This window comes from Scyliorhinus torazame, chromosome 6 (genome assembly GCF_047496885.1).
Source record: "Scyliorhinus torazame isolate Kashiwa2021f chromosome 6, sScyTor2.1, whole genome shotgun sequence".
In the NCBI taxonomy this organism is placed as follows: Eukaryota; Metazoa; Chordata; class Chondrichthyes; order Carcharhiniformes; family Scyliorhinidae; genus Scyliorhinus; species Scyliorhinus torazame.
Genome location: NC_092712.1, coordinates 35,329,346 through 35,556,652, shown reverse-complemented (window position 1 = coordinate 35,556,652; position 227,307 = coordinate 35,329,346). Strand labels below are relative to the sequence as shown.

General features: G+C 48.5%; 1 pseudogene; it reads right to left on the bottom strand.

Annotated features, from left to right (window-relative positions):
* Positions 1-26,093: 26,093 nt before the first annotated feature.
* LOC140424751 (meiosis-specific coiled-coil domain-containing protein MEIOC-like) lies at positions 26,094-150,201 on the bottom strand (annotated as a pseudogene).
* Positions 150,202-227,307: the final 77,106 nt, after the last annotated feature.

The following is a 227,307-nucleotide window of genomic DNA, read 5'->3' as shown; positions in this document are numbered from 1 at the left end:
TTCTGATCCACATCTCTAAATCACCCTCAATCCCCAGCCTCCGTATTTTCTGCAATAGCCTACCGTGGGGAACCTTATCAAACGCTTTACTGAAATCCATATACACCACATCAACTGCTCTACCCTCGTCTACCTGTTCAGTCACCTTCTCAAAGAACTCGATAAGGTTTGTGAGGCATGACCTACACTTCACAAAGCCATGCTGACTATCCCTGATCATATTATTCCTATCTAGATGATTATAAATCTTGTCTCTTATAATCCCCTCCAAGACTTTACCCACTACAGACGTGAGGCTCACCGGTCTATAGTTGCCGGGGTTGTCTCTACTCCCCTTTTTGAACAAAGGGACCACATTTGCTATCCTCCAGTCCTCTGGCACTATTCCTGTAGCCAATGATGACATAAAAATCAAAGCCAAAGGCCCAGCAATCTCTTCCCTGGCCTCCCATAGAATCCTAGGATAAATCCCATCAGGCCCCGGGGACTTATCTATTTTCAGCCTGTCCAGAATTGCCAACACCTCTTCCCTACGTACCTCAATGCCATCTATTCTAATAGCCTGGGTCTCAGCATTCTCCTCTACAACATTATCTTTTTCCTGAGTGAATACTGACGAAAAATATTCATTTAGTATCTCGCCTATCTCTTCAGACTCCACACACAACTTCCCATCCCTGTCCTTGACTGGCCCTACTCTTACCCTAATCATTTGCTTATTCCTGACATACCTATAGAAAGCTTTTGGGTTTTCCTTGATCCTACCTGCCAAATACTTCTCATGTCCCCTCCTTGCTCGTCTTAGCTCTCTCTTTAGATCCTTCCTCGCTACCTTGTAACTATCCATCGCCCCAACTGAAATTTCACACCTCATCTTCACATAGGCCTCCTTCCTCTTAACAAGAGATTCCACTTCTTTGGTAAACCATGGTTCCCTCGCTCTACGCCTTCCTCCCTGCCTGACCGGTACGTACTTATCAAGAACACGCAGCAGCTGTTCCTTGAACAAGCTCCACTTATCCAGTGTGCCCAACACTTGCAGCCTACTTCTCCAACCTATCCCCCCCCCAAGTCACGTCTAATGGCATCATAATTGCCCTTCCCCCAGCTATAACTCTTGCCCTGCGGTGTATACTTATCCCTTTCCATCACTAACGTAAACATCACCGAATTGTGGTCACTGTCCCCAAAGTGCTCTCCTACCTCCAAATCTAACACCTGGCCTGGTTCATTACCCAAAACCAAATCCAACATGGCCTCGCCTCTTGTTGGCCTGTCTTTTGTATGTATGTATTTGTATGTATGTATGGGCTCTGCCTTTTTCTTATTGGGAGTGCCTGTTTGTTGGGCTCTCTGTGGTTTCTTAGGGCCATTGCATTCCTTAGCAAAATGTCCCAAGTGTCCGCAATTGTAGCACTCTTGCGGTTTGGGATTGTGGAGAGTGGTTCTTACTGCCTGCACGTCTGCGGCGGCTTGGTTTTCCTCGGGGGTTCTAGTGGCTGATTTACCGTGAGCCGCTTGTTCCCAAACACGGGACAATCTCTTGACCACCCACTTCTCATTATGAGCCTCCTCCGAGGGGTCATAATTGTTACAGGCATTCTGTCCTGCTTCCATGGCATGGGAGATAAGGGTGCGGGTCCACTTGGCCATATTATTTGCGGACAAATGGGCGCGATCTACGTTGCCGAAAACGGCTTCAAAAATCCTGCGAACGCTGTGGGGTGTTCAGACTTTTTCTGTCTGCATTTATTCAGACCGTCTACGGGGTCGCCCCGGTTGTACCCGATCGCATCCAGGATCGCGGTATGTATTTCTGCAAGGGTGCCTCCTCCTACATTCTGTGGGTCGGGAAGGGCTGCTGCGACCGATGGGTCTAAGCTGAGGACCGTGAGCTTTACCTGCTCTTTCTCATCCAGGCCGTACATGGTCGCCTGGTGTTTGACGGTGGCAAAGAAATGGTGTGGGTCTGAAGCGGGGAGGAACGGTGTGATTTTGGCACACGCGTCCCGTAATTGGGTCACTGTGAGGGGGGTGGAATATAAGACGTCCGCCGCGTCTGCTGTGGCGGTGCAGTGGGTTGTTACAGGGTTCATGGGAGCCTGTATTATCTGTTGTGTGGGGGGTGGGGGTGCTTTCCTCCTTTGGGGTTTTCCCTGCGCACATGCTCCCTGAAGATATCGCTGCGCTGTCTCTTGCAATTCTTCCCAATCAGGGCCGCCTTCCTGGTCTAAACTTTCCCCAAAGGTTTCTTGAAATCCCTTTTGGACAGAAAGCAGTGCTTTCAAGTCTGCAATCTGCTTTCGGCACTTTGCATGGTCCAAAGTACTCTACCTTTGTTCCGTGGTTGTGGCGTGGAGCGCTCTCAAGGCTGCCTTGAGATCACTGCATTGTTTCTGGAGCGTTTCTAACTGGTTTTCTGTTTCTTTCTTTACCAGGACTGCACGCTGCAGGTCCTGATAAGCCTTCTCATATTGTGACTGGAAACTACTCAAGTGCGCCAGACAAGATTGGTGACCCCGTTTGGCGTCAGCCACCTCTTCGTCTTTTGCTGCTAATTTCCCTTTCAATTCCTGGTTCTCTTTCTCAATTTCGCATATATCGGTTTTACTTATCCGATGTATGCCTTCCATTTCCTTGCGGAGCGTCCTGACGACCTCTGTGCCTCGCAATTGTGCCAGACAGGACACAATTGCCATCGGCTTGCGCGCTTTTGCTAAACTCTTTCTGTGAATCTCACTCAGGTTCTCCCACCAAGTAAACGCTATACTTCCAGGACCTGAGTCGTCATTACTGCAGAAATCCTTCCACACGGGCCATCCTTTGCCCTGCAGAATTTTGCGGATTTCCACCTCCCAAATGGGACACTGTCCCGCTTCTACGCTGCTGACTGGTGCGACAGCAAAATCTTCGGGGTTCATGAGGCGCTGCATCGCTTGCATTGCCTGCATGGCTCTCTCTTATCTGCTCGGTACGTTCGAATTTGGAACAGGGGGTCAAGGTGGTGTGGTAGATACGGCTACGGCTTGCGCTAATTTCCGAAATACCTACTGCCGATAGTTTTGACGCAACAAAAAAACTATCAGTTTTGCCTTATAACCCTGTTAGTTACGCATGCATATACACACTTCCGAATTGTGAATTATTAACCAGAACCGCTTGAACACTTGTGGGTTTTTTTTTCTAATTCTAATTCAAAACGTTGGGGTTCTCCCGGAGTGGTTTTCCACTTCTAAGTCGGGTCCCACCAGGGTCGCCCATTATGTTGCTCTTTCTAGCTTTAGTCTATATGCTCTGTTTAGGTCACCTTTGCTCATGAGTCGCCAGGTATCTTTATGATACCGCCACGTGGTTCAAGTTCAGGTTATGATTAATAACACAGCACACCGCTTAGTAAGGATTAAAACAACGGTCATTTATTATATACAACAAGCAATATTAATACCCTAATACTACTTTCTATATAACAAACCTATCACTACTGGCCAATACTTAACTTAGGAAGAGCCCACCAGGTCAGGGAAACGAATGGCTTGTCCAATCAAATCTGGCCCACGGGATTCAAAAGGCTGCTACAGGTCGGTGGCTAGGTGTCTCTACCGGATAGCGATCGTTGGATTCAAACTTACGATACACGGTGGCTGGTCTTGCGAAGGTCTCGAGCAGGCGAAGATGAGAGAGAGAGAGATCTGAACTTGGACCTTCACTTTTATAGGGCCCAGGGGCTTCCCGCCTCCCTGGGCGGCCCTTGACCCTGAGTCCCAAGTGATTGGATTCTGTCCCCAGTCTCTGGGGTCGATGTGTCCAATGGTGAGGCGATTCCTCGATCGGGGGGTGGTCGCTCACCTGTCTTTGTTTCGGCCACTGCAGGCGCCGACAGGTCTGGCCCGGTATTCAATTGCTAATATGTTGCAATTGTTCCCGGGGATAGCCTATTTAACTGTGGATGTCTGAGTTGATTAGGTGTAAACAGTCCTGAATGAAACTGCGGATACCTGGGTTGATGGGCTGTTGATAACCCTGAGTATCGATCTGGGCTACGTTCCCCGAGCTGAAGCTGCAAACCTGTCTGCAGCTGCCTGCTTGTGTCTTTTTGGCTGCTTTTCCTAGCAGTCTTTCGGGTTAGCCGTTTTAAACTGGGTTTTGGCCAGATTAATCGGAACGCAGCCATTTTACATGGCTACAAGGGTAACAAGGGATTTCCGGTATTTAGGGATCCAGGTGGCCAGGAACTGGGGAACCTTGCATAAGCTTAACTTGGCACGACTGGTAGAGCAGATGGAAGAGGACTTTAGGAGGTGGGACATGGTGCCCCTGTCATTGGCGGGCAGAGTGCAGGCGGTTAAAATGGTGGTCCTTCCGAGGTTTCTTTTTGTGTTCCAGTGCCTCCCTGTACTGATTACAAAGGCCTTTTTTAAGAAGGTGGACAAGAGTATTATGAGCTTTGTGTGGGCTGGAAAGACCCCAAGAGTAAAGAGGGGGTTCCTGCAGCGCAGTAGGGACAGAGGGGGACTGGCACTGCCGAGGGGGACTGGCACTGCCGAGTCTAAGTGATTATTATTGGGCCGCCAACGTGTCAATGATATGTAAGTGGATGAGGGAAGGGGAAGGAGCGGCGTGGAAAAGATTGGAGATGGCGTCCTGTAGGGGAACTAGTCTGAAAGCACTGGCGACAGCGCCGTTACCGTTCTCCCCGAAAAAATACACCACAAACCCAGTGGTGGTGGCGACTTTGAAGATTTGGGGGCAGTGGAGACGACATAGGGGAGTGACGGGTGCCTCAGTGTGGTCCCCGATAAGGAACAACCATAGGTTCGTCCCGGGAAGGATAGATGGGGGATTTAAATCTTGGCAGCGAGTAGGAATTGCGAAATTGAAGGACTTGTACTTAGACGGGACGTTCGCGAGTCTGGGAGCACTGACAGAAAAATATGGGTTGCCACCTGGGAATGCATTTCGCTATATGCAAGTGAGGGCATTTGTGAGGCAACAGGTGAGAGAATTTCCGCAGCTCCCGGCGCAAGAGATCCAGGACAGAGTGATTTCGGGGGCATGGGTGGGTGATGGTAGGGTGTCAGATATATATAGGGAAATGAGAGACGAGGGGGAGACGATGGTAGAGGAGCTGAAGGGAAAATGGGAGGAGGAGCTGGGGGAAGAGATTGAGGAGGGGCTGTGGGCAGATGCCCTAAGAAGGGTAAACTCTTCGACCTCGTGTGCCAGGCTCAGCCTGATACAATTCAAGGTTCTACACAGGGCGCATATGACTGGAGCAAGGCTGAGTAGATTTTTTGGAGTGGAGGATAGGTGCGGGAGATGCGCGGGAAGCCCGGCGAACCACACCCACATGTTTTGGTCATGTCCGGTATTGCATGGGTTCTGGGTGGGTGTGGCAAAAGTGATTTCAAAGGTGGTGGGGGTCCGGGTCGAACCAGGCTGGGGGTTGGTGTAGAAGCCAGGTATTTCAAATTTGACCCTACTGATTCAGTATTAATAAATTATACAATGTTAATAATACAGTCAAATAGTTGATTGATCAGTAATATTTCAATAATAGTATTTCAGCTCAAGTTCATCAATTACGGGTACCGTTGGGTTAGTTTGAATCATTCTGATAGTTGGTCCCCTGCGTTTAGCGAATAGGTTTTTTATGCACTTAGCACATTGGTATGTTATGTAAATGGTGAATACAGCTACACAGGAGAATGAGATTATTCTTATTGTGGACATTCCAGTGGGTCCAAGCCACCCACAAATTTTATCCCAGAGAGAGACAAATTGGGGTGGATCAAGTTTTTTGATTTCGTTTTGGATATGTAATGCCAAATCTTTAACTTCTTTCGAGTTATCGGGAATGAAAGTGCAACATTCTGCACCAATCAGGGCGCAGGTGCCACCTTTTTCAGCTAGCACATAGTCAAGTGCCATTCGATTTTGTAATGCCACGGTTCTAATTGCTCGCATTTCGTCAGAAATTTTATCTAGGGCAGTGGCGGTGTACAAAGAACAAAGAACAAAGAAATGTACAGCACAGGAACAGGCCCTTCGGCCCTCCAAGCCCGTGCCGACCATACTGCCCGACTAAACTACAATCTTCTACACTTCCTGGGTCCGTATCCTTCTATTCCCATCCTATTCATATATTTGTCAAGATGCCCCTTAAATGTCCCTATCGTCCCTGCCTCCACTACCTCCTCCGGTAGTGAGTTCCAGGCACCCACTACCCTCTGCGTAAAAAACTTGCCTCGTACATCTACTCTAAACTTTGCCCCTCTCACCTTAAACCTATGCCCCCTAGTAATTGACCCCTCTACCCTGGGGAAAAGCCTCTGACTATCCACTCTGTCTATGCCCCTCATAATTTTGTATACCTCTATCAGGTCGCCCCTCAACCTCCTTCGTTCCAGTGAGAACAAACTGAGTTTATTCAATCGCTCCTCATAGCTTATGCCCTCCATACCAGGCAACATTCTGGTAAATCTCTTCTGCACCCTCTCTAAAGCCTCCACATCCTTCTGGTAGTGTGGCGACCAGAATTGAACACTATACTCCAAGTGTGGCCTAACTAAGGTTCTATACAGCTGCAACATGACTTGCCAATTCTTATACTCAATGCCCCGGCCAATGAAGGCAAGCATGCCGTATGCCTTCTTGACTACCTTCTCCACCTGTGTAGCCCCTTTCAGTGATCTGTGGACCTGTACTCCTAGATCTCTTTGACTTTCAATACTCTTGAGGGTTCTACCATTCACCGTATATTCCCTACCTGCATTAGCCCTTCCAAAATGCATTACCTCACATTTGTCCAGGTTAAACTCCATCTGCCATCTCTCCGCCCAAGTCTCCAGACAATCTAAATCCTGCTGTATCCTCAGACAGTCCTCATCGCTATCCGCAATTCCACCAACCTTTGTGTCGTCTGCAAACTTACTAATCAGACCAGTTACATTTTCCTCCAAATCATTTATATATACTACAAAGAGCAAAGGTCCCAGCACTGATCCCTGTGGAACACCACTGGTCACAGCCCTCCAATTAGAAAAGCATCCCTCCATTGCTACCCTCTGCCTTCTATGGCCTAGCCAGTTCTGTATCCACCTTGCCAGTTCACCCCTGATCCCGTGTGACTTCACCTTTTGTACTAGTCTACCATGAGGGACCTTGTCAAAGGCCTTACTGAAGTCCATATAGACAACATCTACTGCCCTACCTGCATCAATCATCTTAGTGACCTCCTCAAAAAACTCTATCAAGTTAGTGAGACACGACCTCCCCTTCACAAAACCGTGCTGCCTCTCACTAATACGTCCATTTGCTTCCAAATGGGAGTAGATCCTGTCTCGAAGAATTCTCTCCAGTAATTTCCCTACCACTGAAGTAAGGCTCACCGGCCTGTAGTTCCCGGGATTATCCCTGCCACCCTTCTTAAACAGAGGAACAACATTGGCTATTCTCCAGTCCTCCGGGACATCCCCTGAAGACAGCGAGGATCCAAAGATTTCTGTCAAGGCCTCAGCAATTTCCTCTCCAGCCTCCTTCAGTATTCTGGGGTAGATCCCATCTGGCCCTGGGGACTTATCTACCTTAATATTTTTTAAGACACCCAACACCTCGTCTTTTTGGATCACAATGTGACCCAGGCTATCTACACCCCCTTCTCCAGACTCAACATCTACCAATTCCTTCTCTTTGGTGAATACTGATGCAAAGTATTCATTTAGTACCTCGCCCATTTCCTCTGGCTCCACACATAGATTCCCTTGCCTATCCTTCAGTGGGCCAACCCTTTCCCTGGCTACCCTCTTGCTTTTTATGTAAGTGTAAAAAGCCTTGGGATTTTCCTTAACCCTATTTGCCAATGACTTTTCATGACCCCTTCTAGCCCTCCTGACTCCTTGCTTAAGTTCCTTCCTACTTTCCTTATATGCCACACAGGCTTCGTCTGTTCCCAGCCTTTTAGCCCTGACAAATGCCTCCTTTTTCTTTTTGACGAGGCCTACAATATCATTCGTCATCCAAGGTTCCCGAAAATTGCCGTATTTATCTTTCTTCCTCACAGGAACATGCCTGTCCTGTATTCCTTTCAACTGACACTTGAAAGCCTCCCACATGTCAGATGTTGATTTGCCCTCAAACATCCGCCCCCAATCTATGTTCTTCAGGTCCCGCCTAATATTGTTATAATTAGCCTTCCCCCAATTTAGCACATTCATCCTCGGACCACTCTTATCCTTGTCCACCAGTACTTTAAAACTTACTGAATTGTGGTCACTGTTACCGAAATGCTCCCCTACTGAAACATCTACCACCTGGCCGGGCTCATTCCCCAATACCAGGTCCAGTACCGCCCCTTCCCTAGTTGGACTGTTTACATATTGTTTTAAGAAGCCCTCCTGGATGCTCCTTACAAACTCTGCCCCGTCTAAGCCCCTGGCACTAAGTGAGTCCCAGTCAATATTGGGGAAGTTGAAGTCTCCCATCACCACAACCCTGTTGTTTTTACTCTTTTCCAAAATCTGTCTACCTATCTGCTCCTCTATCTCCCGCTGGCTGTTGGGAGGCCTGTAGTATACCCCCAACATTGTGACTGCACCCTTCTTGTTCCTGATCTCTACCCATATAGCCTCACTGCCCTCTGAGGTGTCCTCTCGCTGTATAGCTGTGATACTCTCCTGAACAAGTAACGCAACTCCGCCTCCCCTTTTACATCCCCCTCTATCCCGCCTGAAACATCTAAATCCTGGAACGTTTAGCTGCCAATCCTGCCCTTCCCTCAACCAGGTCTCTGTAATGGCAACAACATCATAGTTCCAAGTAGTAATCCAAGCTCTAAGTTCATCTGCCTTACCCGTAATGCTCCTTGCATTAAAACATATGCACTTCAGGCCACCAGACCCGCTGTGTTCAGCAACTTCTCCCCGTCTGCTCTGCCTCAGAGCCACACTGTCCCTATTCCCTAGTTCTCCCTCAACGCTCTCACCTTCTGACCTATTGCTCCCGTGCCCACCCCCCTGCCATACTAGTTTAAACCCTCCCGTGTGACACTAGCAAATCTCGCGGCCAGGATATTTATGCCTCTCCGGTTTAGATGCAACCCGTCCATCTTATACGTCCATGTAATCGGCTACGTTTTGTATGATGGTTGTTATTTTATTCAATTTATTCTCCATCCTCATTTCCTGATAGAATGGAATCATTCTATCAAAAATTGCATCTTTTAAGAAAATGGAACGTTTGTTCCTTCGAGCAACTGCTTCTGAAGCATGAGGAAGATTAATCACATGACGAATAGCCGGTACAATGTATCCTAAATAGCAAGATCCTGACCAGGATGTTGGGAGCCAGGGATATGCTTTATTACCACAAATAAAATAAGTTCCATTATAAGCAGAATATAAGTAAATATTTTCTAAGAACCATCGGTCTTCGAATGTTTTATTATTTTTGAGATTAGGTATGCCTGTTATCTTTGAGGACCGCAGAACTCTTTGTAAGAGATTGTTTGTACATTTATAAGCTGTGTTAACATCTACATAATTACACTACACTATTACCCATTTGTATCCCTTTAGGGTTCTTACTCATGAAGCAAATTGATCCGTTTTGTTTACCATTAGTTGGGAGGTTGAGATGTTGAGGTTTTTGGTTAGGGTTATATTTAAGTTGGTGCCATCCTAAAAAGGTATTTAGTGGATAACCTGCAGATTTCCATAGTTTAATATATTTTTGGATGCGAACCTGGAACCTTCCTTTTTCACATGAATATGCTCCAGAACGGATCACCACAGAGTGAGGGACACTTTGATAGATGTACCATTCTGCCGTTTCTGAAGCATTAAAGGGAATAGTTAGAAAGGGAATACCCTCCCCTGAGTTAGTTGGGGTTGCAATGCATACCCAACAATTAGAAATATTAAAGTTTTTAGCATATATCGTAGATGTGTAAAGGAATGTGTTCTTATTCAGTTCTGATACAACGTTCACAAAGCCAATCAAATAACTGAAAATTAAAATTGCGGCAAACATTTTACTTGTACGCGCGCTTCACGTGTGATGCGTGAATCCAACTTTTCTTTCCTTTTAACTTCACAGCGGATTGGGTGGTGAGAAGGATTACGAAAGGACCTTCCCACTTTGATCCTAAGGGTTCCTTTTGCAGCTTTTTAACGTACACTTCTTCACCAGGCACCAGGTCGTGCCCACCTTCTGGAGGATCTCCCCAAGCAGCTAACACCTGTTGAGAAGCAGAGCTAACTGCATTTGTTAGATCTTGACAGTAAGACAACAAAGCATCACTCATTAAATGACAGTCTGCTTTCCGCAAGTCAATAGTTCCTGGCAGAGACATTGGTCTGCCTGTGATGATTTCAAATGGACTCAGGCCTGTTGTTCTGTTTGGTGTAGCTCTAATACTGCATAACACTATTGGCAAAGCTTGGACCCAATTCATGCCTTCCTGGCTGTATTTAGACAGTCTTTCTTTCAAAGTTCGATTCATACGTTCCACTTGTCCCGATGATTGTGGATGATAAGGACAGTGTAAATTCCAGTTAATGTTTAGTAGTTTACAGACTTCCTTACAAACAGCACCTGTGAAGTGGGATCCATTGTCTGAGTCAATGCTAGCTGGAACTCCCCATCTAGGGATAAAGTCTTTGCATAGCACTTTGGCTGTATGGGCAGCTGTCCCTCTTCTAGCTGGAGCAGCTTCCACCCATCTGGAGAATTTATCCACTATTACAAGGACGTCATTGTACTTTTGACATTTAGGAAGGCTGATGTAATCTACCTGTATTAAAGGAAACTTTAATTTATGGGATCTTAACCTGTCGAACCACGCCAAGTTTGGGGGAAGCTTGGTTGATGAATCAAGTCCTGGCGCAATACGACAAGTTGTAAGATTTGTACTATTTGTAGACTGTGTTAAGTTGTTTGATTCCTTGTATTATTCGACTGTGTATAGTTGAAGGAATTTATATCATCTCTGCTATTCGGTTATCAGTAGCACTTTGCGAATACTGGAACTCAGCAGAAATTTGCAGTATAAACTCCTCAGGTGCCAAAAAGAATTGTTTTATTTGTAGTCGCTTGATTACAATTTGAAAGTCATTTAAAAGGCAATTCGTAGACAATTCGAAGCTTTCAGAGAATTACAGACATTATCTTTCTTTGCTTAGGCAGACAGCTCGAAAGTAACTTTTAAAAGGTCAAAGTCTGGCAATGAAACATGAAGAGAGAGAGAAAGCTAATCTTCAGCTAAACTCAAACTCAAAGTCAAAAGTGGACTAACATCACTGACACAGACTGGTAGACTGACAGAACCCCCAAACCTAACCTAAAATGGCTGGGAGAAACTTTTCAGTTATACACTTTCATATCTGTCTTAAGTCATCTAATTACACCCCAATATAATCCTAATTGGTTTGGGTTAGACTCAAACACATTTGATTTGATGGCAAGCCGTCCATCTTCAATGTGCAACATCAGCTTTTCTGACCTAGCTGTTATCTGCATTGTGAACAATGGTGCCTTCATGTTGCTGTGTATTCAATCCCTTGACCTTGACAATTAGCACAAGACAGTGTCAAATTATCTTGCAACTGTGCTTTTTTTAATGTCACACTGTCTTTGAAAATATGCATTTGCCAGAACAACGGACTTCAGTATAAGTGAATTATGCTGTATAAATGGGTATTAAAAACTGGGGCTCAACATTTATGCTTAAACAGCTATCTTTTACCTATACTAGTTGTATTTGAAATACCTGGCTTCTACAGTCGGCCGTTTGATAAATCGAAAAATTGAGATATATCAGAAAAGATTAAAATACATCATTAATGCGATAGGATAGGTAAAAGCGCAAAGAATCATTGCAGTTTTAAACAATAAAATGGAATTAACATTGCAACAGGCATTTCAAAATAATTATTATAATTAATAAATTAATCAAATTTGATCACATTGGTAATTAATAATAACTTCATGTAAAATTATTATACAATAAAAGTTGAACATATGATCTAGTAATAAATGGTAAAATGATTATCAAAATGGACATCCTCTGGATTATACACAAAAGCTTGTTGAAAGGGTTAATTTTCTTACAGGGACAAAAAGAGGTGAATAGCTTGGAATGATGCCATTCGCATCTTTAAACTTTTTTTTTGTCACTCAAATGGACTGGGAGTAAAAGTTGGATTGCTGCCAAATTCCCGTTATCAAATTTCTTTGAACAACCTGTTCTTTTGGCTTTTAATCAAAGATTGTTGGGTTTTTTTTAAACCAGCTTCCACATTGTTTGAAGTTTTAATTTCCAGGCTAATTCCAAACATTTATTTTAAAATATCAAATACAATAAATTATTAAATATATAACTGAACCAATCTTGTGCTGTATCTTGATTTTCTGTAGATGAATTTGCCGATTCTGTTAAAGGAAACACAGCTAACAAGATATGTTAATTTCTTTAAATTAATAAAGCAACGTTCAGAATGACAGTTTTCTTAAGTTGACACTTCTTGGCAACTTTTTAGCGATACATTGAGGGTTCTTTAGCTGCTTTGATGGCAGCCGTTCTCTTCTGAGTAAGTTCCCTTTTTCGTTTGGAAATTTTCTGTCCCAAGTAAACATCTTTCTGGGCAATTTGTGCTTTGTGAAAGCTAGCTTTGCGACTGTTAGTACTGAGGTGGTTCAACACCATCCGTAAATCTTTGTCATGATCATCTTTATTGATAGAGGTTATCAGAACATCATCTTCATATTGGATAATGGTGGAAGGCCGAACAGGCAGTTGCCTGAGATGATTCTGTAAAGCCATGTGGTAAACAGTTGGGCTATTATGATACTGTTGTTGATTAACTGTAAAAGCAAACCATGGTTGTAGTTGCTTAGCCAGTAGGGCTGACCAGAAGCCATACTGGGTGTGTCTTGTTGGAACGTAACCCTAGGTGCGTCTTGTTTGTGTGAGTTACGTAATTGACCACAAGGTGGGTATGTATTGTAATGAATATTTTCTACTTCATTATCATCTCTTGAATCCAACGAGGTCCGTTGTTTTTGATAGCATTTTGCCATCCAGTGACCTACTCTACCACAGAAAAGACATTGTGGTATTTCCTTACGTGATTTTAATGGAGCAAGGGTACATGTTTGCCCTGGCGCCGGTGGTGAAATTGTAGTTACTGCTGATATTCCTGCAGGTGCTGCAACAGCCGCCGCTGGAGCAGCAGGTAACATGGGCTGGATTTGAGCAATAGGCTGCATTTGAGCAGCTGCAGTGTTAAAAGTTGCCTGATTGTACAAACCACGATCTATCTGAATGCATCGGTCAACTATGTCTCGGTATGTGCCAGCTGTGGCCCAAGCTGGTAAAACCAAATTCAAGGCAGCAGAAATTCCAGGTTTAACACCGGCTATAAAAGCCGTTTTTAATGGACTTAAAGTGCTTGCATCCCATGTGTCATTTTCCTGGTCGAGTGTCATCCCTGAATATTCCATCCAAGTATGTAAAAATCTTTCCTCAAAATCCTGAATATCTTCATCATTTTTTTGAATGCAAGCTGTGATCTTAGACCAATTGGTCCTCGGGGGACGGAATTTTAATAGCCAATTCTTGACTGCTTGCCAACCAGCTTCTAAATTTTGCAAATCGTCTCCAAGGGCAACTTCTACTTCATTTTTAAGGGTTAAACTTATACGAGTACCTAGCATGATAGTCAGAATTTGTACTCCATCAAGTGGGTGGAGACTGTAAATGGCTTGTAATCTGTGAATTCCATCCCATGTGGTCATACCACCCTTTTTAGGGTGTGGAAGACCCTTGGACCATTCGTCAATTTTAGAAGGATCAATTTGTTCATGAACCCATTGGTGGTCAAATATGTTTCTAGTGATAGTTTCACCATCTTCTTCTATTTTTTTGCTTCCAACTCTAACCCGTTTGCGTTTTAAAGGGGCTAGTCGAATTGCTTTAGTATTTTGTATTGTAGGAACACTATCTTCGTCTGATTCATCCGACAGAGAAAATGATTTATGTTTAACAATTGATCTTGGCTGTGCAATTGCCGATTGTGCCACTAGGTGAGTGACTTGGACTGCTTTCTGAGTTTGTTCAATCTTTTGTACAGAAAGCATGTTTGTCAAAGAATTGCAATGTTCAGTCACGCTGGTTATATTTCTTTCTAAAACACATCTTTCTTTTACTAACTTGCAATTTTCAAGTTCAATTCGCTCAGTTTTTAATTGCAATTGTCGGTATTTTGACTCCACTTCAAAGACTTGATTTTGGAATTCTGTTATTTGAAAAGATAACTGCTGGAGTTCAGAGGTTTTGTTTCGCAAATCTGTTTTAATTTCATCAGAATGCTCAAGTTTGGATTTTGCATCTTGCAATTCTTCAACAACTGCAATTAGTTGCTTTTTAGTGGACCTATACTCATCATCGCTTCGCTCAGTAGTTAATTGCAACTGTTGGTATTTTGACTCCACTTTAAAAACTTGGATTTGAAATTGCTGGAGTTCAGAGGTTTTGTTTTGCAAATCTGTTCTAATTTCATCATAATGCTCAAGTTTGGATTTTGTAACTTGCAAATCTGTTTTAATTTCATCAGAATGCTCAAGTTTGGATTTTGCATCTTGCAATTCTGTTTTAATTTCATCATAATGCTCAAGTTTGGATTTTGCAACTTGCAAATCTATTTTAGTTTCATCATAATGCTCAAGTTTGGACTTTGCATCTTGCAATTCTGTTTTAATTTCATCATAATGCTCAAGTTTGGATTTTGCAACTTGCAAACCTGTTTTAATTTCATCATAATGCTCAAGTTTGGACTTTGCATCTTGCAATTCTGTTTTAATTTCATCAGAATGCTCAAGTTTGGATTTTGCAACTTGCAAACCTGTTTTAATTTCATCATAATGCTCAAGTTTGGATTTTGCAACTTGCAAACCTGTTTTAATTTCATCAGAATGCTCAAGTTTGGATTTTGCATCTTGCAATTCTGTTTCAAGTTTGGATTTTGCATCTTGTAATTCTGTTTTAATTTCATCATAATGCTCAAGTTTGGATTTTGCAACTTGCAATTCTGTTTCAAGTTTGGATTTTGCATCTTGCAAATCTGTTTTAATTTCATCATAATGCTCAAGTTTGGATTTTGCAACTTGCAGATCTGTTTTAATTTCATCATAATGCTCAAGTTTGGATTTTGCAACTTGCAAATCTGTTTTAATTTCATCATAATGCTCAAGTTTGGATTTTGCATCTTGCAAATCTGTTTCAAGTTTGGATTTTGCATCTTGCAATTCTGTTTTAATTTCATCAGAATGCTCAAGTTTGGATTTTGCAACTTGCAATTCTGTTTCAAGTTTGGATTTTGCATCTTGCAAATCTGTTTTAATTTCATCATAATGCTCAAGTTTGGATTTTGCAACTTGCAGATCTGTTTTAATTTCATCATAATGCTCAAGTTTGGATTTTGCAACTTGCAAATCTGTTTTAATTTCATCATAATGCTCAAGTTTGGATTTTGCATCTTGCAAATCTGTTTCAAGTTTGGATTTTGCATCTTGCAATTCTGTTTTAATTTCATCAGAATGCTCAAGTTTGGATTTTGCATCTTGCAAATCTGTTTCAAGTTTGGATTTTGCATCTTGCAATTCTGTTTTAATTTCATCAGAATGCTCAAGTTTGGATTTTGCATCTTGCAAATCTGTTTCAAGTTTGGATTTTGCATCTTGCAATTCTGTTTTAATTTCATCATAATGCTCAAGTTTGGATTTTGCAACTTGCAGATAGATCTGTTTTAATTTCATCATAATGCTCAAGTTTGGATTTTGCAACTTGCAAATCTGTTTTAATTTCATAATGCTCAAGTTTGGATTTTGCAACTTGCAAATCTGTTTTAATTTCATCAGAATGCTCAAGTTTGGATTTTGCATCTTGCAAATCTATTTCAAGTTTGGATTTTGCATCTTGCAATTCTGTTTTAATTTCATCAGAATGCTCAAGTTTGGATTTTGCATCTTGCAAATCTGTTTCAAGTTTGGATTTTGCAACTTGCAAATCTGTTTTAATTTCATCAGAATGCTCAAGTTTGGATTTTGCATCTTGCAAATCTGTTTCAAGTTTGGATTTTGCATCTTGCAATTCTGTTTTAATTTCATCATAATGCTCAAGTTTGGATTTTGCAACTTGCAATTCTGTTTCAAGTTTGGATTTTGCATCTTGCAAATCTGTTTTAATTTCATCATAATGCTCAAGTTTGGATTTTGCAACTTGCAGATCTGTTTTAATTTCATCATAATGCTCAAGTTTGGATTTTGCAACTTGCAAATCTGTTTTAATTTCATCATAATGCTCAAGTTTGGATTTTGCAACTTGCAAATCTGTTTTAATTTCATCAGAATGCTCAAGTTTGGATTTTGCATCTTGCAAATCTGTTTCAAGTTTGGATTTTGCATCTTGCAATTCTGTTTTAATTTCATCAGAATGCTCAAGTTTGGATTTTGCATCTTGCAAATCTGTTTCAAGTTTGGATTTTGCAACTTGCAAATCTGTTTTAATTTCATCAGAATGCTCAAGTTTGGATTTTGCATCTTGCAAATCTGTTTCAAGTTTGGATTTTGCATCTTGCAATTCTTCAACAACTGCAATTAGTTGCCTTTTAGTAGATCTATACTCATCATCACTTCGTTCAGTATTTAATTGCAGCTGTTGGTATTTTGACTCCACTTTAAAAACTTGATTTTGGAATTCTGACTCCACTTTAAAAACTTGATTTTGAAATTCTGCGATTTGAACATTTAACTGCTGGAGTTCAGAGGTTTTATTTTGCAAATCTGTTCTAATTTCATCATAATGCTCAAGTTTGGATTTTGCATCTTGCAAATCTTCAAGAACTGCACTTAGTTGGTCTTTAGTGGACTGAAGCTGATGATCACTTTTATTTTTAACAATGATCTCTTGCTGACTGTGTATCTGTCCTGTAATTACCAGGGACCATTTTACACATTCTGCACCGTGTAATCGTGTGCATTTTCCCCATGCTCTCTTGATATTATTGAAGGACCACTGTCCTCTGGGGATATCATACTTTGATTCAATTTTTTTTTAGGTTTCACATAGGTTAAAATGTCTACGAGTGAAAGATCTACAATCCCCCAACATATCTTCAACAGAAACATCTGGTATTCCAGCACCCCCCTTGGATGTCGTGGGGAGTAATTTTCTGTCTGCTAAAGGCTCTGAATCTACACTTTGATTAGGATCAGCCATAACTTTTCTTGACCGCTGACTGACGTTTTATTTTAGTTACTGCAGTGACTCATCTTCCAGTCACGTCTGATAGTCTGACCGACCGACTGCCACTTGATTTATTTAACACAGTCGATAAAAAATGTTCTTTTCAAGGGTCGAAGTACTGATTGATGCGGCTTTAAGACTTTTAATGGGTGAAAAAGATATTTCTTACCCCAGTCTAGCCGTGGGTTCCGGCTGTCTTCTGGGCCTCCTCCGATTATCTCCGAAGCTTCCCGAAGGTTCCCGACCTCCTCCGATTATCTTCGAAGCTTTCCGTCGTCACCTGGGCCTCCGAAGGTCGTCCTCAGTACTCCCCCCCCGACTGCCTGACTACGCCAAAATGAAAGAATCTTTAATTTATAGGGATCTTAACCTGTCGAACCACGCCAAGTTTGGGGGAAGCTTAGTTGATGAATCAAGTCCTGGCGCAATACGACAAGTTGTAAGATTTGTACTATTTGTAGACTGTGTTAAGTTGTTTGATTCCTTGTATTATTCGACTGTGTATAGTTGAAGGAATTTATATCATCTCTGCTATTCGGTTATCAGTAGCACTTTGCGAATACTGGAACTCAGCAGAAATTTGCAGTATAAACTCCTCAGGTGCCAAAAAGAATTGTTTTATTTGTAGTCGCTTGATTACAATTTGAAAGTCATTTAAAAGGCAATTCGTAGACAATTCGAAGCTTTCAGAGAATTACAGACATTATCTTTCTTTGCTTAGGCAGACAGCTCGAAAGTAACTTTTAAAAGGTCAAAGTCTGGCAATGAAACATGAAGAGAGAGAGAAAGCTAATCTTCAGCTAAACTCAAACTCAAAGTCAAAAGTGGACTAACATCACTGACACAGACTGGTAGACTGACAGAACCCCCAAACCTAACCTAAAATGGCTGGGAGAAACTTTTCAGTTATACACTTTCATATCTGTCTTAAGTCATCTAATTACACCCCAATATAATCCTAATTGGTTTGGGTTAGACTCAAACACATTTGATTTGATGGCAAGCCGTCCATCTTCAATGTGCAACATCAGCTTTTCTGACCTAGCTGTTATCTGCATTGTGAACAATGGTGCCTTCATGTTGCTGTGTATTCAATCCCTTGACCTTGACAATTAGCACAAGACAGTGTCAAATTATCTTGCAACTGTGCTTTTTTTAATGTCACACTGTCTTTGAAAATATGCATTTGCCAGAACAACAGACTTCAGTATAAGTGAATTATGCTGTATAAATGGGTATTAAAAACTGGGGCTCAACATTTATGCTTAAACAGCTATCTTTTACCTATACTAGTTGTATTTGAAATACCTGGCTTCTACAGTTGGCTATATTTGGGGTTGCAGAAGAGCCGGGAGTGCAGGAGGCGAGAGAGGCTGATATTTTGGCCTTTGCGTCCCTAGTAGCCCGGCGAAGGATTCTACTTATGTGGAAAGAAGCTAAGCCCCCGGGTGTGGAGGCCTGGATCAATGACATGGCAGGGTTCATAAAATTGGAGCGGATAAAGTACGCACTAAGAGGTTCGGCTCAAGGGTTCACCAGGCGGTGGCAACCGTTCCTCGACTATCTCGCAGAGCGATAAGGGAAAATAGGAAAGGTAGCAGCAGCAACTCAGGGGGGAGGGGGAGGGCTCATTTGGGTCCTCAGGGCTTTTATATTAGTTATTTATATTAGATGTTACGAAGTTACTATTTTAGTTACTATTTCTGTTGTTTATTTTGTTGTTGGCAGTTGCCATTAGTTAGCATATTATTTATTTTTTAAAAACGATCAATGTATAATTACAAAGTTGTAAAATGGGAAATTTTTGTTTGATCGAAAAACTTTAATAAAATATATATATATTTTAAAATAGCAGCAGAGATAGAATAAGACACTTAGAATCATTCTAGTGCAAAAGGAGGCCATTCGGCCCATTGTGTCTGCACCAATCTTTGGATCAATGGTTAGAACTGCTGCCTAGGGCACTGAGGACCCAGGTTCAATCGCGGCCCTGGGTCACTGTCCATGTGGAGTTTGCACATTCTCCCCGTGTCTGCGTGGGTTTCACCCCCACAACCCAACTATGTGCAGGGTAGGTGGATTGGCCACGCTTAACTGCCCCTTAATTGGAAAAAAATAATTGGGTACTATAAATTTATAAAACAAAATAATCACTTTGCCACCGTGCCGCCCACTTGAATGGCAATTTTGCCAGAAGTGGGTGAGCACCAATGTGTTGCTTTCTCACAGTAATATGTAACCAATTAGTGGAAAATAACTTGCCACTTGGGGATGTTGACAGAGGCAAACAGGCCTCAAGCTTCAGGCGAAGCACAGCCAGTTGCTGCGCTATGGTCCCTTGGTTGTGGGATCACTCAGCAGTGTATACCGCATGCTTTTTCTGCTATTTAACATGCTTGTACTCCTGGCTTCACTATGTTGGCCCTTTATTTTAGGTGTGCCTCCTGCTGCTCCTGGCTCCTACATTTCTCGTTGAATCAGTTGATCTCCTGGCTTGATGCTAATGGTGTAAGTGAAGGATATGCTAGGTCATGAGACTAGATAGTGGCAGAATATAATTCAGCTGTTGCTGAAGGCCATACTGCACCTCACGGATGCTGTTTTCAGCTGCCACATCTGTAATCCCATTGAGCAACATGGTAGCACCACATAACACAATGGACTGTATCCTGTGTCAAGATGGGATTTGCCACCCTAAGGACTGCGGTGGTCACTCCTATTAATAATGTTATAGAAATGCATCTGCAACAGGTAGATTGTGAGGGCTTGGTCAAGTGGCTTTTTCCCCTCTTTAGTTCTCTTATCACCTGTTACAAGCCAGGAGCTATTGTAGCCATCTGGGATGGCAACGTCCCGATTACAAAGTGGACACTTGCAAAGAATGCAGGGAAAATTGGACAATACTAAGAAACAAGCAGGTGCAAGCTCTGTCTGTTGATTAGAACCTTAAGCTCAGTTAGGACCTTTAATGAGACAAGGGAGGGGGGGGGGCTTTACCCCCGACAATGTCCCGGGCACTGATCTTGATCCTGAAGCGGGACAAGGATCCCCTGCAATGTGGGTCTTACAGACCGATTTCCTTGCTAAATGTAGATGCCATGGTGCTGGCGAAGGTCTTAGCCACGAGGATTGAGGATTGTGTGCCGCAGATCATCCATGAAGACCAGACGGGGTTTGTGAAGGGGAGACAGTTGAACGCGAATGTGCGGAGGCTTTTGAACGTTATCATGATGCCGGCGAGGGAGGGGGAGGCGGAGCTAGTGGTGGCGATGGACGCTGAGAAAGCCTTCGATAGGGTACAGTGGGGGTACCTGTGGGAGGTGCTGAAGAGGTTCGGGTTTGGGGAGGGGTTTGTCAGGTGGGTTAGGCTGTTGTACGAGGTCCCGATGGCGAGTGTGGCCACAAATAGGAGGAGGTCCGAGTACTTTCGGTTGCACCGAGGGACGAGACAGGGGTGTCCCCTGTCCCCCCTGCTCTTCGCACTGGCGATTGAACCCCTGGCTATGGCATTGAGAGAGTCGAGGAACTGGAGGGGGTTGGTGCGGGGTGGGGAGGAGCACTGGGTGTCGCTTTATGCGGACCTGCTGCTGTATGTGGCGGACCTGGTAGGAGGAATGCCAGAGGTAATGAGGATGCTTAGGGAATTCGGGGACTTTTCGGGGTACAAGCTCAATATGGGGAAGAGCGAGCTGTTCGTAGTTCAGCTAGGGGACCAGGAGAGGGCGATTGGCGAGCTCCCACTAAAAAGGGCGGAGAGGAGTTTCAGATATTTGGGGGTCCAGGTGGCCAGGAGCGGGTTAACAGGAGTATAATGGGGTTTGAGTGGGCGCGAGGGACTCCGAGGGTGTTCCTGGAGCGGAGTACTACTCTGTGGGTACTACTGGGCCACCAATGCGACAATGGTGCGCAAGTGGGTGATGGAGGGGGAGGGGGCTGCATGGAAGAGGCTGGAGACGGCGTCCTGTGTGGGTACGAGTCTGGGGGCGCTGGCAACGGCGCCGCTGCCGCTCCCTCCAAGGAGGTATACCACGTGCCCGGTGGTGGTGGCGGCCCTCAACATTTGGGGGCAGTGGAGGCGGCATAAGGGGGGAAGTTCACCCCAGGAAGAACAGGTGGAGGGTTTTCGGGGTGGCACAGGGCAGGCATACGAAAGTTAGGGGACCTGTTTGTGGACGGGAAGTTCGCGAGCTTGGGTGAGCTGGAGGAGAAGTACGGGCTCCCCCCGGGGAACACCTTCAGGTACTTACAGGTAAGGGCATTTGACAGACGGCAGGTGGTGGAATTCCCACGGCTACTGCCACACACAGTACAGGACGGTGCTCTCGGGGGGGTGGGTGGGATTGGGGAAGATCTCGGAAACTTACCAGGTGATGCAGGAGGAGGAGGAGGCCTCGGTGGTGGAGTTGAAAGGTAAGTGGGAGGAGGAGTTGGGAGAGGAGATCGAAGAGGGGACATGGGCAGATGCCCTAGGGAGGGTGAACTCTTCCTCTTCATGCGCGAGGCTCAGCCTCATACAGTTTAAGGTGCTGACAGGGCACACATGACCGGGACAAGGATGAGCCGGTTCTTTGGGGGTGAGGACAGGTGTGTTAGGTGCTCAGGGAGCCCAGCAAATCACACCCATATGTTCTGGGCATACCCAGCGCTGGAGGAATTTTGGAAGGGCGTAGCAAGGACGGTGTCAAGGGTGGTAGGATCCAGGGTCAAATCGGGCTGGGGGCTCGCAATATTTGGGGTGGCAGAGGAGCCGGGAGTGCAGGAGGCAAAAGAGGCTGGAATTCTGGCCTTTGTGTACCTGGTAGCCCGGCGGAGGATTCTCCGTCAGTGGAAAGATACGAGGCCCCCAAGTGTGGAATCCTGGATCAGCGATATGGCAGGGTTCATTAAATTGGAGAGGGTGAAATTCGCCTTGAGAGTGTCGGTACAAGGGTTCTTTAGGCGGTGGCAACCGTTCTTAGACTTTCTGGCAGAACGCTAGACATTGGTCAATGGCAGCAGCAGCTCTGGGGGTGGGGGGGTTTACTTTATTTTTGTTTATGTTATTTACACTGGAAGGATCTGAGGGGGTGTATACACCTGTTGTCTTAAGTCGGGGTGTTAATGTTAATTTATTATTTAGGTACGGGGGGAGAGGTTTGGGGGGTTGCTTTTTTAGATTGTGTTTTGTACTTACCCCTGTTGGGTTCTTTTTTCTTTCTCATTTTGTTATTGATATTTTATGAAAACCTTTAATAAAAATTATTTTTTTTAAAAAAGAACCTTAAGCTCTCAGACAGGACAGAAACTGCTAAGCAATCTACATACTAATGAGCCATCTCCGGGGACAAAAGGGAAACATTTAGATACATGATGTTAAGGCAGACTCCCCAGCATCAGAAGAAGCTAAGACAAAGCAGACCAAAGTCACCTAGGACATGCCCAGCAATCAGGGAACCACCCCTCTATTGGAGGAAGATCAATACGACTGATTGGGAAAGACCCAATTAATTGAGGCCAAGTTCAAGGCCCGCCCAAAGGCGAGCAAAGTCCTTTTTAGTACAAAAGGTATTCCCCAAGGGAGAATCTTTCTTTGGCTTTGGCTCTCAGCGAAGAGAGTGACCAGCCTAGCAGCTACAGCAGACCAAGTAAGTTCCAAGTCAACGCACGCTACGAGATAGACGCTCCTAGTTGCTACCCTGTAAACAGCTCAACCCAGCATCCTCAGAACCGAGCAACGGCCATTGTTCCTCTGACTGAGTGGGCGCCCGAAGCTAAGTATAGGCTTTAGTAATAGTGGTAGTTTAGTTTGTAGAGTTTATGCATGAGTAGATTTGACTGTGTGTAAATAAATGAGCATTGCTTTTGAACTTACTAACTGGTGTATCGAGTCATTGATCAGTATTCGGTTCTGAACGTTGTGGCGGTGTCAAAAGATACCTGCCGACTCTTGAGCAAACGTAATTAAACAGAGCTAAATTAAGCAGCAGCTAAAGTTAGCAACACTATGTCCTCAGGACTCAAGTCAGCTTGGTCAGTGCTGTTGCTACCAAACCATTTTTGGTGTTGAATATTGAAGTCTGCCACAAAGACTACATTCTTTGCCCTTGCTACCCTCAGTTCTGCCAAGTGATGACCAGCAGATTCATCAGCTGAGGCCAAGCTGTAAGTGATAATTAGCAGGATATTCCTTACCCATGTTTAACCTCGTGCCATGTAACTTCATGGACATCACTATTAGAAGAATCCCAGAGCCACTCCCTCCCACGTGTACAGCACTTTGTGGCCTCCTCTGGTGGGCCTGTCCTGACTGTGTGAATAAAAATACTCAAGGTTGGTGATCGAGATATCTGGGACATTGGTTGTAGGCTTGATGTCTTGTGTACGACTGTCAAGCTGTTACTTGACTAATTTGTGGGGCAACTTTGCCAAGTTTGGCAAAAGTTAGTGAGACTTCGTCATTTTTGGGTACTAGATCAATGCTGAGTGATCTGTCCAGTTCTATTTGACTTTTCTGCAGCAGTCTGATACAACTGAATGGCCTACTTTGCCATTTCAAAGTCAATCACATTGCTGGGAGTCTGGAGTAACAAGTGGGACCAATTTTTTGCCCCGAGGGACATTAACAAAGCAGATGGGATTTTTCTAGTTTTAAGATGGTTATTGAGATTTAATTAATAAATCTGGAATTATAAACTAAATTCTCCAGCTGCCATGGTAGGATTTGCATCAAGAGCTCGAAGCATTAATCATGATCAGTAGTCCAGCAATTTCACTGTTACATGCCTCCATAGTGGTGAGTTCACAACTGGAATATTGTATACAGTTCTAGTCGCCACATTACAGGAAGGACATTTGATGCGACCATCAATTCACGCGAAACCAAGAGAAGTAAACTGTGGCTTTAATCAACCAGAACAGTGTCTGCCTGCGACTGGTCTGCTAGTGAGAGCCACCTACAGGGCTACTGCTCTTTATATCTCCCCTCAAGGGGTGGAGCCAGGGGCGGAGCCCACTAGGCACCAACATGAAACATTACAGGTAATACCTTATAATGGTCCCTAGGTGGAGCCCACATGGACAACAGCGTGATACAGTCCTATACATGGTGACTGGTTACTGCAATACGTTCACCACAACGTTATTGCTCTGAAGAGTGCAGAGGGGCTTTACAAGAATATCGCCAGGGCTAGAAAAGTGTAGCTGAGGAGAGATTGTATAGGTTGGAGCTATTTTCCTCAGAACAAAGGATGGGGGGTGACGGAATGGAGGTATACAAAATGATGAGAGGAAGAGATATGGTGGACAGAGTAACATTTTTTCCCTTGGTGAAGAATTCTAGAAACAGTGGACATAGATTCAAGATAGGTGGCAGAAGGTGTAGAGGGGACATGAGGGAAAACCTTTTTATGCAGAGGGCAGTGGGGGTCTGGAATTAGCTGCCCGACTTGGTGGTGGAGGCAGAGACCCTAAACTCTTTTAAAAGGTTCCTGCATCTGCATCTTAAGTGCTCTAAGCTACTGGGCTATGAACCGGGTGCAAGAATGTGAGATCAGATAGGGCACCTGGGTGTCCTCAGGCTGGCGTAGATAAGATGGACCGAATGGCCTCCTTCTGTGCTGTAACCTTTTTATGATTCTAGTGCATCATTTATTTATTAATGGGAACTAGCAATGGTCAAGGTCACTCTTAATAAATACTGATGAAAAATTGTAAATCTAACAATTCAAAATAGATTCTGAGAGTGAAGTGGTCTTCGGAGGTTAAACTGTCTGATTTTCAAAAATCTAATCCTTTGTTAAAAGCTTCTGCTGTTTTTAGCCTTCGTCTCGCTGATCACCCGAAGGCGGATCCTGTTGGGGTGGAGGTCAGTTTCTCCACCCTGTGCCCTGGTGTGGCGGGCGGGGGGGGGGGGGGGGGGGGGGAGAGGATCATTTGGAGTTTTTAACACTCGAGAAGGTGACGTTTGAGTTTATAGAATTTACAGCGCAGGAGGCCATTCGGCCCATCGAGTCTGCACCAGCCCTTGGAAAGAGCACCCTACCCATGCCCACACCTCCACCCTATCCCCGTAACCCCACCTAACCTTTTTTGGACACAAAGGGCAATTTAGCATGGTCAATCCACCTAACCTGCACATCTTTGGACTGCAGCAGGAAACTGGAGCATCCGAAGGAAACCCACGCAGACACGGGGAAAACATGCAGACTCCACCCACACCCATACCTCCACCCTATCCCCGTAACCCCACCTAACCTTTTTTTGGACACTACCAATTTAGCATGGTCAATCCACCTAACCTACACATCTTTGGACTGTAGCAGGAAACTGGAGCATCCGAAGGAAACCCACGCAGACACGGGGAGAACATGCAGACTCCGTACAGTGACCCAAGTGGGAATCGAACCTGGGACCCTGGAGCTGTGAAGTGACTGTGCTAACCACTGTGCTACCCCACGAGGGAAGGGTTCTACAATTCATGGGCTTTGTTTATTATGCACTTTCAATAATTGGATGACATCGAACATGAGGGGGGAGTTGGTATTCGACTATGTATGGGTGGATGGAGGTTTCCTGAATCCCTTTCTTTGATGTTTGTATTTAAAATGTTGAGGGTTGTTTGGGGGTTTGTGGGAGGGAGGAATTGTTGGCCAGGGGATTGACATTGTATTTGTTACTGTTGATTGTTTGTTGGTGGGTGTAAATTTGGATCAAAATGTGAAAAAGGAGAATAAACATATTTATTTTTTTTAAAAAGCTACTGCTGTACGTTCACAGAATACAAGTTTCATACCCAAGAATAAAACAAATCAAAAGGTTAACATCAAATTAATTTAAACTTTTATTTCTTTGCAGTAATGTGCTAATCTTCAAACTTTTGTTTTTAAACAGAGCTCCAAAGCTGCTACATGCCCGTTAAATATAAACAGTAACTTTTAAAATAATTCAGCACTTTAAAGCCACGGCTGACTGCAATAAACAATAATTTGATTGTTAGCGAATCTGAATTCAGTAACATTTGTAACAAAAGAACATTTTAAGTGATTCACAAAGACAGTACATTTATAATTAAACGGCATACATGAACAGAACTTTATGATTGGTCTACACAATATGTATATACTGCTGACTTCTCCTCTGAAAGTCTGTCATCAAGATTTTCAGTCCTTGTCCTTTTTTTCTAAGATAAGTAATGACTGAACTTACAGATTAAACCACATCTTGTACATCTGTGGAACATCTCCAGGGCAGAGCACATGATTCTAGCAACGGGAACTAAAATATTACGCTTTTGTCATAATATTTATACAGCAGCAATATAGGTATTTTCTTCCTGGTTTATCCAGTATATGACAGCATCTTTTAGTGAACATTGTTATCCCCTAACAGTCAATAATATCATGACCATCTTTTCTAACATCCCACTATCACAGGAGAAGTCTGCAAATGCACATTGGTCTTAAGTCTCTGAACTCTTTTACCTTAAGGAAACAATGGAATTCCCATAATACGCGAACCATACAGGTATTCTAGAAATTCAGTGATTTAGAAACATGCTCAGGTTCCAGTTTGTCTCTGGCTAAAACACAGTTTACATAAAAATGTCATAAAAAAACAATTAGTTGCATTGGCTAATGACCACATTGACCAAGGAAAGTGCAGTGAAAAAATTAACTATTCAAAGCTCAAATTATTTGGCTTTTGAAAATTGTTCCCCTTTGTCGATGCAAATCTAACAAATTATGATAATTAAATTTCCCCTGTGTATAAATTAGGTATTCTTATTTGTAGGGAAAACATATCAACATCCTTCCTCAGGCAAACCAAATTTCTTGTATATTGTATTAAAACTAACATTGGTGATCAAGGCAAAAGACATGATTAAACATATATTAAAAAACTTGGAAATACTGAAGTACCACAAATGCTTTAATTTTCAACCTGGGGCAGAAGTGTCAAGGGCAAACCCCCTTATTGTTAAATGAATAAATTCAGTAAGAAAAGGAAACGTATATAAGCACTTCATGACATTCTAGCACCTAAAAACTATTATTTGCAAATTTCACACTGATCTAAGATAGAACATACTGACATTATGGATAACATACTCTTCATTTGATGAGAATACAGTTTGTAGATTATTGCATAAATTACATTCCATGCCATTAAATACCAGTGACGGTTGATTGATTTCACAATTAAGCAAGTGCCTCATGCCTTTTACTGAACCAGCCCAATACAAATACATTTAAGAAAATTAGCATGCTACACTGTTAGCTATACATTGTCATACATTATATAACTGATTTTTTGTGAACAGCTAGCAGAAACTAACAATATTTTAACTTTCAGTAATAACAAGTGTAATTATAAAGCTGCTGAATCCAACATACATACAGCTTTCTTACCGTTTAAAATAAAATATTATCAGTGAAAGGCACATTACCCATATTTAAAATACACATCAAAATGATTTAGAAAGATTACACACCATGAATACAAATTAACATATATAACCCAAAAGAAATCTACAATGCCCAATACATTCATTACTAGAGCACAATCCAGTATGGCTACAAAAATAAATTTGTGTAAACAAAATCTAAGATTTTCAAAAATGCACAAACAAATCATCTTTTATTCCCTTTGTCACACTGCCGTACATTTAAATGTGTACGGTTTTAATGCTTTATTAAAATCTGTAGCAAACTATTTCCATAAAATTTATACCAAAAATGAGAACTGTAAACCTATTATACAAAGGCATGTTGCAATCTAGATTGTAAAAGGCAGCACTGATTTCTGTGGATTTTAACTGTAAACCGTGTTCTTTATAAATTCAGAATGGTTACAAAGTTACTGTGTGGGCCATACCAGCCAGAAAGGTGAAATGTATTCATTCTTTTCAGAGATGAACATATTCTGGAATTTTCAACAAATTCAATTCTTGATTTCTAAAATTCACTAACAGAAAACTGCTTCCATTCTTGAATTATCCCAAATTAGTGACAGTTACCAGTAAAATTAATGCATTAATTAATAAATTGGGTAATTCAGAATGGAAAAAGTGCTCTACAGTACGGATTTTAAATTGTGAATAAAAATGATAAATATAACTGCACGTTGAATGTATGTAGTCTTTAGGGTAAAATATTGTGACTACAGACGTTCACTGAAGATTCGGGTATAAAGTTTCCATTTCTGTGCTTGAAAGCCCACGATTTTCTATCAATTAAAGTAAATGGGCTAACCAGAGAACAAAATAGAATATTTATCTTTAAGGTATTTCAACCTACACATTATTTTGGGAGTTTTGCTTTGCATTGTTAAATTAGAAATTGCTACGACTGGATATCATGAATGTAATTAGGGAAACAATTCTGCGAGATGGAATTTCTTTTCATATTAGCCCAATTCTTGCTAACTACTGACCTAGAGGGAATAAGAGCTTTGTCCATGGTACATCAAATTAATGCAAATACTATTTTCAATAGGAAATCAAATCCCTAACATAGAATGCTGCCCAACACAATTTGTGCAAGAGCACAAATTCAATTTATCAGCAATGAAACAGTTGTAAGAATTACTTATCTAATATTTAAGTTTTTTAATCCAACAGAATGAAAGCTGGAAATTGCAGAATTTGGATTTTGTTTATCATTAGATGAGGAGTGGGAGGACCAAGGCAGTTAAAATAAGTAATTTTATCAGGACTACACATTTTAGGACAAAGAAAAGCAATCTAAACAGTTTTAAAATATAGTCTCACCTCATACCATATTTATATAGTTCAAGCCAAATGATGACAGCTGTGTGTTTTATTAGCACATAATGGCAATTTTAAATCAGCTTCGTAATGGCAAAATGTCTTTGAAGCTGTGTCAGCTGTGACTCAGTTCTCGGCATTCTTGCCTCAGAATTAGAAGGTTAAGCATTGAAGTTCCACTTCAGACTTCTGCATAAAAATCTAGGTTTACACTCCAGTGTGGTACAGAGGGAACAATACCCTGTCGGAGGTGTCATCATTTGGATACACCGTCAACCAAAGCCTCAACTGCTCGTAGGTGGGAATAAAAGAACCAACTGTACTATTTGAAGAACAGGGGAGTTAGGTTTGGTGTTGTGGCTAATGTTTATCCCTCAATCAACATTATCTGGTCATCATCAGACTGCTATTTGTAGGAGCCTGCTATGCACAAATTGGCTGCCACATTTCTTACAACTTCAAAAGTACTTCATTGACTATAAAGCAAATAAGGTCATGAAAGATGCTTTATAAATGCACATCTGTCTTCAGAGTTCTGACAATCATTGGTTCCACACAAATTACTATTGCAGCTCTTTTCAACAGAACCAATGAAAGCATATGAAAGCATCTTTAGTTAGATTATGGTTGACTGTATTAGTAAATATTAAAGTCATGTGGGCTTATTCAAAGCCTAAATGTTCAAATCCACTTTGCATATAGTTAGAAGATGAAGTTGTTCTCATATATAAATAAACAAATTATTTGGATTAAGTAAATTCTGCAAAAAGGAAACTACTAGAGAGTATTTCACTCTTTCCTCAATTTTCCATTAGAGAGCATCAACTCAGCACTAATCTGTTAACCAGTTTTCCTTAATCCAAAATATAATTAATACCAACACTCAATCTTTTTACCGTGGAGTGTTCCACATTTCGGGGGGGGGGGGCGATACATAAAAGAACAAACATGCATCGTTTTAGGGATCCTGTCATCCCTAAACTTTACATTTAATGAATTACTTTTGGCGAGCAGTAACTACTATTTTGTCAGCAAACATCAATTCATAGATTTATTGTTCATTAATTGATTTGTATTAATACAAAATTGTCCACAAATAGTTAATGCACGTCTTTCTGAACTGTTAGAGTATCCTGCATGAACATATCTAAACTAGGCTGCACTATGTTGTGAAACTAAGATTAGTGAACATTGTTTTACATGTTTCCGATAAACATGCATGAAACTCAACACTCTTTTGAAAAGAAAAACAATTTGCTGTAATATAATTAGACTACACACATTTAATAAATGTAATAATATTTAAATTAAATCTTAACAATTCGTATATGCTGGTTGCCTAGAAAATTAAGTTTAAAGGTTTGGAACAAAATGCATTCCATACAAAAATCTTTTTAAAATATGTAAAATGGAAATAAAATATAAAGTCACATTTGGGAACCTATTCAGACTATTGTTTCATGCAGATTTCAGTTGATAAGTGGTTGTTTTTAAATGTAGATCTTAAATATGGTTAAATCCAAAGACTCTCAATGCTGCCTTTTAAAATAATTTTATGTGTATGCAGAACATGTAATTTCAGTGAGAGATACTACTTTGCCTTTAAATCTAATCTCATGGTTAGAATAGTCCCAAAGAGATTCCTCCCTGAGCCAATCTCTCCAAATACAAACTATGAATACTACCTGGTTTATAATACCATTTTTCAAAAATAAGATTATATGGTAATTTTTATTAAAAGCAATAAATTGACAAACACGTTAAGTAGTGTAATGTGAAGGAAAAACAATTTTTGACCTATGTTAATATCCTATAAATATCTTAATCGTTCTCTACATTCACAAAGCTTTAAGATGCAAGACTTCTGATTGTCTAAGCCCAAGTATGAAAACTAGCATATGACTAGCTCTAGGTAATAGAATGTCTCTAGTCACAAAACGGTTCCAGAATTCTAGAAATAAATCAGTTAAACAAAAATAGCTTTGGTAACCTAGTACTGTACAGTTAGATTTGTGAAAAATACTTTGCACATATAACCCAAAAAACTAAATATTAAATATATATTTCCTGAGTAAACAGTTAATCTGATTATTAGGAAGGTTTGGCAAGAATAATTCCATTAATACAGTACATTAGATACTAAATCTGAATTTAAATTAAGATTGAATCAATATTAAAATAAATATATGAAATGCTTTAAAAATTATAATCCCTTAAACTGACATTACAAAAAAATCAATTTTGTTTTCATTAAGTGCATGCTAGATCAAATACACGTACTACATTTATTTCCCCAACGCAGGGTTAGTAAATCTAAGAACTAATCCTGAGTAACAGTTCTTTTTCTTTCTTTAACTTTTTATACAATTTATAGGTTTAAAATGAGATTACTCAAGTTATGTAGCACTCATACCCACTCATTTAAGTCTTTTAGTTCTGTAATGCAGAGATGATGACATTACAAAGATTGCTTTATGGGAAATATCAGGCTAAATACATTAGATTACTCTTCAGCATAGCAGTTTATAATTATAGTAAATCCCTCAGTTTAATTGAGCATCCAACAGGATTTGGCTGGATAAATGAGCAAGTAAAATTTTGTTCCTAGATTTGCACCTAGTTCTGTTCCTAGACCCTAAAATAGATAAATTAAAGTTGTCACCAGACTCTAATTCAACAGCTTCGGCAACCCAGGTATTAAAATGCATAATTCTTTTTTGAGTAGATATACATCAATTGAGGAGAAAAAGCACAGCCATTTAAGATTAAGAGCATATGTTTCACACAAGGGCAGTTCAAATGCCTCTTTTGATCAACATCTCATTCAAGAGATGTATTTAATATTGGCTTAATTTGCATACTGATACAAAATGTGGTTAAAATTTTAGTCAACAACTGTCTTACACATTTTGGATGGGTTGCTTCAATTTGCATTTTTCCTCCCAACCTTGTCAGGCAAACCTTATGTACAAGGTAATTATCAAATTGGGTATCTTTCAGGACACTGGAAAAAGTGTTTTTAAAAAGTGATTAGTGAAGGGGGTAAGAAAGATTTCATGTGAATACCATTTGTAACAGCAAACAAATTTATAAATAATACACCTACCATTTTGCTAACAGCAACCAGAAAATCCTCTCCCCATGTATACTAAGGATGATTGTTTTAACCAAAAGTCATATGAACAATTTATATGCCTTTTGATTTAAGTTTGAAATGACCATTTCTGCAGATTTAAACTAGATAATATTACAATAGAATAAGCAAAAATGCCACTTTGCTTAGCTAATAGCAATTTTCTATTGTTTTCAACAGTAATCGTTAAGGAGTTCTCCAGTAAAATCCTTAAAACATTGGAAAAGGCTTTTTCATTGATAGTGAATGGAAATGGGTATTACTTCTCGGAATTTAATTCAACGTTCCTTCTCAAGTGTGGGGATATGGGTCGGGGAAAGGATGATGCAGCCAAAGATAGCATTGGTTTGGAAAATTCTTGTTTTCCCCAACTCCCCCCACTAAACCACGGTGGTCTGACATAATGCATATTTAGATTCTAGATATCCAGAGCCCTTTTCTCAGTAAGACAGTACTCCAGTCAATGTACATTTTTTTTTAAACTAGTTAGAAAAACTGGTCTACAGACAATAATGTCTTGTGGTGCAGTGGTGCCATTCCTACCTCTGGGCCAGAAGCTCTTTTGTTCAAGCCTATTTCAGGATTTGATGGCCATGAAAGGTGCACGGATAACACAACCAAAATGGTTGATTAAAGCCTGCGAATCCTTCCAGTACACCTGATAAAACAGAACGGGAGACTTTCCTGGTCAGCCATACTGCAGAAGGTATCAGAAATGTATGTGAAGCATACCAGGGTGAAATATATGGTCAGTGGGAAAGATTGTCAGTTAATTTTATTTGTGATTAACAGGCTACTTTTTCCTAGAATCATTAGCTGGGTTCTCCTCGGCGGGGTCTCCCGCTTCTCCGGCAGTGCATTCACGCCTGCAGATTTCCCGACGACATGGGAGTGCCCACAATGGGAAACCCCATTGGCCGGCTGCCGGAGGGAGCGCACTGCACCAGAAAACAGGTGCTGCAGGTCGGAGAATGCAACCCCTTGTACATGAGCTGAAAGATTGTAAATTCATCAAATTCTTTCTTCTAAATCCTACTTGTGAAATTAGAGAAGCTAAATGGTGATAGATTGGAAATGTTGATGTACACCAGTCACTGAAAGTGAGCATGCAGGTGCAGCAAGCAGTTAGGAAGATAAACCTTCATTGCAAGAGGAGTTGAGTACAGGGGCAAGGATATCTTACTGCAGCAGTACACAACCTTGGTATCCATACCTGGAGTATTGTGTGCAATCTTGGTCTCCGTATCTAAAAAAGAATATACTTGCCAGAGAAGGCATATAGCCAAGGTTCACCAAACTGATTTCTACGGTGGCAGGATTGTCGTACGAGGCGAGAATGGGTCGACTGGGCTTTCATTCATTGCACTTCTGAAGAATCTCATTGAAATATTTAAAATTCTGACCGGGTCGGACCGACTCGATGAAAGGATGAGTCTGGTTAGCAGCGGGGTGATGGTTCTAAAACAAGTGTACACGGGTTCACAGTGTTAGGATACGGGGTTGACCGTTTAGCACTAAGGTGAGGAGAAATCTCTTCACAGAGTAGAGAACCTGTGGAATTCTCTAACACAGAGGGCTGTGGAGGCCAAGTTACTCTATATACTTAAGAAAATAGAGAATTTCTAGACTCTGAAGGTATCAAGTGGTATTGGGAAAGAGGAGCATGGCATTGAGATAGAGGATCAGCCATGATGATAATAAATGGCCAAGCAGGCTCAAAGGGCCAAATGGCCTCTTCTGCTTCTATTTTTGATGTTTCTAACTATTATTTTCTCCACTCCTTCTCCAAAAAAGCAGAAAACAAATTATATGATGCAAACCACTCAACTTTTTTTTTTTAATTGGAGCTGAAATTGTTCTCCCACTGCTATACACCTTCCTACCACAAAATGTGGTCGAGCCGGTACTTATTATTATGAATCATATTACCTTAAGAAAACATATAATTATATAAAAATAACAGAGATAATTTAAAAATGAAAAATGTTATTTTTTGAGAATATGTGGGGGACGGGCAGAATTTGATTTTTAGATAGCTGTAAATATGGTTTGTTACATGGGATGTTAACCGTATCCAAACAAATTACAATGTTTTTTTATAACCTCACCACTTGTTTTGGAGTCCAAATGCAAGAACAGACCTGTTTGCAAAGTGGGCTTAAAGGATAATTAAAAGTTAGTGATGCACATTTAATTGTCTGAGGTGTTTAGCCTACATATATGGATGCATGTGCAATTCTATGACTAAAGTCACCAATTTAAAAATTGGATGATTGCTTTTAAGTGCTTGACATGATCAACTAAGTTATTCTTGGGTGCACATGCACATAAGTGTATTTCTTCAGCAAATTATCTCAAACAAAATTGTTAAATAATATATCTTATAACTTCTATGTTCTAATTCCACAATCAGTGAGTTATGAAAATCTTGATCGCTGATTGGTTAGATAGGCAAATATTCTTTTTCCAAATAGCCCTATTTTCGGTTTGAGGATTTCATTTGCCATTATAATCTGATTTATTCATGTGACTGCAAAGTAGAATTGAAGATAACATTTGAGTTATAAGTAATTGAAAATAATTAATTTTCTCAAGCTTTTTTCTTGTAGGATAGGATTCCCAATTTGAGTTTTCCAAACTTCCTCAAACCTTCTTACCAGTATCACAATACTATGGAAAGTGAACAGTACGGCTTGAAAGTTTCAGGGCCTAAACTAAATTTAGGACATGACCAGGTTATATAACTAGTTAAAAGAAAGATAAGATTGCAACAAATTCTGTAACAACACAGAATTTCAGCTGGAATGCGAAAATAAATAATCCATTGAATATATAAACTGCTCACTTGCAGTGGATTTTAGCACCATTACTTTTTTTTTCAAAGTTCAATGTTACAGTTGATCAGAATGTGTTAAGCCTTAGTTAAGATAGGTTTAATGACAGTTATTAAACCTCATCAGAATGGAACATGTTTTCAGTTTTCAATAAGGTTTCATAATCCAAAGGAGCGAATAAGAAATACAAAGTATAAAAGAACATGCTTCATTGATTGGGATTTTGAATAAATTCAACTCAAAAAGTGTCAAAATTAGGCCAGAATGGATACTACATAAAACTTCAAACAGTACTGTATTCCCTTAGTATTGTCACAAATGCTCAATATTTCTCACCTCATTCATCAAATTCATGTCTCAGTAGTGAAGAAAAAAACAGCAATTATTTGGTTTCTCATCTATTCCACACAAGATTTGGTGCAATTTCCTGAACAGTAGGGTTACTATCTGTGATATTAACATATACCAAAGCCAGTTTAAAATAGAAATTGCCAATATTCTGATGAAGCTGAATTGCCTTATTACAGCACAAACTGGTGTAGCACCAGGATTTCACAGAAGTTATCAAAAATGATATTTTCACACTGTACTGAGATCAAATTTCACTTTTCAGATTTTCTTAGAAATTGATAACCAAGCAACATCTTTCCACATCACTTCCCTCTCGTCTCAGGTATACAACTTGCCCTTACCATTCAGATTACCAGGTTAATTTCAAATTTAGGGAAGCTATTTTTTAAACACATGTGGCTCATCATTAATCCTAGAAGTTCACACAATGCAAACAGATACTTCAATACCACTTTAAACACTTCATCCAGTTTGACATATTCCACAGCAGAACTCACAAAATATAACAGCAGCTGCATTTTAAGCTGTTACTTTTTCAACATACTTATCTCTTACAATCACTTTCTATCTTTATTGCTGCATATCTAGCATGGTCAGATTCAGGCTTCTCCAGCATTTTCTCCTCACTGAATCTTTTGTCCTCATTTTTGATAGCACCCCCTTGACCCAGCTCTTTTAGTGCTTTTTCAATTTCAACTTGCTTCACGAGTGTCCCGAGGGAACATTTTGGCAAGGTCATCTGCAATGCACACCAGAGAGCAGTACGAGCCTTCCGTGTTGACATAGTTAAATCCTTTATGGCAGCTGCCAGGGCCAAAACATCTGCAAAAGCAAACAGCCAATGAAAATATGATTACAGATTGTGAGATGACTCAAAGGTTAACTCAGGAAAAGAATAGTCTATGTGACCAAATGACAGAGTGCAGGATATTTGCTTAGATTCAGTCAATACATTCAACTATCAACACATATTTAGTGCACTGCCACATGTAGAAAACCTTGTGATCCAAGATTGATAGGGGGCCCCGCACGGCATGTTTCTTGGTGACAGGTGGCAGCCCACTATTGGCCGGCTGGCGGCGGGATCTTCTGGTCCTACTGATGTCAATTGGATTTCCCATTGAACCCACCCCACGCCGTCTTGAAACCCGCAGCGGGGGGGGGGTGCTGTCAGTGGGACTGGAAGATCCCGCCGATATGAATAGCCAGAAGATCTCGCCCCTAAGCTCTTTAATAAGCACTTGTGTATGCAGAACAGTAATTACATTTTATATTGCATTTTTATTCAACATGAAAGATGCCAACTCAGTAGTTTGTTCATTTTATACTGCTTCATAAGCTAACAAAAAAAATCTTGGCTTCAGATATGCCCACGGTTGTGAAGAGATGAACATTGGGACTAATGATTCTAAAAGGATTAAATTCTTGTATGACTTGACAGAGAGTATGACAGTGATGTCCTGTTTGTTCAAATTCCCATATAAATAAGAAGGATGCTATATTGACAACAGCGGATTCAATTCTCTTTTGCTTAAATTCCAATCATCACCTACACCTGAAGCTAATGTACTGGGTTGGATTCTCCATCGCCTGCAGCAGAGAATCCAGCATCAGAGAAGAAACAGGACCGGCGCCTGCATCCAATACTCTGGTCCCTCGTTGGCGGTGGCATTGAGGTTTCCGCCCCTCGCCAAAGGGAGGATGCAAATAGGTCAAAATTACCCATTTACATCCTATTAACAGACTGGCACTGGATTCTCCACGCCTCCGTGATTCTCCTGCCCTCTAGGCCAGGATTCACCTAGGCATGGATTTGTGCAAGTATTTCCTAGTGTGTCCCTGATGCAGTGAGCCATAGGGGTAAGTATCTAAGGTAGACGCTCCCCAATTCCATCGGAGACGCCCCCCACAATGCAAATCCTGCCCACCCCACCAGCGACCCCCTCCCACCAACAGTCACCCCTGCCTGGAAACTAAACAGTAGTCCAGTCAGAAAGTGAAAATAAATCACTGCTTTTTCACTCACCTGTGCCTTACACCTGATGCCTCAGACAGATGTCTAAAAAGCAGCAGCTTTTACTTCATAGAAAGCCAAAATCCCCTTAGACCCTTTGATCTTTAAGGCTTCTTATCATTTCATAGAAGAATAGCTTTCAGTAGCCTGTAATTGTCAGCTTCCAGACAGCTAGATTTGGGGATTGATTATTTTCATTTCCCTTCACGCTTGAATGGATTGCAAGAACCCTGCTGTGAAAGTAACCATAATTATTATAAACATCTATGAAGTCTTACAACACCAGGTTAAAGTCCAACAGGTATGTTTTGAATCACTAGCTTTCGGAGTGCAGCTCCTTCCTCAGGTGAATATAAAAATCTAGAGTTAAGTGCTTTCACTTCCTCTTTTTCCAGCAGAAGGCACGTGACTGCTTGTAATGTGTTTTCATGAGTTGTAAATTATAGGTAGATATTTATAAACATTGTCGTTAATTTCATAGCAGGGTACTTGAGATCCATTCACGCGTGAAGCGAAATTAAAATAATCAATCCGGACATCTAGCTGTCTTGAAGCTGTCAACTACAGGCTACTGAAAGCTAAATCTCAATTAGAAGCCTTACACATCAAAGGATCTGAGGGGGTTTAAAGCTTTGTGATTTGGTTTTGGCTTCCTATTAAATTGCAGCTCCAGCAAGAGAACATAGGGCGGGATTCTCCAATCCCACAGCAGAGTGTCCACGCCATCGTAAATGCCGTCACGTTTTACTACGGCGTGAACGGGCCGCTCCCAGTACTAATTCTGGCCTCTAGAGGGCCAGCACGGCGCTGGAGCGGTTCCCGTCGCTCCAGCTGCCAAACCCAGCGCGAACTGTATGCCGCGGGATCCGCGCATGCGCAGTTGTGCCGGAGCCAACGAGGACATGCGCAGTGGCGCCAGCGTCAACACGTGCATGCGCAGTGGCCTCCTTCAACGCGCTGGCCCCGACGCAACATGGTGCAGGACTACAGGGGCCGACGCGTAGTAAAGGAGGCACCCAGCAACAGAGGCCGGCCCGACGATCGGTGGGCCCCGATCGCGGGCCAGGCCACATCGGAGGCCCCCTCCGGAGCTGGACCCCCCCTCTCCCCCCACAGGCCGCCACCCGACCCTTCCACGCCGAGGTCCCGCTGGTCCCAGAGCAGGTTAGAACGGCGCCGGCGGGACTCGGCTCTTTTCTTACGGCCGCTCGGCCCATCTGGGCCGGAGAATCACCGGAAGGCACCGCGCCAACCACACCGCCGCCAACGGCACCGATTCTCGTGCCGGCATCAGGGCGGCGTGGCCCGTTCGTGGGGATTCTTCGGCCCAGCCCAGGGCTGGGAGAAACACGCCCATAATCCCCTGAACACAGAATCCATCCTGCCCACCATGAACTGCTTACCCTTGTCATCATTATAGCGAGGTGCTCCTTGTCTCTGACGATTTGCAGCATTAATTATTTCATCTTTACGACGTGCTTGTGTGACATGAATGGCTTCCAAATGGCAATTGAGGGTTGAAGATATATTAGCATGAACAGGAGAACTTCGGAGACGTTCCATTTTGCCAAGCAAAGTCAAGACCTGCCACATAATTCAAACATCAGCTAGAAAGACTTGCATTCTTAGTGAACATGTTATATTGTTTTAGAGGCCAACCTAACTATGCTGAACACAGCAATGATAGGTATTTTCCTTAAAGTTCCTCTTTGGCCTCCAATTCTTTTTTCTCTTCTTTTTATTAAATAAATTTAGAGTACCCAATTATTTTTTCCAATTAAGGGGCAATTTTAGCTTGGCCAATCCACCTACCCTTGGTGAATTAATTGGTGTATCTTGAAAGGGAAAGGATACCGCTACGTCAGATTACCACCTGGATATTTGTGCTTGTAGTCAGGGCCAGGGCCAGGGAGAGAAATCTTAAACCTTGGTGCTTCTCCTGTTCCTGGGTCCCTTATCTGTCCCTGCTTCCAACTCCACCCCCCCAATATTAACCCTTCCCCCTCAATCATGCATGACATATTCTCCCCTTTCAAGATACACCAATTAATTCACCAATCACGGAGGTCCTGATAAAATGATAAAACTCATTGTTGGCAACTGGTTACAAATATCCTCTGATATATATGCAGCATAAGTCATTAATATTAAGAGCAATAAACAATATAGTGCAGTATTAGTTTGTGCGCACCCTGTAGGAGATCCCACCACAACTATTAAAAAAGCGTACAAATCTTACATTAACAGCATTTGTGCAATATTGTTAACTTGACAGGAAAATATCTCATTAGTTATTTATAATGTGCAGATAAACACTGATTTTGGTGACTGCCTCAGCACACTGTACCATTTCGACATGGTGACAGTAAATTCATATTTGGGGAAAGATTCGATACATAGTGGAATGATTGAACAACTTCGCTGTCAGTGAGAAGCGTTGCAGCCTTCAGGTTTTTCTGTGTGACAATTTTTAAGAGGCCAAATGTCAAAGACTGAATGGTTCACAACTGTATGTGTTTCCTTGATCACAAGCCTGAAGACTGCTGATTGCTCCTTCTTCTCACTACAATAGATTTTCAATATCTACTATGCAATGCAGCTTTTTTTTTTGCAACAATTCAAAAATTCAAGAAACTCATTAAAAGCACCAATATAGAGTGGGATAATAGGTAAGACGACAAAAAGGCAAGATTGAAGTAAATGGAAAAGTCGTTTGAGAATCATATGCAATGTAAAACACGTTACAGGTTCACTGTGAGCAATTATGCAGTCTTGTCCTGGCAATTTCACCACACATAGCCTGCTCACAATGAACTTTCATTAGCAACAAAATAAACACAACTCCAGCCACGATTCAACTCTCTGTTCGCAAGATAATTACGGATGAGAAAGGACACCTACCCAGTTCATCTAATCCAGAATGACAAACAAACATACATATTAGGAGCAGGAGTAGGCCATTGTGCCTCTTGAGCCTGCTCTGCTATTTGATAACATTGCCTACATTTTACCAGTGACTTAAATTCAGAAAAACTTGATTGACTGTGAAGTGATTTTGAACATCGTGTAGGGTCCAGTATAAATACAAGTTTTGTCTTTAGTTTCATTCCACCTGCATGCAGTAGGCAGAGTGACAGAAGCAGTGGTGAAATTGGAGGCCCAATGCTAACTCTTTATAGGTACTTATACTATAAAGAAAATGGCTACAAAGAAATCACATTTACAAAACAATGTAGCTCTGTAGCTGTTGCAACCTTTCCATTCTGACTTGTCCTCCCCCAAACCACTGTCATATAATGGTGGTGTACACTGTGAATTTACAGCCTATCTATCCAGAGGTTACATATAATGTTGCATTACATTTGTACTAAATAAATGTGCAAATAGTATTTTAAAAATCTAATTCTTGCTTGAGGTAAACAGGCAAATCAAGTGGTAAAACGTAACTAATAAATCACAGTGTCCAACAGCAAAATTCGAAGAGAAATCCTGTCTAGAACTAAGTCATAGGATTGGGTTTCTATAAAGCTCCTTTATGATAAAAGCCCATTAGGATGTTGCTCTAGGATTTCAATGGATTTTTTTGCCAAAGTTACTTCGGATGATCAGGAATCCACACTTCCAGAAAATGTTTTGTCCCACAGTGTGACCACGTTTGGCTAGATTTTAAACAGGAGTGCAGGAGAGAATATAATTTGTAAAACCTTTCCTTTCAGCAATCTCTTAATGACAAACAGGGATTTCATTCTGAAACTTTGCAAGAGTAATAAATGACAATGAGTCAAAACCCCATTTTGCATCACTTCTGGTTTAGGTTTCTTACATTTATTTTGATAGGCCTACAATTCTCAAGCTTCTTGTACATCAACATTGCATGTCATCAGAATTGTGTCTATTTTAGGGTAGAATGAAAATTTAGGGCATTATAATAATTTATAATAATGCTTTTTATATGCTAATTTAAATTCAAAATGGAATTTTAAGAAGGGGATAGTATTAATATAATTTTATGGGACTAAAAGTGACCCACCCAACCCTCTCCAATCTTCTCTGCAACACCCCTTCCCAAACTCCCACCACCCCCCCTTCAACCCCCTCCACCACCTCAACTCTATCCTTTCCAACCTCACCCCAACACCACTACAACACTCCCCACCCAACCAACACCCACTCCCCTCCCTTTCCCAACCTCCTCTCCAATCCAAACTCCTCCTCTAAACACCACTCTAACCTCCCCCACAGTGCTTCTTTTCAAACGAGAGCACTCTCATGACTCTGAGGGTGGCACAGTGGTTCGCACTGCAACCTCACAGTGCCAGGGACGCGGGTTCAATTCTGACCTTGGTGCCTGTCTGTGTGGAATTCGCATTCGCAAGTTCTCCCTGTGCCTGCTTGGGTTTCCTCCAGGTGCTCATGTTTGCACCAAAGATATGCAGGTTATGTGGACTGGCCATGCTAAATTGCCCCTTAATGTCCAACGGTTGGGGGGGTTACGGGGATATAGCAGGGGAATGGCTGAGGTTAGGGCGCTCTTTCCGAGGGTCAGTCCAGATGGGGTGGAATGGGACAAATGGCTTCCTTCCGCACTGTAGGGATTCTATGGTTCTATGGACAGTTGCGCTGCTTTTCTTTTCACTCATTTACAGAATGTGGGCGTCGCTGGTTAGGCCAGCATTTATTGTCCATTCCTAGTTTCCCTTCAGAAGGTAGTGGTGAGTTGCCTTCTTGAACTGCTGCAGTCCCTGGGGTGTAGGTACACCCACAGTGCTGTTAGGGATGGAATTCCAGGATGTTGCCCCAGCGACATTGAAGGAACGGCGATATATTTCCAAGTCTGAGTGACTTGGAGGGGAACCTCCAGGTGGTGAGGTTCCCAGATATCTGCTGCTCTTGTCCTTCTCGATGGAAGCGATAGTGGGTTAGAAAGGTGCTGTCTAAGGAACCTTGGCGAGTTCCTACAGTGTATCTTGTAGATGGTACACACAGCTACCACTGTTCGTCGGTGGTGGAGGGTTTGAATGTTGGTGGAAGAGGGATGTTTTGGCCTGGATGTTGGAGCTACACTCATCCAGGCAAGTGGAGAATATTCTATTACACGCCTGACTTGTGGCTTGTAGATGGTGATAGGCTTTGCGGGGTCAGGTGAGTTACTCGCCAGAGAATTCCTAACCTCTGACCTGCCCTGGTAGCCACAGTATTAATATGGAAAGTCCAGTTCTGTTTCTCATCAATGGTAACCCCGCAGGACATTGATTGTGGGGGATGTAACAATGGAAATGCCATTGAATGTCAAGGGGGAGGGTTAGATCCTCTCTTGTAGGAGATGGTCATTGCCTGGCACTTGTGTGCCGCGAATGTAACTTGCTGTTTGTCAGCCCAAACCTGGATATTTTCCAGGTCTTGCTGAAGTTGGACATGAACTGCTACAATATCTGAAGAGTCACAAATACTGCTGAACATTGTGCAGTCGTCCGCAAACATCCCCAATTCTTTGTTTTCATAAACATTTTATTGAGGTATTTTTGGTACAGTAACAACAAAATAAACAATATGCATCAAACCATAAACATAGTGCAAAAGCTATTTACCTCTCATACAGGTCCCACCCTTATTGACCCCCTACTCTAATCTAAACTACCCACCCCCCCGGTCTGCTAAACGATTAATTTCCCGCAAAGAAGTCGACGAATGGTTCCACCTCCGGGCGAACCCTAACAGTGACCCTCTCAAGGCAAACTTGATTTTCTCCAAACAGAGAAAGCTAGCCATGTCCGATAGCCAGGTCTCCGACTTCTGGGGCTTTTGAGTCCCTCCATGCTAATAGCATCCATCTCCGGAGGCTACCAGGGAAGCAAAGGCCAGAACGTCTGCTTCTTTTCCTCCTGGATTCCCGGGTCTTCTGACACCCCGGAAATCGCCACCTCTGGACTCAGCGCCACCCTTGTTTTTAACACCGGGGACATGATATCTGCAAACCCGGCAAAATCCCCTAAGCTTTCGACATGTGCAAAACACGTGGACATGGGTCGCCGATCCTCCCGCACATTTTGCGCACCTGTCCTCCACCCCAAAGAATCTGCTCATCCGGGCCACTGTCATGTGAGCCCGGTGAACAACCTTAAATTGTATCAGGCACATGTTGCGGACGTGTTGACTCTACTCAACGCGCCTGCCCATAGACCATCCTCTATCTCACCTCCCAGCTCCTCCTCCCACTTGCACTTCAGCTCCTCGGTCTGCGTCTCCTCTGACCATAAGCTCCGTATAAATGTCCGAGACGCTCCCTTCTCCTACCCATCCTCTGGAAACTACCCTGTCCTGAATCCCCTTAGCGGTAGGAGCGGGAAGGTTGACACCTCTTTACGAAGGAAGTCCCACACCTGCAGATACCTGAATTTGTTTCCCCTTGCCAACCCAAACTTTTCCTACAACGCCCTCATACTCGGAAAGCTCCTCTCAATCCCCGCTCTCTGCCATAACCGGAAACCCCCGTCCATACTCCCTGGGGCAAACCGGTGATTATCACAGATTAGGGCTTCCAGACCGATGCTTCCACTGCTCCCACATGTCACCTCCATTGGCCCCAAACTCTCAGGCCGCCACCACCACTGGACTGGTGGATTACCATGCCGGCGGGAACGGCAGAGGCGCAATTACCAACGCCCCCAAACTGGTGCCCTTACATGGAAGCCGCCTTCATACGCACCCATGCCAACCCCTCCCCCACCACCCACTTCCTGATCATGGCTATATTAGCCACCCAGTAATAATTGCTAAAATATGGTAGCGCCAGCCCGTCCCCTCCCCGACTCCGCTCAAGCATTACCTTCCTTACTCGCGGGGTCTTGCCCGCCCAGACGAAGCCCGTGATCACTCTGTTGACCCGCTTAAAAAAGGACCGCGGAATAAAGATGGGGAGACACTGAAATACAAATAGGAATCTCGAGAGGACCGTTTGCACCCTCCCAGCCAGAGACAACGGAAGCGCGTCCCATCTCCGAAAATCGTCCTTCATTTGGTCCACCAGTGGGCCAGATTCAATTTATGCAGCTGGTCCCATTCCCGCGCCACTTGGATGCCTAGGTTCCCTCTCCTAAACTAAACGGCAGCTCTCCCAGTCGCCTCTTCTGTCCCCTCGCCTGGACCACAAATATCTCACTCTTTCACATATTAAGCTTATACCCCGAAAAACGGCCAAATTCCCCTAGAGTCCCTCATGATTTCTTCCATCCCCTCTATTGTGTCCGAAACGTACAGAAGCAGGTCATCGGCATAGAGCGAAACCCTGTGCTCCAACACCCCCCCTGGACCAGTCCTCTCCAGCCCCTCGAGGCTCTCAAAGCAATTGCCAACGGCTCTATAGCCAGCGCAAACAACAGTGGGGAGAGGGGGGACCCCTGTCTCATCCCCTGGTGCAGTCTAAAATAGTCCGATGTTGTCCTATTCGTCCGTACACCTGCAACAGGAGCCTGATACAGTAACCTGACCCAGTCAAGAAAGCCCTTCCCACAGATAATCCCATTCTACCCGATCAAAAGTCTTTTCTGCATCCATTGCGATCACGACCTCCACCTCCCTCCCTTCCGGGGGCATCATGATCACATTTAAGAGCCTTCTGACATTGGCCACCAACTGCCTGCCCGTAACAAACCCCGTCTGGTCCTCCCCAATAACGTCCAGAACACAACCCTCATCCTGGAGGACAAGATTTTGGCCAGCACCTTGGTATCTACATTCAACAGGGAGATCGGCCTGTAGGACCCACACAGCTCCGGGTTCTTGTCCCGCTTAAGAATCAGCGAAATCGTTGCCTGTGACATCGTCTGGGGCAACACCCCTCTTTCTCTTGCCTCATTGAACATCCTCAACAACACCGGTCCCAATATCCCCGAGAACGTTTTATAAAACTCCACTGGGTACCCGTCCGGACCTTGGGCCTTACCCGCCTGCATGGCCTTCAAGCCCTCCACTATCTCTTCCAGCCCGATTCCCCAGCCCTTCTACCCGCTCCCCGTCCACCTTTGGGAAATTCAGCCCCTCCAAGAAGTGCCTCATCCCCTCCGGCCCCATAGGGGGTTCCGACCTGTACAGCCTGCTGTAGAAATCCCTAAACACCTTATTCACCCCTACTGAATCACCAACCAGGTTCCCATCTCCGTCGTTTACTTTCCCTATCTCCCGAGCTGCCTCCCTCTTCCTAAGCTGCTGTGCAAGCATTCTGCTGGCTTTCTCTCCATGTTCATAGATCGCCCCCCACGCTTTTCTCAGCTGCTCCACCGCCCTCCCTGTGGTCAGCAAGCAAAACTCCGCCTGTAGCCTCCGCCGTTCCCTTAAAAGCCCTGCCTCTGGGGTCTCCGCATACCTCCTATTAATCTGTAGTATCGCCTTTACCAGTCAGTCCGTCTCTGCCCTGTCCACCTTCTCTCTATGGGCCCGGATCGAGATCAGCTCCCCCCTGACAACCGGCTTCAGTGCTTCCCACACCACTGCTGCTGAAATTTCCCCCGTGTCATTGACCTGCAGGTAGCTCTGAATACATTTCCTCAGCCGCTCGCACACCCCTTCATCCGCCAAAAGTCCCACATCCAACCTCCAGTGCGGGCGCTGGTTACTGTCTTTACTAACCTGCAGGTCAACCCAGTGCAGAGCATGGTCTGAGATTGTAATCGCCGAGTACCCCGTGTCCACCCTGCTCAAAATAAAGAAATCAATCCGGGAATACACTTTATGCATCCTCGGCTGCCCAACTCTACATGGAAAACATCCCCAATTCTGACCGTATGATGGAAGGAAGGTCATTGATGAAGCAGCTGAAGATGATTTAGCCTAGGACACTACTCTGAGGAACTCCTGCAGTGATGTCCTGGAGCTGACATGATTGACCTCCAACCACCATAACCAGCTTCCTTTGTGCCAGGTATGACTCCAACCAGCGGAGGGTTTTCCCCGATTCCCATTGACTCCAGATAAGCTAGGGCTCCTTGATGCCATACTGGGTCAAATGCTGCATTGATGTCAACAGCAGTAACTCTCACCTAATGTCTGGCATTCAGCTCTTTTGTCTATGTTTGAACCAAGGCTGTAATGAGGTTGAGAGCCTGGCGGAATCTGACTGCCCTTGAGCAGGTTATTCCTGAGTAAGTGTCGCTTGATAGCACTGTTGATGACACCTTCCATCACTCTGCTCATGATGGAGAGTAGGCTGTTAGGGCGGTAATTGGCTGGGTTGGATTTGTCCTGTTTCTGTGTACAGGACACACATGAGCAATTTTTCACATTGCTGGGTAGATGCCAGTGTTGTAGCTGTACTGGAACAGCTTGGCTAGGGGTGCGGCAAGTTCTGGAGTACAAGTCTTCAGTACTATTGCCGGAATGTTGTGAGGGCCCATAGCTTTTGCAGTATCCAGTGCCTTCAGCCGTTTCATGATATCACGTGGAGTGAATTGTATTGGATGAAGACTGACATCTGTGATGCTGGGGACCTCTGGAGGAGACCGAGATGGATCATCCATTTGACACTTCTGCCTGAAGATTGCTGCGAATGCCTCAGCCTCGTCTTTTGCACAGATATGCTGTGTCAAAGCTGTTGCAGGTCTTTCTAAAGGAGGAGGGTGAACAGCCAGCTGTCAAACAACAACAAATAACAAAGAACAATATAGCACAGGAACAGGCCCTTCGCTCTCCAAGCCTGTCATGGTGCATATGGGCACCAATGATATAGGTCAAAAAACTGGATGAGGTTCTACATGCTGACTTTAGGGAGTTAGGAGCTAAACTAAAAGGTAGGACCTCAAAGGTAATAATCTTGGGATTGCTACCAGTGCCACATGCTAGTCAGAATAGGAATGAGAGGATAGACAGGATGAATACATGGCTTGAGAGTTGGTGCAGGAGGGATTCAGATTTTTGGGACATTGGAACCGGTTCTGGGAGAGGTGGGACCATTACAAATCGGATGGTCTACACCTGGGCAGGACTGGAATCAATGTCTTAGGGGGTTGTTTGCAAGCGCTGTTGGGGAGGGTTTAAACTAATGTGGCAGGGAATGGGAACCAATGCAGTAAGCCAGAGGTAGTAAAGAGGGGACATAAACAAAAGCCAGAAAGGAGAAAAGTGGAAGGCAGAGAAACAAATTGAACTACATTTATTTCAATGCAAGAGGCCTAATGGGCAAGGCAGGGGAACTCAGGGCATGCATAGGTACATGGGACTGTGATATTATAGCTATTACTGAAACATGGCTAAAGGAGGGGCAGGACTGGCAGCTCTAAGTTCCGGGGTATAGATGCTATAGGAAAGATAGGCCAGGAGGGGGGAGTTGCGTTTTTGATTAGGGACAACATCACGGCAGGACAGAGAGAAGATATATCCAAGTGTTCGCCCACTGAGTCTATATGGGTAGAACTGAAAAATAAGAAGGGTGAGATCACTTTGATAGGACTGTACTATGGGCCCCCAAATAGTCAGCGGGAAATCGAGAAGCAAATATGTAAGGAGATTATAGATAGCTGCCGGAAAAATGGGGTGGTAATAGTAGGGGACTTTAACTTTCCCAAAATTAACTGGGACAACCATAGAACTTGGGGTTTGGATGGAGAGAAATTTGTCGAGTGTATTCAGGAAGAATTCTTCATTCAATATGCGGATGGCCCGACTAGAGAGGGGGCAAAACTTTTTTTAAATATAAATTTAGAGCACCCAATTAATTTTTTCTAATTAAGGGGCAATTTAGCATGGCCAATCCACCTAGCCTGCACATTTTTTGGGTTGTGGGGACGAAACCCACGCAAACACAGGGAGAATGTGCAAACTCCACACGGACAGTGACCCAGAGCCGGGATCGACCTGTGACCTCGGCGCCGTGAGGCAGCAGGGCTAACCCACTGCGCCACCGTGCTGCCCGAGAGGGGGCAAAACTTGACCTCCTCTTGGGGAATAAGAAAGGGCAGGTGACGGAAGTGTTATGAGAGATCACTTTGGGACCAGTGACCATAAGTCCATTAGTTTTAAGATGGCTATGGAGAATGATAGTTCTGGCCCAAAAGTTAAAATTCTAAATTGGGGCATGGCCAATTTCGATGGTATTAGGCGGGAACTTTCAAAAGTTGATTGGGGGAGCTTGTTTACAGGCAAGGGGACAGCTGGTAAGTGGAAGTCTTTCAAAAGGGTGTTAACTAGGGTTCAAGGTGAGCACATTCCTCTTAGAGTTAAGGGTAAAAGTAGATAAAGTAGTTAAGGGTAAAAGCTGGTAAAAGTAGGGAACCCTGGATGACTCGGGATATTGAGTCCATGGTCAAAAGAAGAAGAATGCATATGACATGCATAGGCAGCTGGGATCAAGTGGATCCCTTGAAGAGTATAGGGCTTGTCGGAGTAGAGTTAAGAAAGAAATCAGGAGGGCAAAAAGGGGACACGAGATTGTCTTGGCAGATAAGGGAAAGGAAAATCCAAAGAGCTTTTACAGATACATAAAGGACAAAAGAGTGACTAGGGAGCGGCCTCTTAAGGATAAACAAAGTCATCTATGTGTGGATGCACAAGGGATGGGAGAGGTCCTAAATTAATATTTTTCGTCAGTATTTACTGTCGAGAAAGGCTCGAATGTTAGGGAAATTGTGGAAATAAAAAGTGATGTCTTGAGGAGTGTACATATTACAGGGAAGGAGATGCTGGAGGTATCAAAGCGCATCAAGATAGATAAATCCCCGGGACCTGATGAAATGTATCCCAGGACATAGTGGGAGGCTCGGGAGGAAATTGCCGACCCCCAGCTGAGATATGTGAATCATCGACAGCCACAGGAGAGGTGCCTGAAGATTGGAGGGTAGCAAATGTTGTGCCCTTGTTTAAGAAGGCCTGTAGGGATAAACCTGGGAACTACAGACCGGTGAGCCTTACTTCTGTGGTGGGTAAGTTGTTCTGTGGTATTCTGAGGGACAGGATCTCCAGGCATTTAGATAGGCTGTGACCAGCGGTGTTCCACAGGGATCGGTGCTGGGTCCACTGTTATTTGTCATATATATATATATATATATATATATATATAAATGATTTGGATGAGAATGTAGGAGGCATGGCTAGTACATTTGCAGATGACACCAAGATCGGTGGCATAGTGGATAGTAAAAAAGGTTATATAAGATTGCAACAGGCTCTTGACCAATTGGGCCACTGGGTCGATGAATGGCAGATGGAGTTTAATTTGGATAAATGTGAGGTGATGCATTTTGGGAGATCAAATCAGGGCAGGACCTACTCAGTTAATGGTAGGGAGCTGGGGAGAGTTGCAGAACAAAGAGATCTAGGAGTACAGGTCCATAGCTTCTTGAAGATGCAGTCACAGGTTGGCAGGGTTGTGAAGAAGGCATTCAGCATGCTAGGTTTTATTGGTCAGAATATTGAATACAGGAGTTGGGACGTCTTGTTGAAGTTGTACAAGACATTGGTAAGACCACACAGTTCTGGTCACCCTATTATAGGAAGGATTTTGTAAACTAGAAAGAGTGCAGAAGTGTTTTACGAGGATGCTACCAGGACTTGATGGTCTGAGTTATAAGGAGAGGCTGGATAGGCTGGGACTTTTTTCCCTGGAGGGTAGGAGGCTGAGGGGTGAACTTTTCGAGGTTTATAAAATAATGACGAGCATAGATAAGGTAGATAGTCGACATCTCTTCCCAAAGGTAGCGGAGTCTAGAACTAGAGGGCATAAGTTTAAGGTGAGAGGAGAGAGAAACAAAAAAGAGACCAGAGGGGAAATTTCTTCACACAGAGGGTGTTGAGCATCGGACTGTCAGAGGCAGTGGTAGAGGCGGGTACGATTTTGTCTTTTAAAAAGCAGTCAGCCAGTTACATGGGGAGGAATATGGGACAAATGCAGGCAAGTGGGTGGGACTAGTTTAGTGATAGAAACTGGGCGGCATGGTCAAGCTGGGCCGAAGGGCCTGTTTCCATACTGTAAGCATCTATGACTCTATGAGCTCCTCCATCATTGAAGGTGGGAATATTTGTGGAACCTCCACCTCCAGTGAGTTGTTTAATTGTTCATCAACATTCATGGCTAGATGTGACAGGACTGCAGAGTTTAGATTTGATGCGTTCGTTCTGGAATCGCCTATTACTTGCTGCTTATGTTGTTTGGCACACATAGTCCCAGGTTTGATCCCGGCTCTGGGTCACTGTCCGTGTGGAATTTGCACATTCTCCCCTTGTTTGTGTGGGTTTCGCCCCCACAACCCAAAACGATGTGCAGGGTAGGGTAGGTGGATTGGCCACGCTAAATTGCCCCATAATTGGAAAAAATGAATTGGGTACTCAAAATTTATTTAAAAATAGAAGTGGGGATGTAGACTGAAAACTGCACAATGTTCAGCACCATTCACGACTCCAGCAGTCTATGTCCAAATGCAGCAAGACCTGGACAATATCCACGCTTGGGTTGACAAGTGGCAAAGATTAGTGGGAGACTAGAGGACTGGGAAATCTTTAGGGGGCAACAGAAAGCTACTAAAGAAGCTATAAAGAAGAGTAAAATAGATTATGAGAGTAAACTTGCTCAGAATATAAAAACAGATAGTAAAAGTTTCTACAAATATATAAAACAAAAAAGAGTGGCTAAGGTAAATATTGGTCCTTTAGAGGATGAGAGGGAGATTAAATAATGGGAGATGAGGAAATGGCTGAGGAACTGAACAAGTTTTTGGGGTCAGTCTTCACAGTGGAAGACACAAATAACATGCCAGTGACTGATGGAAATGAGGCTATGACAGGTGAGGACCTTGAGATGATTGTTATCACTAAGGAGGTAGTGATGGGCAAGCTAATGGGGATAAAGGTAGACAAGTCTCCTGGCCCTGATGGAATACATCCCAGAGTGCTAAAAGAGATGGCTAGAGAAATTGGAAATGCACTAGTGATAATTTACCAAAATTCACTAGACTCTGGGGTGGTCCCAGTGGATTGGAAATTAGCAAACATGACACCACTGTTTAAAAAAGGAGGTAGGCAGAAAGCGGGTAATTATAGGCCAGTTAGCTTAACTTCGGTAGTAGGGAAGATGCTGGAATCTATCATCAAGGAAGAAATAGCGAGGCATCTGGATGGAAATTGTCCCATTGGGCAGATGCAGCATGGGTTCATAAAGGGCAGGTCGTGCCTAACTAATTTAGTGGAATTTTTTGAAGACATTACCAGTGAGGTAGATAATGGGGAGCCAATGGATGTGGTATATCTGGATTTCCAGAAAGCTTTTGACAAGGTGCCACACAAAAAGTTGCTGCATAAGATAAAGATGCATGGCATTAAGGGTAAATTAGTAGCATGGATAGAGGATTGGTTAATTAATAGAAAGCAAAGAGTGGGGATTAATGGGTGTTTCTCTGGTTGGCAATCAGTAGCCAGTGGTGTCCCTCAGGGATCAGTGTTGGGCCCACAATTGTTCACAATTTACATAGATGGGAGTTGGGGACCAAGTGCAATGTGTCCAAGTTTGCAGATGAGTGGTAAAGTAAAAAGTGCAGAGGATACCAGAAGTCTGCAGAGGGATTTGGATAGGTTAAATGAATGGCCTAGGGTCTGGCAGATGGAATACAATGTTGACAAACGTGAGGTTATCCACTTTGGTAGGAATAACAGCAAAAGGGATTATTATTTAAATGATAAAATATTAAATCATGCTGCTGTGCAGAGAGACCTGGGTGTGCGAGTGCATGAGTCGCAAAAAGTTGGTTTACAGGTGCAACAGGTGATTAAGAAGGCAAATGGAGTTTTGTCCTTCATTGCTAGAGGGATGGAGTTTAAGACTAGGTTATGATGCAATTGTATAAGGTGTTAGTGAGGCCACAACTGGAGTATTGTGTTCAGTTTTGGTCTCCTTATCTGAGAAAGGACGTACTGGCGCTGGAGGGTGTGCAGAGGAGATTCACTAGGTTAATCCCAGAGTTATGGGGATTGGATTACGAGGAGAGGTTGAGTAGACTGGGACTGTACTCGTTAGAATTTAGAAGGATGCGGTTGGATCTTATAGAAACATATAAAATTATGAAGGGAATAGATAGGATAGATGCGGGCAGGTTGTTTCCACTGGCAAGTGAAAGCAGAACTCGGGGGCATAACCTCAAAATAAGGGGAAGTAGATTTAGGACTGAGCTTAGACGGAGCTTCTTCACCCAAAGGGTTGTGAATCTATGGAATTCCTTGCCCAGTGAAGCAGTTGAGGCTCCTTCATTCAATGTTTTTAAGATAAAGGTAAATAGTTTTTTGAAGAATAAAGGGATTAAGGGTTATGGTGTTCGGGCCGGAAAGTGGAGCTGAGTCCACAAAAGATCAGCCATGATCTCATTGAATGGCGGAGCAGGCTCGAGGGACCACATGGCCTACTCCTGCTCCTTGTTCTTATGTTCTTAAGTTATATTCGCACCATACAAGCAATGACAACCTCCAACAAGAGAATCTAATCATCGCTCCTTGACAAGCAATGGCATGACCATCACTGAATCCACCCCCCCTATCAACATCCTGGGAGATACCATTGATCAAAAACTGAAGTGGACTAGCCATATAAGTACTGTGGCTACAAAAGCACGCCCGAGACTAGGGCACGCTCTTCCCAAAAGGAACAAAGTCCCCGAGAGAGCACAGTTAGCTGCTTTATTCCCGGCACTCGCAGTGCTGAGGAACACATGGCTATTCAACACGACTTGCTTTGAATAAGGGGTCTGAACGGGGAATGCGCAGCTGAGGCTGCACAATCATAGGGTCTGGTTTAACAGAGAGCTAAATAGCTGGTTTGCAATGCAGAACAATGCCAGCAGCGCGGGTTCAATTCCCGTACCGGCCTCCCCGAACAGGCGCCGGAATGTGGCGCCTAGGGGCTTTTCACAGTAACTTTATTGAAGCATACTTGTGACAATAAGTGATTATTATTATTATTAGCTCCGTTTTTTACAATGGCGAGCTCTGCTTGCCGGAACTTCCCCCCAGCCCGAACGCAATATGGTAGGAATCCCGGCACCATCCACACCAGGCAACCCCGGCCCGATCACGTGCGCGTAAAAGATGCCAGCTTGGCAGTGCCCATACCAGCTGACACCCAGCTGGCATTGCGGAGGGGCCAGGCTGGCACTGCCAGAGTACCACCCTGACCAAAGGGCATGCAGTTGGAGGCCGATCCCCTTGGAGAACCCCACACGTGCAGTTCCTTCTCGTCCCCATTTGTGGGGACCAGTACCAAATGGCGCTTGCCCGAGGTCCCCGAGGCAAAGGGATTGAATCCCAAGGCATCACGTACCTCAGGAATCTGCACATTAGAGTAAAACTCACTGACTCGCTCCAATATGCAGATTTGCCAAAAGGTGATTCCCCCATTGTGGGCGGGATTCACCTTGCAACGTCTCGCGAGATTGCGTTGAATCTCGTGAGGTGTTACGAGCCACGTAGATCCTTGGAGCTGGGTCTCCCGGCTTTCAATGGCCACGCTGCGCCGTGACGAGCTGCTTTTCCAGCACAGCGTGGCCAGAGCATCGTGCCCTAGGAATCCTGAGGCAAGTAACTCACCTCCTGCGTCCGCAAAGTCTGTCCACAATCTACAAGGTACAAGTCAGGAGTGTGATGGAATATTTTTCACTTGCCTGGATGAGTGCAGCTCCAACAACACTTCAAGAAGCTCAACACCATCCACAAACATTCACTGCCTCCACCACCGACGCACAGTAGCAGCAGTGTGTACCATCTACAAGATGCACTGCAGCAACTCACCGAGGCACCTTCGGCAGCACCTTCCAAACCCACGATTGCTCCCAAATAGATTAGGATAAGGACATTGGAACACCACCACCTACAAGTTCCCCTCCAAGCCACACGCCACCCTGACTTGGAAATATATCATGGTCCTTCACTGTCACTGGGTCAAAACCCTGGAACTGCCTCTCTAACAGTATTATGGATGTATCTACACCACATAAACTGCAGCAGTGCAAGAAGGCAGTTAACCACCACCATCTCAATGCCAATTAGGGATGGGCAATAAATACTGGCCTATCCAGTGATACCATATCCCATAAAATTATTTTTTTGAAAAATGCTGTTGCCCATACTGCTGCCAATTTAGTTTAATCCCTCCCCCAATCATAGTCTTGAACCACAGTCCTCCTGAGATGCAACCCATCACTTTTGCAAAGTTGCCTCCTGCCCCAGTACTGGCCCATGCCAAGAATCTGAAAGACTCCCTCCCAACCCTCTATAAGCCACACAAGAAATTTGTTATCTTCCTATTTCTATTCTCTAGTTGATTGATCCCACCTATTTAACTTGAATTTCTCCATGACTGATTTGCATGGTGTTTTTGGCTACTGTTCTGGACCAAAGACTATCATTTCTTTCATTACTTTTTCTTCTCTGTTTTCTTTTTGTCTTTCACTGACCTTTCCTCACTGCTCTTTTCAGCCTTCTAGCATTTTCTTTTATTTCTCCCTTCTCAGGTGCCATGTGTGCCCTCCCAAATTTTGATTAGTAAGTTCGCGGATGACACCAAGGTTGGTGGAGTGGCAGATTACCAGGGAATACAGCAAGACATAGATAGATTGGAGACTTGGGCAGAGAAATGGCAAATGGAGTTTAATCCAGACAAATGTGAGGTAATACATTTTGGTAGGTCTAACAGAGAGGGGAAATATACCTTAAATGGCAAAACTCTTAGGAATATAGAATGCCAGAGAGATCTGGGCATGCAGATTCGGACTGTTTTCATTAGAACAACGGAGTTTGAAGGGTGGCCTGATAAAGGACTACCCGATTATGAGGGGCATGGATAAGAGTGGACGGGCAGACACTCTTTCCCAGGGTGGAAGGGTCAGTCATTCGGGGGAACAGGTTTAAGGTTCATGGAGCAAAGTTTAGATGAGATGTGCGAGGCAAGTTTTTTTACACAGAGGTCTGGTCAAGAGGTCAAGGGTGCTTGCGCATCTTAAAAGTTTGAAAGCCGATGTAGCAATGCTGCAGGAGATTCACTTGAGGGTGGAGGACCAGGTGAGACTTAAAAAGGGCTGGGTTAGCCAAGTGTTTCACTCCGGATTTGATGGAAGGGCTCGAGGGGTAGCGGTGTTGGTCAGCAAAAGGGTACACTTCCGGATGGAGAAAGTGGTGGCAGATCAGGGGGGTAGATATGTGATTGTGGCAGGGGCGCTGGAGGGGAGATTAGTGGCGCTGTCAAGTGTATACGGTCCCAATTGGGACGATGTGGGATTCGCAAGGAAGGTGTTTCAGGCGATTCCCGACTTGGACACGCATGAGCTGTTGTAGGGAGGGACTGGAACTTGGTGCAGGAGCCAAGGTTAGACAGATCACGGCCGCGCTCGCTGGTCCCATCAGGGGGGGTGCGAAGCGCTGGCTGGGCTAATGGTGGAAATGGGAGGGGTGGACCCTTGGAAGTTCCTGCACCCAAGGGAAGTGGAGTACTCGTTTTCCTCAGCGGTCCATAAGGTATACTCGCGGGTCGACTTTTTGTAGTGGGGAAGGCTTTGCTGGCTGGAGTCAAGGGGTCGGAATACTCTGCAATTGCAGTGTCAGATCACGCTCCACATTGGGTGGATATGGTGCTGGAGAAGGGGGTAGCGCAGAGACCGGGATGGAAACTGGATGTGGGGCTTTTGGGGAACCAAGTGTTCTGTGAGAAAATTGAAAAGGTAATTAAGGAGTATGTAGGTTTCAATTGTACGGGTGAGGTGTCAAAGGCAGTCGTCTGGGAGGCTCTAAAGGCGGTGGTGAGGGGTGAGGTAATTTTGTTTAAGGCCAGGGTGGACAAAGAGGAGAGGTTGGAGCGGCAGAGGGTAATAGATGAGATGTTGGAGGTAGATAGGAGGTATGCAGAAGATGGGGACCCAGCGAAGCTGGAAAAGAGGAAGGAACTACAGGCGAGCTTCAACCGACTGTCCACCAGGAAGGCGGTGCGCCAACTGAGACGAGCAAGGGGTGCAATTTATGAACATGTAGACAAGAGTATGTTAGCAGGTCAGCTCCGGAGGGAGGCAGCGGCAAGGGAAATTCTTCAGGTGAGGGATAGGGCAGGGAAGTTGGTGGTGGCTCCAGTGCTGATTAACAAGGTTTTTGAGGAGTTTTATGAGAGGTTGTACAAGTCAGAGCCACGTGGGGGAGACCGTGAGATGCAGGAATTTCTAGATGGGTTGGAGTACCCGAGGCTAGGGGAGGGGGACAGGGCTACATTAGAAGGAGCAATAGTGGAGCAGGAGATAAAGGATGCGATTGGGAGGATGCAGTAGGGGCAGCACGGTAGCATTGTGGATAGCACAATTGCTTCACAGCTCCAGGGTCCCATGTTCGATTCCGGCTTGGGTCACTGTCTGTGTGGAGTCTGCACATCCTCTCCGTATGTGCGTGGGTTTCCTCCGGGTGCTCCGGTTTCCTCCCACAGTCCAAAGATGTGCAGGTTAGGTGGATTGGCCATGACAAAATTGCCCTTAAGTGTCCAAAATTGCCCTTAGTGTTGTGTGGGGTTACTGAGTTATGGGGATAGGGTGATGGTGCTGACCTTGGGTAGGGTGCTCTTTCCAAGAGCCGGTGCAGACTCGATGGGCCGAATGGCCTCCTTCTGCACTGTAAATTCTATGATATCTATGAAGGTGGCAGGGCCGGATGGGATTCCGGTGGAATATTATAAAAAATTCAAGAATAGATTGGCACCCCTGATGGTGGGGATGTTTGAGGAGGCGATACGAAAGGGGGTGTTGCCGCAAACCTTGGGGCAGGCATCGATTTCACTGTTGGTAAAAAAAGTCCGGCATCGCACCGCCCCAAAGGTGCGGAATCCTCTGCATCTTGACCGACCGAGCCCGAACCTTGAGGGGCTAGGCCCTCGCCGGACTGATTTTCGCCCCGCCAGCTGGCGGGAAAGGCCTTTGGTGCCCCGCCAGCTGGCGCAGAAATGACATTGCCGGGCGGCGCATGCGCGGGAGCGTCAGCGGCCGCTCACGGCATCCCCGTGCATGCGCAGTGGAGGGAGTCTCTTCCGCCTCCGCCATGGTGGAGACCGTGGCGAAGGCGGAAGGAAAAGAGTGCCCCCACGGCACAGGCGCGCCCGCGGATCGGTGGGCCCCGATCGCGGGCCAGGCCACCATGGGGGCACCCCCCGGGGTCAGATCGCCCCGCAGCCCCCCCCCCCCCCCCCCCCAGGACCCCGGAGCCCGCCCGCGCCGCCTTGTCCCGCCTGTAAGAGAGGTGGTTTAATCTACGCCGGCGGGACAGGCATTCTAGCAGCAGGACTTCGGCCCATCCGGGCCGGAGAATCGCCCGGGGGGGGGGGGGGGGCGCCAACCGGCACGGCGCAATTCCCGCCCCCGTCGAATATCCGGTGCCGGAGAATTCGGCAACCGGCGGGGGCGGAATTCACGCCAGCCCCCGGCGATTCTCCGACCCGGCGGGGTGGTGGAGAATCTCGCCCAAGGATCCGACGGAGTGTGGGTCATATCGGCCCATATCACTTCTGAATGTGGACGCAAAAGTGTTGGCGAAGGTATTGGCGGGTAGGCTGGAGGAGTGCCTCCCGAAGGTGATAGGGGAGGATCAGACGGGGTCCGTGAAAGGAAGGCAGCTGTTTTCGAACATTAGGAGGGTTTTGAACGTCGTTATGGCACCAGCGGAAGGGAAGGAAACAGAGGTAGTTGTGGCATTGGACGCCGAAGAAGGCGTTTGATCGGGTAGAATGGGGGTAACCTGATGGCAGTGCTGGAGCGGTTTGGGATTGGACCAAGATTTATGAACTGGGTAGAGCTATTATATAAGGCGCCGAAGGCGAGTGTCCGCACAAACAATATCAGTTCGAGATACTTTTCTCTCCATTGTGGGACGAGACAGGGATGTCCTCTGTCCCCCCTGCTGTTTGCACTTGCGATTGAGCCGTTGGCCATCGCATTGAGAAGTTCGGGAGTATGGAAAGGAATAGTGCGGGGGGGGGGGGGGATAGAGCATAGGATGTCCTTATACGCCGACGACTTGCTGCTGTATGTGTCGGAACCGAGTGCGTCGATACGAGGAATATTGGAGCTACTGCGGGTATTTGGGTCTTTCGCGGGGTACAAGCTGAACCTGGACAAGAGTGAGTATTTTGTGGTGTCTTGGCCGGGGGTGGGGGCAGGGGGGGGGGGGGGGGGCCTGCCATTCTGTCGGGCAGGGACTCATTTTAGGTATCTGGGGGTGCAGGTTGCCCGGGAGTGGAGGAGGCTTCGCAGGTACAACATCACTAGTTTGGTGGGGAGAGTGAAAGCCGATCTGGCAAGGTGGGATGGCCTTCCTCTGTCACTGGCGGATCGGGTACAGGCGGTTAAAATGAATGTGTTGCCGCGATTTCTGTTTATTTTTCAAGGCCTACCGATTTTCCTGCCAAAGGCTTTTTTCAGGGAGATTGAGGGAAGGATTACCTCATTCATGTGGGGAGGGAAGGTGGCCAGAGTGAGAAAGGTGCTGCTACAGAGGGGAAGGCAGGCAGGGGGTTTTGGCCTCCCGAACCTGTTGTACTACTACTGGGCGGCGATGTGGAGAAGGTGCGGAGCTGGGTCAGAGGGGTTGATTCTCAGTGGGTCAGAATGGAGGAGAGTTTGCGCAGGGGGTCAGAGCTGAAGGCACTAGCAACAGCGCCGCTCCCGATAGCTCCGGGGAAATACTCAGGGAGTCCGGTAATAATAGCTTCATTGAAAATCTGGAGGCAGTTTCGCCAACACTTCGGGTTGGGGGTAGGGTCAAGGGAAATGCAGATTCGGGGGAACCACAGATTTGAGCCAGGGAGGTGGGATGGAAGTTTTAGGAAATGGGAAGCGAGGGGGATTAACATAAGAACTAGGAGCAGGAGTAGGCCATCTGGCCCCTCTAGCCTGCTCCACCATTCAATGAGATCATGGCTGATCTTTTGTGGACTCAGCTCCACTTTCTGGCCCCGAACACCATAACCCTTAATCCCTTTATTCTTCAAAAAACTATCTATCTTTACCTTAAAAACATTTAATGAAGGAGCCTCTACTGCTTCACTGGGCAAGGAATTCCATGAATTCACAACCCTTTGGGTGAAGAAGTTCCTCCTAAACTCAGTCCTAAATCTACTTCCCCTTATTTTGAGGCTATGTCCCAAAGATGTGGGTCAGGTGAACTCCATGATACACTTTGGGGTTCTCTAAACCCTGGCCCATAACAGTAGGCAGTGATAGTCATAGAGTTATAGAATTTGCAGTGCAGAAGGAGGCCATTCGGCCCATCGAGTCAGACACTAAAAGATTTGTTTCTTCGGGGTCGGTTTGCAGGATTGAGGGAGCTGGAAGCGAAGCATGGGCTGGGGCAGGGAGAAGTGTTTAGGTACATGCAGGTTCGGGATTTTGCCAGGAAGGAGATACAGAGCTTCCCAGAGGAACCGGCCTCCACATTGCTGGAGGAGGTGCTGACGACAAGGGGAATGGAGAGGGGGGGGCAGTGTCAGCAGTGTACGGAGCTATTTTGGAAGAGGATAAGACACCACTGGAAGGGATCAAAGCAAAGTGGGAGGAAGAGCTGGGAGAGGTTATAGAGGAGGGGGTCTGGTGTGAGGTGCTCCGGAGAGTGAATGCCTCCACCTCATGTGCGAGGTTGGGGCTGATACAGCTGAAGGTGGTATATAGAGCGCACCTCACGAGGGCGAGGATGAGCCGATTTTTTGAAGGAGTAGAGGATGTGTGTGAGCGTTGCGGGGGGGGGGGGGGCCCGCTAATCACATTCATATGTTTTGGTCCTGTCCAAAGCTAGGGGAGGACTGGAAGGAGTTGTTTAGGGTAGTTTCCAAGGTGGTGCGTGTGAAACTGGACCCGGGTCCCCGGGAGGCCATATTCGGGGGTGTTGGACCAGCCAGGGTTGGAAATGGGTGCGGAGGCAGATATCATAGCCTTCGCCTCGTTGATTGCCCGAAGGCGGATCCTGCTGGGGTGGAGAGCAGCCTCTCCACCCAGTGCCCTGGCATGGCTGGGGGACCTGTTGGAATACTTGACCTTTGAGAAGGTTAAGTTCGAACTGAGGGGAAGCTCAGAGGGGTTGTACAAGTCATGGGCACTATTTATTATGCACTTTCAAGAACTGGATAACATCGAACATTAGTTTGGGGGGGGGGGCTGTGTAGATTAAGGGTGACTATGGGTAATCCCTGATTCCTTTTTGTCATTTGTTTATGTAAACATGCGGGCTGATGTTTTGGGGGTTGGTGGGTGGATGGGATCGTTGTTATTGTTATGGGGATTGATATATCTTACTGATTATTGTTATTGTTGATGGGTGTAAATGCGGGAGAAAATGTGAAAAAGGAGGAGAATAAAAATATTTTTTAAAGAAATTTCAATGGATGTTGTTCACATAAGTCTGAATGCTATTACAGTATTATTTCTGCTCTGCTGCTTCCACAACCTATCACAGTAGTGGCCTGTAAATTCAGTTTGATTGGCAACTCCAAGTGGCCATAAAGAGATTAGCTGTCTTTAATGTGGGGCAATGAATACAAATGTTGAATTACAAGATAATATACTTGAAGGGATTTAAATTATTGAATATTTTTTTTAAAATCAGTGATAGTTTTTTTTAAAAGATAGTGAAATCTGTAATGAATACGTAGAACTTTATTTCATGTCAACATGGTTCCCGAGGTCTGCCCATGAGAAATAGTAGATGAGTTGGCATGGAGGGTAAAAGGTGATGGGCACAGGTTGGCAGAGGGGTGAGGAGACATAAGTTGGCATGGGGGGTAGATGAGGGACCACAAGGGTTGTAGAGGGGCATAGGTTGACACAGAGGTATAAGGAACCATGAGCAGGGTAGAGAGGCATAGGTTGGCATGGAATGTATGAGGGACCATGAGCGGTGGGTAGAGGGGCACAGTAGGCATGAACGTTATGAGGTCCCATGGGGTTGGGTACAGAAGCTGAGAGAGGCCATAGCGGTGTGTACAGAGGCATGAGTTGGCACGGATGGGGAATGTGAGGTTGAGGGCTAGAAAGCTGCTTTTTATTACAACTGGGACAAGTCCCAGAGCATCAAAGTGGACCTTTAAACCGGCTCACCTCGGCAACCAGCAGCCTCTTGGGCTGCGTCCGCACCATTTTGGAGGTCAGTGTGCCTAAAGCCTTTCAGCACCCGCTCCCCTGGAAAGAAAATCGAGCAGGTCATGGCAGTTTCTCTTGAGTTCGGTTTGCGGAGACAGGAAATTCAAGTGTAGTAGAAAGGTTCCAGCCACATTTATAGAATTCCTACAGTGCAGGAGGCCATTCGGCCCATCGACTCTGCAGTGACCTTCCGAAAGAGCACCCTAACCTCGGCCCACTCCCCTGCCATAGCCCTGTAACCCCACCTAACCGTTGGACACTAATGGCCAATCCACCTAACCTGCACATCTTTGGACTGTTGGAGGAAACCAGAGCACCTGGAGGAAACCCACGGAAACACGGGGTGAACATGCAAACGCCACAATCACCCACTCACTATGCCACTGTGCCACCCAACATTGATTTTCTCTTATATGCAGTTCAATGTGGGATGCTTAGAAAACCATTTGTAAGTGCCAGAGAGGTGCCTATTTTCAAAATTGCAAAGATGAAGGCAGCACAGCTGAAGGAGAAAAGAAAACAATAATTGTCACAAAGACAATCTCACACCGCCTAGCATTTATCTCAGTTTTCCTGGTTTCTCTTCTGCATGGTACAGTGAGATCCGGGAAAATAGAGAAACAAATTTAACTGAATATTAAAATGGGTAATTAATGTTTAAAAGTTGTACTACTAGAACAAGTAATAGATTTGTGCATATAATTTTAGTTTCGTGGTCACAGAAAGGAAAGGAAAACTGAATGAAGAAAGTAGTTATGCATTGCCTAGGGTTCTTTCATACCCAGTTCAAAGTTGCAACATTAGTGGCCTATATTCAGGTTGCTTCCCTATTCTTTTTGTTGCAAAACACTGAGTGGTTGGGTAAAAATCTACAGCCTTAAAATTACTATATACATTAACAAATGCTCAGTGCATATCTGATATTCCATTACGCCTTTTTTAACTCAAATTTTTATTTTAAAATTAACTTATTTTATTTACAAAAAATGTCAAAGTTTATGTTTTGTAATTAAGGCCTGAGAAAATGGATAAAACAACAAAAACAAATTGTGGTAAAAAATTAAACAGAAAACAAACACTCCTAATACGAAAACCTACCCTAGCTTGTTCACGTAACTGATCAACAATTAAACGATCTACTCTTGAGGGATTGGAAGGCAGGCGAGGAATAGGAGTATTGTTTGAACTGGACACTCGCTTTCCAGGAAAATTTCTTGCAAGCTCAGCTTCAGTCTGTAATAAAAAAAATAAAATAAAAGTGAAGAATGAGATTAATGTTTTAAATTTGTCTTCCTGGGTGTCCGTTACAAGCTTGGGAAGAAACTGTGATGAATAGGTTCACATCATCTGTGAACATGTATGGACTTAAGTGCAGAGGAATTTCAAAATTTGCTAATGATATGAATCAGAGAATTGGTAAACGATGAAGAACACTAATGAACTGCAGAAATGTCGGAAATTCAATCAGTACATTTTTGGTACAACAGAATGGAAACATACCCGTATGAGATAAAAAATTCTCAATATAGAAGAACAGAAAGATCTAGATTCAGGGGCGTCATTCTCCGCCGGCGGGAGTCTCCGTTCTGCCGGCGCCCGGGGGTTTCCCGACGGCGTGGGGGTGCCCCACAATGGGAAACCCCATTGACCGGCCGGTGTTACGGAGACTCCCGCCGGCCGGTCGGCGCAGAAATGGGGCGGGGCGGGTAGGAGAATTTCGCCCCAGATCTTCGAAAAAAAGGTTTCAGGGAGAAATGACCATAAAAACAGTAACTGGCATCCTGAGTGCTAAATTAGGGGCACTAATTATAAATGCAAGGAGGCAAGTGAATCTATATAGGGCATTGGTAGAGCCACAATTGGAGTAGTGTTTCTTTGCCATCTTACAAAGCATCAAACAAAGCATTGCCTTCATTGCTGAATGCCACACTAACATGCAGCCAAGTTCTCTTATATTCTTGGTTAGCAGAAGAATGCAGTTAGGCCTTGAGCAGGAAGATGGAAAAAGGGTTAATGACAGTGGGAGCTCTTCTCAGGGTTCCATTTCTCAGCCTTTGCCCTCCCTCCCTCAGCCGCACAAGTTGTCTGCTGCCCCATGACCAGGTCTACCTCTGCACATGGGTAGGTGGGCAGTTTATGGTGGGGCCTTCAAGGGCTCCAAGATTCAGAGGATGTCTATTCCTTTTTTTTATTCCTTTATCAGAGTTACAAAGCCAGAGCTCAGAGTGTGGACAGGGTCAAACACCTAATCCAGCTCCTTGCCTGCTCCAAAAACCATTTGATTGATTTATTGATTGATATTTGTCACATGTGCCGAAGTACAGTGAAAAGTTTTCAAATTGAATCGAATTCATGGTCCCCACCGACATACTAGATCCAGGCATTACACCTGACCTCATACTCATCTTAGCCAAAAGACCGAGAAGCTATTAAGAGGTCATCTCATGACCTGGCATCTCATGTGTCAAAGCAAGTGAACCAGCAACCCAATTGTAGTTCTTCTGAAACGACTGGGGTAGTGCCATGTAAAAGTAAAAGCAAATAGAAAAGAATATTCTTACTCACCCTTCTTGCACCAAACTCTGCCTCCCTGAGAAAATTCTTTAAAGGGGTATAAACAAGTTGGTGGCAGGTGGATTTGTTGATTTGAGGATGATGTGAACTCAGGGTCATGAATATCTGCTGTGTGACTGAACAGGCCGATTCTCAACCTGCATATCTTTGGGCACATGGGGCAGGACATTCCACAATGGAGTGGGATCTAGAGTGCGGGATTTGCTTCATTTTCGTTCCTTTTCTGCTGCCATTCTCCCTCGTGATTAAGATGTTGTAACTCATAGCATCAAGCAGCTTGATGGACAGGTTGTCACTGTTATGAACGCTTGATAACAAGTTCCTACCGGACATGAATGTTAATGCTCCTATGCTTCAAAGGATCTTCAGAATGTCTCTGAAACAATTCCCCAAAAGTTGGTCATTGAGAGCCAGCCAAACAGGACTGGTCAAGTATGTGGTTTTTGGCCATTCTGACGTGGTGTTCAGTGCATGAAAGTCGATTTCACAGTTTTGCCTGAATGCTTGTCAAGCTGGCTTCAACACAGACAGACACTAGCATTTGTTTAATAGTCTTCCCAATGAATGCAGAGGTAAAGCATAGGTTTGGGGGAGGCGATCAAACGGCCACGCTGCGCCTGAAAACCAGCGCGTCGCGGCGCAGCCAATAAAAGCCGGGAGACCTTGCTCCGGGATCTAACCGGCTCACAATGCCTCATGAGATCTAACACGATCCCAAGTGATGTTGCAACGTGAATCCCGCCCATTGTGGGCAGGATCTCTTTTTTTTAATAGCAATTTTGCATATTAGAGCGAGACCGCTCGTCTCACTTTAATATGCAGATTTGCGAGTCACCAAGGCGTGGGATCAATCTCCTTCGTCTTGGAGGAATGCCGTTCAGTACTGGTCTCCATAAACGAGGACCAGACGGGACGGCACTCATGGGGATCTCCCAGAGGATCTGAGGCCCCGAGGTGCATGCCCTTTGGACAGGGTGATATCCTGCAACTGCTGGTGCCAGCCAAGCACCCAGGCAGTGTGAACTGGGTGCCAGTCTGGCAGGGGCACTGCCAGGGTGTCAGTCTGGCACTGCCAAGCTGGCATTTTTTGCATGGGTGTGATCAGGCTGGGGTTCCCCTGCATGGGTGTTGCGAGAGGGAGGGGGTGCGGAGGTTGCTTCGGAGCCTCGGAGTTTGGGATGTCATTTAAAAATGGCGTCCCAATCTCTCGCTACACTGAGTTCCGGTGACTGGAATTCCTCCGTGTACAAAACGGGGCTATGTGCGGCTTCAGCCGCGCATTCCCCATTGAGGCCTCTTATTAAACAAGAGTCACGTTTTATGGCCTTTTGTTTCTTGGTGTTGCGAGCACTGGGAAAATCGTGGCTAAACGCGTTGGCTATGGAACTTTATTCCCATTTAGTTAAATCGCGTCCATTGCTGACGGAATTTATTTATTATTCTTATGTGTCACTGATATGCAGTCCAAGTCTCACTGCAATGCAGGAATGACATGGCAGCAACTGCTCTGCATTCTAGGACTTCTGTTGACTTGCAACGGTCTTTGTTGTCAAACGTTTGTTTGTAGAACGCTGAGCTGGTGCTGCTGATCCACTGTTGGATCAATGGTGGTCTTTTGGGAGAGGTGGATGCCAAAATATGGGAAATGTTCAAATATTCCAGAGTCTCTCCTTCATCACACAGGGGGGATGGAATATCTGGCTAGCCAGGTGTGGGTTAATACATAAGTTTTGTTTTGGCAATACTCAAGAACAGTCAGAGATTCTTGTATGCAAAATTGAGAGATTGAGTGTCGTTTGCAAATTTGGTGCAGAGTAGGCCACAACACTGCGTCATGTGCAAAAAGTAGATCATGTAGATCTATGGTGGTCAGTTTAGTTTTGGCACAGAGGTGACTGAGGGTAGAGTTTTCCACCTAGTTGGTAATTATTACTGGTATGAGGGGACGGTTTATCTTTGATGAGGTGAACAGCCATTGTCAAGTGGATCGTAAATAGTATGGGGCTATCATTTATCCTTACCTGACTCCCACTTAAGACAGTTTCAGTCATATCATCATGAAACTATTGCAGGATTGTGATGCAAGTTCCAAATAATTGGAGCACAATCCACAAAGCCCTGTACTTCACAGAGTCAAATGCTTTGGTCAGGCCAATAAACGAATGTCAGAGTTCTTGGATTTGTTCTCGATAGTTTTCTTTGATTTGTCTGCCAACAAAGGCCATGTTAGAGGTTCTTCTTGTAAAGGTCAAAAGCCACTCTGTGTCTCTGGGAGGATTTCCTTAGCGTCAGGAAGTAGGTAATTCAGGTAAATGTGGGTCAAGAGTTTCCTGGCTATCTACTCTTTGATAAAGATAGATAGTTTTTTGAAGAATAAAGGGATTAAGGGTTATGGTGTTCAGGTCGGAAAGTGGAGCTGAGTCCACAAAAGATCAGCCATGATCTCATTGAATGGTGGAGCAGGCTCGAGGGGCCAGATGGCCTACTCCTGCTCCTAGTTCTTGCATTCCTGAAGTCGCAGAAGAGTGCTTTTTCCTCCCAAATCCAAGTGCATGCAGAAGCATATTGCAGGTGAAGTACAAAGTGGGAAAATGTGAGGTTATTCACTTTGGTAGGAAGATGAGAAAAACAGAGGATGGAATTCTCCCATTTTGAGACCAGGTACAGTGGCGGGCAGCTCCGGCATTGCCTGTCCTATTGGGCAGAATGGGGGTGAGGGGGGAATCCCACGCCAGATTCAGTGGTTGGAAAGTCATTAATTATGCACAGGCGAGTTCATCTCTGACTCTCATGGTGGGCTGCCTGCTGGTTCGCCTGCCCGCCTTCAGCTGGCGGGTTGGAAGGTCCCGGCGCCACATTTAAACAGCAGTCCAGCACATTCATATCACTCTCCAGCCACCTGTCTTCATCAGACAGTGCAGGATGTCAGCAACGCAGAGGTAAAAAGCTAGCAGTCTTAAGAAGGCAGCATCAGCTTTCAGTGCCAAGGCCTGGGCAGACGGTAACGCAGTGGTTAGCATTGTTGCTTCACAGTGCCAGGGTTCCAGGTTCGATTCCCGGCTTGGGTCACTGTCTGTGCGGAGTCTGCACATTCTCCCATTGTCTGCGTGGGTTTCCTCCGGTTGCTACGGTTTCCTCCCACAAGGGCTTGGCAGGGGTTGGGGGCCCTCGGCTGGGGGTGGAGGATCCTCCACAGGGGTGGGCCACCATGGGAAGGTGGCGTGAACCGCGCGCGGAACCACCATGCCAACCCCAGGATCGTGTGTACCCATTCTGTCCTTGCCCGCCTGCCCCATCAACCACCCATAACCCCCATTGACTGCCGAGGCCTCTGGCTGTGTGGCTGAGGCTTTTGCTAATAGGGAATTGGCAATCGTGGTTAGGTGAGCACTTCACACAATCAAAGTGGATTCCCATGGGTGGGCGGGCCATGTAGCATGTGGGAGTCATTGCCTAGCATCCCAATTACACCTTGATGCATGGACACATTGCCTGACACTGCGGGAGGCAACAGCATACACACAGCTGTCAACATCCGAACACCCAGGAGTTGGGACACAGCTCCGGGGACATGACCACGGCCGGAGGGTGGGTGAGTGCCACGGGGAGGGGGAGATGCCTGTAGAGATTGGCCAAGGGTTCAGAGGTCGGCCTGCATTGCAAAAGAAAGTGACAGAAGCATCATACTGGGTGTGCACAAGGGTATTTATTGTGTGTAACCCTGTACCCATGTGCTGGCTGTGAGACACAGCCTCATCAGAGGGGTGGAACTTGGGCAAGCTGGTGGCCACCGTTGCCACTCCATGGGACAGGTCCGGATAGCCACCCAGCACCCTTTCCTCCCGCTCGGTGTCCATAGGGCCCTGGGGTTCAACATTGGACGGAGGGGCAGCTGGTTCGAGCCCTGGCATCATCTGGCTCTGCCAGCCCTGGCGGTTCCTCATGGTCTGCACCATTGTGTCGACGGAGGGTTCCTCTTCCTCTAGTTAACCCTCTGGCAGGGCCTCACTCTCTGCATAGCCAGATTGTACAGGGCACAGCAAACTGCTTGCTAACCCTCTCCAGTGCAAATCGCAGAGAACCACCTGAGCAGTCCAGGCATCTGAATTGGATCTTCAGAAGTTCTATGGTCTGCGCTATGAGAGTGTGGTGGCATGAGCAGCATTGTACTTTTCCTTGACTGGAGTCTCAGGACGACGCAATGGAGCCATGAACCAGTGCTTAAGAGGGTGGCCCTTATCCCCCAGCATCCATCCCGGCACTTTGAGACCCCTCAACGATCCAAGGCATGTGGGAATGACTGAGAATGCAGGAGTCATGCAACTCCCAGGGAACCATGCACAAATGTGCAGGATGTGCTTTTGATCGTCGCGCACTAACTGCACATTAATGGAATGGAAGCCCTTGCGGTAGATGAACTCCAAGGATTTCTGCCAGGGAGCCTGCAAGGACATATGAGTGCAGTCAATTGCTCCCTGCACTCTTGGTAACCAGAGATAGCGCCAAAGCCCTTGAACCTGTGAGCCTAGATATCCTTGGCCAGAGCAAAGTTCACATAATGATGACAATAAAAGCAAAAAAATTCTGCAAATGCTGAAAATCTGAAATAAATACTGAAAATGCAGGTCTGGCAACTTCTGTTAGGAAAGCAACAGTGCTAATGCTTTGAGTCCGTTATTCAGGGCAAATTTAGAAATCAAGCTTCCAGGGGAACAATGTGTGTCTTGTGTAAATGACCTGGAGCCTGTTCGCTGTAGCGTACCAAGTGACTATGTGATCCAAGTAGTCCCAGAGCTCAGCTTAGTGGTCCTCCCACACTTCTGACTGTGAGGTCCACATAGCTCCTGGATTGCCTATCAGCTGTGACTTGCTTCCATTTCGCAGCAAGAATGTCTGCACTCTTGTGACTCCTGTCTGCCAGCCCTTGAACATAAATGGGAGTCTAGACATTGTTCCTGTTTTCATAGAAGACTATAGACAACAGTCACAAACCATTGCAGCCCCGACCTGTTCAATGTTTTTGCGAACCCCATAACCTGCAGTTTGTGCTCATCCCTTTCCAGTAACACATGTCCGATCCATATGACACCCTTGTTTGTCTACATTGTTGGGGCCCCATCTCCTACCCCCCCTCCCCCAATTCAGTTTTCTCTCTACCTTCCATTGTTTGACCTCTTTATCCATCCACTTCCTTGCTTACCATCGCGAACCCTCACCCTTCCATGCATAAGCCTCCTTCCACATTGTCCCCCCTATTGTTTGCCCTTCCCTAACTCTTCTCCTTGCACAGCCCTCCTCCCACATTGCCACCCCATTGTCTTTGCCATGCCACCACTGCACCCCCACTACTACAGCCCTGTTCAAATTTTGGATCATTATTGTGCTGACTGCATGAGTGCTGAGCAGATAAAAGTGTGTGGCACCAGCGTGGTGGTGGTGGTTGGGGGGGGGGGGGGGGGGGGGGGGGGGGGGGGGGCTGTAGGGCAGGATGTTCAGTGCATCAGGAACGGCGCAGCACCATGGCAAGCAGTCTTTGTTGCACTCACCTCAAAGTCTCTGGCGAACTGAGGGCTGTCTGTGCACGCCACTCATCAATCAGGTTTGACTCCAGTGTGATTTCCCGTTGGCGTGACGCAAGATTAGAAGGACTGGCAGGATGCCGCGGGGCAGTTGTTTTAATGAGCATTCATTCATGAGATGCAATTGGAATTCATGCCAACCTGCCAGCGGGATGACCAACCTGCCATTGGGAGATTTGCAACACGATTTTACGCCGACAGGTTTCTGACTTTCTGGCTCCCGCGAGATTCTCTGCATCTGCCCGCCACCAAACCCACCAAGGGTGGGTTGGGAGAAATCCGTCTCAAGTTCTTTAAAAACTGGTGGTAAAGCATTAAATGTTGGTTTCAGAGGAATTTAAGATTCCATGTACACAAACACAGCAAAGTTTTAAAAAAGCAGGTACAGCAAGCAGTTAGGAAGACAAATGGCATGTTTGCCTGTTATGACATGGGATTTGGAGCACATGATGAGAAGGTCCTGCTGCAACTGTAGAGACTTGGTGAAATCACACCAGAGCTACGGTGCACAATCTTGATCTCTGTAAACAAGGGAAGATATACTTGTCTTAAGGGGGAGTGCAACAAAAGTTTGATGTGATTGATTATCGAGGTGCAGGAGCTGTCCTACGAAAAAGATTGGTTCGGATGCACCTAAAACCTCAGGCGTTTCGAAGAGCAAGATGATTACATTGAAACGTATAAGATTCTGAGAGGCTTTCACAATATCAATGTTCTTCTTGCAGATGAGTCCAAGACAGGATAAGGAGTCAGCCATTTAGGACCGATAAGGAGAATTCTTCACTCAAGTTGGTGAAACTTTGAAGTACGCATATATATATATATATATATATATATAAAATTACGGCTGAGATCAAAAGATATTTGGATTTTCGGCAAAAGGATATGGGAATTGGGCAAGAAAGTTGAGTTGAGGTTGACGTTCAGCCATGATCTTGTTGAATGATGGAACAGGCTCAAGGGGTCACATGCCCTATATGTTCCAGAAGGTCAAGCCTCAACAGATGACAATAGTATATTTGATTAACCTAACAGGACAGCCAAAAGGTTTTAAACTACTGAGATGAGTAAAAGCAGTTGAGATATCTAAAGATAATTTTAACTGTAATTAAATGGAACAAATATCTTTCAATATTACCAAGGCTTTAATCATTACTAGTGAGAACTAACTCTAGTGTGTATGATTTGAGCCCTTAAAATGCTTTAAGTGTTTTAAATTCCAGGTATTTAAGTCGATGCACTTTGAAAATATTTAATTTAATAATATTTTTCAGTTAATAGGGTAAATTACAGATAATCTTTTCAAGTTCTGCAAAACCAAACTATTATAATTAAATAGTATTTTGTTTTAAACTGCTATACGAGGCTCAGCAAACTATAAGAAATATTCTTAAACTCTACATTCAGTTCCCTTCTTCAGCATTCTCTTTGACTAGCTGACAATGCCTTTCCTAATAATTTTTAGTGGTTCATTCAAGCATGTGCAAAGACCAGAAATAAACATGAACACCACAGTATTTCCTGCAAGTTCTTTACCTTTTTCCTCTCCTTTTCCAAAGCCCGCCACTGCTCATAACACTCTTCTAGTCGAATATGAAGTTCATTTGCTGGCCCACTGCGATTCTTCATAGGTCTGTACTTGGAAAAAGGTGGTGGAAAGCCAAAGTACGGTGTGGTCATATCGCTACCAAAAAGGTCATTCATAAAAGGGTGCAGCTGATTAAAATCATCGTAATGAAAAAAAGTCAATAAGTTCAGGGAATGGAAATGTTGAAGGAGGAAAAGGAAAACTGGTTGAAGAAAATCCATGTGGGCCAAATTGAGAAAAGTTTTGATTTTGCTTAAAATCAGGCATCATGAATGGGAATGGGGGTACAAAAGAGTGATTAATAAAATCAGACAAATTGCTACAATCCTGTTCTTGCTTTCTACAGTAACCATTATACTGTTGGTGATTTTGACTAAAGGTCCAGACTGAAAAGAATGTGGATACCACATTTTTCCGTCCTCTCTTATCATCTCTGTTGTTAGCACCATTGTGTCCATGTTTGTTAGGAAATCTGAAATATTTGCCTGGCTCATCGTTACCGGCATTGCGATGTGGTGTCCAGTTGGTACCAAAGCCTGTAGATTGATTTTCGATACTGATCATCTCTCGTCCCAGAAGATTCAATCTGCAATGATGTATTAGTCTTCTTTTGTTCTTGCACCTGAACACCAGCATTGGATGAACCCCAATCATTAATGGTATTGCTAGGAAATATTTGGCATCCATTGTGCCTCAAGGATTCCAATGGAGCTGCCGAAGATAATATGTAGGTTGAAGGGACACCAGAAATTGGTAACTGTGCTGGGGACCCGCTACTTCCAGCAGAAATAGTTGTCTGTGAACTTGTTGAAATTATGTTCCCATCTTTTCTAAACACCGGACTAGGCTCACCAGAGGAGCTCAACATGTGGCTGTCAGACCACAGCAAGCTGCTTTGGGAAGAATGAGGACTATATTCACCTCTCTGTGGCATAATATTTGTCAAATTAACATATTCAGATGTCCTGGGAAGGCCATCCAGGCAATTCTGATGAAGCTTTTCACACTGATTTTCAAAATTGCTTCGTAAATAAGAGCATGGTTTTCCTGTTTTGTAAAGTCTAAAGCAGATTTCGGTTCATGTCAGCTACAAAGCCATTCTCCTTGGAAAGCTGATGCCCATGAAAGTTCATTTGTGAAACAGAAGAGCTATTTTTAAGAGGACTGGCACTGAAGTCTTCATATCCCTTTTGTATTGGTTGCTTTTCCTGCAGCACCTTTCCCCACAGTTCACCAACATGTGGGCTGTAACTATTTTCAGAACTCCGGCTATGATCTTTAATTCCAAATGTTGAAAATTTATTCTCTCTAAATCGGTCAGTTTTGTACTGCTCCTTGCGTGCGTTTATATCACTAGTACTACAATTATTCCGGAAATTACGAGTAGCAAAATCAGAAACTCCCTTTCTGTTTCCTCATAACCTCGGTGAACAGCAATCAAATTCCTTAGTCTGTAAGGAGAACCCTTCTTTATGAGGCATGGTATTGTTTCTCACTGAAGAGACATCACCGGGCTGAGAATCACAATGATTGGTATCCTTATTAATCATGGCCATCCATGGTTCTGAAAGATTAAAACTTTGGAAACCCTGATAAAGTTCATCAAATGTTCCTGTTTCAGCTAACGCTTGAGAGTTTTCTTCATAGTATTGAGAAATACCTAAACGATTTGAAATTCTGTGATCCATGTTATTTTTCAAAGTATTTTCAATGGCATCTCCATTTGCAGTTGACCAAATTGACTGAAACAACCTAGAGGATGAACCCCTGCAGGAAATAGAACAATTACAATTGAAATACATAAACCTTATGAAGCATCAGCATGAACTTTGAAACCATGGTCGGGTTTTGATAGATAGCACTTCCTTAGCTTACTTCCATTTTTCAACAATATATTGAAGTCAGGTCATGACTGATAAAGTACACATGACACAAAGGGTGCGATCTGCCGGCCATGGAAAAGCATCTCGCCGAGGCGCAGTGTGGCCGGTGAAAGCCGGGAGACGCCGCTCCCAGGATCCACCCTGCTCGCAACGCCTCGTGAGATTCAACACAATCTCATGAGAGTTTGCAAGGAGAATCCTGCGCACAATGAGCAGGATCACTTTTTAGCAAACCTGAATATTATTAGAGTGAGGCAGTCAGCCTTACGCTAATGTGCAGATTCCCAAGGTAATTGAAGCTTTGGGATTCAATCCCTTCTCCTCGGGGACCTCGGATGAGCGCCGTTTGGTACTGGTCTCCATAAACAGGGACCAGATGGAATAGCACTTGTGGTGGTCTCCAAGGGGGTCAGAGGCCCCAGCTGCATGCCCTTTGGGCAGGATGATGCCCTGGCACAGCTGGTGCCTCCTGGGTAACCAAAAGTGCCAGCCTGGCAGTATCCAGGTGGCACTGTCAGCTGGAAGGGGTACTGCCATGGTGCCAAGCTGGCATTTTTTGCACACATGTGATTGGGCTATGGTTGCCCACTGAGGTTGCGGGGTACCCTCTCATGTTGCGTTTGGGATGGGAAGGGGTTGGGGACTTTTTTTTGTGCCTCGGAGATCAGGGGCGTCATTCTTCGACCCCCCAGCGGGTCAGAGAATGGCCGTTGGCCGCCGTGAATCCCGCCCCCGCCGGTTGCCGAAGTCTCCGAAGGGAGAAAAGTCGGCGGGGCGTTAATGGCGCCGCAGACGTCGGAGAATGGCACGGGTGTGCGCAAGGCAGCCGATTTTGGGCCTGCCGATATTCTCCCTTCCGGATGGGCCGAAGTCCCGTCGACGTGATGACCGGTCACGTCGACGTAAATCAAACCTCCTTTTCATCGGCGTGAACCTGTGCTCCAGGTTCACGCCGACCAGCGTGGAGGTGAGTGACGGCCTGGGGGGTTGGCCGCTGGGCAGGCGATGGCGTGGCCGCAGTCTGAATGTGTGGGGGAGAGGTGTGTGTAGGGTTTTGTGTGTGTGTGTGCGGCGGAAGGGTGGTTAGAGTGGGCTGGGCTCCGGGGGAGTGCCGGGAGGGGGATCCGTGCCGGGGAGGGAGATGGGGGGGGGTCCGTGCCGGGGAGGGGGATGGGTCCGTGCCAGGGAGGAGGATGGGGGGGGGGGGGTCCGTGCCGGGGAGGAGGATGGGGGGGTCCGTGCCGGGGAGGAGGATGGGGGGGTCCGTGCCGGGGAGGGGGATGGGGGGGGGGGGGGGGGTGTCGTGTCGGGGAGGAGGATGGGGGGTCCGTGCCGGGGAGGAGGATAGGAGGTCCGTGCCGGGGAGGGGGATGGGGGGGTCCGTGCCGGGGAGGGGGATGGGGGGGGGGGGGGGGGGTGTAGTGTCGGGGAGGAGGATGGGGGGTCCGTGCCGGGGAGGAGGATAGGAGGTCCGTGCCGGGGAGGGGGATGGGGGGGTCCGTGCCGGGGAGGGGGATGGGAGGTCCGTGCCGGGGAGGGGGATGGGAGGGTCCATGCCGGGGAGGGGGATGGGGGGTCCGTGCCGGGGAGGAGGATGGGAGGTCCGTGCCGGGGAGGGGGATGGGGGGGTCCGTGCCGGGGAGGAGGATGGGGGGGTCCGTGCCAGGGAGGGGGATGGGGGGGGGTCCATGCCGGGGAGGGGGATGGGGGGGGGCGGGGTCCGTGCCGGGGAGTGGGATGCGGGGTCCGTGCCGGGGAGGGGAATGGGGGGTCCGTGCCGGGGAGGAGGATGGGGGGGTCCGTGCCGGGGAGGGGGGTGGGGGGGGGGGGGGGGGGGGGTCCGTGCCGGGGAGGAGGATGGGGGGGGGGGGGGGTTCCGTGCCGGGGAGGGGGATGCGAGGGCAAGTGAGTTGGTCCACCTGGCCAGGTGCCAGCCTCCAACATGCGGTCCATGCCACCTGGCTGGGGGGAAGGAGGGGATATGGGCAATGATGACATGTCGTCGTCCCCCCCCAGGCCGTCATGTTTTCCGATCATCCAGCGATGTTGGCCGCCGTGGCGGCAGCCGCTAATGTCTATGTTGCCCTGGATGAGGAGGAGGAGGAGGAGGAGCGTGCCAGAGAGGCGGCGCAGGCTGCCGCAGAGGGGCAGGCGGCAGCGGCCCAGGCTGGAGGTGCACCTGACCGACAGGACGAGGAGGGGGAGGAGGACGTCGCGGCCCCACGGCAACGGAGGCACCCGAGGGCGCCCCGTGTGTACCGGCCCCGGCAGTCATACCAGGACCTCACGGACCGGGAATGCAGGAGACTCCGGATGAGGCGGGAAACCGTGGCACACATCTGCCACCTGCTGGCACACCTGTCACCGCAAGACACTGGCGGGGGACACCCTCTCCCCGTGTCCGTCAAGGTTACGGTGGCCCTGAACATTTATGCAACGGGGTCATTCCAGGCACCGAGTGGGGCCTGTCCGGCATATCGCAGTCATCGGTGCATCCGGGCAGTGACAGATGCCCTATATGCCATGGCGCACCGCTACATCCGCTTCCCTGTGGACCGGGCCAGCCAAGACGCCCGGGCCGTGGGCTTCTCTGCCGTGGCCAGGGCGCGATGGGATGCACGTCGCCGTGCGGCCACCTGCAGATAACAGGGCCGTGTTCACCAATAGGAAGGGGACCTATTCTATGAACATACAGGTGGTCTGCGACCACCGCATGATGATCCTGCACGTCTGTGCCCGTTACCCAGGCAGTGTACACAACTCATACGTGTTGTCGCGGTCATCCATCCCCGGCATGTACGAGGGACGCCATCCCCGGCTGAGGGGCTGGTTGCTGGGCAACAGGGGCTACCCATTGCGATCGTGGCTGTTGGCGCCTATACGGAGGCCACACAATGAGGCGGAGAACCGCTACAATGATGCCCATGTAGCGACAAGGGGAGTGATAGAGAGGTGCTTTGGCGTGCTGAAGATGCGTTTCAGGTGCCTGGACCTCTCTGGGGGCGCCCTCCAGTATCGGTCAGATAGGGTCGGCCGCATCATTGTGGTGTGCTGCGTCCTGCACAACATAGCCCAACAGAGGGGCGATGTGCCGCAGGCAGAGGAGGGCGGAGTGGAGGAGCAGCAGGAAGAGGCGTGGTCCTCCCCAGATGAGGGGGATGGGGGCAATGGTCAGGGCAGACGGGCTAGACACAGGCGGGTGGCTGTCCACCGTTACCGGCTGGCCCAGCGGGCACGGGACAGACTGATAGCCGCCCGCTTCACTGACTAGATGGGCGTGGGAATCGGGTAGTGTGGCCACAGACCGCACACCATGGCAACAGCCGACCACCCACACCCCCCACCCATCCACCCACCCAGCACCCTCACCCCCCTCCCCAACCCCACACACCCCACCCGCATGCACACCACCCCCCCCATTGCCGATCCACCTGCGGCACAATGGCCGGGCTCACACAGTTGCGGGTGGACGCGTGTCTATTGCAGGCCATGGAGGACGATGACAACCCGCCCTGCGATGAGCTCCTGGCTCCACATCGTTGGACTATGTCTGACCCATGGCCACAGTACCACCATCCACCCGGACCATCCCTGCATGCAGCTGTGACACTGCAGCGCACGGTCCCGTCCTCTGCCCGGGGGATGTTGATGGCGGCCCAGGGGGAACGGGGCAGACTCACCTGGGGCTGAGGTAAGACCACCCCTCACACACACACTTGCGCTCAACGTACATGACACCCCCGCACGCTTTGGACAGAGCACAAAGGCAGCTTCTGTAGGTGTAACATTGACTTTAATAACCAAAGGAGTTCATGCACGTGCCCTAGCCCCTAAAACTCATCTGTGCCCTGCACCCGTGCCAACTTACTCAGTGTCTAATTGTTTGGCCTTACGGGCCCTTTGACTACGTCTACGTGGTTCCCCAGACGGTACAGCAGAACTGGAGGTGGACTCCTGTGATTCCTGCCCTCTGACACAGGATCCCTTTGGCGGCCGTTTCCTGGGGCGTCCTGGCCTAGATGGGCCAGGCTGCGGCCCGGGCGACTGGGATGGCGAACTGCCAGCCTGTCCTGCCCGTTGCCCACCCGATGCACCTGGGACGGAAGGGGGGGGGGGGGGGAGTCCGAGGTGTCGCGGTGTTCCGGGACCTCCCCTACAGGGGGAGCCGGGACGGACCACACCACCTCCTCCTCCCTCGGGGTGCCCGATGGACCCCAGGCCGCTACATGGGTGGGGGATGCGAACGGACTGGCCATCCGTCGCCCCCCCCGACATCTGGCGCTGCCAGTCCTGGAGGCCCGTGCTGGTATCGACAGGGGTCTGCAGGTTTGCAGCCATGGAGCCCAGAGGGTTGGCAAACCCTGTCTGTGACTGTGCGACGCCGGCTCGCACATGGCCACTGGCGCCGATGCCCTCAGCGATGGCCTGCTGAGACTGGGCCATGGCCTGCAGAGACTGGGCCATGGCCTGCTGAGACTGGGCCATGGCGTTGAGCGCCACTGCCATCTGACGCTGGCACTGGCTCATGGCCTCCTGTGAGAGGGCAGCCATGTCCTGGGCCACAGACGCCGCCTGCACGGAAAGCCCCAGGCCTCGCAAACTGTTCCCCATGTCTGACACCGTCGCACTCATTGCCTCCACCGCGGACGCGACCCTTGCGGTGTCGGCCTGGGTGGCACACATGACCGGCACCACTCCCAGCTCCAAGACGCGGGTGGACTCCTCCACCTGCGACTGCAGCCGCCGCAAGCCGGCCGTCACCCTCTTCGCTTGTCTCCGCGTCGGTGGTTGCATCGGATCTATGTGTGGGTGTGGTAACTCCAGGAACCCGGGATCCATCTTGGCAGCAGATGTTCGCTTGGGCTGGGCTGCACTCCGACCGCCCGGCCCCTCTGCTGCTCCTACCTCCACCTGCTGTACCGGGACGGCTGTGTTATGCGCACCAGTGAGTGTACCAGACGCCTCATCACTAAAGTGCCCAACCGAGGTGAGTGTTTCTGCGATGGTGGAGGGTGTTGGTGACAGCAGTGGCGTTGTGTCGTGCTCTTCGTCCCACTCTGAGTCCATGGCACTTTGGGGTGGGGGTTCGTCTCCACCCATCCACTCTGAGTCACTGTCCGGTATTTCGTCTTCCTGGGTAGTGCTGTCCCGGGTAGTGCTGTCCCGGGTAGTGCTGTCCCGGGTAGGGGTGTCCCGGGTAGGGGTGTCCTTGGTAGTGGTGTCCTGGGTAGTGGTGTCTTGGGTAGTGGTGTCCTGGCTCGGCTGTGACGGGGGCCTGTGGCTGCCCCTCTCGTCGCTGGGTGGCACACGCCTGCGTCGTCGCACCCGCACGTGATGGGGGCGTCGTCTCCCTGTTGCTCCAGGTCTCTCCGTCTCCCGTGGTTTCCAAGGGACATCCTGCGGGCGTCGCATGCCGGAGGGTCCGGGTCTCTCCGTCTCCCGTGGTGTGCGAGGGGCATCCTGCTGGCATCGCATGCCGGAGGGTCCGGGTCTCTCCGTCTCCCGTGGTGTGCGAGGGGCATCCTGCGGGCGTCGCATGCCGGAGGGTCCGGGTCTCTCCGTCTCCCGTGGTGTGCGAGGGGCATCCTGCGGGCGTCGCATGCCGCATGGTCCTGGTCTTTCCGTCTCCCGTGGCCTCCGAGGGGCATCCTGCGGGCTGTCTGCATCTGCGGGGATAGGTGCCTCGACGTTTGGTCCTGCGATACACAATGAAGCATGCATGGTTAGACACGCAGGCAGTGATCAGGTGATATGGGGGAGGGGGATATAGGGGAGGGGGGATATGGGGACGGGCTGTCGGTGGCTCACTTGCTAGTACGCCCCCGACCTCTTCATCAGCAACCTCCCGGTCCTCGGGTCCGCCAGCTAGTTCCAGGGCCCTTTCCTCGTGTTCGGTCAGTGGCCTCTCATCAGCGGGGCCTCCTCCAGTCCTCACATGCTCCCTATTGTTGTGTGCGCGCTTCTCCTGTGGGGGGTGGTGGCAGGGGTAAAAGGCAACAGTGTTAGGCAGGTATATGAATGCACGCCATCGGTTGCGCGTGTATTGCAGAGGTTAAGGTAAGGGCTGGTTTCACTTGGGGATATGGGGGAGGGGGGAATATGGGGGAGGGGGGAATATGGGGGAGGGGGGAATATGGGGGAGGGGGGAATATGGGTGAGGGGGGAATATGGGGGAGGGGGGAATATGGGGGAGGGGGGATATTGGGGAGGGGGGATATGGGGGAGGGGGGATATGGGGGAGGGGGATATGGGTGAGGGGGATATGGGTGAGGGGGGATATGGGGGAGGGGGGATATGGGGAGGGGGATATGGGGGATATGGGGAGGGGGGATATGGGGGAGGGGGGATATGGGGAGGGGGGATATGGGGAGGGGGGGATATGGATATCGGGCGAGGGGGGGGGGGGAAGCTCACCCTGCCTGCTCTGACGAGGTCGTTCACCTTCCTGTGGCACTGGGTGCCTGTCCGTGGTGTCAGGGCCGCAGCGGTGACGGCCTCTGCCACCTCCCTCCACAGACGCCGGCTGTGGCGTGGGGCAACTCTGCGGCCGTGCCCGGGATACAGGGCCTCCCTCCTCTGCTCCACTGCGCCCAGGAGTGCCTCCACATCCCCTGACTGGAACCTCAGGGCTGAGCGGCGGCCAGCCATCCAGTCGGGTGTTCCGGTCGGGTGTTCCGGTCGGGTGGGGGGGAGCAGCGCGTCCATATGAGCCGTCACGCCGTGCGGCGTGTATGACGCTGCACGGCGTGAACCACGTGCGCAAGCGCGGATCCCGTCACGTCGCTGCTAGCCCATTTCGGGCCGGAGACTTTGCAACGATTTTTCCGGCGTGACGCAAGTCAGATTTGCGCCGTTTTTTGCGCCCATCGGCGGACTTTGCGCCAATAACGGAGAATTTCGCCCCGGGACACCATTTAAAAATGGTGTCCCGATTTCTTGCTACAATGGAGCGTTCCGGCAAGCGGAGCTCCCCATTGTAATAAATTGGGCTATGTGCGGCCTCAGCTGCGCATTCCCTGTTTTGGCCCCTTATTCAACGTGAGTCACAATAAATAGCCGTGTGTTTCTCGGCACTGCGAGTGCTGGGAAACATGTGGCTAAACACGCTTGCTAGGGGGACTTTGTTCCCTTTTGGGAAGATCGCGCCCAATATTTCTCATGATAGCAGCTGCTGAAAGAAACGGACTGCGTAAATTCCAGGTACACTGACAGAGCTGTTAGGGAGTTCCAGTATTTTTAAAAATAAATTTAGAGTACCCAATTATTTTTTTTCCAATTAAGCGCCAATTTAGCGTGGCCAATCCACCTACCCTGCACATCTTTCGGTTGTGGGGGTGAAACCCACAGATACCGGGAGTGAAACCCACAGATATTGGGAGAATGTGCAAACTCCACACGGACAGTAACCTAGGGCCGGGATTCGAACCCGGGTCCTCAGCGCCGTACGCAGCAGTGCTAACCACTGTGCCACATGCCGCCCTTAAGTTCCAGTATTTTGACCCAATGACATTGAAGGAACGGCAATATATTTCCAAGTCGGGGGAACCTTAGAGGAAAAATTGCAGGTGGTGATGTACCCAAGCATCTGCTGCCCCTGCCCTACTAAGTGGCACAGGCCATGGGTTTGAAAGGTTCTGTTGAACAGATTTGACAAGTTGCTGCAGTGCACTTCGTATTGATTTATTGATTGATTGATATTTATTGTCACATGTACCAAAGTACGCTGCCACTGTACTTCGGTACATGTGACAATAAATATCTATCAATCAATCAATCAATACGAAATGCACTGCAGCAATTTGTCAAGTCTTTTCAACAGAACCTTTCAAACCTGTGACACTTAGAATGACAGGGGCAGCAGATGCTTGGGTACATCACCACCTGCAATCTTTCCTCTAAGATTACCCTGACTTGGAACAATATTGCTGTTCCTTCACTATCATTGGGTCAAAATACTGGAACTCCCTATATGTTACATACTGCTGTCACTGTGCATCAGTAGTGGGGGAGTGAATGCTAAGGTCAGGATAATAATAATCACTTATTGGGGTGCTGATCAAGTAGACTGTTTTTTCCTGGAGGCATTTTGTGTATTAATTCGGCTGCACTATTCCAGTCAAGTGGAGAGTGGTCCATCACACTCCTGACTTGTGTCTTGAGCAAAGGGGCGCCATATTCCCCTCCTACTAGCAGCAAGATTCATGGCGTGCAGGAGCATAAGATTTGGAATAATGGGAAAAGTCAGCTTTCCGTTATCGGGAATTTAGTTCGGAATTTTGCTCTCCCAATTTTGATGGTGGCTCAACTCTCTGGCTGATCTAGGTCAGAAGACGTATTTGCATCTCATAAATGCTCATTAATAGGCTATGTTTGCTGGCAGTTTGGGTGAGTAAGGGAGTGTTAATTTCTTCATTAAAAACTATTTTGTCTGTAGTTAGTATCTAACTGAAATCTAAATTTACAGGCTTTAAGCAGGGTTTCAGGGATCTGCTAGAAGTGCAGCTAAGTTAGATAATTAAGGAAAGTAGCTTAAACCGGTTTTTCAGTAACTGGGGTCAGCTAACTTCTTAGTTTGAGAAGGATATATTGGGGGAGGGAGGGGCGGGGGGGGGCACGCTGGTGTGATTTGGTGCAAGTCCTGACAAGCGGGGACCTGGCGCTTTGTACTCCGAGCGGGGTACAAGGGAATGAGTACCCACTCTATAACTTGTCTCCAGGATGCTGAGGGAGGATCCTTCAGGGAAGGTGGGGATTAGGGGGCGCGATTCTCCACTCCCACGCCGAAGTGGCCGCGCCATCGTGAACGCCGTCGTCGTTCACGACGGCGCGGAACGGCCCCGGTCCCGACCGATTCAGGCCCTGACAATGGGCCAGAATCAGGGCCGCGTCATCTACACGCGCCAGGCCTTGTCGCCCGCGTAAAAGCGGCGCCGCATAGATGACGCGGCCGGCACCGCATAACGGGCATCATCTGCGCATGCGCGGGTTGGCCAGCGCCAACTCGCGCATGCGTGGTTGCCGTCCTCTCTAAGTCCGCCCCGCAAGAAGATGGGGGACGGATCTTGCGGGGCCGCGGAAGGAAGGAGGTTCTCCTTCAGAGAGGACAGCCCGACAATCGGTGGGCACCGATCACGGGCCACCCTACATTTCAGGTAAAGCCCGGTGCAAGATCCCCCCTCGCCCCCCCACAGGCCGCCCCCCCCAGCGTTCATGCACCGCTCACGACTGCAGCGACCAGGTGTGGACGGCGCCGAGGGGAACCCGCCGTTTTGGCCTGGCCGCTCGGCCCATCCAGGCCTTAGAATAGCGGGGGGGGGGGGCGGTAAATCGCCATTTTCGGTGTCACCGGCAAGATACCCTGGGCGCGATTCTCCACTCCCACGCCGGTTGGGAGAATCGCCTGGGCCGCCAAAATTTCCGGGGACGCCGGTCCGACATCCTCCCGCGATTCTCCCAAGCGGCGGGAACGGCCCGGTCGAGTTTCACGGGCCGCAGGCCGGAGAATCGCCGGAGCACCCAAAATGCCGATTCTCCGGCACCCCCGCTATTCTGAGGCCCGGGTGGGCCGAGCCGCCATGCCAAAACGGCGGGTTCCCCCCGGCGCCGTCCACACCTGTTCGCTGCAGTCGTGGGCGGTGCGTGAACGCTGGGGGGGGGGGGGGCGGCCTGTGGGGGGGCGAGAGGGGATCCTGAACCGGGCTTCACCTGGAATGTGGGGTGGCCCGCGATCGGTGCCCACCGATCGTCGGGCCATCCTCTCTGAAGGAGGACCTCCTTTCTTCCGCGGCCCCGCAAGATCCGTCCCCCACCTTCTTGCGGGGCAGATTTAGAGAGGACGGCAACCACGCATGCGCGGGTTGGCGCCGGCCAACCCGCGCATGCGCGGATGACGCCCGTTATGCGGCGCCGGCCTGTCATCTATGCGGCGCCGTTTTTACGCGGGCGACAAGGCCTGGCGCGTGTAGATGACGCAGCCCCGATCCTGGCCCATTGTCAGGGCCTGAATCAGTCGGGACCGGGGCTGTTCCGCGCCGTCGTGAACCTCGACGGCGTTCACGACGGCGCGGCCACTTCGGCGTGGGAGTGGAGAATCCCGCCCCCTTTCTTTTTAAAAAAAATGTTTATTCAAAGTTTTTCCAACAAAAATTTTCAACCAATTAAACCCCCCCCCCAACAGAAAAGAGAAAGAGAAAAGAACAGAACAGAACATAAACGTATCAATCATACTACAGAACTTATACAATGGGTTTTTCCTGCACATAACACTCCCATATGCTTTTTTACAAGTACCCCTAGGGAAAAAACCCTCCCACCCACCCCCCCAAATCCCCCCCCCCCCCCCCCCCCCCCGGAAAGAGACACCCCCCTCCTCCCTGGGTTGCTGCTGCTGACAGGCCTCATTCTAACGCTCCGCGAGATAATCTAGGAATGGTTGCCACCACCTCAGAAGAACCCCTGCGCAGACCCTCTCAAGGCAAACGTTATCCTCTCGAGCTTAATGAACCCTGCCATGTCATTTATCCAGGCTTCCACACTGGGGGGCTTCACGTCCTTCCACATGAGCAAGATCCTCCGCCGGGCTACCAGGGACGCAAAGGCCAGAATACCGGCCTCTTTCGCCTCCTGCACTCCCGGCTTGTCCGCCAGCCCAAATATTGCCAGCCCCCAACTTGGCTTGACCTCGACTTTCACCACCTTGGACATAGTCTTCGTGAAACCCCTCCAGAACCCATCCGGTGCCAGGCACATCCAGAACATGTGGGCATGATTCGCCGGGCTTCCCGAGCGCCTCCCGCATCTGTCCTCCATCCCAAAGAACCTACTCAGCCTCGCCCCTGTCATATGCGCTCTGTGAATGACCTTAAACTGTATCAGGCTGAGCCTGGCACATGAGGAAGAGGAATTAACCCTAGTCAGGGCATCAGCCCACATACCCTCTTCAATCTCCTCCCCCAACTCCTCCTCCCACTTGCCCTTCAGCTCCTCTACCAAAGCCTCCCCCTCTTCTTTCATCTCCTGATATATCGCCGAGACCTTGCCTTCTCCGACCCATACACCCGAAATCACCCTGTCCTGAATCCCCTGTGCCGGGAGCAACGGGAATCCCCTCACCTGCCGCCTCACAAACGCCCTCACTTGCATATACCTGAACGCATTTCCCGGGGGTAACCCAAACTTCTCCTCCAGGGCCCCTAGGCTCGCAAACGTCCCATCTATAAACAGGTCGCCCATCCTTCTGATCCCTGCCTGATGCCAGCTCCGAAACCCCCCGTCCATCCTTCCTGGGACGAATCGATGGTTCTCCAGGATCGGGGACCACACCAAGGCTCCCATCTCACCCCTATGTCGTCTCCACTGCCCCCAGATCTTTAGCGTTGCCGCCACCACCGGACTCGTGGTGTACCTTGTCGGCGAGAGCGGCAGCGGTGCCGTCACCAGCGCCCTCAGGCTCGTTCCTTTGCAGGACGCCACCTCCAACCTCTTCCATGCCGCCCCCTCTCCCTCTATTACCCACTTACGGATCATCGCCACGTTGGCTGCCCAATAATAGCCACCCAGATTCGGCAACGCGAGCCCTCCCCTGTCCCTACTATGCTCCAGATACCCCCTCCTTACCCTCGGGGTCTTCTTTGCCCATACAAAACCCATGATGCTCCTACCTACCCGCTTAAAAAAGGCCTTGGTAATCATTATAGAAAGGGCAGATATCCTTTCTAACCTCAGTCTTCTTAAAGAGAACCTCTCTTTGTTCTGAAGAGCTTCCTGGAAAGACCTGGGGCGAGATTCTCCGACCCCCCGCCGGGTCGGAGAATCGGCGGGTTGGCGTGAATCCCGCCCCCGCCGGTTGCCGAATTCTCCGGCACCGGATATTCGGCGGGGGCGGGAATCGCGCCGCGTCGGTTGGTGGCCCCCGCACCCCCCTGCGATTCTCCGGCCCGGATGGGCCGAAGTCCCGCAGCTAGAATGCCTGTCCCGCCGGCGTAGATTAAACCACCTACCTTACCAGCGGGACAAGGCGGCGCGGGCGGGCTCCGGGGTCCTGGGGGGGTGGGGGGCGCGCGGGGCGATCTGGCCCCGGGGGGTGCCCCCACGGTGACCTGGCCCACGATCGGGGCCCACCGATCCGCGGGCGGGCCTGTGCCGTGGGGGCACTCTTTTCCTTCCGCCTTCGCCACGGTCTCCACCATGGCGGAGGCGGAAGAGACTCCCTCCACAGCGCATGCGCGAGGATGCCGTGAGCGGCCGCTAATGCTCCCGCGCATGCGCCGCCTGGAGATGTCATTTCCGCGCCAGCTGGCGGTGCACCAAACGCCTTTTCCACCAGCCGGCAGGGCGGAAATTAGTCCGGCGCGGGCCTAGCCCCTTAAGGTTGGGGCTCGGCCCCCGCAAGATGCGGAGGATTCCGCACCTTTGGGGCGGCGCGATGCCCGACTGATTTGCGCCGTTTTGGGCGCCAGTCGGCGGACATCGCGCCGATACCGGAGAATTTCGCCCCTGGAGTGGGATTCTCCGTTGGCCGATGCGGAATCGCGAAATGTGATTGGGCGGAGAATCGGTCGTGAAGCCACAATGTCCTGGTGGCCCTGGTACATGGCTGCCTGTGATAGGGCAGCCCTGTCTGGTGCCTCGGCCACCGCCTGCACAGAGTACCCCCAGACCTTGGATATCTTGACCCATGGCCAAAGCCTTCGCCCCACCGCCCTCCCCCATAGCATCTACCACCCGTGCGGTATTGGCCTGGGTGGCACACATTGTCGGCACCACCTCCTACTCCTGCAGGTGGTTTGACTGCTCCAACTGCACCTGCAGGCGCTGGATAGTTGCCATCACTCCCTCATGCAGTCCCTGGCTCTGTGTCTCCACTATAGGTGGGACCGCCCTTTCCAAAAGTGCCCTCGGGAGCGGGACATGTTAGCGAGTTTACACCCTGCCCCTCTCAAGTCCAACGTAAAACTCGATCCCCTGAAAAAAATGTTTCTAAGTGCCACCGAATACCACGTGAGCAGCAGGAAGCACCCCCAATTCTCCGCTGGTGGGAGCACTTGTAGTCAAAACAGAAAAATTGCACCCATAAAGACATTTCAGTGCGAATGAGTAAAAACAGGAGAATTGCGGCCATAAACAGACATTGCAGTGAGACTTTGAACAAAGTGGGGATGTTGTGTGATTAAGGGAGTTAGATGAGTTGGGGAAGCAGGGAGGTGCTCCTTTGCTTTTGCCTTCTGGAATTTTTTTACCTTACAGGAATTTGTTGTTGCTCTACTATGGGTTAGAAGCTAGCTGTTCGGGGAGTATCTGGTAAGTGGTCTATTCTGTTCCTAAGGTTTAAAAATAATACAAACATTGGTGGTAAGGGTAACAAAATAATTTTTGAAAGTCAAAGCTGTGGTATGTGGGAGATCCTGGATGCCAGTGTGATCCAGGGCAAACACACCTGAAATAAGTGTTTGTGATCAGAGGACCTTTGGGTCAGAGTTAGAGAGTTGCAGACTCATCAGGGAGGGGGAATGTTACTTGGCTATTTTATACCTGGGGCGCGATTCTCCGACCCCCCATCGCGCCGCGCCGGTCGGCGGAAATCGCGCTGGTCGGCGGGCCCACCCCCGGCGATGCTCCGGTCCGCGATGGGCCGAAGTCCCGCCGCTGTCAACCCACGCCAGCCGGCGTGGATTGAACCACCTTTCGAACGGCGGGACAAGGCGGCGCGGGCGGGTTCCGGGGTCCTGGGAGGGTGACGCGGGGCGATCTGGCCGCGGGGGGGGGGGGGCCCCACAGTGGCCTGGCCCGCGATCGGGGCCCACCGATCCGCGGGCGGGCCTGTGCCGTGGGGGGCCTGTGCCGTGGGGGCACTCTTTTCCTTCCGCCTTCGCCATGGTCTTCATTATGGCTGAGGCGGAAGAGACCCCCTCCACTGCGCATGCGCGGGGATGCCGTGAGCGGCCGCTGACGCTCCCGCGCATGCGTCGCACGGCAAAGTCATTTCCGCGCCAGCTGGCTGGGCGCCAAAGGCCTTTCCCGCCAGCCGGCGGGGCGGGAATCAGTCCGGCGTGGGCCTAGCCCCTCAAGGTGAGGGCTCGGCCCCTCAAGATGCGGAGAATTCCACGCCTTTGGGGCGGCGCGATGCCGGACTGATTCGCGCCGTTTTTGGCGCCGGTCGGCGGACATCGCGCCGACAGCGGAGAATCCCGCCCCAGGAGTCAATCATACCTCTAAGGATTTGGTCAGTGATCTGTGACTGCAAGTGAAGCAAGTAAGGGTACACAGAGGGGAGGAGCCTCAGCCTTTGTCCACTGGTTGTGAGGTTCAGCTTGTTATGATGAGAGTTAGGGGCTGCAGGATGGATAAGCTGACCGACCAGGATTTGGGACACCTGCTCAGGGCTGGAGAGGAACTTGCAGGGGATGGGGGAAGGATCCAGTTGTCAGGGTCAACCACATGGCTATGGGTCTGGAGTCACATGTAAGACCAGGCCAGGGAAGAATGGCAGATCACCTTCTCAGAAAGACATTAATGAATCAGATGTGTTTCAACGGGAATCCAGTAGTTTTATGATCAGTATTATTGAGATTTCATCCCTAAGGCCTTTTTCAAGCGGGTGAATAAGATTATTTCGAGCTTTGCGTGGGCGAATAAAACCCCGCGAGTGAAGAAAGTGTTTTTCTGGAGCGCATTCGGGGGGGGGGGGGGGGGGGGGGGTTGGCGCTGCCGAACCTCTGCAATTACTACTGGGCGGCTAATATAGCCATGATTAGGAAGTGGGTAGTGGGGGACGGGTCGGCATGGGAGCGGATGGAGGCGACGTCATGTAAAGACTTCAGTTTGGGAGCACTGGTAACGGCACCTCTGCCGTTCTCGCCGGCCCGTTACTTCAGAAGTCCGGTGGTATTGGCGGCTCTGAGGGCAATGGAGGAGATATAAGAGAGTAGAGGGAGCATCGATTTGGACCCCGATTTGTAATAACCATAGGTTTGTACCGGGTATGCTAGATGGCGGGTTCCGGAGTTGGCAGAGGGCAGGAATTAGAAGGATGAGGGATCTATTTATAGACGGGAGCTTTCCCAGCTTGAAAGCTTTAGAGGATAAATTTAAATTGCCAGCAGGGAACGGTTTTAGGTATTTGCAGGTGCGAGACTTCCTGAGAAAACAGGTGCCGACTTTTCCGCTGCTGCCGCCACGGGGGATACAGGATAGAGTAGTTTCCAGTACCTGGATGGGAGAGGGGAAGGTATTGGATATTTACCAGGATCTTTCGAAGGAGGAGGAAACCTCGGTGGAGGAGCTTATGGGCAAGTAGGAGGACGAGCTTGGAGGAGAGGTAGAGGTGGGTCTATGGGTGGATGCCCTAAGCAGGGTTAATACCTCCTCATCATGCGCGAGGCTTAGCCTGATACAATTTAAGGCAGTCTACCGGGCACACATGACAGCGGCTAGGATGACTAAGTTCTTCAGGGTTGAGGATAGGTGTGCGAGGTGCGCGGGAAGCCCAGCAAATCATGTCCACATGTTTTGGGCATGCCCGAAGCTTAGAGGCTTTTGTCAGGGTTTTGCTAAGGCAATGTCCATGGTACTAAAAACACGGGTGGTGCCAAGTCCGGAGGTAGTGATCTTTAGAGTGTCGGAAGATCCGGGAGTTCAGGGGGCGAAAGAGGCCGACGTCTTGGCCTTACATGATGTCTCCGAACGGGTAGAGGGCATCCTGAAGGGGGAGGGCAAACAGGCAGAGATCGTTGTACATATTGGTACTAACGACATAGGCAGGAAGGGGCATGAGGCCCTGCAGCAGGAGTTCAGGGAGCTAGGCAGAAAGTTAAAAGACAGGACCTCTAGGGTTGTAATCTCGGGATTACTCCCTGTGCCACGTGCCAGTGAGGCTAGAAATAGGAAGATAGAGCAGCTAAACACGTAGCTAAACAGCTGGTGTAGGAGGGAGGGTTTCCGTTATCTAGACCACTGAAAGCTCTTACGGGGCAGGTGTGACCTATATAAGGACGGGTTGCATCTAAACCGGAGAGGCATAAATATCCTGGCCGCGAGGTTTGCTAGTGTCACACGGGAGGGTTTAAACTAGTATGGCAGGGGGGTGGGCACGGGAGCAATAGGTCAGAAGGTGAGAGCATTGAGGGAGAACTAGGGAATAGGGACAGTGGGGCTCTGAAGCAGAGCAGACAGGGAGAAGTTGCTGAACACAGCGGGTCTGGTGGCCTGAAGTGCATATGTTTTAATGCAAGAAGTATTACGGGTAAGGCAAATGAACTTAGAGCTTGGATTAGTACTTGGAACTATGATGTTGTTGCCATTACAGAGACCTGGTTGAGGGAAGGGCAGGATTGGCAGCTAAACGTTCCAGGATTTAGATGTTTCAGGCGGGATAGAGGGGGATGTAAAAGGGGAGGCGGAGTTGCGCTACTGGTTAGGGAGAATATCACAGCTGTACTGCGGGAGGACACCTCAGAGGGCAGTGAGGCTATATGGGTAGAGATCAGGAATAAGAAGGGTGCAGTCACAATGTTGGGGGTTTACTACAGGCCTCCCAACAGCCAGTGGGAGATAGAGGAGCAGATAGGTAGACAGATTTTGGAAAAGAGTAAAAACAACAGGGTTGTGCTGATGGGAGACTTCAACTTCCCCAATATTGACTGGGACTCACTTAGTACCAGGGGCTTAGACGGGGCGGAGTTTGTAAGGAGCATCCAGGAGGGCTTCTTAAAACAATATGTAGACAGTCCAACTAGGGAAGGGGCGGTGCTGGACCTGGTATTGGGGAATAAGCCCGGCCAGGTGGTAGATGTTTCAGTAGGGGAGCATTTCGGTAACAGTGACCACAATTCAGTAAGTTTTAAAGTACTGGTGGACAAGGATAAGAGTGGTCCTAGGATGAATGTGCTAAATTGGGGGAAGGCTAATTATAGCAATATTAGGCGGGAACTGAAGAACATAGATTGGGGGTGGATGTTTGAGGGCAAATCAACATCTGACATGTGGGAGGCTTTTAAGTGGCAGTTGAAAGGAATTGAGGACCGGCATGTTCCTGTGAGGAAGAAGGATAAATACGGCAATTTTCGGGAACCGTGGATATCAAGAGATATTGTAGGCCTCGTCAAAAAGAAAGAGGCATTTGTCAGGGCTAAAAGGCTGGGAACAGACGAAGCCTGCGTGGAATATAAGGAAAGTAGGAAGGAACTTATCAAGGAGTCAGGAGGGCTAGAAGGGGTCACGAAAAGTCATTGGCAAATAGGGTTAAGGAAAATCCCAAGGCTTTTTACACGTACATAAAAAGCAAGAGGGTAGCCAGGGAAAGGGTTGGCCCACTGAAGGATAGGCAAGGGAATCTATGTGTGGAGCCAGAGGAAATGGGGGAGGTACTAAATGAATACTTTGCATCAGTATTCACCAAAGAGAAGAAATTGGTAGATGTTGAGTCTGGAGAAGGGTGTGTAGATAGCCTGGGTCACATTGAGATCCAAAAAGACGAGGTGTTGGGTGTCTTAAAAAATATTAAGGTAGATATGTCCCCAGGGCCTGATGGGATCTACCCCAGAATACTGAAGGAGGCTGGAGAGGAAATTGCTGAGGCCTTGACAGAAAACACAGGTGGAGAAGGTAGTCAAGAAGGCATACGGCATGCTTGCCTTCATTGGCCGGGGCATTGAGTATAAGAATTGGCAAGTCATGTTGCAGCTGTATAGAACCTTAGTTCGGCCACACTTGGAGTATCGTGTTCAATTCTGGTCGCCACACTACCAGAAGGAAGTGGAGGCTTTCGAGAGGGTGCAGAAGAGATTTACCAGAATGTTGCCTGGTATGGAGGGCATTAGCTATGAGGAGCGGTTGAATAAACTCGGTTTGTTCTCACTGGAACAAAGGAGGTTCAGGGGCGACCTGATAGAGGTCTACAAAATTATGAGGGGCATAGACAGAGTGGATAGTCAGAGGCTTTTCCCCGGGGTAGATGGTTCAATTACTAGGGGGCATAGGTTTAAGGTGAGAGGGGCAAGGTTTAGAGTAGATGTACGAGGCAAGCTTTTTTACGCAGAGGGTAGTGGGTGCCTGGAACTCGCTACCGGAGGAGGTGGTAGAAGCAGGGACGATAGTGACATTTAAGGGGCATCTTGACAAATACATGAATAGGATAGGAATAGAGGGATACGGACCCAGGAAGTGTAGAAGATTGTAGTTTAGTCGGGCAGCATGGTCGGCACGGGCTTGGAGGGCCGAAGGGCCTGTTCCTGTGCTGTACATTTCTTTGTTCTTTGTTCTTTGTTTACCTCCCTGGTAGCCCGGAGGCGGATCTTGTTAATATGGAGGGACTCGAAGCCCCTGAGTGTAGAGACCTGGTTTAGTGACATGACTGGGTTTCTCAGTCCCGAGAAATAAAGTTCGCCTTAAAGGAGTCAATGTTAGGGTTCACCCGGAGGTGGCAGCTGTTCGTCGACTTTCTCGGGGAAAATTAAAAGCAGATGCAGTATTCCAAGGGGTTGGGGGTGGCTGATTGCTGTTGAATGGTTGAGGTACATGAAGATTGGGCTGGGGGGGGGAAATGTTTATTTTACTATGTTGATGTCATTGTTTATGTTACTGTTGTAAAAATTTTCAAATACCTAAATAAAATACAATTTTTAAAAAACTATTATTGAGATGAGACTTTTTAACCAAGCTTTTTAAAAAATTACTTTAATTTAAATTCCAGAAGCTGCTATCATAAGGTTTGAACTTGTTTCTCTGGAGTATTAAGTCAGGGCTGCGGGATTACTAGCCTATAACATTACATCACCGTTCCCTTGATGTAATATCTTGCACATATAAAAATTATTAGATGAATCTGACTACTATTAAAATCATTCCAGCTTTTGGGAGGTGGTGTTCAAGAGCTTGTCGGGGATTGTGGGGGTTAGGATGACGCTGTGCCTCTGGTTGCAATTTTTGGGGTGTCGGAGGCGCCGGGGCTACAGGAGTGGAAGGGGGGGGGGGCAATGTTGTGGCCTTCGCCTCTCTGACTGCCCGGCGATGGATATTATTGAACTGGAGGTCGGCAGCACCGCCAGGCGCCGTAGCATGGTTGGGGGATTTGCATGGAATTTTTAAGCTGGTGAAGATAAAGTATGCCGTTAGGGAGTCGGAGGAGGGGTTTTCTGTGCCATGGAGGCTGTTTCTGCCCGTATTTGAGGAATTGTTTGTCACCGGTTGGAGGAGGAAGGTGGGGGATTAGGGATTAAAAGAGGGAAAAATGAACAAACTCTGTCATGTTTCATGTTTATTTTGATGTGTGTGTTTGGAATAAAATATATTGAAACAAAACATTTTACAGTAACAAAGGAAAGATTCTACAGCAACATAGGCTTGCCACCATAGCAGGAGCTTAAGGACGTGATCTACTGGCTGCATCATGCTCGAACAGGAGCGCGATGCAGCCGGTAGATGCTGGGTGAAGTCTCCCGCGAGCTTCCCAGCAACCAGTGAGCCTCGTGACGTTGGGATTATAGGACCCCCCCATAATGTGCATGACCAAGTCGTGCTCGCTTAAGTCAGTTTTAAACCAAATTCAGCATGCTCACCCGGGATCTACCAACTTCCCGGATCTACTGGCCCACACATAAGTAGACCAGGCGGAAGGGCAGCCGGGAGGTCTCCCAGGCTATTGGAGGCCCCTGGTGATCAGGGACAGTGCAAGGTGGCTCCATGGCCCTTCCCCTGGAAGGCGGACATGTTGGCACTGCCAGGCTGGCACATTGGTACTGCCATCATGGCATTGCCCATGGGTGGGGTTCATAGAATCATTGAATTTACAGTGCAGGAGGCCATTGAGTCTGTACCGGCTCTTGGAAAGAGCACCCTAACTAAGCCACACATCCACCCTATCCCCGTAACCCAGTAACCCCAGCTAACATTTTTTAGACACTAAGGGGCAATTTAGCATTGGCCAATCCATCTAACCTGCACATCTTTGGACTGTGGGAGGAAACCGGAGCACCCGGAGGAAACCCACGCAGACACGGGGAGAACGTGCAAACTCCGCACAGACAGTGCCCCAAGCCGAGAATCGAACTTGGGACCCTGGAGCTGTGATGCAACTGTGCTAACCACTGTGGGAGATTCTCAAGCTTACTTAAAGGTCGGGGCACTCTTTCACAATGGCCCCCCAATCTCTGAGGAGCTCGTCTGGCCAGTGAGTTCAGCTCCCCAGTGATGAAAATAATTCTAACTGTGGGCTAAATCGGTGATAAACTCCCCAGGGCCCAACAATGTGACTCTTCATTTGATAGCAATGGAGAACTCGCCAACAGAGCGGGTGGGCAACTCCCAGCAAAACCTGCCACAATGACACTTAGAAACCTTTCCGTTCGATACTGCCCTTAAGATTAGGTCATTCAGGATAAAGAATTTAATGTTATATTCTCCTGTAAATGCCTCTGCAAGACTAGCATTTGTGCCCATCCCTAATTTCCACTGAGAAGATGACAGTGAGCCACCTTTTTGAACCGCCAGTGTAGGTGCACCCACAGTGCTGTTAGGGAGAGTTCCAGGATTTTGATCGAACAACAGTGAATTTCATTGCACCTTTCCAAGGAGGTTATGTGCACTTCAACGCAAACGTGGCCACACAGCCTAGGTGTGTACGAAGTACACTAAAGCTGCATTGATCAGGCCCAGTCTAGGAGACCATCATAATGGTTTGAGGTCAAACCAAATGCAGTATAACTGCAGCCTAAAAATACTGCCATTTTCAAATTCATAGCACTAACTTCAAACTTAAAAACAAAACAGCAGTAAATGTAGCAGTTGAACCTAAATTTCATGTGCATCTATAAATCTGTAGAAAAATTTGACTTACCAATTGGAAACGGATTCTGGTTTATCAGGTTCATCCAGTATGTTGGAGACCAACCCAAATAAATCAGGTGTATTTCCAGAATCTGATAAACTAAACTGGGCCCTGAAATAAGAACAGTTATAACATATTAATCTGCACATGTTTGAAACTGCGTTTCTATCCCCTAGCCTAGAATTTCGAATTTTATAGTCAAAAGGAAACTCTACAGGTTTTATTTTTGAAAAAATATATTTTTGCAACACAGAAATGTTTGGATTGGAACAGGCTGTTACTGTCCATTTCTCCCGTGCTCAAGTTAAAAAACACTATTTTCTCACATTACGGAATGTGCCAAAAACAGTCCAGCGACTTCATGAATTTGTTGAGGCCACACAGCTTCATGGTCTCACTGGACAGATCGTTCATTGGCTTCGCTACCCTGTTGTGAAATAAGTTGTATTGAAACTATCCATCTGAGCTCAAGCAGATACCCATAGTTAGCGTTTATCACCGTTGCAAATTATTTACTGGGATCCATTTTACCTATAACATTTCATTTGTTAACCAAGCTTCTTTGATCTCCCCCTGTAACTCAGATGTCCAATCTCAGTGTCAGACTAGTTGGTCTTCTCTGTACTAACATCACAACAAGGATGTTCCATCTGTAGAATCGTTTGGTTGTACATTTGTCTTCCTTTTAGGGCCGTACTAATGCTCCATACATCCTCTAGAACTGGATATATGTTGTAAGTTAATGTTTGAGGATTTCGGTTTGGATTTGCAAAACATAAAAATCAGGAAAACATAACAGTCAATCAGGAGAAAATAAAGTGAAAACTTCATTGGAAAGTCGAGGAAAAATTGTAGTCATTTAAGAAGAGCTGTGCACAATAGTTCATTTTGATGCATTATCTGGGCATTCAAAAATCAGGAATGCTGTACTAGGACTCTTAACAGTGACTTTCTCGGACTTCCGGTTGCGGCGATGCCCTGCTAGCCGCACGTTTCGGCGGCTCCAGCTCCGACGGACCTTCGGGCTCTTTTAAGAGCCCCAACGGGAAATTTTTGGGCGACGCAACCCGGTGTGGGGTGAGTGAATAGGGAGTCCCCCCCCCAACGAAAGAGGAAAATATTGGCGGCGGCGGCTGCAGCGCGAGGAATCGTCGACGAAAGGGACAGAAAGGGAGAAGACACAAGATGGCGGCGGAGAAAGCCCAGGCGACATGGGGGCCCGAGCAAGACGAATTTCTGAGACGGTGTGTGGAGCTACTAAAGAGGGAGGTGCTGACCCCGATGCTACAGGCAATTGAGGGGCTCAAGGAGGCACAAAGGACCCAGGAGACAGAGCTCCGCGTGGTGGAGCAGAAGGTGACGGATAATGAGGACGAGATCCTGGGCCTGGCGGTCAAAACACAGACGCACGAGGCACTCCATAAAAAGTGTATTGAAAGGATTGAGGCCCTAGAAAACAGAGCGCGAAGGAAGAACCTTCGGATACTGGGTCTCCCTGAGGGAGTGGAAGGAGCGAACTGTGGAGCTTATGTAAGTACGATGCTAAGCTCATTGATGGGAGCTGAGGCCCCTGCGGGCCCCTTGGAGGTGGAGTGTGCACATCGGATCCCGGCGAGAAGACCAAAAGCGGGAGAACCACCCAGGGCGACAATCGTGCGATTTTACCGCCTTAAAGATAGAGAAGAGGTCCTGAGATGGGCTAAAAAGGTGCGGAGTAGCAGATGGGAGAATGCAGTGGTACGGGTGTACCAGGATTGGAGTGCGGAGGTGGCGAGAAGGAGGGCGAGTTTTAACCGAGCCAAGGAGGTGTTACACAAAAAGGTGAAGTTCAGGATGCTGCAGCCGGCACGACTATGGGTCACGTACCAGGAGAGACACCATTATTTCGATACGGCGGAAGAAGCATGGACCTTTATTAAAGAGGAGAAATTGGATCGGAACTGAGGGACTGATACTGTAGGGAATGTTATTGTTATTGTTATGGTTGATGTAAATTGAGAAGTAAATTGGGATGGGGGGGAGACACTAGGAAATGTGGGCGCCGGTGAGGGGGGAAAGAAGGGACATAGGCAGAGAATGAGGAATGGGAGGGGGAGAGGAAAGGGAGCTGCGCTACAAGAGGCGGGTCAGATAAAGGGATGTTCCCGTGCCAGAAAGATTATGGCGGGAAGACAGGCGCAAGGCGGATGGGAGTTCCCCACACGGGGGGGTCAAGGAGTGAGCAGGAGTAGCCAGGGTCAGTTGAAGTCAGCTGACTTGCGGAAGTAATATGAGGGGAGCAATCACGCTAGAAAGGGATCTAGCCGGGGGGGGGGGGGAGGGGGGAGAACAACTGGGTTGCTGCTGCGGAAATCAAAAAGGAAATGGCTAAACAGTGGGTGGACGGGGATGGAATGCGACGCCTGGGGAGCAAGTGGGAGCACGGAGGCAGGATATGGGACTGGCCTAGAGAAGGTGATGGCTAGTCGACACGGGAGGGGGGCAGGTAGCCCCCTAGTGAGGCTGATCACGTGGAACGTGAGAGGCCTGAACGGACCGATTAAAAGGGCCCGAGTGCTCGCGCACTTGAAAGGACTAAGGGAAGACGTGGCTATGCTCCAAGAGACGCACCTGAAGGTGGCGGACCAAGTTAGGTTAAGGAAAGGATGGGTGGGACAGGTGTTCTACTCAGGACTAGATGCAAAGAATAGAGGGGTGGCCATATTGGTGGGGAAACGGGTAGCATTTGAAGCAAAGAACATCGTAGCAGATAGCGGAGGTAGATATGTAATGGTGAGTGGCAGGCTGGAGGGAATGGAGGTCGTGTTGGTTAATGTATATGCCCCGAATTGGGACGATGCGGGATTTATGAGACGGATGCTGGGTCGTATACCGGACCTGGAGGTAGGAAACTTAATATTGGGAGGGGACTTCAATACCGTGCTGGACCCAGGGCTAGATAGATCCAGATCAAAGACCGGAAGAAGGCCGGCAGCGGCCAAGGTGCTCAAGGGGTTTATGGACCAAATGGGGGGAGTGGATCCATGGCGATTTCTTAGACCGAGGGCCAGGGAGTTCTCCTTCTTCTCCCATGTCCATAAAGTGTACTCCCGGATAGATTTTTTTGTTCTGGGAAGGTCGTTGATCTCAAGGGTGGAAGAAGCTGAGTATTCAGCCATAGTGGTTTCGGACCATGTCCCACACTGGGTGGACCTGGAACTAGGAGAGGAAAGGGAGCAGAGAGCACTCTGGCGATTAGATGTGGGATTGATGGCGGACGAGGGAGTGTGTGGAAGAGTGCGGGGGTGTATTGAGAGATACCTGGAGGTCAATGACGACGGGGAGGTCCGTGTGGGAGTGGTATGGGAAGCACTAAAAGCGGTGGTCAGAGGAGAGCTGATCTCCATTGGGGCCCACAAAGGGAAAACAGAGGCCAAGGAAAGGGAAAGATTACTGGGGGAGATTTTAAGGGTGGATAGGGAATTTGCAGAGACCCCGGAGGAGGGACTGTACAGGGAGAGGAGACGACTCCAGACGGAGTTTGACCTCCTGACCACCAGAAAGGCGGAGGTGCTGTGGAGGAAGGCACAGGGGAGGAGGTATGAATATGGGGAAAAGGCTAGTCGCCTGCTGGCTCATCAGTTGCGAAAGAGGACAGCGGCGAGGGAGATAGGGGGAATTAGAGACGAAAAGGGAGCCACGGTGCGAAGAGCAGGGAAGATAAACAAGGTGTTCAAGACCTTTTATGAGGGACTGTATAGGTCCCAACCCCCAGAGGGAGAGGAGGGGATGCGGCAGTTCCTGGATCAATTGAGGTTCCCGAGGGTGGAGGAGCAGGAGGTGGAAGGTCTGGGGGGACCGATTGGGGTGGACGAGGTTATTAAGGGGCTGGGGAACATGCAAGCAGGGAAGGCTCCGGGACCAGACGGGTTCCCAGTGGAATTTTATAGAAAATACGTGGACTTGTTGGCCCCGTTGTTGGTGAGGACGTTCAATGAGGCCAGGGAAGGAGGGACTTTACCCCCGACAATGTCGGAGGCGACGATATCGCTAATTCTGAAGAGGGATAAAGATCCGTTGCAGTGCGGGTCCTATAGACCTATTTCATTATTAAATGTGGACGCCAAATTGCTGGCAACGGTACTGGCATCGAGGATAGAGGACTGTGTCCCGGGGGTGGTGCACGAAGACCAGACAGGGTTCGTAAAGGGGAGACAACTGAATGTCAACGTGCGACGACTATTAGGGGTGATAATGATGCCCCCAGTGGAGGGGGAGGCAGAGATAGTGGCGGCAATGGATGCAGAGAAAGCATTTGATAGGGTGGAGTGGGAGTATTTATGGGAGGTGTTAAGGAGGTTTGGGTTCGGGAACGGGTTTATATAGGGGAACAAGACAGGGATGCCCGCTATCTCCACTGTTGTTCGCGTTGGCAATTGAACCTCTGGCCATGGTGTTGAGAGACTCCAGGAAATGGAGAGGGGTGATTAGAGGGGGAGAAGAACACCGAGTCTCGCTATACGCGGATGACCTACTGTTGTATGTGTCGGACCCAGTGGGGGGGAATGATAGAGATTATGCGGATGTTGAGGGAGTTCGGAGATTTCTCGGGATATAGACTTAACATGGGGAAGAGTGAACTATTCGTGATACACCCAGGGGACCAGAGTAGAGAGATAGAAGGCCTGCCTCTAAGGAAAGTGGAAAGAAACTTCCGATACCTGGGGATTCAGATCGCTAGGAGCTGGGGAACCCTGCACAGACTTAATCTGACACGATTGGTAGAACAAATGGAGGAGGACTTCAAGAGGTGGGACATGCAGCCTCTGTCGTTGGCGGGCAGAGTGCAGGCAATTAAGATGATGGTCCTCCCGAGGTTCTTATTTGTATTTCAATGTCTCCCTATACTAATCACTAAGACCTTTTTTTAAAAAAAATAGACAGGAGCATCAAGAGCTTCGTGTGGGCAGGGAAAGTCCCGAGGGTAAGGAGGGGGTTCCTACAACGTAGCAGGGACAGAGGAGGATTGGCGCTACCGAATTTGGGCGACTACTATTGGGCCACCAATGTGGCGATGATTCGTAAATGGATGATGGAGGGAGAGGGAGCGGCGTGGAAAAGACTGGAGAGAAAGTCCTGTAAAGGGACGAGCTGAGAGGCGCTGGTGATGGCACCGCTACCGCTCTCACCAAAAAGGTTTACCACGAACCCGGTGGTGGCGGCAACATTGAATATCTGGGGACAATGGAGGCGACAGAGAGGTGTGCGGGGAGCCCTGGTGGGGTCCCCAATCAGGAACAACCATAGGTTTGCCCCAGGAAGAATGGATGGAGGATTTCAGAGCTGGCACCAGTTGGGAATTAGGAGGGTGGGAGATTTATTTATAGATGGGACGTTTGCGAGCTTGGGAGCATTGGAGGAAAAGTATAAGTTGCCCCGGGGAAACTTCCTTAGATATATGCAGGTGAGGGCGTTCACAAGACAACAGGTGAGGGAATTTCCGCTGCTCCCGGTACAGGGGATTCAGGACAGAGTGCTTTCGGGGGTGCGGGTCGGAGAGGGCAAGGTGTCAGAGATATACCGAGAGATGAGGGAAGAGGGGGAGGAGTTGGTGGGCGAATTAAAAGGAAAGTGGGAAGAAGAGCTAGGGGAGGAGATAGAGGAGGGTATGTGGGCTGATGCCCTAAGCAGGGTAAATTCCTCTTCCTCGTGCGCCAGGCTTAGCCTGATTCAATTCAAGGTGCTACATATAGCACACATAACGGGAGCAAGACTGAGCAGGTTCTTTGGAGTGGAGGACAAGTGTGGGAGGTGCGGCGGAAGCCCGGCAAACCACGCACATATGTTTTGGTCGTGCCCGGCACGGGAGGGGTATTGGAAGGGAGTGACGGGAGTGATTTCTAAGGTGGTGAAGGCCCGGGTCAAACCAGGCTGGGGGCTAGCTCTATTTGGAGTTGCGGATGAGCCGGGAGTGCAGGAGGCGAAAGAGGCCAACGTTGTGGCCTTTGCGTCCCTAGTAGCCCGGCGTAGGATTCTACTCATGTGGAAGGAGGTGAAACCCCCCGGACTGGAGGCCTGGGTAAACGACATGGCAGGGTTCATAAAACTGGAGCGGATAAAGTTTGCCCTGAGAGGATCGGCTCAAGGGTTCACCAGGCGGTGGCAGCCATTCCTCGACTGCCTAGGGGAACGTTAGAGGGAAGATAGATGACCAGCAGCAGCAACCCAGGGGGGAGGGGGGGGTGGAAGTTTTATTTTATGTTAAACGATTAGATTACCATGTTGATTAGCCATTTGTTTATTGTTAAACTTTCTTTACTGTTATGTTTGATCTGTAAAGGGAAAAAATTTTGATCAAAAAAATTTCAATAAAACATTTTTTTTTTTTTAAAAAGTGACTTTCTCTTTATTAAAAAATTACATCATAAAAAGTACTCTAATTTAAAAAGCCCATCAAACTTTTGAAAGCATTTCACAAAGAAATAATTATTTTGAAATTCAGTGCCTGTTATGTAAGCAAAGTGGAAGCCATTTTACATATACTAAAGGGAAGGAGATAAATAAACAATTAATCTGCTTTTAAGTGGGATGGATTTCAACTCAAGTTTCAGAAATGAAAGGCCAGTCTCTAATTCATTACACCCTCCAGTTCCCATTTGTGCTCATCAATGTTAGGAATGCTGCCTGCATTTAGCATTCCCAAGTCAGCAGTCAGATGTACAGTGAACTAGTCCACCAAGCTGAATTGCCTCAGACCCCAACTCAGAAAAATACCCCTTCTACAGCAGTGTAACATAATACAATACCCAGTCCCATCATTTTCATAATTATTTAAATCGTTCAAGGACACTTTTCACTAAAACTCCAAATGTGAGAATTAAGACACTGTACATTGGAACTGCATTGATCCCAGCTAGAATGCACATAACATCACACCACCACCTAAATTGACTTAAAACTCAGCAGTCCCTGAAAACATCAGTTAAATGGCTTTACCTTTGTTTGGGGCCATCATGAAAAGCAACTGGAGGTACATTATCATCAGCAAATACAGACCAATGGCTGTATAAGAGAGTTGGATCCACAGAAGGCGCAGAACTGCTGATGCCACTTAACAGAGAAGTTGAGAAAAGCTGCTGTTCCATGTTATCGCCTTACTAATTTACCTGTTGAGTAATTACAATTGTTATTACAGAAATTCTTGTGTTCACCAGTTACAACATGCATAAAACGAACACAGAGGCATTACAAATATTAATACAAGGTACGCAATCATCAAATTGTACAAATAAATCTAAAAATGGAACAAAGATAGTCCCATAATTTTCCATCAATTCACCTATGTAATGTAGGAAAATTAGAACAAACCCAAAGCAATAGGGTAAAGTTAAAATTAATTTTAATATTTACAAAAGCCAAAATCCAGAGAGGGCAAGACAGTAAATAAAACAAAATGGTTGTTTCTTTTGCTATAACTTGTAAACTCTAAATATATAAACTTTGAACACAGGGCAGCCTAGAATATCAACTGGCGCAATCGAACCGCCACGCTGCACCTGAAAAGCAGCATGCCGTGGCACAATGTGACCGATAGAAGCCTGGAGACCCCGCTCCTGGGATCTACCCAGCTCGCAACACCTCGCGAGATGTAGCGCAATCTCGCAAGACGTTGCAATGTAAATACCGCGCATTGTGGGCGGGTTCACCTTTGGGTAAATCTGCATATTAGAGTAAGACAGCTAGTCTCACTGTAATATGCCGTTTCCAGAGGCATCTGAGGCATTGGGATCTCCCAGGTGCATGCCCTTTGGGCAGAGCAGTACGCTGGCACTGCTGGTGCCACTGCCAAGGTGCACAGGTGGCATTGCCAGTATGCCAGGTTGGCATTGCTAAGGTGCCAAGCATTGCACCCCAATATAAATATCGATCATTTAGACTAAGTACCCGTACCACCCTCCATGAACAGGCACTGGAATGTGGCGACTAGGGGCTTTTCACAGTAACTTCATTTGAAGCCTACTTGTGACAATAAGTGATTTTCATTTCATTTTCATAAGTATCATTAACTACCCACCCTTGAAATCACTTAACCTTGTGTATACAAATATCAAACAATATTTTCTCTGGGCATAGGTTGTTTCCTCAAGCTCAATGGATTTCTGTGCTCTCAGCCATGCATCATTTAAAAAACAATTATTATTATTTGTTTATAAATTTAGAGTACCCAATTCATTTTTTCCAATTAAGGGCAATTTAGGGTGGCCAATCCACCTATCCTGCACATCTTTGGTTTGTGAATGTGCAAACTCCACACGGACAGTGACCCAGGGCCGGGATAGAACCTGGGACCTTGGCGCAATGAGGCAGCGGTGCTAACCAATGCACCACCGTGCTACCCTAAAAAATAATTATTGAAAGATTTTTGTTTTGTGACAGGTAGACGTATCACACATACTCCGTTGTATCTGCCCAGAGAGGAAAAAAAAGAAAAAAATACAACACGGAACTAATACATCACAGACCCACTTCTGTATCAATGGTGTTGAGGTGGAGATGGTTGGCAGCTTCAAATTCCTAGATGTGCACATCACCAAATTCTGTCCTGGTCCACCCACATCGACGCCACGACCAAGAAAGCACAACAGCGCCTATACTTCCTCAGGAAATTAAGGAAATTTGGCATTTCCACCTTGATTCTTACCAATTATCAAAGCAAAAAAACCATAATGGGAGTTATGTACAGGCCTCCTAACAGTGGTCAGGACCAGGGGCACAAAATGCACCACGAAATAGAAAGTGCATGTCAGAAAGGCAAGGTCACAGTGATCATAGGGGACTTCAATATGCAGGTGGACTGGGTAAATAATGCTGCCAGTGGACCCAAGGAAAGGGAATTCATTGAATGTTTACAGGAGGGCTTTTTGGAACAGCTTGTGATGGAGCCCACGAGGGAACAGGCCATTCTGGACTTAGTGTTATGTAATGAGCCAGACTTGATTAAAGATCTTAAAGTAAGGGAACACTTAGGAGGCAGTGATCATAATATGGTAGAATTCAATCTCCAATTTGAAAGAAAGAAGGTAGAATCAGATGTAAAGGTGTGACAGTTAAATAAAGGTAACTACTGGGGCATGAGGGAGGAACTGATGAAAATCGACTGGAGCAGAGCCTCGTGGGAAAGACAGTAGAACAGCAATGGCAGGAGTTTCTGGGAGTAATTGAGGACACAGTACAGAGGTTCATCCCAAAGAAAAGAAAGGTTATCAGAGGGGGGATCAGGCAGCCATGGCTGACAAAGGAAGTTAAGGAATGCATCAAAGCAAAAGAGAAAGCCTATAATGAGGCAAAGAGTAGTGGGAAGTCAGAAGATTGGGAAGGCTACAAAAACAGAGGTTAACAAAGAGAGAAATAAGGAAAGAGAGGATCAATTATGAAGGTAGGCTAGCCAGTAACATTAGGAATTATAGTAACATTTTCTTCAAATACATTAAAAACAAACGGGAGGCAAAAGTAGACATTGGGCCGCTCCAAAATGACGCTGGTAATCTAGTGATGGGAGACAAGGAAATAGCTGAGGAACTAAATAAGTACTTTGCGTCAGTCTTCACAGTAGAAGACATGAGTAATATCCCAACAATTCAGGAGAGTCAGGGGGCAGAGTTGAATATGGTAGCCATCACAAAGGAGAAAGTGCTAGAGAAACTAAGAGGTCTAAAAATGGATAAATCTCCGGGCCCAGATGGGCTACATCCTAGAGTTCTAAAGGAGATAGCTGAAGAAATACTGGAGGCGTTGGTTATGATCTTTCAAAAGTCACTGGACTCAGGGAAAGTCCCAGAGGATTGGAAAATCGCTGTTGTAACCCCCCTGTTCAAGAAGGGAACAAGGAAAAAGATGGAAAATTATAGGCCAATTAGCCTAACCTCGGTTGTTGGCAAGATTCTAGAATCCATTGTTAAGGATGAGATTTCTAAATTCTTGGAAGTGCAGGTTCGGATTAGGACAAGTCAGCATGGATTTAGTAAGGTGAGGTCGTGCCTGACAAACCTGTTAGAGTTCTTTGAAGAGATAACAAATAGGTTAGACCAAGGAGAGCCAATGGATGTTATCTATCTTGACTTCCAAAAGGCCTTTGATAAGGTGCCTCACGGGAGACTGCTGAGTAAAATAAGGGCCCATGGTATTCGAGGCAAGGTACTAACATGGATTGACGATTGGCTGTCAGGCAGAAGGCAGAGAGTTGGGATAAAAGGTTCTTTTTCGGAATAGCAACCGGTGATGAGTGGTGTCCTGCAGGGTTCAGTGTTGGGGCCACAGCTGTTCTCTTTATATATTAACGATCTAGATGACGGGACTGGGGGCATTCTGGCTAAGTTTGGCGAAGATACAAAGATAGGTGGAGGGGCAGGTAGTATGGAGGAGGTGGGGAGGCTGCAGAAAGATTTAGACAGTTTAGAAGAGTGGTCCAAGAAATGGCTGATGCAATTCAACGTGGGCAAGTGCGAGGTCTAGCACTTTGGAAAATAGAGGCATGGACTATTTTCTAAACGGTGACAAAATTCATAATGCTGAAGTGCAAAGGGACTTGGGAGTCCTAGTCCAGGATTCTCTAAAGGTAAACTTGCAGGTTGAGTCCGTAATTAAGAAAGCAAATGCAATGTTGTCATTTATCTCAAGAGGCTTGGAATATAAAAGCAGGGATGTACTTCTGAAGCTTTATAAAGCATTAGTTAGGCCCCATTTAGAATACTGTGAGCAATTTTGGGCCCCACACCTCAGGAAGGACATACTGGCACTGGAGCGGGTCCAGCGGAGATTCACACGGATGATCCCAGGAATGGTAGGCCTAACATATGATGAACGTCTGAGGATCCTGGGATTATATTCATTGGAGTTTGGGAGGTTGAGGGGACATCTAATAGAAACTTACAAGATAATGAATGGCTTAAATAGGGTGGACGCAGGGAAGTTGTTTCCATTAGCAGGGGAGACTAGGACCCGGGGGCACAGCCTTAGAATAAAAGGGAGTCACTTTAGAACAGAGATGAGGAGAAATTTCTTCAGCCAGAGAGTGGTGGGTCTGTGGAATTCATTGCCACAGAGGGCGGTGGAGGCCGGGACGTTGAGTGTCTTTAAGACAGAAGTTGATAAATTCTTGATTTCTCGAGGAATTAAGGGCTACGGAGAGAGAGCGGGTAAATGGAGTTGAAATCAGCCATGATTGAATGGTGGAGTGGACTCGATGGGCTGAATGGCCTTACTTCCGCTCCTATGTCTTATGGTCTTAATTTTTACAGATGCACCATAGAAAGCATCCTATCTGGCTGCAACAGACTGGTAAGGCAACTGCTCGGCCCAAGACCGTAAGAAACTACAGACGGTCGTGAACACAGCCCAGTCTATCATGCAAACCAATCTCCCATCCATTGACTCTGTCTACACCTCCTGTTGCCTTAGGAATGTGGGCAGCATAATCAAAGACCCCTCCCACCCGGGTTATTCTCTCTTCCAAATTCTTCCATCAGGCAGGAGATACAAAGTCTGAGAACACGCACTAACAAATTCAAAAACAGCCTCTTCCCCACTGTTACCAGAATCCTGAAAGACCCTCTTATGGACTGAACTGATCTCTCCATGCATCTTCTCTACTGAGTAGCACTACATTCCGTATGCTCACCCGATGTCTCTATTGTGTACTTATCGTTATGTCCTGTTTTTCATGTATGAAACGATCTGACTGGACTGTACACATAATAAAAATCATTATTATTGTCACAAGTAGGCTTACATTAACACTGCAATGAAGTTACTGTGGAAATGCCCTAGTCGCCACACTCCGACGCCTGTTCGGGTACACTGAGGGAGAATTCAGAATGTCCAATTCACATAACAAGAACATCTTTCGGAACTTGTGGGAGGAAACCGGAGCACCCAGAGGAAACCCACGCAGATATGGGGAGAACGCGCGGACTCCGCACAGTGACCCAAGCCAGGAATCAAATCCAGGACCCTGGTGCTGTGAAGCAACAGTGCTAACCACTGTGCTACCATACCGCCCAGAACAATATGTGTTATTTTGTACCTATACCTCGGTACATGTAAAAATAGATCCAAATCCTGAATCTTAATAGCGAAAACATACAGAATTATCCACGGTAACCGAAATAAATATTTTACAGAATTCCCTCCACGTGTAGTGGAAGCCTTCCTCTGACCCCGGTGCCAAATTGTATTTTCTCTACTTTCAGAAAGGTTTGCTAGGTTGACCAGCCAGTCAGCGGCCTTGGGTGTGCTGCCGATCTCCCTCGAGCACGAGTCTCCGTCAGGCAATCAGCGGGACAAGGCCTGGGCGTCAGCCCCTCTCCACACAAAGAGCTGTGGCTGTTTTGACATCCTGAAGACCGCCACTAAAGAAAGGCCATGGCTCCACCATCACCACCACGATCCTGGACATGGCCTCGAAAAAGATGGTCTAGCACTCGACAGCCTTGGGACAGAACCAGACTTGTGGATGTGGATCGCATTGATCTTCCACCTTCGGAAAGAACCCACTCATGTGTGTCCAAGTGAGGTGTGCACTCTGCACCACCTGTAGCTACATTAGGCTCAGCCCTGAGCAATAGAAGGTGGAGTTCACCCAATGTAGTGCCTCGATCCAGAGTCCTCCTCCCCCTATCTCCATGCCCAGTTCCACTTCCCATCTTTCTCGTGTCTTGTCCAGCGGGGCCCTTAACATTTTCGAACATTTGTTCATACATGTCGGCGCATTTACCGTTCCTAATTCATCCACCGCTAGTATTCAGTCCAGTAGGATGTGTCCAGGTAGCTGGGAAACGTTGTGGTCTCCTTGCAGGGGAAGTCCTGCAGTTATAAGTGTCAGAGCTCATTCCCTTTGGCGAACTGGAGCTTCGCTGTTAGTTCTCCCAGGGTCACTATTCTACCATCGAGGTACTAGTCCCTTTCTGTCAGCACTCCTTCTCCACGTTGTGGAGGTGGCAGCTATTTTTGCCAGGATAAATCTATGGTTCCTGCAGATGGGGCCGCAACAGACATGTCGCAAGTTTAAAATGGTGTCTGAGCTGGTTTCAGGACCTTCGCATGGCCACCATGACCAGGCTCCTCGGGTTTTTGGCTGGGGGAATGGGAGTGGGGCAGTGGCCAGTACTCAGAGGGATGTCCCAATACAGGAGGTCTCCTCCAACTGCACCCATTCCCCCTCAGGCTCCATCAGCAACCCCCTGCACACTTTCTGCATTTGCTGCCCAGGAGAACAGGAGATACAACAGAGCCAAGCCCCCCATGCTCTACCTTCTTTGAAGGACGCTTTTGCGGATCCTGGAGTTCTTTCCAGCTCACACAAATGCCATGATTAACTTATCTACCTTGGTGAAGAAGGCTTTGTGGATGAAGGTCGGGAGGATCTGAATAGAAAAAAGTATCTTGGCAGCATGTTAATTTTTATTGTCTGCACTCTTCCTGGCAGGGAGACTGGGAGCGAGACCCACCTCCGAAGGTCTCTCTTTACCTCCTCCACTAGACCCGACAAGTTCCATTTATGGAGCCACGTCCAGTCGTGGGCAATCTGGATCCGCATGTACTGGAACTTATTTTTGGACAGTTTAAATGGCAGCGTACCCAGCTTTGCATCTCCCCCCTGCGGGTTTACTGGGAAGATTTTGCTCTTGCTCAGGTTAAGTTTGTAACCCGAGAAGCCTCCAAACTCCCTCAGGCGTTCCATTATCTTTCCTATGCTGGCTTGGAGGTTTGAGCTGGGTATCCACATAGAGTGAGACTCTGTGCTCTCTGTCTCCCCTCTGGATGCCTCTCCACCACTTTGCTGATCTGAGAGCAACAGCCAGTGGCTTGATTGCCAGGGCGAACAGCAGCAGGGACAATGAGCATCCCTGCTGTTATAACCTGCCTGCTTACCACTGGCTGGGGACTAATGGCAATCCCACAATCCTGAGGGAGTATGAGCTTCCCCAATGAGGGGGGGGGGGGGGGGGGGGGGCGGAGAAATCATTAGCAGATTCCCTGCATGAATAGGGCTGGCCAGTTTGGAACCAGCTAGAGAAGAGTGAGCAGCAAGGGAGTTGCTGCTGCTATTGAATATATATATATATTATTGTAAATAGATGCTATTTCTTTCTATCCTTCAACTCGTGTTGGATTCTTCGTGGCCCTCACAAAACTGGCGACGAGGGTTAAAGTGGCTAGCTGTCTACGCTGCTTGAAGCCACCTCCCTGGATTTTTGTTGGATACAGGTTGGAAGATTTTTTTCTGTTACACAATGCCTCTGTATGGACGTTTGGATGTTTTTGATGCTGCGCTGGAAAGTTGGAACCAGTAAGCAGAGCGGATACATTACTATTTCCAGGTAAACAACATCACCAAGAACAATGGCAGGTGGTCATTTTGCTCACCGCCTGCGGCCAGCATACGTTTGGGGTGATTAGGAGACTTACGTACCAAGCTGCGCCAGACACCAAGGCGTTTGATGAACTTGTGAAGTTATTGGGGCAACATTTTAACCCAACCCCGTCAATGATAGTCCAGCGTTACCGCTGACAGGACCCCAGGAGAATCCCTTGCAGAGTTTCTATCCAGGCTACGCAGGATTGCGGAGTACTGTGACTATGATGAGACCTTGTCAGAAATGTTACGCTACCATTTGGTTTGCGGTATTAACAATGCGGCCACCCAGAAAAAGTAGTTAACTGAGCCAACATTGACTTTTCAACAGACCATTCAAATAGTATTGTCCCGAGAGAGCGCAGAACGGGGAGTGCAGGAGCTACAGGGAATATAGGTGCAGGCCTTGGGGCGCAACCCCTTCTGTCCAAAAGCGTCTCCCCGCACCACTGCGGTACCTTGGGCGGGGCAGCGCCCGGATCGATGCCAGTGGCCGCCGGACGTTCCTCCCCGAAGGGAGCCTTTTCCAGAACCAATGGATGAGGAGCCATGTCAGTGTCGGACCTGTGGGCGCCGACCCCGTCGCGGATGCCGGTCCTGGGGGCGCCAGAGGCGCCCTTCGTGTAGCGATCTGGTATGGCCACGTCCCGATTACAAAATGGACACTTTGCAAAGATTGCAGGGAAAATGGACAATACTGAGAAAGCAAGCAGGTGCAGGGATTGTCTGTTGATTGGGGCCGCAGCTCCCAGACAAGACCGAAACTGCAGACGGCACCGGGGTGCAATGGGAGCATCGGTGTGGTCCCCGATCAGGGGTAACCACCGGTTTGTCCCGGGGAAGATGGACGGGGGGTTCCAGAGCTGGCATCGGGCGGGGATTGGAAAAATGGGGGACCTGTTCATCGACGGGACGTTTGCGAGCCTAGGGCCACTGGAGGAGAAGTTCGAGTTACCCCTGGGAAATGCCTTTAGATATATGCAGGTGAGGGCTTTTGTGAGGCGATAGGTGAGGGAATTCCCGTTGCTCCCGGCACAAGAAGTTCAAGATAGGGTGATCTCGGGTGTATGGGTCGGGGAGGGCAATGTGTCGGAAATACACTAGGAGTTGAAAGAGGGGGAAGCGCTGGTAGAAGAGTTGAAGGGTAAGTGGGAGGAGGAGCTGGGGGAGGAGATCGAGGAAGGTCTGATGCCATAGATAGGGTTAATTCCTCCTCCTCGTGTGCCAGGCTCAGCCTGATACAATTTAAGGTGGTCCACAGAGCGCACTTGACGGGGGCGAGGTTGAGTAGGTTCTTTGGGGTGGGGGACAGATGTGGAAGGTGCTCAGGGAGCCCGGCGAACCATGTCCATATGTTTTGGTCATGCCCGGCACTGGAGGGGTTCTGGAGAGGAGTGGCGGGAGCAATATCTCAGGTGGTGAAAGTCCGGGTCAAGCCAAGCTGGGGGCTAGCAATATTTGGAATAGTGGACGAACCGGGAGTGCAGGAGGCGAAAGAGGCTGGCATTCTGGCCTTTACGTCCCTAGTAGCCCGGCGAAGGATCTTGCTAATGTGGAAGGAGGCGAAGCCGCCCAGCCTGGAGGCCTGGACAAATGATATGGCTGGGTTCATAAAGTTGGAGAGGATTAAGTTCGCCTTGAGAGGGTCTGCGCAGGGGTTCTACAGGCGGTGGTAACCGTTCTTAGACTATCTTGCGGAGCGTTAGAGGAAGGTCGGTCAGCAGCAGCAGCAAACTTGGGGGGCGGGGGGGGGAACGTCCTGGGAGAGGGAAGGGGGGACTGCCTGGGAGGGTGGATGAGCAAGAGATAATATGAAGGGTTGGGGAAACTGGCACGTACGGGTGAGGGCCAGTGTACAAAGCTGTGTAAATATATCATTTTGCCATGTATATATCTTGCTCTGCCCGATTTTTCCTTTTTTTTAATGTTACAAGGGGGGGGCGGTTATTGTTTGTAAGGGAGAAAAATTGTGTTAAAAAACTTTAATAAATATATTTTTTTTTTTTAAAAGACCGAAACTGCAAAACCATTACCGTACTAATGAGCCACCCCGGGGACAAAAGAGTAACATTTAAGTAAACGATACCAAGGCAGACACCCTGGCGCCAGAGGAAACCAGAACAAAGCAGGCCAACGGCCACTTAGGACACGCCCAGCCATCAGGGCACCCACCCCTCGATTGGAGGAAATTGATAGGAACGATTGGGAAACGGCCCAATTAATTGGGGCCAAGTTCAAGGCCCACCCAAAAGCGCGCAAAGCCCCTTTTGGGTATAAGAAGGATCCCCCAAGAGAGAATCGCTCTCTTGGCTCCGGCTCTTACCAAGGAGAGACTTGCCCAACAGCAACATCAGAATAAATAAGTCCAAGGTCAACGCACGCTACGAGACAGACGCTCTTAGCTGTTATTCCATACCAGTTCGACCCCAGCAGCCTCAGAACCGAACAACGGCCATTGTTCCTCTGACTGAGTGGGCGCCCGAAGCTAAGTATAGGCTTTAGCAGTAGTGATAGTTTAGTTAGTAGAGTTTTATGCATGAGTATATTTGACTGTGTGTGTAAATAAATGAGCATTGAGTTTGAATTTACTAACTGGTGTATTGAGTCTTTGATCAGTATTCGGTTTTGAACCTTGTGGCGGTATCGAGAGATACCTGGCGAATCTAGAGCAAAACGTAATTAGAATTAAGGAAGGCGACCATATTGGCCGCCATCTTCAGAGCCAAATTAAGAGAAACACAATTAGCAACATTTACTGGCGACATCTGACGGGACTCGACTTAGAAGTGGCCTAACCACTCCGAGAGAACCCAAATTTGTATTGGAATCCAATTAGAAACAGAAAAACCACAAGTGTAAGAACAATACTGATCAAACCTCCGAGGTTCGGAAGTGTGTTAATGCAAGCGTACTAACAGGGATATAAGGTAAACCGGAGAGATTTTATTGCGTAAAACTGTCGGGAGTTTTGTAGGCCAGAAATTAGCGTAAGCCATACCCGTGTTTACATCACCACTTTATCACCCCCTGTTCCAAATTCAGTAGAGAACCCAGATAGAGAAAATGGCAATGAAGGCAATGGAATGCCTTATGAACCCCCAGGTATTTGAGGTCGCAGCGACAAGTAGAGTAGGACAGTGTCCCGTATGGGAAGAGGAAATCAGAAAGTACCTCAAAGGGAAAGGATGGCCCCTTTGGAGTGAATTCTGCGCCAATGACGAAACAGGTCCCGGGAGTATAGGACATACTTGGTGGGAGAACCTGTCAGAGATCCACAAGAAGAGCTTAGGGAAAGCTCGCAAGCCGATGGAAATCGTGTCCTGCTTGGCACAATTGCGAGGCACAGAGGAGGTTGTTAGGACCCTCCGTAGAGAGATAGAGGAGAGAGACAGAAATAGTGAGGGAGATGTGAGCGAGTTTGAGAAAGAGAATAAAGGTTGGAGAGAACAGTTGGCAGCGAGGGACAGAGAGGTAGATGATGCCAAGTGGGTACACCAGTCTTGTCTCGCCCATTTGAGTAGTTTTCAGACCCAATATGCTAAGGCCTACCAGGATACGCAACGTGCGGTCTTGGTAAGACAGGAAAACGAGCAACAGGTAGAGAAATTGCAGAAACAATGCAATGATTTGAAAGCAGCCCTACGAGCCCTTCACACTTCCACGACAACGACAGAACAAAGGCAGAGCTCAGTAGATCACGCAAAGTGCCGGAAGCAAACTGCAGAATTGCAATCTCTGCTTTCTGTCCAGAATGGGGTTCAAAGTACGTTTGGACCCCAATTAGACCAGGAAAACGGCCCCGATTGGCAGGAGTTAAACGTGACTGCCCACAGACGTACATGGGACATGTACGCAAGAAAAACCCCAAAAGAGAAAAGCACCCCAACCCCCGACTGAACAGACAGAACACACCCCCATGAACCCTATAACCACACACCGCAGGGCCGCAGCAGAAGGAAACGCAGATTTCCTGTATACAACCCCCTTAACCGTGGCCCAATTACGGGACGCATGTGGAAAGATTACACCGTTCCTTTCCACATCAGACCCCTACCAGTTTTTCGCTAGAGTTAAACAGCAGGCTACCATGTACGGCCTGGACGAAAAGGAGCAAGTGAAGCTCACAGTTTTAAGCCTCGACCTTTCAGTCGTAGCAGCCCTTCCCGACCCACAGAATGTAGGAGGAGGCACACTCCAAGAGATGCACACAGCGATCCTAGATACGATCATCTATAACAGAGGAGACCACCCGGTAGAAGGCCTAAACAAGTGTAGGCAAAAGACAGAGCACCGCACAGCGTTTGCTGGACGCTTGTGGATACATTTCACAGCAGTTTTCGGAGAGTTAGCCCGCGCCCATTTGTCCCCAGATAACATGGCCAAATGGACTTGAATCCTAGTCTCTCATGCGACTGACGCCGGCCAGAGAACTTACCCAAATTACGATCCCTCAGACGAGGCCCACAACGAGAAATGGGTTTTGAAGAGATTGTCCCGCACCTGAGAACAATCAGTCCAAGGCAAAACAGCATTTGCAAAACCCTAGGAAGAGCAGGCAGACATGAATCCAGCTAAAGCGCACCAGAACCCCGCATGGGTAAAAGAGGGCAGGAACAGCCCACCACAGCCAAAATCCCAGGAATGTTACAACTGTGGACAATTAGGACACTTTGCACGAGAGTGCAACGCACCCCAAAAGCAGCAGAGAAACCAAGAGACAGGCACCCTAAATAAGAATAGGCCAAACCCAATCCATAGAGTTAGCGCCCGTTCAGAGAACAGAGACATGAACGGCACCGACTGATGGTGTTCGGGCTCCCCAACTTGGGTCTGCGACACCCTTTGGGACACGTCCGGTAGACCGGTCGTAGTAGGCAAAGTCCGGGGACACCCCGTAGAATTTCTTTGGGACACAGGAGGGTCCCGCACCACACTCAATTCCTCCACGATGTTCCAGCGAGACACGTGGCCCACAACAGACACCATCACACTCAGCGGCTTTACAGGTCATTTACAACAAGGACACATCACAGCCCCTGTAGCGAAACAAATAGGGAACATTACAACTAAACACCCCGTAGTTTTGGTCGATCTACCCCAGACAGCTGAACACATCCTCGGAATCGATTTTATGAGCTCCCACAACCTCTCTTTTGATCCGGTTAATAAATGTGTATGGAGAATGGCAAAGGCAGCACAAGCCCCCGCCCGCTCACAGTTGGAGACTATGAAAACAGGATTAGCTCAGTAGGAGTCTTCTGGTTCGACCCTCGAGCCATTAGTCAGGACAAACAGGTTAGGGAAGTCCTGCAGCATTTGCACAGCACAAGCACGACTGTGACAAAATAGCTGGCTTGGTAAACATTACAGGTCCCGACCCCAGACCCCAAAAGCAGTATGGTTTTCCCCAAGAGGCAGAGGGAGAAATCTCAAAGGTAATAGAGAGTCTGCTTGATCAAGGCGTACTCAGATCAGTAGCCTCCACAAATAACGCACCGATTTGGCCCGTCAGGAAACCCGATGGATCATGGCGACTGACCATTGATTACCGGGAACTGAACAAAGTAACCCCAGTAGCAGCCCCCACCGTAGCCACGAGTCCCGAGACCATGCTCAAACAGGGACTCCAGTCAAAAAAAAATTCGGTTTTGGACATTAGCAACGGCTTTTGGTCCATTCCATTGGATAATGAGTGCCAGTACAAATTCGCCTTTACATTCCAGGGACAACAATATACGTGGACGTGCCTTCCACAAGACCCCCTCCATTTTCCACTGACAGCTGGCAAATGGACTAGCAAAATTTTCCCGCCCAGATTGTCTGGTCCAGTATGTAGATGACTTGCTACTACAGACAGACACAAAGGGAGAGCATATTTCGCTTCTCGTCGAATTCCTAGCACTCCTGAAAGCGATTGGATGTAAAGTCAACCCCAAGAAGTCCCAGATTTTGCAAGAAAAAGTGATTTACTTGGGTACAGTAATCACACATGGTAAACGCGAGATCGAGCAAAAGAGAATTGACTCGATCATCAAATTGCCCCTTCCCCATAATGTCTCAGCCCTCCGGTCATTTTTAGGACTGGTTGGCTACTGCTGAAACCATATTAATGGTTTCGCCACAAAAGCAGCGCCCCTATCCAAACTTCTCAAGAAGCAGGCACCTTGGGAATGGCTTCCACAGCACACGGATGCCGTGGATGCTTTAAAAAGAGCCCTCCGCACAGCCCCCGCATTACAGGTCCCAGATCCACTTTCCACGTATGCAACTGAAGTTGCAAGCACCGCCCGAACCCTTTCGGCCGTGCTCCTCCAGGAACACCATGACAAATTACGCCCCATGGCATACGCCTCGCGCGTGTTAAATCCTGTCGAGCAAGGATTTTCTGCCTGTGAAAGGCACCTGCTCGCAGTTTTTTGGGCAGTACAGTACTTCGCCTACATTACAGGACTCAACCCCATCACCATTCTCACTGAACACACCCCAACACAGCTATTATTAGACGGTCGACTTAAAGATGGCAGTCAGCCAAATCCACGCAGCCCATTGGACCCTTCTTTTACAGGGACGGGACATTACAGTCAAAATAACCAAGCCGCACACTTTCCTAGCCAACAATTTGCAATATGCAGGTACCCCACATAAGTGTGAGATCATCACCACAAAACACAACACAAGCCCATTTATACCTAAGTCAGCTCCCAGGAAAACAGGTAGTAAACCCCAGAAAGCCCAGCCCACAGACACGTGTGCACCCTGGAAAATCTATGTGGATGGCTCCTCCACAGTTTTGAACGGAAAGAGAATTACCGGTTGCGGTATTTATGTGGAGGACGCGCAGGGACGCACCCTAGAAGAGATTTCACTAAAGTTGCCAGGACATCTCGGCTTGCAGACAGCAGAACTGGCAGCCATACCTTACACTGTAGTCCACCCTGACTCGTTTCCAACCCCAACAGACATCTATTTGGACAGTTTGTATGTCTGTAATAGCTTAACGGAATTCCTACCCCTGTGGGAAACTAGAGGATTTGTTTCCGCAGACGGAAAGCCCCTACCCTCAGCCCCATTACTCCGACATATCCTAGAGATAGCCAAAAATAGGAAATATGGCATAATTAAGTTTCGCAGTCATCACCCTCCCGGTAACGTTAAAGCAGACGCCCTAACGAGGGCAGGTTCCAGGCATGGTTACTTTTGGAACCCTCCCGAGAGCACCCCAGTACACACGGTTCAGGTCTTACAGACCAACATTCAGGATCTAGCAAAGGCACAGAAGGAAGATGAAAAACTCAGGGAAGTTTTAAAAGAAACCTTCCCAGCCCCGTACGACAAGTTTAAAAATGCAATCACCACACACAACAAAGTGATTTTAAAAGAAGGCATTTATGTAGTTCCCAGCCAGGACAGGAACCAGATTATTTGTCAGTTCCATGACAATCATGGACACTAAGGCATTGAACCCATCCTAACCCACCTTAGACCGCTCTGCTGGTGGCCAGATTTAAAAGCCGATGTTACTCACTACATTGGAAATTGCTTGATCTGTGCCCAGAACAATCTGGACAGATATGCATGAAAGGCTCATCTTAGTAACACCCACCCCGTTAATGGCCCCTGGACGAATTTGCAGATAGACTACATAGGACCCCTACCCCCTGCAGAAATGGTTATAAGTATGTGCTGGTGGTCATCGACACCTTCACAAAATGGGTGAAACCTTTTCCTGCGAGAACGAATACGGCCAAGACAACAGCTAAAATACTAACACAGCACATCTTTACAAGATGAGGCCTCCCACGCAGTATCGAGTCCGATCAAGACTCCCATTTTACAGGACGAGTAATGAAAAACGTCCTCACAATTTTCGGAATTAGGCAAAAGTTTCACATAGCTACCACCCCCAGCCAAGCGGCATTGTAGAGAGGATGAACAGAACTCTAAAAGCCACCCTCAGGAAAATGGTACAACAGAACAACAGCACCTGGGATTCAGTTCTCCCATTTGCTTTAAGGTTCCTCAGAAACACGGTATCCACGTCCACAGGATACACCCCCCAACACCCTCATGACCGGACGCCCCATGAAAGGGACAGAGTGTTTATTAGGACTGGATTTGGCCAGCCCCGCAGTCACCGCCCTCACGCATGAAAATGCTGTACAGCAGTTACTTGAGAACATAAAGGCAGCCCAATTCGCAGCAGCTGTGAGACTTGGGACTAAGAGGAAGCAAAGCAAGGCTTGTTTCGCCAAAAAGGTACACGCCACCAAGTTTGTAGTAGGGCAGCAAGTGATGCTTTCCCTATACAACCCCAGTTCATTCCTTTCCCCCAAATTTTCCGGACCATACTCAATTTCGGACAAAGTCAGCCTCTCGTTATACTAAATCACATATCCCAATGGCAGGTCTGCGTGGTTTCACATAAACCAGCTTAAGGCTTATGGCTCGCAGAACAACCATTCACACCACATCTTGCTCACAGCAGCAGACTAACAGGCCCCACCCACAGATGACGTATTCCTACCCTCCCCCAGCCAGTCCAGCCGGTCCTCAGACACATCTTCAACTCCAACCCCAGAGGCACGACTCCGCTCTCCCTTCCTTCAACCACAGTGATAGCGACAGCAATGACGACAGCCACAGCACACCACGTTATAATTATATCCCCGCACCAGGCCCCACTCCCAGCGAATCCGAGCATGATTCCAGCGACCCCTTCGAAATCACATACATCAAAGCCTCTGACCCAGACCCACCGCCCGACGATTACGGATTACAACCTAGCAGCTCCAACCTCGACACACAATTTTGGCACTGCGACAATTCGTTCAGGCTCATCCAGAATGATGAGATGGACCCCAATTCACCCCAAGCAGCTTTAGCCAAACTACTCCAGTCAAGAGTATGACAGCCGGGAGAAGATGATGACATAGAGTCTGACTCCCACCAAACAAATCCCTTTGCGACCCTGTTCGCTACTGAGCAATGAGGTGTCCACATGATGGAAAAAAAGGAACCGATGGAGAGATACGGTGTCCTTTCTGATGGAACCTGCACCATGTTTGTTGTATGTTTGTTCGTTAAATGTACGTTTGTTGTTTGTAAATTTGAAAGTTTTTCATGGTCCCACGCCACCACCCCTTTGACGCCCAATGACTGTTAAAGGAACTAGTTTGTCGACAGGCAACCGTTCAGAGGAACTAGTTTGTCGACAGACACCTCTCATAGCTACTCTCCTGATTCGATCACGAGAGGCAGCCCTCCAGGACGACCACATTCTTATCCGTTCTTGCCGGTCGCTCAGGCAGTGGAGAAACGGGACTGGTCCCCGCCCTGCCTGACGACCCCCCCCATCTGGTCAGCCAAGCTCGGGTAGAGCACATACGACACCGATCACTGTCCGACCCGGGAATTCCAACCATTTCTTACCTGCCGCGGCCCATGCGCATCCCATTTTGGCTTGTTACGCTCAAAATTCTTTTGTTTGTTTTTGGCAACCCTTAGGTTGCTTCCGTATGCTATTTACATCCTCAAACACTAGGATGGTAGATCGCACAGGCTGCGAGACAGCGCGCACTATGTCAGTATTTTTCTCGGATGTCTTGTCCCAAATATTTGGTTTAAAAAGAAATGAGGGAGTCACAGATGGTGACCAATCATAATGGGTAATTGGCAACAAAGGACAGACAGACAGACATATGAGATCTTAAGCAAGATAATAACAGATATTATGCTTGTGTCCATAGAACTCCGGAACCCCAGAGGAAGAAAAAGACCGAAAGATGGAAAGATGAAGACAACCTTCATGTTCACCTGGATCTTAGCGGGATCCCTTCAGTTGTGCGCGGACGCAACACCCTTGACCCCTACCATACAGGCCGTGAATGATTCTCACCCCTGCCATACACAAAACCCGGAGATAGTTAGCCCTAAGACAGTTAACGATACCCCGACCTGGTGTGATACGTTTATCAGCTGGTATTCACTATCCTACATAGTAGAAGCCCTCTTAGTACTGGCGATACTTTGCAGTGTCGTGCAGACACTTAGAATCAGAAAATGGCGAAGAAGAGCCTACCGCTCTCGCACCCCGGAATACATGTTTAGGTCCCCTATTTTCAAACTTCACCAAACCCCCAAACCCCTTGACATGAATTAAAGTGCATCCACATCTCTTTACGTGTGTTTTATTCAATAAAGAAATGTAAACCTCTGTGCCTGACTGCCAAGCCAGAGAAACTTGTGTTGCTGCTATTTGTACATTTGAAATGTTGTAGAATTATTGTTGATTGTTTGAGTGAAGATAGTTGATTGAGGATAGTTAGCGGTTCCAGTTTTTTAATTTTGTAATGCATGCCTGAATGTCATAGCGCCCCGTAGAGTTTTATACTGATGTATGTAAGTAAAATGATTTTAGGTAAAAATTGCGTTTCATAGGATAGGACAGTGTAGAGCCCGTGAAGCGCTTATGGGTGCCCCGCTTGGTCAGAGAACGAAGACGACGCAGTAATGTGATCCTTCACGCTTCGCGCTGAGGATCACAAGGAGAGTGTGTAGCCATCTGGGATGGCCACTTCCCGATTACAAAATGGACACTTTGCAAAGATTGCAGGGAAAATGGACAATACTGAGAAAACAAGCAGGTGCAGGGTTTGTCTGTTGATTGGGGCCGCAGCTCCCAGACAAGACCAAAACTGCAAAACCATTACCATACTAATGAGCCATCCCCGGGGACAAAAGAGTAACATTTAAGTAAACGATACTAAGGCAGATACCCCGGCGCCAGAGGACACCAGAACAAAGCAGGCCAACGGCCACTTAGGACACGCCCAGCCATCAGGGCACCCACCCCTCTATTGGAGGAAATCGATAGGAACGATTGGGAAACGGCCCAATTAATTGGGGCAAGTTCAAGGCCCGCCCAAAAGCACTCAAAGTCCCTTTTGGGTATAAGAAGGATTCCCCAAGAGAGAATCGCTCTCTTGGCTGCGGCTCTCACCAAGGAGAGACCTACCCAACAGCAACATCAGAACAAGTCCAAGGTCAACGCACACTACGAGACAGACGTTCTTAGCTGTTATTCCATACCAGTTCGACCCCAGCAGCCTCAGAACCGAACAACGGCCATTGTTCCTCTGACTGACTGGGCGCCTGAAGCTAAGTATAGGTTTTCGCAGTAGTGATAGTTTAGTTTGTAGAGTTTTATGCATGAGTATATTTGGCTGCGTGTGTAAATAAATGAGCATTGAGTTTGAACTTACTAACTGGTGTATCGAGTCTTTGATCATTATTCGGTTTTGAACCTTGTGGCGGTATCGAGAGATACCTGGCGACTCTAGAGCAAAATGTAATTAGAATTAAGGAAGGTGACCATATTGGCCGCCATCTTCAGAGCCAAATTAAGAGAAACACAATTAGCAACAGCCGATCCGACAGAAACTGGGGCCAGCCCAGGGGCTGTACTTTCCATTTGGATGAACCTGCGGCGACTACTCTCGAGGACGTGGAGACGGAGGACAACTGCCTGCAGCTGCATTGTGTGGCAGCTCCCTGTGTGGCCCCATTAAGGTGACATTACGGGTCAATGGCCACCCGCTTGAGATGGAGTTGGGACACTGGCGCAGCAGTCTCCGTGATCGCCCAGAGGACATTCGACCGCATCAAGCAGGGTATACAGACCCTGACATTAACCAACACACAGGCCAGGTTGGCCACCTACATGGGGTAACCATTGGACACTGCAGGAACTACCATGACCCCTGTTGTTTATGGACACCAGGAGGGGTGCTTCCCACTTATCGTTGTGCGCGGCCACGGGTCCAGCCTGTTGGGTCGGGACTAGGTGCGCCAATTGCGGCTGCAGTGGCAGCACATCCTCCAAACAGGTTCTGGAGGGTTGACGGAGGTACTAGGAAGGTACCCAGATGTATTCCTGCCCGGTTTGGGGAAAATAAAAGGGGACGTAGCCCGTATCCAAGTCGAACCAGGAGCCACGCCGCGCTATTTCCGGGCGCGCCCGGTGCCTGACGCCTTGCTCGAGAAGGTAGAAGGGGAGCTCGCTTGTTTGGAGTCCTTGGGTATTATGAGGCCCGTCCGTTTCGCTAACTGGGCATTACCAATTGTACCTGTAATGAAGCCAGATGCCACAGTTCGCTTGTGTGGCGACTATAAACGTACAGTGAATACAGCTTCCCAGCTCGACAGATATCCAATGCCTCACATAGAGGATCTTTACGCGAAGCTTGTAGGCGGACTCTCGTTCATGAAATTAGATATGAGTCACGCCTACCTACAGTTGGAACTGGACCCTGCCTCCCGGCCATATGTAACTATTAATACACAGAGCGGCCTGTATGAATATACACGGTTGTCCTTTGGGGTATCCTCTGCTTGTGCTATTTTTCAACGCGTCATGGATGGCATCCTGAGAGGTTTACTGCGTATCGCTGTCTAGAACAAAGAAATGTGCAGCACAGGAACAGGCTCTTCGGCCCTCCAAGCCCGTGCCGACCATGCTGCCGGACTAAACTACAATCTTCTACACTTCCTGGGTCCGTATTCCTCTATTCCCATCCTATTTGTGTATTTGTCAAGATGTCCCTTAAATGTCACTGCTTCCACCACCTCCTCCGGTAGCGAGTTCCAGGCACCCACCACCCCCTGTGCAAAAAACTTACCTCGTACATCTACTCTAAACCCTGCCCCTCTCACCCCAAACCTATGCCCCCTAGTAATTGACCCCTCTACCCTGGGGAAAAGCCTCTGACTATCCACTCTGTCTATGCCCCTCATAATTTTGTAGACCTCTATCAGGTCGCTCCTCAACCTCCGTCGTTCCAGTGAGAACAAACCGAGTTTATTCAACTGCTCCTCATAGCTAATGCCCTCCATACCAGGCAACATTCTGGTAAATCTCTTCTGCACCCTCTCTAAAGCCTCCACATCCTACTGGTAGTGTGGCGACTAGAATTGAACACTATACTCCAAGCGTGGCTTAACTAAGGTTCTACTTAGACGACGATTTGATAACAGGGACGTCGGAGCAGGAAATTTTTTTTTTTTTAAATCATAGAATTTACAGTGCAGAAGGAGGCCACTCAGCCCATCGAGTCTGCACCGGCTACTGGAAAGAGCACCCCACCCAAGGTCAACACCTCCACCCCATCCCCATAACCCAGCAACCCCACGCAACACTAAGGGCAATTTTGAACACTAAGGGCAATTTTTCATGGCCAATCCTCCTAACCTGCACATCTTTGGACTGTGGGAGGAAACCGGAGCACCCGGAGGAAACCCACGCACACACGGGAGGATCTGCAGACTCCGCACAGACAGTGACCCAAGCCGGAATCGAACCTGGGACCCTGGAGCTGTGAAGCAATTGTGCTATCCACAAGGCTACCGTGCTGCCTTGTGGATAGCACAATTTGGAGGCTGTCCTTAGACGCTTTTCAGAGGCTGGAGTCCATTTACGTCGTACAAAGTGAGTCTTTCAGGCGAAGGAAGTAGTCTACCTGGGTTATTGGGTGGACCGCGAAGGTTTGCACCCCGTCGCAGAGAAGGTGCGCGCAATTCAACAGGCCCCCGCCCCGACTGACACTTTGCATCTTTGTTCATTTCTCGGCCTCGTAAACTATTACGGGAAGTTCCTCCCCAATCTGGCAACTACGCTGGCCCCGTTGCAAGTTCTGCAAAAGAAGAATCACACCGGGGTTTGGGTCAGCCGCAAGAAACCGCTTTCCGGCGGGTAAAACAACAATTGTCGTCGTCTGGGTTACTAACCCACTATGATCCTGGAAAGCCTTTGCTCATCACGTGTGATGCATCCCCGTATGGTATTGGGGCCGTCCTGTCCCACAAGATGGAGAATGGGGCCGAGTGGCCGATAGCTTTCGCCTCCCGCACATTGACTGCAACAGAAAAGAAGTACGCGCAGATCGAGGAGGAAGGCCTGGCGGTGGTCTTTGCGGTGAAACGCTTCCACCAGTATGTGAATGGCCGCCACTTCATTACCGTGAGTGATCATAAGCCTCTGCTGGGACTTTTCCGAGAGGATAAGCCAATACCGCCCATTGCTTCTGCACAGATCCAGTCCTGGGCTTTGTTGCTCGCTGCCTACGGGTATTCTCTGGAGCACAAACCAGGAACCCAGATAGCAAATGCCGATGCACTGAGCCAATTGCCTTTATTGACCGGCCCCATGTCGACCCTCATGACCGGTGAGGTGGTTGCAACCCTAAACTTTACGGACTGTCTGCCTGTCACGGAATCACAGATCCGTGAGTGGACCGAGATGGAGCCAGTCCTGTCAAAGGTTCGGCATATAGTCCTCTATGGTGGGCAGCATAGACAGCTCCCAGGCGAGTTGCGGGCATTTTCCTCCAAGCTGTCAGAATTTAGCGTGGAAGACGGTATCCTCTTGTGGGGGACGCGTGTGATTGTCCCGGAAAAAGGACAGGAGCTGATACTAAGGGACTTGCACAATGGGTGTGACCAAAATGAAAATGTTGGCCCGGAGCTATGTCTGGTGGCCAGGCTTCGACACAGACATTGAGAAGGTGGCCAAAAACTGCTCCATTTGCCAGGAGCATCAGAAGCTTCCGCCGGCCGCGCCCCTACATCACTGGGAATGGCCAGGGCGGCCCTGGGCGCGCTTGCATGCGGATTTCGCCGGCTCTTTTCAAGGATCCATGGTCCTTCTATTAATCGATGCCCAGTCTAAATGGTTAGAGGTGCATAAGATGGAAGGCACAACGTCCTGCGCAACAATCGAGAAGATGCGTTTGTCTTTAAGTACGCATGGCCTCCCCGAGGTGCTGGACACGGACAACGGCACTCCGTTCACAAGTGAGGAGTTTGCGAGGTTCATGATGATGAACAGCATACGCCATATCCGCACTGCTCCTTACCACCCGGTTCCAATGGGTTGGCGGAGCGCGCAGTGCAGACATTCAAACGGGGCCTAAAGAAGCAGGCTTCCGGGTCTATGGACACAAAATTGGCTCGTTTTTTGTTTTCATACAGGACCACTCCACATGCGGTGACTGGGGTAGCTCCCGTGGAACCCCAAATGGGCCGGAGACTTCGCACCCGCCTTAGCATGGTTTTCCCGGACATTGGCGCATAAGTCGCCGCACTCAAGAATGGCAGGAACATGGCCGTTCTCGGCAACAGCCAATTCGGCAGTTTGCATCCGGTGACCCAGTGTTCGTTCGAGGTTTTGCTGGTGGTGTCCGGTGGGTCCCTGACGTTATCTTTCGCCGAACAGGCCCTATCTCTTACCAGGTGCAAGCCCAGGGTCGTCTCCAGTGCAAAAATGTAGACCACGTTCAGTCCAGAAGACCATCTCTTCCAAAGCTCCCCTGCCCCCGGAGCTCATTTCTACAGCCACAGAGACCAGACACAGTGGAGAGTATTCCCCACAATCTTCCTCTGGTGCCACACTCAAAGCCTGAGCTGGTCGTTGCAGAACCGCGTGGAGATAGAGACGCCAAGATGACGGAGGCAGCGGACTCCGACTCCGCGGTGGAGACAAAGGACGCCTCAGAGGGGGAGTCCTCAGGCCCACGGATGTACAACCGTTATGCCGTTCATCACGGCAGCAACGTTCTCCATTTCGTTACATGCCGCCCGATCCAGCGCCTCATGCAAATGGTGTCCGGCCTGCAGCAAAACGAGTCCGACGCCCTCCTTCGCCAGGGTCTTCAGTGGATTCCTTGGACTTTGTGGGGAGGGATGCTATAACCTGCCTGCTTACCACTGGCTGGGGACTGATGGCAGTCCCACAATCCTTCGGGAGTATGAGCTTCCCCAATGAGGGGGGCGGAGAAATCATAAGCAGATACCCTGCATAATAGAGCTGGCCAGTTTGTAACCAGTTAGAGAGGAGTGAGCGAGCAACAACGGAGTTGCTGCTGCTGTTTTATATATATATGTTATTGTAAACAAATGTTATTTCTTTCTATCATTCAACTCGCGCTGGATTCTTCGTGGCCCTCACAAAACCTGCCTTGTGTCTCTGTGCAGCCGGAAGTAGCCAGAGCTGGTGGTGTTCGTCCATGTGCTCGCCATGGGAGCACTATGCAGCAGTTTCTCACCCACAAGGTGAACCATGATCCAAACCCAAATCGTTCCAGCACCTCCATGAGGTAACTCCAGTCAACTCTGTCAGACGCCTTCTCTGCATCCAGGGAGATGATCACTTCTGGTATCTCCTCCCCAGCTGGGGTCAGAATCACATTCAACAAACAAAGAACAAAGAAATGTACAGCACAGGAACAGGCCCTTCGGCCCTCCAAGCCCGTGCCGACCATGCTGCCCGACTAAACTACAATCTTCTACACTTCCTGGGTCCGTATCCCTCTATTCCCATCCTATTCATGTATTTGTCAAGATGCCCCTTAAATGTCACTATCGTCCCTGCTTCCACCACCTCCTCCGGTAGCGAGTTCCAGGCACCCACTACCCTCTGCGTAAAAAACTTGCCTCGTACACCTCCTCTAAACCTTGCCCCTCTCACCTTAAACCTATGCCCCCTAGTAACAGACTGTTCGCTGTTAGCTGCTTGCCCTTGACAAACCCAGTCTGATCTTCCACGAATACATCTGGCAAACAACTCTCCAGTCGCCTAGCCATGCCTCATTGTGCATGCTTAGCAGACAGCCCAGACAACTATACTCATTGAGGTGGATGCACTTGAGCTTGGCATAGGGTGCATAATGAGGACTTTTTGAACTTACCTTTTAAACGGCCTCCTCACACAGACTAAGATTCACAAATGTTCTGAGGGGCTGTGAATCATGGCTCTTTAAAAACCTGGTATGACTCCATGAAAATTGTGGAGGAGTAGGACATGCCTATTTCATTGACGGAGCCGACCACGTCGTGAGTGCCAGATGCGTGGATTGACAGGAACTAACCTGCATCCTTTAAAAGGCCTCCTGAAAATCAAATAGTCTAGCAATGGGGCTGGGGGCCCGGAATCGGGACCTACCTGCCATTTTTATAGGGCTCCGGGCATACCGACACAGGGATAATCCAGGCCTTCAATGAAACTTTGGGGTGGAATAAAGGAGCTGCATGGCATTAATAGCCGAGAAGCAAACTCTGACAAACAGGGGCTTTCAGCAAAGCGAGAGGCCAGAGAGAATTGTTCCACAACTATCCTTGTTGCTCCTCCAATCAATATTCTGAGCAGGACTCTCTGTTTTTCAGCATCATGCTCCAGTCCCTCCCTAGCAGCGAAATCAAGGTTTGTGGCCTAGGCCCATGGAGAATCGTAATTTAAATCTACTTAGCAGGTTGGATACAGTATGCTCCGCCCCTCTTAGACTGAAATCATGTGGATGCGAATTAGTGCAAGTATTTACAAACGGAGTCAGGACACTATGGCTGCTGTCACGCTTGCTGGGGTGTGGCTGCCTGGGCGCGGGGGGGGGCCACTTAATGACAGATCCGTGGATTCATAAGAACAGGAGTAGGCCATTCAGCCCCTCGAGCCTGTCCTGCCATTTAATAAGATCATGGCTGATCTGTGGCCTAACTCCATATCCTGCCTTTGGCCCATATCCCTTAATATCTTTGCGTAACAAAAATCTATCTACCTCAGATTTAATATTAACTGTTCTAACTTCAACTGCTGTTTGTGGGAGACATTTTCAAACCTCTACCATCCTTTGAGTGAAGAAGTGCTTCCTAACACCTCTCCTGAACAGTCTAGCCCTAACTTTTAGACTATGCCCCCATAGGAAGGCAAATGCAATGTTAGCATTCATGTCAAGCGGGTTGGAATATAAGAACAGGGATGTACTATTGAGGCTGTACAAGGCTCTGGTCAGACCCCATTTGTAAGATTGTGAGCAATATTAGGCCTCGTATGTAAGAAAGGATGTACTGGCCTTAGAGAGGGTCCAGAGGAGATTTACAAGAATGATCCCCAGAATGAGGAGCGGTTATATGATGAGCAGAGGGACACATCCCGGTCTCAGATGAGAATGGCCGAGGCGCTCCGGAACTTATCCCTGTTGCAGGTGCACATTGCTGAGGCGCTGTAGAGTGTGGCCAATCACTGAGGAGTATCGCCAAAGATGTCGATACCATGGTGCAGACATTGGGGAGCCGCCAGGGCTGGCAGGGCCAGATAACGCAGGGGCAGCCGGGGTTCAATCCAGCTGCATCCCGGACCTATCCTACGGACTAATGATGATGGCCACCTGCTCCCCCGGGGATCACTGAGGGGGCACTGGGAGGAGGGGTGTGTGCGGGGGAGGGGGGGGGGGGGTGATAGTGGAGCAGCACCATCAGGAGAGTGGGGCAGTGGTGTACATTTGTAAGAGAAACATTAAAGTACCCTTGCCACAACGAGTATGACGCCTCTGGCTCTTTGTTCCGCAATGCAAGCAGACCACCAAACCCATGCAGCCCCCCACACGCCTGACCATGCAGCTACTGCTGTGGACATGTGCCTGGGACTGGGATCCATCATCCCCTGGGTGTTCGGAGGTTGTCTGCTGTGTCTGTGGTGCTGACTCCCGCAGTGTTCAAGCACAGTGTCCACGAATCAAGGTTTGTTTGGGGAGCTAGGCAATGAGCCCTGCATGCTACATGGCACGCCCACCCAGAGGGATCCACCTGGGATGTGTGAGGTGCTCAGTTAACCACGATTGCCAATTCCCTATTAGCAATAGCCTTCAGGCACAAGGCCAGAGGCATCCGCAGTCAGTGGGAGTTATGGGTGGTCGGAATAGAAGCATGCAGGGACTAGGGTTGCACTCGGAAGGGGAATGCACAGTCCAAGGATTGGCCTGGAGGACTCGTTCACTGACACCCCCCACACCCCCATCCCCAATACCCCCATGGCGGCACACCCCAACAGGGGCTACACCCCGCCCCCCCCACCCCGCTCCGAGTGCAGGCGCAGCAAGCCCAGTTTCCCCCCCCCCCCCCAGGCTCATTATCTGTAAGCTAAGATGGCTGCTCACGTCCTCGGCTCCCCGCAGCAGCCCATCCGCCAGGTTCACATTTTCAAAAGTGATTTACACAGAAATTTCATTGCAGTGTTAATGTAAGCCTACTCGTCACATTAAAAGATTATTATTAAATCAGCACCTGCGTGGTCACTTCTGGGGAAGCTGGGATCATGGGCGGCCGTTGGACATGGGGTGGCTCCCGTTAATTGTATGGAAATAGGGCTTAAGTGGGTTTCTTGCCCTGCTACAGGTCCCAATTTCGCATACGGGAGCAGGCCGGTTACATCGCAAACGGTTTGGCACCGGCACGGTTCTCGTTTTTGGCCTCTCCCGCTATTCACCAGCCTCGTCGCACTGTCGCTTGAGTGAAACAAGGCCACTGAATTGCATCCTTAGCCAATTTGGGGGAGAATTTCATCCAGAATCTTTGATTGGAGGAGCAGCGTGGGCAGAAGGGAGGGAGAACCTGTGATTGGAGGAGTTGGAGCAGCGAGGAGCATGGGAGAGACTGAAGAACTTCAATCAAAATATGTTTCCGCGAATTGAAGAGTGTGAGATGGAAAAATCTTCAGATCAAAACCTCAGAACTTGGGAGTCAATGGATATTTGACACTTTTTTCCTTTCTGTGGAAATATTTTTAATTAAAACATTTTAGTTGTGTTTTTTCATGGGAGGGAGAGACAGGAGGGAGATGGACATTTCTGGTTGTTGCCTGGGAGGATGCACTGGGATGAGTCTTAAAAGTTATTCAAACAACACCTTTCCACCCCTCTCCCAGTTACAAAACCTTTCCTATTATAATTTTTTTTTAAAAAGAGAAGAATTGGGATCTTGGTATCGTCAGATCCAGAGGGTGGCCTGGATGTTGGTGGACCCAAAGCAGGTAAAGCAGTTCCTGCTATGTCAGAGAGAGAGAGATAAAGAGTGAGAAACAGAGACAGACACCAGGAGGCAATTTTGCTCACTTTCACACTTACTTATATTGTGATTTCGCAACATTTGTTTAAAAAATCATTATTTTTCCTTTGAAAACCCTCCTGGGCCTGGCTTTCAAGTTTCTAAACTGCTGCAGAAACAACAAACTAAACAAATATGGAAAAGGTTAAATCTTTTCCAATGGTTCTCTTCATTTTTGTTTATTAGTTAAATAAATTGTTTTGTGGGTAAACTTTAAAGTAGAGAGCTAGGGTAGAGGGAGCAAAAAATATTGTGTGGGTAATCCACTTTATTTTTCATTCTCCTTAGAGATATTTTGAAATAATCATAATCTTTATTAGTGTCACAAGTAGGCTTACATTAACACCGCAATGAAGTTACTGTGATAATCCCCTCATCGCCACACTCTGGCGCCTGTTCGGAATCATTGAGGGAGAATTCAGAATGTACAATTCACCTAACAAGCACAAAAGAGAAAATGCTGGAAAATCTCAGCAGGTCTGGCAGCATCTTTAGGGAGAGAAAAGAGCTAATGTTTCGAGTCCGGTGACTCTTTGTTAAAGCAGTGACAAAGAGTCATCGGACTCGAAACGTTAGCTCTTTTCTTTCCCTACAGATGCTGCCAGACCTGCTGAGATTTTCCAGGTTTTTCTCTTTCGTTTCAGATTCCAGCATCCGCAGTAATTTGCTTTTATTCTTTTCACCTAGCAAGCACGTATTTCGGGACTTGTGGGAGAAAACCGGAGCACTCGGAGGAAACCCACACAGATACGGGGAGAACGTGCAGACTCCGCACAGACAGTGACTCAGGTGAGGAATCGATCCGAGTCCCTGGCGCTGTGGAAGGTTTAAACTAATATGCCAGGGGGATGGGAGCCTATGCAAGGAGTCAGAGAAAGAGGGAGCTAGGATAAAAAAAAGGTAGAACAGGGAATAAGAAAAGTGATAGGTGGAGAAACCAAGAGCAAAATTCAAACAGAAAAATATTGGGAGCAAGACAAACAATATGAAAAAGACAAACTTAAAGGCTTTGTGCCTTAATGCCTTAACGGGGCATTTGCAATAAAGTGAATGAACTAATTACGCAGATAGATATAAATGGGTACGATATAATTGGAATTACGGAGTCATAGCTGCAGGGTGACTAGGGATGGGAACTGAATGTCCCGGGGTATTCAGTATTTAAGAAGGACAGGCGTAAAAGAAAAGGTGGTGGCGTGGCACTGCTAGGTAAAGAGGAAATTAACACAATAGTGAGAAAGGATATTAGCTCTGGCAATGTGGAGTCTGCGTGGGAGATGAGAAATACCAAGGGGCAAAAAACATTAGTGGGTGTCACCCCCAAACTGCAGTGGTGATGTTGAGAATGGCATTAAACACAAAATTAGAGATGTACATAGAACATACAGTGCAGAAGGAGGCCATTCGGCCAATCTATTCTGCACTGACCCACTTAAGTCATCACTTCCACCCTATCCCCGTAACCCAATAACCCCATCTATCCTTTTTTGGACACTAAGGGCAATTTATCATGGCCAATCCACCTCACCTGCACGTCTTTGGACTGTGGGAGGAAACCGGAGCACCCAGAGGAAACCCATGCAGACACAGGGAGAACATGCAGACTCCGCACAGACAGTGACCCAGCGGGGACTCGAACCTGTGACCCTGGCGCTGTGAAGCCACAGGCTATCCACCTATGCTACCGTGCTACCGAGATGCATGTAATAAAAGAATATCAGTGATCATGGGTGATTTTAATCTTTACATAGATTGGGCAAATCAAATTAGCCACCATGCCGTAGAGGAGGAATTCCTGGAGTGTATAGAGGATGGTTTTCTTGGCCAATATGTGGGGGAACCAACTAGAGAGCAGGCCATCTTAGACTGGGTACTGTGTAATGAGAAGGGAATCATTGCCAATCTGGCTGTGCGAGACCCATTGGGGATGAGCGACCATAACATGTAGAATTTATTATCAAGATGGAGAGTGAAGTAGTTGATTCGGAGTCTAGGGTGCTCATTCTTAATAAAGGAAACTATGAAGCTATGAGGTGTGAGTTGGCCTTGATAGATTGGGGAGAGTTACTTAAAGGGATGACAGTGGTTAGGCAATGGCAAATATTCAAGGAACGCATGGGGGAACTGCAGCAACTGTTCATTCCTGTCTGGCACAAAAACAAAATAGGTAAGATGGCCAATCCATGGTTTACAAAGGAAATAGTATCCGATCCAAGGAAGAAGCATGCAGATTGGTCTGAGGATTGGGAGCAGTTTAGAATTCAGCAAAGAAGGACCAAGGGATGGATTAAGAAAGGGAAAATACAGTACGAAAGGAAGCTTGCAGGGAACATAAAGACTGACACTAAGAGTTTCTATAGATATGCGAAGAGAAATAGATTGGTAAAGACAAATGTAGGCCCCCTACAGACAGAAACTGGGAAATGCAGATTAGGGAACAAATAAATGGCTGAGCAATTGAATACATACTTTGGTTCTGTCTTAACAAAAGAGGACACAAATCAGATAGCAGAAATATTGGAGAATGAAAGGTTTAGTGAGAGGGAAGAACTGAGGGAGATCAATATTAGTAGAGAAATGGTGCTGGGAAAATTGATGAGATTGAAGGTGGATAAATCCCCAGGGCCTGAAAATCTGCATCCCAGGTAAATGCTTAAGGAGGTGGCTCTGGAAATAGTGGATGCATTGGTGGTCATATTCCAGAATTCTATAGACTTTGGAACAGTCCCTGCAGATTGGAGGGCAGTTAATGTCACTCCAATATTCAAAAAGGGAGGTGGAGAGAAAACAGGGAATTATAGAGCAGTAACAATAATATCGATAGTGGGGGAAATTCTTGTACCCGTTATCTTTATTTTTAATGAATTTAGAATACCCAATTGATTTTTTCGAATTAAGGGGCAATTTAGCATTGCCAATCCACCTACCCTGCACATCTTTGGGTTGACGGGACGAAACCCACACAAACACAGGGACAATGTGCAAACTCCACATGGACAGTGATCCAGAGCCGGATTGAACTTGGAACTCAGCGCCTTGAGGCAGCAATGCTAACCACTTTGAATCCATTATCAAGGACTTTATAGCGTAACATACAGAAAGCAGTGGCAGGATCAGTAAGAGTCAGCATGGATTTATGAAGGGGAAATCATGCTTGACAAATCTGTTGGAATTCTTTGACGATGTAACCAGTACAGTTGATAAGGGGAGAGCCAGTCGATGTGGTATACTTGGACTTTCAGAAGGCATTTGACAAAGTCCCACATAAGAGACTATTGTGCAAAATTAAAGCGCATGGAATTGGGGGAAGTGTATTGAGGTGGATAGAAAACTGGTTGGCAGAGAGGAAACAAATAGTAGGAATTAATGCGTCGTTTTCAAAATGGCAGGCAGCAACTAGTGGGGTGCCACAAGGATCAGTGCTGGGACCCCAGCTATTCACAATATATATTAATCATTTAGATGAGGGAACAAAATGTAACATCTCAGTTTGCAGATGATACCAAGTTGGGTGGGAGGGTGAATTGTGACGAGGATGCAGAGATCCTACAGCATGATCTGGACTGGTTGGGCGAGTGGGGAATTCAATGGCAGATGCAGTATAATTTGGATAAGTGTGAGGTTATTCACTTTGGAAGCAAAATCAGGAAGGCAGATTACTATCTGAATAGTTGTAAATTGGGAGAGGGGAGTGTGCAGTGGGATCTGGATGTCTTGTGCACCAGTCGCTGAAGGTAAGCATGCAGGTGCAGCAGATGATAAAGAAGGCTAATGGTATGTTGGCCTTCATTGCGAGAGGTTTCAAGTACAGAAGCAGAGATGCGTTGCTGCAATTATACAGGGCCTTGATGAGGCCACACCTAGAATATTGTGTGCAGTTTTGATCTCCTTATCTGAGGAAGGATGTTCTTGCTCTTGAGGGAGTGCAGCAAAGGTTTACCAGACCGATTCCCGGGATGGCGGGACTGTCATATAAGGGGATTTGACTAGGTTAGGATTGTTTTTGCTGGATTTCAGAAGAATTAGGGGGGGGATCTCATAGAGACTTATAAAATTCTACGAGGACTAGACAGGGTAGATGCAGGGAAGATGTTCCCAATGGTGGTGTGTCCAGAACCAGGGGCCACAGTCTGAGGATTCAGGGTAAACCATTTCGGACAGAGATGAGGAGACATTTCGTCACCCAAAGAGTGGTGAGCCTGTGGAATTCATTACCACAAGAAGTAGTTGATGCTAAAACATTGAATATATTCAAGAGGCGGCTAGATATAGCACTTGGGGCAAATGGGATCAAAAGCTATGGGGAGAAAGCAGGAGTAGGCTATTGAGTTGGATGATCAGCCATGATCATGATAAATGGCAGAGCAGGCTCGAAGGACCAAAAGGCCTTCTCCTGCTCCTATCTTCTATGTATCTATGTGAGCCAATAGTGCTAAACACTGTGCTACCGTGCCAATACCTCTGCAAAAGAAAGTGTCTGTCAGATCTGATGTTGTGCGAAAAGATTTTGAGTCCAGTTGATCCAGAAGAGCCCAAACTCCCAGGACTTGAATTTGCATTAATACCAGCCTCTGAAGGTAAATGAGGGATGGGATAAAGGCAGGTAAACTGTTCAAACGTTGTTGGTTGCTTGGGCATCTGTCCAGCACCAAGTATCTTTAATACTCCTTTAAGGAGTTTGGTTTCAAACTCAAATCTTCAAATCTGCTTTACCACAAGGAACCTCTGTAAACCAAAATGTAGCTGCTGAAAATCAGAAATGTAACTTCAGAGAAATCTCAAAAAGAGCCCTCGGGAAAAGAAATTATTTTGAGCTCTGGTGGACAGCCACTCCACATCCAGTTCCGCCGCTGGGAAAGTGTTCCAGCATTGGGACTCTTCCAGTGTGATGCGGTTCCCCAATATTTTCAAGACAGAGATAGATAGGTTCTTGATTAATAAGGGGACCAGGGGTTATGGCGAAAAGGCAGCAGAATGGGTTTGGGAAACATATCAGCCATGAATGAATGTCAGAGCAGACTCGATGCGTCGAATGGCCTAATTCTGTTCCTATGTCATATGCTCTATTTTACCAGCCTCACCGTCTACCACTCGGGGTCAGTAAAATCCCACACATTAACTGTTTCTCTCTGGGGGGCGGCATGGCTGGGGGTGGCACGAGGCACAGTGGTTAGCACTGGGACTACGGCGCTGAGGATCCGGATTAGATTCTCAGACCTGGATCACTGTCCATGTGGAGTTTGCACGTTCTCCCCGTGTCTGCGTGGGTTTCACCCCTACAAACCAAAGATGTGCAGGTTAGGTGGATTGGCCATGCTAAATTGCCCCTTAATTGGGAAAAAAAAATTGGGTACTCTAAATTTTAAAATAAACTCTGTTTCTTTCTTCACAGGTGCTGCCTGACTTGCTGAGCATCTCCAGCATGATTTTCATTTCAAGTCATACGTTCTCCTGTACCTCCCAGAAGATTGTTACAACTGGCCCCACTGATATACAATATTGTCCATACGATAAGAAAAAGGGGGAGTTGTAGTGCTTAGATTTTGTTCCTTTTTCAGTTGCATAATTATCATTGCTGAATATAAAATTGTGAACCTTGGTTACACTGGTACAAATAGACGTGTGCAACAGCTTGATATCTGGTGACTGTATCCAAGGCAAAATAAATCTGATGTGATTCGAATTGGAACCATTTTTAAACACATAACTATGCTAAATAGACTACACAAAGGTAGAAAATGGATTTATAATATTTTCCACAATATGAAAGGTAACAATTGCTAATCAAGTTAATCTCTTAATATCCAACATTCCTACACTCCCTAGCAGCTAATGTAAACTTCAAAATGTAGTGCAAAATTATGGTTTAACTTACCTGTGATTAATGATAACTGAAGGGGGAAGCTGAACTGACCAACTTCTTGCAAAGAAAATCCAAACCCTTTTCCACATCAGTACCATTGCATTGGACATAAAGAATTAAAAACTTTGAAGTGAGCTTAGGCTAGAAATAAAAAATTGAATTTGTTTTTGAATACTGACAAATACTGATAAATTATGATGATCTAAAAATGTCATTAACATTAACTTTTACTCCTAAAGTTCAGGTGATTGCTGCATATTAACAATCTTTGAATTTCAAAGCTTTATGAATTCAGATTTAATTCCGTAAAATTTAATACACTAACTCAGTTAAATAAATTCTTACTTGCAGAAAATCAGATTAAGTAGTTTCTTCAATAAAATTCTGAGGGGTAATGAAGAAAAATAAAACTTTCACCAACTTACTTATTACTGTACAGAATTTTGAAACTATGCAAAACAGATATGGTGAGCTTTGGATACCACATTGAACTTGAGAATACATTCACGGCTAGATATGAAGTATCATCAATGATCAATTTTAGTATCCTTAAGTTCCAATTACTTGTTCTTTTTCTATTAAAATGAATAATGTAAACTTTGTTTTGCATTTATTTGATGCCTAATTTTCATGCTTCTCCAAAAGTTTAATATTCAATAATTAACAAAATCATAGAAATAATGCCAGAGAAGGAGCCATTCAGCCCATCCTGTCCACCCAGCCACTTTCTAGCTCTTTGTCAATTACCTGGTAGGTTATAACACTTCAAGAGTATTTCTACATTTTTTTTAATGCAATGAGGGCTTCTGCCTCTATCATTCTTTCAGCACCCTGAGAGTGATAAGGAATTCTGCTTAACCTACTACTCTTTGTACTAATTGCTTTAAACAATGCCCCCCATGGTATTGACCACTCTAACGAAAAGTTAGTCAAAGAGCGTGATTTAACTAAATTAAACAGAGACCCGTGTTGAGCGCGTTTAACCCGGTGTTTCTCCTCACTGGCAGCTCCAAGAATGACCCCGCTATTTAACGGTACTCCACTTCATTTCTGGGTCTTGGCAAAAATGCTCTGCCGAGGTCGCACTTAGTCCCATTTGCTGCATTAACAAGCTCCGTTCGTCATGGCAGTAAGTGTTTGGGGACACCCCTACCTCAACTCATCAAAAAGGGGATCATTGTGTCCCCCGCACTCCACCTCATAAGGGCAGGGCACTGCCAGGCCCGATTCATGGCATGGGCATGATATCACCCAGGTGGCGCTGCCAGGATATCCAGGTGGCACTGCCAGGGTGGCAGTGCCACCGTGCCCAGGTGGATTCAGGATGCCAGGGTATCACCCTGCCCAAAGGCTGACCACCTAGGAGCCTTCGATAGTCTGAGAACCCCCCCACCACCAAGTGCCAGTACGCTTGGTCTGTGTTTGTGGAAACCAGTGCTAAATGGTGCCTGCTCGGGGTCTCTGAGACAAGGTCATTAGGTCTGAGGCGGTGGGTAAATCTGCTTTCAGATGGACCGAAGGAGTTCTGCAAAGAGATCACCCAGTCTACATTTAGTTTCTCCAATGTAGAGTACACTGCGTTGGAAGCAGCAAATGTAATAGACCAGATTGAAGGAGGTGCACATGAAATGCTGCCTCACTTGAAGAGTGTTGAGGCCCAGGGATTGTGAGGAGGGAAGAGGTAAAAGGGCAGGTGTTACACCATCTGCAATCGCATGAGAAGGTGCCGTGGGAAGAGGGTGAGGTGTTGGGGTAAAGAACGAATGGAGCAGAGTATCCCAGAGGGAACAGTTCCTGCGAAATGCTGACAGGGGGAATTGAGAGGAAGCGATGTTTGGTGGTGGAATCATGCTGAAGTTGGTAGAACTGGCGGAGGATGATTATTTGAATGCGGAGGCTGGTGGGGTGAAAACTGAGGACAAGGGGGACCCTTATCCTGGTTCTGGGAGGGAGGGGAGGGGGTGAGAGCTGAGGTGCAGGAGATGGGTCGGACACGATTGAGAGCCCTGTCGACCACTGTGGTGGGAAACCACAATTAAGGAAGAATAAAGACATGTCAGCAGCACCGGTTTGGAAATTGCCATCATTGGAACAGATGTGACAAAGAAGAAGGAACTGGGAGAATGGGATGGAGTCCTTACAGAATATGGGGCGTGAAGAGTTGTATTGAGGTAGTTGTGGGAGTCATGAGGTTTGTAATGGATATTGGTGAACAGTCTATCCCCAGAAATTGAAAGATCAAGGAAAGGAAGGGAAGTGTCGGAGATACCTTCCTGTCACTAGCCATTTCAACTCACTGTCTTGCTCTCACGTCCACATATCCGTCCTTGACCTGCTGCAATGTTCCAGTGAAGCCCAATGTAAACTGGAGGATTAGCACCTCATCTTCCAATTAGGCCTTCCGGACTTAACATTGAGTTCAACAACTTCAGACTGTGAAGTCTCTCCTCTACCTTGACTCCAGTTTTAATTCCATCCATTTATTTTCATTTCTTCCATTGATCGGTTTTCCCCTTCACCATTGTCTCCCTCTCGCCATCCCACTTGGGCCATCTGTTCCTAGTTGTCCTTTGACACACTGCTCACCTTTGTTCTGCCATTCACAAATTCTAATCTTTTTATGTGCCACTGTCAGCACTCTTCTTAGCCTTATTCACCCATTTACATTCCTTTTGACTTTCTGTCCACAACATATTTGTCAATCTCCACCTATCACTGCTCCCCTGTCCAGCCACACTGCTCCACGCCCCCCTACAACAGCATAAATCTGACCCCATTTCTAGCTCTCAAGCTTTAACAAAGAGTCATCCAGACTCGAAACATTAGCTTCCTTCTCTCTCCACAGATGTAGTCAGACCACGTTCTATGTTCTATCGTGGTGAGGCCGTGGAATGCCCTACCGGCAACAGTAGTGAACTCGCCAACATTAAGGGCATTTAAAAGTTTATTGGATAAGCATATGGATGATAATGGCATAGTGTAGGTTAGATGGCTTTTGTTTCGGTGCAACATCGTGGGCCGAAGGGCCTGTACTGCGCTGTATCGTTCTATGTTGTGATTGTCCAGTATTTTCTGTTTTTGTTTCAGATTCCACTATTCACAACAATTTGCTTTATTCCCAAATGTAAGTAGCTGCTCCTAGTCTACGTTTGCAAGATCCTGTCTAATGATATTGAAATCGGCATTCGCCCAATTCAGACACTTAGGGAGAGATTCTCCATAAAAGCAAATTACTGTGGATGCTGGAATCTGAAACCAAAGAGAAAATGCTGGAAAATCTCAGCAGGTCTGGCAGCCTCTGTAGGGGGAGAAAAGAGCTAACATTTTGAGTCCAGATGACCCTTTATCAAAGGGAGGGACTCTCCATTCCCCGACGCCGATTTCGGAATCGTCGGTCGGGCAGAGAATCCCTTTTTACGATGGAATCGGGTGGTGGTGCTTGTTTTTGCAAGCTCCGGCCCCTCCAAATCGGCGTCATCGAGGAGAGCGCCGCATGCCCGTTGGGACGGTCTCAGGACGTCACCTGAATGCCCTCCCCCGATGCTCCACTCCCAATGGTCGAGTTCCCGGCCGCACAGTAGATGTGTGGTCTCAGCGGTTGGGAACCCGTCGTGGCAGCTGCAGACTGTGTCCAGCGCCGCCATAGTCGGGCAGCAGCCGTTCTGCTGGCCGGGGGAGCTTCGGTGAGGGGCTGGTGGGGGGTAGCACTATCTGGCAGGTTGAATCCGTGCACAGCCGGCTCCATGTTGTACGGCACGATCACTGCAGGTCGTTGCTGTGCGCATGCGCGGCCACGGGCCCAGCAATTCTCCGGCCGTTTTTGTCGTGGAAGCCAGGATTTTTAGGTGATACAGCTGCTAGCCCCTCACTGGTTGGTGACCGGTTTTTTTGACATAAAATGCCATGGATCCTCCGGACATAGCCTGAAAATCGGAGTATCCAGACCTTGATTTCTGGACTATCCTTATCCCTTTCCAAATGGCTTTGAAACTTACAGAATTATCCCCAAAATGCTCGCCCACTGACACTTCGACTTACTCAACTTCTTTTCCCAGGATTAGATCTAGCACTGCCCCATCCCTCGTAGGACTATCTATGAAATGGCACAAAAAGCTCTTTAAAATTTCACCCCATCTAATCCTTTCACACTAAGACAATTCCAGTTAATATTGGCGAAGTTGAAATCTCCGACTGCTTTAACCCTATTACTCTCACACCTCTGTGAGATTTGCCTACATATCTGCTCCTCTATCTTCCTGTGACTGTTGGGAGGTCTGTAGTATCCCAGCAATGTGATTGGCCCCTTTTTATATCTAAGCTCAACTCATATCGCCTTATTTGAAGAGCCTTTCAAGACAACCTCCCAAATTACTGCAGTGATGGTTTTTTTTAAAAAAAATAACGAAATGCCCCCTCCTCTTACATCCCCACTTCTGGAATGTTGAGTTGCCAGTCCTGCCCATCTTTCAACCATGCCCACCTTTCAACCATGGCGATACAATGGCTAGCACCACTGCCTCACAGCTCCAAGGACCCAGGTTCAATTCTAGCCTCAGGTGATTGTGTGGAGTTGCACTTTCTCCCCATATCTATGTTGATTTTGTCCTGGTGCTCCGGTTTCCTCCCACAGTCCAAAGGTGTGCAGGTTAGGTGGATTGGCCAACATCAATTGCCCCTTAGTGTTCAAAAGGTTATGATATCGAGATGCCGGCGTTGGACTGGGGTGAGCACAGTAACAAGTCTTACAACACCAGTTTAAAGTTCAACAGATTTGTTTCAAATCACTAGTTTTCGGAGCACTGCTCCTTCCTCAGGTGAAAGGATTCAAATCTCCTCAATACCATGTTCCATCCTTCCTGTAATACAGTGCCTTAGAACTGTTCACTGGGGACTTCTGGTGGCGGCTATGAAGGAGTAAGTCGCACATTTGGCGGCTCCCGCTCTTGTTGGACATTTGGACCTTTTCCCCCGATTTTCTGCAGGACTTGAATTGTAAAACTGATGACAGGAGCAATTGTGTACTGAATTCCCACATCGGTGCACGACCAGAGCCTTGAGAGGTGGCAACCGTTTGTCGACTTCTTCGCGGAAAATTAATCGTCAGCAGAAAGAGGGGGGGGGGGGTTAGCTTAGTTTGGAGTAGGGGGTTAATAAAGGTGGGACCTGTAAGGAAGGGAGACGGCTTTTGCGCTATGTTTATAGTTTCATGTACATTGTTGTTACAATACCAAAAATGCCTCAATAAAATGTTTATTACAAAAAAAAGAACTGTTCACTGGGCTCTGGTCGTGGGCTAACATTTGTTTTATACAGCTCCAGCATAACCTCTCTGCTATTCCATTCTATGCCTCAGCTAATAAAGGAGAATATCCTGTGTTAGGATCCCGAACGACAACCCAACTATTTACAATTTGTAAGACGGTGAGGAAATGTTACTACACCACAGGAGTAATAACACTGACCAAAAGGTACCTTTTATGCTAAAACAAACATTAGCAACGAAAAATACCTTTACTGTTAACAGTTACAACAATTTTTAAGCAAAAGAAGAAAAACGGAACTTACTTCTGAAACCTGCCATTATATTCCAATTAAGCAAACCAATATAGATTAAATATGACTCATGAATAAACATAACAACCAGAGTTTTACTTGCTTTTCGCTGTACACAATCTTTGGAGAGGGAACCTTTCAGGACCAAACTGAAATATTTCTGTTCAGATTAGGGTTCTACTGACTGTTCAGAGAGATCAGGTCCCTCCCATTAACTATATCATCTGTATCCAAAGGATAAAGCATTATTTTGTCTTTTCTTACAAGATGTCCCTTGATTTGTTTAGCCAGGTCCAAACACAATACCCCGCATCATTTTTTCAAAAGATAATTCATTGAAGATATATCAGAAAGTACAAAAACAGGAAGTCAAAAAACAAAGCAATATTGAACAATCCATAATCCAGTAACAGCAATACAACACAGCGGGAACCCCCCCCCAATATATACAAATACATCCGCCGCATCCGCAAATAATTTTTCAACCAGACTTCCGGTTGCGGCTATGCCTAGCTAGGTCGCACGTTCGGCAGCTCCCTCCAAGAACGGACTTTTGGGCCCTTTCGAGGAGCCCCAGTGGCACTTGTACGACGGTTCCCAAGGTTCCCCCAGCACTGTATGGAGTGGACCAGGAGTGGAGCGATCAAAAAAGTGGTTTTGGAGCAGCGAAGAGAGCGGAGGAGGAAAAGCAAGATGGCGGCGGGTGGAGATCAAGCGGCGTGGGCGCAGTGGTCGCGGGAGCAGCAAGTGTTCCTTAAAAACTGCTTTGCGGAGCTGAGAGCAGAAATACTGGCGCAAATGAAGGCGTTGATCGAAAAGTTGGTGGAGACCCAGAAGGCCCAAGGGGCGGCGATTCGAGAGGTGCGGCAGAAGGCCTCAGAGAACGAGGACGAGATTTTGGGCCTGACGGCTAAGATGGAGGCGCACGAGGCGCTACACAAGAAGTGGCAGGACAAGTTTGAGGACCTGGATAACAGGGCGAGGAGGAAGAATCTTCGGATTCTGGGTCTCCCTGAAGGAGTGGAGGGGTCCGACGCTGGGGTATATGTAGTTACAATGCTCAACACGCTGATGGGCGCGGGAGCTTTCCCGAGGCCCCTGCAGCTGGATGGGGCTCATCAAGTCCTGGCAAGGAAGCCTAAAGCCAATGAGCCGCCAAGGGCTGTAGTGGTGAGATTCCACCGCTTTATGGACAGAGAGTGCGTCCTGAGATGGGCGAAGAAAGAACGGAGCAGCAGGTGGGAGAATACGGAGATCCGTGTCTACCAGGACTGGAGTGTGGAGGAGGCAAAGAAGCTGGTTTTAATCGGGCCAAGGCGGTTCTCCATAGGAAGGGGGTGAAGTTTGGAATGCTGCAGCCAGCGCAATTGTGGGTCACGTTTCAGGACCGTCACCACTATTTTGAGATGCCAGATGAGGCGTGGACCTTTATTCAGACTGAAAAGCTGGACTCGAACTGAAGGTTTGTTGTGTGGGGGTGTTTACTGTATTTTGGGGGTGTTCTTCTTCTGGATTCGGGTTGGGAAGAGGGGAAATGGGAAGGGGTGAGTGGATGTAGGGGCTGTTTAGCACAGGGCTAAATCGCTGGCTTTGAAAGCAGACTAAGGCAGGCCAGCAGCACGGTTCAATTCCTGTACCAGCCTCCCCGAACAGGCGCCGGAATGTGGCGACTAGGGGCTTTTCACAGTAACTTCATTTGAAGCCAACTTGTGACAATAAGCGATTTTCATTTCATATGTTGTGGGGGCTGTGTGAGAGTGTGGGCGTCGGTACTGTAGGGGCAGGTCCCCGCTGATGAAGGGGGGGTTGGAAGCCCGGGGTTGAGGAGCGGGGGCAGGTCGCACAAAAAGGAGCTGTGCCATAGGGGGCGGGGCCGGCTCGGATGGAAAGCGCGGGCTTTTTCCCGCGCTAAGGAAGGGAGGGGCGGGGCCTGGGGGGGAAGGGTGGTGCTGGAGGAGAGCGCACATTGATTGGCATGGGGATTCCCACACTTGGGGGTCGTTGAAATGGCGGGAGTGGCCGGGGTCAGCAGGAGCCAGCTGACTTACGGGAGTGTAATGGGGGGAGCAAAATGGCTGGACAGTGATCTGGCTGGGGAGGAGAGACTGGGTTGCTGCTGTATTGGCCAAAGGGGAGGGCACTGGAGGGTCGGACACGTGGCTGGCCTAAAAAAGGGGATGATGTCGGATTTATAAAACGTATGTTGGGTCGGATCCCGGATCTGGAGGCAGGGAGCTTGACTTCAACACAGTGCTAGACCCAGCACTGGACTGTTCCAAGTCCAGGACGGGTAAGAGGCCGGCTACGGCCAAGGTGCTCAGGGGGTTTATGGACCAGATGGGGGGAGTGGACACGTGGAGGTTTGCCAGGCCGGTGGCCAGAGAATTTTCTTTTTTCTCCCACGTCCATAAAGCCTATTCCCGGATAGATTTCTTTATAATGAGTTGGGCACTAATCCCGAAAGTGGAGGGAACGGAATATTTGGCTATAGCCATCTCGGACCACACCCCGCATTGGGTGGAGTTGGAGTTGGGGGAGGAGAGGGACCAGCGCCCGTTGTGGCGCCTCGATATGGGACTGTTAGCAGATGAGGAGGTGTGCGGGCGGATCCAGGGGTGTATTCAAAGATACATGGAGGCCAACGACAATGGGGAGGTGCAGGTGGGAGTAGTCTGGGGGGCTCTGAAGGCGGTGGTTAGGGGAGAGCTTATTTCCATTAGGGCCCATAGGAAGAGAGAGGGGAGGGAGAGGGAGAGATTGGTGGGGGAGATATTAAGGGTGGACAGGAGCAATGCAGAGGCCCCCGAGGAGGGGCTGCTTGGGGAGCGGCGAAACCTCCAAATGGAATTTGATCTATTGACCACGGGAAAAGCAGAGGCGCAGTGGAGGAAAATGCAGGGGGCAGTATGAGTATGGGGAGAAGGCGAGCCGGATGTTGGCACATCAGTTTCGTAAGAGGGAGGCAGCGAGGGAGATTGGTAGAATTAGAGATAGAGGGGGGAATATGGTGCAGAGTGCGGTGAGAATAAACAAGGTATTTAGGGACTTCTATGGGGATCTGTATAGGTCTGAGCCCCCGGAGGGGGGGGGGATGCGGCGATCCTTGGACCAACTGAGGTTCCCGAGGGTGCAGGAGGAGCAGGTGGCTGGATTGGGGGCGCTGATTGGGCTGGAGGAGCTGGTTAAAGGATTGGGGAGCATGCAGGCGGGGAAGGCCCCGGGACCAGACGGGTTCCCGGTTGAATTTTACAGAAAGTATGTGGACCTGCTGGGCCCGCTGTTGGTGAGAACTTTTAATGAGGCGAGGGAGGAGGGGACCCTGCCCCCGACAATGTCCCGGGCGCTGATCTTGTTGATTTTGAAGCGGGGCAAGGATCCATTGCAATGTGGATCGTATAGGCCGATTTCGCTCCTCAATGTAGACACTAAGTTGTTGGCGAAGGTTCTGGCTACGAGGATTGAGGACTGTGTCCCGGGGGTGATCCATGAAGACCAGACGGGGCTTGTGAGGGGCAGGCAGTTAAACACGAATGTGCGGAGGTTCTTAAACGTGATCATGATGCCCTCGGTGGAGGGGGAAGCGAAGGTAGTGGCGGCTATGGATGCGGAGAAGGCCTTTGATTGGGTGAAGTGGGAGTATCTCTGGGAAGTGCTTGGGAGGTTTGGGTTCGGGGAAGGTTTCATAAGATGGGTCAGGCTATTATATAGTGCCCCAGTGGCAAGTGTGGCTACGAACCGATGGAGGTCGGAGTACTTTAGGTTGTAACACGGGACGAGGCAGGGGTGTCCCTTATCCCCCTTGTTGTTTGCACTGGCAATTGAGCCACTGGCCATGGCACTGAGGGAGTCTAGGAACTGGAGGGGATTGGACCGGGGTGGGGGGAACACCGGGTGTTGTTATATGCTGATGACCTGTTGATATATGTTGCAGACCCAGTGGAGGGGTTGGCGGAGATTATGCGAATCCTTAGGGAGTTTGGAGATTCTCTTGCTATAAGCTCAACGTGGGGAAGAGTGAGCTCTTTGTGGTGCATGCGGGGGACCAGGGAAGGGGGATACACGAGCTACCGCTGAAGAGGGTGGAGAGGAGCTTCCGATACCTGGGGATCCAGGTAGCTAGGAGCTGGGGGGCCCTGCACAAGCTCAATTTGACACGGTTGGCGGAACAGATGGAGGAGGATTTCAAGAGATGGGATATGCTGCCACTCTCCCTGGCGGGTAGGGTGCAGACGGTCAAGATGACGGACCTCCCGAGGTTCCTGTTTGTGTTCCAGTGCCTGCCCAACCTAATCCCCAAGGCTTTTTTTAAACGAGAAAGCAGGAGTATTATGGGGTTCGTATGGGCAAATAAGACCCCGAGGGTGAGGAGGGTGTTTTTGGAGCGTAGCAGGGGCTTGGGGGGGGGGGGGGGGGGGCTGGCGCTGTCGAATCTATGTGGCTATTATTGGGCGGCAATGTGGCGATGATCCGTAAGTGGGTAGTGGAGGGAGAGGGGGCGGCGTGGAAGAGGCTAGAGGTGGCATCTTGTGTGGGTACGAGTCAGGGGGCGCTGGTAACGGCACCGTTGACGCTTCCGCCGGCAAGGTACACTACGAGTCCGGTGGTGGCGGCGACTCTGAAGATCTGGGGACAGTGGAGGCGACATAGGGGCGAGGTGGGGGCCTCGGTCTGGTCCCCGATACGAGAGAACCACAGGGTTGTTCTGGGTAGGATGGATGGGGGGTGTCTGAGCTGGCATCGGGCAGGGATTAAAAGAATGGGGGACCTATTCATCGATGGGACCTTTGCGAGCCTAGGGGCGCTAGAGGAGAAATTTGGGTTATCTCCGGGAATGCTTTTAGGTACATGAAAGTGAGGCCCCAGGGCGTTTGTGAGACGGCAGGTGAGGGAATTTCCGCTGCTCCCAGCACGAAGGATTCAGGACAGGGTGATTTCGGGTGTATGTGTTGGAGAAGGCAGGGTCTCGGCAATCTATCAGGAACTGCAGGAGGGGGAGGAGGCCTCGGTGGAGGAGTTAAAGGGTAAGTGGGAGGAGGAGCTGGGGGAGGAGCTGGATGAAGATCTGTGGGCTGATGCCCTGAGTAGGGTTAATTCTTCCTCCTCTTGCACCAGGCTCAGCCTAATACAGTTAAAAGTTGTTCATAGGGCGCATTTGACATGGGCGAGGATGAGTAGGTTTTTTGGGGTGGAGGACAGGTGTGGGAGGTGCTCGGGGAGCCCAGCAAATCACACCCATATGTTCTGGATGTGCCCGGCGCTGGACGGGTTCTGGAGGGGCTTTGCGAGGACTATGTCCAAAGTGGTGACCACCCGGGTCAAGCCGAGCTTGGGGATTACATTATTTGGGGTATCGGATGAGCCGGGAGTGCAGGAGCCGAAAGAGGCCGGTGTTCTGGCCTTTGCGTCGCTGGTAGCCCGGCGGAGGATCCTACTAATGTGGAGGGATGCTACGCCCCCAAGCATGGAAGCTTAGATTAACGCTATGGCAGGGTTCATCAAGCTGGAAAGGATAAAGTTTGCCTTGCGAGGGTCTGTGCAGGGGTTCTCCAGGCGGTGGCAACCGTTCCTAGACTTTCTCGCGGAACGTTAGGAGGTCAGCAGCAGCAGCAGCCGCGGGGGGGGGCGGGGGGTGGTTTTTCTGTTTTGTTTAGGTTAGAGTGGGGTGTTCTCCTTACTGGCGTGTTTATTTGTTAAATGGGGGTTATTGTATTTTGTTGGAAATCTCATGTATAATTTTTGCTTGTTTTGTGCTTTATTCTTTTGCTTTTCTGTTTGGAGTGGTTTGTTGAAAATCGTTGAAAATTGAATATATATTTTTTTTAAATAATAATTTTGCAACCAAAATAAAATAATCCCCCTACCCCTTAATAACCAATAAATTCTTTTTTAAATTTAGAGTACCCAATTTTATTTTTTTCCCAATTAAGGGGCAATTTAGTATGGCCAATCCTCCTAACCTGTACATCTTTGGGTTGTGGGGGTTAAACCCACGCAGACACTGGGAGAATGTACAAACTCCACACAGGCTGTTAAGAATGTCCAAATTACCTAACAGCACGTCTTTCGGGACTTGTGGGAGGAAGCCGGAGCACCCGGAGGAAATCCACCAGACACAGGGAAAATGTGCAGACACCGCACAGGCAGTGACCCAAGTCGAGAATTGAACCTGGGACCCTGGCGCTGTGAAGCAACAAGGGCTCACATCTATCCCCCACCTCCGGAAAAAACACTCATGCGTGTTTTGGTCATATGCGCTCTGTGCATTACTTTAAACTGAATCAGGCAATGTCTCCCACATGAGGAGGTAGAGTTTATCCTACTACGGCTTCACTCCACACACCCTCTTCAAATGCAACACCCAACTCTTCCTCCCACTTACTCTTTATCTCCTCCAGCAAGGGCCTCTCGCTCAATTGCCCATAGATATCCAAAATCTTCCCCTCCCCTGTCACTCTCAGATATTACCTTGTCCATCAATGAGGGGAGTGGCAACCGAGGAAACATTCCTTCCACAGAAAGCACCTCACCTGTAAATACCTGAACCCATTTCCACTCGGGAGCCGAAACCTTTCCACCAGTCCCACAAATCCCTAAACCTCTCTAACCCTTCCCATTCCCAGACCCTGTAAGTCAAGTCTACCCCACAGGGATAACGTGGTTGCTGCAAGTGGGCGCCTTCAATGACATCGCCTCTAGCATAACATGTTCCCTAAACTGGTTCCAGGCTCTTAACGAGGCTACCACCACCTGACTCGTAAAGTAACTGGCCGGTGAGAACGGAAGAGGAGCCTTCACTAATGCCCTCAAGCACAACCCTGTACAGAAAGCTTTCTCCACCCGCCCCCAAAACGACCCTTCCTCCACGACCCTTTTCCAAACCTTCTTGATATTCGGCGCCTAGTAGTAGTTCATCAAATTCGACAATGCCAACCCCATTGACCACCTATCCCTCTGCAAAAATGCTCTCCGAACCAGAGGTGTCTTGCCTGCTCAAACAAAGTCAAAATCAGCTTATTAATCTTCCCAAAGAAAGATTTAGGTAAAAAGATCGGGAGACTCTAGAAAATAAATAAGAATTTGGGGAGGATCGTCATTTTCACCGTTTCAACCCGCCCTGCCAACAACAGCGGCAGAGCATCCCACATCTTCAAATCTCCCTTCACCACTTCAACCAGACTGGCCAAATTCAACTTACGCAACAATGCCCAGTTGTGAGCCACCAATATTCCCAAATATCTGAAGCTAGACCTAGCCAGCCGAAATAGCAAATTCTCTCAACTTCCTCCCTGTCCCCCAGGGCTCACTGGAAACACCTCACTCTTCCCCACATTAAGTTTATACCCCAAAAAGGAGCCAAACTTACTTTTTAAAAAATATATATTTATTAAAGTTTTTTAACAAAACAAAACAATTTTTTCCCCTTACAAACAATAAACCCCCCCCCTCCCCCCGTAACAAAATAACGCCAAATCGCCCTGAGCAAGATATATACATGGTAAGATGATATATTTAGAGCTTTATACACTGGCTCTCACCCGTTCGTGCCAGTTTCCCCCACCCTCCATGTTATCCCCCGCTCGTCCGTCCCCTCAGACAATCTCTCGTTCCCCCCCCCCCCCCCCCCCAGGGTTGCTGCTGCTGCTGACCGACCTTCCTCTAACGCTCCGCAAGGTAGTCTAGGAACGGTTGCCACCGCCTGTAGAACCCCTGCGCAGACCCCCTTAAGGCAAACTTAATCCTTTCCAACTTTATGAACCCAGCCATGTCGTTTGTCCAGGCCTCCACGCTAGGGGGCTTCGCCTCCTTCCACATTAGCAAGATCCTTCGCCGGGAGCCAAACTTACTTAACACTTCCATAATCCTTCCCACACTGGAGAGGGGGTCTGTCACGTACAGGGATACTCGTACCCTTCTACTCCATCAATGACCTCAGTGCGATAGCCCGCAGTTCTCAACTGCCATCGCAAAAAGTAACAGGAACACCCGTGAAGTATTCCCCTATACAATCAAAAGTACCCCAAGCTTAAAGCGTTAGTACGAATGTTTGCAGTGGGGGTCTTAGATAGCAGTCTGATCCAAGACAAAACTGGGTCCAGACCCGAACTATCCCAGTATCTCAGAGAGATACTCCCATTCTATCCGGTTGAACGCTTTCTCCGCATCCATCGAGGTTATTACCTCTGGCTCCGAACCCAACGGGGGCGACATCACCATATGTCATAGTCCCCTCATATTGGCCGAAAATTGTCGAAAATGTGGAACGCTCTCCTCAAAAATGCTGCCAATATGGATCAATTGCAATTGGTCAAGATTGTCAATTGTTTTAAAACCCATCCTACTGGGAAGGAAATCTGCCATCCTTATCTGGTCTAGCCAAATGTGACTCCAGATCCACAGAAATATGGCTGACTCTTAAATGCCGTCTGAAATGGGCAGGTCGGGATGGGCAATAAATGCTGGCCTGGCGAGCAACACCCACCCACATCCCATGAACAAATTTTAAAAATAAGATTACCTGCATGTTCTTATAGCATTTTTTTGTAATAAATTTAGTGTACCCAATTAATTTTTTCCAAGTAAGGCGCAATTAAGCGTGGCCAATCCACCTAGCCTGCATATCTGTGGGTTGTGGGGGCGAAACCCACAAACACGGGGAGAATGTGCAAACTCCACACGGACAGTGACCCAGAGCCGGGATCGAACCTGCGACCTCAGCACCATGAGGCTGCAGGGCTAACCCACTGCCCCACCGTGCTGCCCTTCATGTTCGTATAGCATGACATAGCAACTGGTCCTGCATTATTAGTTCAAGGGAGTATTTATATTTGATCTGGCCTAATTGTGACCAGCGGTGTGCCTCAGTGATCGGTGCTGGGTCCACTGTTATTTGTTATATATATTAATAATTTGGATGAGAATGTAGGAGGCATGGTTAGTAAGTTTGCAGATGACACCAAGATTGGTGGCATAGTGGATAGTGAAGAAGGTTATATATGATTGCGACAGGATAATGACCAATTGGGCCAGTGGGCCAATGAATGGCAGATGGAGTTTAATTTGGATAAATGTGAGGTGATGTATTTTGATAGATCAAATCAGGGCAGGACCTACTCAGTTAATGGTAGGGAGTTGGGGAGAGTTACAGAACAAAGAGATCTAGGGGTACAGGTTCATAGCTCCTTGAAGGTGGAGTCGCAGGTGGACAGGGTGGTGAAGAAGGCATTCAGCATGCTAGGTATTATTGGTCAGAATATTGAATACAGGAGTTGAGACGTCTTGTTGAAGTTGTACAAGACATTGGTAAGACCACACATGGAACACTTGTGTTCAGTTCTGGTCACTCTATTATAGGAAGGATATTGTTAAACTAGAAAGAGTGCAGAAGAGATTTACGTGGCTGCTACCAGGACTTTGGCATGACCAATCCACCTAACCTGCACGTCTTTGGACTGTGGGAAGAAACCGGAGCACCCGGAGGAAACCCACGCAGACATGGGGAGAACGTGCAGACTCCGCACAGACAGTGACCCAGCGGGAATCGAACCTGGGACCCTGGCGCTGTGAAGCCACAGTGCTATCCACTTGTGCTACCATGCTGCCCTGTTTAAGAGAGGGGAGAGATACAAAAGAGACCAGGGGGGAAATTTTTTTCACACAGAGGATCTGGAACGAGCTGCCAGAGGCAGTGGTAGAGGCAGGCACAATATTTTCCTTTAAAAAATAGTTAAGGCAGTTACATGGGCAGGGTGGGTATAGAGGCCAAATGCTGGCAAGTGGGACTAGCTTAGTGATAGAAACTGGGCAGCATAGACAAGCTGGGTCGAAGGGCCTGTTTCCATGCTGTAAACATTTATGACTCTCTGACTATAACTCTAATTTGATTGATACTACAAGGCCCTGTCAAAACAGTCATACAAGTTACATTTGGCCGATCTGTTTTTCTTCTCAGAGTTGAATGTGTTAACAGGTGCATGAACTTCATTCCCTAACTTGTGCGATTATATGTATGTTCAATACAGATACTTCTGTTCACATATAGGTTAAGTATAAATCTGCAATTATTCATTATCTGCATAAAATTAATTATGATGGTAGCTTTTTGTTTGCACAAAGGTTCTCAGCACATCTTAGGCCAACTCGAATGCGAAAGATCTTTTTGCCTTTCTGTCATTCGGCATTTGCTAGCCAATATCTTGCAAATCGAGTCAATCAATGTGTTGCTCAAATGTGCGTTCAAGAAAACAATTATAGTCGCACACCGGAACTATTAATAACGCCTAACAACGCTGGAAAGATCGGCCCCTTACATTTATGGCGATGTTGATCTGCCGACGTTTACGTAATCTTTACTATGCAGACCAACCTCTGTCTGAGGAGCGGGAGAAATTCCACACATCATCTTTAGAAGTAATTTATACTCACTTGAGGTGTGATCAGTAGTATTTAGGTCGTTACATTTTTCTCACAGTCGCGGGATCTATTTGCGTATCTGTCGAGTAAACGAGTCGCCATTAGTTCTACACCTTCTAGGTTGCTAACAGGAAACACACTTTCAACTGTGCAATAACAGGAAATAGATTATCAATTCTTCACATTTTCCTTCCTGTACAATGACGTCTTTGTTCACCAACCAGTGCGATTAAGTTTTCCAAAGAACATATTCAGGAATGCAAATCGATCACGACTAGCATTGCATCAAACACAGGCAGACAATATAGTTCAACTGCCGAGACATTCAAGACAAAAATTGACTTTTAAATGTAAAAAAAAGTGCTGGAAATAGTCAGTGGGCCAAGCATCATATTTAAAAAGAGTACGGTAGAGTTCATGTTATAGGTCGATAGCGTAAAGGAATTGAATTGGGTCCAGCATTTTCAGATTTAATCTCAGAAATGTTAATTCTCAGTTTTCTCACTGGTCGCCCAACCTTACTAATTTGGAGATTTAGCGTTCTCGTGTTTCAATTAGACATAGGGGCCCAGTGTTGGTATACTGCATATTACAAACTCGCTGATTAAAAAATATGTATCCAGAATCCTAATAGCCTGTTCTATCTGCAGTCTCTAATGGATGATGCGGCGCACGACGGAATGTTTACATACACATGAAAAAGGGTCAGAATTGAGTGAGACCTGAACTTAATTTGCAGGGTCTGCATTCATAACGAAAACATCTAAATCTGAATGTAATTGCTAATTGTATGCAACTGTCCATTGTTAACACTATAGTTTGGCACAACTCATTTCTAAAAATAAGTTCGGAATTCTTGACCGATCATTAACAAAGTTGTGTAAAAAAATCACATTAATGTGCCCGAACAGAAAATGGGGCCAACAAGCTTTTGTAAGGGCGACGAAGAATCCAGCACGAGTTTTAAGGATACAAAGTAATAACCTTTATTTACAATAACATATAGCAGCAGCAGCAACTTCCCTTGCTGCACACTCCTTCCTGCTGGTTCCAAACTGGCCAGCTTTATTTATACATGGAGTTTACTAATGGTTTCTCCGCCCCCCTCATTGGGGAAGCTCATACTCCCACAGGATTGTGGGATTGTCATTAGTCCCCAGCCAATGATAAGCAGGCAGGTTATAACATCCCTCCCCCCCAAAGTCCAAGAAATCCACCGAAGACCCTGGCGAAGGAGGGCGTCGGACTCGTTTTGCCACAGGCCGGACGCCATTTGCATGCGGCGCTGGATCAGGCGGCGTGTAACGAGACGGAGACCGGCGCTTCCGTGATGAACGGCGTAACGGTTGTACATCCTCGGCCCGTGGACCCGAGGATTCCCCCTCTGATGCGTCCTGTGTCTCCATCTCGGAGTCAGAGTCTGCTGCCTCCGTCATGTCAGCGACTCTATCTCCATTCGGTTCTGTAACGACCTGCGCAGGCTTTGAGTGAGGCACCAGAGGAAGATTGTGAGGAGTACCTTCCATTGTCACTGGTCTCTGCGGCTGTAGAAATGAGCTCCGGGGGCGGGGAATCTTTGGAGGGGATAGTCCTCTGGACCGAACGTGGTCTACATGTTTGCGCTGGAGACGACCCCGGGCTTGCACCTGGTAAGATATAGGGCCCGTTTGGCGAAAGATTACGCCAGGAACCCACTGGGCACCACCAGCAAAATTCCGAACGAACACTGGGTCACCGGGCGCAAACTGCCGAATCGGCCGATGCCGAGAAAATCCCTGGCCCTGCCGTTCTTGCGTGCGGCGTACTTTTGCGCCAATGTCCGGGAAAACCATACAAAGGCGGGTGCGAAGTCTCCGGCCCATTAGGAGTTCTGCGGGAGCTACCCCAGTCACCGCATGGGGGGTGGTCCTATACGTAAACAAAAAGTGAGCCAGTCTTGTGTCCATTGATCCGGAAGACTGCTTCTTTAGGCCTCTTTTGAATGTCTGCACTGAATTGAAGCCGGGTGGTATGGGGCAGTGCGGATATGGCGTATGCCTTTCATCTTTATGAACCTCGCAAACTCCTCACTCGTGAATGTAGTGTCGTTATCCGTGACCAGCACCTCAGGGAGGCCATGCGTACTAAACAACAAACGCATCTTTTCAATTGTTGCGCAGGACGTTGTCCCCTGCATCTTATGTACCTCTAGCCATTTAGATTGGGCGTCGATTAGTAGAAGGAACATGGATCCTTGAAAAGGGCCTGCGAAATCCGCATGCAAGCACGCCCAAGGCTGCCCTGGCCATTACCAGTGATGTAGGGGCGTGGCCGGCGGAAGCTTCTGATGCTCCTGGCAAATGGAGCAGTTTTGGGTCACCTTCTCAATGTCGGTGTCGAGGCCTGGCCATCAGACAGCATTTTCATTTTGGTCACACCTGGATGCCCATTGTGCAAGTCTCTTAGAATCAGCTCCTGGCCTTTTTCCGGGACAATCACACGCGTCCCCCACAAGAGGATGCCGTCTTCCACGCTGAATTCTGACAGCTTGGAGGAAAATGCCCGCATCTCGCCTGGAAGCTGTCTATGCTGCCCACCATACAGGACTATGTGCCAAACCTTTGACAGGACTGGCTCCGTCTGGGTCCACTCACGGATCTGTGATGCCGTGACAGGCAAGGTGTCCATAAAATTTAGGGTTGCAACCACCTCATCGGTCGTGGGGGTCGACATGGGGCCGGTCGATAAAGGCAATCGGCTCAGTGCGTCGGCATTTGCTATCTGCGTTCCTGTTTTGTGCTCCAGAGAATACTCGTATGCAGCAAACAACAAAGCCCAGCGCTGGATCCGTGCGGAAGCAATGGACGGTATTGGCTTATCCTCTCTGAAAAGTCCCAGCAGAGGCTTATGATCAGTCACGATAGTGAAATGGCGGCCATACACGTACTGGTGGAAGCGTTTCACCGCAAAAACCACTGCCAGGCCCTCCTTCACGATCTGCGCGTACTTTTTCTCCGCTGCAGTCAATGTGCGGGAGGCAAAAGCTATCGGTCGCTCGGCCCCGTTCTCCATCTTGTGGGACAGGACGGCCCCAATACCATACGGGGATGCATCACATGTGACGAGCAAAGACTTTCCAGGATCATAGTGGGTTAGTAACCCAGACGACGACAAATGTTGCTTTACCCGCCTTAAAGCGGTTTCTTGCGACTGACCCCAAACCCAGGTGTGATTTTTCTTTAGCAGAAGGTGCAACGGGGCCAGCGTAGTTGCCAGATTGGGGAGGAACTTTCCGTAATAGTTTACGAGGCCTAGAAAAGAACGAAGATGCGAAGTGTCAGTCGGGGCGCGGGCCTGTTGAATCGCACGCACCTTCTCTGCGACGGGGTGCAAACCTTTGCGGTCCACCCGATAACCTAGGTAGACTACTTCCTTTGCCTGAAATACGCACTTTGTGTGACGTAAACAGACTCCAGCCTCCGAAAAGCGTCTTAGGACAGCCTCCAGATTTTCCAAATGTTCCTGCTCCGACGTCCCTGTAATCAAAACGTCATCTAAGTAGACAACAAAACGTGGTAGACCTCTCAAAATGCCCCATAACACGTTGAAAAATAGCGCAGGCAGCGGATACTCCAAAGGGCAACCGTGTATATTCATACAGGCCCCGGTGTGTATTAATCGTTACACATGGTCGGGAGGCAAGGTCCAGCTCCAACTGTAGGTAGGCGTGACTCATATCAAATTTTGTGAACGAGAGTCCGCCTGCAAGCTTCGCGTAGAGATCCTCTATGCGAGGCATTGGATATTGGTCGAGTCGGGAAGCCGTATTCACTGTAAGTTTATAGTCGCCACACAAGCGAACTGTGGCATCTGGCTTCATTACAGATACAATTGGTGCTGCCTAGTCAGCAAAACGGACGGTCCTGATTATACCCAAACGAGTGAGCTCCCCTTCTACCTTCTCGAGCAAGGCGTAAGGCACCGGGCGCGCCCGGAAATAGCGCGGCGTGGCTCCTGGTTCGACTTGGATACGGGCTACAAACCAGGCTGGAATACATCTGGGTATCGTCCTAGCACCTCAGTCAACCCTCCAGAAACTGTTTGGAGGATGTGCTGCCATTGCAACCGCAAATGGCGCAACCAGTCCCGACCCAACAGGCTGGGCCCCTGGCCGCGCACCACGATAAGTGGGAAACGCCCCTCCTGGCGTCCATAAACAACAGGGGTCATTGTAGTTCCTGCAATGTCCAGTGGTTCCCCCGTGTAGGTGGCCAACCTGGCCTGTGAGTCGGTTAATGTAAGGGTCTGTATACCCTGCTTGATGCGGTCGAATGTCCTCTGGGCGATCACGGAGACCGCTGCGCCAGTGTCCAACTCCATCTCAAGCGGGTGACCATTGACCCGTACTGTCACCTTAATGGGGGCCACACGGGGAGCTGCCACACAATGCAGCTGCAGGCAGTCGTCCTCCATCTCCACGTCCTCAGTAGTCGCCGCAGGTTCATCCACATGGAAGATACGGCCCCTGGGCAGGTCCCAGTTTCGGTCGGAACGACGGCGCCTCTGGCACCCCCAGGACCGGCGTCCGCGAAGGGGTCGGTGCCTACAAGTCTGACACGGACATGGCTCATCCATTGGTTCTGGAGAAGGCTCCCTTCGGGGAGGAATGTCCGACGGCCACTGGCATCAGTCCGGACGTCGCCTCACCCAAAGTACCGCAGGAGTGCGGGGGGACGTTTTCGGACGGAAGGGTTTGCGCCCCAAGGCATGCACTTCCATTCCCTGTAGCTCCTGCACTCCTCGTTCTGCGCTCTCTCGGGACAATACTATTTGAATGGCCTGTTGAAAAGTCAATGTTGGCTCAGCTAACAACTTTCTCTGGGTGGCCGCATTGTTAATACCGCAAACCAAACGATCGCGTAACATTTCTGACAACGTCTCACCATAGTCACAGTACTCCACAATCCTGCGTAGCCTGGATAGAAAGTCAGCAAGGGATTCTCCAGGGGTCCTCTCAGCGGTATTAAACCGGTAACGCTGGACTATCGTGGACGGGGTTGGTTTAAAATGTTGCCCCACTATATTCACAAGTTCATCAAACGTTTTGGTGTCCGGCGCAGCTGGGTACGTAAGGCTCCTAATCACCCCAAACGTATGCGGGCCGCAGGCGGTGAGCAATATGACCACCTGGCACTCGTTTTCGGTGATATTGTTTGCCCGGAAATAGTAACGCATCCATTGTGCGTACTGGTTCCAGCTTTCCAGCGCAGCATCAAAAACATCCAAACGTCCGTACAGAGGCGTGGTATAATAGAAAACAACTTCCAACCTGTATACAACAAAAATCCAGGGAGGTGGCTTCAGCAGTGTGGACAGCTATTCACTTTAACCCTCGTCGCCAGTTTTGTAAGGGCCACGAAGAATCCAGCACGAGTTTTAAGGATACAAAGTAATAACCTTTATTTACAATAACATATATATATATATCAGCAGCAGCAACTTCCCTTGCTGCACACTCCTTCCTGCTGGTTCCAAACTGGCCAGCTTTATTTATACATGGAGTTTACTAATGGTTTCTCCGCCCCCCTCATTGGGGAAGCTCATACTCCCACAGAATTGTGGGATTGTCATTAGTCCCCAGTCAATGGTAAGCAGGCAGGTTATAACACAAGCTATACTTTCAAGCGAGGATTCCAACGCATAAAAATACCAATCGCCGAAACGTGGTATAATTTATTAAATAGGATACAAAGAGACAAAGAAAATAGGAGCAGGCCTTGCGGTGCATCAAGCTCGTTCCACCATTCCTGTCCACGTGGGTTTACTCCTGGTGCTCCGGTTTCCTCCCACAGTACAAAGACATGCAGGTTAGGTGGATTGGCCGTGGTAAAATTGTCCCTTAGTGTCCAAAAGATGTGCGGGTTGGGTGGGGGTTACAGCCCCGATGGGCTGAATGGCCTCTTCTGCACTGGAGGGATTCTTTGATTGTGATCATGGCTGATCATCCAACTCAATAACCTTCCAACTTCGTCCCAAGTACTATATCTAACTGCTTCTTGAAAACATACAGGGCCTGATTCTCAGGCCTCATTGCGCTTGAGCGAAACGAGGCCAGTGAATAGCGGGGGGAGGATGAACACTCAACCGTGCCAGGCGCCAAACAGTTTGCAGTGCTTGGCGGGGGTTGGGGGACCCTCGGTGGTGTGGGGAGGCAACCTCCGGAGGGGTGGCCGCCTTGGGAAGGGGGGGGGCACTTGGGGGGAAACTGCACACAGCAACAGCATGACAACCACTGGATTGTGTGTACACGTTCCAGGGGCAACCGTAGCCCCTGACCATCTGCCGCACCAAACACCCATAACCCCCACAGACTGCTGAGGCCTTTTGCCGTGCGGCTGAAGGCTAGTGCTAATAGAGAATTGGCAATCATGCTTCAGTGACCACATCATACAACCCAAATGGGTAGGTGGGCCATGTAGCATGTGGGAGCCTAGCATCCCAATCACACCTTGATGCGGGAGGCAACACCACACACGCAGCAGCCAACATCCAAACACCCAGGGGCTGGACACAGCTCCGGGGACATGCCCCCGGCCAGAGGGTGGGTGAGTGCTACAGAGAGGGGGAAATGCCTAGAGAGATGGACCATGGGTTCGGAGATCAAGCTGCTTAGCGGAAAAAAGTGACAGAGGCGTCATACCAGTCGTGCTCAAGTGTTTTTAATGTGTTACAGGTGTCATACAGTTCCCCACTCCTGATGGTGCCGCTCCCCTCTCCCCACCACCCTCACTCCGCACTCTCGCTACAGTCACGAAAGACATGCTGTTACATGAATTGGATATTCTGAATTCTCCCTATGTACCCGAACAGGTGCCGGAATGTGGAGACCAGGGACTTTTCAGAGTAACTTCATTGAGTGTTAATGTAGGCCTACTTGTGACAATAAAGATAAAGATTATTATTATTGCTTATCCCCTCACCACGGTGCCCTCAGTGATCCTCAACATGCTTCACCTTCCTAGCTCTACAGCTACGTCTAGGTGTCTCCCCAGGATGCACATCTGAGATGGAGACTTACAGCTGCTTACCTCGTCCTGTGGCCTTCAATGCCACTGACGAGCGTCCTCTGGGGGCTCCAGGACCAGAGGGTCCCGGCCCACTTGTCAACGGCACATGCACAGCCGTGCCACCCTGTCCCATGTGCTGACCTTAAGACGCGGCCTCATCAGAGGGGTGGAACTCGGGGAGCTGGTGGCCACCATCCCCACTCCATGGGACGAGTCTAGGTTGGCACCCACCGTCCCCTCTTCCCACTCGGTGCCCCTAGGGCCCCGGGTTCATGTCGGGATGTAGGGGCAACTGGTTTGAGGCCCGACTGCCGCTGCATCAAATGGCTCTGCCAGCCCTGGCGGCTCCCCGATGTCTGCACCAAGGTGTCAATGCCCTCGGCGATGCTCTTCAGTGATTGGGCCACGTTCTACAGCGCCTCGGCCATTCCCATCTGAGAACGAGACATGTCCCACAGAACCTCATCAGGGTCACTCCGATACTGGGTCAAATCCCCCAGTGAGTAGGACATTCTGCTGAGACCCTCAGCCATGGCCCTCACCAACTGCACATCGCCTTGGACACCTTCATGAATGGTGCCGACATCGTGCACCTGGCACTCCACTGCGATTGCCACACTAGCCTCGGTGCCACGCATTGCTGATGACATCCCCTGCACCCGTAGCCTCGGACTCCTCCAATCAGCTACGGCCTGCTGGAGTGTCGCTGACATCTCCCTCTAAAATGTCCCAGCCACATCCTAACGTCTCCGTCGGCTCTGGGTAGCCTGTACCAGAGACTCAGCATTGGATTGGGACCCAGCTGGGTCCTGGGATCCAGCAGACCTCCCAACTGCTGTCTCACCTGGGGGTTCCTGCCTCCAGCTGATGTGCATCAGCAGCTGTGTCGTGCTCAACAGTGTAGAACATAGAACATTACAGCGCAGAACAGGCCCTTCGGCCCTCGATGTTGTGCTGACCTGTGAAACCACTCGAAAGCCCATCTACACTATTCCCTGATCTTCCATATGTCTATCCAATGACCATTTGAATGCCCTTAGTGTTGGCGAGTCCACTACTGTTGCAGGCAGGGCATTCCACGCCCTTACTACTCTCTGAGAAAATAATCTACCTCTGATATCTGTCCTATATCTATCTCCCCTCAATTTAAAGCTATGTCCCCTTGTGCTAGACATTACCATCCGAGGAAAAAGGCTCTCACTGTCCACCCTATCTAATCCTCTGATCATCTTGTATGCCTCAATTAAATCACCTCTTAACCTTCTTCTCTCTAACGAAAACAGCCTCAAGTCCCTCAGCCTTTCCTCATAAGATCTTCTCTCCATACCAGGCAACAGTCTGGTAAATCTTCTCTGCACCCTTTCCAATGCTTCTATATCCTTCCTATAATGCGGCGACCAGAATTGCACGCAATACTCCAAATGCGGCCGCACCAGAGTTTTGTATAGCTGCAACATGACCTCATGACTCCGAAACTCAATCCCTCTACCAATAAAAGCTAAGATGTGGAGATGCCGGCGTTGGACTGGGGTGAGCACAGTACGAAGTCTTACAACACCAGGTTAAAGTCCAACAGGTTTGTTTCGATGTCACTAGCTTTCGGAGCGCTGCTCCTTCCTCAGGTGAATGAAGAGGTCTGTTCCAGAAACACATATATAGACAAATTCAAAGATGCCAAACAATGCTTGGAATGCGAGCATTAGCAGGTGATTAAATCTTTACAGATCCAGAGATGGGGTAACCCCAGGTTAAAGAGGTGTGAATTGTCTCAAGCCAGGACAGTTGGTAGGATTTCGCAGGCCAGATGGTGGGGGATGAATGTAATGTGACATGAATCCCAGGTCCCGGTTGAGGCCGCACTCATGTGTGCGGCACTTGGCTATAAGTTTCTGCTCGGCGATTCTGCGTTGTAGCGGGTCCTGAAGGCTGCCTTGGAGAACGCTTACCCGGAGATCAGAGGCTGAATGCCCTTGACTGCTGAAGTGTTCCCCGACTGGAAGGGAACATTCCTGCCTGGTGATTGTTGCGCGATGTCCGTTCATTCGTTGTCGCAGCGTCTGCATGGTCTCGCCAATGTACCACGCTTCGGGACATCCTTTCCTGCAGCGTATGAGGTAGACAACGTTGGCCGAGTCGCACGAGTATGTACCGCGTACCTGGTGGGTGGTGTTCTCACGTGTAATAGTGGTATCCATGTCGATGATCTGGCACGTCTTGCAGAGATTGCCATGACAGGGTTGTGTGGTGTCGTGGTCACTGTTCTGAAGACTGGGTAGTTAGCAATAAAAGCTAACACACCGTACGTCTTCTTAACAACCCTCTCAACCTGGGTGGCAGCTTTCAGGGATCTATCTACATGGACACCGAGATCTCTCTGCTCATCCACACTGCCAAGAATCTTACCATTAGCCCAGTACTCAGTCTTCCTGTTATTCCTTCTAAAATGAATCACCTCACACTTCTCTGCATTAAACTCCATTTGCCACCTCTCAGCCCAGCGCTGCAGCTTATCTATGTCCCGCTGTAACTTGTAACATCCTTCCGCACTGTCCACAACTCCACCGACTTTAGTGTCATCTGCAAATTTACTCACCCATCCTTCTACGCCCTCCTCCAGGTCATTTATAAAAATGACAAACAGCAGTGGCCCCAAAACAGATCCTTGTGGTGCACCACTAGTAACTGGACTCCAGTCTGAACATTTCCCATCAACCACCACCCTTTGTCTTCTTCCAGCCAACCAATTTCTGATCCAAACTGCTAAATCACCCTGAATCCCATGCCTCTGTATTTTCTGTCGTAGCCTACTGTGGGGAACCATATCAAATGCTTTACTGAAATCCATATACCCACCACATCAACTGCTTTACCCTCATCCACCTGTTTGGTCACCTTCTCAAAGAACTCAATAAGGTTTGTGAGGCACGACCTACCCTTCACAAAACCGTGTTGACTATAATCAAATTATTCCTTTCCAGATGATTATACATCCTATCTCTTATAAACCTTTCCAAGACTTTGCCCACAACAGAAGTAAGGCTCACTGGTCTATCGTTACCCGGGTTGTCTCTACTCCCCTTCTTGAACAAGGGGACAACATTTGCTATCCTCCAGTCTTCTGGCACTATTCCCGTAGACAAATCCAATATGGCCTCGCCTCTCGTTGGCCTATCTACATACTGTGTCAGGAAACCCTCCTGCACACATTGGACAAAAACGGACCCATCTAAAGTACTCGAACTATAGCGTTTCCAGTCAATATTTGGAAAGTTAAAGTCCCCCATAACAACTACCCTGTTGCTTTCGCTCCTATCCAGAATCATCTTTGCAATCCTTTCCTCTACATCTCTGGAACTTTTCGGAGGCCTATAGAAAACCCCTAACAGGGCGACCTCTCCTTTACTGTTTCTAACCTCAGTCCATACTACCTCGGTAGACGAGTCCTCATCAAACACCCTTTCTGCCACCGTAATACTGTCCTTGACTAACAATGCCACCCCTCCCCCTCTTTTACCACCTTCCCTGAGCTTACTGAAATATCTAAACCCCGGCACCTGCAACAACCATTCCTGTCCCTGCTCTATACATGTCTCCGAAATGGCCACAACATCGAAGTCCCAGGTACCAATCCATGCCGCAAGTTCACCCATCTTATTCCGGATGCTCCTGGCATTGAAGAAGACACACGTTAAACCACCTTCCTGCCTGCCGGTACACTCCTGCAACTTTGAAACCTAACTCATGACCTCACTACTCTCAACCTCGTGTATACTGGAGCTACAATTCAGGTTCCCAATCCCCTACTGAACTAGTTTAAACCCTCCCGAAGAGCATTAACAAAATTCCCCCCAGGATATTGGTACCCCTCTGGTGTACTCCTGACAGCAGCCCCCCCCCCCCCCCACCCCCCCCCCCCCAGGTGCGTCTATCTGCACTGGCGGAAGGTGGGGATGACATCTGTGACACATTGATCTTGTTTTCCTCGGAGCTCTCCTCCGAGGTGTTCTCCTGGGAGGCTGGAGAGGGGGCCACCCGGGATGAGCTGTCGCCGTCGGCTGGAGGACCTGCAGGAGAATGGACATGTGGTCAGTGGGAGGGATGGGTCAATCAGTAAAGCAATAACTCACATTTGACAGGTCCTCCGGGTGGGGCCCGGTGGTTCCTCAGCTCTACTGCTTCTGCCAACCTCCGCGTTGGTGACCGCTATGTACTCAGCCACCCCCGTCACCTCCAGCGCCCGATCCTCAAAGGTGGTGAGGATTCTTAACTTGGGCACCCCGCCCCCCTAGTCTGGGCCCTGTCCTGGTGATTGTGCAAGCTTCTTGTGCAGTCACAGAGAGGGCATCATTAGCCACACGTGTGGTTCACAAGTGGGGATGGAAAGGGGGGGGGGGGGGGGTGAAGGGCGGGATGGGAGGGGGGGGGGCCGCATGGAGAGTTGGGGGGGTGGATGCTCGCTTAGGGGCGGAAAGGTCTCGGGGGGAGGGGGGCATTGGTGGGTGTCAACTCATCCGTGTCCTCCTGGTCACGCTCTCAGGCATACAGCCACTGCAACCTCGTCCCAGGCAGCATTGGCTACCCTGTGGCTCACCTCCGGGACCTTCGAGGGAACAGGACATCCCTCCTGGCCTCAACGGCATCTAGGATGCCTTGCCAGGTCCACATCAATGAATCTTGGAGCCAATCTTCTCGGCGTCATGGCTGCGAACTGACTGGAGTTGGCTGTGTAAGTGTTGTTCGAGTGCTGCTCGACCTTGTTAGCGGGGAGCTGGCGAGCGCTGTCCCGGTGAATCGGTGTAGAGCCTTCATTTGCAGCGATATCCCGTGGGGCCAAGTGGACCAATAAATATTGGAAGGCATTGCCGGACTCGCTGGGTCAGGCGCCGGGAAGCTCGCGGCACTTCCCACTCGCGACTGTAGCCATCTGGGATGGCCACTTCCCGATTACAAAATGGACACTTTGCAAAGATTGCAGGGAAAATGGACAATACTGAGAAAACAAGCAGGTTCAGAGTTTGTCTGCATATCGGAGCCGCAGCTCCCAGACAAGACCAAAACTGCAGGCCCATCAGCATACTAATGGCCCATCTCCGGGAACAAAAGAGTAACATTTGAGTAACCGATACTAAGGCAGACATCCCGGCGCCAGAGGAGACCAAAACAAAGCAGGCCGACGGCCACCCAAGACACGCCCAGCCATCAGGGCACCCACCCCTTTATTGGATGAGATCAATATGAATGATCAAGAAACGGCCCAATTGATTGGGGCCAAGTTCAAGGCCTGCTTAAAGAGCGCGAAGTGCCTTTGGGTATAAGAAGGAGCCCCCAAGAGAGAATCGTTCTCTTGGACCCGTCTCTCACCAAGGAGAGACCTGTCCACCAGCTGCACCAGAAGCAAGTAAGTCCAAGGTCAACGCACGCTACCAGACAGACGACCTTCGCTGTTCCCCTTCACCACTTCGACCCCAGCAGCCTCAGAACCGAACAACGGCCATTGTTCCTCTGACTGTGTGGCCGCCCAAAGCTAAGTATAGGTTATAGCAGTAGTGATAGTTTAGTCTGGAGAGTTTCGTGCATGAGTATATTTAACTGTGTGTGTAAATAAATAAGCATTTGACTTTGAACTAACTTATTCGGTTTGAACCTTGTGGCGGTATCGAAAGATACCTGGCGACTCTAGAGCAAATGTAATTAGAATTAAGGAAGGCGACCATATTGACGGCCATATTCAGAGCCAACCAAAGAGAGCAACATTTACTGGCGACTCTGATGGGATTCGACCTAGAAGTGGCCTAGTCACTCCAAGAGAACCCAAATTTGAATTGAAATCCAATTGGAAACAGAAAAACCACAAGTGTGAGAACAATGCTGATCAAACCTCCGAGATTCGGAAGTGTGTTAATGCATGCGTACTAACAGAGATATAAGGTAAACCTGAGAGATTTTGTTGCGTAAAACTGTCGGGAGTTTTGTAGGCCGGAACATATTATAAGCCGTACCCGTGTTTACATCACCACTTTATCACCACTGTTCCAAATTCAGTAGAGAGCCCAGAGATAGAGAGAAAATGGCAATGAAGGCAATGGAATGCCCTATGAACCCCAAGAATTTGAGGTCGCAGCGACCAGTCGAGTAGGACAGTGTCTCATATGGGAAGAAGAGATCAGAAACTATCTCAAAGGGAAAGGATGGCCCCTTTGGAGTGAATTCTGCGCCAATGACGAAACAGGTCCCGGGAGTATAGGACATACTTGGTGGGAGAACCTGTCAGAGATTCATAAGAAGAGCTTAGGGAAAGCTCGCAAGCCGATGGCAATCATGTCCTGCCTGGCACAATTGCGAGGCACAGAGGAGGTCGTTAGGACGCTCCGTAGAGAGATTGAGGAGAGAGACAAAAATAGTGAGGGAGATGTGAGCGAATTTGAGAAGGAGAATAAGGAGTTAAGAGAACAGTTAGCAGCGAAGGACAGAGAGGTGCATTATGCCAAGAGGGTACACCAGTTTTGCCTCGCCCATTTGAGTAGTTTTCAGACCCAGTACGTTAAGGCCTACCAGGACACGCAACGCGGTCTTGGTACGACAAGAAATCGAGCAACAGGTAGGGCAATTGCAGAAACAGTGCAATGATTTAAAGCAGCCCTACGAGCACTCCACACTTCCATAACGGAACAAAGGCAGAGCTCCGTAGATCACGCAAAGTGCCGGAAGCAAATTGCAGAATTGCAATCTCTGCTGTCTGTCCAGAATGGGGTTCAAAGTACGTTTGGACCCCAATTAGACCAGGAAAACGGCCCCGATTGGCAGGAGTTAAATGAAACTGCCCACAGATACGTACATGCGACATGTACGCAAGAAAAACCCCAGAAGAGAAAAGCACCCCAACCCCCGACTAAACAGGCAGAACACACCCCCATGAACCCTGTAACCACACACCGCAGGGCCGCAGAAGGAAACGCAGATTTCCTATATACAACCCCGTTAACCGTGACCCAATTACGGGACGCATGTGGAAAAATTACACCGTTCCTTCCCACACCAGACCCCCACCAGTTTTTCGCTAGAGTTAAACAGCAGGCTACCATGTATGGCCTGGACGAAAAGGAGCAAGTGAAGCTCACAGTTTTAAGCCTCGACCCTTCAGTCGTGGCAGCCCTTCCCGGCCCACAGAATCTAGGAGAAGGCACACTCCAAGAAATGCACACAGCGACCCTGGATGCGATCGGCTATACAGAGGAGACCCCGTAGAAGGCCTAAACAAGTGTAGGCAAAAGAAGACAGAGCATCCCACAGCGTTTGCCGGACACTTGTGGATACATTTCACAGCAGTTTTCGGAGAATTAGCCCGCGCCCATTTGTCCGCGGATAATATGGCTAAATGGACTCGAATCCTAGTCTCTCATGCGACAGAGGCAGGATAGAGAGCTTGCGCAAATTACGACTCCTCAGACGAGGCCCACAACGAGAAATGGGTTTTGAAAAGATTGTCCCGTGCTTGGGAACAATCTGTCCAAGGCAAAACCGCATTTGCAAAACCAGAAGAGCAGGCAGACATGAATCCAGTTAGGACACACCAGAACCTCGCATGGGTAAATGTGGGCAGGAACAGCCCACCGCAACCAAAATCCCTGGAATGCTACAACTGTGGACAATTAGGACACTGTGCACGAGAGTGCAACGCGCCCCAAAAGGAACAGAAAAACCAACAGACAGGCACCCTAAATGAGAATAGGGCAAAGCCAATCCATAGTGTTAGCGCCCGTTCAGAGAACGCAGACATGAACGGCACCGGCTGACGGTGTTCGGGCTCCCCAACTTGGGTCTGCGACACCCTTTGGGACAAGTCCGGTAGACCGGTAGTAGCAGGCAAGGTCCGGGGACATCCTGTAGAAATTCTTTGGGACACAGGAGGGTCCCGCACCACGCTCAATTCATAAGAACATAAGAACTAGGAACAGGAGTAGGCCATCTGGCCCCTCGAGCCTGCTCCGCCATTCAATGAGATCATGGCTGATCTTTGTGGACTCAGCTGCACTCTCCGGCCCGTACACCTTGGGCAAAATTCTCCGACCCCCCGCCGGGTCGGAGAATCGCCGGGGGCTGGCGTGAATCCCGCCCCCTCCGGTTGCCGAATTCTCCGGCACCGGAGATTCGGCGGGGGCGGGAATCGCACCGCGCCGGTTGGCGGGGCCCCCCCCCCGGATGGGCCGAAGTCCCGCCGCTAAAATGCCTGTCGCGCCGGCGTAGATTAAACCACCTACCTTACCGGCGGGACAAGGCGGCGCGGGCGGGCTCCGGGGGGGGTGGCGGGGCGATCTGGCCCCGGGAGGTGCCCCCACGGTGGCCTGGTCCGCGATCGGGGCCCACCGATCCGCGGGCGGGCCTGTGCCGTGGGGGCACTCATTCCCTTCCGCCTCAGCCACGGTCTCCACCATGGCGGAGACGGAAGAGACTCCCTCCACAGCGCATGCGCGGGAATGCCGTCAACGGCCGCTAACGCTCCTGCGCATGCGCCGCCCGGTGATGTCATTTCCGCGCCAGCTGGCTGGGCACCAAAGGCCTTTTCCGCCAGCTGGCGGGGCGGAAATTCATCCGGCACCGACCTGCCCCTTTAGGTTGGGGCTCGTCCCCCAAGTGTGCGGAGCATTCCGCACCTTTGGGGCGGCGCGATGCCCGACTGATTTGCGCCGTTTTGGGCGCCAGTCGGCGGACATCGCGCCGTTCCCGGAGAATTCCGCCCCATATCCCCGAATCCCTTTATTCTTTAGAAAGGTATCTATCGTTTTCTTAAAAACGTTTAAAGAAGGAGCCTCATCTGCTTCACTGGGCAAGGAATTCCAGAGATTCACAACCCTTTGGGTGAAGAAGTTTGTCCTAAACTCGGTCCTAAATCTACTTCCCCTTATTTTGAGGCTATGCCCCCTAGTTCTGCTTTCCCCGACCAGTGGAAACAACCTGCCCGCATCTATCCTATCTATTCCCTTCATAATTTTATATGTTTCAATAAGATCCCCCAGCATCCTTCTAAACTCCAATGAGTACAGTCCCAGTCTACTCAACCTCTCGTCATAATCTAATCCCCTCAACTCTGGGATCAACCTAGTGAATCTCCTCTGCACTCCCTCCAGTGCCAATATGTCCTTTCTCAGGTAAGGAGACCAAAACTGAACACAATACTCCAGATGTGGCCTCACCAACACCTTATACAATTGCAGCATAACCTCCCTAGTCTTGAACTCCATCCCTCTAGCAATGAAAGACAAAACTCGATTAGCCTTCTTAATCACCTGTTGCACCTGCACACCAACTTTTTGCGACTCGTGCACCAGCACACCCAGGTCCCTCTGCACAGCAGCATGTTTTAACATCTTACCGTTTAAATAATAATCCATTCTGCTGTTATTCCTCCCAAAATGGATAGCCTCACACTTGGCAACATTGAATTCCATCTGCCAGACCCTAGCCCATTCACCTAACCTATCCAAATTCTTCTGCAGACTTCCGGTATCCTCTGCACTTTTTGCTTTACCACTCATCTTAGTGTCGTCTGCAAACTTTGCCACATTGCACTTGGTCCCCAACTCCCAATCATCTATGTAAATTGTGAACAACTGCAGGCCCAACACTGATCCTTGAGGGACCCCACTAGTTACAGGTTGCCAACCAGAGAAACACCCATTTATCCCCACTCTCTGCTTTCTGTTAGTTAACCAATCCTCTACCCATGCTACCACTTTACCCTCAATGCCATGCATCTTTAGTTTATGCAGCAACCTTTTGTGTGGCACCTTGTCAAAAGCTTTCTGGAAATCCAGATATACCACATCCATTGGCTCCCCGTTATCTACTGCACTGGTAACGTCCTCAAAAAATTCTACTAAATTAGTCCGACACGACCTACCTTTTATGAACCCATGCTGCGTCTGCCCAATGGGACAATTTCCCTCCAGGTGCCCCGCTATTTCCTCCTTAATGATAGATTCCAGCATTTTCCCTACAACCGAAGTTAAGCTTACCGGCCTATAATTACCCGCTTTCTGCCGACCTCCTTTTTTAAACAGTGGTGTCATATTTGCTACTTTCCAATCCTCTGGCACCACCCCAGAGTCTAGTGAATTTTGATAAATTATCACTAGTGCGTTTACAATTTCCCTAGCCATCTCTTTTAACACTCTGGGATGCATCCCATCAGGGCCAGGAGACTTGTCTACCTTTAGCCCCATTAGCTTGCCCAATACTGCCTCCTTAGTGATTACAATCATCTCAAGGTCCTCACCTATCATATCATTATTTCCATCAGTCACTGGCATGTTATTTGTGTCTTCCACTGTGAAGACTGACCCAAAAAACCTGTTCAGCTCCTCAGCCATTTCCCCGTCTCCTATTATTAAATCTCCCTTCTCATCTTCCAAAGGACCAATATTTACCTTAGCCACTCTTTTTTGTCTTATATATTTGTAGAAGCTTTTACTATCTGCTTTTATGTACTGAGCAAGTTTACTTTCATAGTCTACCTTACTCTTCTTTATAGCTTTTTTAGTAGCTTTCGCCTAAAGACTTCCCAGTCCTCTAGTCTCCCACTAATTTTTGCCACTTTGTATGTTTTTTCCTTCAATTTGATACTCTCCCTCACCTCCTTAGATATCCACGGTCGATTTTTCCCCTTTCTACCGTCTTTCTTTTTTGTCGGTATGAACCTTTCCTGAACACTGTGAAAGATCGCTCGGAAGGTTCTCCACTGTTCCTCAACTGCTTCACCATGAAGTCTTTGCTCCCAGTCTACCTTAGCTAGTTCTTCTCTCATCCCATTGTAATTGCCTTTGTTTAAGCACAAAACACTAGTGTTTGATTTTACCTTGTCATCCTCCAACTGTATTTTAAATTCCACCATATTATGGTCGCTCCTTCCAAGAGGATCCCGAACTATGAGATCATTAATCAATCCTGCCTCATTACACAGGACCAGATCTAGGACCGCTTGTTCCCTTGTAGGTTCCATTACATACTGTTCCAGGAAATTATCCCGGACACATACTATAAACTCCTCTTCAAGGCTGCCTTTACCAACCTGGTTAAACCAATCGACATGCAGATTAAAATCTCCCATGCAAACCGCTGTACCATTTCTACATGCATCCGTTATTTCTTTGCTTATTGCCTGCCCTACCGTCCTGTTACTATTTGGTGGCCTATAGACTACTCCTATCAGTGACCTTTTCGCCTTACTATTCCTGATTTCCACCCAAATTGATTCAACCTTGTCCTCCATAGCACCAATATTATCCCTTACTATTGCCCGGATGCCATCCTTAAACAACAAAGCTACACCACCGCCCTTGCCGTCCATTCTATCCTTTCGTATAGTCTGATACCCTTGGATATTTAACTCCCAGTCGTGACCATCTTTTAACCATGTTTCATCTGCAAACTTAGCAACAGTGTCTTCAGTTCCTTCTTCCAGATCATTAACGTATATTGTGAAATGTTCGGGTCCCAGCACCGACCCCTGAGGCACACCACTCTTCACCGGCTGCCATCCTGAAAATGACCCCTTTATCCCCACTCTCTGGCTTCTGCCAGTCAGCCAATCCTCTATCCATGCCAGGATCTTACCCTTAACACCATGAGCTTGTAACGTATTTAACAGTCTCCTATGCGGCACCTTCTCAAAGGCCTTCTTGAAATCTAAATAAGTCCACTGGTTTGCCTTTGTCTAACTTCCTTGTTACCTCCTCAAAGAACTCTAACAGATATGTCACACATGACCTTCCTTTGACAAATCCGTGCTGATTCTGTCCTATTTTATCATGCACTTCCAAGTACTCCGCAATCTTATCTTTAATAATGGGTTCTAAAATCTTACCAATGACCGAAGTCAGGCTAACCGGCCTATAATTTCCTGTCTTCTGCCTCCCTCCCTTAAACAGCGGTGTTACATTAGCCACTTTCCAGTCCTCTGGGACTCTTCCTGCCTCATGTGATTCCTGAAAGATCACCACCAATGCTTCCACAATCTCCTCAGCTATCTCTTTTAGAACCCTGGGGTGTAGTCCATCCGGTTCAGGTGATGTATCCACCTTCAGACCTTTCAGTTTCCCCAGAATCTTCTCCTTAGTGATGGCCACTGCACTCACCTCTGCCCCCTGATTCTCCTGGAGCATCCCACTGGTGTCTTCCACCGTGAAGACTGATGCAAATTAACTATTCAGTTCCTCTGTTTCTTTTGTTTCCTATTATTACTTCGCCAGCCACGTCTATTTTTGCCTCTCTCTTACCTTTTATATATTGAAAAAAAAAATCTTCCTATCTTCTTTTATATTACTAGCTAGCTTGCACTCATATTTCATCTTCTCTCCCCTTATTGCTTTTTTAGTTGTCCTCAGCTCGCTTTTAAAGGATTCCCAATCCTCTGGCTCCCCACTAATCTTCGCCACACTGTATGTTTTTTCTTTTGCTTTCATGCTGTCTTGGACTTCTTTAGTCAACCAGAGATGCCTTGTCCTCCCCTCAGCATGTTTCCTCTTCCTTGGGGTGAATTTCTGTTGTGCCTCCCGAATAACCCCCAAAAACTCCTGCCATTGCTATTCCAGTCTTCCCTGCTAGGCTCCTTTTCCAATCAATTCTGGCCAGCACCTCCCTCATGAATTTGTTGTTACCCTTATTTAATTGGATTACCGTTACATCTGATTCCAGCTTCTCCCTCTCAAAGTGCTGGGTAAGTTCTACCATATTGAAGTCACTGCTTCCTAAGGGTTCCTTTACCTTAAGTTCCCTAATCAAGTCTGCCTCATTACACATCACCAAATCCAGAATTGTCTGTTCCCTAGTAGTCCTGTCACAAGCTGCTCCAAAAAAGCATCAGACATTCCACAAATTCCTTTTCTTGGGCTCCACTACCAACCTGATTTTCCCAGTCTATCTGCATATTGAAGTCCCCCATGATTATTGTGATATTACCTTTTTTACATGCTTTCTCGATCTCCTGATTTGTTTTCTGCCCCACATCCTGACTACTGCTAGGGGGTCTGTACATAACTCCCATCAGGGTCTTTTTACCTTTTCAATTCCTCAACTCTATCCACAGAGATTCTATGCCTTCTGATTCCATATCGCTACTGATTTAACTTAATTCCTTCATGACAATGCAACCCCGCCCCCTTTGCCCATCTGCCTGTCCTTTCGATAGGACGCATATCCTTGGATATTTAGATCTCAGCCCTGATCTCCTTGCAGCCACGTTTCTGTGACGTCCACAACATCGTACTGGCCAATTTCAATGTGCGCAACAAGCTCATTAACCTTGTTCCATATACTGCACGCATTGAGGTACAATACTCAGTCCTGTATTGACCACCTCTGTTCTCACACTTGTCACCTTTTTTGCTCTGCCTGAGGGTGATGTTGTTCTCTTATCTTTGTTCTCTATTTTACCTTCAGTTGTGACACCTTCTAAGTGCACGCTCTGGTTCCCATCCCCCTGCCATACTAGTTTAAATTCTCCCGAGTGACTCCAGCAAACCTCACAGCCAGGATATTGGTGCCCCTTGAGTTTAGATGCAACCTGTCCTTCTTGTACAGATCACACCTGCCCCGGAAGAGATCCTGAGGTCCAGATATCTGAAACCCTTCCTCCTACACCACCGGTTTAGCCACGTGTTTAGCTGCACTATCTCCTATTTCTAGCCTCACTGCTATGTGTCACAGGGAGTAATCCTGAGATTACAACCCTAGAGGTCCTGCTTTTTAGCTTACTGCCTAACTAACCCCAGAACTCCTTCTGCAGGACCTCATTACTCTTCTTGCCTACGTCGTTAGTATCTATGTGTACTACGACCTCTGGTTGTTCACTCTCTGTGGTAGTCACCATTGTTGTATATATTAGATGTGTGGTAAGGCCCTGTACTACAGGTACGGGGGTAGTCCCTGCCTGCTGGCTCCGCCCAGTAGGTGGAGTATAAATATGTGTGCTCCCCATACAGCAGCCATTTCACCAGCTGCTGTAGGAGGCCACACATCTTAGTGTAATAAAGCCTCAGTTGTATTCAACTCTCGTCTTTGTGCAATTGATCGTGCATCAATTTATTACACTAAAGTTTTCAGAAGATGGACCTCCGCATCAAGACGGATCACCTGCAGCTGGATCCGCAATCAAGCAGGATCCCAAAAAGGATTTTGAACATTGGCTAGCTTGTTTCGAAGCTTACACCAGGTCTGCACCAGACCCAATCCAGAAGTTCAGAAGATACAGATCCTCTACTCGCGGCTGAGCTTGAACGCTTTTCCGCTTATCCAGGACGCTCCGACCTATGATGAAGCCATGGTGCTACTGAAAGAGAACTACGCCCAGCGGACGAACACGGTCTTCGCCAGATACATACTCTCTACTCGTAGTCAGCTCCCTGTTGAGTCCGTAGAAGATTTCTGGCGTGCTTTAATTCCCCTGGTCAGAGACTGTGACTGTCAGGCCGTCACGGCCACGGAACATTCAAACCTCCTCATGCGGGACGCTTTCGTCTCGGGGATAGGGTCAGACCAGATCCGCCAGTGACTTTTAGAGGGGGCCAAGCTCGACCTCGCGGATACCAAAAAGCTGGCGCTATCGATAACAATTGCCTCGCGCAATATCCAGGCCGACACCCCCGGTTGCGAGGCCCATTCCTCCTACGCATCGTGGACTCCGCAGACAGTCGCCCCACCGGGGACCCCACTCAGCCAATCCTACGCCTGAGCCACGCGCCAGCCAGGCAACCCCGGGGGCCCCAGATGTTACTTCTGTGGGCAGCAAAAGCACCACCACTAATGCTGCCCGGCCCGCAGCGCCCTTTGCAAGGCCTGCGGCAAGAAGGGGCACTTCGCCGCGGTGTGCCAGGCCCGCTCAGTCGCCGCGATCGCCCCGACCCCCCGTGTACGGACAGTGGGGCCTCCTCGGACCACGCGCGGCCAGTGCGCGCCGCCATCTTCCCCTCCTCAGACCACCTGCGGCCCATGGGCGCCGCCATCTTTTTCAACCCCCGCCACGTGCGGCCCGTGGGCGCCGTCATCTTGTCCACCTCAGGATCTTCAGTCGTCGCCATCTTGACTCCCCCACGGCACATGGGCGCCATCACCATACCTGGACCTGTGCCCCCGGGCACCCCATCGTCCGATACCAGAGACGACCAGCCGCGACTCGCCTCGGTCACAATTGACCAGACGCGCCTGCACAATCTAGCCACCGCCTCGAGAAGCGTAAAGATCGATGGACACGAGATCTCCTGTCTGCTAGACTCCGGGAGCACCGAAAGCTTCATCCATCCTGATACGGTAAGGCGCTGCTCCCTCGCGGTACACCCCGCCAATCAGAGAATCTCCCTGGACTCCGGGTCCCATTCCGTAACAATCAGGGGTACTGTATAGCCACGCTCATGATCCAGGGCGCAGAATTCAGAGGCTACCGCCTCTATGTCCTCCCCAACCTCTGCGCTGCCCTGCTACCCAGCCTGGACTTCCAGTGTAACCTCCAGAGCCTAACATTGAAATTCGGCGGGCCCCTACCACCCCTTACTGTGTGCGGCCTCGCGACCCGAAAGGTCGACCCACCTTCCCTATTCGCAAACCTAACCCCAGATTGCAAACCCGTCGCCACCAGGAGCAAACGGTACAGCACCCAGGACAGGACCTTCATCAGGTCCTTCGGGAAGGCATCATCGAGGCCAGCAACAGCCCCTGGAGAGTCCAAGTGGTAGTGGTGAAAACTGGGGAGAAACACCGAATGGTCGTGGACTACAGCCAGACCATCAATCAGTACACACAGCTCGACGTGTACGCCCTCCCACGCATATCTGATATGGTCAATCAGATTGCACAGTACCGGGTCTTCTCAACTATCGACCTAAAATCCGCCTACCACCAGCTCCCCAACTGTAAGGCAGACCACCGTGCCTTCGAGGCAGATGGCCGCCTCTACCATTTTCTTAGGGTTCCCTTCAGCAATACCACTTGGTCTTCCAAAGGGGGATGGAGCGAATAGTTGACCGGTACGGGCTGCGGGCCACTTTCCCATACCTAGACAATGTCACCATCTGCGGCCACGATCAGCAGAACCATGATGCCAACCTTGCCAAATTTCTTCACACCGCCACTCTCCTGAACCTCACCTATAACAAGGAGAAGTGCGTATTCAGCACAAACCGCTTAGCCATCCTCGGCTATGTGGTCCAGAACGGAGTTCTGGGGCCCGACCCCGACCGCATGCGCCCCCCCATCGAACTCCCATTCCCCACGGCCCTCAAACGCTGCCTGGGGTTCTTTTCTTACTACGCCCAGTGGGTCCCAAACTGTGCGGACAAGGTCCGCCCACTCATCCAGTCCACTCTATTCCCTCTGACGGCCGAGGCTCAACAGGCCTTCAACCGTATTAGGGCCGACATTGCCAAGGCCGCGATGCACGCAGTTGATGAGACGTTACCCTTTCAAGTGGAGAGCGACGCATCAGACGTCGCTCTAGCCGCCACCCTCAACCAGGCAGACAGGCCCGTGGCATTCTTCTCAAGAATGTCTCTGCGGAGTCTGCACATCCTCCCCGTGTCTGCGTGGGTTTCCTCCGGGTGCTCCCACAGTCCAAAGATGTGCAGGCTAGGTGGATTGGCCATGATAAATTGCCCTTAGTGTCCAAAATTGCCCTTAGTGCTGGGTGGAGGTGTTGACTTTGGGTAGGGTGCTCTTTCCAAGAGCCGGTGCAGACTCAATGGGCTGAATAGCATCCTTCTGCACTGTAAATTCAATGATAATCTATGATTAATCTTGGACAAAGGTTCGGCCCAACATCGTGGGCCGAAGGGCCTGTTCTGTGCTGTATTTTTCTATGTTCTATGTTTTTCTATGAAATCTTCATGCCTCTGAAATTCGACACTCCTCCGTCGAAAAAGAGGCCCAGGCTATCGTTGAAGCTGTGCGGCACTGGAGGCATTACCTGGCCGGCAGGAGATTCACTCTCCTCACTGACCAACGGTCGGTAGCTTTCATGTTTAACACACAGAGGGGCAAGATCAAAAACGATAAAATCTTGCGGTGGAGGATCGAGCTCTCCACCTACAACTACGAGATTTTGTATCGCCCCGGTAAGCTCAACGAATCCCCCGATGCCCTATCCCGAGGTACATGTGCCAGCGCACAGGTGGACAGACTCCGGACCCTGCATGACAACCTTTGTCATGCGGGAGTCACATGGTTGTACCACTTCATCAAAGCCCGCAATCTGCCCTACTCCGTCGAGGAAGTACGGGCAATCACCAGACTGCCAGGTCTGTGCGGAGTGCAAACTGCTCTTCTACCAGCCGGACCGCGCGCGTCTGGTGAAGGTCTCCCGCCCTTTTGAACGCCTCAGCGTGGATTTCAAAGGGCCCCTCCCCTCCACCGACCATAACACATATTTCCTCAGTGTGGTCGATGAGTACTCCAGATTCCCCTTCGCCATCCCATGCCCCAACATGACGTCTGCCACCGTCATCAAAGCCCTCAACACCATCTTAGCTCTGTTCGGCTTCCCCGCATACATCAACAGTGACAGGGGATCCTCATTCATGAGTGATGAGCATGGGTATCGCCTCCAGCAGGACGACCAGCTATAACCCCTGGGGAAACGGGCAGGTGGAGAGGGAGAACGGGACGGTCTGGAGTGTTAAGTAATGGGTTAAGAGACATTGCAATTAGTTGTCTCATTTATGTTAAGTATCCATTAATTGACACTGATTATGTAAAGGGGCTTCAGGTGGCCTCTGGCAGGTGGTGTGTTGTTAAGAGTTTTGTGCAGAGGCTGTGGAAGTGAAATAAATGGTGTTTGGTGAAAAGGAACAAGAACTTTAGACTCTTCATTTCACAGCAACTAAAACGTCTAACATGGAGGGCCATCCAGCTGGCCCTACGGACCAGAAATCTCCCCGCCTCCCGCTGGCAGGAGGTCCTCCCCAATGCACTGCACTCCATTCGGTCGCTCCTATGCACTGTGACCAATGACACACCCCATGAACGTCTCTTCGCCTTCCCCAGGAAGTCCACATCCGGGGTGTCGCTCCAGACTTGGCTCGCAGCTCCAGGACCCGTACTCCTCCGTAAGCACGTACGACTCCACAAGGCGGACCCGTTGGTTGAAAGAATGCAGTTACTCCATGCTAACCCACAGTATGCCTACGTAGCATACCCCGACGGCCGCCAGGATACTGTTTCCCTCAGGGACCTGGCACCAGCAGGCTCCCCACAAACACACCCCTCCGGCCTGGCGCACTCAGCAGCACCCCCCCCCCCCCCCGGGCCCATCAGTCCTCCCCCTGCCGACGCCCGAGGATGAGGAGGATTTTGGCACGCTCCCGGGGTCACTGAGGACCAGACCGGCACCGGAATCGGCGCCACCACTGCGTCGCTCCCAACGTCAGATCAAGGTCCCGGACCGGCTAAACCTGTAATTGGTTCGGGACTGTTAAAGCACCATGTACTGGACTCCAAAAAAAATTTCCCTCTGTATATTAAGACTTGTTCTGTATATGGTTCTCCGCCACCCCTGCCGGACTCAATTCTAACAGAGGATGAAAGTGGTAATCATCACTGTTGTATATATTAGGAGATGCGTGGTAAGCCCCTGTACTACAGGTACGGGGGTAGTTCCTGCCTGCTGGCTCCGCCCAGTAGGCGGAGTATAAATATGTGTGCTCCCCATACAGCAGCCATTTCGCCAGCTGCTGTAGGAGGCCACACATCTTAGTGTAATAAAGCCTCCGTTGTATTCAACTCTCTTTGTGCAATTGATCGTGCATCACCCTCCCCCTTCAGGATGTCCTGTGTTCGTTCAGAGACATCCTTGACCCTGCACCAGGGAGACAACACACCATCCTGGAGTCCCTTTCATGTCCACACAAGTGCCTATCTGTGCCCCTTAGAGTCCCCTATAACTATCGCTCTCCTGCACTTTGCCCTCCCCTGCTGAGCAACAGAGCCAGTTGTGGTTCCACTGTTCTAGCTGCTGTCGTTTTCCCCTGATCCCCCCCCCCCCCCCCCCAACAGTATCCAAAACGTTATACCTGTTAGAGAGGGGGACAGCCACAGGGGATTCCTGCACTAACTGCCTGCTCTTTCGAGCCGTCACCCATCTGTCTGCCTGCACCTTGGGTGTGACCACGTCTCTGTAACTCCTATCTATGACGCTTTCCGCCACCTGCATGCTCCTAAGTGCATCCAACTGCTGCTGCAAACGAACCACGCGGTCTGTGAGGCGCTGCCATTGGTTACACTTCCTACAGACATAGTCGACTGGAACACTGGAAGTGTCACGGAACTGCCACATCCCACAGATAGAGCACTGCACCCCGCTGAGTGACATTTATGCACTAATTAATTAATTCAAAATAAATACTTAAATTATTAGATTCAGTTACAATTAACTATCTGGCCCTGGCAGTAGATTTTTACTGTAAAATTAAATGCCAAGTTTAGCATTCCCTTCCACCTTCTGATTTACAGTTACTACTGGATTGATTTTTGTATCTGCAATAGTGAGGACAGAAGTAAAATATTTGTTAATTTCACCCACCATTTCCTTATTTTCTACTATTAACCCCCCCATTGGCCTTCTAGAGTGACAACTCATTTTACTTACTCTCTTCCTTTTTTAAATACCTATCAAAGCTCTTACTATCCATTTTTACATTTCTAGCCAGCTTCCTCTCACTCTAATTTCTTTCTCCTGATTAACCTTTTAGTCATTACATTCTGACTAATCATCTGCCTTGCCACTCATCTTTTTGCAGTTGTATGCTGTTTACACATAATTCTTTCCTTAACTTCCTTAGTTAACCATGGGTGGTGGGTCCTCCCCTTTGAATTTTTCTTTATTGTAGGAATATACTTATTCAGTATATTCTGAAATATCTCCATAAATGTCTGCCACTGCTCCTCTATTGATCTATCCTCTACCCTAGTATCCCAGCTCATTTCAGCCAGCTCAGTTTTCATGCCCATATAGTTGTCCTTATTTAAGTTTAAAATACTAGTCTTAGATCTATTCTTCGCCCCTTCAAACTGGATATAAAATTAAATCATATTGTGGTTGCTGCTACCTAGGGGTATCTTTTACTCTGAGGTTGTTAATTAATTTAATCCTGTCACATTACACAATACCAAGTGTAAAGGTCCTTCCGATTGATTCTCTTATTTTCCATTTCTTTTACTTTGTCGCTATCATTTTTAATCCATGGATCTTTAATGGATATATACCTCTAGGTCAAGCAGAGGAAGTGAGAAACTCAAAACTTGTAAAATAGTAGACTGTGCTATGAAGATTTAGATTTTGAACAGAGGAACTCAGACTTTATGACAAGTGAGAGATCAGAAAGATTTGGTTCGATTGGTTGGCTGGTAACAAACAGATTGGGCAAAGACCGTATTCTAGCTCGGGGACAGCCAGTGATTGGGTTCTGCCAAGTCGGGTATTTTCAGAGAACCTAGAAGGAGAGAAGGTCCTGGACGCTGAGAGAAGAAGCTGTGAGTTGTTCTCTTTCTCCAAAAAAGTTTTCTTTTTGCTGTTTCTAAGACTTCAGAGAGGTTTTTCAGATCCTGATGAATCTACAAAGAAAACCATTACAGTCCTTTTACAATAAACATGATTATCACAAGCACCCAATATTTCCTCTTGTACACTTTGTCTGACATTGTGGTTACTGTTAAGGAGCCTGTAGACCACTTCTACTAATGACTTCTTTCTCCTGCTATTCTTCATTTCCACACAAATCGATTCTACATCCTGATCATCTGAACCTAAGTAATCTCTAACTACTGCACCAAAACCATCTCTGATTAATAGTGCTACCCCTCCACCTTTACCTAGTTTCCTATTCTTCTTAGTTATGTACCCATCAATATTAAGGACCCAATCCTTGTCACCCTGTAGCCACGTCTCCATAATGGAGATCATATTGGTTTACTGCAATGTGTGTCACCAAATAATTTACGCACAGGGCGGCAGAGTGGTGCAATAGTTAGCACTACTGCCTCAGGGCGCTGAGGACCCGGGTTCGATTCCGGCCCCGGGTCATTACCTGTGTGGAGTTTGCACATTCTCCCCGTGTCTGTGTGGGTCTCACCCCCACAACCCAAAGATGTGAAGGCTAGGTGGATTGGCCATGCTAAATTGCCCCTTAATTGGAAAAAAATTGGACACTCCATAAATTTATTAAAAAATAATTTAAAGAAAAATGAATGCTACGCACATTCAGATACAGAGCCTCTCATTTTGTCTTATCTTTGTAGCATCTACCCTTGACTGTTCGTGTATTTTTAAGATTTTTATCTGTCCTTTCTTACAATTCACTGATGTACATTTCCCACATTACTATTTTGCTCATGTGTTGCCTCTATTCCTTGATTTGCTACAACTAACCAAGCCTGACCCCTCACCCATCTATAGTTCAAAGCCCTCTCTACTTGCCCAGTTATGCGGCTCACTAGAACACTGGTTCCAGCATGGTTCAGATGTAGACCGTCCCAACGGTACAGCCCCCACTCTCCCCAGTACAGATGCCAGTGCCTCACAAACCGGAGCCACTTCTCCCATAGCAGTCTTTGAGCCATGCATTCATGTCTCTAATCATGTCTGCCAATTTGCACGTGGCTCCAAAGATAATGCAGAGATTATTACCTTTGAGGTTCTGCTTCTTAATTTAGTGCCTACCTCCTCATTCTGGTGATGCAGAACCTCTTTCCTTCTCCTGCTTATTTGGATTTGGATTTGTTTTGTCATGTGTACTGAGGTACATGAAAAGTACTGCTCTGCGTAGAGTCCAGACAGATCATTCCATACATGAAAAAAAACATAGGACACACTTAAATACACAATGTAAATACATGGACACAGGCATCAGGTGAAGCATACAGAGTGCGGAACTACTCAGTGGAGAAAATGTGTGAAAAGATCAGGGACGGGATTCTCCGAGCCCCGCCGGGTCGGAGAATCGCAGGGGGGCGGCGTGAATCCCGCCCCCGCCGAATTCTCCGGCACCGGAGATTTGGCGGGGGCGGGAAACGCGCTGCGCCCCCGGCGATTCTCCGGCCCACAATGCAAAGTCCCGTTGCTGTAATGCCGGTCCCGCCGGCGTGAATTAAACCACCTCCCTAACCGGCGGGACTAGACGGCGCGAGCGGGCTCCGGGGGCGATGTGGCCCTGGGGCATGGTGCGGGGCGATCTGGCCCCGGCTGGCGTGGCGCCAAAGGCCTTCCCGCCGGCCGGCGGCGCGCTAACCACTTCGGCGCAGGCCTAGCCCCTAAAGGTGAGGGCTTGGCCCCTAAAGGTGCGGAGGAATCCGTACCTTTTGGGGCGGCCCGACGCCAGAGTGGTTCACGCCACTCCATCCTGCCGGGACCCCCCGCCCCGCCGGGTAGGGGAGAATCCCGCCCCAGATCAGTCCATAAGAGAGTCATTCAGGAGTCTGAAAACAGCAGGGAAGAAGCTGTTTTTGAATCTATTAGTGCATGTTCTCAGACTTTTGCATCTCCTGCCCGATGGAAGAAGTTGGAAGAGTGAATAACCCAGGTGGGAGGGGTCTTTGATTATGCTGCCCACTTTCCAAGGCAGCGGGAGGTGTAGACAGAGTCGACGGATGAGTTTGCATGATGGACTGTGCTGTGTTCACAACTCTCTGTACTGTCTTAAGGTCTTGGGCCGAGCAGTTGCCATACCAGGCTGAGATGCAGCCAGATAGGATGCTTTCTATGGTGCATCTGTAAAAACTGGTAATAGTCAATGTGGACATGCTATATTCCCTTAGTTTCCAGAGAAAGTATAGGCGCAGTTGTGCTTTCTTGGTTGTAGCTGTGACATGGGTGGGCCAGGACAGATTTTTGGTGATGTGCATACCTGGGAATTTGAAGCTGTCAACCATCTCCCCATAGCACCATTAGAACATAGAACAGTACAGCACAGTACAGGCCCTTCGGCCCATGATGCTGTGCCGACCACTTACCCTAATCTAAGATCAACGTAACCCACACCCCTTCAATTTACTACCATTGATGCAGACAAGGGTGTGTACGATACTTTGCTTCCTGAATGACCAGGTCTTTAGTTTGGCTGATGTTGAGGGAGAGATTGATGTTGTTACACCACTCCACAAGGTTCTCTATCTCCCTCCTATACTCTGGCTCATCGTTGTTCAAGATCCAACCTACTACGGTCGTGTCATCATGGAGCCAAATTTTGCCCCACAGTTGTGTGTGTATAGGGAGTATAATAGGGGGCCAGGTATGCAGCCTTGCGGGGCTTATCGTGGAGGAGGTGTTGTTGTTTATCCTTACTGATTGTAGTCTATGGGTCAGGAAGTCGAAGATTCAGTTGCAGAAGGAGGAGACTTTGGAGCTTTGACGAGAGCTTGACTGGGATTATGATGTTGACGATGGAGCTGTAGTCAATGAATAGGAGTCCTTGTTGTCGAGGTGCTCCATGGATGAATTAGGGCCAGGGAGATCGCGTCTACTGTGGACTGGTTGTGGCGGTATGGAATTGCAGTGGATCAAGGAATTCTGGGGGTATGGAGTTGATGTGCCTCATGACCAACCTTTCCAATCATTTCGCAATGATCGATGTCAAGGCCACGGACTGTAGTCATTGAGGCACGTTGCCTTGGTCTTTTTGGCACCGGTATGATGGTCGTCTTCTTGAAGCAAGTGGGAACCTCGGAACAAAGTATGGAGAGCCTGATGACGTCGGCGAACACATCCGCCAGTTGGTCAGTGCAGGAACGGAGTGCATGACCAGGGACCCTGTCAGGACCCATCGCTTTCCAATGGTTCACTTTCAAGAAGATTGATCTGACTTCGGAAGCTGTGAAGGTAGGTATGGGTGTATCCGAGGCTGCTGGGGCTGCTAACAACGGTTTGATGGTTTCCTGCTTGATCCGAGCATAGGGCAGCACGGTAGCACAGTGGTTAGCACTGTTGCTTCACAGCTCCAGGGTCCGCACGTTCTCCTTGTGACTGCGTGGGTTTCTTCCGGGTGCTCCCGTTCCTCCCACAAGTCCCGAAAGACGTGCTGTTAGGTAATTTGGACATTCTGAATTCTCCCTCAGTATACCCGAACAGGCGCTGGAATGCGGCGACTAGGAGCTTTTCACAGTAACTTCATTGCAGTGTTAATGTAAGCCTACTGATGACAATAAAGATTATTATTATGAGAATGCATTGAGTTCATTGGGGAAGAGTGCACTACTGCCGGAGATTCTATTCGGCTTTGCTTTGTAGTCCATTATGTTTCATTGGCCTACATGGACAACAACTGGATCCTCCCCTTCCCATTGCAAGTTCTTCTGCAGCCCTGAGAGAAAGACCAAACCCTGGCAGGCAAACTTCCATCTGGATTCTTGGCTCTTTTCTGCATAGAACAGTATCATTCCCCCACACTATACTGTCCCCTACTACCACGATATTCCTATTAGGTGCCGGAATGTGGCGACTAGCGGCTTTTCACAATAATTTCATTGCAGTGTTAATGTAAAACAACTTGTGACAATATAGATTATTATTTGCCCCCCCACTTGAACGGCTTCCTGTACCATGGCCAGCCTGCTCATCCAACTTTCAGACCTCATTTTTATCCACCTCGGTGTGAGCACCTCAAACCTGTTAGATAATTGCAAAGTCTGAGGGTCCTCCACTACTGTTTCCTCGATCTCTTTACTGCCTCACTCAGTCACATCTCCGTGTCCCTCACCGCTGACACTATTCTAAGAAATGAGACCGTCTTCGGGAACAAAGACTTCAGGTATTTCTCCCCTCCCTTATGTTAAGCAGTGTCTGCAGTTTGGCATCCAGGTCAATAATCCTGATCCAGAATTCCTCTAGCTGCTTGTACTTTCTGCAGACGTGTGTTCCTGGATCGCCTTTGCGACAAGATTTACCTGAACTCCCGTGTCCTGAACTGGTTTTTCACAAACTGGGGGTGATTTTGAGCCACACTAGCTATGCATGGAATTATATTTCCTGATTTTCCCACCCTTTGCCAGGAACCTTATTTGAATAGATTTTAATACATTTATTAACGGACTCCCGGCACATCATCTCCTCCCCCCCCCCCCCCCCCCCCCCCCCCAACTAACATAGGCGGGATTTACAACAGGTTTGGCCAAACGAGAATCAATTGAGGGGATCCCTCCAGGGTGCAGAGGTAAATATAGCCAGGGGGGATATGCCCCCAGCACAGGTCAGCACTGCACAGCGTCAACCTGGCATTGCCGACCTGTGGCGGGCCCTAGTGGGAATTCCATTGGGGGGGGGGGGGGTCATGCCAGCAATGATTGTTGTATCGGGGGTGAGCCCAAACCCCTGTGGTGGGAGCTGGGAGCCGTTAGGTTTCAGCACCCTTTAAAGATGGTGCCGTAATCTCTGTGGAAATGGTTTCCGGCTCTATCAGGCCCCACCCTGCCAGAGTGATGGCGTAAACCATGCCATTCATTTACTTTCTTTAAAGAGGTTCAATATCTTGAGAGAAAACTGGTCTATGCAACTGGAGAGTTACACGCCGGTAAGATTCTACACACTGTCCCTTACTCGGAGCACTTACCGGCCGATCACTGACAGGCAAGCAACTGTAGCTGCCCCTGTTATGGGTCTGCACAATATTTAAAGATGGCTTTTTTTTTCATAGAATTTACAGTGCAGAAGGAGGCCTTTCGGCCCATCGAGTCTGCACCGGCTCTTGGAAAGAGCGCCCTACCCAAGGTCAACACCTCCACCCTATCCCCATAACCCAGTCAACCCCACCCAACACTAAGGGCAATTTTGGGACACTAAGGGCAATTTACCATGGCCAATCCACCTAACCTGCAAATCTTTGGAATGTGGGAGGAAACCGGAGCACCCGGAGGAAACCCACGCACACACGGGGAGGATGTGCAGACTCCGCGCAAACAGAGACCCAAGCCGGAATCGAACCTGGGACCTGGAGCTGTGAAGCAATTGTTGAAGGCATCACAGATGAAAATCCCCCCCCCCCCACCCCCCCGGGTGCGATTCAGCTGCATGGGGAAAATGGAAATCTCACCTGCTCAGTTCCCCTCAGCAGCTTTTGCACCAGCTTCGCGTTTTGAGAAAGGAATACTGAACGACGTCCACGTGATTTCTCTCTGGGAGCTGGTTAATTCCCAGGAGGCCATTGCATCGACTTCAATCTCGCTAATGAGATGGAAATGAATGCAATTGAGGGTTAATGATATTCTCACCCTATTTGTGCGTGATCCGGAACTCGCCATCGGGAGCAGGCCGGTTAGATAGCAACTAATTTATTTCCGGCACCAATCTCGTTTTGCTCTTTCCCACTATTTAACCGGTGCGCCCAGATCCGCCCAGGTGCAACATGTGGTTAAACCGTGCCAAAGTCTCTGAATTTTCAGAAGGTTTTCCACATTGTCCCACACATGAGGTTAGTAAACAAATTAGAGATCATGGGATTGGGATAATATCCTGGCATGGACGAGAATTGGTGAACACACAGCAAACAGAGTAGGAATAAATGGATCATTTTCAGGATAGCAGGTTATGACTTTTCAGGTACCTCAAGGATCAGTACTTGGACCACAGCTATTCACAATCTATATTAATGATTGGGTGTGGGGACCAAATATAATATTTCCATGTTTGCTGATGTCATAAAGCTAGGTAGGAATGTGAATTGCAAAGAGGATGCAAAGAGGTTCAACGGGGATTTACCCAGGTTGAGTGAGCAAGAATATAGCAGATGGAATATAATGTGAAGAAAATGTGGAATTGTCTACTTTAGTCAGAGAAACAGTCATGCAGAATATTTTAAATGGTGAGTGATTGATGTCCAGAGTGACCTTGGTGTTCTTGTTCATGAGTCACTGAAAGGTATGATGCAGTTACAGCAAGCAGTTAGGAAGGTAAATGGTACATTGGCCTTCATTGCAAGGGTTTTGTGTGCAGAAGTAAAGAGCTCTTGCTGTAATTGTATACAGGGTTGGTGAGACTCACCTGGAGTATTGCATACAGTTTTGGTCTCCTTACCCAAGGAAGAGTATACTTAACATTTAGGTAGTAATAACAAAAGTTCACCAGAGTGATTCCGGGAAGGCAGGTTGTCCTATGAGAAGGGATTGAGGAGACTGGGTCTGTATTCTTTAGAGCTTTGAAGAATGCGAGGCTATCTGGTTGAAACATGTAAAATTCTTATAAGGCTCAACGAGGTAGATGCAAGAAGATGTTTCGCTTGGCTGCAGGATCTAGAACCAAAGCAGAGTCTCAGGATAAGAGGTAGGCTGCTTAGGACTGAGATGAGGAAGAATTTCTTCACTGGGAACAAAAGAACATAAGCAGTAGGAGACCATTCAGCCCTTCCAGCCTGCTCTGCCATTCAATACGATCATGGCTGATCTCATCTCAGCCTCAACTCCACTTTCCTGCCCGATCTCCATAACCTTCAACCCATTACAAATTAAAAATAAGTTTGATGGCTCTCTTCAAATTTACTCAATGTCCCAGCATCCACCGCACTCTGGGGGAGTGAATTCCATAGTTTAACAACCCATTGAGAGAAGTAATTTCTCCTCATCTTGGTTTTAAATCTGCTACCCTTATCCTAAAACTATGAACTCTCGTTCCATATTGCCCAAGAGGAAGCATCCGCTCTACGTCTACTTTGTCAATTCCTTTTTATCATCTTGATATACCTCAATTAGATCTCCTCTCATTCTTCTAAACGCAAGAGAGTATATTTGCCTTCCTCATTACCTGCATACTAGTTTTCTGCGATCCACGCACACGGAACCCAAGATCCCTTTGCACCAAAGCACTCTGAGGTTTCTCTCCATTTAGATAATAAGTTGTCTTTATATTTTCCTGAGGGATGTAAATCTTTGGAATTTTATACCCTAAGGTGGGAGCTCAGTCATTGAGTATGTGCAAGACAGATATTGAAAGATTTCTAGATGGTAAAAAAATCACAGGATATAGAGATAGTGCAGGAAAATGGCATTGTTGTAGAAGATCAGCTTTGACCTAATTGCATGGCGGAGCAGGCTCAAGAGACCAAATACCCTACTCCTATTTCCTATGTTTGTATCCAAGTCAAGATGAACTGGGTTGTGAACAATGAAGGGGACTGTTATGAGATTTGCATGTGTTGATTAGTTATTGAAATATGTGGCATGTTGTAAGTTGTTAGATGGTAGGAATTAACACATCATGACAGTGATGGGTTTTCATTGTTCCTTGGGAAGTGCTATAAATATCTAATTCTATGAGACATATGTTTTAGGAGTATTACTTGGTGTCATGGACAAGTGGGAGATATGCACACTGCACTGATTTTCTCTCACCACCTATTCATAAAGAAGGTATTTTGAAATATCTTTGAAGTACGCGGTGGCATGTTTTCCCAAACCCTTGGTGTATGAGATTCAATTTACGAATAAACCTCAGAAATCCCGTGTTATGATTAACTCAGGTTAGTTTATTTCGCATTCAAAACCCAGGGGCAGGGGTGTTCACAACTTTCCACTCCGTTTTACACACACACACACACAGATGTGGGGGGATAGAAAAGGGAGTTTTACAACTATAGAGGTGGGATTCTCCCGAATCCACGCGATGGCCCGATGCCGGCGTAAAAATCGTCGCGAACCACTCCGGCGTCGGGCCCGACCGGAAGTTGCGGAATTCTCCACACTTCCGGGGGCTAGGCCGGCGGCAGAGGGGTTGGCGCTGCGCCAGCCGGCACCGAAGGGACTGCGCGAGTTAGCGCATATGCAGAACTGCCGGCGGGACTGGCCAGAAACCAACGGCTGCTCGGCCCATCAGGGCCCGGAGAATTGCCGGGGGGGGGCCACTGCCAACGGCCTCCGACTGGCGCGGTGTGATCCCCGCCCCCGCCCGAAAACTGCCGCCGGAGAATACGGCAGCTGGCGTCGGGGCGGGATTCACACCGCCCCCAGGGGATTCTCCGAGCCGGCGGGGGGTTGGAGAATCCCACCCAGGATATTAACAGTACAAGGACCACAGAAATAAATATTACATAACGTAATTTCTAGAGTCCAGAGTTAAAGTTCAATGTGGAATTCTTTCACATAGGAGTTTTATTTCAGCTAGCTAAAGACAGGGGTTGTAGGGTTCATTTTGCAGTTGGTGTGGATACCGCAGATGAAGTAGGTGCACAAAGGTGGGTGCAGTTGATGATAGTAAATCTTCCAGCAGTCAGGCTTGGGGAAGTGGAGAGATGGTAACGGATTGCTTGCTCAGTTGGGCGACTGGAGTCCTTTCCAGTTGATGATAAAATAGCAAACCGAAGAATTCTCAGCTCTCAAAAGCATATAGAGATTTCAAAATGATTACTCGTTTTTTTTTCTCCACAATTACTTCCAAAAAGGATGTTGATCCAGTGTCTGGCACTGGCTTTGATTACAAGACTAATTATGTCTAGTTTTTAGTTGTTGAAAGAGTGACCCCATTCATATTGAGGGTCTGGTGTCAGGAAGCCATTGTCTAAACAGACCCTCTGACTCTGCCAGAAGGTGGAGCTTATCAGATACAAATTATGTCCTTTTGGAAATGAACCTGGGCATTCCCAGTCGTGAGATGACTCTATTAGGAGCATGAGTTTTGATGTACGAGTCTGCTGGCTTCCTGATTACAAAGGGTGGATACAATGAGGTGATATTTCCGCGAAAAACATTATTTTGTTCTTGGAACACCAATGAAAGCTCCCAAGACAAAGAGCAAAGCTTCATGTGACATGTAGCAACCATCTTTTGTCTGGTTCAGCAGAAAATCAACTTTTAAAAATGGCAAGTTCGGGATGTCTTTTCATATCACATGGAACCCAACTTTCATTTTGCCCTTGAGAGAAAAAAATGAAATCCATTTTTTTAATGTGGTCTTGCAAAAGAAAACAAAGAAGTAAAGAGGTATGCAGTCATTCTCTCTTTCACTCTGGAACGTGAAACACATAGCTAGCAGGGGCAGTGTCAGTTTCCTGCTGCATTTCTGGTGTCAAAAAGAATCTTTCTGCATTGTGGGTAATGTTTGGGTGACCTGGTTACATTCGAGTGTCTTTTTGGGGGAAAGACAGACTGTATTGTCTAAAGTAAGGGTTCCCAAACTGTCCAGGCTGCAGACACCATTAATTTCGAATAAGTGAAGAAATCAAATAGGTCAAAAGGCGAGCTCTTATTGGCCCATTTGATTTCTTCCAGGGACAAGGTATTATAGAATCATAGAAATTTACAATGCAGAAGGAGGCAATTTGGCTCATCGAGTCTGCACCGCCCCTTACAAAGAGCACCTACCCAAGCCCACGTCTCCACCCTATCCCCGTAACCCCCACTTAATCTTTTTGGACACTAAGGGCAATTTAGCATTGCCAATCCACCTAACCTGCACATCTTTGGACTGTGGGAGGAAACCGGAGCACCAGAGAAAACCCACGCAGACACGGGGAGAACATGCAAACTCCGCACAGACAGTGACCCAGGCGGGTATCGAACCTGGGACCCTGGAGCTGTGAAGCAACTGTGCTAACTACTATGCTACCGTGCTTGTTGGCAGGCTTAAAAGTGGACAAATCTCTGGATGAATTAGAGTCATAGAGTTTTACAGCATGAAAACAAGCCTTTCGGCCCAACTTGTCCATTCCCCCTAGTTTTTAACCACCAAGTTAGTCCCAATTGCCCGCATTTGACCCATCTCCCTTTGTACCCATCTTTCCCATATAGCAGTCTAAATGCTTTTTAAAAGACAAAATTGTACCCGCCTCTACTACTGACTCTGACAGCTCGTTCCAGACACTCACCACCTTCTGTGTGAAAAAATCAGATACCACTCTGGACCCTTTTGTATCTCTCCCCCCTCATTTTAAACCTATGCCCTCTAGTTTTAGATTCTCCTACATTTGGGAAAAGATGTTGACTATCTTATCTGTGCCCCTCATTCTTTTATAGACCTCTATAAGATCACTCCTAAGCCTCCCACGCGCCAGGGAAAAAAGTCCTATCCAGTCTTTCCTTATAACTCAAACCATCAAGGGGCAGTGGTTAGCACTGCCGCCGCACAAAACCAAGGTCCCAGGTTCGGTCCCTGCCCTGGGTTACTGTTCGTGTGGAGTTTGCACATTCTTCCCGTGTCTGCATGGGTCTGGCCCCCTCAACCCAAAGTTGTACAAGGTACGTGGATTGGCCATTCTAAATTGCCCCTTAATTAGAAAAAAAAATTGGATACTCAAAATGTTTTTAAATAAATAACTCAAAACCATCAAGTCCTGGTGTCCCAAGTTGCTATGGGAGGCAAGGGAGGAGATTGCAGGGGCCCAGATCCAAATTTTTAATTCTTCTCTGGCCATGGGAGAGGTGCCAGAGAACTGGAGAACGGCAAATGTGGTCCGACTATTTAAGAAAAGTTGTAGAGGCAAGCCAGGGAACTACAGGCCAGTAAGTCTCACTTCAGTGACGGGAAAACTAATGGAGAAAATTCTGAAGGAGAGAATCTATCTCCACTTGGAGAGACAAGGTTTGATCAGGAATAGTCAGCATGGTTTTGCCAGAGGGATGTCATGCCTAACAAATTTGATTGAATTTTTTGAGCACCTGACTCTGTGTAGATGAGGGTAGGGCAGTTGATGTAGTTTACAGTTTACATGGATTTCAGCAAAGCATTTGACAAGGTCCCACATGGGAGATTTTAAAAAAGGCAAATGCACATGGGATACAGGGGAACTTGATAAGGTGGATTCAAAGCTGGCTGAGCAAAGGGAAACAAAGGGTGATGACAGACGACTGCTTTTGTGACTGGATGTGGAGATGCCGAGTTGGACTGGGGCGGGCACAGTAAGAAGTCTTACAAAACCAATTTAAAGTCCGATATGTTTGTTTAGAATCACTAGCTTTCGGAGCGCAGCTCCTTCACAGGTGACTCACCTTTCCCTTTCTAATCCTTTCTAGTTTCCCTCTCCAGTGGCTGTTGTTGGCCTCAGGTTTTGGAACAGACCAACAAATTGGCCCCATGCAGAAAGGAAGCCTTCCTCCGACCCTCGGATGGCGGATTTGACCTTCTCCAGGTGGAGAAATTCCGAAAGGTCAGCTAGCCAGTCTGCAGCTGTGGGTGGTGCTGCCGATCGCCAGCCGAGCAGGATTCTCCAGCATGCAATTAGGGAAGCGAAAACTAGGGCGTCAGCCCCCTTCCCCATGTGTAGCTCTGGCTGCTCTGATACCTCGAAGGTTGCCACATTTGGGCATGGCTTCATCCTCACCCCACAGATGCACTATCAATTACGACGAGACGAGAGTAGAGTGTAATCGAGGCTTTATTAAGCAGGGATGTGTAGCCTCCTGCAGCTGCCGCCGAAATGGCTGCAGCTCGGTGAGCACACACATTTATACTCCGCCTACTGGGCAGAGCCAGCAGGCAGGGATCTACCCCGTACCTATAGTACAGGAGCCTTACCGTATTACATCTCGTATGTGATATATACAACAGTGGTGACTACCACATTCACCCCCCTGTTAAAAAAAGTGTCCAGCGGGGGGGGGTGGAAAACTTTTTACATGCATCTTAAGGTAAATATTTTGGGGACAGTTCACAAATTCAGCGGATCGGGTGCCTTGATCCTCCGTTGTGAGCGCCGCAGTCCCAGTGGCAATGCAGGCGTCGGCTCAGTCGCCGGTAACTCCGGGAGCGTGTAGACCTCATCTTCGTCCTCGGGTGGGACCAAGAGGAGGACGGATCGTCCTGGACTGGGGGCTGTGGGGAGGTGCGCTGGAGGGAGGAAGGGTGGCGCTGGGGCGGGGCGGGGAGGGGGCCCAGCTGGTGCCAGGTCCCTGAGGGAGACTGTGTCTTGGCGGCCGTCAGGGTACGCCACGGTAGGCGTACTGCGGGTTTGCATGGAGTAACTGTACCCTCTTGACCAACGGGTCCGCCTTGTGGAGCCGCACATGCTTGCGGAGGAGAACGGGTCCTGGAGCTGCCAGCCACGGTGGGAGCGAAACCCCGGAGGTGGACTTCCTGGGGAAGGCAAGGAGACGTTCATGGGGGGTCGCATTACTCACCGTACAAAGTAGCGATCGGATGGAGTGAAGGCCGTCGGGGAGGACCTCCTGCCAGCGAGAGACCGGGAGATTTTTGGACCGTAGGGCCAGCTGGACGTCCTTCCAGACCGTCCCGTTCTCCCGCTCCACCTGCCCGTTTCCCAGGGGGTTGTAGCTGGTCGTCCTGCTCAAGGCGATGCCCTTGCTGAGCAGGTACTGACGCAGCTCATCACTCATAAAGGAGGATCCCCGGTCGCTGTGGATGTAGGCGGGGAAACCGAACAGGGTGAAGATGGTGTTGAGTGCTTTGATGACGGTGGCAGACGTCATATCGGGGAATGGGACGGCGAAGGGGAAGCTGGAGTATTCGTCGACCACGTTAAGGAAGTACTTTTTCGGTCGGTGGAGGGGAGGGGCCCTTTGAAATCCACGCTGAGGCATTCAAAGGGCCTTCACGAGATGCGCACAATCTGACCGGTAGAAGTGCGGTTTGCACTCCGCGCAGACCTGGCAGTCGCTGGTTATACCCCTCACCTCCTCAATGGAGTAGGGCAGATTGCGGGCCTTTATGAAGTGAAAGAAAAGGGTGACCCCTGGGTGACAGAGAACGTCGTGTAGGGTCCGGAGTCGGTCCACTTGTGCACTGGCACATGTACCTCGGGATAGGGCATCGGGGGGCTCGTTGAGCTTACCGGGGGCGAAACAAAATCTCGTAATTGTAGGTGGAGAGCTCAATCCTCCACCTCAAGATTTTATCATTTTTGATCTTGCCCCGCTGTGTGTTATTGAACATGAAGGCAACCGACTGTTGGTCAGTGAGGAGAGTGAATCTCCTGCCGGCCAGGTAATGCCTCCAATGCCGCACAGCTTCTACAATGGCTTGGGCCTCCTTCTCGATGGAGGAGTGCCAAATTTCAAAGGCATGGAGGGTGCGTGAAAAGAATGCCACGGGCCTGCCTGCCTGGTTGAGGGTGGCGGCCAGAGCGACGTCTGATGCATCGTTCTCAACTTGGAAGGGGAGCGTCTCGTCGACCGCGTGCATCGCGGCCGTGGCGATGTCAGCCTTGCGGTTGAAGGCCTGGTGAGCCTCGGCCGTCAGGGAGAAAACGGTGGAGTGAATGAGTGGGCGGGCCTTGTCAGCATAGTTAGGGACCCACTGGGCATAGTATGACAAGAACCCCATGTGGTGATGTGCATCAATGTAAATACATGTAGGCTAGCTAGACACTAGAGGGAGCACAAGAGACATCACACACACACTCAACCAATAGATCAGTTAGATAGGACATGACCAATGAACATTCATGATACACACAGAGGTGACACGACCACAAGAAGGCATTACACCAACCCATATATAAAGGACACCACACACATGATCTGCCTCTTTCCAGTGGAGACAGTCAGTGAGTAGAGACACAGGGTTGATTCAATATCACTCCCACCACGTGGATTGCAGCTACTGGTTAGTCAGTCTGGGTAGCTACAGTAGGATTAGCAGTAGTGTCGAACCCGAGTAATAGAAGTGTAAATAGTTTAATAAACGTGTTGAAGTTATCTCCACGTCTGAACCTTCCTTTGTCAAATGCACCGCAAGGAAGCCGCTTATGTTACATCTAGAACATAACAAATCACCCCAGGCATCGTTTGAGGGCCTTGGAGCAGTGGGGGAGGGGGAGTTCCATGAGGGTGCGCATGCGATCGGGGTCGGGCCCTAGAACTCCATTTTGCACCACAGAGCCGAGGATGGCTAAGCGGTTGGTGCTGAACACGCACTTTTCCTTGTTGTACGTTAGGCTGAGGAGTTTGGCGGTGTGGAGGAATTTGGAAAGGTTAGCGTCGTGGTCCTGCTGGTCGTGGCCGCAGATAGTGACGTTTTCCAGGTACGGGAAGGTGGCCCGCAGTCCGTACCGGTCAGCCATTTGGTCCAGCTCCCGTTGGAAGACCGAGACCCCATTAGTGACGCCGAAGGGAACCCGCAGGAAGTGGTAATGGCGGCCGTCCCCTTCAAACGCGGTGTACAGACGGTCCGCCTTGCAAATGGGGAGCTGGTGGTAGGCAGATTTCAGGTCCACTGTCGAGAAGACCCGGTACTGTGCAATCTGATTGACCATATCAGATCTGCGTGGGAGGAGGTACGCGTCAAGCTGCGTGTACCAATTGATGGTCTGACTGTAGTCAACGACCATCTTGTTTTTCTCCCCAGTTTTCACAACTACCACTTGGGCTCTCCAGGGGCTGTTGCTGGCCTCGATAATGCCTTCCCGCAGCAGCCGCTGAACCTCAGACCTGATGAAGGTCCTGTCCTGGGCAATGTAAGGTCTGCTCCTGGTGGCGACGGGTTTGCAATCCGGGGTGAGGTTTGCAAACAGAGAAGGCGGGTCGACCTTAAGGATCGTGAGACCGCGTACAGTAAGGGGTGGTAGGGGCCCACCAAATTTCAGGGTTAGACTTTGTAGGTTGCACTGGAAGTCCAGGCAGAGTAGCAAGGAAGTGCAGAGGTTGGGGAGGATGTAGAGCCGGAAGTCGCTGAACTCTACGCCCTGGATGGTGAGGGTGGCAGTGCAATACCCCTGGATCTCCACGGAGTGGGATCCGGAGGCCAGGGAGATTCTCTGGTCAATGGGGTGTACCGCGAGGGAGCAGCGCCTTACCGTATCGGGGTGGGTGAAGCTCGCTGTACTCCCGGAGTCAAGAAGGCATGATGTCTTGTGCCCATCGACCTCTACCGTCGTCGACGAGGTTGCGAGGTTGTGCGGCCGGGACTGGTCAATCGTGATGGAGGCGGGCTGTGTTGGAAGGCCCCTGGCTAGTCGGCAGGCGATGAGCGGCCCGATGAGGTGCCCGAGCAGGAGTCCTGAGGCGGGGAAGATGGCAGCGCCCACGGGCGCACATGGTGGGCGGCGTTAAAGATGGCGGCACCCACAGGACGCACGAGGCCTAATTGGGGAAGATGCTGGCGCCCACAGGCCGCATGTGTCTTGAGGCAAGCAAGATGGCGGTGCCCACGGGCCACACATGGTCTGAGGCGAGGAAGATGGCGGGGCCCACGGGCCACACGTGGGTTGCGGGGGAGAAAATGGCGGCGCCCACGGGTCGCACTGGGGGGTGCAGGAACAATGGGCCTGGTGACAGCGGCGATCGAGCATGCCTGGCACACAGCAGCGAAATGTCCTTTCTTCCCACAGGCCTTGCAGAGTGTGCTCTGCGCCGGGCAGCGCTGCTGGTGGTGCTTTGTCTGGCCGCAGAAGTAGCACTTGGGTCCCCCAGGGTTGGCTGGCTGCCGCGCGGCGCAGGCTTGGGGGCGGTTGCTGGTGGCGTCTATGATGGGGTGTTCGCTGGTGGGGTCCACGATGTCTAGGAGGGGGGCGCCGTGCGGTCGGGGGCGTACGCTTATACATTACGGGAGGCGACCGTTCGTGAAATTGCGAGTTTCTTGGTCGCCACAAGGTCGAGGGTAGCCCCTTCTAAGAGGCGCTGGCGGATGTACGCCGACCTTATGCCAGTAACGAAAGCGTCCCTAATTAGGAGTCCGGAATGTTCAATGGCCGAAACGGCCTGGCAATCGCAGTCCCTCGCCAGGGCGTGCAGGGCACGCCAGAAATCTTCCACAGACTCACCGGGGAGTTGATGCCGCTTGGACAGGAGGTGCCTGGCGTAGAGCTTGTTGGTCTGCTGAGTGTAGTACTCTTTCAGTAGCGCCATGGCTTCAGCGTAGGTATGCGCGTCCCGGATGAGAGGAAAGATATCGGAGCTCAGCCGCATATACAGGATCTGGAGCTTCTGTGCCTCTGAGGGTGGTTCTGTCGCAGATCCGATGTATGCTTCAAAGCAAGCTAGCCAATGTGCGACGGCCGACTTGACGTTGTCTGCTTGAGGGTGCAGCTGCAGGCGATCCGGCTTGTTGCGGAGGTCCATCGTTGTAACATCTCTGCTTAATAAATTGATGCACTATATATTACGACGAGACGAGAGTGGAGTGTAATCGAGGCTTTATTAAGCAAAGGTGTGTAGCCTCCTGCAGCTGCTGCCAAAATGGCTGCAGCTCGGTAAGCACACACATTTATACTCCGCCTACTGGGGGAGCTAGCAGGCAGGGATCTACCCCCGTACCTGTAGTACAGGAGCCTTACCATATTACATCTCGAATGTGGTATATACAATAGTGCTGACTACCACACCCACAACCTTGGACAGGTTCAGAAGGCTGTCCAGAACCCAAGTTTGGGACAAGCCCAGAACATATGGGTGTGGGTTGGCTGGGCAAAACAACTGCACCTTTAAAGTTACCACGGCAGTTTGCTAAGCCCAATGTGCTTTTTGCCCCTGGAACAGCTTTTAAAATGAAAACAAGGAAAAACAGGAAAAACTTTCTTTTTTTTAAATATTGTTATTAAGGTATTTGAAAATTCTTATAAAAATAACATAGACAATGACATCAACATGGTGTAATAAACATTTCCCCCCCCCCCCCCCATCTCAATCTTCACACACCCCAACCATACAACAACAATATGGCTCTCCCCCCCTCCCCCCTTGGAATACTGCATCTGCTGACATTTTTTATTTTCCCCGAGAAAGTCGACGAACGGCTGCGAGCTCCGGGTGAACCCTAACATTGACTCCCTTAAGGCAAACTTTATTTTCTCGAGACTGAGAAACCCAGCCTTGTCACTAACCCAGGTCTCTACATTCGGGGGCTTCGAATCCCTCCACATTAACAAGATCAGCCTCCGGGCTACCAGGGAGGCAAAGGCCAAGACGTCAGCCTCTTTCGCCCCCTGAACTCCCGGCTCTTCCGACACTCCAAAGATCGCTACATCCGGACTCGGCACCACCCGTGTTTTTAGCACCGTGGATGTTGCCTTAGCAAAACCCTGCCAAAACCCTCTAAGCTTCGGGCATGCCCAAAACATGTGGACATGATTTGCTGGGCTTCCCGCGCACCTCGCACACCTATCTTCTACCCCGAAAAACCTGCTCATCCTAGCCACTGTCATGTGTGCCCGGTGAACTACCTTAAATTGTATCAGGCTGAGCCTGGCACATGATGAGGAGGTATTAACCCTGCTTAGAGAGACTTCCGGTTGCGGCGATGCGGAGCTAAGCCGCACATTTCGGCAGCTCCCGCTATAACGGACTTTTGGGCTTTCCGGAGGAGCCCCAACAGAAATTTTTGGATTGAATCCCGTGTGGGAAGGTGAAGTAAGGTCCCCCCTTACGTCGTATGGCGGGGATTGGCGGTGGAGCGACGGAGAAAGAGGCTTTGGAGCAGCGGCAAAAACGAGGGGGAAAAAACCAAGATGGCGGAGGACGGAGATCGAGCAGCATGGGGGCCGGACCAGCAGGAGTTCCTCAGGCACTGCATAGAGGAGCTTAAAAAGGAGGTGCTGGCGCCAATGCTGTTGGCGATCGAGGGGCTGAAGGAGACCCAGAAGGCCCAGGCGGTGGAGCTCCGTGAGGTGAGGGATAAAACCAATGAGAACGAGGACGAGATCCTGGGCCTGGTGGTAAAGATGGAGGCGCACGAGGCGGTGCATAAGAGGTGGGCTGAGAGACTCGAGGTCCTGGAGAACAGGTCGAGGAGGAAGAATCTCCGGATTCTGGGTCTCCCCGAAGGAGTGGAGGGGGCTGATGCCGGGGCGTATGTGAGCACGATGCTCCATTCGCTGATGGGTGCGGAGGTCTCTCCGAGCCCCCTGGAGCTAGAAGGGGCTCACTGGGTCCTGGCGAGGAGACCCAAGGCTGGCGAGCCGCCAAGGGCGATAGTGGCGAGGTTCCATCGCTTCACGGCCAAAGAGTGTCCTGAGATGGGCCAAGAAGGTTCGGAGTAGTAGATGGGAGAATGCGGTGATCTGAGTCTACCAGGGCTGGAGTGCGGAGGTGGCAAAGAGGAGAGCTGGCTTCAACCGGGCCAAGGCGATGCTGCATAAAAAAAGAGTGAGATTCGGAATGCTGCAGCCTGCGCGACTGTGGGTCACTTATCAGGACCGACACCACTATTTCAAAACGCCAGAAGAGGCTTGGACATTTATCCAAACGGAAAAATTGGACTCAAACTGAGGGGCTGTGGTTGTGGGGGAGATGTTGACTGTATACAGGGTTGTAAATATGGGTAAAGAATGTTTCACGGGTGGGATGATGGATGGGGATGGGGGAAAGAGTTCTTTTTTCTTTTGATGAGATAGTGGGGAATGTGGGCGTCGGTGCTGGAGGGAGGCGAGACTCGGGGATGGGGGAACTGGGATAAGGCCGCAACAGGAGCTGCGCCATAGGGGGCGGGGCTGGCTCAGGAAAGCGCAGGCTTTTTCCCGTGCTAGGGAGGGGGGGGGGGTGGAGGAACGCAAGGAGGAGGAGAGATTCCCACACGGGGAGATCAACAGGAAGGCGGGGGAAGCCGGGGTCAGCAGTAGTCAGCTAACTCACGGAAGTAGTATGGGGGGAGCAAAAGAGCTAGATGTGGATCTAGCGGGGAGGGGGGGAGGGAAGGGGGGAGAGGGGGGGATAATAGGGTTGCTGCTGCACTGGCCAAGGGGGGAACTGAAAATGGAAGAGGTGGTCGGGGCGGGGGTTCCCCGTCTGGGGAACTGGGGAGGGTGGCGGGGAGACGCGGGGCACGGGACTGGCCTAAGATAGGAGATGGCTAGTCGGCCGGGGGGGGGGTGGGGGGGGGGGGGGGGTGGGGGGGGGGGGGGGGGGGGGGGGCGTGTTAGCCCCCCAATCCGGCTGATCACGTGGAATGTGAGAGGCCTAAATGGGCGGTTAAGAGGGCCCGAGTGTTCGCGGCACTTAAAGGGACTGAAGGCAGACGTGGTCATGCTTCAGGAGACACATCTGAAGGTGGCAGATCAGGACAGGTTAAGGAAGGGATGGCTAGGACAGGTGTTCCATTCGGGGCTGGATGCGAAGAATAGAGGGGTTGCAATACTGGTGGGGAAGCGGGTGTCGTTTGAGGCCAAAACATAGTTGCGGACAATGGAGGTTGATATGTGATGGTGAGCGGTAGGTTGCAGGGGACGTGGGTGGTATTGGTAAACGTCTACGCCCCGAACTGGGATGATGCTGGATTCATGAAACGGATGTTGGGGCGTATTCCGGACTTGGAGGTAGGGAGCTTGATAATGGGTGGGGATTTCAACACGGTGTTGGACCCAGCATTAGATCGTTCCAGATCTAGGACGGGGAAGAGGCCGGCTGCGGCCAAGGTGCTCAGGGGGTTTATGGATCAGATGGGGGGAGTAGATCCGTGGAGATTTGCCAGGCCTTTGGCCAGAGAATTTTCTTTTTTATCCCATGTACATAAGGCCTACTCCCGGATAGATTTTTTTGTCCTGGGCAGGGCATTGATCCCGAAAGTGGAGGGAACGGAGTATTCGGCCATAGCCATTTCAGACCACGCCCCGCACTGGGTGGAGCTAGAGCTGGGGGAGGAAAGGGACCAACGCCCGTTGTGGCGGTTGGATGTGGGACTGCTGGCAGACGAGGAAGTGTGTGGGAGGGTGCGGGGGTGCATCGAAAGGTATCTGGAGGCCAACGACAACGGGGAGGTGCAGGTGTGAGTAGTATGGGAGGCGCTGAAGCCGGTGGTCAGGGGAGAGTTAATCTCCATCAGGGCTCATAGGGAGAAGAGAGAGGGCAGGGAAAGGGAGAGGTTAGTGGGGGAGATTTTAAGGGTGGACAGGAGATATGCAGAAGCCCCTGATGAAGGACTACTCAGGGAGAGACGAAGTCTCCAGGCGGAGTTCGACCTGTTGACCACAGGGAAGGCAGAGGCACAGTGGAGGAAGGCACAGGGGGCGATGTATGAATATGGGGAGAAGGCGAGTCGGATGCAGGCACATCAGCTCGGTAAGAGGATGGCAGCGAGAGAAATAGGAGGAGTCAAGGATGGCAGGGGAACTACGGTGCGGAGTGCGGTGAAAGTGAATGAGGCATTCAAGGCCTTTTACGAGGAGCTGTATAGGTCCCAGCCCCCAGGGGGAAAAGAGGGGATGCGACGATTCTTGGACCAACTGAGGTTCCCGAGGGTGGAGGAGCAGGAGGTGGCTGGTTTGGGGGAGCCACTTGGGGTGGAGGAGCTGATTAAAGGACAGGGGAGCATGCAGGCAGGGAAGGCCCCGGGGCCGGATGGGTTACCGGTGGAGTTCTATAGGAAGTATGTAGACCTGTTAACCCCGTTGCTGGTAAGGACCTTCAATGAAGCAAGGGAGGGGTGGACCCTGCCCCCAACAACGTCGGAGGCGACGATCTCTTTGATCCTGAAGCGGGATAAGGACCCACTGCAATGCGGGTCGTATAGACCGATATCGCTCCTCAGTGTAGATGCTAAGTTGCTGGCAAAAATGTTGGCTACGAGGATCGAGGACTGTGTCCCGGGGGTGATTCACGAGGACCAGACGGGATTCGTAAAGGGTAGGCAGCTAAATACAAATGTGCGAAGGCTCCTAAATGTGATAATGATGCCATCGGTGGAGGGAGAGGTGGAGATAGTGGCAGCTGTGGACGCGGAGAAGGCCTTTGACCGAGTAGAGTGGGAATATCTCTGGGAAGTGTTGCGGAGGTTAGGGTTTGGAGAGGGGTTTATCAGTTGGGTTAAACTCCAATATAGAGCCCCGGTGGCGAGTGTGGTTACGAATCGGCGGAGGTCGGACTATTTTCGGCTGTATCGAGGGACGAGGCAGGGGTGCCCCCTGTCCCCCTTGTTGTTTGCACTAGCAATTGAACCTTTGGCCATGGCATTAAGGGATTCTGGGAAATGGAGGGGGGTGGTCCGAGGGGGAGAGGAGCATCAAGTGTCTCTGTATGCAGACGACCTGTTGCTGTATGTGGCGGACCCAGTGGAGGGGATGGTGGAGGTCATGCAGATCCTAAGGGAGTTTGGGGACTTCTCAGGCTATAAGCTCAATGTAGGGAAGAGCGAGCTCTTTGTGGTGCATCCAGGGGATCAGGGAAGAGGGATACACGACCTACCGCTGAGGAGGGCAGATAGGAGCTTTCGATACTTGGGGATCCAGGTAGCTAGGAGCTGGGGGGCCCTGCACAAACTTAACTTGACGAGGCTGGTGGAGCAGATGGAGGAGGACTTTAAACGGTGGGACAGGTTGCCACTCTCGCTAGCGGGCAGTGTACAGTCGATTAAAATGGTGGTCCTTCCGAGGTTTCTTTTTGTATTTCAATGCCTTCCAATTGTGATCACCAAGGCCTTTTTTAAGAGGGTAGGCAGGAGCATTACGGGCTTTGTGTGGGCGAGCAAGACCCCGAGGGTAAGGAGGGGGTTCCTGGAGTGAAGTAGGGATAGAGGAGGGCTGGCGTTGCTGAATCTGGGTGGCTACTATTGGGCAGCCAACGTGGCGATGATCCGTAAGTGGGTGATGGGAGGGAGAGGGGGAGGCATGGAAGAGGTTGGAGATGGCGTCCTGCAAAGGAACGAGCCTGGGGGCGCTGGTGACGGCACCGCTGCCGCTCTCGCCGACAAGGTACACCACGAGTCCGGTGGTGGCGGCAACGCTAAAGATCTGGGGGCAGTGGAGACGACACAAGGGTGCGATGGGAGCCTCGGTGTGGTCCCCGATCAGAGGTAACCATCGGTTTGTCCCAGGAAGGATGGACGGGGGTTTCACAGCTGGCATAGGGCAGGGATCAAAAGAATGGGGGACCTGTTCATTGATGGAACGTTTGCGAGCTTAGGGGCGCTGGAGGAGAAGTTTGGGCTACCCCCGGGAAACAATTTCAGGTACATGCAAGTAAGGCCGTTTGTGAGGCGGCAAGTGGGGGAATTCCCGCTGCTCCCGGCACAGGGGATTCAAGACAGGGTGATTTTGGGCGTATGGGTCGGAGAGGGCAAGGTGTCGGCGATATACCAGGAGATGAAAGAAGAGGGGGAGGCTTTGGTAGAGGAGCTGAAGGGTAAATGGGAAGAAGAGCTGGGGGAGGAGATTGAGGAGGGGCTGTGGGCTGATGCCCTAAGTAGGGTTAATTCCTCTTCCTCGTGTGCCAGGCTCATCCTGATACAGTTTAAGGCAGTCCACAGAGCGCACATGACGGGGGTGAGGCTGAGTAGGTTCTTTGGGGTGGAGGACAGATGTGGGAGGTGCTCAGGAAGCCTGGCGAACCATGTCCATATGTTTTGGTCATGCCCGGCACTGGAGGAGTTCTGGAGGGGAGTTGCGAGAACAGTATCTAAGGTGGTGAAAGTCCGGGTCAAGCCAAGCTGGGGGATAGCACTATTTGGAGAAGCGGACGAGCCGGGAGTGCAGGAGGCGAAAGAGGCCGGCATTCTGGCCTTTGCGCCCATAGTAGCCCGGCGGAGGATCTTGTTAATGTGGAAAAAGGCGAAGCCCCCCAGCGTGGAAACCTGGATAAATGATATGGCAGGGTTTATCAAGTTGGAGAGGATAAAGTTTGCCTTGAGAGGATCTGCGCAGGGGTTCTACGGGCGGTGGCAACCGTTCGTAGACTATCTCACGGAGCGTTAGATGAAGGTCGGACAGCAGGACAGCAGCAGAAGCAACCCAGGGGGGGGAGGGAGGATATCTTTCTTGGGGGGGGGTGTTCTGGGGGGCATTTGAGCAAGAAAATACATGAATGATCCGGAAAACTGATATGTACGGGAGGAATCCAATGTACAAAGTTCTGTATCATATTGACTTGCCATGTTCATGTCTTGCTATGCGAGCTTTCTTTCTTTTGTGTTATGGGGGGGGTTGTTTGTATGGTTGAAATTTTTGTTTAAAAATTCTTAATAAACATTTTTTTTTTAATTTAAAAAACCCTGCTTAGGGCATCCGCCCATAGACCCGCCTCTATCTCTCCTCCTAGCTCGTCCTCCCACTTCCCACTAGCTCCTCCACCTGAGTTTCCTCCTCCGAAACCTTCTGGTAAATATCTGAAACCTTCCCCTCTCCAACCCAGGTATTGGAGACTACTCTACCCTGTATCCCCCATGGCGGGAGCAGCAGAAAGGCCGGCACATGTTTTCTCAGGAAGTCTCGCACCTGGAAATACCTAAACCCGTTCCCTTCTGGCAATTCAAATTTATCCTCCAAAGCTTTAGGAAAAACTTCTGCAGTCAAAAGCAACCAAACCGAAGCTGAAACCCTCTCACCTCACAGCAACAGCCCAGCTCCACCCACAAAATGACATCACTGAAGTCATGCTACAAGTCATGTGATAAGACCAAACCTTTCTTAAAGGGACATTCCCATGACAACAGTTTCTATCACTGAGGTAGATGATTGTTTCTTCGGTAACAGCGGTAATGAAGCTGATACTGGCGCCACTAGGCTTGCTCCCCTCACAGTCTCCACTTCCACTGACGCAAAGTCAATCCGAATCTCCGAACCACTCTAGCACATTTACAGCATTGGCCGCCCAATAACAGTACTAAAAGTTTAGCACTGCCAAGTCCCGCCGATTGTCTTTCCCTCTGGAGCAACGTCCTCCTGATCCTCGGGCTCCTACCCGCCCGAATAAACCCAGTCACCAGACATTCACCTCTCGGAAAAAAAGCCTTGGGCAAGAATATCGGAAGGCACTGGAATAAAAATAAAAATCACGGCACGATATTCATCTTAACCAATTGCACTCAGCCCAGCAGGGCATAATGGGAGACTTCCATCTTTACAAGTCCGCTTTGAATTTGCCACCAGATTCATATAATTCAACCTCCGGCATTTCCCCCAGTCCCTTGCTATCTGGACACACAAATACTGAAAATGACTTCCAGCTAGCCGGAATAACATTCCACTATGCCCCCTTCGCTGCCTCGGCACCTCAATCGCAAAGTATTCACTCTTTCCTACATTTATCTTGTAGCAGAGAAGGCCCCAAAACGCTGCAAGATCCCCAGTTACCTACTGATGCCTCCGGATCCCTCACATCTAATAGTAAGTCGTCAACGTATAGCGAGACCGTGTTCCACCCCATCTCTAACTATTCCTCCCATGTATTTGTGGACCTCAAGACCATGGCTAGTGGCTCTATTACTACAAACAGCAAAGGAGACATCGGACATCACTGCCTGGTACCACGGTAGAGACAAAAGGGGGTGGAGGTCACTTTGTTAGTGCAAACACTGGCAAATTGGGCCATATATAACAGCTGCACCCACGCTACAAAGCCCAGCCCAAATCCAAGTTTTACTAATGCCGCAAACAGATAGTTCCACTCGACCCGGTCGAATGCCTTCTCCACATCAAGCAAGATTATGATCTCCAGGACCTGACCCTCCCCTGGAGCAAGCACCACATTCAATAGTCGTCTCATGTTTGCCGTCAACCATCACCCCTTAACGAAACCCGTTTGATCTTTCCCCACCACCTCCAGCAGACAAGGTTCCAGTCTTAACGCCAACACCTTAGCTAACAGCTTCACACCAAATTTAACAGGGCGATCATTCGATACGACCCAGTCTAAGGGGGTTTTTATATTTTCTCAAGAGCAGGAAAATCGAAGCCTGCCTCAATGTCTGCGGCAAGCACCTCTCTCCCTGAACATCCCTAACAATAGAGGGGCAAATAGATCCATGATTTTTTTATAGAGGTCCAGCGAGAACCTGTTGGATCCTGGTGCCTTCTCTGACTGCATCAATTTCAGCACCTCCTTAGTATCATCCGACTCCAGCGGAGCTTCAAGGTCCTCTCGTAACTCCTCCTCCACTTTGGGAAACTACAACTCACCCAGGAATGCCACATCTTTCCCATCCCACGGAGGCTCAGACCAGTATAAACTTTGGTGAAAGGTCTTAAATATCTCATTTACCTTCTCCTGATCAGAGACCAACCCCTCATCCCATGCCCTAATCTGGGCAATCTCCCTCTCAGCCTCCTGCTTCCTCAGTTAATATGCCAGAAGCAAACTTGCTTTCTCCCCATATTCGTAAATACCTCTTTAGCTCGCCTCAGATGTCATACCGCTCAATCTGTAGTGATCAGATTAATCTGTGTTTGCAGCTTTTTCCTCTCTGCTAATAGTTCTGGGGATGGACTGTCCACATACTTACGATCTACCTCTATATCGTCTAATAGCTTTTCCCACTCCCCTCCTTGCCTCCAAGGGCCTTGAAAGATATAATTTCTCCCCTAATTACAATCTTAGTGCTTCCCATAGCATCAAGGGAGAACCTCCCCATTGTCATTGTTCAAAATATAATCCTGGATATCCCTAGATCCTTGCACAGAACACCATGTCCGCTAGCAGACCCACATCCTTTTGATGCCACCTGCCTCTCCCCAACTCTAGGTCCACCTAATATGGGATATGGACTGAATTTTAAAACATTTTTTTTTTAAAGAGTATCCAATTTTTTTGTTTCCAATTAACGGTAAATTTGGCATGGCCAATCACCACCGTGCACATCTTTGGGTTGTGGGGGCAAAACCCACGCAAGCACGGGGAGAATGTGCAAACTCCACACGGACAGTGACCCAGAGCCGGGATCATACCTGGGACCTCGGTGTCATGAGTCAGCAATGCTAACCACCGTGCCACCATGCTGCCCATGATATGGACAGAAATGACCACCACTGAGTACTCAGGTTTATTCACCCATCACTTGCGCTCACCTTATGACAAAATAGTCAATCCGGCAAAAAACATTTTCTACAGAGAAGAACGAGAACTCTTTTTTCTCCTGGGTGTTCAAGCCAGCAAGGATCGGTGTCTCCAACCCCGCCCCCCTTTTCCATAAAAGCAATTAGCACCTGAGCCATACCCTCTGGAACAAGCAATCTTGGCCTAACAATCTACCCTTGGGTCTAGCACACAATTCATGTCTCCTCCCACAATAAGCTAATGGGTGTCTTGATCCAGTGACCTTGCCAGCAGTCGATTCATGAACATTGTATCATCCCAACTTGGGATGTACACATTCACCAACACCACCTGTGTCCTTTCTAACACCCCTGTTACTATAACTTACCTCCGTCCCACATCTGCGAATACATTCTCTGAACAAAACCGGATCCTTTTATTCATAAGGATTGTCACCCCTCCAGGCCCTACTTTCAAATCCAGATTGAAAAACTCGCCCAACTCACCCAAGCCTTATGAAGATACGCCTGTGGGTCCCCTGAAGGAACGTCACATTGGCTCCCACGTTCTTTAAATGAGCAAAAACCTACACTCTTTTGAAGGGGCCCCCCAAGCTGTCTCCCTGTGTGTGCGTGGGTTTCCTCCGGGTGCTCCGATTTCCTCCCACAGTCCAAAGATGTGCAGGTTAGGTGGATTGGCCAAGCTAAATTGCCCCTAGTGTCCAAAATTGTCCTTAGTGTTGGGTGGGGTTACCGGGTTATGGGGATAGGGTGGAAGTGTGGTGTGGGTATGGTGCTCTTTCCAAGAGCTGGTGCAGTCTCGATGGGCCGAATGGCCTCCTTCTGCACTGTAAATGCTATGATCTAAGCCTCACACATTCCAAGTGATCACTCTTGTTGGGGTTACTTACCCCCTCCCCCTCCCCTCAGTCAACAGACAGTCTTTTAACCCCCCCCCACCACCTCTCCAACCAATCGAGCTTAACCAAACTGGCCCGATAAGTCGCAGCCCCATCCCCCAGTTGACTTCTGTTAACTAGCTTACTTTCTAGTGCTAGTATGGTGACCACCCTACTCCAGGTCCCACCTATTCCTGGTCCATCGCCAAGCTTGTCCCTCCCCGATCCGCTTTCCTGCCCATAATTAACAAAGGCCTTAGACGAAGGAAAGAATCCCCTTTCCCCCCCGCTGTCTCAGCAACTACTTAGACCGTAAAGAAGGATAATCTTTAAAAAAACAGAACAGAGGAAACGACCCCATCCAAACAACTCCACCATTAACCCAACTCAACTCGTGACAACATGAACAATAAAACAGTAAACTAGTAACATCCTAACCGTCCAACCACCCACCCGCATCCCTCAAGCCATATCCAGACGGCGAACAGGAGGCGGCACGGTGGTTAGCACTGCTGCCTTACAGCTCAGAGGTCCCAGGTTCAATTCTGGCCTCAAGTGACTACCTGTGCGGAGTTTCTCCCAGTGTCTGCATGGATTTCCTCTGGGTGCTCCGGTTTCCTCCCACAGTCCAAAGATGTGCAGGTTAGGTGGATTGGTCATGCTAATTTGCCCCTTAGTGTCCAAAAAGTTAGGTGGAGTTACTGGGTTACAGCGATAGGATAGAGATGTTGGCTTAAGCAGGGTGCTCTTTGCAAGGACCTGTGCAGACTCGATGGGCTGCATGGATTCTATGATCTCTGACATAAAGTCCTCAGCCTGCTCAGGAGTATAAAAATAGAAATCTTTCGAGTCAAACACTACCCTTAGCTTCGCTGGGTACACAACCCCAAATCACACTCCTCTATTTAACAGGACCTTGTTCACTTTATTGAAGGCCGCCCGTCGTTACACCAGTTCCGTGCCAATGTCCTGGTAAATCCTTGCCATGTTACCGTTCCAGTTGATGTTTCGGGCTTTCATGGCCCATTCCAGGACCCACTGTCTCTGGAAACTATAAAATAGAATGATCACCGGTCCAGGTAGCTCATTCGGTCGCGGATTCTGCCCTGTCGAGCTCCGGACAGCAAAAACCTCATCACCGCTCATCAACTGGAAGAACTTTGCAGCAATTCAGTCAGTCTTGAGCCCCTCAATTTCCTCGGGTAGACCCACAGCCTCAGGTGAATGTGTACACCCCGAATTGGGATGGTACAATGTTCATGAAACGGCTGCTGGCAAGGTCACCGCAAGCCATCCATCAGCTTATTAAGGGAGATCTATTTTCCAAATCGTCCAGTTTGGCCTTGATGCCCTTATTCCTGTCACCAATGATCGCCATTTTAGCCTGTTGAGATAAGACCTCGTCCACACCTTTTAATTTCTCTGCCTGCATGCCTTCCACTTTAGATGTCTTGTTCAGTTGCTCTCTGACTGGGCCCAAAGCTTCCTCCACTGTAGTTTTGAATGAAGCCTTCAATTCTGGACATGTTTCTGGAAGCGTTCATCCATCACCCCACCAAACATTTTTAATTCTCTCATTACCACGGCATAGCCGCATCCCCCGCCACCTTTAATGTGTCCTTGTTCGGGCTCAATGTTTGCAATTTCACCACACTTCGACATCAATTTCAACATCACCTGGTTCCCAGCTGATTGCTCTGCCAGGCTGTCAAGTCCAATTATAGAAATTCTTCACAGATCGGCCAGATAAGCCCAAAGTTCCGGATCCTGCACGGGAGCCACCCGAGATGCGGCGCTAATGCTGCTGCACCGGAAGTCCCCGCCTTATGTGATTTTTGTTTCTTCTTTTACTTATTTATGAAAGGCCAAGAAGCAGTGTAAATTGGTCAATGTGAGATGTGGTATGTAAAAGCAAATAGAAGCAAGGAGAACTGTTGACCTTTGATCAAGCTGAGAAATGCTTGGCACGTACTAACCAGAAATAAACAGGAGCGGTAAAATGCCTTGGATTTCACAGAAGCAGATATAAGTAAGCAATATTAATTAAAATTTGATCTTTGAGATTCTTGAGAAAGGCAGTAGAACTAGGAGTCATGTCCATCTATGGGTGGCACGGTAGCATAGTGGTTAGCACTGTCGCTTCACAGCTCCAGGATCCCAGGTTCGAATCCCAGCTTGGGTCACCGTCTGCACAAGTCTGCGTGGGTTTCCTCCTGGTGCTCCGGTTTCCTCCCACAGTTCTAAGATGTGCAGGTTAGGTGGATTGGCCATGCTAAATTGCTCTTAGTGTCCAAAAGAGTTGGGTGGGGTTGCTGGGATGGGGTGCTCTTTCCAAGGTCTGGTGCACTTGATTGGCCGAATGGCCACCTTCTGCGCTGTAAATGTTATGATTTTATGATCTAGGTATGTACAAGCTAATAATAATATTTTATTGTCACAAGTATGAAGTTACTGTGAAAAGCCCCTAGTCGCCACATTGCAGCGCCTGTTCGGGTAAGCTGGTACGGGAAGCTTCTTAAGAGCTCATTGATAGACAATAACATAATTACAAGTCCATGGACTGGATTTTACATGCCCCACTCTCACTTTCCTCTACTATTAATTTTTATTTTCACCCAACATAATGAAAAAAATTATGGAGCCTTGTTACCTTAGCTTTAGCACAGATTGTGCTTATCTACTGATTAATATGTATTTAGTGTAGATTTTAGGTATGAAGTGACTTTGTAATATCGGACTCCGTCCGGTCAAGACTGTGTGCCACGTTATTGCTTTTTAATTAGCTTTGTTTCAAGCACTTTTAGTTACTATAAGAACATCACTTGAAACATACTGATAAGCACCTGTCATAATGGTAATTCTACAGGATATCAATATACTAATTAGGCATTTGAGCCCAAAAATTAATCATTAGTACACTGAAACCACACACTCCCTTATCTCAAATAAGCAAACACCAACAATACCTCTTGAGGAAAACCAGAAAACGAAACGAAATAACAGAAATAAACTAGAAGAGAGACATCCCACGCGTAACTTAGGGAACTAGTCAGGAGATAACTAGTCAGATGGATCTTCGCTCTTAACAAACCAATCAGGGACTAATCATGCACTGGCAGACCAATGAGAGCTCAGGAACACCACTGAGCCCGCATATCGGCTGGATCTACAAAAGTAAATTGAAAGAGCCCTTGGCGCACTATTCTAGGAAGATGAGCAGGAAGACGTCAGATTATGGCCAGCAGGACACAGCAAGAGACAGCACCACAGATAACTGGAGAATCATGAGCTGGTGTTCCAGAGTGAATTGATTGCATTTTTTTAAAAAATCTTTTATTGTCATAAGTAGGCTTACATTAACACTGCAATGAAGTTACTGTGAAAAGTCCCTAGTCACCACAATGCGGCGCCTGTTCGGGTACACAGAGGAAGAATTCAGAATGTCCAAATTACCTGTTTAACACAGGGCTAAATCACTGGCTTTGAAATCAGACCAAGGCAGGCCAGCAGCACGGATCAATTCCCGTAACAGCCTCCCCGAACAGGCGCCGGAATGTGGCGACTAGGGGCTTTTCACAGTAACTTCATTTGAAGCCTACTTGTGACAATAAGCAATTTTCATTTTTCATTTTCACTACCTAACAGCACGTCTTTCAGGACTTGTGGGAAGAAACCGGAGCACCTGGAGGAAACCCACGCAGACACAGGGAGAACATACAGACTCCGCACAGACAGTGACCAAAGCCGGGAATCGAACCTGGGACCCTGGCGCTGTGAAGCTACAGTGCTAATCACTGTCCAACATGCTGCATATCAGTGCCTTTGCTAAGTATCACATTTTTGCACTTATTGTGATTATAAGTTGTGTGAAGCTTGTGATACTCTGAAGCAAGAGTCCCCTTAAGATCAGCTCTTGCAACTCAATCTGATACTTGTAATTGACCTGAAATCTTATGAAATGAAATGAAATGAAAATCGCTTATTGTCACAAGTAGGCTTCAAATGAAGTGACTGTGAAAAGCCCCTACTCGCCACATTCCGGCGCCTGTTCGGGGAGGCTGTTACGGGAATTGAACCGTGCTGCTGCCCTGCCTTGGTCTGCTTTCAAAGCCAGCGATTTAGCCCAGTGTGCTAAACTTATAACTTGCAAAATAAAAAACATCAATAATTATAAAATAAAATGCAATTACGTTACTTTAAAGTTACTGCACTGTGCTCATCTTAGTACAGTACTTTAGATTGATCCTGCTCCATCTAGTAGCCAAACACTACCTGCACTGACCAGATTCTGCCACTAGATGGAGCCTAGGACTTCAGTGCGAGTTTAGAAGCAAGCCAGCAAGGGAGGCAGAATTCAGGAACATTGAAGTACATAGCCCAAGTAAGAGCAGGGGATGGGAGAGGCAAGATTGAGGGCAGGAGGGAAACGGTCTGAGGGTGAAGGTCAAAGCACTGCAGGAAAAGACGTGAGCAGACTCGCACAGAGAGGTCCATGGCAAACAACCTTAAACGGATATCGCGACACTATCTTAGATGGGCAGCACGGTAGCCTACCGTCAGTTTGCGGTTGGGGGGGGGGGGGAACAGATGTGCATGAAGTTAGAATGGTTTTATTTCTTCTAACCTTTTCAAAATAACACTGTCAGACCCATCAAAATGAGTGATTTAAATTGCTTTGTCGGATGGTTCCCAGCACAGCACAATTATCCAGGGATAATTGCGATGCAAATGTTTAACTGTTAACTTCTTCTGCTGCTCACCTTTGGAGTGCCCGCCAAATCTGACACTGGGGGACCAGGTTACAGGCCAGGGATTCTCATTTCATTTAAAGTCATGATTTTCAGGAATGCAATCACATCTAATAATAATCATAATAATCTTTATTATTGTCACAAGTAGGCTTATATTAACACTGCAATGAAGTTACTGTGAAAATCCCTTAGTCGCCACATTCCAGCGCCTGTTCGGGTACACAGAGAGAATTCAGAATATTCAATTCACCGAACGGCACAGGCGGGATTCTCCATAGCCCAACACCAAAATCGTGATCGGCGATCGGGTGGGGAATCGGGGCAGGTTTGACGCCAGTCTGCCGTGCTCCGCTGCCTCCAAACTGGCTTCATCGCGACGTGCGCCATTTCAACGACGTTGGCGCGTCATCGGCGGGCCCACCCACGATGGGCCGGGTTCCCGACGCCGCGGGCCACATGTGGTCTCGAGCGTGCGGGAACGTGGTGTGCCGGCTGTGGATTGTGTCCAGCGCTGCCACACTCGGCCGTGATCTGTGCAGCTGGCCAGGGGGCCTTCTGCTAGGGCTGAGGGGACTGGTAGGGGATGGCCAGAGGGTGTGCTGTGGGGTCGTGGTTGGTGGGTTGAGTTTGCGCATGGCTGGTGCATGTTGTATGGCGCAACCGGAACAGGTCATCAGCCGCGCGCATACGCGGCCCGGGACCCAGTCATTCTCCGGCTGTATTCAGCACGGTCCACGGGAGTTTCTGCCGGCACCAGTGCTAGCTCCTCACCGGTACCGGTGAGGGTTTTGCGCCGATTGGTTCGATCGTGAAAGTCCCACAACAGGGCGGCACGGTAGCACAATGGTTAGCACTGTTTCTTCGTAGGACCAGGATCCCAGGTTCGATTCCCGGTTTGGGTCACTGTCTGTGCGGAGTCCGCACGTTCTCCATGTGTCTACATGGGTTTCCTCCGGGTGTTCCGGTTTTCTCTCACAATCCAGAAAGACGTTCTGTTAGGTGATTTGGACATTCTGAATTCTCCCTCCATGTACCCGAATAGGCGCCGAAATGTGGCGACAAGGGGATTTTCACAGTAATTTCATTTTATGTTAATGTAAACCTATTTGTGACAATAAAGATTATTATTATATGCTCCGCTGGCACTTAGTCTCCCAAATGGAGAACCCAGTCCCATGTCTTTCGGGACTTGTGGGAGGAAATTGGAGCACCCGGAGGAAACCCACACAGACTCGGGGAGAACGTGCAGACTCCGTACAGACAGTGACCCAAAGTGGGAATCAAACCCGGGTCCCTGGCACTGTGAAGCAGCAGTGCTAACCACTGTGCTACCGTGCCGACCTAAAAGAGGACTCCCGATCCACTGGGAAATTGTGATCATAATACAATCAAATTTCACATTAAGCTTGAAAATGAAATACTCCATACATAAACAAACAAGAATCTTAAACAATTACAAAGGTATGATGGGAGGGCTGGCTAACATTGCGTAAATAGACTAAAAGGTCTGATGGTAAATAAACAGTGGGAATCATTTAATGAAAATTTCAAAATATTCAACAAAAATATATTCCGCTGTAAAACTAAACCTCAGTGAGAAAGATCCACCCGTGGCTCAATACGGTGGCACAGTATAGTATTAAATTAAAAATAGATAGTAGTAAGTCTGAGGACTGGAAATGCTTTAGAAATTAGCAAAGAATCATCAAAAAGTTGATTAAAAAAAGAAAAAAATAGAACAGGAGAGTAAACTATCCAGGAATATACTAGAGGCGCATTACAAACAGAGCCACAAAATATCAACAAGGCATTCAGGGCCTTTTACCAAGGGCTGTACACCTCAGACTCCCCAACGGGGGAGGACGGGATGAAACGGTTCCTTGATGGACTGGACATACCAGTCGTGGGGGAGGGTAGAAAACAAGGCCTGGAAGCACCACTAGCACTGGGAGAGATCATGGACAGCATAAGCTCCATGCAGGCGGGGAAGGCACCGGGACCGGACGAATTCCCGGCGGACTTCTACAAAACAATTTAAGACAGCACAGGCCCTGCACCTGCGGGAGATGTTCACAGACTCGCTGGCCAAGGGCACACTGCCACCCATGCTAGCACAGGCCTCAATCTCGCTGATACCTAAGAAAGATAAAGACCCAACGGAAAGTGGATTATATAGACCCATCTCACTGCTGAACGCAGATGCCAAAATTCTAGCCAAAAGGCTAGAAGACTGCGTGCCAGAGGTGGTCGCAGAAGACCAGACGGGCTTCGTCAAAGGTAGACAGCTTACCTCCAACATCAGGCGCCTGCTGAACGTGATACTGATCCCATCTGGGGAGAGAACACCAGAGGTGATCGTCTCCCTAGACGTAGAGAAGGCCTTCGACAGAGTCGAATGGAAATACCTCATTGAGGTACTGGAGCGGTTCGGGCTTGGAACAGGATTCACCTCCTGGGTAAAACTCCTATACAACGCTCCCATGGCGAGCGTACGGACAAACGACACCAACTCCCGATACTTCCAGCTGCACAGGGGCACCAGACAAGGATGCCCACTGTCCCCGCTGCTGTTCGCCCTATCGATTGAGCCACTAGCAATTGCGTCAGAGCGGCAAAAAGCTGGAGGGGGATCTGAAGGGGCGGCAGAGAGCACAGAGTCTCACTCTATGCAGATGACCTGCTCCTCTATGTCTCGGACCCATAAAGCAGCATGAACGGAATCATCGTGCTCCTGAAAGAGTTTGGTGCCTTCTCGGGATCCAAACTCAACATGAGCAAAAGCGAGATCTTCCCGGTACACCCACAAGTAGGTGGGGCAGCACGAACGGGATGCCGTTTAAACAAGCCCGACTCAAATTCCGCGACCTGGGGATCCAAATAGCCCACGACTGGAAAGGGATCCACAAATGGAACCTCACCAGTCTGACAGAGGAAGTAAAAAACGACCTGTAAAGATGGAAAACACTCCCACTCTCCCTTGCGGGGAGAGTGCAGGCGATCAAAATGAACGTGCTGCCGAAGTACCTCTTCCTATTCAGAGCCATCCCGATCTACATTCTCAAGGCCTTTTTCCAAGCAGTAGACAAACTAATCATGGCGTTTGTATGGGGGGGCAAGAATGCTAGGATCACAAAGAAGGTCTTACAAAAAACAAAATCAAGGGGAGGGCTAGCCCTCCCAAACCTACAATTCTACCACTGGGCAGCGACAGCCGAGCGAGTAAGGGGATGGATCAAGGAGCCAGAAGCCGAGTGGGTGCGCGCGGAGGAGACCTTCTGTAAGGGGACCTCCCCCCACCCAAAAAACACTCCAGCAGCCCGGTGGTGATAGTCACCCTCCAGTCTTGGAACCAGCTATGGCAGCAATTTGGCCTGACCAAGATGTCAGACAAAGCTCCCATCTGTAACAACTATAGGTTCCCACCAGCACTGACTGACGCCACCTTCAAAAGGTGGAGACAGGACGAGGGGACACTGACAGTCAGGGACCTATACACCGACGGCAGGGTTGCGATACTGGACGAACTGACGGAGAAATTCCAGCTAGCCAGGGGGAACGAGCTAAGGTACCTGCAGCTCAGAAACGTCCTGCGAAAGGAGACAAGGACTTACCCACAACCGCCATGACAGACATTACTGGGAGAGTTACTGGACGCAAGCATATTAGAGAGAGGAAACTGTAGCGGCATGTACAACCGACTGGTAGAAGGGGCCAGCACCGTACTGGACACAAGAAGGAAATGGGAGGAAGACATGGGGATCGAGATAGGGTGGGGACTCTGGAGCGAAGCACTGCATAGGGTCAACTCCACCTCCACCTGCGCAAGGCTCAGCCTGACACAACTAAAAGTGGGACATAGAGCCCACTTAACAAGAACCCGTCTGAGTAGGTTCTTCCCGGAGGTGGAGGACAGATGTGAACGGTGCCAAGGAGGCCCGGCCAACCACGCCCACATGTTCTGGTCCTGCCCCAGACTTGTGGAGTACTGGACTGCCTTCTTCGAGGCAATGTCCAAAGTGGTGGGGCTGGGGGTGGAGCCATGCCCGAACGTGGCAGTCTTCAGGGTTTCAGACCAGCCAGATCTATTTCTGGGGAGTAGGGCAGACGCCCTTGCCTTTGCCTCCCTGATCGCCCAACGTAGAATCCTGTTCAGCTGGCGGTCAGCAGCACCACCTAAATTTGCAGACTGGCTGTCCGACCTCTCGGAATCCCTCCAAATGGAGAAAATTAAATTCGCCATCCGAGGGTCAGATGACAGCTTCCACAGAACGTGGGAGCCATTCACCCGATTGTTCCGGGACTTGTTTGTGGCCAACAAACAAGGAGAAGAATAGCCAGGAACCAGGGGAAAGCAGTCAAAGCATGAGAGGGGGAGATAGAACAGGAGGGGGGTGGGGGGGACAACTCATTCTAAGAGGAAGGAAAGGCGAACCTCCCCGGGGGAGGGGGGGGAAGAGACAGGGAACAATAGAAGAGAGCCAGGGAGGCGGGGGAGGGGGGGGGGGGGAGGGGGGAGGCACGAACGGATGCCTACTTACGTATATATAGATATATCATATCCTGTGTAAATAACGGCAAAATATACTCTGTGCAAAAATCGAATAAAAAACATGTTTTTTAAAAAACTATCCAGGAATACAAAAAGACTGCAAGAGCTGTTACAAGTATAGAAAAAAAGAGAATAGCTATGTTGGTCCCTTAGAAGCAGGGAAAGAAGAAATTATCATTGGAATTTGGAAATGGTAGGGAGGTGAACAAATATTGTGGCTGGATTCTCCGGTTGCCGACGTTGAAATCGCGTTCGGCGAACGGCCGAGGATCACATTTCCCGACCGAATCGGGGGGGGCGCCACTTTTGCACTACTCCGCCCCCCCCCCAATGCGGCGTATTCGATTGACGGCCTCAGGTTATTGACTGAGGCCTGCCCCCCGATACTCTGCCCTCTACCTTGGGGTCATCCGCGAACTTACTAATCAGGATTTTTTTTTTTTAATTTAGAGTGTCCAATTCATTTTTTCGAATTTAGGGGCAATTTAGCGTGGCCAATCCACCTAATCTGCACATCTTTGGGTTGTGGGGGCAAAACTCATGCAAACACGGGGAGAATGTGCAAACTCCACATGGACAGTGACCCAGAGCCGGGATCGAACCTGGGACCTCGGCGCCGTGAGGCAGCAGTACTACCCACTGCGCCACCGTGCTGCCCGAACTTACTAATCAGACCAGCTACATTTTCCTCCAAATTGTTTATGTATATCTGCCCCAGCACAGATCCCTCTGGAACATCACTAGTCACAACCTTCCATTCAGAAAAACACCCTCCCACTGCTACCTGTTGACTTCTGTGACCGAGTTCTGTATCCACCTGACCACCTCACTTCTGGTCCCAGTCTGCCATAATGCACCTTGTCAAAGGCTTTACTGAAGTCCATGTAAACAACATCCACTGCCCTCCCGTCATTAATCATCTTTGTCACCTCCTCAAAAAACTCGATCAAGTTAGTGAGGCACCACCTCCCTTCACAAAACCATGCTGTCTATCGCTGAAGAGTCCATTTATTTCAAATGGGTATAAATCCTGTCCCTGAGAATTCTCCCCAATAATTTATCTATTACTGATGTGAGGCTCAGAGGCCAGGTAAGGCTTCCTTCGAGCCGGAGGTTTTGAGAGATAAAGATAATTTTAGAAATTCCAAAAACTACAGTTAATGCAGAGGAACTTGGTGCAATAACCACCTCTAGGGAGATAATATTGAATAAACTAATGGGATTAAAGGCAGGTAAGTAAGCCCGCCATGACCTGATGGCCTGCATCCTCGGGTATTAAGGCAGGTGGCAGCAGATAGTGGATGCACTGACTATGAGATTTCAGAATTTCGTGGATTCTGGAAGGGTCACGGTGGATTGAAAACATGCTAATGTGACGCCCCTTTTCAAAAAGGGAGGAAAAGAGGCAAAGAGTAGGGAACTACAGACCAGTTAGCTTGACCTCTGTGGTGGGCAAGTTGCTGGAATCAATCATTAAGGAGGAGATGACTGAACATTTGCAAACAGATATCTCAATCCACCATTGCCAGCATGTTTTTTTGGAGGGGTAAGTCATCTTGACAAACTTGCTCGAGCAAGATGGACAATGGGAAACCTGTGGATGTGATATATCTAAACTTCCAGGAGGCGTTTGACAAGGTGCCACTGTGGTATTATCAGGTATTGCTGTACCTAAGAGGCTGATGACCATTGGTTAAACCTAGGAGTTTACCATTGGCTGTTGATACGTAGCTCCACCCTGACAGGCAGAGTATAAGAACCAGTGCCGTCCCAGCAGCCTTCACTTTCTGTACCGAAGCTGCTGGGGAACAAGTTCTAGTCGATTAAAGCCTTCAGTTATGAAATCACTTCGTCTTGAGTGTAATTGATCGTGCATCAGCCACATAAAAGACTGATCCAGAAGGTGAGATCGCAGGGGATTGGAGTAGAATACTCGATTGGATTGAGGATTGGCTAACTGACAGAAAGCAGAGGGTCGGGATAAATGGGTCCTTCTCTAGCTGGCAAACTATAGCTAGCAGGGTGCCATAGTCCTCGAACCCCAACTGTTCACAATCTATACAACTGATCTGCAAGCAGGGCCGGAGTGTAAAATAGCAAAATTTTCAGATGATATCACAAAAGGTGGGAAAGCACGCAGAGAAGAGGAGACAAAAATTTTACAGATGGATAGATAGGCTAGAATTTGGCAGATGGAGTTTAAAGTAGTTAAGTGTGAGGTTGTCGACTTCCGGTGGCAGCCATGGTGTGAGTGGTCGCATATTTGGCAGCTTCCCCTCAAGGCGTTTTTTTCGGTCCTTTACCCGGTTGCCCGGTGGATGTTTTGGAGAAAAAAGGTGCAGAAGTGGTGGAGGGAAGTTATACTCCACTGGTGAGGTAGGTGGATGAATATGCGGACCAGGAGTGGAGAAACTCTTCGTGTGACACAGGGGAAGATGGCGGAGGGTAATAATAATCTTTAATATTGTCACAAGTAGGCTATCTAGAAAGCATCCGATCTGGCTGCATCACAGCCTGGAATGGCAACTGCTCAGCCCAAGACCGCAAAAAACTTCAGAGTCGTGAACATAGCCCAGACCATCACATGATCCTGCCTCCCATCCATTGACTCCATCTACACCTCCCGCTGCCTGGGGAAAGCGGGCAGCATAATCCAAGATCCCTCCCACACGGCTTACTCTTCCAACTTCTTCCATCGGGGAGGAGATACAAAAGTCTGAGAACACGCACGAACAGGCTCAAAAACAGCTTTGTCCCCACTGTTACCAGACTGCTAAATGACCCTCTTATGGACTGACATCATTAACACTACACCCCTGTATGCTTCACCCGCTACCGGTGTTATCTAGTTACATGGTGTACTCTGTCTTGCCATATTTCGTATTTTCTTTTATTTCCTTTTCCTTTCATTTACTTAATGATCCGTTGAGCTGCTCGCAAAAATATACTTTTCACTGTACCTTGGTACACGTGACAATAAACAAATCCATCCATTAACACCCTATGAAGATACTGTGAAAATCCCCTAGTCACCACATTCCGGCACCTGTTCAGGTACACAGGGAGAATTCAGAATGCCCAAATTACCGAACAGCACGTCTTTCGGGACTTGTGGGAGGAAACTAGAGGAAACCCACGCTGACACGGGGAAAACGTGCAGACTCTGCACAGACAGTGACCCAAGCTGGGAATCGAACCTGGTCCCTGGGATGTGAAACAACAGCGCTAACCACTGTGCTGAATTGGCAAAGAGGAAAGCTGGATTCAACCGGGTCAAAGCTGCCCTCTTTAAGGGGGTGAAGTTCGGGATGCTGTACCCGGCCCGCCTTTGGATGACCCACAACGGCCGCGAGTATTATTGTGGAACACCGGAGGAGGCAACGGAGTTTTGAGAGACAATGAACTGGCAGGAGAGGGGTGAGCAGGTGTCCAGTGTTAGAGGGGATGGGGTTGTTGTTTTGTTTAAGGGAGGGGGGGGGGGGTGGGGACTGCTGACGGGGGTGGAACGGTTGATGTGCAATAAGGAGGGAGTTGGTCACGGTGGACATCCGAGGGAGGGCCTGGCGGGTTGTTGGAAGTGGGCTGGCCCAAGAAGGGGAATGGTTGATTGGCAGGGGAGGGGTTTGGGGTGCCCCAGGACCAGGCTGGTCACATGGAACGTGAGAGGGCTCACACACCTGAGGGGCTTAAAGGCGGATGTGGTATTTCTACAGGAAACACATTTGAAGATATGGGACCAGACTAGGCTGATGAACGGGTGGGTAGTATATCAGCGGTGTGGATAAATAAGAGGGTAGCATTTGAGGTAGGGAATATAGCGGCAGATCCAGGAGGACAAATCGTGATATTGAGCAGGAAATTGGAGGGGATGGTGGTTCTGGTGAACATGTATGCCCCAAATTGGGACAAAATCGAATTCATAGACAGGTGTTGGGGAAGATCCCGGACCTGGACTCGCACCGGTTGATTATGGGGGCTGATTTTAATACGGATATCGAGTCCGCAATCGGGATGGGTATCGGCGGTGGCGAAGGAGCAAAAGGAGTTCATGGAGCACATGGGGGGGGGGGGGCGGGATCCATGGAGGTTGGGAGGCTGAGGGCAAAGGAATTTTCTTACTTCTCCCATGTGCACAGGGTGTACTCGCAGATCGATCACTTTGTGATGGATAAGATTCTGTTGGCGGGGGATCTGGTAAGGGAAAACAATGTGGCGATGGAGAAGGGGGAGCTTCCCATACGTTGTCGCAGGCTTCGATATCCTTCATTTCTTTTTTTTTTAAAATAATTTTTATTAAAGGTTTTCATAAAATATCAATAACAAAATGAGAAAAAAGAACCCAAAGGGTTAAGTACAAAACACAATCTAAAAAAGCAACCCCCCAAACCCCTCCCCCGTACATAAATAATAAATTAACATTAACACCCCGACTTAACATAACAGGTGTATACACCCCCTCAAATCCTCCAGTGTAAATAACACAAACAAAAATAAAGTAAACCCCCCCGCCCCCCCACGAGCTGCTGCTGCCATTGACCAATGTCTATCGTTCTGCCAGAAAGTCTTAAGAACGTTTGCCACCGCCTAAAGAACCCTTGTACCGACCCTCTCAAGGCGAATTTCACCCTCTCCAATTTAATGAACCCTGCCATATCGCTGATCCAGGATTCCACGCTTGGGGGCCTCGCATCTTTCCACTGAAGGAGAATCCTTTGCCGGGCTACCAGGGACACAAAGGCCAGAATTCCGGCCTCTTTCGACTCCTGCACTCCCGGCTCCTCTGCCACCCCAAATATTGCGAGCCCCCAGCCCGGTCTGACCCTGGATCCTACCACCCTCGACACCGTCCTCGCTACGCCCTTCCAAAATTCCTCCAGCGCTGGGCATGCCCAGAACATATGGGTGTTATTTGCTGGGCTCCCTGAGCACCTAACACACCTGTCCTCACCCCCAAAGAACCGGCTCATCCTTGTCCCGGTCATGTGTGCCCTGTGCAGCACCTTAAACTGTATGAGGCTGAGCCTCGCGCACGAAGAGGAAGAATTCACCCTCCCTAGGGCATCTGCCCACGTCCCCTCTTCGATCTCCTCTCCCAACTCCTCCTCCCACTTACCTTTCAACTCCACCACCGAGGCCTCCTCCTCCTGCTGCATCACCTGGTAAGTTTCCGAGATCTTCCCCACTCCCAACTCCCCCCCCCCCCCCCCCCCCCCCCGCCCCAAGAGCACCCTGTCCTGTACTGTGTGGCAGTAGCCGCGGGAATTCCACCACCTGCCGTCTGGCAAACGCCCTTACCTGTAAGTACCTGAAGGTGTTACCCGGGGGGGAGCCCATACTTCTCCTCCAGCTCACCTAAGCTCGCGAACTTCCTGTCCACAAACAGGTCCCCCAACTTTCGTATCCCCGCCCTGTGCCACCCCGAAAACCCTCCACCTGTTCTTCCTGGGGCAAACCGGTGGTTTCCCCCGTAATGGGGTCCACGCCGAGGCCCCAACTTCCCCCCTATGCCGCCTCCACTGCCCCCAAATTTTGAGGGCCGCCAGCTCGTGGTATACCTCCCTGGAGGGAGCGGCAGCGGCGCCGTTGCCGATATCCTTAATTTTGAAGGACAAGGACCCGGAGCAGTGCGGGTGTCACCGCCAGATATCGCTGCTGAATGTGGATGCCAAGCTGTTGGCAAAGAACTTGGCCTTGCGGATTGAGGACTGTGTGCCGTGGTGATCGGGGAGGACCTGACAGGCTTTATAATGTGGAGGTATGTCAATGAATGTTAGGCGCTTACTGAATTTGATTATGATGCCCCCGGTGGAACAGGAGATGGAGGTCACTGTGGATGCGGAGAAGGCCTTTGATCAAGTGGAATGCGAAAATCTTTTGTAAGTACTGCGACTGTTCAGCTACGGGCAGGGGTTTGTGGATTGGGTCCTGTTGTTAAATAGGGCGCCGGTACCGAGTGTTAGGATGAATCGGGTGAGTTTCGGATATTTTGGATTGCATTGTGGGACAAGGCAGGGATGCGCACTCTCCCCGTTGCTTTTTGCCTTGGTGTTAGAGCCGTTGGCAATGGCGCTTAGAGTCAAGGAGTTGGAAAGCGATAGTGCGGGGTGTGGGGGGAGTGGAGCATAGAGTTTTGCTATACGCGGATGATATGTTGCTATACATTTCAGACCCGTTGGGAGGCATTGGGGGATCCTAAGCACTTTAGAGGAATTTGGCCGGGTATAAGTTAAACATGGGGAAGAGTGAGGTCTTCCCGATCCAAGCAAGGCGGCAGGAGGGTAGGCTGAGCGAGCTACCGTTTAAAGTGATGGGGACATACTTCAGATACATGGGCATTCAGGTGGCGCGGGGATCTGAACAATTGCACAAATTGAATCTAGCGCGGTTGGTAGAGCAGATGAAGAGGGATTTTAAGAGATGTGACGTGCTCCCACTGTCGTTGGTGGGCGGATGCAGACCGTGAAAATGACGGTGATTCCGAGGTTCTTATTTGTTTTCCAAAACCTTCCGATTTTTAACCCAAAGGCCTTTCTTAGGAAAGTTAATTAAAATGCCCTGGTTGGGGGTTGTGTGTGGGCGGGGAAATTCCCACACGTAAAAGAAGTGCTGCTGGAACGGAGACGTGGGGCTGGGCGGTCGGGCCGGCCATGCCAAATGTAATAAACAATTACTGGGCAGCGAATATAGCCATGGATAGAAAGTGGGGGAGGGGTCGGTATAGGAGCGGATGGAGGCAGCCTTGTGTAATGACACTAGTTTTGGGGTACTATTTCTGGCGCCTCTGCCATTCTTGCCGGCCAGATATTCCACGGCCTGGTGGTGGTGGCGGCTCCGAGGGTGTGGGGTCAGTGGCGGCAGCACCTGAGGTTGGAAGGTGCCTCGGTCTGGGCACCGATTTGTGAGAATCATAGATTTGCACCGGGAGGGTTGAGCACAAGGTTCCGGAGGTGGCGGCTGGCGGGGATGGAACTGTTTGGGTACCGAACTGTTTGGGGGCCTGTTTGTGGAGGACAACTTTGCGAGCCGAGAGGAATTGGAAGAGTAAGAGCTGCCCAGTGGGAATGGGTTCTGGTACTTACAGGTACGGGATGATGTTAGGAAGCAGTGCCGTCCTTTCCCAACCAGTTGCCCCCAGGGCTGTGGGACAAGGAGTTGGCAAGGTGTTGGAGATTTATGAGGAATTAATAGATTGTGAGGGAGCCCCGATAGGAGAAGTTAAAGGGAAGTGGGAGGAAAAGCTGAGCAGTGAGGTGGAGGCTCGGTTAGGGGAGGATGCTCTGAGGAGAGTGAACGCATCATCTTTGTGTGCTAAGCTTAGCCTTATTCAATTCAAAGCGATTCATAGGGCACATATGACGGTGGCCAGAATGAGCAGGTTCTTAAGAGGGGGTGGAGGATCGGCGTGGGCGGTGCGCAGGGAGATTCGTGAACCATGTCCACATGTTTTGGGCTTGTCCGAAGCTGGGGGGGGGGGGGGGGATTCTGGCAGGTGTTTGCTGACATTATGTCCGAGATACTGAAGGTGAAGGTTCCCCCCCCCCCCCCCCCCCGCCCCCCCGGAGTCCAGAGGTGTCGGACGGCCCGGGGGCAAGAGAGGACGATATCTTGGCCTTTGCCTCCTTCGTAGCCTGGAGATGGATTTTGCTGGAGTGGACGGACTCTGGGTGGCCGAAGCCACGGGTGTGGGTGAGCGACCTTGCGGAATTCCTTAGGCTGGACAAAAAAATCAAGTTTGCCTTGAGAGGGTCTGTTGAGGGGCGGTTTTGTCCCAAGATGGAAGTCATTTATTGACTTCTTCAAGTTGGGAGGCGGGGGGGTGGGGGGGGACCGATAGAGGGGGGTTATAGGGAGTAAAAACGTGGGAGGCAGGGTCGGTGGAGGGGAATGGCAGAGAGGGTGCTGTGTTATTTATTTGTTGAGACTTCCGGTTTGTTCTTTTTTTCGGTTTTGGGTTTGTTTCATGTGTGTGTGTACACAAATGCCTTGATGTTTTTTTTAAAAAAAATTTAAGTCAGGTTGTCTATGAATATGAGAAATGCCGATAAAAAGATTTTTTTTTATTTTTTAAATGTGAGGTTGTCCATTTTCACCGAAAAAATTAGAAAGGCAAATTATCGAAATGGGAAGAATCTTCAAAATGCGTCTGGGCAGAGGGATCTTGGTGTCTTTTGTTCCTGAATCGCAGAAAGTCGGTATGCAGGTACAGCGTGCAACTGAAAAAATAGAACATTGGCGAGTTCCTGCAATGCATCTTATAATGTAATCTCTGCAGTGCAGGCCATTTGGCCCATCGAGCCTGCACCAACCCTGCCTAGGCCCAATCCGCTGACCTATCCCCATAACCCCACCTAAGGGTAGCACGGTAGCATTGTGGTTAGCAGTTGCTTTACAGCTCCAGGGTCCCAGGTTCGATTCCCGGCTTGGGTCACTGTCTGTGCGGAGTCTGCAGGTTCTCCCCGTGTCTGCATGGGTTTCTTCCGAGTGCTCCGGTTTCCTCCCACAGTCCAAAGATGTGCAGGGTAGGTGGATTGGCCATGATTAATTGCCCTTAGGTGGGATTACTGGGACAGGGTGGAGGCGTGGACTGAAGTAGGGTGCTCTTTCCAGGAGCCGGTGCAGACTCAATTGGCCAAATAGCCTCTTTCTGCACTGTAAATTCTATGATCAACCTTTTGAACACTAAGGGACAATTTATCATGGCCAATCCACCTAACCTGCACATCTTTGGACTATGGAAGGAAACAGGAGCACACGGAGGAAACCCACAGAGACATGGGGAGAAAGTGCAAACTCCACAGTCACCCAAAGCTTGAATTGAACCCGGGCCCCTGGCGCTGTAAGGCAGCAGTACTAACCAGCTTGTGCCACCTTGTTGCCTCATCTTATAGATGGTACACACGGCTGCCACTGTTCATCGGTGGTGGTTTGAATGTTTTAATAACAGCAAAAGGGATTATTATTTAAATGATAAAATATTAAAACATGCTGCTGTGCAGAGAGACCTGGGTGTGCGAGTGCATGAGTCGCAAAAAGTTGGTTTACAGGTGCAACAGGTGATTAAGAAGGCAAATGGAATTTTGTCCTTCATTGCTAGAGGGATGGAGTTTAAGACTAGGGATGTTATGCTGCAATTGTATAAGGTGTTAGTGAGGCCACACCTGGAGTATTGTGTTCCGTTTTGGTCTCCTTACTTGAGAAAGGACGTACTGGCACTGGAGGGTGTGCAGAGGAGATTCACTAGGTTAATCCCAGAACTGAAGGGGTTGGATTACGAGGAGAGGTTGAGTAGACTGGGACTGTACTCGTTGGAATTTAGAAGGATGAGGGGGCATCTTATAGCAATATATAAGATTATGAAGGGAATAGATAGGATAGATGCGGACAGGTTGTTTCCACTGGCGGGTGAAAACAGAACTAGGGGGCATAGCCTCAAAATAAGGAGAATAATAAATAGGACTGAGTGTAGGAGGAACTTCTTCACCCAAAGGGTTGTGAATCTATGGAATTCCTTGCCCAGTGAAGCAGTAGAGGCTCCTTCATTAAATGTTTTTAAGATAAAGATAGATAGTTTTTTGAAGAATAAAGGGATTAAGGGTTATGGTGTTCGGGCCGGAAAGTGGAGCTGAGTCCACAAAAGATCAGCCATGATCTCATTGAATGGTGGAGCAGGCTCGAGGGGCCAGATGGCCTACTCCTGCTCCGAGTTCTTATGTTCTTATTGTGGAAGGGGGAGCATTATGCGGGCTGCTTTGTCCTGGATGGTTTCGAGCTTCTCGGGTGTTGTTGGAGCTGCACTCATCCAGGCAAGTGGAGAGAATTCCATTATACTCTTGACTTGTGCCTTGTAGATAGTGGACAGGAGGGTCAGGAGGTGAGTACTCGTCGTAAGATTCCTCGTCTTTGACCTGCCCTGGTAGCCACAGTATTAAATGGCTAGTCCAGGTCAGTTTCTACCCCAGGATGCTGATTGTGGGGGATTCAGCGGTGATACCATCTTGGGACAATGGTTAGATCCTCGCTTGTAGATGGTCATTGCCTGGCACTTGTGTGGCACGAATGTAACTTGCTATTTGTCAGCCCAAGCCTGGATATTGTCCAGATCTTGCTGCATTTGGACATGAACTTCTTCATTATCTGAGTCGTCGTGAATGGTGCTGAACATTGTGTGTTATCTGTAAACATCCCCACTTCTGGCCTTATGATGGGGGGTCATTGATGAAGCAGCTGAAGATGGTTGGGCCTAGGACACTACCCTGAGGAACTCCTGCAGCGATGTCATGGAGGTGAGGCGATTGACCACCAACCACCATGACCATCTTCCTTTATGCCAGGTATAACTCCAACCAGTGGAAGGTTTTCCCCGATTCCCATTGCCTCCAGTTTAGATAGGTCTCCTTGATGACATATTCAGTCAAATGCTGCCTTGATGTCAAGGGCAGCCACTCACCTCACCTCTGGCAACTAGCTCTTTTGCCCATGCTTGAAGCTGTAATGAGGGGAAGAGCTGAGTGACCCTGGTGGAACCCAAGCTGAGGGCCCATGAGCAGGTTATTGCTGAGTAAAGTGCCGCTTGATAGCACTGTTGATGATCCCACCCATCACTTTGCTGATGATGGATGGTAGACTGATAGGGCAATAATTAGCTAGGTTGGATTTGTCCCGTTTCTCGTGTACAGGGCAGATCTTGGCAATTTTCCACATTGCTGGGTAGATGCCCATGTTGTAGCTGTACTGGAACAGCTTGGCTCGGGGTATGGCAAGTTCTGGAGTACTTCAGTACTATTACTGGTATATTGTCAGGGCCATAGCCTTTGCAGTCAGCCGTTTATTGATATCACGTGAATCCTATTGGTTGAAGACTGACATCCGTGATGCTGGGGACCTCCGGAGACCCGAGATGGATCATCCACTCGGCACTTTCTGGCTGAAGATTGTTGCAAATGCCTCAGCCTTGTCTTTTGCACATATGTGCTGAGTTCCTCCATCATTGAGGATGGGGATATTTGTGGAGCCTCCTCCTCCAGTGAGTTGTTTAATTTTCCACCACCATTCACGGCTGGTTGTGGCAGGACTGCAGAGCTCAGATTTGATGTGTTTCTTGTGAAATCGCTTAGCTCTGTCTATTACTTGCTGCTTATGCTGTTTGGCACACAAGTAGTCCTGTGTTCTGCTGGAAATGTAAAAGAATTAGAAATATTGAGGTTGGGGAACCGCTAACCTTGACTGGTTAAAATTGGAAAGGAATATTTCGTACATACTGACCAACTGAAGCAGGTGCAGTAAGATACAATGAATCTTGCAGAAGAGATAGTAAGCAATATTAATTAAAATGCGACTTTGGAGATTCTTGAGGAAAGCTGTAAAGCCAGGAAACATCTCTATCCTATGAGATCATGGATAGATAGCAAAATAATTACAAGAAAAGCCATGTTTAATAATTTGTTTGTAGTTTTGCCACATTTAATGATTAGGTGATCAAAGTATTTTAATTAACCTAATATATTCTGCGTAATTCGGTGTAGGACAACAGCCTTGACTGCAGATGCATTCTTAGCTGACAGCTGAAAATACACCACAAAACTGTATTTTTGTTTTAATGTATAGCCATAAAATAAATAAGTATTTTCTTTCAAAATGTATGTAACAAATTTATGTAGACTTAGCTTTGACACACATATTGTCCTTATCGCTCTCTCTCCATATATATTGTATAGATTTTAGATATGAACTGTCTAAATCAGGTCAAGACTGTGTGCCATGTTATATGTTTTTATTTAGCTTCACTCCAAGCATGAACAACCACAATGAGAACATACATTCATTAACAACATACTGATAAGCCCGTTTTAATGGAAATTCCAAAGGCATTTGAGATGGGCTCAAAGATTACACTGACACCTAGAGCCTCTCTTATCACTAATAAGCTTGATGCACCCCATTATCTCAGAAGAAAACCAGAAAACTTATTGAGATAATGGGAAAAAATTATAATGAAGGGGCCATCCCACAGGTAACTGGCATCTTAGGGAACCAGTCAGGACAGAATGAGAACTGGGATCATGAAAAGTAAGAATATGTAGAGTTACGGGGAGAAGGTGCAAGATGGAATTAGGTAAGTTGCTCGTTCCAAGGGCTGGTGCAGATACAATGGTCAAATGGCCTCCGTCAGTGCAATATCAATTCTGTGATTCTGAGATGACCGCCGTCTCAGAGACTGATCATGCATTGCCTGAACTAATGAGTGCTCAGAAACACCACTGATTATACACATGGGCAGGAACTGAAAAAGTAGAGTTCTTGGGATCTTTCAGTGCACAGAGAAAGGAAGGAGCAGGAAGTAGAAAGACAACAGTCAACAGGACACAGCAAGAGACAGTACCTCAGTTAAACGGAGGACTGTGAGCCAGTGTTCCTGAGTGAACCAACTGTACATCGCTGCCTTGAAGTGTCACGTTTTGGTACTTACTGTGATTCAATTAATACATTCTGTGAAGCTGGTGACAACATACTTGACCGCAGTGTGGCCTTTAGCTACTCTTAGCTAAGAGCAGCCTTCAAGATCAGCTTTCCCAACTCGGATAATTTTAGTTGACCAGAAATCTTACACACATTCAAAACATTTCCACTTCTACAAGCCTTCCCGGACTAGCCATGGCCACCTTGTCTAACCCTTTATGGCTCAGTTCAATGTAAGTGAATGCCCATCCTTACCTGGCCTGGCCTACATGCGACTCCACACTCACGGCAATGAGGTGGACTCTTAAATTGCTCTCTGAAACAGCTGAGCAAGCTGCTCAGTTTAAGGGCAAGAAGGGACGACAAATGCTAGCCTTGTCATCGACATTCATGTCCCATGAAAGATTTTTTTTTAAAGATGTCAGTCAGCTCAATGGGGCTGCACTCCCACGGAGCTTCCTTAGAGCAAAGAAGGCTGAGGGGGGAACCTGATGGAGGTGTACAAAATTATGAGGAACATAGACAGGGTGGATTGGAAGAAACATTTCCCCTTAGTGGTCACTCAGAGAAAATAAAAGGAGAGGCCATTCAAGCCTTCGCCACGATTTCATTATGATTATCAAATTCAATACCCTGATCACGCCTTTCCCCCCAATATCCCTTGAACCCCAAGAGCTAAATCTAATTCCTTCTTGAAATTACACAACGTTTTGGCCTCAACTACTTTCTGTGATAGCGAATTCCACAGATTGACCACTTTCTGGGTGAAGAACTTTCTCCCCACCCCAGTCCATAAGACATTAAGACATTGGAGCAGAATTAGGCCACTTGGCCCATCGGGTCTGCTCCGCCATTCAATCATGGCTGATATTTTCTCATTCCCATTCTCCTGCCTTCTCCCCATAACCCCGAATCCCCTTATTAATCAAGAAATTGATTAATTAATCAAGCCCTTAAAGATT